The sequence below is a fragment of the Bubalus bubalis genome, chromosome 4 (genome assembly GCF_019923935.1).
Source record: "Bubalus bubalis isolate 160015118507 breed Murrah chromosome 4, NDDB_SH_1, whole genome shotgun sequence".
In the NCBI taxonomy this organism is placed as follows: Eukaryota; Metazoa; Chordata; class Mammalia; order Artiodactyla; family Bovidae; genus Bubalus; species Bubalus bubalis.
The window spans coordinates 25815656-26104013 of NC_059160.1; the positions used below are offsets into that span (position 1 = coordinate 25815656).

Sequence of the window (288358 nt, forward strand, 5' to 3'; positions counted from 1 at the left end):
CACTGTCGTTCTGGAGTTAGAGCTCAGAGCTCCGCGTGCCGATTTTGAACCAGAGCCAAAAGCTCCGCCAAGAGCCGTGCGTACAGGCGTGGAGGCCAGCGTCACGCGTTCACCATACGTGCTTTCGCGCCTGCGCGCTGCCGTCTTCGCGCCTGTATGCAGCTTCTGCCGGGCGAATCCGCCTTCCCGCCGCTTCGTCACTTCCGGCGGACGCTTAGCGTCATTGGTGTCATCACTTCCTGCGGGTACCGGTGTGGACGGTACGGGTCGCGGCCGCCGGGTCTGCGCTTCTCCCCTTCCCCTACTCTCCTCCCTCCTTCCCTTTCCCTCCCTCGGCGGCGGTCGGTCGCCCGTCGCGGACTCCCTGACCCGTCCCTAACCCCTTCCTGACCTTGGAGCCACCGGATTGGCCTTTTCCTGTGCCCTGGCCCAGCGTCAGTGTCGGGGCGGGGGGCCTTGAAGAGCCGGAGGCGCTGCCACACAGGAGAGAAAAGACTAGACGACCCCTCGGCTCTGCAGCGGGATTGCTCGGCTCGCAGCCGCCATGGCGATGAGGCAGACACCGCTCACCTGCTCCGGCCACACGCGGCCTGTGGTGGATCTGGCCTTCAGTGGCATCACGCCTTATGGCTATTTTCTAATCAGCGCTTGCAAAGGTGAGCGGGGGCGCTAGTCGGGCCCCTGATAGCTGAGGTCGGGCGGAAAGCGAACGAGGTTGGCATCCCCGTTGCGGAACGAACTGCGGCTCTCGCAGCGTTTGAGGTTAGGGCCCCACGGCGGGCTGATGGGGAGAGGAGTAGTTGTTAGGGCTTCCGCAGCTGACGCCGAGAGGCTTTCCTAAGTAATGCCCCTAACGAAGGCTTCTCGTTTTACCTTTATTGCTATTTTTGGAAAAGCTGAACTGTGCGCTTGCCTAGACGTCCCGGCCAACAAACAGTGTAAATATCTCTCAAGGATTTGGCAGAATGCAGCTACTAGGCCAGGCCTTATTTTACGAAGACTTAGCATTCCTGTTACCTCATTGAATAGTCTTTTCTCGTATGAAATTTTTCATTTCCGTTTTCCATCTTTCAAGTGGAAGCTATGTGTGATGGAAGCTGAGATTTATATTAAGAAGTTTGTCCAAAATAAGACTCAAATCTAGATTGTTTTGACGCAGGTCAATCTTTTCACCTAGTTACAGATGCTTCCCAGAGAGAATGTGCAGCTGGGTTCTTCATTGAATTTATTTCTGAACGATCCTTAGTGACCCCAATGAGTGAGAATAGTTCAGACAACAAAAACAGTTTCCACTTCTTTTTCAATATGATCGTTTTATGTTTGAGCCTTAGATTTTAAGTCCTCCGAACTTCTAAGTCACATGTCTTCTTCAATATTTTTTAGATGGTAAGCCTATGCTTCGCCAGGGAGATACAGGAGACTGGATTGGAACATTTTTGGGTCATAAGGGTGCCGTTTGGGGCGCAACATTGAATAAAGATGCAACCAAGGCAGCGACAGCCGCTGCAGATTTCACAGCGTAAGTGCAGCCAGAAATGGCCATCTTCGGAGTTCTCTGTGGATTGTGCTCTGAAATGATCAAAACGTCGTTAAAGGTTACTCATGAAATTCTTACTGCCTGCTATATGGAACACCCCGTGTTTGATCTCACCAGAATTCCGGCCTGATCCTACTTGCTTCTTTCTCTTAAAAGGTTCTCAAACTGTTCACAGAGACTCAAATGACTTCATTCTGTGTAAGGGTGAAATCTAAATTGTTGATTTCCCCTTGTATCTAGATTATCATCATCTTTGTTGATTGCACCAGCAGAATGTCTGCTGATGCCATTATTTCTTATGTCACTGCCATCTTAGTTCAGGTCTCTACCACTAGTCGTTTCCCATCTGTTCATTCTCCCTGGTGCTGTCAGTTGTCTTCCTGAACACAAATATCTGATCACTTCTCTAGCTAATGCTTTTCCTGTCTTACCTCTGCTTTGTCAGTGATCCATGACCTTGGGTGTACATTATTAGAAGCTTTTAAAATACTCATATACATATTGGTCCGGGGGTGGGGGGGGCGGTAAAGTCCCCAACAACAGTTATTTCCTTACCCGAAGTTCTTCTAGGTGATTCTGATGTGCAGCCTTTAATCATCGGCCTAAAGGTTAAATTTCAGTTGTTGCCTCTTTAACACTTTGGCCCATCCTAATTCACCATCATCATCTGCACTGCACACCCCGTGCCCCACAGTCTGGTTACACTCATTGTTGCCAGAATGGACCTTACTTACTCTGATTTTTGGCTTTTGTGTATATTATTAAGCTGACTTGCCAGTGACCCACTTTCTGGTCTGCTCATGTGTATCATATCTTATATAACCTTGGTACCTCTACTTCCTAATGTTTGTGACTTAGCAGACACTTAAATGTTTTAAGGAAGACAATGTCAAGGGTTATTGTACATGCGGTAAACTGTTAGAGTTGAGAGTCTTGAGAGTGAAAGTGGTTTTTAAAAATTGGTTTTTTTAAACAGAATTTTACACTAAGGAGCAATTGTAAATGTGTTTGTTGTGCCTTTGTATTAAGCAAATTAAACATACTAGGCTTATTATGAAAAATAAAGGCAGATTGATTGAGGTGGTGCATACCTGACTGTATTTGTTGAAACTTGTAGAGCTCTATGGCATGGAGTGAGTTTTACAATACATACTTTTTTTTTTGTTAAATAGAATTTTTAAATAAACAGAGGGAGATACAATCCCATGCTGATGTGGGATTAAATTTGAGATGATGAGAGAGCAGTAAGAAAAGTTAAAATGTCAATTTGAACTTTTTTCTTCGCCTTCAAAGAATAGATGTTGTTATGTTTATGCATAACCATTGTAAGGGTTTGTGCTTTGCCCTGTTGTGAGTCTATGCAATTCTGATAAAATAGGGAACTGCTTGGTTTTATGTAAATCCTTTAATGTCAAATGTTGCTTTAGAGGTCGGCATGCATGCTTATAATGTGACAGACTCCTTTGTTAATTATGGGATGTGAAAAATAGAAAGTAAAAGTGATTCTCATACGGGGAAGATTTGTGGAGGACTGGAAGGTGAGGGTGTCCATTCCCTCTTTTTGCTCACCCTGTTGGCCGTGTTAAACTTCTGACTCTTACAGTACTTTCTGACTTACATGTTGTTGCTTCTTGAGGCCATGGGCCATGTCTTATATTTTTTTGTATACCCGGCTTGTTCAGTGCTTTGTCAAACAAATAAGGAAGTTTCTGAAGCAGAAGGACTAAGAATGGATGAATTACAGATCTTGGTTTTTTTTCTGAGACATTTATGTCTCCTGTGGGTTCAACCTATTTTTTTTTCTTCAGTTTCTCCTAAGTTTATTTTTTGCTGAGTCCATTAGGAACATTGTCACTGGGAGAGAATGTCATTGGTTTCATAACAGAGATAGAAAATTGGAATTAACAACTCTGCGACCCTAGGGACCGTAGCCTGCCAGGTTCTCCTGTCCATGGAATTCTCCAAACAAGAATACTGGAGTGGGCTGCCATTTCCTTCTCCAGGAGATTTCAGATATTTGTTAGGTGGATTTTTAAAATATCATTATTGAAACTAGGTCCTCAGTTGGCTAAGTTAATAGTTAATAAAGTGATGTTTTAAATTTGATTAGGTAAAATGTAACAAGATCTTAGACACTACAGATATTAGCATTAAAATAGACAATCTTTTAAATTGCTTTTCTGGAGAGATTCATTTCCGTTAATCTCAGTTCTGTGTTATCTGGCTCAAACATGAGTGCTAATGACATGAGCAAAATGCTCTGTCTTCTCTTGCCTGATGGACAGTCTTGCTGTGATCTGAGACTTGAACAGAAGCTTGTTAGTAATGATACCCATCTCTGTAAAATCTGTGAACACCTGATGTACATTTGACAAATTGTAATGCCAGCCCTTAGGAAAAGAAATGAAATGCATTAGACAGAAATTACTGCTCATGTGATAATTACTCTGAAATGGAGAGAGAAAAAGGTGTGAAAAATATGGCACTTTAAATGTTTAACAGAGTTCTGAAAAGAGTAGTCAGGATTTTATCTTGCTGCTAGAGGCACAGTTATCTTTGTTTTTAGGTCACTAACAGCATTAATAACCCAAGTCATACATTGAGGACGTTTCTCTGTATAGGTATTCAGTGTTGTTTTGGGGCTTTCTTAACATTTCAGGTCTTAGTGTCTGTGTTTACACGGGGTTATTAAAATCATGAATGCTGGGGCCAGATTGTGTTTGAACCCTGGCTCCATCCTTTAATAGCTCTGTGATCTTGGGAACTTTATTTAACCTCTCTTTTTCACAGTTTCATCATCTATAAAAGTGAGAATAGCAATAGTGCCTACCTCTCGTCATGAATGGCTTCCCTTGTGGCTCAGCTGGTATAGAATCTGCCTGCAATGAGGGAGACCTGGGTTCAGTCCCTGGATTGGGAAGATCCCCTGGAGAAGGGAAAGACTACTCACTCAAGTATTCTGGCCTGGAGAATTTCATGGACTGTGTAGTCCATGGGGTCGCAAAGAGTCGGACACAACTGAGCGCCTTTCATTCGTCGTGAATATTAAATGAGTTGATATGTTTATATTTAGAATATTACCTGAAATCTAGTACACATGTAAATGTTAACGTGTAAGGTAACACTGATAGCTACCTCTCCAATAGACCAAAATCATGTGTTCTTTTGGAACATCTGTGGCTAAAGCCAAGAAACCTTTGGGTTTCATGCAAGGAAGTTCTAGTAGATCTAAGTAGCAGGAGGGAATACTTTTGGGTTTTTTCCCTCTCAGTTCAGGCTTTCAGATGCCATGATGTAGTCGGAGAAGGCAATGGCGCCCCACTCCAGTACTCTTGCCTGGAAAATCCCATGGACGGAGGAGCCTGGTAGGCTGCAGTCCATGGGGTCGCTAAGAGTCGGACACGACTGAGCGACTTCACTTTCACTTTTCACTTTCATGCATTGTATAAGGAAATGGCAACCCACTCCAGTGTTCTTGCCTGGAGAATCCCAGGGGCAGGAGAGCCTGGTGGGCTGATGTCTGTGGGGTCACACAGAGTCGGTCACGACTGAAGTGACTTAGCAGCAACAGCAGTGGGAAAGATGTAAGTATTTGCATTAAGCAGGCCTGAGTTCAGGCTTCCCTGGTGACTTAGCGGAACCTGCCTGCCAATGCAGGAGACGTAGGTTCCATCCCAGAGTCAGGAAGATCCCCTGGAGAAGGAAATGGCTACCCACTCCAGTATTCTTGCCTGGAAAATCCCAGGGACAGAGGATCCTGGTGGGTTATAGTCCATGGGGTTGCAAAAGAGTCAGACACAACTTAGCAACTAAATAACAACAAGGCCTCAGTTCATGTGCTAGCCATACTTTGTATTTTCAGTTTGATCATGAGATGTTTCTTAAACCTCTTGTTTCATATTTGTCAAATGAATGTAAGCCAAGCGTGGTTTGGGGGCAAATCAGCGATTTTTTCCCACTTACATGCCTGAATCTAGCCTTGTGTCTGTTGCATAGCAGGTGCTTGGTTAGTGGGAACTGAGCCTTGACCCTCGTTTGCTGTGTGTGTGTCTGTGAAGTGTGGGGATGTGTGCATCCTTTCTTTGTATTCCCATTTAATGACCTGTGTGGGCTCTGCTATTATGGAACTTGACCCAATAAAGAAGAGCTCCTTAGTGTAATTTTACGTGTCATGTTTATCTAAAGGAGAATTTTGTCCGATTTTCTTATAGACAGAGTATATTCAGCAGGGCTGGTCTGTGAGTCAGTTTGGAATGTTATCTTGAGGTAATTTGGGCAGGCAAGTCAGCTGAAACTATCCCTGAAACACCATTCTCTTTATATCTTTTAATTCGTCTTTTAATTCATAGAGCTAATGTTACCACCACATCTCCTTATCCTCTTTTTTTTTTTTTTCCCTCTTGTAAAAAGCCAACAGGAAGAGCTAATTTTTCTCTGAGTAAGGTTCTCAATAAATCAAAGGTGCTCGTGTCTCCTTTTTGATGGCTTGGCTGTCCTGTTAAGACAGGCAGTCATTTTCCCGAAATAGCTTAATTTTTTGTTAAGGCCTTAAAGAAGTATGTTAAGCAGCCCCTCTTTTGAGACTGCTAAGTCCTTTCTCAGAATATGAAAAGTATTGAACAGACAGCATTGATCATATGCAAAAAACTGGGGACATAGAAGTATCACTAGTTTAGGGAGATGGCAGGTACCTCTTGAGTTGTACAGAAATGAATGCTACAGGATTAGCTGTTGAGAGGGTATTGTTAATGATGTTTCATTAACCATCTTCCTTTATGGACCCTTCCAGCCATTTCTCTCAGGGGAGCTCTATGGAGGATGTCCTTTCCCTTGCTTTGATTTGATCCCTGTAGCCAGCTAGTTAATAACCAGTTTCTTGCCCGGAGTTTAGGTTATTCCAGATTCCTTTTAGGATTCTAAGCTGTTTTTAGGACTATTATTGGGAATAATGGAAATATGCCAAAGTTAGTACAAGTGACTAGAACATGCTCTGTTGGAGAGGGTGGCACTCGATTTTACTAGTGTATCTAGTGGGAGGAACGCGAGTGTAGGTATATAGGCCCTCGGCATGGTACTAGTGCAGTCGCTCCAGTTCTTGCTTCTGGAACAATGAATGGACATGATCTAAGCAGAATAATTTTATTTTGGGGAGTTTGGTGAAGATGACTGAATATCCTTGAAATTAGTATCTCTAAGGACATCGCCCAGTTTCTTTGAGACTTGAGAGTATGTGAATAGAATAAAGATTTCAAATATATTTGATATTTTCTTCACTTTTGATGTGCTTAGTCGCTCAGTCATGTCCGACTCTTTGCAACCCTATGGACTATAGCCTGCCAGATTCCTCTGTCCATGGGGATTCTCCAGGCAAGAATACTGGAGTGATATGCCAGACCCTTCTCCAGGAGATCTTTCCGACCCAGGGATCGAACCTAGGTCTCCTGCATTGCAGGTGGATTCTGTACTGTCTGAGCCACCTCGGAAGCCCTTTGATACCTTCTGTTAATTATAGCAGTCTAATCTATGTGAACTCTTTTTTTTTTTTTCTCCCTCTCCCACAGAGTCCATAAGACTGTTCTATACATCAGTGTCTCTTTTGCTGTCTCGTACACAGGGTTATTGTTACCATCTTTCTAAATTCCATATATATGCGTTAGTATACTGTATTGGTGTTTTTCTTTCTGGCTTACTTCACTCTGTATAATAGGCTCCAGTTTCATCCACCTCATTAGAACTGATTCAAATGTATTCTTTTTAATGGCTGAGTAATACTCCATTGTGTATATGTACCACTGCTTTCTTATCCATTCATCTGCTGATGGACATCTAGGTTGCTTCCATGTCCTGGCTATTATAAACAGTGCTGCGATGAAGATTGGGGTACACGTGTCTCTTTCCCTTCTGGTTTCCTCAGTGTGTATGCCCAGCAGTGGGATTGCTGGATCATAAGGCAGTTCTATTTCCAGTTTTTTAAGGAATCTCCACACTGTTCTCCATAGTGGCTGTACTAGTTTGCATTCCCACCAACAGTGTAAGAGGGTTCCCTTTTCTCCACACCCTCTCCAGCATTTATTGTTTGTAGACTTTTGGATCGCAGCCATTCTGACTGGTGTGAAATGGTACCTCATAGAGGTTTTGATTTGCATTTCTCTGATAATGAGTGATGTTGAGCATCTTTTCATGTGTTTGTTAGCCATCTGTATGTCTTCTTTGGAGAAATGTCTGTTTAGTTCTTTGGCCCATTTTTTGATTGGGTCATTTATTTTTCTGGAGTTGAGCTGTAGGAGTTGCTTGTATATTCTCGAGATTAGTTGTTTGTCAGTTGCTTCATTTGCTATTATCTTCTCGCATTCTGAAGGCTGTCTTTTCACCTTGCTAATAGTTTCCTTTGATGTGTAGTCTATGTGTAATGTAATCTATGTGAACTCTTATTACTGATTTCCCTGTGATTAAGAGTAAACATGTGGACAAAACTAAAAGTAAAGTAAAATTAAACAGTATAAGCTGAGTTCTGTGGAAGAACAGAAAGGAATGGTTGATGGAAGTGAGAAAAATAGAAGGTTTAGTGAAAAAATAGCATTAGTGATGAACCCTGAGGATGAGTAGAACAATGATAGCTGAGAATGTAAAGTTTGTTGTTGCTTAGTTGCTAAGTCGTGTCCAACTCTTGTTGCAATCCCTTTGTCCATGGGATTTCCCAGGCAAGAATACTGGAGTGGTTGCTATTTCCTTCTCCAGGGGGCCTTTCTGACCCAGGGTTTGAACCCTCGTCTCCTGCATTGGCAAGTGGCTTCATTACCACTGAACCACCAGGGAACCCTAAGATTATAAAAATACAGACTAAGTAGAACACTATGAGCAAAGACAGAGGAGCCATGGCTTGTTGGAGGGATTGTTTATAATCTGATGTGACTAGATTCAGAGAAATAATGCAAAATGAGGTTGGGAAAGTTGGTTGGACCAGAGAGTTGAATTGGAAATAGGAGAGGGTGGAATAGGTTTCCTGTGCAAAGAGAAGTATTTGAGAGTTTAGTAGCAATACCACTCACAGTTAACATTGTTTCTCTGAGCATACTGTTACACTTCTCTACAATGTTTCCATTTTTTCCCAGGATGTATTTCTCAGTTCAGTTCAGTCCTTCAGTCGCTGAGTCATGTCCTACTCTTTGCGACCCTATGAATCGCAGCACGGCAGCCCTGTCCATCACCAACTCCTGGAGTTCACTCAGACTCACGTCCATCGAGTCATTGATGCCATCCAGCCATCTCATCCTCTGTCATCCCCTTCTCCTCCTGCCCCCAATCCCTCCCAGCATCAGAGTCTTTTCCAATGAGTCAACTCTTCGTATCAGGTGGCCAAAGTACTGGAGTTTCAGCTTTAGCATGCTCTTTAAGGCTACTGGTTTTGATGCTTACATTTTCTGGACTTTCTGACATAAATTGTGGTGTGGTTTTTGTTTGTGTCTCTATAGCCATGTGTGTTTGTATTTTATTTCTTTTCTTTTTTTAAAAAAAATTTATTTGACTGCATGGGGCTGGGTCCTAGTTGAGGCCCTCCGGACCTTCATTATGTCATGCAGTATCTTTCATTGTGGCTCGCTGACTTAGTTGCTCCCCGCCTTTTGGGATCTTAATTCCCTGACTAGGGATGGAGTCCATGTCCCCTGCATTGCCAGGCAGATTCTTAACCATTGGGCCACCAGGGAAGTTCCTTAATTGTATTTCTTAAACATATTATTGTGTGTGTGTGTGTGTATATATATATATATTTTTTTTTTTTTTTCCCCCTCAGCTAAAGCTAACACTACTGAGGCAAGAACTTTGGGATCATTTTTTTTTCTCCCTTTTGTGCCTCCCGTTTGTCTCCCTTTTCTCCTTTTTGAGTCTTGAGTGACATACTTGATATGTTTATTCTATGTTTAATGAGTGAAGAAAAAATACTCCTTGCTTTCTCTGTTTTTCTTTTGTTTTCTCTATTTCATTGTTCACTTTATTCCTAAAAATAAATGTCAATTACATTAGAATGGAATTTTTAGAATAATTATGAAGCATAGCTTGTTCCTCATAACAGTTTCTTTTTGCCTTGTGGAAGGTTTTCTTGTTTATTTTTCAATCACCTCTTCTGATCTAAAATGAATTTTTTCTTCTTTATTGTTCAAGCTTTTTTATTTGGGGGAACTTCTTAACAGTATTTCTGTGAACTATTATTTAATCATTATCCCCCAGTGTACACATACATACATATGTGTGTATAGACACACAATCACACATACACTTTGGGTTGGGATGGGTTTGTTGGAAAACCTACAATTGAGAGATTTAAAAACCTATAATTAAAATCCTCAACATTAGCATTATGTAATCAAAGGCTGATGCTTTGTGTGGAGGTTAATTGGACTAGGATTTGAAAATATAAGTCAACTCTGAGGGAGAGATGGGAGAGTATTTTTTTCTCTACTGTCTTGATTTAAAATTTTATATAATCTCTTTCTCCTAAGTATTTATTGTTTTTCATCTCATTTCTCGTGTATATGAGAGTATAGATGAAAACAATTGGAAAGGTGAAACTGAATTGGTTAAAATGTTTGCGGTCGTGTTATAAGAATATTATGGCTACAGGCTAAAAGGAAAGTAAGGATTTATGGTTCATGGATCTTATTTATTTAAATTTGATCTTTTCCATTGTCAAAATTATATTGCTGTATCATTTTTACCTTATAATACATTTATATAACATCTCAAATAACTCATTTGGTAACTAATTATCAAAATTACCATGTTTGTCTTTTACTTTTTTATGTTTTACTTTTAGCAAAGTATGGGATGCTGTCTCAGGAGATGAATTGATGACCCTGGCTCATAAACACATTGTCAAGACGGTGGATTTTACGCAGGTATTAGAAAGTGGAATTTGTTTTAGGGAGTTAAATTGCTGTTATTATAGGATATGTCTACAGTTTTATATTTGATTGGTTTGTATTTAGTTCATGTTTGGTTTTGTGGGGGAATATTTTGTATATGCTGGTTACATTTGATTTGACTTTAGATTAAACTATACACATTTACAGTTGACTCTTGAATAACAGTTTGAACTGTACGGGTCCACTTAACATGAATTTTCTTCAGTGGTAAATACTGCAGTATTAAACAGTCCACAGTTGATTGAATCTTTGGACGTGGGGGAACTGAGGCGGGTGGGGACCACATATATAGAGGACTGACTATAACTGATAACGTGGATCTTCCACTGTGTGGAGGCTGGTGCGTTAATCCCTGAGTTGTTTAAGTCAACTGTATTTTTTCTTGGTTGATCCTATGAGATTTTTAAGAACCCTGGAACTCTTGTATCAACAATAGTAACAAACATCTGAAAAACCCAAGTAATGTTTCCCAGTGACTTAGAAGGGAGAGGATAAATTTGAGATCATCGTCATACTACTCAGTAGGCAGCGGGATCAGAGCCAACTGAGAGAAGTCATATGGTTGGTGATGTGACATTTGAACTGGGAAGCTTACAGGATTTGGCAATTATGAGAAAGATAAATGCTCTATAGTATTTTCTCAGGAATAATTGATCTGTGTGCATCTCTTTGTGATCTCTGTGAACTTTATTTGCATTTTATGTAGTGTTGAAGAAGCTGCAAAGAGATATAACTATTAAAGTAGTTAATCTAATACCATTTTACTTGTATGTGTTTTCAGGATAGTAATTACTTGTTAACTGGGGGACAGGATAAACTGTTACGCATATATGACTTGAACAAACCTGAAGCAGGTAATTTTAATTCATATGTATTTGTGGTTTTGTTTTCTTTTAATTTAAATAACTTTTCCTGATTAAAGGAATTCATGTTCAGTACTCAAATTAGGAAAATGTAGTCACAAAGAAAAAATTAAATTTTAATCCACCATCCAGTCCGTTCCCCACCTCTGTCATGTGGGGTCTTTTATTTCCCTGACCAGGGATCAAACTCACACCCCCTGTATTGGAAGCTTGACCACTGGACCACCAGGAAAGTCTTATCATCCAGTATTATTAATTAATGTCTTTCGTTTTTGGTTGATGTTTTTCCAGTCTTTTTTCTTTTTTAATGCAGATTTTTTTTTAATGGATTTTTTTTTTACACTATTTAAAGAAAAAAATATATCCTGATAAACTTTTATTATGACACTAAGTCTTAAAAGGTACATAACAGTGTTAACTACCTTTTGGTTAGAAGGAGTGGTTATTATCTGTAGAAGGTGAGAAGGGTAAGAATTCTCAATGTATATACATACTTAGATTTTTGAACCACATGGGTATATCAGCTATGCTGAAGAATGCTGAAAATCTGTAGTAGTTTTTTCATGTCTTTTAATACTCTATATTCATTCTTTCTAATGACTTTATGACTTTCCATTCTATGGATAAGTGAACTAACCAATCTCCTATTATGGCCTACTTGGGCTATTTACAAATTTTCAAGATTATAAGCAGTGTTAGGCTAAACATCCTTATAGTTTCAAATATTTCACAGTTGTTTCTGTAGCATATCTACATAGAAATAGAATTGTTGGGACAAAAAGGAGATATACTTGGAAGCCATAAATAGATATTACCAAAGAGGCCACCAGTGAAGTATAAAAATGTACCTATAGCCAACCTATTCCAGCAAACACTAACTAGCTTTATCTTTGCCAGTTTAATAGAAAAATTCTTATTAATGGGAACTTGAAAAACAATTCATGAGGTTAAAATACTGTTGAATACCATTTTAATTTACTTTTGTGGACTAATAAGCACCTGTTCATTCTATTACTGGTTTTAAAATTTATTCTAATTTGTCATTTGCTTTTACATTTTGTTAGTAAGGTTTGTGGTATACACATTTTTAATAATTGGATGGTGAAATCTGACATTTCCTCTATAAATTCTCTCAGTGCACAGAAGTTGTAAGAGATACATTTTCTTCCCTAGTCCAGAGCATCATCTCCATTTTGCAGTATTTCAGTGCTTTCCTAATCACATGCTGCATATTTTAAAAGCGACTAAAATATGAGAAAAAGAGTTTTATTTATTATATATTAATTGGGTTATTAAATTTTGTGTTGTGGGCATAGTTTATTCATAAGTCAGTAAGCTTTAGAAGCTTATAACAAAGTCAAAGCTACGTTGGAAGTTAAGCAGTTATCCTCGAGATACCTTTTCTAAAGGTATTTCTAAGGTGAGGAAACAAACTGCATTATCTTTATTCTCCTTTGGTACCTGGGAATTAATAACTTTATGCAGAAACAGCAGACTACTCTGACCTCACCAAATCACTGTACCTTCTGACTCAGCAAGATAGTTCAAAGCTCAGGCAGTTAGCTTTTGTGTTCTTTTCCCTTTCTCAAAGCTGCCTTTGAAAGTGACTCTTCCACTGTCTTGCATTAGAAAGAAGAACTTTTACCCTGTCAGACACCAGATTAGAAACTTCAGGGGATGGCTGCTATAATGTGTGCACGGTTTTCATCTGTGTCTGATAGCAGTGTCTGTCTGTGTTTTGCATTCAGTTCTTGCTATCCACACAAACATCATGCAGCCAAAGAGTGAGTTGGGATCATAGTACTGGTCTAGTGTTGTCTCTTTGGACCTGTCCACCACTGGCCAGCCTCCAAATTCCCACACACAAAACTTTGGGAATAGAGATTGTCCCTTTGGGGAATTTAATGTAAGATGCCTGTAGTAACTTTTTCTTTTAAGTGATGGTACAGGGCCGGGGGAGCAACTTTAAATGTTTCGATTGTTAAACTCTGAGGTATAGTAACTATTGTTAATCCCAGTTTACCAGTGAAGAAATGTAGCCTTCAAAAGGTTAAGTGGTTTGCCCAAAGTTAAAATTGTGTTGAATGGTATTGCCTGCAACATCTGCTTTTGCCCAGACATAGCAAGTGTATTAACAATTGTATTTTAAATTGTTTTATGTGAAGAACCTAAGGAAATCAGTGGTCACACCTCTGGTATTAAAAAGGCTTTGTGGTGCAGTGAGGATAAACAGATCCTTTCAGCAGATGATAAAACTGTTCGGTGAGTAATTTTTCTTTAATAATTTAAAGTTGAAAACATGTTTGACCTTGGAGCTTATAGTTAAGTTTCCTATAACTATCATGTAGGAAGAATTGTGTCTGAACATTACAACTGTGTCTGCATCTGGGTCACATTTTTTTGGAGCTGCCTGTTATAAACATAGAGTGGGATTCACAAGACTTAATTAAAACTGTTGACATCTTTTTATAAGCAGGTGCTCTTAACCTGGGTGAGTGGACTGGCTGGCCATAGGGTGTTAGAGTGTAAGAACCATTATTTAGAGCAGTGCTGAAATTGATTAGATTAGGAGATGTATCTTAATAGCATAATCATTTGGGAGGTATATTTAAAGTATTAGTTTTGACTTTACCAACAAGCTACCAAATAATTTGATGTTTTATGCGAAAGCCACATTTCTCAGTATCATCTGTGATTTGTGAGTTGGAGTGGAGGTTGTTTTACTACAGTTGTGGTTATTTTTTCATTGGTTAATCTGCAGTTGTAATTTAAGCTGTAAGTATTTTTCTTAAATGAGTAAATACCACCTTCTTTTCTTTTTTATGCAGCCTTTGGGATCATGCTACTATGACGGAAGTGAAATCTCTAAATTTTAATATGTCCGTTAGCAGTATGGAATACATTCCTGAGGGAGAGATTTTGGTAATAACTTATGGACGATCTATTGCTTTTCATAGTGCAGTAAGGTATGTCTGAGGAGTATCTTCATTTTCTTTTCTGGTAACAAAGGGGCAGTTTAGTGTACTTAACATTTGCAAGGCATGTACTAAGGTATTTAATGCTTTTAAAGGCAAATCTTGGCCTATGTGATATAATACGGAGGAAGATTGTTTCCATACCTAGTAATAGTGAGTTTTTTGAAAATTTGGTAGACTTTAATTGGAAGAATTAATCAAATTAATTTCCAGGTGTTTGGGACATTTATTGGTAAAATTGAACAATTTTTAATGTATATTTTTCTTTAAAGATCCCTAGACTGATGCTATAATTTATATTGTTCATTACTTTAAAACCTCTGTAATCTTGATTCTGCCATTTCACTTTAAAATTACAGAAAAATTAGTGATTTTCCTTTTTGTTTCCAAATAGGGCATAGATTTAATGAATTCTTTATAAGTAGACTTAATTTTTATGATTATGAATATATTAAATGCTTATGTTGGAAATTTAGAAAATAAAATTTTAAAAAACTTGGGTATAATCCTATAGCCATAGAACCAGAAAGTTACTGGTAGCTGTGTTTTTTGCTAGTCTTTTTTCCTTGGGGGCAGTATGTGTTTGTATGTGTTTTTTCCTTTAGTTACCAGAATCCTAATAAGTATAATTTTCATTTTTTTATTCTAAGATCCTCTTAGCCATTAAAATTCTTTGAAAACATTTTTACTAGGTGTATTATTATAGAATCTGAGTGAGTGAGTGAAAGTCACTCAGTCGTGTCCGACTCTTTACAACCCCATGGACTATACAGTCCTTGGAATTCTCCAGGCTAGAATACTGGAGTGGGTACCTTTTCCCTTCTCCAGGGGATCTTCCCAGCCCAGGAATCGAACCTAGGTCTCCCGCATTGCAGTCGGATTCTTTACCATCTGAACCACCAGGGAGGCATTATAGAGTCTACCATGTCACACATTAGTTCCCCTGTTTTAACTCTGCAGTGAGATTTATGGTCACATCTCTTGCATGTTTCTTCACAAGAGAATCCTGTCAGTAGAGTTACCAGTTCAGAGGTCAGGAATGTCACGGCTGGCGCAGTCTGCAGCCTGTGTGCAGCTTTGTCACCTTCCCCTGTCTGCCCATCCTGGCCCTGGACAAGTGCCTCCCACACACTGCACCGCTCTCGGGTGGGTAAAATCACAGAGGAACATGAGGGGATAACAACAGAAGATGGTGTTGGAATAGTTGGGATCAACAATTTTTCACAGGAATCTTTGGGAGATGTTTAGTCTGCCTGAAGTTGGAACAAGGTTGAACAGACAAGATGAGCCAGGTGCTTTGGAAAGTGTGAAAACTACTAGTGAGCTCTGTTCTCCTCTCTCAGGAGAAGTAAGTGAAATTAGTGAAGCTCTTGCAGAAAAGCCAGGACTTGTCAACAGATCTTGTTATGAAGATAATGGCCACACTGACTAACTCTTCAGAATTAAATGAATTGATGGGTGAAGAAGCGTGTGAGAAATACAGAAAATCTATTGAGGAGTAAAAACGGAACCCCTGAAAAAACTAGTTTAAATAAACAAAACAGAGGGTAGGCATGTGTTTAAAGTTCTTAGTGTACATACCACATATTTGATTTCCATAAAGAATGTACCACATTATATTCTGACCAGCAGTCCTGACCTTTTCTCTGTAAAGGGCCACTTGCAGAGCTGAGCTTCACTGAATAGCTGAAGAAATGAGAAGGCAATCAAGATGGAGATGAGCAATTAAGAATGCTAGAGAGTTCACACACACACACAGTGAATTGATAATGGAATGTTATTGCCCAAAACCATTAAATTGTGCAGCTGAGTTCATTGGTTGCTTCTGGACTTGGGCAGCGTGCAGCCCTGGTGTAGAACCTTGCCTGAAATGGTGGTGGTAGAGGTTTGCTGGCCTATTAAATATTCTGCCATTTAAGCCAGAAAGTTGCTATTCAGTGATCTGTGTAAGTCATGACTAACTTTCATTTTCAGGCTTTGTAGTGTGTGATGATGGGAGTAGGATGGCAGCATTTCCGAGTTGAAATGCTCTAATGTTTTGTGTTGGAAGCCTTTCAGGATTTTTAGGGTTAGACTGGAAAAGAGCTGATGCCCAAACTCATTGATGTTCAGGGGAGGTTGCTGTTATGCATTGATTTTTATTACTTAGCTATAGTCTCAGATTTAGTTATTATCTTATAGCCTGATAATTAAAAACTGAGCCATTTTGAGCAGTTTTATATTTCACAGCATTAAAGCTTTTTCCTTTGCAGAAAGTTAAAAGTTCTCAGCAGCTGAAAATAGTATACAAATAATCCTTTATATTAGTTAATTACTTGCTGTAAAAACTTCTTCTATTTACCAAGTAATGCATGTTTGTCCTGGAAAAATTAAACAATGCAGAGTTAAATTTTTTTTTCCAAAGTAAAAATCCTAGTACATTAGCCATACTGTTTTCATTAACCAACCTAATCGTTTCCAGGAAGGCATTCACTGCACAAAATGGATAGCCCTCTATGGAAGGGGCTGTGTATTTTGGGTGTGAATTTCGCTTGGGCATAGTAGGCTTCTGGTTTTTTTTTTTTTTTCCCCTAATATTATTTAGATGTATTTTTGTTTGTTGTTTTTCCTCTTTTAAAAATTATAGTTGACTTATAAGACTTAATTTCTACTTTACAGCAAAGTGATTCAGTCATACATATACATTCTTTTTTATATTCTTTTCCATTAAAGATTTATCACAGGATGTTGAGTATATTTCCCTCTGCTCTACAGTAGGGCCTAGTTCACCCATTCTCTATATAATAATTTGCATCTGCTAACTCCAGACTCCCATTCTATCCCTACCCTATCCCCCACCCCCCTTGGCAACCATGAGTCCATTCTGTCTGTGGGTCTGTTCTGTAGATAAGTTCATTTGTGTCATATTTTAAGTTCCACATATGTGACATCTTATGACATTTGTCTTTCTTTTACTGACTTACTTCACTTAGTATAATAAGTTCCACCTATGTTGCTGAAAGTGACATTATTCATTTTTATGGTTGAGTAGTATTTTGTATGTATGTACCACATCTTCGTTATCCATCCATCGGTGACCATTTAGTTTCCAAGTCTTGGCTGTTGTAAACAGTGATGCTATGAACATAGGGATGCCTGTATCTTTTTGAATTATAGTTTTGTGTGGATACATGCCCAGGAGTGGGATTGCTGGATCATAATGGCAACTGTATTTTTAGCTTTTTGAGGAACCTCCATACTGTTCTGCATAATGGCTGTACCAACTTACATTCCCACCAACAGTGTATAAGGGTTCCCTTATTTCCACACCTAGAGGGGTTTGTTTTTTTTTTAGCAGCACTTGGTTGTTCAGTCACTGCGTCGTGTCTGACTCTTTTTGACCCTGTGGACTGTAGCCCGCCACGCTCCTCTGTCTTTCTCACATATGTCAGTATGTTTGAATAAATGGATATTGTATTATTCCTTAAGTTTTAGAATTTAGGAACATTTTAAATGTAACATTATTTCCTCATATTATTTATGAAATATTCAAAACTTATAAATGTTGTTTAATTTTTTTTCTAGTTTGGACCCAATTAAATCCTTTGAAGCTCCAGCAACCATCAATTCTGCATCTCTTCATCCTGAGAAAGAATTTGTTGTTGCAGGTGGTGAAGATTTTAAACTTTATAAGTATGATTATAATAGTGGAGAAGAATTAGGTAAGTTGTCTTTTTTTTTTTCTTAAGATTGTGTCGGTACCTTGATCAAAGGTTAGGTTTCAGTGATTAACACCTTAGTTAGCCAATTTTTTTTAGCTCCTACTTGGTTTCTAGGACTTCCCTTGTGGCTCAGTCAGTAAAGCGTCTGCCTATAATGGGTTCAATCCCTGGGTTGGGAAGATCCTCTGGAGAAGGAAATGGCAACCCACTCCAGTACTCTTGCCTGGAAAATCCCACGGATGGAGGAGCGTGGTAAAGAGGGGTCGCAAAGAGTCGGACACGACTGAGGGACTGCACTGCACTGCACTCACTTGGTTTCTAGCTAGCCTGCTCTACAGCTCAGTGAACTTAAGCTTGTTAGAATTGTACACAGAGAAGAAAACACAGTTTTGTTTTGTTTCTTTGGGAAAACTGATGGCTTGTGTTGGGTAAATATAACCTCAGTGAATACACTAAATAGAATCTATTTTAATTGTTCAGTGTTCATAATTTATTGGTTGAATATTAAGTGACTTAAATAGAGATTCTTTCCCGTTGTTTTTATTTAATGTCACTTTTCAAGTTTTAGATGTTTGGCCACATGTTTTATTCTCTGAAGAAGAGAAAGTAAATTATTTGCTGGGTATCTGAGGTTGCAATTCGTGAATATAGAACCTTGGATGCAGACATTCTTATTTCAAAATCTCAAATTCTTTCTACTCTTATGATAATTTTTTATATTCATGATAACACAGTTATGGTATTCCCTGAGAGAAGCTAGTGCATGAATGTCTTTGAGCTGAGAGGACATGGAGACAGAATAAGAACTGCTGCTACTGCTGCTAAGTCACTTCAGTCGTGTCCGACTCTGTGCGACCCCATAGATGGCAGCCTACCAGGCTGCCCTGTCCCTGGGATTCTCCAGGCAAGAACACTGGAGTGGGTTGCCATTTCCTTCTCCAATGCATGAAAGTGAAAAGTGAAAGTGAAGTCATTCAGTCGAGTCCGACTGTTAGCAACCCCACGGACTGCAGCCCACCAGGCTCCTCCGTCCATGGGATTTTCCAGGCAAGAGTACTGGATTGGGGTGCCATTGCCTTCTCCAGAATAAGAACGTTGGTCTAATAAACAGTTTTGAAAACTGGTAAAGTGATGAGGCATTAGAAAGTAAGTGAAAAAAGTTCGGAAATAAGGATATGCCTTAAACAGAATAACACCACTACTAATGTGTACATTTTCTCATTAAACTCTATATAGGATAGGTATTGATCCTTGATCTTCATACTCTGTGATCAGTGGACTACAGCTCTTCTGCTAGGAGAGTATGAGAGGCAGAGTGTGTAAAAGAGCTCCATCTGGTGGTTCTCTGTAGTCATAGTAAGAATTGCTTCCCTGGTAAATAGTGAGTTAGGATTTGAAAATGGGGATTGAATTGATAAACTTTAGACTTGCTTTCTGTAGACTTGAAGGTGGGGTGTCATTTACCTCCCTTTCTTTATCTTTTTTTTTTTTTGGTTTATTTTAAAAGAGATTTCTAGATGTCTGTTTAAAATTTATTGGTTTTGGCTGCGCTGTGTGCAGCCTTTTCATCTAGTTGTGACAAGCAGGGGCTCTTCTCTGGTTGCGGTGCTTGGGCTTCTCATACTGATCTCTCTCCTCACAGAATACAATCTCAGTAGTTGTGGCTTGTGGGCCCTAGGGCTTTGGCTCAGTAACTGAGACACACAGCTTAGGTGTCCCGCTGCATGTGGAATCTTCGCAGACCAGGCATCAAATTCACATCCTCTGCTTTTCGCAGGCAGGATTCTTAAGCACTGGACCATCATGGAAGTCTCTTTTATCTTTATTGGAACATGAAGTCTTGTTCTTTTGTTTTGTTTTGTTTATGATGAGAATCAATTGAGTTTTAATTCGGTATAGTTCTTTGACTTTGCCCTCAGGAATTTCACATCTTTTCTAGTGTATCAATACTTAATGTCCTATTTAAGTATTAAATTATCTAATACCCCTTCTCTTTCTCAGAATCCTACAAAGGACACTTTGGTCCTATTCACTGTGTGAGGTTTAGTCCTGATGGAGAACTCTATGCCAGTGGTTCTGAAGATGGAACATTGAGACTGTGGCAAACTGTGGTAGGAAAAACATATGGCCTTTGGAAATGTGTGCTTCCTGGTAAGAATTTTATTCATAATTTTGTATCATTTTTCATTATTGATTCTGTCTCTGTTTCTGTCTTCTTTAGAATAAGGTTTAAGCAAAGAGTAGCCTGATGAATAAATCATCCATTAATCTCTGAATAATACTACTTATTGATCCTTACTAGTACAGTAGGCATGTTTTTAATAAAAATATTGTTATTGATCCCAAGTAGTTATAGTTTGGATCTAAAAGTCTGAATCTGAAAGATATACTATTTTAGAATTACAGTTATTAAAAAAGGTGTTTTGTAGTTTATTGCTTGCCATAGTCTTGGTGTACTCTTCATAGTTGTTAAAATACTAGAACTTGCTCATGACATTTTAATTCATGTACTCATCATTGCTTTTCTTTTCATAGAAGAAGATAGTGGTGAGCTGGCAAAGCCCAAGATCAATTTTCCAGAGACAGCAGAAGAGGAGCTAGGTAAATACTAACATTTAACTTCTGTAGGGTCTTGGAGGATGGAAAATTGAAGTATTAGTTAACTCATTGACAAAATGTATTCAATGTAAGCGTATACTTATAGGAAATTTAAATATATGTATATTTATATATACATATAAATACATAAAAGATAAATCATTTTAAATACTTACTGCATGGTACTAGCCAAGGAGATGTATCATGGAGATGACTGATATGGTTACTCTTAAAGATCTTAGAGTTTGACTTAGGAGGCAGATGCTAAAATAGACTGTTGCAGTTGTAATTTTTACTTAACACTTGTTAAGCACCAAGTGCTCTTTTCCAAATATAGAATTATAAATTGTAATGTGCTCTGATCAAATGTAATATTGATTGAAATTCAAATCAATAAAAGGGAGCCAGATCTTCAAAAATCTGACTTTAATTCAGTGTCTACTAGACAGTTGAAGTCACTGAAAATGTAGCCCAAATGAGAGCCCCCCCTGGAGTAGAAGAGCTTGCTGGGAAATGGTCAAGTCTTTCCTCACTGCTTCTTAGTGGCCTCGGTTCATCGTTCGTGGCTTGTGCACTGTTCTCTTTTGCTTCCCCTCACCAGCACGCTTGAAAAACTTTTTCATTCATTCCTTAATCTCACAGAAATATAGAGTGGCTTCTTCCCTTCCTTAAGTCGACTAATGGGACTTCCTGTTTTTGAATTGTAGAAGAAATTGCTTCAGAGAATTCAGATTCCATCTATAGTTCAACTCCTGAAGTTAAGGCCTGAGCATCAGGCAAATGCCACAGACAGTACACAACTTAATGGACTAAAACAAGCGGAGAAAAGCGTCAGCCTCCAGAGTTACTCTCTGCTTACAGCAACATGAGCAGTAAATAATGAGGAATATGAATTAGCTCCAGTGCGGGAACTAACCTACTTGGTGATACCTATGAATGAAAACACAAGAGTATCAGCTAAAGGCAGGTGGAGTTATGCTCTTATAATGTGATGATCTGTTGTCTTTTTAATGAATATGTGTAAGCCAACATCCAATTTCTCTTATTACAATTAGATTTCTTGTAGCTGTTTATGTTATTATGAAGAGGGAAAATATATTGGCCTATTTTTCTGACCTTTCCCTTAAAAGCAGAAAGCTGGGTTTTTTTTTTGCTTTAGTTATAAAGAAGAGGGAATACATGATAAAGTAACAGTTTGATTTCTCTTTTATTGTACACTGCTTCTGAACATCTAATTGTTTTTAGTTGTCTCAATAAAATGGCTCTAAAACAATGCTGTGTGTGTTTCTTGGGGAAATTGATAGATTTGAGTAGTTGGGGTGTTTTGGCTGTGCCAGGTCTTGGCTGTGGCACTTGGGATCATTTTTTCAGTTGCAAATGCAGGCTCCTAGTTGCAGCACGTGGGGTCTAGTTTCCTGACCAGGGATTGAACCCAGGCCCCCTGCATTGGGAGTGTGGAGTCTTAGCCACTGGACCCCTGGGGAAGTCCCCATAGATTGTAGTTTTATAAATGGAAATGGCCAGAAAGTTTTTCTGTATCATATCAAGAGACCACCCAGGTAAAGAATCTGTAGTGAACAGAAATTGTTTCCTGATTTTGAAATTCAGTTACTTGCACTGAATTTTTGAAGTCTTCATGTACTTTGGTTGAGTTTTATATACCTTTCTCCCTGCTAGATTGGACAGAAATGCTTGAACTGCCTTTTAAGAAAACTTTCAGAAAAAAAAAAAAAGACTTATTTAAATGATAGGTACTTATTATAAGAAAAAAAGAGTTAAGAATTAGCAGAAAGATAGCAGAAAAATCACGCAAAATCCCACTAACCCCTAAAATCTGTTAAAACTGATCACTGCACATTAGTATACCTTTGCGTGTATATATACAGGTAGAAGAGATTTTATAAAAATGGGGGATAATTGTAGTCCTGCATTGTTTGTTTCACTACCATTTTAAGTTCAGGTGACAGTCCAAAAGCCCTTTTACCAACCTTCTTATAAAATGGATCAACTGAGTTTAGATTTGTGATACATTTATTTTTTAATAATATGGGAGGACTACTGAACTTGTTTGGAAATACTTCTGACAAATGAATAATATCTGCCAAATTGCTTTTTCTCTCCTTGTTTATCTTGTGAATGATCCTTGATAACTTTCCTTAAAAGAAATAACCAACCCCAAAATAAGTCTTTGAGGATTTCTGGTAACTGGAAGAAAGCACAGTAGGCTGTGACTGCCTTAGAGGTTCGAGAGAGGTGTGTTACGGAAAGTCAACTGATGGTCCACACAGGGTAGCCTGGGTGTGGGAGGTAGGGGGAGGGTGTATTTTCTTGTCAGCTTGCCATATGCCTGATCCTTTGCAGCAGCAGTATTCTCAGTGTACCACAGATTCTAATCATACTTTGACTTACTGTAAATAAAGCTGAGCTTTATATGCACCAGATTGGAATTTTGAAATTGACTGGTAATTTGTGAAGTTCATGACCAAAGAGAATTTCTTCTGGAAATGGCAACCCACTCCAATGTTCTTACCTGGAGAATCCCAGGGACGGGGGAGCCTGGTGGGCTGCCGTCTCTGGGGTCGCACAGTCGGACACGACTGAAGCGACTTAGCAGCAGCAGGTTTCCTAAAGGTCTGAAGGCCCTTTATACCATCCCTGGGTGGCAGATAGCTTGAAATCTCTAAAAGTTTAAGCATGGAAGCAGCCTAGGTGTCCATCAACAGATGAATAGATCAGGAAAAAGCTGTACATACATTCAATGGAATATTACTCAGCCATACGAAGGAATGAATTTGAGTCATTGCTAGTGAAGTGGATGACTCTAGAGCCTGTTATATACAAAGTGAAGTAAGAAAAACATCATATATTAATGCATATATATGGAATCTAGAAAAATGGTACTGATGAACCTATTTGTAGGGCAAGAATAGAGACCAGACAGAGAACAAATTTGCAGATGCTTTAGGGGAATGAGAGGGTGGGATGAACTGACAGAGTAGCATGGAAATGTGCATTACCATATGTAAAGTAGATAGCTAGCAGGAAGTTACTGTATAGTTCTGGGAGCTCAGCTCTCATGTCGGTGCTCTGATGACCTAGAGGAGTGGAGTGGGAAGGTGGGAGGGAGGGGATATATGTATACTTGTGACTGATTAATGTTGTACGGCAGAAACCAACACAACATTGTAAAGCCAATATCCTCCAGTTAAAAAAAGTTGTAAGTTGAATTTTGGGCCTTGGAACTCTCATACCATAGCTTATACTTGTGTAATTACAGTGTTCATGTTGGTCAGATCTCTGGTTGATTGTATTGTATAAACTGTCAAGTTCTTAGGTTATTAGATTCTGATCATCCAGTTGAGTCATTGTAGATTTTAGCTTTTGCCAGATTAATAGAGTTGATCATTAGCTACTTTTGTTTTAACAACAGAGGATATGTTTTTAGGGACTTGACTAGCTCTGAGGGGTACCCTTGTTTTTCTTGGTGGCCTTGTACATGCTAAGTATACAAGCCACCTGGCAGGCTGTGGGAACAGCCAGTGTTCGGTATCCTTTGTGTCTTGGTTTTCTATTGCTGCTGTAACAAACATCACGGGTTTGTGGCTTGAAACAACACAAACTCACCTGATGGTCGAGGCCATCAGAAGGTTGAAATGAGTCTCACTGAGCTGATGTTGGCAGATGTTGGCAGAACTGTGTTCCTTCTGGTAGGAGAGAATCTTTGCTTGCTTTTTCCAGCTTCCAGAGGACCCCGGCATTGCTTGGTTCATGGTCCCTTCCTCCATCGTCAAAGCCAACAACGCAGCATCTTCAAATCTCTGAGTCTCCTGCAGCCCTCTTTCATGGCAAAGACATTTGTGATTACACTGGGCCCATGTCAGTTCAAGATTCTTAATCCCAGCTGCAAAGTCCCTTTTGGCATGTAAGAAACAGAAAGTTTCAGAGGTTAGGATATGGACATCTTTAGTGGGCCATTACTCTGCTTACCACACTTTATTATGGTAGAACCCTGTAGTAGAACTTATTTTAGCAAAAAGTTCAAGTTTGTATTTTAAAATTGTATCTGTCAAAGCCTCCAGTGTCCTGCGTGTTTCTAACTCAGTGGTTCCTTTCTGTTTTGATCTTAATGAAAGCTTTGCTGCTGCTATTTAGTCGCTCAGTCATGTCAGACTCTTTGTTGATCTTATGGGCTGTAGCCTTCCAGGCTCCTCTGGCCATGGGATTTCCCAGGCAAGAATACTGGAATGGGTTGCCATTTCCTTCTCCAGGGGATCCTCCTGACCCAGGGATTGATCCCGCATCTCCTGCATTGGCAGGCAGATTCTTTACCGCTGAGCCACCTGGGAAGCCCCCATAACTAAACCTTTAGCAACATTCAGTTGTCTTACTTGTTTTTGAAGGTTTTGTTTTTTTTTTTTTTTGACTTTGTGAAACTTCTATCACACTTGTGATTTTCCTTACATCTTTTTGACTGCTTCTGTAATCTGCCAGCTCCTTCTCTTATGCTTGACCTCAGGTCTGGTCTGTACTTTCTAGCTCTGGTCTCCAAAGAGAAAATGTAGGATTCAGTCTCTTCCGAAATCTTTCAAATTCTATATCCTGCCTGCGGCCCTGAGCGTCAGAATTTAATGTCACAGTTGCTGCTCCACGTTAGTAAGTATCTCAGGTTTACCTGTGGAAAACAAATCTTAATTTCTCAACCAAACCTATTTCCCCTCAACCTGTTACCCATTCCACTCATGGGCACTGCCTAATACTTCTTCAAGCTGAAAGACGTAAAGAAGGATGAGTCTGTTAGTCTCCGTGTAAGTCCTGTGGGTTCTTGTGAGTCTACTTGCCTCATCTCCACTGTTACCACCCTAGGCCAGGCTATTCCCATGTGGACTGTTTTAGTGCCTGACTGTTCCCCTTTTATCCCTACTCCCTCACCTTGCCCTCATCCTACCCTTCCTCTACACAGGAAAGCTAATTACTTGAGGATTTGAAGAGGCTGCGTGACTGTCTTGTTTAAATCCATAGTATCGTCCTCTTATACCATATTTTTACTATTTTCTGACCACTGCCATCTGTGACTTCATTTTTTCCCTTGTTTGTACTTGCTTTAGCCATAGTGGCTTCATTTCTCAACACTGCCCCCCCCCCCCTTTTTTTCAAGATTTTTGTTTTTGATGTTGGATCATTTTTAAAGTCTTTATCAGATATGTTACAATATTGCTTCTGCTTTATGTTTTGATTTTTTGACCACAAGGCATGTGGAATCTTCGCTCCCCAATCACGAATTGAACCTGCACGCCCTGCATTGGAAGGCGAAGTCTTAACTACCAGACCACCAGGAAAGTCCCTCACAAGGCCTTTGACTTGGCTTGCTTGCTATTTCTGCTACTTGGGCCACTCTTACTTAAATATTTGCATGGCTGGCCCTTTCTTGTGATTCAGGTGTCAAGTCCTCTTCACTTGCTATTTTGTCCTATTTGATCTTTCTGCTATCTGAAATAATCTTGTCTTTTTTTTTTGTCTTCACCAATTCTGCTTTGCTTAGAAAGGTGGCTGGTATGTTGAAAGTGCTCTCGAAGATGTTGAAATAAGTCCCTAAACAAGCATCAAATCGCACCAGACCAGGGAGACGATTTTTCACCTGTCCCCCATGGAGCAGACCTTTCTATCCACTGAAAGTCAGATATGGCAGGCACATGCCTCTCTCCAGTGAGTTCACGTATAGCTTCAGCTGACCTGAGATTCAATCACCTACAAGGATTTCAGCTCATTTGATAAGTCTCCCCATCTCCACTCTGCTTCCCATTCCATTCTTCCTCTGCAGCTTTCTCTCCACATCCTAATCACATTATAGCTCAAATCCTGCCTAATTTTTAATAATTTATCCTATATATCATTGCTTCTCAGTTTTAGTGTCATTTAGAGGTTTTTTCCTAAGAGACCAGGATTGAGTACAGTCAATTCTCAAGAATATTTCATGTCAGTCAATAAAGTTAAACACATTTTTTTTTTTTTTTTTGGCCACACAGTATGTGTTATCTTAGTTCTCTGACCAGGGCTGGAACCTGAGCCCGTTGCACTGGAAACTCAGAGTCTTACCCACTGGACTGCCAGGGTAGTTGCAACGCATTCATTTTAATGGCTACAAAATAATTTACAGATTACATTTTTTAATAGTTCAAATTCAGTGGAATTATTAACTTAGCTGCCTGTTCCTCTTTGAGACCAAGGTGGAGGCAAATGGATGTAACTTTTCAGGACAGAGCAACAATAAAATGGTGAATTGAAAATGCAGACCAAGGGAAAATATTTCTTTATTAGGACCCTTATGTTCCACACCTGAATATTTTCAGACAGTGATTCTGTTGGATTACTATATGTTACTGAACCCTAGGGGAGATTCCTGAAGGAAAAGAATTGCTGGAACACAAACATTCTCAGATAGGCCTAGCTTTGCTGAGCTATAAGAGTGCACAATTGCCAGTGTGACATAGTATCACCTAGACAAGTGTGAGTTTAAAATCAATAGAGTTCCTGAAGAAACAAATGAGACATCTAACAAATCTACTTGAGTAAACAAGGCCAAAGTATGCATCTAAATGCCAGCTAAAGGACAGTAACAGTACTTTATAGGCTGAACCACTTGATGTAATTAATGAGAGAATGGAACTTGGTCAAGTGGAAACAACTGGTTTAAGTTCACAGATGTGTGTGGAAACAGTATTTATTTAAAGTGCCTTATGTTAGATTTTCCACTTAAGTTTTAAAATATTGTTGCTGTTTAATTTCTCCAATAAACCCATGAGATAGGTAATATCTCCATTATGCATATGGGAAACTTCATTTCAGAGGTTAAATGACTTGTCTAATGAGTTTGGCTTCAGAGAAATAGGAACAGTAAGTATGTTTCTGTGAGTTATACTGTCTGGGTTTGAATCATCTTCTATCAATTATAGACTAATCTCTTTGATCCTCAGTTTCTTTATCTATAAAAGGAGATGACAGTTTTCACACATAGATTTACCTAGGGGGGAAGAGATCAAATAATTGATGGAGAGGGCTTAACTCGTAGGAAGCACTTAATATAACCTAGTGGGTACATGCTCAGTTTCTCAGTGGTGTCTGACTCTGTGACCCCGTGGACTAGCCCTGGACAGGCTACAGAGAACAGACTCCTCTGTCCATGGGATTTTCCAGCCAAGAATACTGGAATGAGTTGCCATTTCCTCCAGGGGATTTTCCTGACCCAAGGATCAAACCTGTGTCTCCTGCACTGGCAGCAGGATTCTTTACCACTGTGCCACCTGGGAAGCCCCAATATTATGTATTTATTCTATCAGTGATCCCTCCTAACTTTGGGATTTGTTGGAAAAATAGATGAAAAAGATGGGGAGTGGATGTCAATGAGAAGATAAAATGGTCTGCTTCTAATTTTGCCAAGTGAGTATTAAAACATCACCTACCACCATAATCTTCATGAAAGAAAAGACATTTTGAAATCCTAGTTGGTAGTGAAGGGCAGAGTCTCAGAATAAAGGGCTATTCCTTAAACTGAATAAATTTAGCTTCATAAAAAAGACAATATAATTCTTTTTTTATTTTAGGCCATGCCACACTGCTTGTGGGATCTTAGTTTTCTGACCAAGGATTGAACCTTGGCCCTCAGCAGTGATAGTACAGAGTCCTAACCAGTGGACCACCTGGGAATTTCTTCTTATTTCACCATGAAGTAGGAATTAGAAGCTCTAGAAGTCACTCTACAGTTCTGAAATATTTCAGTTCTAATATTCATACTCTTTCCCAACCCTCCCTGTTTCTAGTTTCCCCCATCTGATTTAGAAATACTATTGACAATCCACAGTCTAAGTGAATTTTTACCTTAGGAATGAGTGAATGACTGCTCTAAGAAGTCATGGAGACTGCAGTTGAATATTGGACTTGTTAAAACAGTGGGCAGTATAAGAAAGTAGCACAAACCGTAATAAATAATCATTCATCTAACAAATATTCTACTAGGCCTACATGTGTGACTAAGCAAACACAACTAATTCATGCCCTTTGACCCTTAACATTTGGATTACTCCTATCTCCCAGGTCAGGTAGGTTCTAAAGGTTTCAAGGTAAACAGAACATATTCTTAGAGCTTTAATTTTAATGGAAGGAGTCAGAAGTGGGAGAGCTGGGAGAAAAGTAATTTATCTGACAACTCGAAATTTTTATTAAAAACATAACATGGATTTCCCTGGTGGTCCAATAATTGGAGTTTGCCTATCAATGCAAAGGACATGGGTTTGATTCTTGGTCCCGAAAGACCTCACGCACCTCGGGGCAGCTAAACCTATGCACCACAACTACTGGGCCTGTGCTCTAGATTCCATGCTCGGGAATGAAAGAAGCCACTGCGATAAGAAGCCCACGCACTGCAACTAGAGAGGAGCCCCACCCACTTGCTGCAATTAGAGAAAGTTTGCACTCAGCAACAGAGACCTGGGGTAGCAAAAAAAAATATATATATTCCCATAGCCACAAAAAGGAATGGCATGCAAAATTTGCATGGGTTAAAAGAATACAATAAAGACAGTTTTACCCTTGTAAAGGACAGTTTGGGCCAGAGCTCCAGATTAGCATGCATGGTTTACTCTCTGCCTCTAGGCCAGTGATTCTTTGCACTTTGCTTGCGTAAACATCATCTGAGGAACTTTTTAAAAAAATACAGATTTCACGGTCCTAGAGATTATGATTCAGTAAGGCTGTGGTGAAGCCTAGAATCTGCTTTAGGAAAAATCTTTTGGGAGAGTCCAACATAGCAGTGGTGGCCCACGGATCTGAGAGGCCTTACCTTAGGATGGATGCCTCATCAGTTTCAGAAGGCAAAAAATGTAGAACTGAAATCCACAGAGTGAAATTTAGCAACATTTCCCCATTAGAGAAAAAAACAAACCCTGCACTTCCCTGCTGGCCCAGTGGTAAAGAATCCACCTGCCAATGCAGAAGACATGGGTCCGATCCCTGATCTGGGAAGATCCCACATGCCTCAGCAACTAAATGTGAGAGCGGAAACTACTGAGCCCGCTTGCCGCATCAGCTCAAGCCTGTGCGTCCTAGAGCCCGTGCTCCACAACAAGAGAAGTCACTGCAATGAGAAACCCATGCACGGCAGCTACAGAGTAGCCCCCACTCTCTGCAACTAGAGAAAAGCCCATGCAGCCGTGAAAACCCAAAATAGCCAAAAATAAATAAATACACAATTTTTAAAAATCTCACTTTTTGCATTGTATCCCCACTATCTCTGAATGCTGCCAATTTAAGATACAGTCAAACTGTATAGATTAATTCCAGGTTCAGTTCAGTTCAGTTGCTCAGTCATGTCCGACTCTTTGCGACCCCATGGACTGCAGCACCCTAGGTTTCCCTGCCCTTATTTAACTTATTTAACGTATATGCAGAGTACATCATGCAAAATGCCAGGCTGCATGAAGCACAAACGAATCAAGATTGCTGGGAGAAATATCAATAACCTCAGATACCAGATGACACCAACCTTATGGCAGAAAACGAAGAACTAAAGAGCCTCTTGATGAAAGTGAAAGAGGAGAGTGAAAAAGTTGGCTTAAAATGCTACATTCAGAAAACTAAAATCATGGCATCCGGTCCCATCACTTCATGGGAAATAGATGGGGAAACAATGGAAACGGTGACAGACTATTTTTGGGGGTTCCAAAATCACTGCAGATGGTGACTGCAGCCATGAAATTAAAAGACGCTTGCTCCTTGAAAGAAAAGCTATGACCAACCTAGATGGCATATTAAAAAGCAGAGACATTACTTCACTGACAAAGGTCCGTCTAGTCAAAGTTAATGGTTTTACCAGTAGTCATGTGTAGATGTGAGAGTTGGACTATAAAGAAAGCTGTGTGCCGAAGAATTGATGCTTCTGAACTGTGGTGTTGGAGAAGACCTTGAAAGTCCCTTGGACTGCAAGGAGATCCTACCAGTCCATTCTAAAGGAAATCAGTCCTGAATATTCATTGGCAGGACAGATGCTGAAGCTGAAACTGCAATACTTTGGCCACCTGATGTGAAGAACCAACTCATTTGAAAAGACCCTAATGCTGGGAGAGATTGAAGGCAGGAGAAGAAGGGGACAACAGAGGATGAGATGGTTGGATGGCACCAATGACTCAATGGACATAAGTTTGAGTAAACTTCGGGAGTTGATGATGGACAGGGAAGCCTAGCGTGCTGCAGTCCATGGGGTCCCAAAGAGTAGGACACAACTGTGCGACTGCACTGAACTGATGATTACAAGTGATCTTGTTTTTGTTAATTTATCATGGGTCCAGTGGCCTTGGCTGATGTTGGTGTTCTGTAAAACTGTATTATATTCTACTGGGGAACGCAGTGGTCTAGCTTTGAGTGCTAGGCCAGCTCCGGGCTTTCAAGGTGAAGATAAAAATAGGTAAAATACTATTATACAGGACTTACCTGGTGGTCTAGTGGTTAAGAATCTGCCTGCCAGTGTAGGAGAAATGGGTTTGATCCCTGGTCAGGGAAGATCCCATAGGCCATGGAACAGCTAAGCCCATGCACCAGAAATACTGAAGGCTGTGTGCTGCAGCTACTGAAGCCTGCGTGCCTCATGCCTGTGCTCTGCAACAAGAGAAGCCAGTGCGATGAGAAGTGCGCATATCAGAAAGAAGAGTAGCTCCTGCTTGCTACAACTAGAGAAAGTCCATGCACAGCAACAAAGACCTCAGTTCAGTTCAGTTCAGTCGCTCAGTCGTGTCCGACTCTTTGTGACCCCATGGACTGCAGCACGCCTGGCCTTCCTGTCCATCACCAACTCCTGGAGTTTACCCAAACCCATGTCCATTGAGTCGGTGATGCCATCCAACCATCTCATCCTCTGTCGTCCCCTTCTCCTCCTGCCCTCAATCTTTCCCAGCATCAGGGTCTTTTCAAATGAGTCAGCTCTTCGCATCAGGTGGCCAAAGTATTGGACTTTCAGCTTCAACATCAGTCCTTCCAATGAACACTCTGAACTGATCTCCCTTAGGATAGACTGGTTGGATCTCCTTGCAGTCCAAGGGACTCTCAAGAGTCTTCTCCAGCACCATACTTCAAAACCATCAATTCTTTGGCGCTCAGCTTTCTTCGCAGTCCAACTCACATCCATACATGACTACTGGAAAAACCATAGCCTTGACTAGATGGACCTTTGTTGGCAAAGTAATGTCTCTGCTTTTTAACAAACTGTCTAGATTGGTCATAACTTTCCTTCCAAGGAGTAAGCGTCTTTTAATTTCATGGCTACAGTCACCATCTGCAGTGATTTGGGAGCCCCCCACAATAAAGTCTACCACTGTTTCCCCATTTATTTGACATGAAGTGATGGGACTGGCTGCTGTGATCTTTGTTTTCTGAATTTTGAGCTTTAAGCCAACTTCTTGGCTTAAAAAAGAAAGCCTCTTTCACTTTCATCAAGAGGCTCTTTAGTTCTTCTTCACTTTCTGCCATAAGGGTGGTGTCATCTGTGTATCTGAGGTTATTGATATTTCTCCTGGCAATCTTGATTCCAGCTTGTGCTTCATCCAGCCCAGCGTTTCTCATGATGTACTCTGCATAGAAGTTAAATAAGCAGGGTGACAATAATACAGATCTATGGCAACCAAAAAATGAAATAAATAGAAAATTTTAAAAATTCTCTTTTATGTCTGAATGGGATGTAGACACATCCAAAATGTTCAGCAATGGCTTTGGGCTGACAAGGATGAGAGGCAGTTCCATGTACAGGGAAAAACTGGAATTACTTTTCCTATGAAACCTATAGTTACTGCATGAAGCTGACAATAACATTAGCAGCTTCCACTTGTTGAGCCCCTACTATATGCCATAATGTCTATTGTATTACTGCTTTACACACATACAACTTTGCAAGTCAAATCTGTTTTGATCATCTGTGTTTAAAACTCAGCAGTGGCCACAGGACTGGAAAAGGTCAGTTTTCATTCCAATCCCAAAGAAAGGCAATGCCAAAGAATGCTCAAACTACCGCACAATTGCATTCATCTCACACGCTAGTAAAGTAATGCTCAAAATACTCCAAGCCAGGCTTCAGCAATATGTGAACCGTGAACTTCCTGATGTTCAAGCTGGTTTTAGAAAAGGCAGAGGAACCAGAGATCAAATTGCCAACATCCGCTGGATCATGGAAAAAGCAAGAGAGTTCCAGAAAAGCATCTATTTCTGCTTTATTGACTATGCCAAAGCCTTTGACTGTGTGGATCACAATAAACTGTGGAAAATTCTGAAAGAGATGGGAATACCAGACCACCTGATCTGCCTCTTGAGAAATTTGTATGCAAGTCAGGAAGCAACAGTTAGAACTGGACATGGAACAACAGACTGGTTCCAAATAGGAAAAGGAGTACGTCAAGGCTGTATATTGTCACCCTACTTATTTAACTTCTATGCAGAGTACATCATGAGAAACGCTGGACTGGAAGAAGCACAAGCTGGAATCAAGATTGCTGGGAGAAATATCAATAACCTCAGATATGCAGATGACACCACCCCTTATGGCAGAAAGTGAAGAGGAACTCAAAAGCCTCTTGATGAAAGTGAAAGAGGAGAGTGAAAAAGTTGGCTTAAAGCTCAACATTCAGAAAACTAAGATCATGGCATCCGGTCCCATCACTTCATGGGAAATAGATGGAGAAACAATGGAAACAGTGTCAGACTTTGTTTTTCTGGGCTCCAAAATCACTACAGATGGTGACTGCAGCCATGAAATTAAAAGACGCTTACTCCTTGGAAGGAAAGTTATGACCAACCTAGATAGCATATTCAAAAGCAAAGACATTACTTTGCCAACAAAGGTTCATCTAGTCAAGGCTATGGTTTTTCCTGTGGTCATGTACGGATGTGAGAGTTGGACTGTGAAGAAGGCTGAGTGCCAAAGAATTGATGCTTTTGAACTGTGGTGTTGGAGAAGACTCTTGCGAGTCCCTTGGACTGCAAGGAGATCCAACCAGTCCATTCTGAAGGAGATCAGCCCTGGGATTTCTTTGGAGGGAATGACGCTAAAGCTGAAACTCCAGTACTTTGGCCACCTCATGCGAAGAGTTGACTCATTGGAAAAGACTCTGATGCTGGGAGGGATTGGGGGCAAGAGGAGAAGGGGACGACAGAGGATGAGATGGCTGGATGGCATCACTTACTCAATGGATGTGAGTCTGAGTGAACTCTGGGAGTTGGTGATGGACAGGGAGTCCTGGTGTGCTGCGATTCCTGGGGTCACAAAGAGTCGGACACGACTGAGCGACTGATCTGATCTGATCTGAACATTCTTAGAATCAGCTAGTCATTAGATGGAATTACTGGTGTATTAAGGAATTGGACCCATTTGAAGTTTGCTCACTTTCCACTGGTCTTGCCGGGTGGCTCAGCTGGTAAAGAATCTGCCTGCCAGTGCAGGCAACGCAAGAGACGTGGGTGGAGAAGATTCCCTGGAAAAGGAAATGGCAACCCACTCCAATATTATTGCTTGGAAAATTCCATGGACAGAGGAGCCTGGTTGGCTACAATACATGAGGTTGGAAAGAGTCGGACAGGACTGAGCACACATACAGTTTCCACTACGCCAGGATCTCTCTGTTCATAACTTTGATGTTTCTATGTACAACAATGGAGAATATAGTACATGCTTGGCAGGATTGTTCTGAGACTCCATTGCTATCATTTCTCTGAAAGTACCTGGCCTAGTAACTGGCTCATGGTAAACAAACTGTAACTAAGTTTTCCCTTTTACATCAGAGTGAAGCTATCTCTGATGGGGAGTACGGAGTTCGTCAATAGTCTGTGCTGAGTTACTCCAGTTAACTTAAACCTCCAGGTCAAAAAAAGGCTAAAAAATTTCACAGAATAGAGTTTTAGAGCTCCAAGATGTTGTCAAGGTGCTTTCTTACAGATGAGGAAAACGAAGCTTAAAAAGGCAGTTATGGCCAGTGTCACACTTAACCGCTTTCAGAGCAAAGCTGAGACCCATTCCTAAGCCCCCTGTTTCTCAGGCCACAGAGCTGCTTCTTTTCAGGAAGCCTAGGTTAGAAGTCACAGGACTTGGGGGACTCTGGCGTGCAGTTTGGTGGCCCTTAAAAAGTTCGGGGACCACCGATGCCCTTTCAGGTGTGCGGCCGCAGAGCTCTGCTAACAGTAACTGGGAAGAGCTTCTCCTGTCTTGTTTTGTAATCAGGGAAAAGTTTCAAAATGCTTTTTGTTCAGTGCAGTCGGTAACTGAAGTATTTGGCGACGAGTTCTCGCAGCCTGATTTGCGGGAGTTAGTATGGGAGTTCCGCGCCTGGCGGAGAGGACCGAGGAGGCTAGGCGGTGCGATTTTCTCTTCAGTCAAGGGAGTCACGTTCCAGGCATCCGGGGGTGTTCAGTGGTTCCGCCCTCAGATGGGCGTGGCCTGGCGGAAGAGGGGCGTGGCGTGGCGAAGCAGGGGTGGGGCGAAGCAGGAGCTGGAGGAAGGAGGAAGGGCCGTACAGAGGCGGGCTCCCGGAGCCAGCTGTGCTGCGGCCTCTTCGACATGTCGGCGCACCAGCAGGGCACGGAGCTCGGTAAGGGCCCGCAATCGCTCCCTCTCCTCTCCATTGCTCTCGATCCCTTGCTTCCTCCAGCCTTGCGGCGCCTGGTGCCCTGGCCAGGGGTTTCGGAGGCGAGTGCTAGACCGGTCGGGTGGCGCAGGCGTGGGGGCAGCAACCCAGGAGATTCAACCCTTGGGCACGTGGACCCTGCAAGTCTTGACTCACGAGCCTTATATTTATAATCGGAGAAAGTAATCGGAAGGGATTCGACTTTGATCTTTCAGCTCATTCGTTCACCTGGTTGCAAAGAACAACAGCAGTAACCAAAAAACCCCAAGACCCGCAAACAAACCAGATGAAAACCTTCGTTCCGTATTAACAGAATTACCTTGCGCTATTTAATGCTGGCTTTCCATGGGTTATTGTTGGCACAGCTCTAGGTCCAGAGTGGTCTTACTGTTGAAAAAGTTGTCAGGTCTCTGGACTATGTGCTGTATGCTAAGTCACTTCAGTCGTGTCCGACTCCGTGACACTGCTGATTGTAGGCTCCTGTGTCCATGGGATTCTCCAGACAAGAGTACTGGAGTGGGTTGCTATTTCCTCCTCCGGGGGATTTTCCCGACCCAGGGATTGAACCTGCATCTCTTAAATTTTCTTGCATTGTGAGGCGGATTCTTTACCACTAGCGCCACCTGGCACTATATAGTCCGTCCTTGGATTATATAACTTAATGGAAATTGTATGATTTTATAGGTACAATGATTTCTAAAAATGCTTGGATTATTTTGCCATTTATTTCATTTCATTGATATTATCAAATATTTCTGGCAAGAAAACCTAGTTTTGATTTTCCTGAATGTGAAAAATTTGTAATTCAGACATAGCAAAACCATGATGGAGCCAAAGGTTAGGGATCTTAGTTTAAGTATGATAGCTTGCTTATCTGTATTCTGAATCTTCACTTTAGCTGTGTGACTTTGGGCAAATAACTTACTCTGCTTAAATTTCTTAATCTGTTAAATGGTTATAATAGTAGCACTTGTCTCATAAAGTGCTTTGGAGATTAAATGAGAGGGTGTTAACTGATACATTGTGAGCACCTAGTAAACTACTATATACCATATACTTACTATTATATACTATTTGTGTGGAGAAGGAAATGGTGACCCACCCCAGTATTCTTGCCTGGAGAATTCCTTGGACAGAGGAACCTGGTGGGCTACAGTCCATGGGGTTGCAAAGAGTCAGAAACGACTAAGTGACTAACACACGCACACATACTATTTGTGAGTACCTAGTAAACGATTATACACCAGATATATAGTAAGTATAAGGTATATAATAGTTTACTAGGTACTCACAAATAGTATATAATAGTACTCACAATATGCCAACTAAGTATACAATAATATAAGGAGAATTCTATTTTTAGGGGCCAATTTTGTGAAAATTAGCTATAAATTTATATAATACATGTAGGTACTTTTTTTTTTTTTTTCCTCTTTAAGTGGTTGTTCTCATTAAACAGCTTGGATTTCATGAGATGGTCCAGAACCCTTGTCGAACGGTAGAAGCTTGTCTTTATGAAGGCAGGTGATTTCCTCACCACATTGAGTCACCTTTACTCACTGCCCTTTAGTAGGTTATATTTTAAACTCAAGTTGTATCTTTGAAATGTGGACTTGAGTAAAAAAAGGAGTTTCCTAGATTGGAAGATCCAGAAAGATGATGGATGGAGGATAAGAATGGGCATAGGGCTTGGTCACCTTGGTATCTTCAGGGTATGGCTGTGACTCTGTTTACCATTTGATGCACTATTGTTTCACCAAAACATAGAACTTTTTCTTTCAAGAAGCACAATTAAACCATTTTTTGCTTTTTTTTTTTTTTCTTGAGTTAAAATTGACATAGAAAATTTTATTTCCAAGAATTAGAATCATATCCATTTCTTTGTGGAAAAATAACAGTATAGGCAAGAGAAAAACAAATGCTGTGTAGAAACTTTAGAAAAATTGGTTTTTGTAAACAAAAACCAATTGCTGTGTAGAATAATAGTACATGTAATTTTTATACAGCTATTTAAATGATCATAGTTTTGTTTTATTCTCTTTGTTTAAATAACATCAGATATATTTCTTGGATGTTTTTCCTTCACTGGTATTAATCATTAATCCAGACAGAGATTTAGCCTAAAATGCTAAAATAAGTTATTTGAAATATTTATGTAGTGGGAAAAAATCATTCAGTATTAATTTATGCAATATATTACTTAGTGTCTTAGTCTTTTGAAATAAACACTAACTTTTTTTTAAAGAAATGAACTTTTAATCCTTTATTGGGTTGGGAAGATCCACTGGAGAAGGGATAGGCTGCTTACTCCAGTATTCTTGGGCTTCCTTTGTGGCTCAGCTGGTAAAGAATCCGCCTGCAATGTGGGAGACCTGGGTTTGATCCCTGGATTGGGAAGATCCCCTGGAGAAGGGAAAGGCTATGCACTCCAGTATTCTGGCCTGGAGAATTCCATGGACTGTATAGTCCAGGAGGTTGAAAAGAGTTGGACATGACTGTGTGACTTTCACTTCACACCTTGATTATAATTAGATTATAGATTGACCTATGGTTCTCAAACCTGAGTGCATTTCAGGACCACTGGAAAGGTTGGGCCCCACGTCCAGAGCTTCTGATTCATTGAGATCTCAATTTGTATTTCGAATGAGCTGTAACCTAATGTTAATGCTGTAGGTCCAGGAGCCACACTCAAGAAAGCAAGCACCTAGGCCAAAGCCACAGGCTGCTCAAAAGCTAGACCAGCTCTAGGGTTCTTCTTCCTTCTGATTCCAAACTGGTCAAGCCTTCTTCATAGGAAGACACAGCTGTCACCTACCCACTTACAGCCAACACTGCTCAAAGACAAAGATATAATCTAACTATAAGCTTTGTAGTTCTGTGGTGCACCTTTGGCCCTTTGTTGTTATTCTTTAGTTGCTAAGTCATCTCCAACTCTTTGTGACTCCATGAACTGTAGCCCACCAGGCTCCTCTGTCCATGGGATTCTCCAGGCAAGAGTACTGGAGTGGGTTGCCATTCCCTTCTCCAGGGGATCTTCCCAACCCAGGGATCGAACCTGCATCTCCTGCATTGCAGGAAGACTTTACCTGCTGACCTATTGGGGAAGCCAAGCTCTTGTGTACAGAAAGGAAATTTTCAAAGATTTCTGAAAAACAGAAAAGAAAAAGAAAAAAAACTCCTTGAAAACTGATTTTTAGCTGAGACAGGATGGGACAATTCTATGAATTTCCTGTTTTGCAGTAAAAAGAAATTGTTTTAGGCATATATTTACAATTGGAATGATCAGGAGCCATGATTACTGAGAAAACTGTTTTGCTCTGTAGAAACATTTTTTTGTAATTCAAGTCAGAACAGACAAGGCAATTTATTTGCTTAAAATACAGATAAAGGAGATCAGCTTTGGATTAGTTGCTAAACCAAGAAGCAAGATGGAGTTTTGTATTTTACGAAATACATTTATTCATCCAAAAGTTGTCATTGAGTAGCAGTTGTGAACTGGTTGATATTACCTGGGCTCTAGGGATACAACATGGACTAGGGGAGTCCCTGCCTTCACAGAACTAGGTCCGATGGCTAGCTGCATTGAGCCAAGCTGCAGTTAAAATAAGTGCAAATGTGATACGCTGTTACTTTCCATTTATTTTTGTCTTTTAAAGAAATTAGATAGTTATGCCTAAACTGTACCTTAAATGAGTTACCATAACAGAGAAGACTCTTGAGAGCCCCTTGAACTTCAAGGAGATCAAACCAGTCAATCCTAAAGGAAAATAAACCTTGAATATTCATTGGAAGGACTGATGCTAAAACTGATGTTCCAGTACTTTGGCCACCTGATATGAAGAGCCAACTGATTGGAAAGGACCCTGGTGCTGGTAAAGATTGAGGACTGAGGAGAAGGGGATGACAGAGGATGAGATATGGCGTCATCAACTCAGTGGAGATGAGTTTGAGCAAACTCTGGGAGACAGTGAAGGACAGGAAAGCCTGGAGTGCTCAGTTTATGGGATCGCAAATATTTGGACACCCTTATGGCAGAAAGTGAAGAGGAACTAAAAAGCCTCTTGATGAAAGTGAAAGAGGAGAGTGAAAAAGTTGGCTTAAAGCTCAACATTCAGAAAACTAAGATCATGGCATCTGGTCCCATCACTTCATGGCAAATAGATGGGGAAACAGTGGAAACAGTGTCAGACTTTGTTTTTTTGGGCTCCAAAATCACTGCAGATGGTGATTGGAGCCCTGAAATGAAAAGACGCTTACTCCTTGGAAGGAAAGTTATGACCAACCTAGATAGCATATTCAAAAGCAGAGACATTACTTTGCCAACAAAGGTCCATCTAGTCAAGGCTATGGTTTTTCCAGTAGTCATGTATGGATGTGAGAGTTGGACTATGAAGAAAGCTGAGCGTCAAAGAATTGATGCCTTTGAACTGTGGTGTTGGAGAAGACTCTTGCGAGTCCCTTGGACTGCAAGGAGATCCAACCAGTCCATTCTAAAGGAGATCTGTCCTGGGTTTTCTTTGGAAGGAATGATGCTAAAACTGAAACTCCATTACTTTGGCCACCTCGTGTGAAGAGTTGACTCATTGGAAAAGACTGTGATGCTGGGAGGGATTGGGGGCAGGAGGAGAAGGGGACGACAGAGGATGAGATGGCTGGATGGCATCACCGACTCGATGGATGTGAATTTGACTGAACTCCGGGAGTTGGTGATGGAGGGAGGCCTGGCGTGCTGTGATTCATGGGGTCGCAAAGAGTCCAAAACGACTGAGCGACTGAACTGAACTGAAATGAGTGACTGAACAACAGTAACAACAAGGGCAATTTCCTCAAAGACTGCAACAACACTGTGGTCCTCAAATTGAAAACTTTAACATGAATTTATTATTATCATCCAATGCACAAACTTCAGGTTTAGCCAGTTGTGCAAATAATGTTTGTTTAGTTCAAAAAAATTCACTTCAGTATCATGTGTTGTCTTGAATCGTCATGTCTCTTTAGTTGTCTTCAGGCTGAAATGATTGCTTAGTGTTTTGTTGACTTCTGCAGCACAGAGGCCAGTTGTTTTAAAGACTGTTCCTCTGTTTCTATTTGCCATGTTTGTTTTGTGGTTAGATTTAGATTATGTATCCTTGGCAGGAATTTCACAGGAATGATGCTACATACTTCTCATTGCATCCTATTAAGTAGCCCATGATATTGATTTGTCTCATTATTGATGTTCATTTTGATCATTCGATTAAGGTGTTGTCTCCAAGGCTTCACCACTGTAAAGTTACTTTTTAACCTTTGTAATTCATGTGTCTTTTGTGTTGTGGTACTTTGAAACTAAGTACCCTGTTTCTCTGCAAATTTTCCATTTATCTATGTTTGTTTATATTAGTATACATTTGAGGTTTCCTATTTTTTTTCAAATGGGTTGTAGTTTTTACTATTATTATTTAATATTGAAATTGTTGAGGTTTTGCTAATGGGATTCTCTTCATCCTAGCTCCTCTCTCTTTTTAACATGTCTCATTATTTTTGAAGTACTTCATTCTTTCTTGGCTTAACAAGGTGTTCCAGGCTTCTCTTATATTGGATTGGCTAAAAAGTTTGTTCTGATTTTTCCATAACATCTTATGGGAAAGCCCAAATGAACTTTTTGGCCAACCTAATACTTCCCCTGGTGACTCAGATGGTAAAGAATCTGCCTGAAATGTGGGATGCCCAGGTTCAATCCCTGGGTCAGGAAGATTGCCCGGAGAAGGGCATGGCAACCCACTCCAGAATTCTTGCCTGGAGATTCCGTGGACAGAAGAGCCTGGTGGGCTACATACAGTTCATGGGGTTGCAAACAGTCAGACACTACTGAGTGACTACACTTTCACTTTCAATACTTTCCCTGGCCCAGCACTAGAGTCAGCTCTTTCTCCAAGGAATGTTTTTTTCAGTGGATAATGGTGTTTAGAAGCCATGATCTGGGCAGCAGGTATGGAGACTGGTGTGTCCCTGCTCCTAAGCCCCTCACTTGGTAGAGTTAGACTGTGTACACACACACACACACACACACACACACACTTACTTCTATAACTACCTACTTATCATCTATCTATATCTCTCTGTATAGTGAAAACCATGAATTCACACCGATTCTTCCAATTCCAGACCAGCATCACAGATTTATTCAGTTTTTCTTCCTTTGCATGTTTGAAACCCTTCACATGCTGGGTTGTACATACTCCATGCCCAGTAGACGTTCTTCTCAACTTTCTCAAGTTCTGACCCGCTGTGCTGGGCACCTGCATCTAGCCTGTACTCCAACTGCTGCATCAGGCTGCTGCCGACATCGATACCCCCCAGCAGGTGGTTCTCTGGCTCAATGACTCTCCCGGCTTCGCAGGGTGGGGGTAGGGTTTAGGATAATTGTTAGGAGAGGACGGGGACCAGAATACATTAAAAAAATTTATTCTTATTTATTATAAACTTACATTAAAAAAAAAGAGCAAAGTAGAGTTCCTGCTGTTCTTGGCACTTGTTCCTTGTTGCTCATGATAATGGTTGGGCTGCCAAAATGAGCATAGCCTGGTCTCTGCTTTCCTGAAGCTCACAGTCAACTAAAGGAGACTGTCATGTATAAAAAATGATCACAGGAGGATACAGTGGCCATATTGTTGTTGTTATTGTTTAGTCGCTCAATTGTGTCTGACTCTTTGCGACCCTGTGGTCTGCAGCACACCAGGCTTTCCCGTCCTTCACCATCTCCTGGAGTTTGTTCAAACTCGTGCCATATAGAAGTAATCAAATTGGAAAGTTACAGAGGAATTTACAGGTAGTCCAGACCAGGTTTTTGGAAAGGATGTTTTTGACAGGGAGTAGTTTCTGCAAAGGAACTGACCCAAAACAGCCTGGCATGTTTCATTAACTATAGGAACCCAAGTTTCAGATTTCTAGTGCAATCTTCTCATTCTATAATGACTAACCATACTATTTTCGTGAAGAAAGAAGAAAAAAGTCCTTCATATTCTAGGTATGAAATTCATACACAGAGTCAATATATAATTATGTACACTTGTAGGTTTTTGAAAAAATATTTTATTTATTTGTTTAGGCTGTGCTGGGTCTTAGTTTCGGCATATGGACTCACGGTTGTGGGATGTGGAATCTAGTTCCCTGACCAGGGACTGAACTCAGGTCCCCTGCATTGGGATCTCGGAGTGTTACCCACTGTACCCCAGAGAATTTCCATACTTCTAGATTTTAAATGGGACCTCCTTTTCTGAACTTGAACTTTGATTTTATATTAAAAGTCTTTTACCCTTTGCATATAAGCACGAGTGATAAGGCTATCTTTTATTATTCTGATACTATTTTGATAAATGGCTTCCTACTTGGCTCAGTGGTAAAGAATCTGCCTGCCAATGTAAGTGACGCAGAACACGTGGGTTCGATACCCAGATTGGAAAGATCCCCTGGAGGAGGAAATGGCAACCCACTCCAGGATTCTGGCCTGAAAAATCTCATGGACAGAGGAACCTGGTGGGCTACAGTCCATGGGGTCACAAAGAGTCAGACACGACTGAGGAAGCACATGTGATTCATGATTTTAGTAACTAGAAAGCACTATAAGGGAATCATTTGTGTCTGTGGTATAATTAAATAATTAACAGCCCTGCATGGTGCCTGCTAAGTTAAAAAAAATAAAGCATCTGAGCTCTGTGAGTTTTAATTGTTAGAAGGGAAGACAGACTTCAAGCGCTCATGTGAAACGGGATGCCTCTGCCAGGAAAGAAAGACTAGTCAGCGAGACAGCGCAGAGAGCCCCGGAGGATGCGGTTTAGACGTGTCACTAGAAATTGTTTAAGTGGAGAGCGTCGGCCCTTTTAAAACACTGCCTGTCACTGGAGGATTGGGTCACCTTGAAATGTGTTCATCTTTGAGTTAAAGGCATGAAAAGGCACTTTGAAATTTTCCAGTTAACTTTGGTGTGTGTCGTGTGCGTGTCTGCAGTTGTTTCTCTTCTCCGCCCGCCTCAGCCGTTCACAGGCAGCTCCCTGGAAACTAGCGTGGTCGCACGAGAAGGATAAATGTTTCATCTCCATTCCAGCGAACTATACAGACTTTTTTAAAGTGTGGAGACACTCCAGGCTGCGAGTTCTGACTCTCTTTGTAGAGTCAGGCCTTCCTCCCCTAAAGCAGAGTCTGAGATAAGAGCAGCCTCCAGTAGTTCCTTCCTAAAAAGGTGCCACTTAGCTGGTGCTTTGGTTCTCTTGGACTGTGGTTAATAATGTCGGGATTGTGGCCTTTAATGTTGGGTGGAAATAATCCAAATTAACTGCTCTTGTAATCTCGGTTCAGATAAGCTTTTCAACTGAGCACCTAGTGGACCCAACTCCTGCCCCATGGCCACAAGGTGTGTGTGTGTGTGTGTGAGTGTGTGGTTTCATTCAGTGTCTGGCATGTTTCGGGTAGAGAGACTGTTTATCTCTGATGTAGAAAAGAAAGAAAGTCGCTCAGTCGTATCCGACTCTTTATGATCCCATGGACTGTAGCCTACCAGGCTCTTCCATCCATGGGATTTTCCAGGCAAGAATACTGGAGTGGATTGCCATTTCCTTCTCCAGGAGATCTTCCTGGCCCAGGGATTGAACCCAAGTCTCCCGCATTGTAGGCAGATGCTTTACCATCTGAGCCACCAGGGAAGTCCCTCTGATGTAGAGATCTATGTATAAACATTACCTAGGAATAGTCAAACACTGTTTTCTAGGAAAATAAACAGTGTCCATGTTTATAAGGCTACTTTTTTTTTTTTTAAACATGTCACAGTTTCCTAGCAGGAAGGCATCTTAGGTATCAGTTTAACATCCCTGTGTTACAGACGAGTAAATGGAGAACTTAGGAAGTTAAACCTGTGGGCACATGACTGTTGCAGGTGGTACTGGACATGAAGCTCTCTCTTTGCTGATTTATTCCAATACGCAGCATTACCTCCCTCCTTGTTAGACAGAGAAGGGAAAATATTGTATGAGCTCCCTTATATGCAGAATCTAAAAGGAAATGATACAAAGGAACTTATAAAACAGACTCACAGACTTAGAGAATGAACCTACGGTTGCTGGGGGGAAGGGATAGTTAGGGAGTTGGGGATGGATATGTACACACTACTATATTTAAAATGGTTAAGCAATAAGGACCTTACTGTATAGTACAGGGAACTCTGCTCAGTGTTATGTGGCAGCCTGGAGGGGAGTTCAGGGGGAGAATAGATATATGTATGTGTATGGATGAGTTGCTTTGCTGTTCACCTAAAACTATCACAATATTGTTAACTGGCTGTACTCCAATACGGGCTTCCATAGTGGCTCAGTAGTAAAGAATCTGCCTGCCAATGGAGGAGATGCAGGTTTGATCCCTGGGTTGGAAAGATCCCCTGGAGAAGGAAATGGCAACCCATTCCAGTATTCTTGGCTGGGAAATCCCTTGAACAGAGGAACCTGGTGAGCTACAGTCCATGGGGTCGCAACGAGTCAGACTTGGTGGCTAAACAACAACCCTCAAATATAAAATAAAAAGTTTAAAAGAGGCAGATTCCTGACCTCTGCAGTAGCTTTAACTATACATATGAGAGGAGAAGCCCAGGAACTTGCATTTTCACAAGCTCCCCAGAAGGTTCTTAGGAAGACTGCAGATTCAGAACCCTGCAGTAAGCCAGAGTGACCCAGATTAATTGGAGTTTCAGAGAACCTTCAATGACTATTCAGTTGGCCTGTATCCACAGGTTCTGCATCTGTGAAGGGCTGGTGGTACTGTGCCGTTTTCTGTAAGATGTTTGAGCATCCACAGATCTTGATATCTACAAGACTCCCAGAACCAATCCTGTGGATACCAAGGAATGACTAGATTATTTTTTGATAAATCCTTTTTATGTCACTTTTGCCTTGATATTAATATCTTTATATGTCATAGTTTTTTTTTTTTTTTAATCTTTGGTTAGGTAAGTTTCGGTAAGCAAATTTGGGGAGAATTTATCCTTTTATTTTCTAGTTGAAATATGTTGCATGATGTCTAAAGCATATTGTGAAGGCAGCGTTGGAAGCATCAGGAGTGTAGGATAGTTAAGTGGGTGTATTTATCTGAAAAGTGCATTACATCTGAAATGGAGTACATTTTATTCAAATAATGCCTCTGGCTAATAGAAAAATGTGATCAGTGGTCTTTGTGATGATTTTGGAAACTGACCTGAGAGCATCTTCTCCATGATCTCACAGACTTGAGGGGACAGACCCTGAAGATCTGGGGTCTGTCCCAGAACAATACCCAAAGACATGGTGTTGTCTACCACAAAGAGTAATTTAGTTAATTCTCTGGTGGGAAAATGAACATATTCATATTTTGTTGGAGATTACAAATTAAGTTTGTATTGTGGACTCACGGAGGAAGGGTACAATCCTCTTTACACTTGTATTTGGTAAAGTAGCTCCAGCTCTGTGTAGTTTGGCATTTTTGAGGGGAAATTGTTTTGTTTTCTTCAGTATTTAAGGAGAAACTTAAATACTTCTGATAATTTTTTAGAAAGAAAGCAACATATTTCAGTCTTCCATGTCTTTATAAGGAGAGTTTATTTTCCTTTTGCAAAAAGTGTTGATTCTTCAGGAAGTAATCATTATTATACTCGCAAATCCTTCTATCCAGCACAAATATGTAGAGTACCTAGTGCGTATTCAGCATTGTTGTGTCTTTGTGAAAGAGACCAGGGCCATACAAGTTGGGGTGCCCCGCCCTTGAGAAACCTATTCATCAAACTTTAAAACTGGGAAAGCATAAAGCTTCACTCTGGCCAAGGAAAGCAGACTTGGCTCATCCTTGGGATGTGCAATTGCCCTGTTTCAAATCATGAACCCGTCAACATGGTATTTATTACTGACCTTTGGGTAATCATTTAAAAGTACTGTGGGAAATCTCTTGGGTGAGACAAATGAAGATCTCGCATGGGTTTTTATCAGTGGCAACACCTCATGGATCTGACTCCAGGAAGAAAAAGTCACAATTTCAGTCTGCAGAGGAATATTGATTGGTTATAGTATCACACTGCTGCTGCTGCCGCTGCTAAGTCGCTTCAGTCGTGTCCGACTCTGTGCGACCCCATAGACGGCAGCCCAGCAGGTTCCTCTGTCCCTGGGATTCTCCAGGCAAGAACACTGGAGTGGGTTGCCATTTCCTTCTCCAATGCATGAAAGTGAAAAGTGAAAGTGAAGTCACTCAGTCGTGCCTGACTCTTAGCGACCCCATGGACTGCAGTCTACCAGGCTTCTCCGTCCATGGGATTTTCCAAGCAAGAGTACTGGAGTGGGGTGCCACTAGTCATTACATAAAATAGAGAAGTTGTAGAAGTTAGTGTTTAATATGCAGAGTCCAGGCCATAAGCATTGGTGCTAATATGGAAGATGTCTTAGAAACAAAGCAGAGTTCTCTCTGCTTCTGAAAGAGTGCAATTGTTTTGATGCTGACAGTAGTCCTTTTACAAGCCAAGTAAACAGGCCGCCTACACAGTGAATGTCCAGGGATCTGTGCTTGGCTGTGTATGCTTCACCAGCTTTATGCATCGTGGTTTTTCTGGAAAGCACACAGAATTAGGACCCAAGCATTTTGGTCCTTACCCTGGCAGCATCTGGCTATGTGACCTTGGTAGGGGACTCCAGTGCACTGGCTTGTACTTTACAAGTTGGTGAAAAGGATGCATGACAGCATACATTTATCTATTGTAGTAATTGTGCCACTGTAGGGGGGACATTGATAATGGGGAGAATATGCATGTATGGTGGTTTTTGTTTCTGTTTGCAGCCCCATGGACTGTAACCTGCCAGGCTCCTCTGTCCATGAGATTTCCCAGGCAATAATACTGGAGTGGGTTGCCATTTCCTTCTCCAGGGGATTCTCCCAACCCAGGGATTGAACTCAAGTCTCCTGCATTGATAGGTGGATACTTCACCATCAGGGAAACGCAGTGGGGCAATCAGGAGGTAATAAATAGGTTTACCAACCAGAGTACATCATGAGAAATGCTGGGCTGGAAGAAGTACAAGCTGGAATCAACATTGCCGGGAGAAATATCAATAACCTCAGATATGCAGATGACATCACCCTTATGGCAGAAAGTGAAGAGGAACTAAAGACCCTCTTGATGAAAGTGAAAGAGGAGAATGAAAAAGTTGGCCTAAAGCTCATGGCATCTGGTCCCATCACTTCATGGGAAATAGTTAGGGAAACAGTGGAAACAGTGTCAGACTTTATTTTTTTGAGCTCCAAAATCACTGCAGATGGTGATTGTAGCCATGAAATTAAAAGACGCTTACTCCTTGGAAGGAAAGTTATGACCAACCTAGATAGCATATTGAAAAGCAGAAATGTTACTTTGCCAACAAAGGTCCGTCTAGTCAAGGCTATGGTTTTTCCCGTGGTCATGTATGGATGTGAGAGTTGGACTGTGAAGAAAGCTGAGTGCCGAAGAATTGATGCTTTTGAACTGTGGTGTAGGAGAAGACTCTTGAGAGTCCCTTGGACTGCAAGGAGATCCAACCAGTCCATTCTAAAGGAGGTCTGTCCTGGGTGTTCATTGGAAGGACTGATGCTAAAGCTGAAACTCCAATTTTTTAGCTGCCTCATGGAAAGAGTTGACTCATTGGAAAAGACCCTGGTGCTGGGAGGGATTGGGGGCAGGAGGAGAAGGGGACGACAGAGGATGAGATGGCTGGATGGCATCACCGACTCAATGGACATGAGTTTGAGTAAACTCTGGGAGTTGGTGATGGACAGGGAGGCCTGGCGTGTTGCGATACATGGGGTCTCAAAGAGTCGGACATGACTGAGCGACTGAACTGAACTGAACTGAATTCTTTCAAAGCTGGAAATAGGAATGTCTATTAACATCTGTTAAAGTGAAAGTCAAGTCTCTCAGTCGTGTCTGACTCTTTGCGAACTCATGGACTGTAGCCTACCAGGTTCCTCCGTCCGTGGAATTTTCCAGGCAAAAGTACTGGAGTGGGTTGCCATTTCCTTCTCCAGGGGATCTTCCCGACCCAGGAATCGAACCCGGGTCTCCCGAATTGCAGGCAGATGCTTTACCATCTGAGCCACCAGGGAAGCCCTACATCTGTTAAAATTTCATACCAAATAATTGAATTAAGTAAATATACTTTATTTTTTTTTTTTTTTTTTTTTTGTGGACACATTTTCATTTATTTTGGATAAATATCTCCATGTAAAATTTCTTTGTCAAGGGTGAGATACATATTTAAACTTTATAATTGTCACACAGTTGTCCAAAGTGATAGCACCATTGTACATTTCTACAGGAAATACATGAGAGTTCTGGTTGTTTTACTCCCTTCCAACATTGGGTGTTGTGAGTCTTTTTAAATTCTAGTTCTAATGGTAGTGAAATGGTATTTCATTAGAGTTTTGTTTTGCTTTACTCCGATAACTATAAATTCTGGACAGTTTTTCATGCGTACGTTGGCCACTTATACATATTTTTTGTTGTGTCTGTTTAAGGCTTTTGCCCATTTATTAATTGGATTGTCTTTTTATTATTTATTTACAGGAATACATTTTATAATCTGGATAGGTAACTTATTCAAATATCTGAATTTCTATCATTTTTCTCCAATGTGAAGCTTGCTATTCATTTAAGAAAACTGTATCTTTTGATGAGCTTCTGAAGGGATTGGATGGATCAATTTTTTATGGTGCATGCTTTCTGTGTCCTATCCAAGAAATCTTCCTCTGCACCAAGGTCATGAAGATATTCTCTTTTTGTTGTTGTTGTTGTTTTTTAATTTAATTTTATTTTATTTTATTTTTTTTTTTTTTTTAGCTTTATTTTATTTTATTTTATTTTTTTTTTTTTTAAATTTTATTTTATTTTTAAACTTTACATAACTGTATTAGATTTGCCAAATATCAAAATGAATCCACCACAGGTATACATGTGTTCCCCATCCTGAACCCTCTTACTAACGATTCTATGTACAGCATCCTAGAAATAACTTTGAGTTTGGAATCATAGAGACCTGTTTAAATCTTAGTCCTGACACGTGCTGTGTGACCTTGGACAAGTAATTTAATCTCTGAGCTTCAGCTTCCTTGGTGGCTCAGATGGTAAAGAATCTGCCTGTGATGCAGGAGACTGAGGTTTGGTCCTGGTTGGGGAAGATCCCCTGGTTCTCCAGGGGAATGGCTACCCACTCCAGTATTCTTGCCTACAGAATTCCGCAGACAGAGGAGCCTGGTGAGCTACAGTCCATGGGGTTGCAAAGAGTTGGACATGACTGAGCGACTGACACTTTGACTTTACACTTTTTCAGTTTCTTCATCTATAGAATGGACTAAATGCCTTCGTGGCAGAATTAGTATGAATATTCAAAGAGAAATATGGTTAAATCACCCTTAACTTGATTAGTGGTAGCCATTATTCCAGTGATCTTCTGAAAATATGGCTTTCATTATTACTTCACCTCCTCCTCTAAAGGCTTGCTTAATTTCCTTTGCTGTTTACCACTCGTCTCCCAAAGTCCTTTGCCTTCTCTTATGGCACTGACTGATTTCTGTCTTGTGTTTGCGTTTTGTAGTGATGCTTTATAATTATTATTTTTGGCCATGCCTCATGGTTTGCGGTATCCTGGTTCCTTGACCAGGGACTGAATATCCACCCACTACAGCGGAAGCTCAGAGCCCTAATCGCTGAATTACCAGAGAATTCCCTGTTGTGATGCTTTATTAATATCTATGTTTGTTAGGTCTCTACATCCCTCATATTACTTGTTGTTGTTCAGTTACTCAGTCGTGTCCAACTTTTTGCAACCCCATGAACTGCAGCACGCCAGGCTTCCCTGTCCTTCACTATCTCCTGGAGTTTGTTCAAACTCATATCCATTGAGTTGGCAATGCCATCCAACCGTCTCATTCTCTGTCATCCATTTCTACCTTCTTGTTCTGTGCTCAATCTTTCCCAGCATCAGGGTCTTTTCTAATGAGTTGGCTCCTGGCATCAGAGTACTGGCCAAAGTAAACACCCTGGGAAAGATTGAAGGCAGGACGAGAAGGGAACGACAGAGGATGAGATGGTTGGATGGCATCACTGACTTGATGAATGTGAGTTTGAGCAAGGTCTGGGAGATGGTGAAGGACAGTGAAGCCTGGTGTGCTGTAGCCTGTGGGATCCCAAACAGTTGTACACGACTGAGTGACTGAACAACAAAAAACTGGATCTTCCACTTCAGCATCGGTCCCTCCAATTCAGGGTCAGATCCTGGATCTTTAACCTCTGGGTAATCGAGAATCAGCTCATGTTAGGGATTTTCCTTATGAGGCAGGGGAAATTTTGACTCTGGAGCACCTGCCTCTTGCTGCAAGTTCTCCTTACCCCTGCAGTATATGGAGGGTGCCTCTCCCTTTGTTTAAAAGCTGTCTGGGAAATCTCCTTGGTGGTCCAGAGATTAAAAACCCACCTTGCAATTCAGGGAACTGGTTGATCCCTGGTTGGGGAACTAAGATCCCACATGCCACGAGCCAGCTAAGTCTGCACACTGCAACTAAGACCCTATGCAGCCAAAAATAAGAGTTCCTTTTTTAAAAAAAAATGTTGTCTGGAATAAGAACAGAAAATTCCCTCCTCACCAGTGAGTGAGTGATCGATGATGTAGAGAGTTCCTTTTCCCCAGGAAAGGTAACTTTAATAAGTACCAAGGAGTGACCCTTTAGTTGTGCAGTTTGTAACATTTAACCAGGGGGAATATTGGGTGGCTGGCGAGGAAACTTCTCGCTATTGCCTGCCATTTTGACTTCTGTCCACTCTGTGTTTGATACAGTTGACCTTACAGAAGATCTCTCAGGCTTCCAGTCTTTCGTAGCTGTTAGATCCTCCCCTGCAGAAGGGAGCAGCCTTGTTTGTAAAACTTGGACCCAGCTCCTGTGGAGAGCTGACTCAGTCACGTGACTGCCTCAGGAACTTCCCGTTCTGGTGCGGCAGAGGGGGGTGGCAGTGGGGGGCCTGTGTTCCTGCGGGTACACCCCGAGGGGGACTGCTTCCCCAATGTTTCCCAACGACGAGCATGGCCTCGGAGATGCTCTTCTAGAGCTGATTCAGCTGAACTTCCAAGTTGGCACATCAGATCCCTTCTTGTTTAAAGTAGGGGTGATTTCAAGTTGTTGGTGATGTGTCCCAGAGTGTCTGGTAAAAGCAGCACCCTTGTTAAAATCCTGTGCCATCAGAGAAGTTCTTCCTGGGGAGAAACTGGAAGGCGATCAGCTGCTGCTGCAGGAGGCAGAGTTTTGATTATGCAGCAGGAGGTGGGAATTGCCTAACTTCCGTTTTGAGCAGAGCTTTCTAGGCAGTGTTGACAGTCACTGTGTTTCATCACCTGGTGGGGGGGGGTTGGTGTGTTTGTTTGGGAGGCCGCATCAGCTCCAGCCCTGCCTGCTTACCGGCAGGGTGTTTTAGCACGTGTTAGATGCCTGCTGTTTAAGGGGTACAGCTATATCCCAGGCTCCTTCTGCATGTGTGTAGATATGTGTATTTACACACAGATAAAGGCATTCCTGGAGAGCAGGAGACTGGTATGTAGGGCTGTGGAAAGCATTTGATATTTTCTGTAAATCAGAGGATATTGAGAAGGTGATATAAGGCATGTATGGTACATAGAGTAGCTACGCAATAAATGTTTCTTTTTTCAATTTTTCTTTCAAAACTTCGTTCACTTCACTTTCAAAGGATGACGTCCCAGTTTGAGAATTTGGGTATGTAGCTGTAACCCACTTAGGTTAAATTTTTCTGCAAATAAATATATATGTTGGGATGGTTACCCACTTAAGTATATAGCCTCTTTTTTGGAAGGAGATTGGCCTTTGAAGTCAGAGTGCCTGGTATTCGAGTCCTGATTCTTCTACCTATGATTTTTGAGTTTTCACAGCTAAAAATATGTGGTGGATAAAAGCTGGGTCACAGACTGAAGATTAAATGAGGCATGATGTGTAGGGCAGCTGGCATGGTGCCTGGAATGTGGTGAGCTATGGTAAGGGTTACTTAGCCTTCTCTTTACAAGAGATGTAACAGAAATGTTGAAAGGTTTTGACCTTAATGCTCAAGAAAACCTGGTTGTGAACAAGAGCATTGCCGATTGGAGTATAACATAGGGTTGTGAGGGAGAAGTTCAAAGGATCTAGGGCACCTGGAGGCCTAGTGTATGCTGGAGTCTAATGTTGAAAGAAGGTATGTAGTCAATAATGCCAACTCTTTGTGGCTCCATGGACTATAGCCAGGATCCTCTGTTCATGGGATTCTCCAGGCAAGAATACTGGAGTGGGGTGCCATTTCCTATCTCGGGATCTTCCCAACCTCCTGTCTCTTGCGTCTCCTGCTTTGGCAGGTGGGTTCTTTACCACTAGCACCACCTGGGAAGTCCTTTCTAGTGACTTGCTTCTCTTCCTTTGGAAATGTATTAAAGGTAGCTATCATTTGGAGGTTCCCCCACCTCCACCACCCCAGAAGGGAATTTATCCATCCAAAGTTCTTTTATTTTTCTAATTTTTGGAGGGTGATCAGCATCTTTGAAAATTGTTAAATAACCAGACTACAGAGTAAGTGTTTATTGGCTAAGTATCATTGATGTCATCCAGTAACTGTTTTAGGCAAGTAATCCCAGACAAGTCAGTTCAGTCCAGTTTACTTCAGTTGCTCAGTCATGTCCGACTCTTTGTGACCCCATGGACTGCAGCACCCCAGGCTTCCCTGTCCATCACCAACTCCCAGAGCTTGCTCAAACTCATGTCCATCGAGTCGGTGATCCTACCATCTCATCCTCTGTCTTTCCCTCCTCCTCCTGCCTTCAGTCTTTCCCAGCATCAGGATCTTTTCCAGTGAGTCATTTCTTTGCATCAGGTGGCCAAAGCATTGGCGCTTCAGCTTCAGCATCAGTTGTTCCAGAGAATATTCAGGAATGATTCTTTTAGCATTGACTGGTTTGATCTCCTTGCAGACCAAGGAACTCTCAAGAGTCTTCTCCAACACCACAGTTCAAAAGCATCAGTTCTTTGGTGCTCAGCTTTCTTTATGGGCTGACTCTTACATCCATACATGACTACTGGAAAAAACCATAGCTTTGACTAGACCAACATTTGTCAGCAAAGTAATGTCTCTGCTTTTTAATATGTCTTTTAGGTTTGTCATAGCTTTTCTTCCAAGGAGCAAGCGCCTTTTAATTTCATGGCTGCAGTCACCATCTGCAGTGAGTTTGGAGCCCAGGAAAATAAAATCTGTCTCTGTTTCCATTGTTTCCCCATCTATTTGCCATGAAGTGATGGGACCAGATACCATGATCTTAGTTTTTTGAATGTAGAGTTTTAAGCCAGCTTTTTCACTGTCCTCTTTCACTTTCATCAAGAGGCTCTTTAGTTCCTCTTCGATTTCTGCTGCAAGTGCTCATCTACTATTTTTGTTTTGGTAAAAGTGGATATTGGTTTCAAAATCAAAATACACAAAGTTTAATAGCAAAATTGTGGTGATTCTCCGTAGGACATTTAAAAAGTATTTGCCTGAAAGGTGAAGTGTCTGGAATAATATGAACTCACAAGCTTTAGGAAATTAGTTTACACCCCTCTTAAAATATGTTCTTCATAACTTACTACATCTTACCTTAAAGACAAAACATAAAAGTAAATGTTCCTATACACAACTATGTATACAGTAGATAACAAATGAGGACCTATTGAGTATCACAGGTAACTCTACTCAGTGCTCTGGTGTGACCAAAGTGAAAGTGAAAGGCGCTCAGTTGTGTCCGACTCTTTGCGACCCTATGGGCTATACACTCCATGGAATTCTCCAGGCCAGAATACTGGAGTGCATAGCCTTTCACTTCTCCAGGGGATCTTCCCAACCTGGGTTTGGATCTGTCCCAACCCAGGGATTGAACCCAGGTCTCCCGCATTGCAGGCAGATTCTTTACCTGCTGAGCCACAGGGAAGCCCAAGGATACCAGAGTGGGTAGCCTCTCCCATCTCCAGCAGATCTTCCCAACCCAAGAATCGAACCAGGGTCTCCTGCATTGCAGGTGGATTCTTTACCAACTGAGCTATCAGAGAAGCCCTATAGTGACCTAAATGGGAAGGAAATCCAAAAAAGAGGGGATATATGTATATGTATAGCTGATTCACTTTGCTGTACCCCAGAAACTAGCACAATATTGTAAAGCAACTACGTTGTTTAGTCACTAAGTTGTGTCCGACTCTTCTTCGACCCCATGGAGTGTAGCCCTCCAGGCTCCTCAGTTCACGGGATTCTCCAGGCAAGAATATTGGAGTGGGTTGCTATTTCCTACTCCAGGGGATCTTTCCGACCCAAGGATCGAACCCATGTCTCCTGAATTGGCAGGCAAATGCTTTACCACTGAGCCACCTGGGAAGTCCCAAAGCAACTCTACTCCAATAAAAATTCAAAAAGAAAAAGTAAATCTTCCTGGGCGAGCTCATGTATTGCCTTACATTCACAAGTGGGACGTGTGTTATGAGAACAGAAGGACAGGGCAGGAGTAATGGGGGAATTGGTTTCAGGAAAAATAAGTATAGGTTTTAAGTAACTGTTGAGTTCCATTAACGTATTTATTCTTTATTTTTGGAAGGGAGCTTAACATACTTGTTTAAACTGAAATGAAGTAGCTTTTGTTCCTGTTTTAAGTTCTGTTCTGCAGCCTTTAAATTATGCTTATACTTTGATGGGATTAGTTGTGTATAAGTCTGTTCTAGCATTTAAGTATCCTTGCAGATACTAACTTGTGTGACTGGCGTGACATCCAGCAGAGGTGCAGCTTTGTGAATAATGTTTTCTATTTAAAAAAAGTGCCAAAGGCCTTTTGAGACACTTTCAGATTTTAATTTAGGAAAGCCTGTCATCCAGTCTCTCATTGAGAGGAAAGAGTTAAGTAGGTTTTCTGTGAGGCTCTTAGCTCCTAGAACAATCGATCAAATCTTCTCAAAGGACTGAGAGATGGATCTTTACCCAACAGGGGGCCAAAGTTTTCCAGCTTCTTGATGAATTTCTATGAGGTCTAATGATTCCTTTTGAACACTGGGCACACTTAGGGGCTTGGGGAAACTCTGATAAGTTTTCCCAAAGTTCATTAAATTGAAAGGCTAACTAAGTATTTGGACATACTTAAAACCAAATGTGGTTTAGTAAGCCTTATAGGGTGTCTTTATGAAAGGATATAGTGGTAAAATCAAGATCTTGGCAAGGAAATGTCTTGTAATATGGGAAATTTTGTCAATTAGCGAATTTATTTAAGATGCTAATTTGTCTAAAAAACATGTGCTTTCCAAATTAAAAAAGCCCATGTACCTTCCCAACTTGCTTTGCCTGGAAAGGGTGTAGATAGAGGCTGAAAACCAATGCTTGATTTAGGCTGATAGAATAAGTCTGTTTCATAAAGGTGAAAAATAAGGTAGAATGTCAAAGAAACTGTAAAGGACCTTTTGTCTTCTTGCTTCTTAGATTTTTTTTCTCCTATCCTTACAAAGCAAAGCTTCGGTGATATGATGAGATGTCAATTATCATGTAAATCTATATGTTAAGTCTAAGTCCAGAATGTGAGCCCTGGTGGTCTATAAGCATGGAGAAGCTTCATCTTTTAGGAGTATAACGGTATACTTCCTCGTGACATTTCTGAAATCGAAGGAAAATGAAATATAGGAATGCCTTGTTTTATTGCACTTTATTGTACTTGGCAGAAGTTGTACTTTTTACAGACTGAAGGTTTTTGGCAACTTTGCATCGAGTAGATCTACCTTCACCATTTTCCCCACAGCATTTGATCATTTCTTATCTCTCTGTCATGGTTTGGTAACTTTTGCAGTGTTTCAAACTTTTTCATTGTTACTGTATTTGTTATGGTAATCTGGGATCAGAGATCTTTCATGTTCCTCTTGTAATTGTTTTGGGGCCCTATGAACCATGTTCATAGCAAACTTCATCGATAATTGTTGACTGTGTTCTGACTGTTCCACCGACCTGCCATTCCCCCATCTCTCTCCGACTCCTCAGGCCTTCCTATTCCCTGAGAGTAAATAGTATTGAAATCAGCCCAATTAATTACTCTATGAGTGTGCGTGCTAAATCACCTTAGTTGTGTCCTACTCTTTGTGACTCTGCCAAGAGGGGTGTCCTTCCTGGGATCGCAAAGAGTCGGATATGACTTAGTGGCTAAAATTACAATCATAGTAACAAAGAAAGGTGAGGAAGCTGCAGAAGAAAAGTTTGAAGCTAAAGAAACTATCTCCTAAACATCAAAGTGCAAGGTGAAGCAGCAAGTGCTGATGCAGAAGCTGCAGCCTGAAGGTGGCTTCACTGAACAATAGATTTTCAACTTATAAATGATGTGAGAAATGATGCCTGTCTTGGGAAAATTCCTCTCAGTGTTTGTATCAGTAAAAAGCTCATTAGATGCTTTTGGGGGCATGGATGGGGCTTATCCACCATAGGATGGTTCTGCTGGGCTATTTCATTGAAAGACTCTCAATTGTTCAATAATTCGTGGTCTTCTCTTGGCCTGGTCCATTTCTGTTCAGGTGAATCCTCCAATCTCTTTCCTGGGGGGAACATAAGCTAGATGGCTACTGTTCTCAAAGTGGAGGGGAAGCAAGCTGGTGGTGGCTCTGGATATCAACCTTCACTGTTCCCTTCTATCTGCTCTACTATAATCTTGACGACAGAAATAGTACAAGGTGTTGGGGGAGCACGTTAGTAGGGTCACCTAATGTATGTGGGGTGACAGGGAAGGCCTCCTCGAGAAGGATTAAGCTGGTATCTGAAGGATGAGAAAGGAGCCAGCTAGGTGAGAATGAGGGGAGAGTATTCTAGGCAGCATACATGTGTGCTCAGTCGCTGAGTCATGTCCGACTTTGTGTGGCCCCATGCATTGTAGCCCACCAGGGTCTCCTGTCCATGGGATTTCTCAGGCAAGAATACTGGAGTAGGTTGCCATTCCCCTCTCCAGAGGCTCTTCCTGACCCAAGGATCAAACCCATGTCTCCTGCGTTGCAGGCAGATTCTTTACCACTGAGCCGCCTGGGAAGCCCTGTTCTAGGCAGAAGGTTTATAAATTTATTTGAGTAGATGTGTCTTGTAAGGGGGACCAAGAAAGCTGTGAGTTTGTTATAGTAGTTCATATAATCAGAAGAACAGCACCAGGGATGTAATACCAAAGGCACTCTTTCTTTTGGTGGTTAGTTATATTAACTAATTAATGTACTTAGTCGCTCTGTTGTGTCTGACTCTTTGCGACCCCATGGACTGCAGCCTGCCAGGTTCCTCTGTCCATGGAATTCTCCAGGAAAGAATACGGGAGTGGGTTCCCATGCCCTCCTCTAGGGGATCTTCCCAACCCAGGGATGGAACCCAGGTCTCCCTCATTGCAGGCGGATTCTTTATCGTCTGAACTACCAGGGAAGCCCAACTAATTAATACCATGTCCTTTTCAGATATGTAAATAACAGCAATGAGGTTCTAAATGAAATGTTTGCTTAAGAATCCAGATTTAAACTTACTACATTGGGTATGAGAAGTTGGACTTTGTGAGGAGTTGAATGATTACATTAGTTGCAAGTTTTTCATGTTAGTTTGTCTGTTGCTTGTTGACTTTGTCTTCTGGATGTCACCTGAGATTTGTTGGTTTGTTTTTGTAGTGGTAATATGACCGATTAGACTAGTTTTAAGCAGATACTGAAATTTAGATTAGCTGTTACGTATACTCTTTGCGACCCAGTGGACTGTCGCCTACCAGGCTCCTCTGTCCATGGGATTCTCCAGGCAAGAATATTGGAGTGGGTTGCCATTTCCTTCTCCAGGGGGTCTTCCCAACCCAGGGATCGAACCCAGGTCTCCCGCATCAGAGGCAGACACTTTAACCTCTGAGCCACCAGGGAAGCCCACATTATCAATCTTGGCCTTTAGGGAAATGTTCCCAGCCTGTCTTTCAGGCTTTGTTTCTGTTTCTCTCTGATATGTTTTCTTGATTCTTCAGAAAATAAAAGAAGTTTAATTTTCCCTAAAAGATCATGGCATCTGGTCCCATCACTTCATGGGAAATAGATGGGGAAACAGTGTCAGACTTTATCTTTTTGGGCTCCAAAATCACTGCAGATGGTGATTGCAGCCATGAAATTAAAAGACGCTTACTCCTTGGAAGGAAAGTTATGACCAACCTAGACAGCATATTTAAAAGCAGAGACATTACTTTGCCAACAAAGTTCCATCTAGTCAAGGCTATGTTTTTTCCAGTGGTCATGTATGGATGTGAGAGTTGGACTATAAAGAAAGCTGAGCGCCAAAGAATTGATGCTTTTGAACTGTGGTGTTAGAGAAGACTCTTGAGAGTCCCTTGGACTGCAAGGAGATCCAACCAGTCCATTCTGAAGGAGATCAGCCCTGGGCTTTCTTTGGAAGGAATGATGCTAAAGCTGAAATTCCAGTACTTTGGCCACCTCATGTGAAGAGTTGACTCATTGGAAAAGACCCTGGTGCTGGGAGGGATTGGGGGCAGGAGGAGAAGGGGACGACAGAGGATGAGATGGCTAGATGGCATCACTGACTCGATGGACATGGGTTTGGGTAGACTCCAGGAGTTGGTGATGGACAATGGGGCCTGGCGTGCTGCGATTCATGGGGTCGCAAGGAGTCGGACATGACTGAGTGACTAAACTGAACTGAAACTATATTTGAATTGAATTCTTCCACCCCAGGGTCTCACTTAGAATGCAGCTCTTTGGCTTCTCAGCTGTCCCACCCTCCCCTTATCTCTACCCCTTCACAGCTGTTGGGGTGATTCTTTCAGCATGGCATTTTTTTAGTTCCTGCACAAGCAGACTCTCACTTTCTCTCTCTCTTTTTTAAAGACGGACTTTTTTTTTTTTTTTTTTTTTCCCGGTTTGGCTGCACCTTGTGGCATGTGGAACCTTAGTTCCCTGACTAGGATGGAAACCTGTGCCCCCTGCATCGGAACTTGAAGTTCTTGAAGTTAACCACTAGATGGCCCGGGAAGTGCAGATCGTCACTTTCTCTTAAACTTTCACAGCACTGTGTCCCTTGTTTACTCATTAAAAACGTAGAGTAAGACCTAAGGTCCTATTTCTACTCTTATTTTCACATCTTTTGGTTGCAACATATCTATAATTTTGGCCAACTCAGTAATTTTGGCATCTAGTGTGCTGTGCTGTGCTGTGCTAAGTCTCTTCAGTCATGTCTGACTCTTTGTGACCCTATGGACTGCAGCCCTCCAGGCTCCTCTGTCCATGGGATTCTCCAGGCAAGAATACTGGAGTGGGTTGCCATGCCCTCCTCCAGCAGATCTTCTTGACCCAGGGATCGAACCCTCGTCTTGTACATCTCCTGCATTGGCAGACAAGTTCTTTACCATTAGTGCCAACTGGGAAGTCCACCCAGTGTGATAGGGCTTATTAAATCTGTTTCTAGCTGATTTGAATGCAGATTCCTTTTTATTTCCCCTGTGATCTATCTTCAAGTTTTCACAGTCATATATTAGAGAATATATGTAAATGTTCCAAGTTATCCTCGTTCTAAACATCTTCAGAATGTCCTCATTTTATTTGTATCTTCATTTGACATTATATTTGATATCAAAGGCAAAAGAGCCTACCCATTTGGCCCTATTGCTTTTTCCCATTTAACCATTTTTTTTAAACTATTTTAAACTAACTTTTATTTTTTTCTCCCAGATTTTGAGAAAGTAAGTGTTCATTATGAGGCTTCCCAGTTGGTGTTAGTGGTAAAGAACCTGCCTGCCAACAACCCACTCTGATATTTTTGCCTGGGAAATCCCATGGACAGAAGAGCCTGGTGGGCTATAGGCCTTAGGGTCACAAAGAGTTGGACACAACTAAAGTGACTTGGGATTGGCCCTGGTGGTTCAGATGGTAAAGAATCTGCCTGCAATGTGGGAGACCTGGGTTCGATCCCTGTGTCAGGAAGGTTCCTCTGGATAAGGAAATGGCAACCCACTCCAGTGTTCTTGCCTGGAGAATCCCTGTGGATAGAGGAACCTGGTGGGCTATAGTCCATGGGGTTGCAAAGAGCCAGACATGACTGAGCAACTAACACACAAGTGACTTAGCGTGCACACATGTATTCATTATACAGTTGGCAGAAACTGAGCTATAGTTCCCTCTCCCCCCACCCCCCCACCCCGGACTTCCTATTATGTCTAACATACTAACTGATCAAATAAATTCATAGTAGTTCTCCAGTACTTCACATGTGGAGTCCTCTGGCTAAATTTCAAGATTCCCTGTGACTTTATAGTACCTTACTTTACTCCCAAACAGAACTTTTGGTCATTCTTAATTGTTCTGTGAACAAGCCATCACCATTCCCATATTTGGTCTTTATTCATATTATACCCAGTATGTGAAATGTCTTCCCTCTCCTCGACTTGTAGTTCATTTCTCCTAATCTATCAGCGCAGGTGGACTCGTTGGAATCTTCCTGACTGTCCTAGTCTTCTCATAGTGATGGATTTGGAGCCAGAACCCAAGCTCCTGCCTTGTTCTGCACTGTCATGCCCTCTGTTTAGCATTCCTGCTCAGATCCACTGAATGATGGCTGTCACACCAAGCTGGCCATTTCTTTCCTCCTTGTCAGCAATGGCTTTCTATCTTGGTGGGTAAGTTAATCACAGAAGACCTGCATCATCACACTAGCTGTACTATAAAAACATTGTGAGATAGCTAACAAGTGCCTGACATGGAGGCAATGGTCCATAAACAGCCATCCATGGTTTTCCAGCTCCAGACCCAGTGATGCTCATATCGTAGAACCAGAAGCTAGAATTCCTTTCTTCCAGGGCACTGCTGTGTCTCCAGAGCTGATATGCCTTACACTTTGGTTAATCTCTATCCTTGGTAATCTAGTACAAGGCCTCAGTAGATGGCCTGCGGGTTTGGTCATGTTACCACTGTGCTGTTTAAGTTTTACAGTGAACTCACTCGGAACTCTAGTAAATTAAAAATGAAAAGGGTGGGGAACTATTGGATATTTTAATTGCCTCTTTCTTTGACTTCTTGGTTCAAGCCAACAGTATATTTCTCAAACAACTTTGATATGTAGACTGCTGAGGAAAGCTATATGGTCCCAACCTGGCAGGTTAAGAGTTCTTTGAACTAGTTAATGAAATGCTTCATACTGGGAACCTGGAGAAATATCAGCTTAGTTTCTGAAAAGCCTTTTGATAATGCTTCCCTTAAGGGTTTAAGAAAAATGCCAACAGAGTAAAAAGTATTGCTTTTTTCATAGATTTCAACATATTTAAACAGTAGCAAAACAGAGTACAAAGGAAAAACTGCTGTTCTTTGCCCAGGGAGGTCAGTCATTGGTTGATACCAGTTTTATTATGGCAAATAATACTGTTAGTGCTAACAGAACTCTTTGGAGGAGAGCTTAGAAAGACAACTGATGGACATCAAGTTAAAGATATTTTGAAAAGTGAAAAATGTGTTAGCTTTGTAAATACACTGAGGTGAATTTAAAAACATGGGCACCTACTGCTATGATATTTTAACCTGTAGAGTTTCACTGTAATTTTTAGAAACAAATGTTGTTGATGTATGTTTAGGATGCTGTGGCAGAAATACCGTGGAATGTGCAGCCTATAAGAAACAGAAATTTATTTCTCATAGTTCGGGAAGCTGGGAAGTCCAAGATCAAGGTGCTGGCAAATTTGATGTTGGATGAGAACCAGTCTCCTCATTGGTGACTGTTTTCACTATAGACTCACATGGCAAAGGGTCAGGGCATCTCTCTGGGGCCTCTTTTATAAGGCAGTGATCCTATTTGTGATGGCTCCATCTCATGACCTGGTCACCTCCTGAGGCCTAACTTCTGAATACAATTACTTTGGTGATTAGGTTTCAACATATGAATTAGGATTGGGGGAGGGTAAAGCATGCAGAGCGGGTGCTACTGCTAAGTCGCTCCAGCCACGTCCAGCTCTTTGCAACACCATGGACTGTAGTCCGCCAGGCTCCTCTGTCCATGGGATTCTCCAGGCAGAATGTTCTAATCCTAAATGTATAGTTTAGTTTTTACATACCTATATAAGTGAGTTTCAGTGTAATTTGATTTATACATTTGTATTAGTAGAAGGTTAAATATTTACATTTAAAAAAATGTAGTGTATGCTATACACTACTCTTATTTATTATATTTTAAATATTTACTTATTTATTTATTTGGTTGTGCTGCATAGCACAGCATATAGGATCTTAGTTCCCCCACCAGGGATGGATGGAGCTTCGTGCACTGGAAGCTCGGAGTCTTAACCACTGGACTGCCAGGGAAGTCCCAGATATTTAGATTTTAAAGTTTGGGAAGGAAAAAACATAGCTCTTAGTCTGCTATTTTATAGTTGTGAATCAGTTTCTTATTACAAGCTTTTCATATTGGTTTCTGTATGTTCTGTATGTTAATTATTGCTATAAAATAAACTGCTGTTTGATGATGCTAGGTTATGAGACCTGTGGATTGACCCAGCTTCTAAATTTATCTGATTATTTCCTCATGATGTCGTTTAACTTACTTCTGTATCTTCTATATTTTAAGTTGGAAGTTATATCTTATATTAGTCTACTACTAGAACCAGTAGTAGATAGATGGATAGACAGATAGATACATACCTAGCCACACACACACATGTGTGTGTGTATGTGTGTGTGTAGCCTTTTATTCTATTCAGGTCTTTCTTCATTAGATTGGATGAAGCCCACCCACCTTGGGGAGGGCAATATGATTTACTCCATCCACCAGTTTAGGCCTTGACCCCATCCATTAAACACCCTCATAAGACACACGCAGAAATAATGTTTAATCACATATCTGGGCACCTTGAGGCCCAGTAAGGCTCCATTTTCCTGATAGCTCAGTTGGTAAAGAATCTGCCTGCAGTGCAGGAGACCCTGGTTCGATTCCTGGGTGGGGAGAACCCCGTGGAGAAGGGAAAGGCTACCCACTCTAATATTCTGGCCTGGAGAATTCCATGGACTGTATAGTCCATGGGGTCAGAAAGAGTTGGACACAACTAAGTGACTTTCACTTTTCATAAGACAAATCTTGTCAAAAAAGAGGTCTTGATTTTCTATGAATGTTTTACTAAATTCATATACTATAAAATCACAGGCTGTCTCAATTTCATTTATGTGGTATTGTGATTTATAATAAGAAATATATATTTGGTGTTCATCTATTCTTCTTGGCACAGAGCTCCTAAACTCTTTGGATTTCCTGTGATGAGGGGATGTTCTGGACTTACATGGAGGTGCCCTGGCAGAGCCCAGGCTCCTGCCACTCCCTCTGAGGCATAGGACTTAGGGGTCGCAGCCCCATCACCATCTGGCTGTGGTTACAAGTTGCTGATCTCAAGTGAGAGCAGCAACAGAACCGCCCTGCTAAGCTCAGTCAACCAATAGTGTGAGGAGAAATCATAAAAGAATTGCTGTTTTTAGGCATGACATTTTGAGGTAGTTTGTTACACAGCGATAGGTATGCATGCTAAGGCACTTCCGTCGTGTTTGGCTATTTGCCACCTCATGGACTGTAGCCTGTCAGGCTCCTCTGTCCATGGGATTCTCCAGGCAAGAATACATTCCCTTCTCCAGTGGATCTTCCCAACCCAGGGATTGAACCTTAGTCTCTTACATCTCTTGCTTTGGCAGGCGAGTTCTTTGCCACTAGTGCCACCTGGGAATCCCTTACACAATGATTGATAATAATCAAATCAGATAGGTTGAGATATTCCCAAGTGCAATTTTAGAATTTTAAAATTAAGCCTTGTACATGGGTTGAAATCTCGTTTTTGTTCAAGCCCTCTCGTTTGCAGAGGGATAAATTTCAGGGTCGTCTTCTTTGTAATATTTGCAAACAATTGCCAACAAATAATTGTAGTTCACTATGTTTCAAAAATTGGAGGCTTTGGATGTTTTATTTACATAATAGGTTTTTTTTTTTTTTTTAATTTTGGTTTTGGCTGCACTGGGTCTTCGTTGCTGTGCAAGGACTTTCTCTAGTTGCAGTGAGTGGTGCCTACTCTCTAGTTGTGGTGTGCAGTCTTCTCGTTGTGGTGGCTTCTCATGTTGCAGCGCAGGGGCTTTAGGGCAGGTGGGCTCAGTAGTTGTGGCACACGGGCTTAATGGCCCCGTGGCACATGGGGTCTTCCTATATCAGGGATTGAACCCCTGATCCCTGTACTGACAGGCAGATTCTTAACCACTGGACCACCAGGGAAGTGCATACTTAGTTGTTGTTTAGTTTCTAAGTATTGTCTGACCCTTTGTGACCCCATGAATTGCAGCATGCCAGGCTTCCCTGACCTTCAATATCTCCCAGAGTTTGCTCAAACTCATCTACTGAGTCAGTGATGCCATCCAAGCATCTCATCCCCTGTCGCACCTCCCCCACTCCCCCGCCCCACCTTTTGCTTGCTCTCAATCTTTCCCAGCATCAGAGTCTTTTCCAGTGAGTCAGCTCTTTGCATCAGATGGCCAAAGTACTAGCGCTTCAGCTTTAGCATCAGTCCTTTCAATGGATGTTCAGGGTTGATTTCCTTTAGGACTGACTGATTTGATCTCCTTGCAGTCCATGGGACTCTCAAGAGTCTTCTTCAGCAGGTTTTTAAATAAGATTTTTCAACTGATTTTCAAAAAAAAAGCCAATATTTAAAAGTCTTATTTATAAAATAGTTCATGACTGACATATGTCAGCTTAGATTGATTGACAAAATTGTTCTTCATCTTCAAAGAGTCATATGTTCCTAACATTCAACTGATCATAACCAGTAAAGAGATAGTGCACACTGCCAGGAAGAAGTATTTATTTTTAACTAAACATAAGTTTTCTCACAAAGATCAGGTAGTTCATTTATTCTGTGTATATGTAAAATATTTAAAATTTGACAGCGATAGCTTGCACTTTGATTGTTAGACTATGGGAACTTATTTGGATGAAATTATAAGTGTCTATCACAACCAAATCCAAGTGTTTTTCTGCTTCCTCAGTTTCTTAATAAGAACATTGTTTCTATTTTGATGCTATATTCCAACAAAATTTGCATCTGTGGCATCTCTGCAAAATCAAACAATTGATCTGTTCAGTGCTAACTTGTTTAAATTTATAGTGGTGGTCACATAATGTTAGGTGTCTTACCTTCAACAAAATAGACTTTAAATTTTTTCTTGAATTTAATGTTAGATTTTTTAAAAAATGAGCCAATATTTGAATTAATTTAGCTGATTTTTCTCTTTAAAACACCCATGACCGGAGTTCAATCAAACTCAAATCCATCAAGTTGGTGATGCCATCCAGCCATCTCTTCCTCTGTCGGCCCCTTCTCCTCCTGCCCCCAATCCCTCCCAGCATCAGAGTCTTTTCCAATGAGTCAACTCTTTGCATGAGGTGGCTAAAGTACTGGAGTTTCAGCTTTAGCATCATTCCTTCCAAAGAACACCCAGGGCTGATCTCCTTCAGAATGGACTGGTTGGATCTCCTTGCAGTCCAAGAGACTCGCAAGAGTCTTCTCCCACACCACAGTTCAAAAGCATCATTCTTCAGTGCTCAGCTTTCTTCACAGTCCAACTCTCACATCCATACATGACCACAGGAAAAACCATAGCCTTGACTAGATGGACCTTTGTTGGCAAAGTAATGTCTCTGCTTTTCAATATGCTATCTAGATTGGTCATAACTTTCCTTCGAAGGAGTAAGCGTCTTTTAATTTCATGGCTGCAGTCACCATCTGCAGTGATTTTGGAGCCCAAAAAGATAAAGTCTGACACTCTTTCCACTGTTTCTCCATCTATTTCTCATGAAGTGATGGGACCAGATGCCATGATCTTAGTTTTCTGAATGTTGAGCTTTAAGCCAACTTTTTCACTCTCCTCTTTCGCTTTCATCAAGAGGCTTTTGAGTTCCTCTTCACTTTCTGCCATAAGGGTGGTGTCATCTGCATATCTGAGGTTATTGATATTTCTCCCAGCAATCTTGATTCCAGCTTGTGCTTCTTCCAGCCCAGTGCTTCTCATGGTGTACTCTGCATAGAAGTTAAATAAGCAGGGTGACAATATACAGCCTTGACGTACTCCTTTTGCTATTTGGAACCAGTCTGTTGTTCCCTGTCCAGTTTTAACTGTTGCTTCCTGACCTGCATACAGGTTTCTCAAGAGGCAGGTCAGGTGGTCTGGTATTCTCATGTCTTTCAGAATTTTCCACAGTTTATTTTGATCCACACAGTCAAAGGCTTTGGCATAGTCAATAAAGCAGAAATAGATGTTTTTCTGGAACTCTCTTGCTTTTTCCATGATCCAGTGGATGTTGGCAATTTGATCTCTGGTTCCTCTGCCTTTTTTAAAACCAGCTTGAACATCTGAAAGTTCACGGTTCACGTATTGCTGAAGCCTGGCTTGGAGTATTTTGAGCATTACTTTACTAGCGTGTGAGATGAGTGCAGTTGTGTGGTAGTTTGAACATTCTTTGGCATTGCCTCTTCTTGAACATACACTAGAAATTTGGGATGTAAAAACAAGTACTATATAGAATACTCATTTTACCTAAATGAGAAGTCATGCTTCATAGTTTTATATAACTGTATCTGCTGAGGCTGTATTAAATTGCCATCGTTAAGCACAGGCTTCTTAACATAACTGCTAATATTTTAAGTAGATATGAATCCTTTTAAGCAGATTTGGGTCTTGGAATCAGTGATATTTTTTTGTAGAGATATTTTGGCATGTGATAAACATTGAAACCTGTATGCAGGTCAGGAAGCAACAGTTAGAACCGGACATGAACGACAGACTGGTTCCAAATAGGAAAGGAGTACATCAAGGCTGTATATTGTCACCCTGCTTATTTAACTTCTATGCAGAGTACATCATGAGAAGTGCTGGGCTGGAAGAAGCACAAGCTGGAATCAAGATTGCTGGGAGAAATATCAATAACCTCAGATATGCAGATGGCACCACCCTTATAGCAGAAAGTAAAGAAGAACTAATGAGCCCCTTGATGAAAGTGAAAGAGGAGAGTGAAAAAGTTGGCTTACAGCTCAGCTTTCAGAAAACTAAGATCATGGCATCTGGTCCCATCACTTCATGGCAAATAGATGGGGAAACAGTGGAAACAGTGTCAAACTTTATTTTTCTGGGCTCCAAAATCACTGCGGATGGTATCTGCAGCCATGAAAGTAAAAGACACTTATTCCTTGGAAGGAAAGTTATGACCAACCTAGACAGCATATTAAAAAGTAGAGATATTTTGTTGACCTTTGTCAACAAAGGTCTGTCTGGTCAAGGCTATGGTTTTTCCAGTAGTCATATATGGATGTGACAGTTGGACTATAAAGAAAGCCGAGTGCCGAAGAATTGATGCTTTTGAAGAATGGTGTTGGAGAAAACTCTTGAGAGTCCCTTGGACTGCAAGGAGATCCACCCAGTCCATCCTAAAGGAGATCAGTGCTGGGTGTTCATTGGAAGGACTGATGTTGAAGCGGAAACTCCAATACTTTGGCCACCTGATGTGAAGAGCTGACTCATTGGAAAAGACCCTGATGCTGGGAAAGATTGGGGTAATAGGAGAAGGGGACAGCAGAGGATGAGATGGTTGGATGGCATCACCGACTCAATGGACATGGGTTTGGGTGAACTTCAGGAGTTGGTGATGGACAGGGAGGCCTGGCGTACTGTGGTTCATGGGGTCACAAAGAGTGGGACATGACTGAGTGACTGAACTGAACTGAAATGTTGAGAAGCATTTTTTGCAAACTGCAGAGCATGAACTTTTCTGAGAAATGGAAATTCAGAATTTAATTTTTCAAAAGAATATTTATTTATTTGGACACTCTGGGTCTTAGATTCGGCACACAGGATCTTTGATCTTTAGTTGTGGCATACGAAATCTAATTTCCTGATCAAGAATCAAACCCTGGCCCCCTGCATTGAGAGTGTGGACTCTTAGCCACTGGACCACCACAGAAGTTCCTAATTTTTCATTAAACATACTATTTTGAGCTCATTGTTGCTGGTAGATTAATTTTTTTTTTTTTAATAAAAAAGCCTAATCCCAAATACATAGTGTATGGGAGTTTGATCCTTGGGTCAGGATCAGGAAGATCCCCTGGAGAAGGAAATGGCAACCCACTCCAGTATTCTTGCCTGGGGAATTCCATGAACAGAGCCACCAGGGAAGCCCCATTGGTATCATATATGGTTCGTATAATAATAAGGTTCTGTCTGGTGACCTTTGGTGCTAAGGTTTTTGGTGACCGTTCTACGGAAGCAGTAAAAGTGGCATCTGACCTTATCATATCTGCCTGGCGCCTTGTAGTCATGTCAGGTTGGCTTTGAGGAAGAGCTCTGTGGCCGAGGATTGGTCATGAAAGTATTGGTGTGGTGAAATGCCCCAGAGACACATTACATGTGCTGATGCCTGGGCTGCGGCAGCAGTCATCTTACTGGTCTACCTACTCGCGTCTCCCTCCCTTTCTTCCTAACCTGCGCACTGCCCTCAGTGCCTCTTAATTCCAAAGAGTTGAGTATATTTTGCTTTTACTGTTCAGTAAGGTAATGCATGCTCTTTGTAAAAGTTTTAAGTTAAAAAAAAAAGTTTTAAGTACTATGTGACTATAAAGCATGGGAAAGTAAAAATCTTATGTGATTCTACCTCTGAAGACAAACATTGTTATCAATTTGGTCTATATTCTATTATTTTTTTGCACATATACCAACAGAAGTATATTTTATATTTTTGGATATTAGATTAGACCTTCAAATGAAGACTCATTCTAGACCCCACCTGTTGGAAATGATGAAGCTCCTAGCACACTCTCTGTCTTATATCTTTACGGTGTAGAAACTGGGCAAGGCTGAGTCTTCTCACTAATAAAAGCGGAATATTTTCTGAGCTTGACTGGATCAGATATATACTGACATCCAAGGCTTTTTTTTTTTTAAAAAAAAAGCTAACCTTTTCCAAGGTTAAGGTTGAAAGACTAGACATGATGAAGTTGATACTTCAGTTGTTTAGTGTCTAAGGTACAAAAATAAATTTATTTTGATGTGGTGGGCTTAGTGAGCACCTATTTGTGTGCTTGGCATTTGTGAGTGATTCCTAGCAAGTTGCAAGTTAGAACTGAAGATAAACAACACAGGAAAAATAGACATCTGGGTGCCTACAGTAGGAAGAGGTACTCTGTAATAGCTGCTGGGATTAAAAATATACTATGGAAGTGCATCTCAAGAACTGACTGTTTGGGGACAACCATTAAGGCACAGATTTAGTGGTACAATTTTAGGTATAAAAACCCAGAAAGAATGAGAAGTGAAAACGTAGGAAATTTTTAATCTTTCTTACTTTTCCAAATTTGAGAAAGTCTAATGAAGTATCACCATGTATTTTTCTCCATTAGGAGCAAAGATAAAATCAAAATACAATATAAACCTCCTTTTGTGGAGTTATCATTTGGTATTACACTTTTTAGGAATATTGAGAAGAAGTACAGGAACAGCCATGAACATAACAGGAAGTGATGGAAAGGTGAAGTGTCAATTTTCAGGGAAAATGATGTCTGTCTCCACGGAGACTTAAGAAAGAAAGACAATAATGATTAAAAAAAAAGTGAAAAGAGTGTTTAAGAACAAATTTATAATTGAAAGAAGGGCCTGAAAGCCCCTGAAATGGCATACTAAGAGGAGCACTGGGATTTTCTCCATGTAAGAGTTTTCTGAAAGGAGTTATCGCCTTCCAATTATGGCTTTACGACTACTCTCCCCAAAGACACATGTGCTTGAAGCCCCTCCTGGCCCCCTAAGAGAAACTTCTATGGTCCTGATGAGATTGTGTGCCTTAGAATCACTTCTCCAAGAAAGGAGATGCTAAAGGGTACTCGAATAAAATATTAAAAATTATGAAGGACATAACAAAGGCCAATCAGTCCTTTCTTTTCCCCAGACCCCATAATAGGAGAACAAGGGTTATCTGATGAAATTAGAGAGTAGCAAATTAAATGCTAATAAAATGGGATAGTCACTTACATAATTCATTATCATGGGAGGTCACAGAGGCAAATTCCGTGGCTGGATTAACTGTGGGGCTGGCTGATTTTATGACCACTAAAGATATTTTTAGCAGTGGAGGCTGATACTGTGAGAGAAGTGATTCTATTATATTCTCCCAGAGATGGTTTGCAAGGACATCTAGCGAGTGGTGTCTGAGATGTGTGAGAGCCAGCCTCGTGGGTTCTGATCTGTGGTGGGAAATTGTAGTAAAAATTAGTTTTTAGGGGAATGTCCTCAGGTATTGTATTCATGTTGCAGTCCCAACTTCTCTCGTAGAGATCCAAAAGTCCTTTAATGAGAAGCAGCTGGGGTACAAAGTTTTGTTACACAAGATGGGGAATTCCTGAAGATCTTGTATCTTTTGTCCCGCAGAGTGACTATAGATAGTTAACAGTGCTGTGTTGTATACTTGAAATGTGCTATGAGAGTAGATCTTAAATGTTCTCAGCATACATGAAAAGGAAAAAGAATATGGGAAATGTGTGAAGTAATAGGTAATATTCATTAGCTTGACTGTGGTGATTCTTTCACAGTGTATATGTTTATCAAAACATACACCTTAAATATATGCAGATTTTATTTGTCAAGCTGTGTGTGTGCTCAGTTGCTGAGTCGAGTCTGTTTGTAACCCCATGGACTGTAGCCCTTCAGGCTCCTCTGTCCATGGGATTTCTCCAGGCCAGAATACTAGAGTGGGTTGCCATTTCCTCCTGTAGGAGATCTTTCCGACCCAGGGATCGAGTGCTCGTTTCCTGTCTCCTGCATTGGCAGGCAGATTTTTTACCTCCAGGGAAGCCCTACAGATGGGAGAGAGCATTTCAAAACAAGCAACAGAGATGTGTCCCGGAATTTTGTTGTTGTTTTTGTTTTTGGCTGTGCCGGGTCTTAGTTGCGGCTTCAGGATCTAGTTCCCTGACCAGGGATCAAACTCCTAACCCTCTGCACGGGGAGCATGGAGTCTTAACTACTGGACCATCAGGAAGTCCCTCTCCCAGAATTTTGAGCAGCTTGTTTTTTCTTTTCCCTCTTCTGACTTTTTTTAATTTTAATGCTCTAATTTCTAATACACTTTAAGAAATTCTCCTTTGAGGAAAGAATGGGGGTATCCTATCAGCATCTAATAGATATTAATCTTATCAGTGAGGGGATATTGATCAAGGATTCCTTTAAGCCCCAGTGTTAATTCATTTATGTGTTTATTAATCATTCATTCTCCTGGACTGGGCACTCCCAAATAACTCTCTGCTGGCAGAAATGAAGCCTGTGACATGAATAACAGAACGTTTTCCTCCACCATTAGGCATATCTGTGTAATGAATCAGTACAGGTTCTCCTAGTTCCAAATGTATTTGATTTTGCACAGAGTAGGACTTTTCATGGCTGGGCTTCCTTCAAGAAAGTTATTTATAGTTGAGCAGAAAAGAAATATAACTTTTAAAAAAAGCTTTGGGCTTCCCTGGTGGTCCAATGATTAAGACTATGCTTCCAATGCAGGGGATGTGGGTTCGATCCCTGGTCCGGGATCCAAGATCCCACATGCTATGAGATGCAGCCAAAATAATAAAAAATAAATAAATAAATAAAAATAAAATTAAAAAATTAAACAGTAAATAAAAGTTTTGATACTGATAAGTCTTTCCTTTTGAGGACTGTGTAAAAAACAAGTGAATGTATTTAATAAAATCTTCAAGTTTTAAATTGTTGTTCTTTTTGCTTCTAGATCTTAGCTGGATCTCCAAAATACAAGTGAATAAACCAGCAGTGCTAAGACGTGCAGAACAAATCCAGGCTCGTAGACCTGTGAAAAAGGAGTGGCAGGTAAGGGCTTTTCTTAAAAACTCTTTCCCTTGCTTTACAGGCCTGATCTCTTCCCTGGAGGCCACAAGACTGAATTTCACTCAAGCTGCATCTCAACTTAAAAGGTTGCAGCTGTCCATGACTTATTTTAATAATTCATATATGATGAAGATGGGTTGGAGAAAGATAACATGTTTATCCAAACAGGTTAAAATCTTATCATTCTTGAGTGGCAAAGCTGCAAATGAATTTGAGGCATTTTTATTCATGAGTGAATTAAATGGCATATTTTCTCAACATACTTATTCAGTTTCTTAGACACACCTTTGGTTGTCTTCTATTTTAATTTTAAAACCGTAGCACCTAAACCTGGTGGGTCCATTGTTGGAGGCCCTGAGGTTGTGAGAATTGATCTTCTTTGATCATCATGTTTATGTACAATTAATTTTCCCAAATTATCTTTCAAAATTTGAAAAATGGTGTTTTGTAGAGTACTGGTGGTCAGCATATTCTTCAGTATGTCCTAACCAAAGACATGCTATGCATCTCAGGACTGAAAGGAATTCAGAGTTCATTCCACAATTGAGGCAAAATATTGTGATTGAATCCTTTAGGGTGACAGGTTGCCTTTTGCTCATCCTTAGAAATAATCTGATTGAAAAGATAAAAGGAATTTATTTGAATGAGTTGTGAAATATGAATAATATTGTTTTAAAATTGAAATTGGATTAAACTGGGAAGAAAAAAAAAAGAAAGTAGAGACTCTTTATCATGTCTCATTCCAGATCCCAGGGCTGGAGGTCTAATACAAGATGGAAACTTTTGTTCCCGAGTTCTCCCTTATCAGGGTAGAACCTTCCCAGGTCGCTCAATGGTAAAGAACCTGCCTACCAATGCAGGACATGCAAGAGACGTGGGTTCCATCCCTGAGTCAGGAAGATCCTCTGGAGAAGGAAATGGCAACCTACCTCTGAGTCTCCTTGTGTTGAGATGCAAAAGTCACACGTGGGGAGACTTGATCTATTAGGAATTTCCATTTGGGGGATCTGCGGAAGAAAAAAGATTTATAAGCAATTTTTTCCCCTTTTATTTTTCTCTGTGTAACATTCATCTTTTTGGTTAAGCTTGAACACATCAGAATGTATGCCTCAGAACAGCATAGACGGGAGATTTTATTTTATTTAAAGCAGTTTGTTTTAAAAATTTTTTTGATGTGGACCTTTTTTTTTTTTTTCCTTTTGGTCTTTTTTGACCTTGTTACAGTGTTGCTTTTTTTTTAATGCTTTGGTTTTTTGACCCCAAGGCATATGGGATCTTAGCTCTCCAATCAGGGATTGAACTAGAACTAGAACCCCTTCTTCCCTTAGATGGTGAAGTTTTAACCACCAGACTACCAGGGAAGTCCCTAGACATGAGATTTTAGCACCCTTATGTACCTAATGGTTTTCTACTAACTAACTGTATTGGAGATTAATTATTTTTTTTAAGCCTTGTTTTTACTTTTCTTCAAACCAGGCTGCATGGCTCCTGAAGGCTGTTACCTGTATAGATCTTACTACACTTTCAGGTGATGATACAGCTTCCAACATTCAAAGGCTGTGTTATAAAGCCAAGTATCCAATCCGGGAAGACCTCTTAAAAGCTTTAAATATGCATGATAAAGGTAATGTGTACAGTCTGTCTGGTGTTTACCTTTTTTACAGTAGCAATCACTGAATCTAAGAAGACTTAAGATTTGGATGCTGAAATGATAGTAACAATAAAATCTGTGATAGAATTGTGTATGCAGAGTAATAATTGAGATTCTTCTCTGAAAAACAGCAGAGAGAGAATCTGAGTCTCATTTTTAGGTCATTTCTTGCCCATCATGGATTAAAGTTGCAAGTATTGAGTTTATTTTTTTGTTCCAGTTCTTCAGTTTTGGAAATTTTCTGTCTAGTGACTTAAATACTATGATTCTGATTCCCTAGCCATGTGTGAAAAAGCCAGTCTCATTACTTAATAATCACATCTCATACATAAAGTATTTTCTGTGAGTAAATGAAATGCTTTTGAGAATAAAATACAAATGGGAAATATTGCCGGCTTGTATACTGGGTTAGATCTTTTGAAAAAAATGTTATATTCACTCTCTTCATGTACATGAAAGAAAGGACTTTCTTAAGTTGCCATAAGTTTAGAACCTCAACATTTTAGAAATGGAGGAGACTTTGAGAGTGAATGCCCTTGTTTCTAAATGTGAAAACTGAGACCTGGAGGGTGAGAGGACAGTGTGCCTCGTTCGTCAATGGGCTAGTTTTAGGAGCCAGATCTAAACCATGAAGGGATCTTTCGTGGTTCCTAGGTGCCTGTCTCTAATGAATGCAAGTAATGCTGCATTGACCCAATGCAGGTATTTTTTCACAAATAGTTTGTGTTAATAGATGACTTATAGATCTAAACAGCTGCATAGGATTTAGAAAGTATTTAGTATGTTTCGTTTACGCTGACGATGAAACACCTACCATTTGTAACACTTCAAAGCAGCAGCTTTATATGAGTCTTATGCTATCGTTTTATAGTGTCTCTTTGATTTTTTAATTTAAGAGCTTATTCCTCAAACTGAGGGCTCCAGATCCAGATTTTATTATTTTCTGCAAAAGAGAGACTAGGATTAGTGACGTGTCATTTTGCAGTGCAGGCATACCTTGTTTTATTGCCCTTGGCAGACACTGTGTTTTACATGTTGAAGGTTTGTGGCAACCCTGCATTGTGCAAGTCTGTTGGCATTGCTTTTCCAACAGCATTCGCTGACTTCTTGTCTGTGTCACATTTTGATAATTGTCTCAGTAACGCACACGTTTTCGTTATTGTAATACTCTTTATGGTCATCTGTGATCAGTGATCTTTGAGATTACCATTGTAATTATTTGGCATTATGTTTTTAAAAAGTACATACTTAATTTTAAATTAAGTATGTACTTTTTAAAGATAATGCTATTGCACACTTAATATTGGCTACAGTATAGGGTAACTGTAACTTTTATATGCACCAGGAAACCAAAAAATTCCTGTCACTCATTTTTTTGCGATACTTGCTTTATTTCGGTGCTCTGAAACTGTACCTGCACTATCTCCAAGGTCTGCCTGTACTATCTTGCAAGGTTCACTTCTGTTTTTCTTCATCTAGGGTCCTGTGTGAACCCTGTAAAAACTTAGATTTTGTTATCTACATGAAATAAAGCATTTTCATTGAGTCAAAGCCACTAAGTTTACCATTTAGGATATTTTTTCAACAAATGGTACTATATTAACCTCCAGGAACACTGTATTAAAAATATTTTATTCTCTAAGGATGAGGAAATGATCCATGTTGTCAAGAACTAGAAGGGAATGTGGAAAGTAAAAGCCTTTTAATTTGTTGCAGTGTCGTAGGAGGATTATTTCTTCTCTGATTTTGATTTCTGCCAATGTTGAAGTATAAATAATAATTAAAAGCATATTGCGTGACTTGAACTGCACATGAAGTAGGCCGTTATGCCTCCTTTCTCCACAGGCATCACTACAGCTGCCGTTTGTGTTTATCCTGCCCGCGTGTGTGATGCAGTGAGAGCTCTAAAGGCTGCAGGCTGTGACATCCCAGTGGCATCAGGTAAGGTCTGTGGTTTCTGTTGTCGTTTTTTCAGTATGTTTCCCTTCAACTCAGACACCTTGAGGTATTATCTATATAGTTATTTCATTTTATTTATTTTTGACTGAACTTTAACTTACTCTAGTTGGCCGTGAGCGGGCGCTACTCTTAGTTGCGGTGTGCAGGCTTCTCACTGCAGGGGCTTCTCTTGTTGCAGAGCACAGGCTCTAGGTGTGTGGGTTTCAGTAGTTGTGGCGTGTGGGCTCAGTAGTTGCGGTGCATGGGTTCAGTTGCCTGAGGCCTGTGGGGTCTTAGTTCCTACACCAGAGACAGACTCATGTCCTCTGCGTTGCAAGGCGGATTCTTAACCACTGGACCACCAGGGAAGTCCCTATCTATATGATTTTATGCTGCCGTACTGTGCTCACTCATTTCCAGCTCTTTGCGACCCCATGGACTGTAACCACCAGGCACTCTGTCCATGGGATTTTCCAGGCAAAAATACTGGCGTGGGTTGCCTTTTCCTTCTCTAGGGGATCTTCCCGACCCAGGGATCTAACCTGCCTCTCCTGCATCTTCTCCATTGGCAGGCAGATTCTTTACCTACTGAGCCACTTGGGAAATCCCACATAGTTTTATAGTATAGTTTTAACCAGTCTTGTCTATTTAATTGATTGTATTTATTCATTCTTTTCATATTTGTCAATTGCCTGTTGAGTAGCAGACATGATATTAATTCCTAAGACTACAGAGCCATGGGCTTTCCCAGTGACTCAGTGGTAAAAGCATCAGCCTGCCAGTGCAGGAGATGCAGGTTTGACCTTAAAGGAAATTCAGTTGTTAAGGAGGAATCGCCAAGTTAAAAAAAAAAAATCATAATGTAGGACATATTATTTTTTTGTAAAATATAATAATAAAACTATGCAGAAGATACAGTTGTAACTCTGAATGCAGAGTGATTTATTCTGCAGAAGATGGTGACACTCAGAGGGTAAGGGGCTGCTTCAAAGAGATGTAACTGCATCGGGTCTTAAGGATAAGGAAGAGTTTAGAGAATGGATAAGCTAGGAAGTGGGTTTCCCAGGTGGTGCTAGTGGTAAAGAACCCGCCTGCCAATGCAAGAGATGCAAGAGAAGCTGGTTCGATCCCTGGGTCAGGAAGATCCCCTGGAGGAGGGCATGGCAACCCACTCCAGCATTCTTGCTAAGAGAATCCAATGAACAGAGAAGCCTGGCGGGCTATGGTCCATAGGGTCACAAAGAGTCAGACACGACTGAAGCGACTTAGCAGCCATACAAGCTAAGGAGTGGCATTTCCAGCAGAGGAGCTGGCATGTATAAAGGTGCAGAAGTGCATTCAGGGAACTGAATTTGCAGGTTTGCAGCTGTTGCTTCCTAAGGTAGGACAAAGGGAGAGCTGGGGAGTTGAAGCTGGAGAGGTAGATGGGGGCCAGACCCCATGGGGAAACCTTACCAGGCTGTGGTATTTGGGTTTTATTTTGTTGATGGGGAAGATACCAAGAGATGTTAAGTAGAGAATGTCATGATCTACTTCATAATGTAATAAGTTAGGTGATGGTAGTGGATAAATTAAAGGGGATTGAAATGGAGTCAGACTGATCATAGTCCCTGTGGGAGATGACAAGAGCCACCCCCAAACCTGAACAATAAAAGAGGGTATGTTCAAGAGTTAGTGACTTAAAGAAAGATGCAGTAGGAGAACAAGGCATGAGGGAGGGAAAAGTCCTCCTGAACGCTTCCCTGTATGTGTGTGTTTACAAATGGATAGATAGATATTAAATTAGATTCTCCTTTTAAAAGATGTTAGAGGGATATCCTAGTGGTTTAAAGAAGGAAGCTGAGAAGATCATTAATTTATTTTGTTAGAGATACATCAAGAGAAACAAAGTATACAGTATTTATATATTAATATAGCTTATTCGTGAAGATTCCTGAAGTATTTGGCAGCTTCACCTTAATCAGCCTTCATTTTTCATTCAGTTCAGTTCAGTTGCTCAGTTGTGTCTGACTCTTTGCTACCCCATGGACTGCAGCACGCCAGGCTTCCCTGTCATCACCAACTCACGGTGCTTGCTCAAACTCACGTCCTTCGAGTCGGTGATGCCATCCAACCATCTCATCTTCTGTCATTCCCTTTTCCTCCTACCTTCAATCTTTCCCAGCATCAGGGTCTTTTCCAATGAGTTAGCTCTTCACATCAGGTGGCCAGAGTATTGGAGTTTCAGCTTCAGCATCAGTCCTTCCACTGAATATTCAGGACTGATTTCCTTTAGGATGGACTGGTTGGATCTCCTTGCAGTCCAAGGGACTCTCAAAAGTCCTCTCCAATACCAGAGTTCAAAAGCATCAATTCTTAAATGCTCAGCTTTCTTTATAGTTCACCTCTCACATCCATACATGACTACTGGAAAAACCATAGCTTTGACTAGATGAACCTTTGTCAGCAAGGTAATACCTCTGCTTTTTAATATTTTTCATTAGGCTCAATCAGTTCAGCTTTTCCTTTACACAACAGGGAAACATACTTTCCTCTAAGGTAGCAGACCCAAGGAATTTAATAACATCAAGGAAACATGAAAGGTTACCTTTAGACACAAGAATGAAGTCAGTGATGAGCATGTTAAAAATGTTAATACTTTTTCCAAAAGTGTCATTGTGTTTTTATTTTTCCTTCTGTTCAATATGGGAGACCTGGGTTCGATCTCTGGGTTGGGAAGATCCCCTGGGAAAGGGAAAGGCTACCCACTCCAGTATTCTGGCCTGGAGAATTCCATGGACTGTATAGTCATGGTGTCGTAAAGAGTTGGACACAATGGAGTGACTTTCACTTTCATACTTGGGGCAAGTTCTTCCTGACTCACAGCTGCTCCAGTTTTGTGGACTAATTAGGTGCTTTTCCATCATGCAGTGTCTCCCCTTTATTCTCATCTGCTTGACTGTTCATTTGAAGATGGGCAGTGGATGGAATGTGTATTTCCATTTGGTTACAACAGCTATAAATATGAATGAATAAGTCATAACGGTGATAGCCAACTTGGTCAAGAGTAGGATCCAGGATTAACTAGTGTCCATCCACAAGGCTACTGCTACTACTTTATGAGTATCACTGTGATGATGATATATCTTCTTAATCACTGTTTTCCTAGAGCTCCCCCGTTAGCATCTCTGCCAGCAGCTTAATTTCAGATCTTCCAAAAGATATACTACTAGTATTTATCCTAATGTCAGTGCTATATAAGATTGCATTCAGTTTCTTCACAGTTCACTTTGCAAGGTATGCATGAAGTTCTAAAGTGTCATTTATACTTTGGTCTGAACACTGATTTTTTCTAGTCTGAAATTCTTTGTTGAGATACTGACCAACTGAAATTTGTCTCCCTCCCTCTCTTCCTTCCTTCTTTCTCTGCTAGTGGCCACTGGCTTTCCAGCTGGACAGACTCATTTGAAAACACGATTAGAAGAGATCAGATTGGCCGTGGAAGATGGAGCTACGGAAATCGATGTGGTGATTAATAGGACCTTGGTGCTGACAGGCCAGTGGAAAGGTAAGGGCACGTGCTTACCCAAGGGACTCAGTCCTTCCCTGGTCAGCCAGATGGCAAGGACCTGAAAAGAGGCAGCGTGGTTTGGAAGTCACTGTTCTAGATCACAAGTCGCTAGATCAAAGGGTGAGTGGAGGAGAAAACACGACTAAGACTGCCCATCCTTGTTGCTTGACTCTGGGCAGATGCCCACCTGCATGAACTTTTTATATCCCTTTTAAGGAATCAGTTATTCCCAAGCAGTGAATTATTAACTTTTGCTCTATTCTCTGCTGTTTTGTTACTCAGTACAAAAATCACCCCAGGCAAGTATTTTATGCAGAGTTTATTTTAATATGCTGGAGGAAGCTTCCCTTTTTTATGTTAATCTTTGTGGATTTTGAGGATGTGGGTTTATTGATTAGTTTATGAAGTCTAATTTTACTCCTGTTCTTGAACATAGCTCCTTTGGATTTTGTTCTGTATTCACCTTCAAGATTTGTGATTTACTATCAAGTCAGTTACAATAAGACATTGCCCAGTCCAGTAACAAGTTGTTTCTTTTTTAAGAGATTGATTTTACTTCTATGTTAAATATATTTTATATACTTAAAGTTTTTTTTTTTTAAGTTAATAGACTATTTTTTAGAGCGGTTTTAAGTTACAGGAAAATTGAGCAGAAAGTATGCAGTTCCCATATACCTCCTGTGCACACACCACTGCATACAGTTTCCCGTATCATTAACATGTTATATTATTGCAGTGTATATGTTAAAATAGCTGAAGCTGAACTAATAACATTGATAATTACTTAATCAAAGGAGGTAGGATGTGCTCAATCATGTCAACTTTTCTGACCCCATGGACTGTAGCCCGCCAGGTTTTTCCAGACAAGACTACTGGAGTGGGGGTTGCCATTTCCTTCTCCACAGGGATTGTTGATAGCTAAAATAAGTACAATTCTGTATTTTTTAAAAAAAATCATTGTAATATGTAGCTTAATTGAAAATTTTTAATGAAATCATAGGATAAAACCAGAATAATGTATTGTCTCTTTAGCTATGTAGCTATCAAATAAATGGCATATTTTATTCTAATTACAAAGGGTAATTTGTAATTAATTAATTAAAATTAATTCCCACTGTTAATTAACCAGTAATAAAGGAAGTTGGTGTTCTATTTAATCTCCTCCCCTACAAATAACCCTTGATAACACTGCAACGCACAACTTTCCAAGCCATTTCCCCTTCATAGACACACATGCAACGCCTACTATTTTGTAAAGTTTAAAATAAATATTTTTTTAAAAGTGAAAAAGTTAGAATTAAAAATAGGATCATGTTTAATGTATTTTCCCTTAACCTAACAATTGCACTTGCCAATATCTCATAGGTATCTCTAGACTCTATCCATAGATCCATCTAGCTCATCTTCTGTAAATTCTAATTCCATTGTTTATTCACTAAAAATTGCTTTTGGTTAGGCAGCAACAAAGATTCAGTCAGTGGTTTAAATGCTCAAGGATTTACTCTGTCATGTAATGTCTATGTTCATGCATAGTCACTTAGTCCTGTCTGCCTCTTTTGTGACCTCATGGACTGTAGCCCACCAGGCTCCTCTGTCTGTGGGATTCTCCAGGCAAAAATACTGGAGTGGGTTGCCATGCCCTCTCCAGGGGATCTTCCTGACCCCATGATCGAACCCGTGTCTCCTGCATCTCCTGCATTGCCAGGCAGATTCTTTACCACTGAGCCACTTGGAAGCCTCCTCATGTAAAGTCTAGGCCTAGGTATTTCAGGAGTATTGTGGCAGTCCCTCAGAGTTCTCAGAGACCTGAGCTTCTTTTACCTTCGGCTTCCAAAGATCATAGCATCTGATCTCAGCTTCAAGACCACTCCATTGTTTACAATGGCTTTTGAAGTTCCAGCCCTTACGCTTGTCTCCCAGATGACAGGAAATAGGGACTTGTCCTGTCTCTCACACACCATCTTTGCTTACACCTCATGGCCCCGAATCGAGTTCTGTGGTCAGGCTTGACTGCAAGTGAAGCTGGAAAATGTTGGCTTGGAACATTCGCTATGTTTCCATTCATTCTTTATACGTTGGATGGTGCACATTTCTGTGCCTCAGTGGAAAGGAGTGAGGGAAATTTCTGGTTCCGAAAGAGACTGTGCCACATGAGCTAAATAGGATGTGATCTTAAAAAACTTGACAGCAAAAGGGGACTTCCCTGGTGGTCCAGTGGCTAAGACTCTGAATTCCCAATGCAGGTGGCCCGAGTTTGATCCCTGGTCAGGGAACTAGATCCCACAGGCCGTAACTAAGCAATTGCACCACAGCTACTAAGGCCATGCACTCTAGAGTCCTCACGCCACAACTACAGAATCCAGTGCATTGCAACCGGAGAAGTCCTCGTGTTGCAATGAAGACCCAGCCAAAATAAATAGATTAATTTTTAAAAAGTTGGGGCAAAGCAACAATAGCAACATTTAAATAAGAATATTTATGAAGTCAAAAGGCACAGCAATCTGGACCATGAGCTATGAGGCAGGTTGTCTTAGAGATTTCCGTAGCCTCTGGGGAGCATCACTGTATTCCAGGAGAATCCAGTCACTAGTATAGCAGTTCTGAGTGAAAGTGAAGGTCACTCAGTTGTGTCTGACTCTGCGACCCCATGGACTATACAGTCATGGAATTCTCTAGGCCAGAATACTGGAGTGGGTAGCCTTTCTCTTCTCCAGGGGATCTTTCCAATCCAGGGATCAAACCCAGTTCTCCCGCATTGCAGGCGGAAGCCCACAGCACTTCTGAAGGGTCTAGGAAAAAAGGTCAGGTCGTTCCCATTATCTGATACTCCTATCTGTACCCACCAACATTTTTAAATCCTTACCAGGTTTCAATATTTTTTTTTTCAGATTTTTGTTATTTATGTGTTTGTCTGTTTTTGGCTCTGCTGGGTAATTGTTGCTTTTTTGTGGGCTTTTCCCTAGTGCAGCGAGCAGGGGCTACTCTTCATTGCAGTCATGGGCTTCTCACTGCAGTGGCTTAATTGCCCTGAGTCATGTAGGATCTTCCTGGACCAGGGATCGAACCCATGTCCTCTGCATTGTCAGGCAAATTCTTAACCACTGGACCACCAGGGAAGTCCAGGTTTCAATTCTTGACAGTGCACAAATATCTTTTTGTGCTTTCGATTTTTGTTCCTTGTCTTATGGGTCATGTGTGCCTTGGGCATTTACAACCATCCTTAAATGGCTTATTTTAAGTAGATGTCCCTCGTCCCTATATATTAATTCTGCTTGTCTACTTCTTGTAATAGATTTCAGTTCAGATTTAAAGCTAGAGTGGGAAAAAAATGAGTAAGCTTTATGTGCTAAGTTGCTTCAGTCATCTCTGACTCTTTGCAGCCCTGTAGACTATAGCCCCCCAGGCTCCTCTCTCCATGGGATTCCTAGAGTGGGTTGCCATTTCCTCCTCTAGGGGATCTTGCTGACCCAAGGACTGAACCCACGTCTCTTACATCTCCTGCAAAACTACTAGCGCAAATTTAGAAATACACTCTGTGTCATTTAGTTGGATAAAAAAAAGTATGCTCTTTATCTTTTATTAAGTAATTATAGCCATAGAAGTATAGATTGTATTATAACTTGTGCTCCTGTCTTTAGAATACTACTAATTGGAAAATCAAATACAATAGGAGATGAGATTTGATGTAATTGGCTTTCCCTTAATGAAGCAGGAATGGTTGTTTTTAAGAACTGATAATTTCCCAATAACAGATATTCATGTAAAATATAATAACATATCTTTGTCCCAGACCATACTTTTCTATTAACCCTTTCTGTGGTGTTAATAACCTCTTGACCCCAAACAAATTGAAAAGAACCATTGAATGCTAGAAATTTAATTCTAACTAGAAGCCTGCAAACGTCTTGGCCCTTTTTCACTGCAATATGTTGTCTTAATTTCAGTTCCAAGTTTGATTACATATTGTGTTTTTCAGTGTCATGTTTTAATATTAGCTGTTTTCTAAAATATGAGCCTATCATCGATTTCTTGGAATTTGCTAATGGAGAGGCGTCTATGAGGCTGTTAGACATTCCAGTCTAGGTCCCTCTTCTCTTTGCACTAAGGTGTGGAGGACACTGGTTAAAAACCAAGAGAAAGAATCCTGTTTTTAAAACCTGGCCATTCAGAGTGTCTCTTCACCATTTCTCATGGTCACAGGGGTTCACAGTTCAGGATATGAACTCAGAAGGGAGATATGAGAAGGACTTGTAATTCCTCTGCTTGGATTCACCTTGGTGGTCGTTTAAAATCTACTTCCTCAGGACTTCCCCAGTGGTGCAGTGGTTAAGACTTCACCTTTCAATGCTGGGGGTGTGGGTTCAATCCCTGGCCAGGGAGTTAAGATCCCACATGCATCATGGCCAAAAAACCAAAACATAAAACAGAAGAAATACTGCAGCTAATTCAATAAAGACTTTAACAAATGGCCCATGTCAGAAAATTAAATAAAATCTACTTCCTCAGACTTTGAACTTTTCTACCCACCTTGCATGCATGCTAAGTCATTTTAGTCGTGTCCAACTCTGTTCAACTCTATGGACTGTAGTCCACCAGGCTTCATCTGTCCATGGGATTCTTACTGGAGTAGGTTGCCATTTCCTTCTCCAGGGGATCTTCCCAACTCAGCAATCGAACCCATGTCTCTTACATCTTCTGCCTTGGCCAGTGGGTTCTTTACCTCTAGTGCCACCTGAGAAGCCCTCTACCACCTTGGGGCTCCTTAAGTCTTGTCAAATGACCTTCTTACTACTTCTCAGAGAAAATACATCTGTTAAGCAGGAACTTCCTCAAGGTCCTTGCATCTAATCTGTTCCCCTTTTCCTTCTCCTCTTCTTCCTCCTGTGTCCACTTCCCCAGCTGCTTCTCAGAGCTCACTCCTCTCATCAGCATCCTAGCAGACATCCAAAAGTTCTTATGATTAAAAAAAAAAAAAAAAAAGCCCACAGGCTCCATTCCTGCTCATCCCCAGCTGAGTCTCCCTTTCTGTTCTCCCTTTCATGGCTGAAATTCTTACAAGAGTTTTGTTTACTTGTTCCCTTGAATCTGTTTTTCCCAAGACACCAGTGGCCTCTTATTTTGCTGTCCCTGGGGATACTCTTTGGTCATTTAGTTTTGTGGCCCAGAAACAGTTGACACAAGGGACAGTTTCTTCCTGGAAACACTCTCTTGTCACGGCTTTGGTGATCCCACTGTCTTCAGGTTTTCCTTCGTATTTCTGATGCTTCCTGTGTCTTGTTGCAAGCTCCTCCACCTCCCCTGTCTTCACCGAAGTGTTTGTGGTCCTTGGGCTCTATCCCAGAAAACTCAATTTCTCAGGCTTTGCACACTGTTTTTTGGGAACCTCCTGTCCACACTGATTTCGGCCATTACCTGTGCTGAGGACTAAACCTCCAAGGTGGGGGACCTGAGTCTGTCTGACTCGGGAACCTGCATTCCATTTCCCCACTAAAATTATTCCCCATGAAATGATGCTTTCCATTGATTAGTTTCCCTTGGACTGCAAGGAGATCCAACCAGTCCATCCTAAAGGAGATCAGTCCTGGGTATTCATTGGAAGGACTGATGTTGAAGCTGAAACTCCAGTACTTGGGCCACCTGATGCGAAGAGCTGACTCGTTTGAAAAGACCCTGATGCTGGGAAAGATTGAGGGCAGGAGGAGAAGGGGACGACAGAGGATGAGATGGTTGGATGGCATCACCGACACAATGGACATGGGTTTGGGTGGAGTCCGGGAGTTGGTGATGGACAGGGAGGCCTGGCGTGCTGCGGTTCATGGGGTCACAAAGAGTTGGACACGACTGAGCAACTGAACTGAACTGATTGATTAGTTTCACTTAAGCAAACATTCAAAGTCAGTGAATCTGGGCTTTCCTGGTGGCTCAGTGGTAAAGAATCCACCTGCCAATGCAGGCGACATGGGTTTGATCCCTGATCTGGGAAGATTCCATGCCATGGAGCAACTAAGCCCATGGGCTATAGCTACTGAGCCTGTGCCCTAGAGCTCGGGAGCTGTAACTACTGAGCCTGTGTGCCCTAGAATCCATGCTTCGCAACAGGAGAAGCCACCACAGTGGGAAGCCCTCCCACTGCAACTAGAGAGTAGCCCCTGCTTGCCATGACTAGATAAAAGCCAGTGTAGCGACTAAGACCCAGCACAGCCTAAAAAAATCAGTGAATCTTCACCATAGCAGAGAATCCAGCCGTTTTAGAAATCCATTAAAAATATTTTCATTTCCCTGACTTTATTTACTTGTTCTATTAAATACAGCTTATTTTTGTCTAGGTCATTCATAACGGTTGTATCAGTGATTACAGGCACCTCATTTGATTTGGCTTTGCTCTATTGCACTTCACAGATTTTTGCAAACTGAAGGTTTGGGGCAACCTTGAGTTGAACAAGTCTTTAGGCACCGTTTTCCCAACAGCATTAGTTCGCTTCATGTCTCTGGGTCACATTTTGGAAATTCTTACATTATTTCAAACTTTTTCATTATTATTATTATATGATGGTGATCTATGACCAGTAGTCTTTGATGTTACTGTTACACAAGGATTGTGACTTGCTGAAGTCTCAGATGATGGTTAGCATTTTTTAGCAGTAAAGTATTTTTTCCTTTAAGGTATGTACACTGTTTCCTTTATACATAATGCTACTGTATACCTAATACACTACAGTATAGCATAAGCATAACTTTGCATGCACTGGGAAGCCAAAAATGTCACGTGACTCATTTTATTCCATTACTTGGTTTATTGTGGTGGTTTGAAACTGAACCAAAGTATTACTGAGGTCAGCCTGTGTATTATTCTGGAACACAGTGATGCTCTCAGGGGCTGAAGTCTGGGAGATGACTTGCCCCATAGCTAATGGTCCAGGCTGCTGTGCTTTTTTTTTAGACTTCATATATCTTTGTACTGAAACATCTTTGCTACTGTTGTTGTGCCTGGTCCTTTGCTGTTAGGCTTTTTACTGTCAGCTCATTTCACTGTCCTTCCCTCACTCCTTTCCATCTGGGCAGAGAAATGGACACCATCTAACAGTTGTTCTGACTGTGTAGGGTGTGGAATGTCTTGCTGGTTCTCAGACCTTCTCATGTTATTTGCCTCAGCTCCCTGCCTCACAGAATCCAGGACATCCCCCAGTTATGTGTACTGTCAGAATTGGGAGCTGGATTTAGGGAGGAGTAGGGTCTACACTGAAAGTCACTCCAGATCATTTGGATTCCACATTCCACCCCCCCACCCCCCCCGCCCAGCCATCCCATATATTCCTAAGGAGAAGCACTAACTTGGAGCAACTTCTTTTTTTTTTTTTAAACATGCTTCTAGTTCTTGATTCTGTATAGTTTAGGCATGCGTGCTCAGTTGTGTCTGATTCTGCGACCCTGTGGACTGTAGCCCAGCAGGATCCTCTGTCCATGGGATTCTCCAGGCAAGAATACTGGAGTGGGTTGCCATTTCCTCCTCCAGGGGATCTTCCTGCATCTCTTGCATCTCCTGCATTGGCAGGCGGGTTCTTTACCACTGGTACCACTTGGGAATTAGGTGCCGCATAATTGAAGCATTGTTGAATTTGCATATTCATTAATTAATACAAATCATATTTCCCATGTATTTGTTGTTTATTGAGCCTGGTTCTGCAGTTGGCTGTAAATAGGAGGCTTAAGGAACAGTGTTACTCTGTTGAGTTTAGCCAGAAAGACATCTACTTCTGTGCTCTTGGGAGGCTAGTTCTCCTCTCCCTGGGAAGACTGTGCCTTAGGTGAAGAAAGTAGTTATCCTGTGCTGGACCCAGAGAGAGGTGGGGTCAGCAGCCAGATGAGCCAACCATCACTGGAGTCACAGTCAGGCCCAGAAAGTACCCAGGACAAATATACTGGGGAGTAAGAAGGGTGGGGGTGCTTCCCTGGTGGCGCTAGTGGTAAAGAAGCCACCTGCCATTGCAGGAGATATGAGAGACAAGAGGTTTGATCCCTGATTTGGGCAGATCCCCTGGAGGGGGGCACGGCAACCCACTCAGTATGCTTGCCTGGAGATTCCCATGGACAGAGGAGTGATTCATAGCATCGTAAAGAGTAGGACACAACTGAAGTGACTTAGCATGCACGCAAGCAAGAAGGTGGGGGATTGCTCCAGGAGACCGGAAATCTTAGGGTCTTTGCAAGGTCTTTGCATTAGACAAACCCTGGTTGGAATCCTGGTGCTATTGTCAGTAGCTGTTTGCTCTTAGATAAATCACTTAGCCTCTCTGTACCTTCTGTTCCTTTTCTGTAAAACAGGCATAGTGGCATCTGCTTCACGGAGTTATATTAGTAATAGGGATTAAATTAGATGATGTCCATAAATTGCTCATCCTCTTGCTTGGCCCAGATGAATCTCTCCATGCCCACTGTGGTTTCCTCTCTCTCCCCCTCCTCCTGAGGAAGGTAGTATGTTGCCAAGGGAAGTAACGACATAGCAGAGGCATCGAGTTGATGAAGAAGAATTCTAAAGACGTAGGTTTTAGTATTTATCATTTAGCTAATTTACACCTGGTCAGTGAGCACTTCTCTTCTGTCTGCCTCCCTCCATTTAAATAAGTGACCAGGGACTTCCCTGGCGGTCCAGTGGTTAAGACTGTGCTTCCAAGCTTCCAGTACAGGGGATGCTAGTTCAATCCCTGGTTGGGGAGCTAAGATCCCACATGCTGTGCAATGTGGCCAAAAAATCAACTAATAAATTAAGTTACTAGTGAGGGGATAACACATAAGGGTTTTCTACGGGTGTTCCCAGCTATAATGGCCTGTGATTTTGTATTTGGTGGTGTTCCTTGTTTGTGTGTAATATTCCCATGATAAGTCCTTGTAATATGGTATTTTTTAATGATGATATTGAGGTTGACACCTCAGTTGCATTCCTTAAACAGTTCTTTGAAGAAAGAATTCACCAGAAGAGGTTCATCACATCATAAATCTTATTGAGCAGGTTTTGAAAATTAAATGCATCCCATGCTCTGTAAATATACAGAGGTTTTCAATTTTTTAAAACTTTTTTATGACCACTCTCTGCTGCATATATTTACCTAATATATTACCAGTGACATGGAAAGACTATCAGATTCAAGCATCTTCCAGGACCTAGAGCTGGTGTTAAGTAGTTTTTGGAAACCCATTCCACACTGAAGCATGAGCAGGTAGTGGGGGTTTAGCCACTAAGTCGTATCCGACTCTTGAGACCCCATGGACTATAGCCCGCCAGGCTCCTCTGTCCATGGGATTCCCCAGGCATGAATATTGGAGGGGATTGCCATTTCCTTCTCCAGGGGATCTTCCTGGCCCAGGGATAGAACCAGCATCTCCTGTATTGCAGGCAGTCTCCTGCATTGCAGGTGGATTCCTTACCTACTGACTCACCAGGGGCTCCCTGGTGACTCCAAAGGTGGCTGCGTCTGGGATATTTTCCCAGCATTATGTGTTCAGAATCACGTCTGGGATTATCGTTTGTCTTCTGTATCCACAGCCTCACATACCTTATACACTGCTCAGTTCCATTTTTTTGCAGTTGTTTATTATTTTTTTCTTTTACTTGTTTATTTATTCAGCTGCGTTGTCTTAGTGGCAGTATGTGGGATCTTTGTTGAGGTGCACAGAATCTGTCTAGTTATGGCATGTGGACTCAGTTGCCCCAAGCCATGTGGGATCTTAATCTTAGTTCCCCAACCAGGAATCATACCCGCATTCCTTACATTGCAAGGCAGATTCTTAACCATTGGACCACCAGGGAAGTCCCTACCCTGTTCGGTTCTTCAGCTCTCCTAAACTTGGTTTGTGGAGTATATGCTTCAAGATTCTCAGGAGCTTTAGGATGGTACAATTTATTTTTCTTATTTGCTTAGTTTTACAAAAGAAGGGTGGTAGAAAGACTATCTCCTAAAAGAAGTTAGGGTTTTTCTTTGTTTTGTAGAGCTGTTAATCATAATATCTTATGAGAAAAGCAATCTCTAAATCTATAGACACTTTTTTGGGGAGGAATCACATAATCTATAACCTGGGCTTTCTGTTTTGAGGGTTGTTTATAACAGAAACCCTCTGGAGATACTTATGACTGCTGTATGCTTTTATGGTTTTTGTTTTTATGCTATGATTCTTCAAAACTTCAAATACTATTGGCAAAAATGTGTGTGTTTTATCTCTTGTAGGTTGTTATTTTACTACCTAGTGTTTTATCTCATCTCTGTTTTAGTCTTTCAAGATTAATTAGTTGCCTTAGTGGATGAAAACTGTTCTTGAACATTTTGTGACTTTCTTAGATTAGAAGGTTGCTGTGTAATTTTATATTAAGTGTTTTACTGTACATATAATTATCTTAAGAGTGATTTTCAGGCCACTCTTGCACAGTGTTGAACATCTTTCTGGTACTCAAAAAATAATTGCTTAGATATGTTCGTTAACAATTATTTTTAAGTGCCTTTGAATAGCATGAAATATAAAGGGAAATCTACTTTATGGCTTTTAGATGGGTGATACAGTCTTTAAACACTTGGGTTCTTAACTTCAATCATAATTTCTATACACGAAAGCTTTACTAACAGTTTTCTGTGTCTATGTGCTTTTGTGCTCAGTCTCTCAGTCATGTCCAATTCTTGGCAACCCCACGGGCTGTAGCCTGCCAGGCTTCTCTGTCCGTGGGATTTCCCAGGCAAGAATACTGCAGTATTGGCAGAAATGGCAGTTTCCTCTTCCAGGGGATTTTCCAGACCCAGGGTTCGAACCTGTGTCTCCTGCATTGACAGGCAGATTCTTTACCACTGAGCCATTTGGCTAGCCCTTTTCTAAGTCTACAGTAGTACTTTTTCCAGAAAGCTTAACAGGTTGCCAGCAGCCTCAAGATGAAGAATCTGTTTTCCTTTTAGGTAGGAGCTGGAGAGGAAGAAGAGACTTTTAGATGGACAAAAGTTGAATTCTTGAGATGCAAGTTCCTGCTGGCACAGGGAGCCAGCGGCCACCTTGTTTTGGATGCTCTTTAAAACCAATGCAGCGTGACCTCCTCCGGCCCCTTGGGCCAGCATCCGAGCCTTTCCCAGAGTGGCTGAATTATCTAAATCCTACCATGGACCGCTGCACTGGCTCAGCCCCACTTGCTTCTCCCGCTGGCAGGGACAAGCAGAAGGTCAGGTTATGACCTCCATGTCTTCTCCTCAGTGTGGCAGAAGTAGGAGGGACAAGGGGGGACAGACAGGAGGCCACGCCTCTGCTGGTTGTGCCGTTGTATTGATTAAGCATCTGCAGTGTAATCCATCTTGGGTTTCTAGTACACCCACTTTTGCTACTCCTGAAAACCTCATTGTAAGTCAAAACATTTATTATCAGGTTTCTTAATGTGACATCACTCTGCCAGCCACTGCTCTGGTGTGTGTGTTTTGTTAAATTTTGCATTAGTCTGAGTAATTTGCAGTCGTGGTGTTTGAATTCCATTTTCATTTGTCAGTCATCTTTTATAATAGCTTTCCAAATTATTATTTTTCTGATACATGCAAGAATTGTTCTTTTTTTTTAAAATGGGGAATTTTCAGTTTCTGTAATGTTTGAATTTTTAACAGTGAATGTGCATTATGAGAATGTGAGCAGAAAAATTAATAAATGCTTGAGAGAACAAGGTCATGATATATGCAGAGACTTAACCATAAAGGGGTTTACTGAAGTATTGCTTATAAGAGCAAATAATCTGAAACTTTGACTATCCAATAATAGATGGTTGAATACATTGTTTATGACCATGCAATGGAAGATTATGCAGCCATTAAAAATTGTTCTACAGACATGAATTTATTAATTTGGAAAGATGTCTATGATATACCAAAGGGAAGAAAAGCAGGTTACAAAATAATATGTACCATATATAATCACACATTAAAAAAAAAAACCAGTAGAATAGTTGATAGTTTCAAAAGCCCTCCTGTGAGAAAACTACCTGGATGCTAAATAAACTACAACAGTATAGCAAACGTATCTTTTTTAACTTTTATTTTTTAATAATTTACAACTTACAGAAAGGTTACAAAAATAGCACACAAAACTCCCATTTATTTTTCACTCAGATTCCCCAGTTATAAAATTCTACCCCATTTAAATTTTTGCCTTCCCTCTTTCTCTCTCTGTCTCTCTATACGTGTATGCAGAGAGAGATAAATAGATATAGATATATTTTTTCTGAATTATTTGAGATTAAGTTGCTGACCTATTGATACATTACTATTAAGTACTTCAGTGTGTATTTCCTAAAAACAAGGACACTCATATGAAGCCACAGTAAACCATCAAAATCAGGAAATTAACATTATTGTCATTAATGTTACCATTAAATCTCCTGCATCTTCTGCATTGGCAGGCAGATTCTTTACCACTGAGCCACCTGGGAAGCCCACATGTCTCTTTAGGCTTCTTCAATCTGGAATAGTCCTCAATCTTTTCTCGTGTTTGAAGAATTGAGGTCTATTTTGTAAAGCGTACCTCAGTCTGGGTGTGTTAAATGTTTTTTCATGATTAGATTCACATTAGGTATTTTTGATAGGACCACCCCTGAGGTTTTGCTCTGTTCTTCTCAATGTCCTCTGCTTTCAGGAGTCCCGAAATGTTGATCTGTTCCATTATTGATGGTGTTACACTTTTACTTGGCTAAGATGGTTTCTGTCAAGTTTCTCCATTGTAAAATTAATAAATATTTTGTATTTTAGTAAGTATTTAACATCGACTATGAATGGAGATATGGTTAATATCCTGTTCTTCATCTAACTTTTACTCGGTGGTTTTAAGTGTTCGTTGGTAATTCTTCAGTTATACTCTGATAGTTGGCAAATGGTGATTTTTTTCTGATTCCATCATTTCTTTTATACTCATTAGTTAGCATTACCTTCTTCTCCCTCCCTTTCTTCCTCTCTTCAAGAACTCATAGATGCCTGGTTTTTTCGTTTTTTCCCAGTTGGTTATAATCCATTTCTATCATTATTTATTCTGGTATTCAAATTGTCCCAGATTTGGCAGATGGGAGCTGCTTCAAATTAGCTCCTGTGCCCTTTTGACATGTTTTTGTTATTCTTTAAGACCTTCTTTACATGTATTTAAAAGATATTTCGGGCTTATTTTTAGCTTTCTCTGCCCCAGACTTGGAATCAGCCACTTTCCCAAGGAGCTTTGCTTGTTTTCATTGAAGGTTGGTGTTTAGAAACCAAGATCTGGGTGCTACAGGGTGCTCATTGCTACAAGGTTGCTGCTGTTTCCATGCCTTCTCAGGGGACAGATCTACAAAATACATAAATGTATACAATGCACACCTATAAACATACATACAGCTCTATCTATCCGAGATGTTAGGAAAGATTGAGGGCAAGAGGTGAAGGGAGAGACAGAGGATGAGATGGTTGGATGGCATCACCGACTCAATGGACATGAATTTGAGCAAGCTCCGGGAGATAGTGAGAACAGGGAAGTCTGGCGTGCTGCAGTCTATGGGGTCGCAAAGAGTCGGACACAACTGGGCGACTGAACAACAGTAATAAGTTAGACATCTCTTCTGGTGCCCCAAAGAGGTTGTAGCTTACGTTCTTTAGGAAATGTGGATCATAGTGTCCTCTGCTTTTTGTTTATTTGTTTATTTATGACTGCACTGGGTCTTCGTTGTTGCACATAGGCTTTCTCTAGTTGTGACGAGTCGGGGGCTATCCTTTGGTGCTGCACACAGTCTTCTCATATAAATCCAGGCAGTCAGAGCACCCACACTATTGTCCATTATACCATACTTCCCAGTGTAGATGTGTTATACTGGAGTCATAGGTTGAAGACTAATAAACCAATTCTGATGATCCCATGGACTGCACCTTGCCAGGCTCTTCTGTCCATGGAATTCTCCAGGCAAGAATACTGGAGTGGGTTGCCATGCCCATCTTCAGGGGATCTTCCCAACACAGGGATTGAACCTGGGTCTTCCACATTGCAGGCAGATTCCTTCCTGTCTGAGCCACCAGGGAAGCCCCATGGTAAGCTGAAAAGAGGTTTATTATTTATTATTAGGAGGATCTGGGGTAGGTTACTGAATCAGTGGGAAGCTGAGAAGCAGGCTTGGAACACAAGCAGGACCATGAAGACTGGGAAGCAGAGAATAAGCCAGATGTGTCACAGAAAGAGTTTGGTTACAAGATCAGTGCTGTTGCTGCTGCCACTGGCCAGCGTGGGTACCATGCTGGCTGGTGACCACTCTGGACCCTTGGATCTACTGCCATTGCTGATGTTGTATTACTGATGAAAATCTCTAACTGTCCTTCATCTTTGCATCACTCAGTAAAATTCAAAGGATTATGTAGAAGCATTCCTTTGATGGAGCCCAGACCTCACTTTGGGCTTCCCAGGTGGTGCTTGTGGTGAAGAATCTGCCTGTCAATGCAGGAGACAGAAGAGGCTCGGGTTTAGTCCCTGACTTAGGAAGATCTCTGAGGAGGGCATGGCAGCCCACTCCAGTATTCTTGCCTGGAGAATCTCATGGACAGAGGAGCCTGGTGGGCTACAGTCCATAGTGTTTCAAAGAGTTGGACACAACTGAAGCAACTTAGCACAGCACACACACACTGCATTTTAAAAAGAGCAGATTTGGTATGCTTTCTGATTTAATTGTCCTGGTAGACTATGGGCAGAATGGTAACAGAAACAAATAACAGCTTTTCCAGTGTTGATCTTTAAAGATGTAAGATACTTTTTCAGTTAACCTTGATCCTGTTAGGTGATGAAACAGGTCAGTAACATAATTTAAGGAAGTGGCAATTAAAGAATTAGAAGGCACTTGTTGCATATTGGTTAAATCAGAGTGACCATTTTTTGGTTCATGGATTAAAAAGCAAGAATTCCAGGTGGCTGATAACTGAGTCATAAAATACATCTGGGTTTTCTGGTTAATTTTAACGGTAGGTGAAGAACTTCAGTGGATATTAAAGGATAATATATTTTAGAAAAAGGCTGGTGGTTTTGCTTGTAAATATGCTCAGGATCAATGTTTTAAGAATTTTGTTATACAGGCCAAAGTTCCCTTTCACAAATGCTGTAACAAAATATTTTCATGCCTTATCTGATGGGTCACTGAGTGTAAGCACTAATGCATATAACAAAATTTCAGTGTAGTACAAAAAGTTGGGTCAGGCCATGAACCAAGATTTGACTTTTATCAACACTTAGTGGAAATTCATTTTACTAGAATTCTGAACTTAATGATTAAAATTTTTGAATGCTTACAATAAGCCAGGCGATGCACAAAGTCTTTTGTGTGTGTATACCTATCTATCTGTATATATCTTATCTTTTAATCCTCAAATAACCTACAAAATAAATATTATTATTGATAGTTTAAGGCTAGAACTGAGGCTGGGAGAAATAACTTGCCTAAGGTCACACAGAAAGTGTTGGAGTTGAGTTTTAAATCCACATTTGTTGGACCCTTGAGATTGCTCATTGTACTAGGAAGAAAAATCCTTAATTAGATCACAACTTAACTCCAGATTATCATTCTTGAATTTTTAGCTCAAGAGGTTTCCTTGTCACTAGTTCTTAGAGGACAGCTTTCTATTTTCAAGAACTGTTATTCCATCCAAGATTCACTCTCTGAATTAAAAGAATATAAATTGTTACTCCACATCGTCTTTTGCTGTTTATCCTAGTCTTGCACGTTGTTGTATTGGATGTGTGGGTGATATGATTTTCTCATGGTTTAGGTGCGACATGCAGGGTAAGGTGGGCAATGTGGCATCTCGGGTCATTTCTGATACTCACAACTACTGACTGTTAGGAAGTTGTAAAAATATTCCGCCTTTTCTTGAAAAAAACTGTGGGTACCTCTTGGGAGCAACAAACATTGTTCTTTTCCATGCATCTTGTAATAGAATCCTTGGCGCTGCAAGTTAAGTTTGGGTTTTCTAAAATTGAGAAGACAAGTTTTGTTCCATCTTTATCTTTCATGGTTTGGGGACTTGGCTGGTGGTCCAGTGGTTAGGATTCCATGCTTCCACTGCAGGGGGCATGGGTTCCATCCCTGGTTGGGGAACTAAGATCCTGCATGCTGTCTGGCGTGGCGCATATCCCCCCTCAAACATAAAAACATAAAACACCAAAAACTTGAGTGGTTTGACTTATTTTTCTGACCCAAGACTGATTTTTAGTCTTTTATAAGTACTTTAGAAAACGTGTGGATTATACAACTCTCATTTTAGCATTGAAAATGCTTCTCCTAACCCTAATGTTTATTATTACCCTAATCCTGGTAGTGTAGCAATAACTGAAGTTCAGGAAATGAGATGTAGCCACCCTGATGCAGGGTAAGAGCTTGGTGTTATTGGTAATAGACAGTCTTAAATAATTTTTCAGAATTTTAGTACTCATTATACTGTACTGATTTTGCTTGCTAATATTCTACTTTGAATATGAAATGTTTCCCCCTCAATTTAATTTTATATATAATGGGCTTTGAGGGTATATATGTGTGTGTGTGTATAAAATAAATATATATATATTTTCAATTCAGGTGCTTTATGAATGCTATATGGAGCTCTAGAAGGCAAATGTGGTACTGGGGTCAGAGGTTAATAGATTCAAAGCTGCATCTCTGAATTCCTCCACAGCTGAATTTGTGTACATACACCCATCACTCCCTGTCTAGGTTCAACGCTTATTAGTCTGATATATCAGTGGCGCTAGTGGTAAGGAACCTGCCTGCCAATGCAGGAGATGTAAGAGACACAGATTTGATCCCTGGGTTGGGATGATCCCCTGGAGGAGGGCACGACAATCCTCTCCAGTATTCTTGCCTGGAGAATCCCATGGACAGAGGAGCCTGGCAGGCTATGGTCCATAGGGTTGCAGAGTCAGACATGACTGAAACGACTTAGCACACATGCATGCATAGACAAATACCCTGGCGGAGAGTGGGGCAAACTGTTATGTCTTTATTTTCATTAGCAGAGCTCTCAGGAAAGGCCTGCTTTATATTCCAACAAGAGAACTTATTATATGTGAATGGGAGAATTCAAAAGGACTGGAGGATTTTTTTTTCTTTAGTTTGCAAAGTGATACACCCCTGTATATATCCTAGATGAATTTCTTTTTTTCTCCTAAGTAACTATCCTACGGAAGCAGTAGAAATTATTTGTAATTTGCATGTCTTTATAATGATACTTTAAAAGCTCTGTGGCTTGGAACCTGGGGCCAGGGCATAGAAACTGTTTCATGGTTGCAAACGAAGGAGTTCCTTAGAACAGGAGGGGAACTGCAACAGAATGCTTGAGGCAATATTAAATTGGGGTGATTTTTTAGAAAGTGACAAATGGTTTATGTTTCCTAAATCTGAGATGGGTTCTACCAGTTCTAAATGGCTGCCAAGTTATGTTATCACTTGCCGGCTTTGTAACGGCCTCAATTATTTCCTTCCTCAGCCCTGTATGATGAGATTCGTCAGTTTCGCAAGGCCTGTGGGGAGGCTCATCTCAAAACCATCTTAGCCACAGGAGAACTTGGATCTCTCACGAACGTCTATAAAGCCAGTATGATAGCCATGATGGCAGGTAAGCGTTTTATATTGAAATGATGGTATATATTGAATGGATGCTTTTAAGAGAAATTGGTAAGACGAAGCATTTGGCTATTAACTGAAAGTGCTAACCACTTGCGGAAAAGGCAATGGCAACCCACTCCAGTACTCTTGCCTGGCAAATCCCATGGATGGAGGAGCCACATGGGTTGCAGTCCATGGGGTCCGTAAGAGTCAGACATGACTGAGCGACTTCACTTTCACTTTTCACTTTTATGCATTGGAGAAGGAAATGGCAACCCACTCCAGCGTTCTTGCCTGGAGAGTCCCAGGGGCAGGGGAGCCTGCTGGGCTGCTGTCTGTGGGGTCGCACAGAGTTGGACACAACTGAAGCGACTTAGCAGCAGCAGCAGCAGCTAACCACTTGGAGGGTTTTTTTTTTTTTCTTGTGGGCGGGGTCAGCTATTTTATGAATACATGTGCAGTGGGAAATGGTCACAAACTTGGCTTTCTTCCACGTTTTTGCGTGGCGTTTCATCACTGCATTATCCTTGTAAGGCAGTAGATGGCTCTCTTGTTAGTGAATTGCCTTCTGCGTTAGTCTTTGATTATTCATTCATCAACATATGTTAGACAGGAATTTCTTTAACTCTGACTTACTCCTCTCTGTGAATTTAAGTGTTTGATTTTTTTCAGACATCCATATCCATCCTGTCTAAGGCAGCCTGAGCTTTTGTCTGTGTTTTATTTTTTTTCTTAAATTTAGGGCAGTGTCATTGTTTTGTTTTTTGTTTTTTTTTTTGAAATGTAGCTTGACTCAGTCTTTGTTTTCACAAACAGCAGGTCTAGCTATTCATACACCCAAGCTTGACACTGATTGCTTTTTCTCACCTTCGTAGGAATCAGGGAATCAGTGTTGAGAGTTTTGTTTTTCGCTGTATTTCATACATTCTTTCCATCCTGTGTGCTGCTATCTTAGGCCACTGTCATTCCCCACATGGATCACTTCAATGGTCTTCTAACTAGTTTCCCAGTCTCTGCTTCTGTCCCCTTTCAATCTGTTCTCCACACTGTTGCCAGAATGATCTCTCAGGAATGCTAATTGGGTTGTGGTACTGCTTGTTTAAAATCCTTCGGTGGCGGCCCTTCGTTTTCAAGATACAATATAAATTCCTTCAGCTTGGCTTTGATAAAGGTCCTTCCCAAGACCCTGCCTGAGCCTCCGCGGCCTCCTCCTTTTCGTATGTGGGGCTCCATAGAGTTACCTGCTGTGCCCTGCAGGTGGCGCAGGATCTTCTGTTGTGCACAGACTGTAGCTCTCACTCGGGGGCTCAGTAGTTGCGGCATCATGCTGGCTTTCTCAGAGAAGGCAATGGCAACCCACTCCAGTACTCTTGCCTGGAAAATCCCATGGATGGAGGAGCCTGGTAGGCTGCAGTTCATGGGGTCGCTAGGAGTTGGACACGACTGAGTGACTTCACTTTCACTTTTCACTTTCATGCATTGGAGAAGGAAATGGCAACCCACTCCAGTGTTCTTGCCTGGAGAATCCCAGGGATAGGGGAGCCTGGTGGGCTGCAGTCTGTGGGGTCGCACAGAGTCAGACATGACTGAAGCGACTTAGCAGCAGCAGCAGCAGCAGCTGGCTTTCTGGTTGTGGCACATGGGCTCCAGAGCGCACGGCTCAGTAGTTTCTCCCCCAGGCTTAGTTGCTCTGCAGCCTGTGAGATCTTAGTTCCCCAACCAGGGATCAGACCCTCATCCCCTGCATTGCAACGTGGATTATTAACCACTGGACCACCAGGGAATTCCTCCCCATGGAGGTTTATTGAAACCTCTGTCAGATAACTTACTATACCGTGATGGAGTGTTGCCTCTTTAGCTGCCCTACTAGTGGCTTCACGTTTGGATGAATATACGTGACTTCCCGGTTCTTAAATTTGGGCCTCTATTGCAGTCACCCTCTAGATTTTTCTACTCATGTACTTTTCATTAAAGACTCTCTCAGACCTAGCGTGGTTCCCTGGAATTGTACTGAAAATTAGCTGACCAGGCATTAATGAAGCTGTTGCTCTGGTTTGCTGCTGTATCCAAAAGATCTCTGCTCTGCTTATTTTATTTAGAGTGAAATCTCTGAAAACCTAAGGATAGGGAAGAATGGAACATTGTAATGAATGGGTCATCGGTTATATTGGTATTCCAAAGGTCCTCAATGATAGAAGATGCTGGAACCCTCAGGAGCCTGGGGAAAGCCCATTGGAGTCTTAGGTAGACAGGTAGCCTCCCTTTTCATGCTCCTAGAAACAGGACCAGGGAGTTAGCCCAGAATGGCGTGATCCAGGTCACAGTGAAAGTGTTTTCATTCTGGGTGAGCAAGCCAACTCTGTACCTATTGCTTAAAAAAAGGAACATTATTAGGTCCTCATGCTTGGACACGTCTGTTCCACCCTCCACTCCACCCTTTGCATCCACAGACAGAAATGTGACTGGAAACATGCCGTCACCTGTCTCTTCCTTTTGGCTCGTATCCCTGTCCATCTTGTTTATCTCCTTCAGTTTTTCATCTGATCAGTGTCTGATACTGTGAGTGATGGAACTAGTATTTGTGATGTGCTTTACTAGATACTTCAAAATTATGTTCCTTCACCTTCACACCAGCCCTGTAGCTGATGAAGAAACTTAAGATGGAGGGACTTGCCTAGGGTCCCAAAGCTAAGTGAACATATAAGTCATTATTTGAACCCAAGTGTTCTGGCCTCAGGTGTATCGCTTTTTCAGTTTTAACTCACCTGTCTCCCAAGGCACTGTGCCAGACCTTATCATGAATTAAAGGCAGTCTTTGTGAGATGTATATGAAAGCATCTAGCACTTCCTGACCCACAGTTTTTGCTTCTCATTCTGTTATGGAGCTATATAATAGAAATGAAGTAGTTTTTGAAAAATTTTTTAAATGAAATATGTGGACTGCCTTCACATTTCATCCTGTTTCTGTATTATCTAAAAAACTCTTTTTGTTTTCTTCAAAATCAGCTTTATTGAAGTAAATTTATATTCAATAAAGTTCAAGTGTTAACATGTACGATATGATGAGTTTTGACAATTCGTATATTCCATCTTCCCAGAAACAGCCTTTGTTCCCCTTTGACGTCAGTTCCACTCTTTTTAACCTTCTGCTCCAGGTGCAATAACTGGTCTGATTTTATCACCATGGATTAGCTTTGCCAGTTTTAGAACATTATACTTATACAGTATGTACTCTTCCGTGTTTTTTCACCTACATGCCCCGAGGTGTAATACCTGTGAGATGCATTCATGTCATTCTGTGTATAAGAAGTTTGCTTGCTTGTTTTTCATTGTACAAATATAAGAGTGGTTGAATTTATTGATATAAGGTGCTTAGAATAGTCTCTTACTAGTCTGATGTCTGTAGGGTCCGTAGTTATATCTCCTTTTTTATTCCCAGTATCACCCATTTTTGTTTTCTTTCCTGTTGTTGTTCTTTGTTTTGTTTTGGTAGAAAATATAGTCTTGCTAGGGATCTGCCAGTTTTATTAATCTTTTTAAAGAACCAATATTTTGCTTCTTTTGCTTTATCATTCAGTTAAAAATGTTTTCTAATTTTTCTAGTTGTTTAGAATGTTATTGGAGTGTTATTTAGTATGAAATGTTTAATTTCCAAATATTTTATGTTTCTATGGATATCATTATTACTGACTTAAAATTTAAAATTCTTTTATGCTCAGAGAATACCCATTTTAAGAATCTTTTGCCTTTTGTAATTAATGAGATTTATGTTTTACCCCATTTTATGGTATATTTAAGTATCTGCTTCAAGTGCACTGAAAAAAATGTCATTTATTTGCCAATGTTAGTCGTAATGTTCTGTAAATGTCAAGTAACTCAAGTTGGTTGGTCACATTTTTTAGATCTGATTTTGTTTCATTTTATTTTGGTCTACTTGTTCTATCAATTTATTAATATCAAAGATTTCTGATCACTGATCACCATAACAAATATAATAGTAATGAACACTTTTGAAACATTTCAAGAATTACCAAAACATGGCACAGAGACTTGAAATGGTACTGATAGAATTACTTGATGAAGGGTTGCCGCAAACCTTCAATTTATAGAAAATGCAATATCTGTAAAGTGTAATAATGCAAAGCACAATAAAATGAGGCATACCTATATTCCTCTTTACACTTCATTTGTCACAAATATAAAAACCTTAGAGCAGTTCCATTTACACCCTCATTAGTCCCCAGAATTATTTTACTATTCTTCTTCTATCTGTTTATAAACCCCTCCTCAAAGTGATGTGATTTTTAATAGTCTTTTGTCTTTTAAGAAAATTAAAAGAAGAAACCTAGGTAAAACCAGTCTTTTGCATGTCATTTCTTTATCTCTTATTCTTCTTGTAGTCTGCTGGTGATTAGTTCTCTCAGATTTTGTTCACTGGAAAATGTCTTTTTTCACCTCCATGTTTCAAGGGTGGTTTGCTGAATATAGAGTTTTACGTTACAGTTTTATTTCTATTTCAGTATTAACCTTATCATTCCATTTCTTGGAATTCTGTTTCTTCCTGTTTTCCTGTAAGTAATGTTTCATTTTACTCTGGCTGTGGCCACAAATATTTCTCTTTATTTTTCTCTAATTTGACTATGATGTGCCTAAGTGTGGTTTTCTTCATATTCATCCTTCCTTGGAGTTTATTGAGCTTCTTGGATTTGTAGGTTGTTGTTTTAGACATTAAAAAAAATATTTTTTCAAATATATTTTCTTCCCCAGTCTTTTCTTCCTTCTGGGACCCAAGTTCCTGAGTGTTAGATATTGTCCACAGCTTCCTGGGGCCTGTTAACTTCAATTTTAATCTCCCCTCAAACCTCCAGCCCCCTTTTTCTGAATGGCTAATATACATGGATCTTTCTTCAAGTTCATTGACCTTTATTTTCTGCCTTAAATTTACTTTAATGCCCATCCACTGAAATTTGTGCTGATGAACATTTTTAGTTTTAAAATCCATTTGTTATTTTTTAGAATTTTAATTTTCTACTCTTTTCCATTTTTTTTCATTAATTTCATTCATTCTTTAAAATTCTTGAACATATTTGTAATAGCTGATTAAAAGTCCTTATCTGCTCATTTGTATATCTGAATTACCTTAAGGTCTTTATCTTGAGCTGCCAGTTTCCCAATGCCTAAAAATAGTTGCCTTATATATTTTGTTCAGTTATACAGTTATTTATATAACTATTTATAGCAGGAGGGCAAGTCTCATAACATTTATTCTATCATGGCTGGAATTCTTCATGGCTCTTGTTTTCCCATCGATTTAGCATCAAAAATCTTGAAAGGAGTTTATCATTTACATTCATAATAAATTTTACCTTATAATTTTGATAACCATTTATATGATTATAAACCCAGTTCTCTAAAGAGACAGAAGTAAAAATATATATAACTATGTTAGTCTGGTGTTATACATCACTGTAAGTAAACACTTGGTTATCCAGAGTGTGTTTACATTTTTTGGTCAACTAAGTGATTAGTAGCCTAGTTTTTGGTTTAATCTAGGGCTTCCCTGGTAGCTCACTTGGTAAAGAATCTGCCTGCAGTGTAGGAGACCCAGGTTTGATCCCTGGGTCGGGAAGATCCCCTGGAGAAGGAAATGGTAAACCACTCCAGTATCCTTGCTTGGAAAATTCCATGGACAGAGGAGCCTGGGTTGCAGTCCATGGGTTGCAAAGAGTCGGGCATGACTGAGGAACTAACACTGAGGAATCTTTCAAAATGTTTTAGGGGAAGGAGCCATGGTCATGGGAGTTAGAAGACTTGGACTCTCATTCTGTCTTACAGAATTTGTGACCCTTGAACAAATAAATTCATTTCATTATGAGTTCAAATGAAGTAACACATGTGATTTTGGTGTAGCTGTGTGTGCTAAGTCACTTCAGTCCTGTCCAACTCTTTGCAACCCCACAGACGTTAGCCCGCCAAGCTCCTCTGTCCTTGTGATTCTCTAGGCAAGAATCCTTCTCTGGAGGATCTTCCCAACCCAGGGATCAAACTCGCATCTCTTGAGGCTCCTACATTGCAGATGGATTCTTGGCCACTGAGCCACCAGGGAAGCCCTGGTATAGCCGTAGGAGATAAAAGAAACTGAGCTGGACTCTATTCTGTACTGATCCTAAAGCTTATTGTATTCGTAGAATTGTTTAACGAATCTTACATATGAACTTGTTTTGCCAGCTTTTGACTCTGTCTTAAAAAAGAAAGTTGTAAAAAAACAAATCTGATTCATTGAGAATCATAATTAGATGTGTCATTTTTTTTTATGGTATACTTCTTAGATATCGTTGTCCTTGTTTCTAATTGTTTAATGACGAAAGCTGTAGCAGCCACCTCAGCTCTTCAGCCATGTATGAGATCACTTATTCAGCAGCCACAGTGATCCACAAAGATCCAAGAACCAAAAAAAAAAAAAAGAAAATATTTTGAATAGATGAAATATATGTGATATAATCTGTAATATAACAATAATGGTGGGTAGCATTTCTTGAGCATTTACTGTGTGACAGGTACTCTTTAAAGGTTTTATTTATATTTAATCTTTACAATAACTCTGCGAGGTAGGTATTCTTCTATGGTAAAATAATAATTAAATTAAATCAGTTAAAAGGGTATCTTTATTGTAGGGACTTCCCTGGTGCCCCAGTGGCTCAGATGCTGCACTCCCAATGCAGGGGGCCCGGACTCAATCCCTAGTCAGGAAACCAGATCCCATGTGCCCCAACTAAAGATCCTGCATGCTGCAACTAAGAAATTAATAAAAGCAAACAAATAAATGAATAAGACCCCTCTATTTAACAGAAAAAAAAAAGGTTATCTTTACTGCTGTTTTGTATGGTCATTATTGCTATTTGTAAATATCCCAGGTATTTCTGTCTTCTTTACATCATTTCCTCTGTCTGTTGTAGCCTTCTCCCCTCCTGATAGCCATTTTTAAAGATTTAAGTGAAGTTTTCATACTCTATCAGATTTCTCTGCGATCTTTTAAAGGCAAAACTAATTGTTCATACTATCCTCCTCCTTGGATAATTATAAATACCAGTAGCATAGTATGTGTGTGTGTATATATATATATAGTTATATATACATTGTGTGTGTGTGTGTGTCTGTGTGTGTGTATAAAACTATGAACCTCCTTGAGGCCAACGAGGTTCTTATCTTACTTATCTGTATTCTTCTGTGATTACTACCATGTCTGACATCTAGGACAGCCTAAGGAAATATTGTGGAATATACAAATGAATCAATGAGAAAGACAGAGATAAAGAAAAGTGAAAACAGGCAAAATGAAATGAGATTAGATTAGATCTAGTTCCTCTTTCCTGATGTGTCACAACTTTGAGGAGTCTGGACATGTGGTTTTGAGAGCAAATTTCTATTTTAATTGAACAAAAAGTTAGAAAAAATATACCTTTGGCAAGGAGATTATGTATACAAAGCATGGCTTGAGCAACCCAGGCGTGTGGTATGATGTCTAAAGGGTTTCTTAGGATTCTCAGATAGTTCCAGAGGCAAGGAAAGGACCAAGGAAAAAACGTTTTGCCTTGACTTTTTCATCAGTGAAATTGGATCTTGGGACTTCCTTGGTGGTCCACTGGTTAATAATCCACCTTGCAGTGCAGGGGACTCGGGTTCAATCCCTGGTTAGGGAACTACGATCCCGAATGCCATGGGGCAACTGAGCGCTTTCACAACTACTGAGCCCTTGCACTACCAACTAGAGAGTTCGTTCGCTGTGATGAAAGGTCTCACGTGATGCAACAAAGATCCTGTGTGTTGCAGCTAAAACCTGAGGCTGCCAAATAAATAAATAAAGTAATTAATTAAAATAAAATATTTCAGAAAAAAGAGAAAATGGATATTACTTTTACATTAGTGGAAACGTGGTGAGAGAAATACAAAAAAAGAAGACGGTGAAGTAGGAGTAAACAGTTTGAAGGGAATATAATCAGGGAAGAGAAACGAGCACCATATTTTTTTCATCAAACAATCCAAGAACAAGGTGATAGGAAGTAAGATAGAAAGGGAAACATGCTTATAGAAAAGAGAAGTCGAAAGCAGGTCATCTACTGCTCAGGGATTTCCGCCCAGCAAATGCACACATTAAGAATAACGCCAGATTGTAGGCATGTGGCTTTATCTTTCAGTAGCCTGGACTGTTCACACACACGCAACAGCTAACAAGCTCTGCTCTGAAGTTATGCTAGACCTTATCTTTGGAAATAATGCAGGCATGATAAATAAGGCTGGAGTAGAAAAGCACTAAAGATGCAATCATAATGTCATCAGGTTTGAATTGCTGATGAAGATCTGTGGGAAGAGTACAAACATAAAAATATGGGGCTTGAGAAAAGCAGACCTTGAAGGGAATGCGAAATGAGTTTTGAACTTGGCTGGGATTTTGTAACGTATAGGAAATCAAAAATGAAAAAAGTAGGAACCAGGGGAGGGAATACTCGAAATGCAACCCAATAAGATCAAAGTAATACAGAAACAATGAGATGAAGCTGAGAAAAAGAGAAGAAAATAGAAGGGAAGCCATTAAATAAATAAAAAAGGGAGAAAACAGTGGGAAATTTGCTGTGACTGAAGGAAACCAAAACCCTAAAAAAAAAAAAAATGCTGTGATTAATAGCAAATTAACATCTAAGACTTTTTTAAAAGTTAAAAAAATTTTAAATATGAGTCAATCCTAGTATAAATGACAGTATAGATTTATTTTTCTAAAGACTGTCATAAGTCACACTGAGTCCTTCATCTCAGGCTGCAAATCTCTGTATCCTAAAGGAGTATTGATCCAGATGGCACGTCCAGACCCCTGTGGTGTTCCAGCCTGTTTTTTTTTTTTTTTAAATAAGATCTTGCCTTTCATAGGAAAAGCATTTAATTTATGAAAAAGTTTGCTTCAGTTGAAAGTTTATCACTGTGGAAAGCAGAAGAATATACATGGGTATTAGGTTAAAAAGTAAAGAATTTAAAGTGTAGATTTATTTACAGTTCCTTAAACCAGCCCTGAAAATTAAACCATTTATAGAGTAAAAACTAATTAACTTGCCATCTTATTCAAGGCCCCAAGCAAGAATAGAACATTTACCTTAGCCCATCCACACCCTCCCCATCCTTTATGAGTGTAAAATAAAAAACTCCGCAGAAGAGAGGACTTTCCATGTTTGCTGGCCTCCCAGCAGGGCAGGAACTCCTGATGGTGCATTTTGGTCCATGCATGTCATTTTTTAAAACAGGGTAAGTGTATTTATTTAAGCATAAAGCATTTTTTGTGCCTCCTCATGGCTGGACTTCTAGGGAGGAGGAGGGGCAGGGAAGGAATAGCTTCTAAGCTTGGTTTTTTATGTGGAGTATACTAGTCTGTGTAAAATTTTACTATGTGAAATTAAAAAAAAAAAGTAACCCACCTTATTCCAAAAGCGTATAACTGCCTTTTACAGACCTGGCTTGCTAAGAGAAATCTCCCGGGCAGAAAGACTTGCACATAGCCAGTGCCTAGAAAATGCTTCTTTATGGGATGGGTCATCAGGTACAAGGACATCAAAATATGCAATTGTAAACAACATATATAAAATTCATTTTTAAAAAGAGATCTATATTTTTCTCAGCAGAAGAAGTAGGGATTTTTTTTTCTTAGTGGAATTCTGGTTTATGACTTGGAGGTGAGACCCATAGGTGGTTGCTTGTGTCTCTGAGATGGTTATTCATTTGTCTTTATTTTCTAACATGTTGATTTTTGTTATTTGTCATATGGTATCTGTGCCAGTTACTCACCTATTAGCAAACTCATAAATGCTGTGGAATTGAAATCCTCGAATGGGCCCCTTAGTCCTTTGCACTGGGGAGATACTTGATATACATATTTGGGGTTTCCCTGGTGGCTCAGTGGTAAATAATCTGTCTACAGTGCAAGAGATGTGGGTTTGATCCCTGGGTCAGTTGGGAACATCTCCTGGAGGAGGAAATGGCAGCCCACTCCAGTATTCTTGTCTGGGAAATCCCATGGACAGAGGAGCCTGGCAGGCTTTAGTCCATGGGGTCATAAGAGGCAGACATGACTTAGCAACTAAACCACCACCGTACGTATTTGTTGAATCATTTCGTGAACAAAGGTTAATAAATCTTGTGGAGTAGTTCACCAAATTCTTTTTGCAGTTGTCCTAAAGCAAAGTAGGGGAGGTACCTGCTCAGCATTGAGTGGCTTGGAGACCTGAGGCTTGGAGGTTAGATAACTAGACTGAGACCACACATGGAGGACAGAGCAGAATTCTGAAGGACTCAACCCCAGATTCCATACTTTAGTCAGTGCACCATCCTGCTCTCTGTCCCACCATCAATCTAGATTATGGAAGAAAAGTTTAAGCTACGTTTGACCTTTGGAGGCCCAGAGGTATTTCTTGAGTCCCTGAATGAGATTTATATGTTGAACGGTACTTTTCTATGGAGGACAAGAAAAATAAGACAATAAAAGAGAATGTTTGGAGAAAAACTCTAGGGGGTGAGTGAGTGAGTTAGTCACTCAGTCGTGTTTGACTCTTTTCAACCTCATGGACTGTAACCCACCAGGCTCTTCTGTCCATGGGATTATTCAGGCAAGAATACTTGAGTGGGTTGCCATTTTCTTCTCCAGGGGGTCTTCCCAACCCAGGGATCAAACCAGGGTTTCCTGCATTGCAGGCAGATCCTTTACCATCTGAGCCACCAAGGAATCCCCTAGAGGGTGGTAGACATGAAGGAGCCATGGGAGGGCAAACCCAGAGCCCCACCCATGATAGACCCACAGCAAATCCTTGTTGAAATGAAAGGGAAGATTGCAAGAGAACCCTGAGCTCAAGTAGCTTCCACTGTATCTGCCTGCTCTGCTGATGGTCCCCTGATGATGCACGTGCAGGGTCATGAATAGCAATGGCCACTTGCGTTCTGTACAAGGTTCTAGCTTCTTTTTAGATTCCCTTCCTTGGGGGTGCCCAGGGAGCAGCTCACAGGCAGCAGTTGAAGTGGACCTTTTTCTTGTCTACCTGAGGAAGGATGAGGAGAGAGGTCAAGGCTGAGGGCCGTATGAGAATGAAGGAGCAGAGAGATACGATGAAAGGGTGTGAGGATGGAAATGGTACTGGAGCATGTGTAGAAGGATGGCCGAGCATGGGATGAGGGAAGTTGAAACATCCTCATGCAGAGTGATTGAAAGGAAAGGGGACATCTTATTTGGGAAGAATGTGAGCATTGGGGTTGTGATATTGTGTTCACATGCTTTTATGCATGCATATACACAACAAGTGGAGAAGGCAATGGCAACCCACTCCAGTACTCTTGCCTGGAAAATCCCATGGACAGAGGAGCCTGGTAGGCTGCAGTCCATGGGGTCATGAAGAGTCAGACAAGACTGAGCAACTTCACTTTCACTTTTCACTGTAATGCATTGAAGAAGGAAATGGCAACCCATTCCAGTGTTCTTGCCTGGAGAATCCCAGGGACGGGGGAGCCTGGTGGGCTGCCATCTATGGGGTCATACAGAGTCAGACATGACTGAAGTGACTTAGCAGCAGCAGCAGCATACACAACAAGGCATGAAAAGACATGATTGTTGTCTATTACCCAAGGACGGAGGACTGGCACCTTACTTTTAGAAGATATAGAAAGATGGATTTCAGCCCAGTATAAAGCAGAGTTTTGATAAAGTCCAAGTTTTCTGGAATTTGCATGGCCACGTCAGGAAGGAGGTATTCAAAGAACCGGCTGGGATGACAGCCCACTGGAGCCAGTGTTGGATACATGATACTCAGCGACCATTGGGGTGCTTTCTGCTTTGGAGGTAAATATGATCCTGAAAGAAGAAACATTGTATATGATCCTTTGAATCTAAATGTTAAATATGATCCTTTGGCTCCAAGTGTTAAATGTGATTCTTCAGCGTTGAGCCTGATACTAAAGGAGAAAAATATTTTACATGCCTGCACACATACACACAGGTTGTGTATGTATGAAATTTCTGGGTAGACTTAAATCCAGGATAGACAGGGCCTGCAAATATGGGATTAATGGGAAGAGAGGGAGGGTATTGGTTTTCTAAACTGCACCCTAAGAAAGTACCAAGAACTGAGTACCTTAAAACAACGGATATTTCTTATCACAGTTCTGGAGGGCAGAAGTCTGAAATTAACGCTGTGTCCACAGGGCCCTCTCCTTCTGAAATCTGTAGCAGAGAATCCTTTCTTGCTAGAAAGCTTCTGTTGTTTGCTGGCAATACTTGGCATGCCTTGTGTGTGTGTGTGTTAGTCATTCAGTCGTGTCCAACTCTTTGTGACCCCATAGACTATATATAGCCGGCCAGGCTCCTCTGTCCAAGGATTCTTCCAGCCAAGAATACTGGAGTGGGTAGCCTTTCCCTTCTCCAGGGGATCTTCCTGACCCAAGGATTGAACCTGGGTCTCCTGTATTGTAGGTAAATTCTTTACTGTCTGAGCCACCAGAGAAGCCTTGGCTTATATTAATAGATGTGTTACTCTCATCTCTGCCTCCATTGTCACATGATCATCTTCCTGTGTATTTCTGTCTCTTCTCTTATAAGGACACCCATCATGTAATAGCCCAGCTTACATAGTAAAACTTTATTTTTACCTAACTGGTTGCAATTGAAATGACAGTATTTTCAAATAGGTCACTTTCTGAGGTTCTGGGGATTGGAACTTCAACATGCCTTTTTAGGGAGCACAATTGAACCCATAACAAAGAGAAGCAGCGTTCTTGCCCTATGGTTCTCTTGTTTCCTGTAAAGACCTGAAGAAGTTTTGAGAAAAATACATTGAGTCAAACCAGCAAACTTAAATTCAGGTACAAAAGATTGATTTTTCCCCTCTAAGCAGTGTTGGATGGCTTTGTGGATAGGGGAAATCTAGTAGATATTAAATATTTTTATCTGCAAAAAGCATTTGGTAAGGTTCTCAATAGGAGATTAATGGCTAAAATAAAGAATGAAGCATTAGGAGATAAATTTGCTTATGAGCGAGAGACAGAGACTAACAGTAGAAGGAAATACTTTTTAGATTGGAAAGGAGTGACATACAGCACTAGCCAGGAATCAGTTTTGGGACCTATGGGTTTTTCACTTTATTTTTATTGGACTTTGTAATAAAAATACAGATCTTCAAACAGTCCAAGACAGAGTGAGTAATACTACAAGCATCAGTAATCAAAAGTTATTCTCTATCATAAACTAAATGACTGATAATAAATACTGACATGAGACTACACAGTGTACCATAATATTATAAAATGGAGCAAGCGATTCTCCTGTGTTCTCTTTTCTTCTGCAAGGGTGAATATTTCTTTATTTGTTTTTCACAAAATATTTGCAGGTTTCTTGGTTTACTTTGTAATCCAAATCAATGAAAAAAATATTTTTTTAAACTTGGAAAGATGTGTTAACTAAGAGAAAAATTGGTCAAAGCAAGACAAAGGTTATATTGCTGTCCTTAGAATAAAGAAGTTAGGGACCCTGTGTGTTAAATTTCTCAGTGAGCTACTGAATAAAAAAGACTTCGGGAGTGAGGGGGCATCATTGAAATCATCAGCTTACTCTGCAGTCATGGCTTTAATGGAAGCTTATGCAAAAAAAAGCATTGTTAGAATGATAAAGCTATATATCTGAGGGAGTGAAATATTATATAGTATGGGGATTTTTTTCTTTTCCTTTTTAAAAGTTTTAATTTAATGGCTCTAAAAAAACTGTAAAATTAAGTAATTGTACATGTAACTTTTGTCTTCCCAGGAACTAGTTAAGTATGTGGGAAGAATACTTTTCAAATTGGAATGTTGCCTGCAACTCCTTCTGTCTCAGTTACTAAAAGGTCTTTGCAGATTTCTGTCTGTTTTTTCTTGATTTGTACATCGTCAGATAAGCCAAGAGGAATAGAGCAACTAAACGTTCAAAAATTAACTCATAAAAATTCCAAATGTTTAGAAAACTGGAAAGAATAAGAGAAACTTATAGGATATAGAGAAACTTTTGTTCATCTCAAAGCTTTCATTTTATTAGGTAAGAAAACCAAGATTCAGACAAGTCAGATTCATGAGGAAATTACCCCAGAACAAATGAGTCAAAACACAGTCTAGGTTCTCCACCCAGTTTGCAAATTAGAATTTCCTGAAGAACTTCTTCCGTAAACTGTTGAAAAGATCCTACCACCCAGAGATTCTGATGTTAACCATCTTGAATGGGGGCATTTGAATGAGTACTTTAAAAAACTCCCTTCGTGTGTCTACTATGTAGGCAGGAATGAGGCCTTTGATCTGGAATATAGGTTTCTTGATGATAAGACAAGAGTCCTTTCCACTCATCTTAGTAGTTTAGAAATTATTCCGGGAGAGAATTACAAATTCAAGGAGAAAAGCCTTTAGCAAAGACAGTTCACAGTGAACAAGCTGACTGTTCTGGTAGTTAGTTACCTTACAGAAGGCTCGTTGGGAACTCTGAACCTGTATTCCGTAGAACAAGATCATGAATGGTTACTTGATCTCCGTGCCAGCCCTGAATGTAGCCGACAGAGTAACTGAAATTTCACACTGCAACAGCAGTTCTGTAGGTCCTAACCAACACACAACAGTGTTTTATGGAAGGCCCTGAATTTGTATTTCTAATTAGGTCTCTATGAACATTTTTCATCCTTTTTTGCTGCCTTGATAATATTGAGGTCCCTCTTCCCTTAATCTGCAAGGTATGAGATTTAGGACTTGAATGGGGACTCCCCGCCCAGGTCTGAGCTATGCTGGGGAGTGGAAGGAAATGAGAGAGTGCGGGGTGGTAAAAGGGATGGGGTGAAGACAGAGGGGCTGGAGGAGAGACTGGTGGGGAAGAGAAGGGTGAGACTTTCTGTCCTCCTAATACCTAGGGTATTTGTTTCCCTTGAACAGGCTCATCCAGCAGGTATTTTATGAGCATCTAATGTTTATCAGCTGCTGTTCTGGGCTTGGAGGGCCACAGTCCATGGGGTCGCAGGAGTCACACACAATTCTACTATTAATAAAACAGCAACAACATTCTGGGCATTGGAAAAGGAGACGACAAGAGAGAGGGGAGAGAAAAATAAGAAGTAGCGCCTTCCCTTTGTCTCTCAGTCTGGTGAGGAGGTGAAAAAATGGGGTTTATGATTTTCCCTATTGGGAATGGTAGGAGCTGTGGGTACACTTACTCTGGGGCTTCAGGAACACGCCACCCTCTGAGGTCTCACAGAAGGATTCACAAAGCAAATGACCTGCGTGGAGGAGTCATTAGGTACAGAGGAGGAGGGACATCTCAGGCAAAGAAGCTCATGCCCTTTTATACCTGGAGCTGTGAAGAGCATACCATGGTAAGAACACTGATATGATTAGGGTGGAGACGTGGCAAGCGAGTGGATGAAGCGAGTAAGCAGCCTGAGGCTTATGGCTCTGCTATAGAATTTGCATTCCTGTCTGTGGCTGTGGAAAGTTTTTAGCCTTGGCAGTTTATAGCCAGGAAGTGAGTGATCTACAAATTCGTTCATCCATTTCTTTCTCCACTATGTGCTAGGCACTGGGGATGAAGATCAATAAGATGCCCTTTCTCCAGCCTCCCCGTCCTCCCTTCTTGCTCTCTGCAGTAGTGGAGTAGTGATCAGAATTTCACTTTCAGGGGAATGAATTTAGGGGAAGACCAGGAACCTGTTAGGAGGCTGTTGTCCCAGTCTGGTGACCAGGATGAGGAGCTGAACCTGGGCAGAGCAGTGGGGCTGGAGAGAAGTGGACAGCTGAGGGGGATGCTAAAGGGATGGAATGAATAGTATTTGATGAACGGTTGTCTGCTAAACAGGGGAGAAAAAGGACAGAACAGCTCATAATGGTGCAATTTGTAAGGATAGGGAGTTCAGGGGAAACAAGGCCCCCAAAAGGTGGGGCTTCAGATGGCACTGGTGGTAAAGAACCCACTTGCCAATGCAGGAGACATAAGGCTCGGGTTCGATCTCTGTGTTGGGAAGGGCCCCTGGAGGAGGGCATGGTAACCCACTCCAGTATTTCTTGCCTGGGAGAATCCCATGGACAGAGGAGCCTGGTGGGCTACAGTCCATAGGGCTTCAAGAGTCAGACATGTTTGAAGCAACTCAGCATACAGGGCAAGGCTTTTTCCAGCCCAGGAAGCTGAACCTCTGCCTTCTGTTACAAGGTCCTCCACCTGTTATCCATCAGGGTCCTTGGCTTTCCTCAATCAATAGAAATTGACTAGAGGCCAGACAGGAAATTCAGGCAAGGCTTTACTGGGGTTGATGCTGAAGTAGGGGGAAGGGAGGAGTGAAATCAAGTAACAGGTTCCCTGTTCCCTCTCTGAGTTAGGATGAGGTGGTTCCTTATATGGGGTAAGGGTAGGGATGTGTCCAGAGGTCAGGCTGGAGGGGTGACTTAGGTGTGTTGCTCACCCCTTAGATGCTGTTGTGTACAAGGGTACATGTGCAGTACCCTGCTTTTGCTCCCAGATCTTCAGAAGTGGCATTAGGGGTTTTTGGGTCTCTGTTATCTTTCATCCAGAATTCATCCCAACTGCACATGCACACAGTTCTTTTTATTCCCATTCGGTTCCTTTGTATTTTGTGGCTCAAGGAGAGGTGTGTCCAGGTGCGGTTGTTGTCATTGTTTAGTCACTCAGTCGTGTCCAGCTCTTTTGTGACCCCACAGACTGTAGCCTGCCAGGCTCCTCTGTCCATGGATTTCCTAGGCAAGAATTCTGGAGAGGGTTGCCATTTCCTTCTCCAGAGGATCTTCCTAACCCAAAGATTGAACCCATGTCTCCTACATAGGCAAGAGGATTGTTTACCACTGAGCCATCTGGGAAGTCCGTCCAGGTACAGGCATTCCAGCAAAGGGTCCCAGATCCTAGACCTGTCTCATAACCTGTTCGTTTGTCTCCCCAGCTTGTTGCAGAACCAATCCCCCAGAGTCTCACCACTTCTCCTCTACTCTTCTGTTCTTGTAACAAGGAGAAGAATTTTAAACGAAGTCTGAGTAAGGCTATGAAGATAAAAGAAAGAGAAGTTATTTTTATGTTTAGAAAACATTAGCAAGACAAGGCACATAAAGCAAAACAGAGGACGAATACAGTTATTTTAGTGATTCGGGAGCAGAAAGGAAATTCATGCTTTTACTTGAATTATCTTGATGCTTTGTTTTCCTAGTGACCTAAGAATTCGTGTTATAGTATGCTTTTTGTAAAAAATTTATCATCAGCTGGGACATCGAAAGTTAAGTTTCCTGTGTTACAAAGCTGCTAAATTGGGCAGGGGACAACGGGGGAGGCACTGAATAGTCAATGAAATGGGGAAGAATTTAGATCATCCGTGTCACACGAAGCCAGCAAAAGGCTGTTTGTAGAATGTTAGCTGCTATCACACTGGTTTTATATTAACATTCTAGTGAATAATTAAAATTTGCCTGTTTATTTTTTAATAAAAAGGAAAAGCGTATAAATTACCTCAGAGTTTATAATGTTATCTCTAGTCGTGTTCATGGATGTGGCAGTTTCTGAATAGGACTGTGGATGAGATAACTTAGTTAAAAAGCAGATTTTCTTCTGCTTTTTCCCGTGTCCTCATCTCACAGTGTTCATTATTCTAATGCCATTCAAAAATATAAAATGAAAATCCTTAAAACTATCACTTGGAGACATTTTCATTAGAGATGATATTTTCTAAATTGAGTGGTTATTAAATACATTTTTCTGCTGAAATTATTTTTGAAGTACATTTCTCACTTTCATCCTCTGTCCTTATATAAGCCCACACCCAGGCGTGGCTGATAATCCTGTCTTCCCTCTTTGCTTTTTTTCCCCCTCTTTGTTTTTTAACCATACAGACTCCCATGAGGTGATCAGTGTGCTTAGCTGCTCAGTCATGTCTGACTCTTTGTGACTCTTTGGACTGTAGCCCACCAGGCTCCTCCGTCCATGGGATTTCCCAGGCAAGAATACTGGAGTGGGTTGCCATTTCCTCCAGTGGATCTTTCTGACCCAGGGATCGAACCTGCATCTCCTGTGTCTCCTGCATTGCAGGCAGATTCTTTACCTGCTGAGCTATTGGGGAAGCCCCACGAGGTGATCAGGGACTCCTTTACAATTGAATATAGTTTTCCACTGAACCCACCCTTCTCCACTATTGCTTTTTCTGGTTGTTCCTTCAACCAGAAGGAACTAGACTGGAAAGATTCTGGATTTTTATTCAAGTATTCGACCCAGGGAAAAAAGCACCTCCCACAGAGATGGGGGAGAAGGCAATGGCACCCCACTCCAGTACTCTTGCCTGGAAAATCCCATGGACGGAGGAGCCTGGTAGGCTGCAGTCCGTGGGGTCGCTAAGAGTCGGACACGACTGAGCGACTTCACTATCACTTTTCACTTTCATGCATTGGAGGAGGAAATGGCAACCCACTCCAGTGTTTTTGCCTGGAGAATCCCAGGGACGGCGGGGCCTGGTGGGCTGCCGTCTATGGGGTCGCACAGAGTCAGACACGACTGAAGCGACTTAGCAGCAGCAGCACAGAGATGGGAAAGAGATTCAGGCTCAGAAACAAAGAAAAGGACATAGGCATTGCGAAGCCGCCATCTGTGGTCTTGGGTGATGTCGCATTTGATTCTCTTAAGGATGTACATTGTTCAAGTAATTCTACACACAAAAGGGATTACTGAACTCCACCAATTTCCAGAGGTGCGGTGGTGGTCTGAATTTGTGTCTATTTGTAGGAAGAGTGTTGGTAGGTAGTAAGGGGGAAAATACAGCTGAGGAAAGACAGGAAGAAAGTCAATGGTATTAGAAGAAGAATCTTCAGAGGATGATGAAGTGATGAATAGGAGAATTTTTAAAAATATTTACTTATTTCTTTGTTTTTGTGTGCACTTGGCCTTCGTTGCTGTGTGGGCTTTCTCCAGTTGTGGTGAGTGGGGGTCACCCTCTAGTCGTGGTGTGTGTGCTTCTCACTGAGGCGGCTTCTCTTGTTGCAGGCTACAGGCTCTAGGTGGGCAGGCTTCACTAGTTGCAGAGTGAGGCTCAATAGTTGGAGCTTATGGTTTCCCCGCTGCATATGGGATCTTCCCAGACCAGGGATCAAACCTATGTCCCCTGCGTTGGTTGATGGATTCTTAACCACTGGACCACCAGGAAAGTCTGACTAGGAGAATATTAACATGGAATGACATGTCTCCTGTTCCCAGAGTCAGAAATGGGGGAGAGGAAGCATTTGGCTGGAGAGTCGTTCAGAGTTCAGATGCTTTGGGAGCTTAGAAAGGAATTCCCAGTGTGGACTTTTCAGACAAAGTGTCCCTATCCTTAGTGCCCCAGATAGGTCCAATCAAATAAAAGTAGAATAATGGGCTTCCCTGGTGGCTCAGACAGTAAAGAGTCTGCCTGCAATGCAGGAGACCTGGGTTCAGTTCCTGGGATGGGAAGATCCCCTGAAGAAGGGAATTGCTACCCACTCCAGTATTCTTGCCTGGAAAATCCCATGGACAGGGGAGCCTGGTAGGCCACAGTCCGTGAAAAATGACTTAGCAACTAACGCTAATCAGTATTCTTGACTGAAGAATTCCATGGACAGAAGCAGTCCAACACTAACTTTCACTTCCAACAGTTACTAGGTACTTTATAACCAGAAGGTTATAAGCTCTGAACTGTTGGCTAGAGAGATTCCAGATAGGTAAAGAAATACCACGTAGGAGCCATTGGATGTAACCTTGACTTCATGCATGACCAGGAACCAGCAAGGTCATTGGCAGAGGACATGGGGATACCCCTGCACTTCAGAACCTGCTGCCCTCTGGGGGTATCCCTTTTCTCTCCTAGTCCTTCTTCCTTAGCCAGTCCCTGCCTGTAACTATGTCCTTGTCCTCTCCTGAAATTTCACCCTGTCTTGGGCAAGGGGACAGTCCATTCCTCTCTTCTCTTCCTCTGCATCTGATGCTCTGCTTGGCCCGGGGCTGCTTTCCTGGCCGTGCCCTCCTTTCTCATCTCTTTGTTCGTCCCCTGCTTCATCCTGGGGAAGCACCCTGGAGAGCTGACTTTGGATTTGTCTGAAACATAAGTGACCTAACTTCAGTTTTTGAACTGTTCAAGACCCACTCCTGGGACTTCCCTGGCAATCCAGTGGTCTGCCTTCCAATGCAAGGGGTGTGCGTTTGATCCCTGGCGGAGAAACTAAGATCCCATACACTACAGAGCAACTAATCCCGTGTGCCCCAACCAAAACCTAACATAGCCAAAAGTAATAATAATAATAGATGCATTCCTTACCACCTGTTCATGTGATGCCTTTTTTTTAATTTATTTTTTAATTGAAGGATAATTGCTATACAGAATTTTGTTGTTTTCTGTCAAACCTCAACATGAATCAGCCATAGGTGTACTTACATCTCCTCCCTTTTGAACTTTCCTCCCATCTCCCTCTGCATCCCACCCATCTAGGTTGATACAGAGCCCCTGTTTGAGTTTCCTGAGCCATACAGCAAATTCCCATTGGCTATCTATTTTACGTATGGTAATGTAAGTTTCCATGTTACTCTTTCCATACATCTCACCCTCTCCTCCCCTCTCCCCATGTCCATAAGTCTATTCTCTGCGTCTGTTTCTCCATTGCTGCCCTGTAAATAAATTCTTCAGAACCATTTTTCTTGATTCCATATTTGTGCATTAGAATACGATATTTATCTTTCTCTTTCTGACTCACTTCACTCTGTATAACAGGTTCTAGGTTCATCCACCTCATCCACATGCATTCCTTTTTATGGCTGAGTAATATTCCATTGTGTATATGTACCACAACTTCTTTATCCATTCATCTGTTGATGGGCATCTGGGTTGCTCCCATGTTCTAGCTATTGTAAATAGTGCTGCATGTGATGTTTTTTTTAAATATAGTTTCTTACATTGGTTTTGTAGGACTGCTGTGATAGTACCACACAGAGTGACTTAAACAATAGGAATCTAGGCAGCCTGGATGGGAGGGCAGTTTGGGGGAGAATGGATACATGTATGTGTGTGGCTGAGTCACTCTGCTGTGCAACTGAAATTCTCACAGCATTGTTAATGGGCTGTACTCCAATATAAAAGAAAAAGTAGAAAAAAAAACCCCCTCTATTTTGCAGTAGTTGTGTACAGATGTGAGAAATGGACCATGAAGAAGGCTGAGCAATGAAGAATTGATGCTTTTGAATTGTGGTGTTGGAGAAGGCTCATTGAGAGTCTCTTGGACTGCAAGGAGATCCAACCAGTCATTCCTAAGAGAAATAGACCCTGAATGTTCATTGGAAGGACTGATGCTGAAGCTCCAATATTTTGGCCACCTGATGTGACATGTAGACTCATTGGAAAAGACCGTGATGCTAGGAAAGGTTGAAGGCAAAAGGTGGAACAGGATGTTTATGCATGCAGACTTCAACAGCTGTGGCTTGTAGGCTAAGTAGATGTGGCTCCTGGGCTCTGTAGCATAGGCTGAATAGTTGTGGCACAGGAGTCGAGTTGCTTTGCGGCATGTGGAATCTTTCTGGATCAGGGATCGAAGTCAGGGTGCCTGCATTGGCAGGTGGATTCTTCACCACTGAGCCACCAGGGAAGCCCTCCAATTTTAGCTTGTAAACACTTCAACTTTAGTTTCTTCCTCCATATTTTACTCTCTTGAGCTCCCAGTATTTTCTGTCTGTTGATAAAAATGGTTCCTTTCTCTCTGCTTCTTTGGTAACTTCTTCAGACAGATTGGTTTATAGAGGTGTCATTTGCTAGTCCTCAGAAGTTACTTTTCTACCAGAAATCTCTGATGTTCAGTGACTTTGCACTTTTGAGCTTTTCCTAATAATTCCTACCAACTTTCTCAAATCACTGCTCACCTCCTACTTTTCCTTCCACGTTTTATTTAGTTGGACTTTGACTCCTGTCATCCAGTGTGGATGGAGAGTTAGGGGTCCAGATAGACATAGCTGGTAGTTCCTTGAGATCTCAGCCAGGCAGAGCAGAGCATGTGTAGGGGGCGATACTTTGTGTCTTTGGCTGCAGAGAGTGACTGCAGAGAGAGAGAGACATTAACAGATGTAGTGCACCATTGAATTTCTAAGTCAGAAGAGTGAAAGCAAATAGTTACAGATAGCACGGAAGTGAACAGTGATGGCTCAACTAAATAAGGAGTTATTTTTCTCATAAAACAAAAAGTCTGGAGGTGTAGCCAGCTACTGCTGTTGGCTCATCATCATTGTCTAGATTGGTACCTCAGTTATTGGCTTGATGTTTCCCTCATGGTTGAAGGATGGCTGCCAGAGCTCCGGTCATCACATTTACATTAAAAATTGCAAGAAAGCAATGTCAGTGCCACTTCATATGGAAGGAAATAGTTGAATTGGGCTAGGTAGGATTTTGGCAGGCAGAAAAGAAGGAGGGTATGAGGTTGATAAGGCAGAGGATGTTTTTGCAAAACAATAATGAGTCTGGTTTAGAAGGCAGAAGTGTGCAGTGGTGAAAAGCCTGGACTTTGACTTAGAAAAAGCTGTGTTAAATTCCATTCATGAGACTTAAAAACTGTTATCCTAGGTTCCTCAATATCTATAATCCCTTGTTTCATCATTTGTAAATGGAAATAGTAAGAATAACCTGCCTTCCTAGCTGTTGTGGAGATCAGATGAGAATAGATACATAAAGCCAAGCACCTAGTGAGTTCTTAGCAAAATAAAAGACCCCTCTCCTCCTGTTGTTATATTATCATCATCAGAATTAGCTAGAGTCCAAGATACTCTAGGGTGGGCAGAAGAAGGGAACAATGGAATATTTGGCTAAATTCAGGCCCTGGAGAGTGGAAATTTTAAGATTTTACTCTTTAAGCAGTTGAAGGTTATGAAATGAAAAATGCCACCATCAAACCTGTCTTATCTGTTCATTCCATATTTCAACAATTTGTAGGGCTTCATACTTAAAAATTTTTGTGCTCTTTTGTTTCCATGTATTAAATATAAAAACCTGGGCCAAGTCAACCCAGAGAACCTTCTTCTTTCTCAAGAATAAATTGATGGTATTTGTGACAGAAGCACAAGTAAATGGATTGTAGCATAAGTTGACACTGTTTGCTGTCTCTAACCTAGTTTTCTAAATGCCTTTTTCCCTTATAGGTTATCATTGTGAATCCCATTTCCCGTTTTTGGTAATCAACTTAACAGCTGAAATTTTTTCTTCACTGAGGTTTTACATTTTAAAGTTACCTATATATTCACTTTGAATTTTGACATTTAATAACTCCCCTGAAATACCTGGGAGAAATTACATCTATGATAAAACATGTACTTCAGAAGGAGGGAATAAATGCCACACTCAAGGCAATTATATAGGCAGTATTAAAAACATTAAATATGTATTGAAATTTTAAAATATAGGTTTAAAAGGAATGTAAATGAAGACCTCACTTATACATATTGAGAAACTATTTCTATTCTGTTTGTGGGGGGAGGGGAATCTCCTAAAAAACCAGTAGCCTTAAATCAGACCTATTAGTTTTATAATAGGGAGTTTTGTGAGAGACAGATAAAGCCTGTGTGTTAAGTGTGTAGTGTAAGCTATTTGTTTGAAACAGCTTTCTTACCGTATGGGTATATACAATTTCTACTTGAGAATTTTGGAAAAGGAACGTATAGCCCTTCTGCTATAAGGGAAATACAGGATATGAGCATATGTATTTATTTATTCACTGGCAAGTCAGTGCCTTGAAAAAAAAAGTGATTTTCAATGAGATCTTAGATGTTGTTGTTGTTCAGTTGATAAGTTGTGTCTGACTCTTTGCGACCCCATGAACTATACCACGCCAGGCTTCCCTGTCCTTCACTATCTCCCAGGGTTTGCTCAAACTCATGTCCGTTGAGTCGGTGATGCCATCCAACCATGTCATCCTTCTGTTACCCCCTTCTTCTCTTGCCCTCAGTCGTTCCCAGTATCAGGGTCTTCTGAGTCAGCTCTTGGTATCAGGTATCCAAAGTATTGGAGCTACAGCTTCAGCATCAAGTCCTTCCAATGAATATTCAGGGTTGATTTCCTTTAGGATGGACTGGTTTGATCTCCTTGCTGTCCAAGGGACTCTCAAGAGTCTTCTCCAGCACCGCAGTTTGAAAGCATCAGTTTTTCAGTGTTCTTTATGGTCCAACTCACATCCACACATACTACTGGAAAAACTATAGTTTTGACTATATGGACCTTTATTGGAAAAGTGATGTCTCTGCTTTTTAATACACTGTCTAGAGAATCCCAGGGATGGGGGATCCTGGTGGGCTGCCGTCTATGGGGTCGCAGAGTCAGACACGACTGAGCGACTTCACTTTCACTTTTCACTTTCATGCATTGGAGAAGGAAATGGCAACCCACTCCAGTATTCTTGCCTGGAGAATCCCAGGGACGGGGGAGCCTGGTGGGCTGCCCTCTATGCGCACAGAGTTGGACACGACTGAAGCGACTTAGCAGCAGCAGCAGCAGGTTTGTCATAGCTATTCTTCCAAGGAGCCAGCATCTTTTAATTTCTTAGATGAGTTCTGATTAATATGTAAAATGGGTCCAGTGGGCAGGTACGTTGTATTTACTCAGGACTTTTGCACAGTCTGGGTCAGAACCGTTCTTCCTCCCCAGTTCACAGACTTCTTTTTCCTCCTCCTTCCTTGCCTTGTGTGTTTTTGAGAATTTGTGAATGACCCTAACACCCTGATGGTGCATATTACTTGGCAAAAGTTTGTGGTGACCTGTCCCAGTGGTGCCCTTACCCACGGATGAGATCTGCTAGGCTCTGTTACTTCTTCCTTTGCCAGCTTGTTTCTCTTTTGTTGAGGACTCAAGGTCTCTAGTGGTGGCTGAGGGAAAAGAAATAAAGATAAAAATGAAGGCGTGACTAGTTGAAAAATAGTGAGAATTTTAACTTGAAAATGATTTGTGAATGATCAGAGGGCAGCATTGTCTTTGTAAGTAGTTGGTAAGTGGTCACTGCATAACCCAGACGGTTGGCCAGAGAGCTCCACACATAAATACTTCCCGTTCAGAGCTTTTCAAGGTTCACCCATCTCTGGATCTGCTCTTGGGAAGCGTGTGAATCTCCAGGTACAGCGAAACAATCATCTAGAGATAAAAACACCCCTCAGGAAAATTAACACAACTTCTTTTATGAAAGACAGGTCACTATAAAAAAGTCACTCTACTAACTTATCATCAATTGTTGGGGGAAAAAAAGATTTATGATGACATTGAGGTATGATAATCTCAAATATGTTCTGCATTGTTTTTTAGAAGCTTTGTGTTTAAAATTCATAGCACTTTCTAATCCTGATAAAGTAGTCTAATTTTCTCACTCGCTTTTGTTCAGTAAAATGTATTTCTAAATCCATTTTAAGCAGCGATTTCTTCAATTTGAGTAATTTTCTCTCAAGTTAATAGATTCCACACAAGCATACCTGACTTTTAATGTTAATATACACTATATATTCCAAACTTGCTAGTGACAATAGAAAGCACAATCAGAAGGAAATTCGGTTGTTTAAAGCATATCTAGCTTGTTATTTTGTTAAAACTCTTCTTCATTTTACTCTTTTTTGCCAAAGTATAGTGATACCGAATCACATTTTACCCTTTATTGAGGTTTCGTCTGCCTCTTCCCTCCTAGCAAATGGGAAAGGAAAAAAAATATATTAGATATGTCATTTTAAGATAAGATGACTTTAAAACTACTATGTCAATAGAGAACATTTACTTACCATAGTAAATCCCTGCATCAGTAGGTTCAGCTCTAGGCATGGCCCAAAAGGAAAGCATTTTGATTTTGAGACATCTGGCAATGGTACCTTGATTTATAGATTGATGTTTTCATTTTATATTGAGACTAAAATGCTTTACTGTTTTATCCAGACTGTTATACCTCCACAATGACAATGCCTATGTGTATTTCTGGCATCTTCTTTTGATCATAGGGTACCAGCCTCATGTCATGAATCTCATTTCTTTTTTTTCTTCTTCTCAATGGTGCCACCAGTTTTCTGAAAAGGAGCTTACTGTGATAGAGACAGATAAAGAAAAATTTTCAGAAATCAGACCAAGAGAAAGAGAAAACAGCTGTAACTTACATAACTAAGTCATTGTTCCCTCTACTGGTGCAGAGCCCCATAAAGGGAAGTCTTGTTTTGTACACTGCTATGTCCCACTCCCCTCCCCCCACCCCCCGCCTTTTAAAAAATAATTTTATTTATTTTATTTTTGGCTGCCCTCGGTCTTTGTTGCTAGGCTTTTTCTAGTTGCGGCGAGCAGAGGCTAGTCGCTAGCTGTGGTGCTCAAGCTCCTCACTGCGGTGGCTTCTCTTGGTGTCAAGCACAGGCTCTAGGACGTGCGGGCTTCAGTAGTTGCCTCTCCCAGGCTCTGAGCACAGGCTCAATGGTTGCGGCACACGGGGACTTGGTTGCTCTGGGGCATGTGGGATCTTTTTGGACCAGAGACTGAACCCATGTACCCTGCCTTACATGGCAGATTCTTAACTGCTGGACCACCAGGGAAGCCCCATGTCCCCTTTTACAAGAGTAGTAACACATAGTATTTTTTTTCTTCTTCTTAGTTGCCAAGTCCTGTTTGACTCTTTGTGACCCCATAAACTGTAGACTGCCAGGCTCCTCTATCCATGGGATTTCCCAGGCAAAAATACTGGGGTGGGTTGCCATTTCCTTCTCCAGAGGATTTTCCTGACCCAGGGATCGAACCTGCGTCCCCTGTATTGCAGGTGGTCTCCTGAGTTACAAGTGGATTCTTTACCAACTGAGCATAGTAAGTGCTCAGTAAATACTAGTTGGATGGGATTGGGATAAGATTGGGATAGAATGGTTGGACTAAGCGTAGAGCTGGGAGCAAGTTATACATTGTCATCAGTTTGCAAGTGTAATTTTAGAGTTCCTCTTATATGTTTGAAAACCAAAAGCAAGACCAGTTCTAAATAGGATTAAGGAACTAGTCAGCTGGCCAGTTTCCTAGGGTGCCAGTCCATAAATGGCACTGAATAACTGAGAACATTCAAGAAAGAAAAAAATGTATTTACTAGAATTTCTCTGTAATACATGATTTGGATTGGGCCTATGACATTTTAGGGACATGCTCTTTTGTTCTACAGACAGATCTTCTCTGCTTTCTAAGGAGGGTGGGTCCAGTTCATTACAGCGGTTTTGTTTGATTGAGTGCAGTATTCAAATCAGGAGTTGCAGAGTCAAATTTTTTGGACAAGAGAGTATATAGTTGTGCTGTTGCCAGGGATCTTCTTATTCTACTTTAGGCAGGATTAAGCCTTTTTAGCTAAATGAATTTAAAGCAACATTTAAAGGTTGTTAGTTTAAAAGGATATCAAATAGGAGCCTATATAAGGTGATTACAGATTTTGATGTCTCATTGAAGCCCTAGGCGGGAGTGCTCTCTAATTGAGATAAATAATTAAAAAGAAATTAATAGCCATAGTAATAAAGTAAAATGAAACAGGTGAAAGTAATTATAAAAATATATATTATTTAACCCAATAAATCTATAATATTTCATTTCAGCATATAATCAGTATGGAAATTTCTACTGAGATATTTTACAGTCTGTGTTTTGTATTGCCTTCAAAACACCATGTGTATTTTATATTTGTGGCACTTCCTGGTTTGGACTTAACCACTTTTCCAGTGCTTAGTAGCCACACGGTTGACTGACCACCATCTTTGACAGAGCAGTACTAGTCTATGCACTGCGTATCAGTGACCCCAGCGCACATCATTGAGCTGGTCCTAAAAGGTCTTTTTATAAAAATTCCCTCTTTGGCCTGCATGAAATTCTCAGTTTGGGTACCATTCTTAAAAAAAATTTTTTAAAGGAACAATAATGATAAGTGTATTGAAGTATTTTCCTTCAAACATAATGCTGTGGGTTGTTTAATGCTTGAATATGAATGTTGTTCATCTGGTTGTGTTGTGTGTTAGTTGCTCAGTCATGTCCGACTCCTTGCGACCCCATGGACTGTCGCCCACCAGGCTCCTCTGTCCATGGAATTCTCCAGGCAAGAATACTAGAATGGATAGCCATTCCCTCCTCCAGGGGATCTTCCCGGCTCAGGGATCAAACCTGGGTCTCCTGCATTGCAGACAGATTCTTTACCATCTTAACTACCAAGCTCATCTACAGAGTGAAGCATTATCAGTAAACAACCACAGTTGAGACCAATGATCACTAAACGTTATAATTATTAAGAAAGATGGGAGAGGAAACCAGGCTTATGGATGTCATACTTGGGAGCTGATGGAAAACCCCTTGCAGAGATTACTGGGAGTAGCCTTAAGACATGAGTTCAGGAAAGGGTTGAGGGTAGAGGTGATTGTATGCACTTGGTTTGTCGACTGATTAATAATTTTACCTAGAGTTAGTTTTACTAGTTTTCCTCTCTCTCCTGCTTTCTCCCTCATGAGCGAACTTCATTTTTTCTTTTTCTTTTAAATTGAAATGTAATTCCTATAAGGTGAAAGTCACTTTGAGAGGGTGCAGTTCAGGGGATGTTTAGTATATTCATGAAGTTGTGCAAGCACTCGCAGTGATCTAATTTCAGAACCTTTTGTTTTAGTGACAAATCTAGCGCTCACTTACCCCTCACTCTCCTTCCTTGGCAACTTTACTCAGAAGACAGAGAAGGAAGCGAAGAGATGGGAACCATGAGAGCATGATGTGAGGGAGCCCATTTCTGAACTGTTGACTGTACATGGCTACATCCTCAGAAGCATTAATAATTAATAATAACAAATAAAAATAAATAAATAATAAAATAATAATAAAACCTCGGAGGAGGTTTAGAGCTCAGTTTGGAAGGCATTCTGCTGTATCCCATTGCCTATCGTGGCCCCAAATACTGATGATATGACCTTGTAAACATTTGAGTTAAACAATCCTTTTATCAAATTGGAAAAGCAGAACTAAACTATTTAAAGTCGTGTTATTCCAGTTCTAAAACTCATTCCAAAGAATCTAAGTTTTAGAAATGAAAGGAAACTTCGGGCATATTAGACATAACTTGAGGACTCTTGTTTGTGTCATGCCGTTCTAACACATATCTTTGTATGGTTGGCATAACTGTGTAATGTCTCCCAGGGACATTACTGTCAATTATCAAAGATTATGTAGTCAGATGGAGAAGGCAATGGCACCCCACTCCAGTACTCTTGCCTGGAAAATCCCATGGACAGAGGAGCCTGGTGGGCTGCAGTCCATGGGGTCGCTACAAGTCAGACACGACTGAGCAACTTCCCTTTCACTTTTCACTTTCATGCATTGGAGGAGGAAATGGCAACCCACTCCAGAATTCTTGCCTGGAGAATCCAGGGACAGGGGAGCCTGGTGGGCTGCCGTCTCTGGGGTTGCACAGAGTCGGACACGACTGAAGCAACTTAGCAGCAGCAGCAGCATGTAGTCAGAGTTTCTACCTTGCATTTCATTTGAATCATACTGTTTGGCATTGTTTTAAATGGCCACATTTTAACTTTTATTGAGAGGAAGGCAACTGCAAGGAATATGGTTATCATGAACTAATCTTCCCCTTGGGGTATTTGAGATATTTTCTAACTCTGAGATTGTGATTGCTTTCTGATTGCCATTCTGCTCGAACATGCCTTACTGCTTAATTGTGTTGCTCTGTTGCTTTTTTCACATGATGGGCTGGACCAAATGAGAAAGATGAGTTGACCAAAAAGTTCATTTGGATTTTTCCATAACATCTTATAGCTACTCTTTGAGATCCCATAGATGTTATGGAAAAACCTGAATATTGGCCAACCCAGTATTTCCAGAGCTCATTCTTCAAATTGAAGGAAAGAACTGAGAGAGCTAGTGTTTCTTTTTTTGTTTAATCTGGCTCTTTTCTCTTCCTTTGGCAAACATTTCCCCCACTTTTCATAAGATTAGCCAATATCCCTGTATCCTATAAAGATGCCTTTGTGGTGTACTTGTCTCCAGACTGAGTATGAGCGCCATGTTGATACACCTCCATAAGGTCCATCTGCTTCCAACCATCCTCTGGCCAGTTCTTCAACCATATGCTGAATCTTTTATGTCTCAGGCTTCCCTGGTGGCTTGGCTGGTAAAGAATCCGCCTGCAATGTGGGAGACCTGGGTTTGATCCCTGGGTTGGGAAGATTCCCTGGAGAAGAAAATGGTTGCCCATTCCAGTATTCTGGCCTGGAGAATTCCATTGACTGTACAGTATACAGGATCACAAAGAACCGGATGTGACTGACTGGCTTTCACTTTATGTCTCACCCCAAATTATTTTCAAGCCTACACTGAGTGGAAGAATACAATATCTAAGAATATGGTTTTAATTGGGGGCTTCATATTTTTGTACAGTATTTTTTTTTTAGTGTCCCATTGCAGATTTCTAGTATAAATTAGTGTCATAATTACCATACAAAACACTCTTGCTAACTTTAATCGGCGATTTCTTACAGAGCAGTAGAAAACATGGTGCTAATGAATAATGTGCCCAGAAGCTCTTATTATAGGGTTGGCATGAATTCCACTTAATGACAAGCTTTCTCAAGCAGCAGTTGATTTTAAATCCTATTTTTCATTAGTGAAGTATAAAATGTTAATCATACCTTCCATTGTGCTGTTCTTTTGTAGCCTAGTAGCATATATCTTCCATGTTCACCAAGACTCCCTTTAAGATACTACCAGTAACTTCCTATCTCATAAAAAAAGATTTGTTCAGGAAATAAAAATGTATGTTTCCCCATTGTTAGCTATATGTTTTTCTAATAATCACATCTGAAGCTTATTATGCAGTAATAGCCTTAAGATATTATTTTTTTTAAATGTACTACTTTGGTCTTAATACTAGTTTTTAATCTCTTCTTGTTTCTATGAAGTCTGAATGAGATTTTCAAAATTGAATAATAATTTGATCCGTTAATCTTTTGAAGCTAGTAATTTTATTTTCCTCTCTTTGCAGTCTCTGAGGTTCGCAAATGAATAGAGCTTCATTACTGCAGTCTGCATTTAATAACCATTATCCATTATCTTGTAATTAAGACTCCCTGTAACGAATCATGAGGACAATGCAAAAATACATAGTACATTTCTTTAATGAACTGGAAAATGTTCATCTTGTTCTATTTAGTAATGAGTTGCTGAATAGTCATTAAATCCACTGGAGAATAGAGCTAGATGGATTTTGAAGACTGTCTTGAGTTTGTGGTTAATCTATTAGAATTAAAATTTCATCTTCTATTTTTATCAACAGCTGATTAGAAGTCATTCTGTTTGACCAAATTGATTAGAAGACCATATACAAGGGCAGCTGTTGTTTAATGAAAGTTTTTAATGAAACTGTACCATGGAGACTTGTAATTATAGGCCTTAGAAAAGCTTTGAGTTGCTTTAGACCATGAAAAAACTCTTGTGCTAGAGATTTCAAATTAGGAAAATAAAAAAAAAAAAATTTAATATTATACTATAAATTTATTATTAATTTTAATTTCAACCAAGCACATTTGAATACTTGTCTTATTTAATGTGTTCCTTCTGACCCTTCAGGGCTTTCATCTCCTAGTTTAGTTATTTCACTGAAATTATGGGCACTAATGAAAGAATATTTATATGGATATCTATTTTAATTGTGAGATATTTTCTTATAAGGTTTTTTCCCCCAAGCTGAACAAAGGTGAGCTTGGTTAATGTTGGATTTACATGAGCTCTGAGGAGAACCTCTGGTGCTCTGTGGTGTCAGTAACTCCAAATCTAGCATTTATTTCTCTAAGGTAATTTTGGTTTAGCAGAGGGGCAAAGGAAGCAATATTAAAATAAGTAAAACAAAGTGTGTGCCTACTCAATCCCACTGGAAAAATCCATTGTTCTTTTGACAGTTGTAAAATACAAAGGTACTTTCTAAGGTGTTTTGTGTAATTAAAGCTAGGTCATATTCCTGGGCTTAAAGAAATAGCCAGTGGTGCCTGCAACCTACCTGCTCTACGAATCTCTTATGTAGTCTCTGATTTTCAATTGTCCTTCTCAGCCTATCCAAGCACTGTATTTAGCATCTTAAACATTGATTTCAGATGATCAGACCTTGTATTTCCTATGGGATTGTTACAGTCAGATTTTAGAACCCACATTGACACACATATCCCAAATATCACCCTTCTGTACTTCTATGCTTCCTGTCCCTCACAGACATTCCTTAGATGGGTCCATTTATTACTGTTGGGATATGTCTTGAACTTTCTATGCTTTTGGTGTTTCTTCTAATGGTATTTTTCTTCCATCTGCTCTCTCATCTTCACATTTTATCTCTCCTTCAAGGTCTCTCCCAAATTTCACCCATTCCATGAAGCCTTCTCTTATTTTTGCTAAAGTGAATCTGAACCTTTCCAATTCTTGTTGACTGTAATCTTATATCCAAAACACACAAATACTGTATATAAGTTGTATCTTCTTCCATATGTGACTTTCCAGACAATAAAGGCTTGCCTTAAAATTTAAGAACTTCTGGTGTCAACTTTGACATGTGAAGATCTTGGATGCTTTCATAACTGTACTTGGAGTAAGAAAAAGCCAAATAAACTGAAAATCAATGACTTTTCTCAGAAATAAATGACTTTTCTCAAACATTAAAGAATTTAAGTCACAGGGCAAACTGCCACCTTGAAATCTGTAGAGACAGGCAGATTCTGAGAGTCAGAGCAGAGATCTGCTCACCTGTGAGAGTCGAACTGGTAGGAACACGTAAATGGTAATTTTGGCAAAGTGTTGGAGGCTGCATGTGGCCCCTACATTTTTGCGGGTTTTCTCTCCAGGAACCCCAGATTCTCACAGTGAAGAGCCAAGAAAGATCTTCTCTTGGCCCTGAGAGGGAAAGAGAAAAATAATCATTGTGAAAAATGCCCAGATCATTCTACTTAACAAAGGTCCACTTTCCAAGGCAAAAGGCTTTATTAGAGCCTCATCCTACCGGGGAGGGCATTTCACTCTAGTTTTCCTAAATCATCAAAGTCAGGGAGAAAAGCCAAGACACACATATGAAGGTTACAGCCCAAGGACAAAGACCCACTTAAAGACTGAAATTTAATAATAAGATTATAAAATACTTCCTTTCTCCCATGCATTATCATTACAGTAATAGGACTCCAGTAATCTAGTGGATTACAGCTGACAGAGCTAAAAGACATATACTCTCCCTAAAGAGGAAGATTTAGGAAGACTGAAGTAAACACGAGGGACAAAAACAAGGACATTATAGGTTTCAAAATCTCTGATACCTTTGGCTACAGCAGACGGTACACACAGCCTGACTCTTAGCCAGATCAACATAAAATCTCACATTGAAGTCCTCCTTACGCTCTGTTCTTATTGCCTGATGTCACACCTGGCATTCAACAGAAAATTACGAGAGATGCTAAAAGGCAAGAAAAAACACAATCTGTAGAGACAAACAAACATGAAACCAGAGTTAGATATGGCAGATATGTTAGAATTATCAGAAAGAGAAATTTAAAGTAACCGTGACTGATATGTTAATGATCTTAATGGGGAAAGTAGACAACATGAGGAATGATAGGTAATGTAAACAGAGAGACAGAAACCCTAAGAAATACTCAAAAGAAAAAGCTAGAAATCAAAAACACTGAAACAGAAATGAAGAATACCTTGTCAGGAGGCTGGATAGAACTGCGGAAAGAGTCAGTGACTATGAAGATACATCAAAAGAAACCTCTTAAACCGAAATGCAAAGGAAAGAACAGGTGAAAAAAAAAAAAAAAAAAAAAAGAACATCCAAAAACTGTGGGGCAGTTTCAAAAGATGTGGCACATGCAACTGGAATAGTTGAAGAAGAAAGAGAAAATTGAGCAGACAACATATTTGAAGAAATAGTGGCCAAGAATCTTCCAAAATTAATGATAGATACCAAACTATAGATCCAGGAAGATCACTCAGGGGAATAAATATCAGAAACGAGCAAACAAAAAACAGTATACTTAGATATGCATGTTCAGTTGCTCAGTTGTGTCTGACTGTTTGCAACCCCATGAACTGTATCCCACCAGGTTCCTCTGTCCATGGGATTTTCCAGGCAAGAACACTGGAGTGGGTTGCCATTTCCTTTTACATAGGTATGTGAAAGTGAAAGTGAAGTTGCTGAGTCGTGTGCGACCCCATGGACTGTAACCTACCAGGCTCCTCTGTCCATGGGATTTTCCAGGCAAGAAGACTGGAGTGGGTTGCCATTTCCTTCTCCAGGAGATCTTCCTGACTCACGGATTGAACCCGGGTCTCCCACATTGTAGGCAGACGCTTTATCATCTGAGCCACCAGGGAAGTTCCTTTACATAGGTATATGTGTATATAGTATTCACACTGAACAAAACCAAAGACATAGAGAAAATTTCATAAAAAGCCAGAGAAAAGAAAAAGAAAACAATTTCAATGGACTTCCATTGAAAACCATGTCAAAATAAAATGAAGTAAAGTATTGAAGGCAAAAAACTCCACCAATCTAAAACTCTATATTCAATGAAATTATCCTTAAAAATCAAAGGGCTTAGACATATTAAAAACTGGGGGAAATCATTGCCAACAGATCTTCCCTATCAGATGAGATCAGATCAGTTGCTCAGTCGTGTCCGACTCTTTGCGACCCCATGAATCGCAGCACTCCAGGGCTCCCTGTCCATCACCAACTCCCGGAGTTCACTGAGACTCACGTCCATCGAGTCAGTGATGCCATCCAGCCATCTCATCCTCTGTCGTCCCCTTCTCCTCTTGCCCCCAATCCCTCCCAGCATCAGAGTCTTTTCCAATGAGTCAACTCTTCGCATGAGGTGGCCAAAGTACTGGAGTTTCAGCTTTAGCGTCATTCCTTCCAAAGAAATCCCAGGGCTGATCGTCAGAATGGACTGGTTGGATCTCCTTGCAGTCCAAGGGACTCTCAAGAGTCTTCTCCAACACCACAGTTCAAAAGCATCAATTCTTCGGCGCTCAGCCTTCTTCACAGTCCAACTCTCACATCCGTACATGACCACAGGAAAAACCATAGCCTTGACTAGACGGACCTTTGTTGGCAAAGTAATGTCTCTGCTTTTGAATATGCTATCTAGGTTGGTCATAACTTTCCTTCCAAGGAATAAGCGTCTTTTAATTTCATGGCTGCAGTCACCATCTGTAGTGATTTTGGAGCCCAGAAAAATAAAGTCTGACACTGTTTCCACTGTTTCCCCATCTATTTCCCAAGAAGTGATGGGACCGGATGCCATGATCTTCGTTTTCTGAATGTTGAGCTTTAAGCCAACTTTTTCACTCTCCACTTTCACTTTCATCAAGAGACTTTTGAGTTCCTCTTCCCTTTCTGCCATAAGGGTGGTGTCATCTGCATATCTGAGGTTATTGATATTTCTCCCAGCAATCTTGATTCCAGCTTGTGCTTCTTCCAGTCCAGCATTTCTCATGATGTACTCTGCATATAAGTTAAATAAACAGGGTGACAATATACAGCCTTGACAAACTCCTTTTCCTATTTGGAACCAGTCTGTTGTTCCATGTCCAGTTCTAACTGTTGCTTCCTGACCTGCATACAAATTTCTTAAGAGGCAGATCAGGTGGTCTGGTATTCCCATCTCTTTCAGAATTTTCCACAGTTTTTTGTGATCCACACAGTCAAAGGCTTTGGCATAGCCAATAAAGCAGAACTAGATGTTTTTCTGGAACTCTCTTGCTTTTTCGATGATTTGTCATATTTTGGCAATTTGATCTCTGGTTCCTCTGCCTTTTCTAAAACCAGCTTGAACATCAGGAAGTTCACGGTTCACATATTGCTGAAGCCTGGCTTGGAGAATTTTGAGCATTACTTTACTAGCGTGTGAGATGAGTGCAATTGTGTGGTAGTTTGAGCATTCTTTGGCATTGCCTTTCTTTGGGATTGGAATGAAAACTGACCTTTTCCAGTCCTGTGGCCACTGCTGAGTTTTCCAAATTTGCTGGCATATTGAGTGCAGCACTTTCACAGCATCATATTTCAGGATTTGAAATAGCTCAACTGTAATTCCATCACCTCCACTAGCTTTGTTCTTAGTGATGCTTTCTAAGGCCCACTTGACTTCACATTCCAGGATGTCTGGCTCTAGGTCAGTGATCACACCATCGTGATTATCTGAGTTGTGAAGATCTTTTTTGTACAGTTCTTCTGTGTATTCTTGCCATCTCTTCTTAATCTCTTCTGCTTCTGTTAGGTCCATACCATTTCTATCCTTTATCGAGCCCATCTTTGCATGAAATATTCCTTTGGTATCTCTGATTTTCTTGAAGAGATCCCTAGTCTTTCCCATTCTGTTGTTTTCCTCTATTTCTTTGCATTGATCACTGAAGAAGGCTTTCTTATCTCTTCTTGCAATTCTTTGGAACTCTGCATTCAGATGTTTACATCTTTCCTTTTCTCCTTTGCTTTTCACTTCTCTTCTTTTCACAGCCATTTGTAAGGCCTCCCCAGACAGCCGTTTTGCTTTTTTGCATTTCTTTTCCATGGGGATGGTCTTGATCCCTGTCTCTTGTACAATGTCACGAACCTCATTCCATAGTTCATCAGGCACTCTATCTATCAGATCTAGGCCCTTAAATCTATTTCTCACTTCCACTGTATAATCATAAGGGATTTGATTTAGGTCATACCTGAATGGTCTAGTGGTTTTCCCTACTTTCTTCAATTTAAGTCTGAATTTGGCAATAAGGAGTTCATGGTCTGAGCCACAGTCAGCTCCTGATCTTGTTTTTGCTGACTGTATAGAGCTTCTCCATCTTTGGCTGCAAAGAATATAATCAATCTGATTTCAGTGTTGACCATCTGGTGATGTCCATGTGTAGAGTCTTCTCTTGTGTTGTTGGAAGAGGGTGTTTGTTATGACCAGTGCATTTTCTTGGCAAAACTCTATTAGTCTTTGTCCTGCTTCATTCCATATTCCAAGGCCAAATTTGCCTTGACATTTCTTGACTTCCTACTTTTGCATTCCAGTCCCCTATAATGAAAAGGACATCTTTTTGGGGTGTTAGTTCTAAAAGGTCTTGTAGGTCTTCATAGAACCGTTCAACTTCAGCTTCTTCAGTGTTACTGGTTGGGGCATAGACTTGGATTACTGTGATATTGAATGGTTTGCCTTGGAAACGAACAGAGATCATTCTGTTGTTTTTGAGATTGCATCCAAGTACTGCATTTCGGACTCTTTTGTTGACCATGATGGCTACTCCATTTCTTCTGAGGGATTCCTGCCCCTAGTAGTAGATATAATGGTCACCTGAGTTAAATTCACCCATTCGAGTCCATTTCAGTTCACTGATTCCTAGAATGTCGACATTCACTCTTGCCATCCCTTGTTTGACCACTTCCAATTTGCCTTGATTCATGGACCTGACATTCCAGGTTCCTATGCAATATTGCTCTTTACAGCATCAGACCTTGCTTCTATCACCAGTCACATCCACAGCTGGGTATTCTTTTTGCTTTGGCTCCATCCCTTCATTCTTTCTAGAGTTATTTCTCCACCGATCTCCAGTAGCATATTGGGCACCTACTGACCTGGGAAGTTTCTCTTTCAGTATCCTATCATTTTGCCTTTTCATACTGTTCATGGGGTTCTCAAGGCAAGAATACTGAAGTGGTTTGCCATTCCCTTCTCCAGTGGACCACATTCTGTCAGATCTCTCCACCATGACCTGCCCATCTTGGGTTGCCCCACAGGCATGGCTTAGTTTCATTGAGTTAGACAAGGCTGTGGTCCTAGTGTGATTAGATTGACTAATTTTCTGTGAGTATGGTTTCAGTGTGTTTGCCCTCTGATGCCCTCTTGCAACACCTACCATCTTACTCGGGTTTCTCTTACCTTGGGCGTAGGGTATCTCTTCACAGCTGCTCCAGCAAAGCGCAGCCATTGCTCCTTACCTTGGACGAGGGATATCTCCTCACCACCGCCCTTCCTGACCTTCAACGTGGGATAGCTCCTCTTCCCTATAAGAAATGTTAAAAATATTATTCTGGGAGTAGGAAATTATGTAAGTCAGAAACTCTGATTTACATTGAAAAAGAAAGAACATCAGAGAAAAAATAAGTGAAGGACAAAAATAAATTATTTTCTTTCTCAATTGATCTAAAAGATAACTGTTTAAAGTAGTAACAGTGATAGTATATTGGATGATTATACCATTCAGTTCAGTTCAGTTGCTCAGTTGTGTCCAACTCTTTGCAACTCCATGGACTGCAGCACACCAGGCCTCCCTGTCCATCACCAACTCCTGGAGCTTACTCAAACTCATATCCATTGAGTCAGTGATGCCATCCAACCATCTCATCCTCCGTTGTCCCCTTCTCTTCCTGACTTCAATCTTTGCCAGCATCAGGGTCTTTTCAAATGAGTCAGCTCTTCGCATCAGGTAGCCAAAGTATTGGAGTTTCAGCTTCAGCATCATTCCTTCCAAAGAAATCCCAGGGCTGATCTCCTTCAGAATGGACTGGTTGGATCTCCTTGCAGTCCAAGGGACTCTCAAGAGTCTTCTCCAACACCACAGTTCAAAAGCATCAATTCTTCGGCTCTCAGCTTTCTTCACAGTCCAACTCTCACATCCATACATGACTACTGGAAAAACCATAGCCTGACTAGATAGACCTTTGATGACAAAGTAATGTCTCTGCTTTTTAATATGATGTCTAGGTTGTACCATATGTATAAATGAAAATGAACTACAGTGGTGTTATAGGGGATAGGAGGGAAAAATTAGGAATACTTGGTTGAAAAAGAACTGCAGTACTTATAGCAATATATAATGTTATTTGGAGGTAGATTTAGATTACTTAAAAATGTATATTGAAAGCTACCGGGCAACCACTAAAAAATATACAAAAGAAGTATAATTGATATGCTGAGAGGAGATAAAATGGAATCATATAAAATATTCAGTTAAAGCCAGAGAAGGTACGAAGAAGTGTAACAATAAAAATACAACACATAGAAAAGTTATAATTAATTATAAAAATAAGACCCTATTGTATGTTGTTTGTAAGGAATCCACTTTAAACATAAAGACTTTGAAGGTTCAAACTAAAAGCTTGGAGGAACATATACCATGCTAACCTCAGAATAAGGGGTATTAATTTCAGACAAAACTTCAGAAAAAGGAACATTTTTAGGGATAAGTAAGGACATTGCATAAAAATAAAGGGGTCATTTCTCAAAGAAGACCTCCTGAGCAATCCTAAACACATATACATCTAAAAACAGAGTATCAAAATCTGAGGCAAAATCTGGTAGAACTGAAAAGAGAAATAGACAAATCTATTATTATAACTGTACTTCATGACCTGTCTTTCAGTAGTGGATAGCTCAAGCAAGCAGAAGTATCAGCTAGGATGTAATTGACCTGAATAGCCATATTAATCAAGTTGACATTTATAGAAAACTATCCAATAGCAGCAGAATACATATTTTCAAGTTCACATGGAATGCTCACCAAGAAAGGACACATCCTGGTTCTTAAAGCACACTTAAATGAATTTAAAAAATAAACAATAGAAAGTATGTTCTTGGACGACAGTGAAACTAAACTAGACATCAATAGAAGAAAGACAGCTGAAAATTTCCCAAATAGTTGAAAATTAAGGTACTTCTAAATAACATTTGGTTCAAGATATTCTCAAAGGAAGTTTTTGAAATTTCTTTTTAATTAAATGAAAGTTGAAGTACAACTCATCAAAATTTGTAAAGTATTGCAAAAGCAGAGCTTAGAAGGAAATTTTTAACTGCATATGTTAGAGAGAAGAATGATCAAAAATCAATAATCTCAGCTTCTACCTTAGGACATACAAAGAGAAAGAACAACAATTTAAGCCTAAGGCAAGCAGAACAACAGAAATAAAATTTAGAACAGAAATGAAATTGAAAACAAAAACAATATAGAAAATTTGAAAACCCCAAAAGCTGGTACTTTGAAAAGATCAATCAAATTGATAAAACTCTAGTTAGAATAACCAAGAATCAAAGAGAGAATGCTAATATCAGAAACAAGAGATCATTACTATTCCTATCATCGTTAAAAAAAAATAATAAAAGAATAGTATGAAGAACTCTTTGCCCACAGTTTGATAATACAGATGGCTTAGATCAATTTCTTCAAAGATATAAATAACCAAAACTCACACTGAGAGAAATAGTCTGAATAGACCTATGGCTATTAATGATGTTATTCTAATTTTATTTTATAAAATATTTTAATGATAGTATATGATAATGAATTTGCTTCTTTAATAATATTTGATATATTTGATACTTTAATAAATTGTTGAATAAATATTAAGCAAATTATTAAATAAAAATGTTTAAAGCCTTCCAAAAAGGAAAGCACTAGCTTTTGATGGTTTAACTGATGACTTGTACAAAACATTTAAGGAAGAAAATAATACTAGTTCTCCACAATCTCTTCTAGAAAGTAAAAGAGAGAGCACTCACTCTGTGAGACTATCATTACCCAAATATCAGTTATGAGAAAGAAAAGCAATAGATGAATATTAACATCACTCATGAACATAGATGTGAAAGTTGTCCACAACGTAGTAGCAAAAATGAGTCCAATATATAAAAAGAATAATATACCACAGCCAACTGGGATTTACTCCAGGTGTGCAAGACTGATTCAATGTAATATAATCTACCATATCAATAAGCTAAAAAAGAAAAAAAAAGTATGCTAATATCAATTGGTACAATTAAAGCATTTGATATATTCCAACACCTAATCCTAATAAAATCTCTCAGCAAATTAGGAATAGAGACGAACCCCCTCAGCTTGATAAAACATATCTACAAACTTCAGCTAATATGCTGAGAAACTGGATGCTTTTTCCCTAAGACCCTTCTAAGAACAGGGATGAATGTTCTTTCTCAGCATTCCTACTCAACATCTTACTGTAAGTCCTAGTTGTTGCAATAAGGCAAGAAAAGGAAAATCAATGTATAAAGATTGGAAAGTGTGGTAGGCTGAGAAAGGCTCCCCAAAATAGATTTACATCCTCATCCCCAGAACCTGTGAACATTACCTTTTTTTTGGTGGGGAGAGCCTTTGAAGATGTGTTCAAATTAAGGATTTTGAAATAACATTACTATTCTGGCTTATCCAAGTGGGCTCAAAATGTCATCCTATATACTCTGGGTTGGGAAGATCCCCTGTAGTAGAAAATGGCAACCCACTCCAGTATTCTTGCCTGGAAAATTCCACAGACAGAAGAGCCTGGTGGGCTATGGACCACAGGGTTGCAGAGAGCCAGATACAACTGAGCCCTCATGCACACGCATGCCCTTATAAGAGAAAGGCAAAGTAATATTAAGCTTACATACAGAAGGGAAGGTAATATGCAGATGGAGACAGAGCTTGGAGTGATGCAGGCAAGGAATGCTGGAAGCTATAAGAAGTCAAAGAGGCAAGGAAGATGTTCTCTTGAGAGCCTCCACAGGGAAGACAGCCCTGCTGACTCCTTGATTTTGGACTTCTGGCCTCCATAACATTGAAAATAAATTTTGGTTGCTTTGAGCTACCTAGTTTGTTATAATTTGTTATAACAATCACAAGAAATTAATACAAGAAGAAAGGTATAAAACTGTCTCTCTGTGTAGATGACATGACTGTTTATGGAGAAAATCCCTCCAAAACAACGGAAGCTACTAAGTAAGTTTACCAAGGTTGCATGATATAAGTTTAATATACAAAGGTCTGTTTCTTTCCTATTTACTGTAATGGACAATGGGAATTTGAAATTTAAGAAAAACTGATTGCAATAGTAATCCATAATTGAAAGAGGTGTAATCTAATCTAACAACATATGCCCTTGATTATATGCATACTTGTTAGATTGCCAAAAATTGACACCAATCGCTCATGAAGATACAGAGCAACAGGAACTCTTATTCATTACTGTTGGGAATGAAAAATGGTATAACTACTTTGCAGGAAAATTTGGCAGTTTTTTCAAGGCTAAATATGGTCTTACTGTAAAATCTAGCAATTACTCTCGTTATTTACTCAACTGATTTGAAAATTGCTAATGTGCACACAAAGACCTGTATATGAATGTTTATAGCAACTTTATTCATAATTGCCAAAAGTCAAAACAACCAAGATATCCTTAGATAGATGAATGGATAAACAAATGGTGGAACAATCATGCAATAGAATACTATTCATCAATAAAAAGAAGTGAACTATGAAGCCATAATCTACAACAATGGGAAGTGATTATTAATATATACTCTTGATAGCCTCTCTTCTGAGATGAAGAATTTAGATGATATCCAATACTGGTTTTTTAAAAATAATTTTATTTATTTATTTTTGACTCTGCTGGCTCTTCATTGCTATGCATGCTTTTCTCTAGTTGCAGAGAGTGCAGGGCTGCTCTTTATTGTAGCTCATGGACTTCTCACTGCAGTGTCTTCATAGGCTCTAGGGCGTGCAGACGAGAAGGCAATGGCACCCCACTCCAGTACTCTTGCCTGGAAAATCCCACAGACAGAGGAGCCTGGTAGGCTGCAGTCCATGGGGTTGCTAAGAGTCGGACACGACTGAACGACTTCACTTTCACTTTTCACTTTCATGCATTGGAGAAGGAAATGGCAACCCACTCCAGTGTTCTTGCCTGGAGAATCCCAGGGACGGGGAAGCCTGGTGGGCTGCCGTCTCTGGGGTCGCACAGAGTCGGACACGACTGAAGCAACTTAGCAGCAGCAGCAGCAGCAGGGTGTGCAGGCTTCAGTAGTTGCAGTTCCTGGGCTTGAGAGCACAGTCTCAATAATTGTGATGCCCGGCCTTAGTTGCTCCTCAGCATGTGAGATCTTCCTGGAACAGGTATTGAACCTGTGTCTCCTGCACTGGCAGGTGGATTCGAGCCACCAGGGAAGCCTTGTATCCAATATGGTACCCAAAGCCTTCTAGTGAATCAGAAGACACTGACACCTATTAGGAAAACACATCTTGGTATCAGTGTGAATCTTTGCTGATGTTCTTTTACATGTATTTTCTGGCTTTCATTTCTTCTCTCTGCTTGTTATTTCTGATATTGTAGGGGCCAGGTATTGGTTCTGTAGTCCCATTCATTCATTCATCCATCCATTCATTCATTCATCAACTTAGCACATGCCTACTTCAGGGCCTTTGCACTTGCTGTTTCCCTCCTTGTGATGCTCTTTTCAAAGATTCCTTTCATCTGTCTCTGGATTTCACGCATCAGAAATACTTTTATGATGACTTAAATTACAGCTATCTCTCCCCACCTCCATCACTCTCTTGCTCATTACATTGCATTACTTTTCTTCACTGCACTTACCTCCACCTGGCCTTCATTCATTCATTCAGTCAGTTCAGTCACTCAGTCATGTCCGACTCTTTGCAACCCCATGGACTGCATGCAGCACGCCAGGCCTCCCTGTCTATCACCAACTCCCGGAGTTTACTCAGACTCATGTCCATTGAGTCAGTGATGCCATCCAACTGTCTCATGCTCTGTCATCCCCTTCTCCTCCCACCTTCAATGTTTCCCAGGATCAGAGTCTTCAAATTAGTCAGTTCTTTGCATCAGGTGACCTTCATTATGTGTTTATTTATTTATTGTCTTTTTCTTCTCGAGAATCTAGTCACAAGGGCAGGAACTTTGTTTTGTGTACCTGTCTGTTCCCAGCAGGTAGGCCAGAATGCAGCCCATAGTAAGCTCCCAGTAAATACTTCTTGATGAATGCGGGCATGATAGGCACATCTCCATTTCTTCCAGTGGGCCTTCAGGTCCAAAGGAAAGAAAGTTTCTGATGACCTGATTGGGTAGATCAGAATTCTCATAGTTCTTACACAGATTGCAGCCCTACCTAGGTCCCTGCTCCATTTCGGTTTGTGTAACATTGACAATTTTCAGAATCCTTTCATAGAGACTGTCTCTTTTGATTACTTTTATAACGCTATGAGGCAAGTAAGGATTTCCAGACATATTTTATAAATGAGAAAGGTGAAGTGATGGAATTTGCAAGGTAAATGTCAGCCAGAGCTAGAAACCAGATCTCCTGACTTCTGGCTTATCAAGTGATTACGAGGGATTTATGCTGCATCTCCACCTGCTCCCTGAATGTACGCTTTTGAGGGAAAGAGCTTGAATGATTTGTGTTTATATTTTCTGCTGTGCCTTTCATATTGTACTTACTCAAGGTGTGTCAATTTGAACTTCTCTATCCGCAGAGTCTTCCTGGAAGTGTCTTGTGCCCTTGAAACTAGAGGGGGAAGTTTTGACCACTTCTTTCCTCTACTTCTTTTGACCACCTTGATGGACCTTGGGAGAATCTCAGAGATTAGATTACAAATGATTTCACAGATTCCATGGGCGTGGGCCATAAATTGCCCAGGAATCATCTGGGAACCTAGTTTCTATTCAGATTATAATTTAATTGGTTCAGTGTAGGATCCGAGGGTCTGCGTTTTTAACAAGCTCTCTGGTAATGCCTGTGATGCTGAGCTGTGGTCCACAGAACAGTTTGAGGGTAGATTACCACATGGAGGATGAACCCCGTGTCTGACTGTGTAACCCTCATTAAGTTTTTTGGAGGCACTGTAGCACATGGGTTAAATTCTATTGCTTTCGTTAGAATTCTTCCTCCCTCACTTACTGTTTGACCTCAAGCAAGCTACTTTCCTTTCAGTTCAGTTCAGTCGCTTAGTCGTGTCCAACTCTGTGACCCCATGGACTGCAGCATGCCAGACCTCCCTGTCCGTCACCAATTCCCAAAGTTTACTCAAACTCATGTCCACTGAATCAGTGATGCCATCCAACCATCTCATCCTCTGTCGTCCCCTTCTCCTCCCGCCTTCAATCTTTGCCAGCATCAGTTCTTTGCATCAGGTGGCCAAAGTATTGGAATTTCAGCTTCAGCTTCAGTCCTTCCAATGAATATTCAGGACTGATTTCCTTTAGGATGGACTGATTGGCTCTCCTTGCAGTCCAAGGGACTCTCAAGAGTCTTCTGCAACACCACAGATCAAACGCATCAATTCTTTGGCGCTCAGCTTTCTTTATAGTCCAACTCTCACATCCATACATAACTACTGGAAAAACCATAGCCTTGACTAGATGGACCTTTGTTGGCAAAGTCATGTCTCTGCTTTTTAACATGCTGTCTAGGTTGGTCATAACTTTTCTTCCAAGGAGTAAGCGTCTTTTAATTTCATGGCTGCAGTCACCATCTCCTCCTTCAAAATAGGGATCATATTAGTACTTAACGCATACAGTTATTGTGAGGATTGAGTCAATACTTGTAAATCACTAGAATAGTGCATAGTACCCAGAGCTCAGTGACTCTTAACTATTACTCTCCTCTCTTTGTCTCCTTGTGCTATTTTGTTAAACTACATCATTAAGTTGAAGATATATTTGAGAGACAGGAAGTTGTTTAAAGTATTTGCAAGTTGAAAATATGTGGTGTCTTTCATGAAAGTCACAGTGTAGTTGGAAGACAGCTTTTGTTAAGAAACAATGCAGCAGACATCAGCTAGTGACGATTCTCCTTGTAATGTCACAGCTGTACTGTGCACTTTCTACCGCACATAAGAAGATGAGGGGAAAATGAGTAAGCCCTCCAGTTTTGTAGTAGTGTGATGCTAAGCATAGGGCAAAAAATTGTTTCTATTTCTCTCAGTTTTCCATTAAATAAACCAACTTGGTTTTAGTTGATGATATGGAAATGTAGACACAAGAGCCCCAGGGGTCTGGAAGAATCCATTTGGCGCCTAATTTAATTAATTTTATAGTAAGAGGAACTTGGGAGACTCAGGAGACATGGGTTAGATCCCTGGGTCAGGAAGATCTCCTGGAGCAGGAAATGGCAACCTACTCCAGTATTCTTGCCTGGAGAATCGCATGGACAGAGAAGCCTGGTGGGCTACAATCCCTGGGGTGGTCACAAAGAGTCAGACACGACTTAGCGACTAAGCATACACACAAAGTAAGAGGAAAAAAATATATAGACAGAATGACTTTAAAGAGAGATTTGGTTTTAGTTTTTCAAATAATTGATGAAAAATAAATTCCGCAGGGGAAAAAAAAGGTACATGACTTGCTCCTTTCACTGACTCAAAAGTGAAAAAAAAAAAGTGTTTTAATTAATAAATTTTAAAAATTGATATGGAGTTTTTCTTCCTCTTTTTTTTTAGGATCAGATTTTATTAAGACTTCTACGGGAAAAGAAACAGTAAATGCTACCTTTCCAGTAGCTATAGTTATGCTTCGGGCCATTAGAGATTTCTTCTGGAAAACTGGAAACAAGGTATTTTATTGCCAGCAAATCTTTCTTCCTTCTGAGTAAAGATGATGTTGTTTATAATACTAGTCACAGCCACGATAGCTGTCTTTATATGCAGATGCTGTGAATGCATTCCCTTTATTAAGATAAATGTTTAATTTACCTTTCATGACAAAAGAATACATTCATGGGGAAAGAATGTGTGAATCATAGAAAAGTGAGGGTGAGTGAGGGAGTTAGTAGGTGTGATCAAGATGTAAACTCACTTTACGTTCTTTTATTAACCGAAGACAATGTTATCACTGACAAGAGATTCCTAAATGGGTTCTTTAACGAACTAATTCTGCCACAACACAGAGGCTTTCTGCTAAGGCGTTGGCCGGCGAAAACAGGTTAATGCAGAAATTAAACTTCCTTGAGGAATGGAAAGAATTGCAGAGTAACATTTATTGAATGATAAGCTGTGGTGGTGATATGAAAAGTATGCAATATAATGGGAAATAATCTTTTCCTGTCATTATTGAAGGACACACATAAATTGGTTTTTCTGTTGGGAAACCCCCGGTCCAGAAAAACTTATTACTTTTAATAATATGAGGTGAAGAGAAAATTCTCGAGGAGATGAACTTATTAAACAAAATAATGAAATGCTGTGAAACAGCAGGGAAAAGGTAGCTAGACGTTATATAGCTCTTGAATTAAATATCCATTTTTGCGTTTTATGGCAGTCAGATGTGCTCTTTGGAAGACTGTTAAGCTGAGGAGGGTATATGCTCGCTTTTGTCAGCTTTTCGAAAAATAATACGTATTTTTTGAAACATATGAATTTAAAAGGAAAAAATGCGTATGAGGTGTTTTTTTTTAAAATGAGTTTGGATTTTCCTTTTCACTTCAAGTTGCTTGTTTAGCTGCAAATTATCTCAAAGGATTACTTTTTTTTTTTTTACATCATGGGAGAGAAAGGTAATTTTTTTTTTAAATGAGACTTTGCCTTCACGAAAGGCATCTTTTAAAACCAATCTCTTGATGTCTGCTGAATAGAAACCAAAAAAAGAAGTTTAATCCTTTGCCAGCTGGGATGTGATGACTTTATATGTGACTGTATTTCAGTTTATTTTGGAATCGGAGACCTTTCTTAGAAAGTACCTAGGTTTAAGGGGCGATGAACTCCTTCCAGAAATTTTCCTTCAGAATACCTTTATATCTTAAAAGTGTTCAAATAGGATAAATATCTACTGTGACCTACATAGGAAAGTTGACTTAACTTGAGTAACCTCTACTTGGTAGCCTTTCTGCAATGATCCAAATTTAAAAACAATTTTTTTTTTTTTTTTTTTAAAGAAAGGCTGTAAATATGAGAACTCTAGCTTCAGGACCCTCAGATGAGATCACCACCATTCACTAGACCTGGGGTTACTCTCAGCCAAAAAAACATTCCAATAGATGCAAAGTTTTTTTTTTTTTAAGAATTTTTTGATGTGGGCCATTTTTAAAAAGTCTGTACTGAATTTGTTGCAATATTGCTTCTGTTTTGTTTTGATTTTTTTTGGCTGTGAGGCATATGGAATCTTAGCTCCCTCACCAGGGATTGAACCCTCAGCTCCTGCATTGGAAGGCAAAATCTTAACCACTGGGCTGCCAGGGATGTACTGATGTGAAGTTTTTTATACTTCCAAATGCCTGGGCCCTCACCCCCAGCAGCCCTGGGTCAGGGACAGTCCTCAGGCATCTCTATGTCCATAAACTCTGTGATGTTATTTAGTTGCTCAGGTGATTCTGACTCTTTGCAACCCCATGGACTGTATCCCACCAGGCTCCTCTGTCTGTGGGATTTCCCAGGCAAGAATACTGAAGTGGGGTGCCATTTCCTTTTCCAGGTGATCTTCCTGGTCCAGAGATTGAACCCGTATCTCCTGCATTGGCAGGTGGATATTTTACCATTGAGCTACACAGAGAAGCCCTCGTATGCTCCACAGTCAGGGCTAAAATTCTCCATTGGAAAAAAAAAAAAAAAAAAAATTCTCCATTGGGCACCCAGTCCTGTATTGTTTTTAACAAGCATTCATTGATTCACTCATTGAGCCGTTATCTTAAAAGTGAACACGTCCCTTCCTGAAAGAACACTTACACAAGAATTTTTCAATAAAAGTTTTAACTGTTTAATGATCTAGATTAGGGTAGAAAGGGAGGAACAGTTTGCTGTCTCTCATGACTTTCTTTTTAACTGTATTGCCCCTTTCCTTAGCTAATAAAAGTTCATCCTGGTTTTACTGAGAAGCAGGTAGAAGTCAGTTCATATTCATCTGGATCACATTTGACTTCACAAAGAAAGGACCCATGTGTGTATCTGCAAATCAGGGGCATTTTCTCCTAGTGTTGACAAGCTGTCCAGGCAACCCTTAGACGGTGAAGCTTCCACATCATTGATTTAAGGGATGTTTTAAAATGTAATAGGTTGCCTTCCAGACCATGATTAGTGTCACTCTTGAGAAGCAGAGGTTTGATATTTTATAACCGATTTCATTGCAGATTTATGTTTTCCATATTCTCTCCCTTAAAAAAAGACAGGATAAACTTACGCTGGAAACTCTGTTTCAAAGCATTGCCAAATAGACTTGCTGATACAACAGAATTATATAGAAAAATCTGTGTGCAGTACTGCCTAATTGACAGAAAATGCTCCTATGATTAACATGTGTGCTAATATCAGCTCACTGATTTTTTTTTTTCTTTTTTGCCTTATCTCAATAAATAGCTTCACTCCACTTACCTCTCCCACCCTCACCTCCCCTTACTCTTACAAGGTCACCTGGGCTCCAGAGTGATAGGCAGATGTAGTTAGAATCTCTGTGTGGCTGTTGCTTAGCTGTGTGACATGTGACCGAGGCAGGGAAACCAGTGAGGGCACTTCTGCCGATGTTCCCGTGAGGACTGACGAGGTCTGAACTAAACCAGTGGAACCGGTTTAGAACAGTTGAGAGGAAAGCGGGTGTGTGTATGGAGAGTTGAGAGGAAAGCGTTTGTGTGTATGGAGAGTTGAGAGGAAAGCGTGTGCGTGTATGGAGAGGGATTCAGAGGGTGGGCTTGGTGAGACTTGACTGTTGGTCATTGGATGTGGTGTGGTGAGGAAAATGGGGGAGGCCGGTTTAGCTAGAAGTTTCTAGCTTGGGTTTATTGACCTCAAGCAAGTAGACTGCCAGCTATTTCTCCAGCAAAGATGGATTTACTGGGGATCAGTGAACATGGCGAGCCACATGCAACTCCCTGCAGGGCAAGGGAAGAAGAATGCTTGAGAGGAAAAGGAAGATGGGAGGTATAGTAAACAAGGAGTCTGGTACTATTCACAGACTGAGTCCTTGCCAGGAAAGAAGAGTCTCTCTTCTTCCTGTTATCCGGGAGTAAGTGCCCCCAACTCTGTTAAATTGAGGTTTCCTTTTCTTTCTTTTTTTAAAAAAATTTATTTGGCTACATTAGGTCTTAGTCGTAGCATAGGGCAACTTTCCTTGTGGCGAGTGGGCTCAGTAGTTGCAGAAACGCAGGATGTGGGGTCTTAGGATGAGGGATCAAAACCATGTCCCCTGCTTTAGAGGGCAGATTTTTAATGACAGGACCACCAGGGAAGTCCCTAATTGAGGTTTCTGTTTATTCATTTTTTTTTATAGGCTGATAATGGACCATATACTTATTGTGTCCCTTCTCTGGCATTCTGTTAGCAGCAACCACCCCTCCGACATTCCCCCTCACTGGTGCTCCCCAGCAGAGCAGCCAGACTCTTGAGTGGTCAAATGTGTGAGCTTCAGTCCTTGGGCTTTGGGTATTTACTCTATCGGATAGTCAAGTTCTTAAGAAAAGTATTTCTAGAAAAGCAGGTTTTACTGTATATAGGACACATCTATCCTTTTCTGATGGACTCAGGGACATCATTTGTAAACATCAGATACTGGCTGAATTGCAGTATTGGTGGTCACCTGCAGAGACTGCTGCAGTGTGAAGGGCCCCTACACTGTCTTTCTCTCCTGTGCTTATTTAGCTGTTTGGCTGTTTTATGCAGCTTGGTCTACTGACAACTTAAAAGTCCCTGTAGTTAAGTTGATTAAAATAACTGTCACCTGTCCTTGGTGGTTCCTGTGGTTTGGTTAGTACAGCTTCACTGATTCTTCTCACTTTAAACCCATGAATGTATCTTTTGCAGCTCAGATTGAAGGGCCAAAAGGTGTACATTCCCCTGGCCTCCTGATAGAAATGGAGAATGAACGGGCTCTTGTGTTATGTTTTCCTGTTTATTGACACCTCTCTTGTTTATCCCAGGTTCACAGCTATAGTCTAGATGGTTAAGGCTTATGACTTTCCAGCAAGTGAAATGTTAATGAGGGTTATTAACTCTCATTAGTGTCTCCTTGGAAGCAGTGACATTCTTCCCATTAATCTTGGAAAAGTCATTTTGTCCTGTGAATGGGCTTGAGTCAGTGCTCTGAGTGCTGGGGGAAGTGAAATAGACTTTAGAAAAGAGAGAGAGGGTGGAGACCCAGTATTAATGCAAGACCGGTTTTTAAAGCAACACAGTAACAATACTAAGCATTATTCTCTTTCCCTTGTCCTCTTTCAGGTAGGCTTTAAACCGGCCGGAGGCATCCGCAGCGCGAAGGACTCCCTTGTGTGGCTCTCTCTCATAAAGGAGGAGCTGGGAGACGAGTGGATGAAGCCTGAACTCTTTCGAATAGGTGCCAGCACTCTACTTGCCGACATCGAGAGGCAGGTGAGGAGCAGCAGCCCGCTGTCCTTGGAACACCTGACAAGTATTTTTAAGAAAGAAATAAAAAGTCACTTGTTTAAAGAGAACTTACAGATGGACAACGCACAAATGGAAAGGTGCTCAACATCACTAATCATTAGAGAAATGAGATCAAAGCTACAGCGAGGTATCACGTCACACTGGTCAGAATCAGTTCAGTTCAGTTCAGTCGTTCAGTTGTGTCCGACTTCTTGCCACCCCATGGACTGCAGCCCGCCAGGCCTCTCTGTCTGTCACCAACTCCCAGAGTTTACTCAAACTCCTGTCCATAGAGTCGGTGGTGCTATCCAACCATCTCATCCTCTATCATCCCCTTCTCCTCCCACCTTCAGTCTTTCCCAGCATCAGGATCTTTTCAAATGAGTCAGTTCTTTGCATCAGGTGGCCAAAGTATTGGAGTTTCAGCTTCAACATCAGTCCTTCCCATGAATATTCAGTACTGATTTCCTTTAGGATGGACTGGTTGGATCTCCTTTCAGTCCAAGGGACTCTCAAGAGTCTTCTCCAACACCACAGATCAAAAGCATCAATTCGTTGGCTCTCAGCTTTCTTTACAGTCCAACTCTCACATCTATACATGACTACTGGAAAAACTATAACTTTAACTAGATGGACCTTTGTTGGCAAAGTAATGTCTCTGCTTTTTAATATGCTATCTAGGTTGGTCATAACTTTTCTTCCAAGGAGTAAACGTCTTTTAATTTCATGGCTGCAGTCACCATCTGGGGTGATTTTGGAACCCAGAAAAATAAAGTCTGCCACTGTTTCCACTATTCCCCATATATTTGCCATGAAGTGATGGGATCAGATGTTATGATCTTAGTTTTCGGAATGTTGAGCTTTAAGCCAACTTCTTGACTCTCCTCTTTCACTTTCATCAAGAGGCTCTTTAGATCTTCTTCACTTTCTGCCATAAGGGTGGTGTCATCTGCATATATGAGGTTATTGATATTTCTCCCAGCAATCTTGGTTCTAGCTTGTGCTTCCTCCAGCCCAGCGTTTCTCATGATGTACTCTGCATGTAAGTTAAATAAGCAGGATGACAATATACAGCCTTGATGTACTCCTTTTCCTATTTGGAACCAGTCTGTTGTTCCATATCCAGTTCTAACTGTTGCTTCCTGACCAGCATACAGATTTCTCAAGAGGCAGGTCAGGTGGTCTGGTATTCTCATCTCTTTCAGAATTTTCCACAATTTGTGGTGATCTGCACAGTCAAAGGCTTTGGCATAGTCAATAAAGCAGAAATAGATGTTTTCCTGGAACTCTCTTGCTTTTTTAGTGATCCAGTGGATGTTGGCAATTTGATCTCTGGTTCCTCTGCCTTTTCTAAAACCAACTTGAACATCTGGAAGTTCACAATTCACATATTGCTGAAGCCTGGCTTGGAGAATTTTGAGCATTACTTTACTAGCGTGTGAGATGAGTGCAATTGTGCGGTAGTTTAAGCATTCTTTGGCATTGCCTTTCTTTGGGATTGGAATGAAAACTGACCTTTTCCAGTCCTGTGGCCACTGCTGAGTTTTCCAAATGTGCTGGCATATTGAGTGCAGCACTTTCACAGCATCGTCTTTTAGGGTTTGAAATAGTTCAACTGGAATTCCATCACCTCCACTAGCTTTGTTCATAGTTATGCTTCTTAAGGTCCACTTGACTTCACATTCCAGGATATCTGGCTCTAGGTGAGTGATCACACCATCGTGATTATCTGGGTCATGAAGATCTTTTTTGTATAGTTCTTCTGTGTATTCTTGCCATTATCAAATTGGCCATCATCAAAAAATCTACAAATAAATGCTGGAGAGGGTGTGGAATAAAGGGAACCCTGCTACACTGTTAGAGGGAATGTAAATTTGTATAGCCACTGTGGAAAACCCTGTGGAGGTTCCTTTAAAAAAAGTAAAAATAGAGCTATCATATTGTCTAGCAATCCCACTCCTGGGCATTATATCCAGAGAAAACACAAATTCAAAAACATACGTGCACACTGATGTTCATACAGTAGCCAGGTCATGGAAGTAACATAAATGTCCGTTGACAGAGGAATGGACAAAGAAGATGTGTGTGTATATATATATATATGTACATAATATGCAATAGAATCTTACTTAATCATTAAAAAAGCATGAAATAATGCTATTTGAAGCAATGTGGATCTACTGGGAGATTATTATACTTGGTGAAGTAGGTCAGATAGAGAAGGACAAATATTTTATGAAATCACTTATATGTGGAATCTAAGAAAATAATATAAATGAACCTATTTACAAAAGAGAAATAGTCTTACAACTTAGAAAACAAACTTTTTGGTTTCTAAAGGGGAAAGGGGAGGGGGAGGTGGGAGTAATATACAAGTTTGAGATTAACAGATACAAACTACTATCCATGAAATGGATTAGAAACTAGGATTTACTGTATAGCACAGGGAACTGTATTCAATATCTTGTAATAACCTATAATGGAAAATAATCTGAAGAAGAATATGTTTGTGTGTGTGTGTGTATATATATGTATATATATGTATATATATATATATATATATATATATATAAATCACTTTGCTGTATGCCTGAAGCTAACACACCATTGTAAGTCAACTTCAATTTTACTTTTTTAAAAAGGCATTTATTGGACTGTGAGAACAAAGAGATGAAAACTCAGTTCATTGACCTCATCATACCCCACCTGCCTTCTTCCAAGCGAACTTCCACCTAAAGTAAAGTTGGAAGGAGATTCTGCTGAAGTACATAACAGTGGGGCTTCATAATGAAATATTAACTAAAATCATTATGTAATAGTGTCATTATTAATTGATATGAATAGGAATATAATAACTGATGACTAAACTCTGCTTTCCCTACAGATTTACCATCACGTGACTGGAAGATACGCAGCCTACCATGACCTCCCCATGTCTTAGATAATCAACAAATTCCAAAAACGTCCTTTGCAACAATGTGTAAAAATTATCTTTCTATGTGATTGCTAAAGTTATTTAATGAAAAAATGGGGGGATAGATAACTTACCCCCCGCCCTTAAAATTTCCATTGAATTTAGCTTAAAGAATGAATGGAAAAAAACCAACTAATCTACACATGGTCCCCATTTCAGGCATATCTGAAATGATCTGAATTACTATATCTCCAGGGTTAATGTTGCAAAGGTTTTCTCTTAAAGAACTCTGAGTAAAATGTTAATGATAGCTTTGATAATGTTAAATTCTAAGGGAGCAAATATTGACTTGCCCAAGAACCACTATGCAGCAAAAGAAAATGAAGCACCCCGAACTTCTCTTGCTCTTCCAAACTATTTCAGGACTAATTTCCTAATCACTCAACACGAATTTCCTGCCATGATAATTTGTCTTTAATTTTCGCAACAGAAATGCTCTTTTACTAATTGTTTTGCTAATGAAATATCTGTCATTTTATATGAAACTATGGATATCATTGAATATTTTTAATGAAAACATTCCTATCATTTATTAAAAAAACTTTAAATTGTAGTAATACATAGGGAAAAGTTAATCTATTAAACTTAAAAAGAGATTTTATCCATGACTTTCTAAGTCTCTCTAGTACAGTCCTTGTGTCTTTGTCTCGATAAAGCACCTATGTACATTATTGACAAGTACCACTTACGTCTTATATTCTGAAACTTTTTCCTGGTAAAGTGAATAGGAAAGAAACAGCAGACCCTAACATATGTGTGAAGCTCTTTATGTATATCAATTTACTTTAGCCTTTATTTAATCTCTTGGTATAGTAAGGTTAGTATAGTAAGGTTTTGAATCCTCACAACAGTCAGTATTGATGCTATCATCCTTTTATACAGATGAGGGACTGAGGAACAGAGAGCTTAAGCAACTTGCCAAAGGTCACAGAGCTCAGAACTAGCAGAGGCAAGAATCAACCCCAGGCAGGCAGCATGGCTCCTGAGTCTCTGCTGTCACCGCAGGTACGTACAACTGTCCCCCGGCCTCAGAGACACATAGCCAGAGCCCCAGTCAGCTGTGGGGACCAGTAATCTGCTTTGGGGGCTACTGGTTCGTTTACTCATTGTCTCTCTCAGCGCCCCTCCTCCCACCTTTGTAGAAATTAAGTTTTCTTAAATGGTGATTTTCATGGAGAGCATCTTTTTTTTCCTCCCTAAACAAGTCTCCAGCTACTCATAAGTGGAGAACACTGGACTGGGAATCGGTTTTGGTTTTGTCTTTTCATCTGCTGAATTCTAAGCCCGCCTCTTCCTCTTTCTAGCTTTGTGACCTTAGTCCTGTCTGTTCACATGCCTGAGCCTCAGTTTCTTCATCTGTAAGGTTAAAGGAGTTGGTGCAGGTGATACCAAGATTTGTTCAGACCTCAAATTATATTACCCTAAAGATAATGATAACAGATCTAAGATAATAGTTTATGGCTATAAAGAAAAAACACTTTTGCAGCAACCTAAATTAGAATTTGCCTCTCAGAAGTCAATTAGACACGTCACTCAAAGCACCTCTCCAACTGTGAATGAAATAATGAAAAATAAGAGTGGAGAAGAAATGCTGCTTTCCCCCACAGCTTAGCAGAGAGCAAACTTTTGACTTACGCCTCTGGATGTGGTCAGTGGCTCTGATTGCTGTTTCTACCATCATAACATGCTGGTCCACATGCCCACCAGCACAATGGCCAGTCACCTTTGGAGAAGAAACTTTGCAGAAAAATAATTACATTCCCTCACCTTTGAAGCTATTCCAATTTCACAGGGGTTTCTGTTTTCCTCCCATTAAACCCAGCTGGTCATTTCAGTTGATCAAGTGAACAGGCATCATTATCTTCAATTCTAATTTATATGAGGCATCCACTGAAATTGACCTCTGCGGACAATTATAGATTCACATAGGAAATTAAGACTGGTGAGTCTCTCAAACTTATTAGAGGCTGATGAGCATGCCCTGATCTAAAGGTAAGTAATCATATATTTGGGAGGACAATTTATTCTAGGGACTGTCAGCCCCTTCGTCAGGAATGTCTGCCCCTTACCTGGCTCTTGAAATCAAATGTACCGCAGATGACTTCAATAGGAAAACACTAGTAAATGTGGATTGCCATGAAAACATAAGAGGAAGAGATCATTTCTGAGGCGACCGTGATTTACTGCAAGCAGATTTGTGTACTTTGGGACACAGGGAGCAGATGCTTTATACAATCAGAAAATGAGTCACTGTGTTCTGTATTTAAAGCTTGTAAGTTAATGAAAGCAACTCCTACCCCACCCTTACCCCTTCCTCTGTAAAAATTGTTGCAGTGGTTCAAGAAAGCAGAATTTAAGCCTGAAAGATATTTTTAAACAAACAACCCATCATATCACTTAGGGGCTTAAGAAGACTTTAGAGAATATCTAGTTCTGTGTTTTCAAAAATTCCAAGTGAGAAAGTCAGTATTGCAAGATGATGTAGAAAATCAGAACTGAGCCCAGAACCTATTAATAGATCCACCTCACGCCATGAGATACTTTACAAGATGTAGCCAGGGCTTTGGAATTAAATGTGTCTTACTTGTTCATACGCTCTGCCATACCAAATGATTATGTTTGTTACCATGTGAGTGTCAGACTTTTGAAAGATTCACATTTGTCTCTAGTCATCTAAATGGTGGTATAGAGAAGACCAACTCTAAATCTAAACCAAGTGATAGTGTGGTTATTTTTCTCTTTAAAAATATTTTGACATGGACCATTTTAAAGTCTTCATTGAATTTGCTACAGTGTTGCTTCTGTTTTATGTTTTAGTTTTTTGTCTGTGAAGCATGTGGAGTCTTAGCTCCCAAACCAGGTATCGAACCCACATCCCCTGCATTGGAAAGTGAAGTCTTTAACCACTGGACCACCAGGGAAGTCCCTAGTGTGGCTTGTTTAATCTGTTAGACTTTTAGAATTTTGAGTGATGTCAAGAATTGATGTTTTTTTTTTTAAAAAAGAAAGTTGAACATCGCTTTATTTTTGTTTGTTTTGCTTTTAAGAAAAAAAGAGGGGGCACTTGTTTAGCTTCTAGCTTGTCTGCAGATGAAGAGAAAATGACAGTGTAATCACAAAACAGATTTGTAATTACAGTATCTTTGCCTCATTCTGGAGTATTTTAGCACTAATGGGAAATTCAGGTAAATTAGTTTGCATGAACTGTAGCTTCTAAGGAGACCCGTGCAAAAGCAGAAACTGTTACAAATCTATCTGGAAGGCCATCATGACAGTGACAGGAGTCCCTGTCCTGACTGAGCAGAACAGTTGCTGTGTCGTACCTATATATGTCTTAAACCAGATCTAGAGAAACCAAATCAGTTTCTTTGGAAAAGTCAATTTACACTTCTGGTACAGACGGAAACCAGCATTAATTTTTCTTCCTAAATCAATTGATCCTTTTTGGATACAACATAAGTAGGGCAAGACTGCAGAGTTAGAAGACAGAATTTTAATAGATCCTACTTTCAAAGAAAATGAAAAGTTATCCTGTTTGGGCACTAGGAAAAAGGTATGAGGTGAAATCCGTTTCTCCATTAGTTTTCTTGATTGGGCTCAAGAGTCTCGCTTCCCAAAGGAAAATGTCTATTTTATAACCACCACCAAATGATCCTTTCCAGAAATGACCACAGGTAACATCTGGCTGATATATAAAATACGTAGTAAAAATAATCATTTTTAATTAACTAAACCCTGCTCAGGAGAGAGAGTCAGAGGAATATCCATCTGGTCAGTTCTTATTTAATAGGGCAAATGAGGATCAGAATGTTTAATCCAATATATACAGAATATTTAGTGACCTTACCATGAACTGAACTTTTTTTAGGAAGAGGAATGGGGTGAAGAGGAGGAATAAGAATATCTAGAAAGGACAAACCTAAGTTTGACTTTTTAAGAAGTACATCTCGTACTATAAAACATACGTAGAGTATGAGAAACTTAGGTTTTGTGACATTAATTTCTATAGTTCAGTGACAAGAAATGCGTTTCAATTTAATTGAACAGTCAAATGAGGTCATATTTCACTCCATAGCTTGAAAGGGATGATGAGTTTTAAAAAGTATTAAATAAAGGTAAAAGGAACTGGGATTATTTAGCCTAAGGAGAAGACTGAAGAGTAACTGAGGTCTAACAGTCCCAGGAAAAGATACCATATGGGATCTTAGTAACCAAGAGTCCTGGAAAGGATCATTTGGTGGTGGTTGTAAAAATATCTATTTTCCTTTGAGAATCAAGACTCTTGAGCATGATGAGGAAAGCAAATGCAGAAATGGATTTCACCTCCTACATTTTTTTCTAGTGCTCCAAAGGGCATAACATTTCATTTCTCCTCAGTGAAGAAGTGAGTTTGTGCTGCATGTGAAGTTAAGTTAGTTCTAGAAAAGAACTCCTTTAATACCCTGAAATGTGTAATTGAGAAGGTGCAACTTGCTATTCCATCCTCAGAATTTAATTCTACTCTGATTGGAGTGGTTTTGTTGTGCTGCCAAAGAAGGTGGTTCTCAAACACATAGAACACAAACACCAGGAGAGTTTATAACACAGAATTCTGGACCCCACCCCTAGAATTTCCAATTCAGTTTAATTTTCATTTCCAAGAAATTTTCAAGTGATGTTGATGCTCTGATCCTGGAACCCATTTTGAGAACCACTGTATTCAACACCTAGATTCCAACATAAATGTATCCATTCAACAGCAGACCTTCTTTATCACAAGATGCCAGGATAAATGTGTATTTTTTACTGCTTTTCATAGTGGAGAACAAAAGGGAGAATGGAATAACATTATCTGTTAATCCTTTCACAGTAGGCAATGAACTGGATCAAACTTTGGGCTTACAAGTAAGCTTTGGAGCCTAGCATAAACATTTTAGATGAGTGTAGAATCATCCACAAAATCTTGCAAAGGATTTCAGCAAGCCAAGATAGTAAGACTTGGTGGTATTTGAATTTACCTCTTTAGAATGCTTTAACTTTTGGTGATTCTTGGATAATTGCACTTAAAAGCAAGATGTATTTTAACAGAATCCATTCTTTAATATTTGAAACAGATACCATGTCCTAGGAGAGAGACATTTCACAGATACTTAGCATCTTAGTGTGAAGTTACTGTGTGTAAGTGACTAGGAGCCAGTGAAAACATTAGGTTCTTGGTTTTTTTCAAGGCTAATAGGTGTTTAAAATTTGTTTTTGTTTTTCTTTTCAAATATGTGTTCTGCTGGTACTATACATAGTCGAGCATGGTTCTTAGTTGCAAATAACAGAAATCCCTCCTACCTAGCTTAAGCAGAAAATAAATTTATTTAAAAATCATACTGAGTACCTTACAGCAGCGATCCCCAACCTTTTTGGCACCAGGGAGTAATTTCGTGGAAGACAGTTTTTCCATTGGCCAGTGGTGGAGGGGATGGTTTCGGGATGATTCAAGCACACTGCATTTATTATGCACTTTATTTTTAATCTAATGCCGCCGCTGATGTGACTGAAGGTACTGCTCCACTGCCCAGAGGTTGGGGACCCCTGCCTTACAGAATATCTAGGAAGGCCGGATAGGCACAGAGACAGCAAGCTCTGAGTAGCACCCAGAATCTTAAGATCTGCTCCATGGGTGACTTACTCTTAGCATCTCTGGGCCCTTGAACCTAGAACCTCTGTCTTTGCCACCCCTGAAAGCTGAACTGCTCATTTATCCCAGTGGCCAAAGATGCTTTCTTGGGTGTCAAACCCCTGTGGAGTTGTGTCTGGTCGTTGGAGCCTCAGTCACATTCCTTTCCGAACTGTAAAGGAATCTGGGCCAACAGCTTTGGTCTTTTGTGAGGAGGTGGCAAGATAGTATTCAAAAGGTGTTGGATGGTCACCAGTCATAATAGTTGTCCACAATAATATAACAAGTTGATGCTGGAGAGATGGTTTGTGGTCTTTCCTCTCAACTGTATTTTCACTTCTTTGTTTTTGTTTAGTCTCTAAATCATGTTCGACTCTTTAGCAATCCTATGGATTACCTGCCAGGCTCCTCTATCCATGGGATTTCCCAGGCAAGAATACTGCCATTTCCCTCTCCAGGGGATCTTCCCAACCCAGGGATTGAACACAAGTCTCCTGCATTGGCAGGTGGATTCTTTACCACTGAACCACCAGGGAAGCTCCATTCACTTCTAGTCAGTCCCCAAAGCTAAACTCTGCAAAGTTGCCCCTTGTCTCTTGGGCCCATAAAACAGTCTAGAGATAGCCTATGGTATCCTTTTTATACTTTCTCACCAGTGATACATGACAGTGTTTCTTCCCCAAAATACTTAAACTTAGGTTTCTTTAGGCAGCTATCTCAGAGAAGGCGATGGCACCCCACTCCAGTACTCTTGCCTGGAGGATCCTAGGGACAGGGGAGCCTGGTGAGCTGCCGTCTATGGGGTCGCACAGAGTCAGACATGACTGAAGCGACTTAGCAGCAGCAGCAGCAGGCAGCTGTCTATTGACTTCCTGCCATGAGTAATGGTAAAATTAGTGTTTTCTACTTTCTCCCAGAGTCACCTGACTCTTGATTACATAATTTTTCATTCATATTTAGATTTTGAAATGTACTTGTAGTTCTATTATATGATTTATCAGCTTCAATCATCTTTCAATCCTCTGCTCTACCAGACGAGAAAATCATCAGGTTGACATTACTACCCACCATCTGGCCTCTTTCTCTCCAGACCTTGGCTGTATTGTTTCTACATCATTAGGTTTATAACATTTAAATTCTATTCTGTGACCGTGATCTCCAGAAATTGTCTTCGTTTTAGTCCTACAGTTTAATGAGGTCAATACTTAGGACCAGTATTCCATTTATCTGTTTGCTCTTCAAAGTTTGGCTTGTAGTAGTTTCTTGGGGAAGGGCTTAGGGAGTGTTTCCTGAGGTTTGCAAGTTCAAAAATATCCATTTTCATTATGCTTTGATGACTATTTGTGTACAGTTCTTAAACCATGCAGTTTATATCCGCTAGGGCTTTGTACCACTGCTCCAACGTCTTCTGCCATTTAAACATTATTGTAGAAAGTAACATTCTGACTCAAACTTTTCGCCTTAATTCACAAGTTTGTTTGTTTTTTTCTTTCAATTCCAATAACTTTACTAAAACAGTGTTGAATGTTTTGTGTCAAATTTTCCTGTAGTTCAGCATGCCCTCTCAGTCTGTAGGTTTATGATGTATTTCTAGAAAGTTACTTTGAAGTTTATCTTTAGCTTTTTTCCTATGTTGTTATGTTTTACATCTTCATCAGGATACTAAGTTACTATATGTGTTAAGACCTCTTTAATCTGTCCTGTCTTGCTACTATTTTTTTCTAATTAAGTTTCTTTTTTTCTACTTTGAACTTTCCATTTCTTCTTTTTGTTTATTTCTGACACTCTTGTTTCTTTCCATGTTTTTTTGCAAAATCTGGTTGCTGCCAGTGAATTATTTGTTTCCTGGGTTCTTTCAAATCATATCTCACTTCCCATTATCTTACCGCAGCTTCCCTGAGCTCTTGTATATTTGATATGAGCTCTTTCTTTATAGATATGGTAGCTTTAGTTTGGTCTTTTTGTTTGTTTCCAAGTTTATGGCAGTATGCTTGGCCCAATTTTTGTCTACTATATGGAAACGTTTTTCCTGTTCTACAATGAAAGATGTATTTATCTTCCATTGTATCTATTTTTTCTTTTATTTTCTTGTAGTAACTTTGCCTAGATGCTCATATTTTAATAAGACAAAGTTTTTTCTGGACAAGCTACTGACAAGAGATTTGTGTGGGAGAGATACCATGTCCAGGTTCTAGACCAGGCAGGAATTCTTGCTGTTCACAGACAAGTAAGTTCCTCATGATATAAGATTGTATTTTTGAGTGAATTCTTTTGGCCTTAACTCTCCCTAGCTACCAGAGATCATTGGCTTTGAGGCGTCTCTGATTGCATTCTTGCTCTCTGACCCTGCCTTGACGACAGGCTGCTTTCTGCAAATAATGGGGGGTTCTATATGATTTTTTTTTAGCTCTACCTCCCCTGCTTTATTATGCCAAACTGGGTCCAGTAAAAATACCTGTTGCCAGTCTGTGTACTTATTCCAGTTGATCCATAGAATTTATGGATCTGTCTTCTTAGGGTTTGCAACTTTCTGTAATCTGCTGCCTTTGAGGTCAAGGATTTGGAATTTGTATGAATATTACATTTGAATAGAAAAGGTTGTTCATTGTATTTGGATGAATATAAATTCTGATGGACCTTGCAATCACTAGTAGAAACAGCAACTCTAAAATTGAAAGTGCTAAGAAATATGGATTGAAACTGTATCACGGGCATCTGGCATTGTTCAATATTTCACCCTCGATAAAACATCTTGCCCATCAGGATGTGCAGGAAAATAATAAAACTGAACTTGGAAAGTGTCTGGCATGTAGAAGCCCTTTGTAAAGTTCTAGTTCTCTGGTACCATGATTGCACTACAAAAAAAAGCGACAAATCACACATGTAAAAATATACTACTTTGATAATACAGATCTAATCATTGTTTGAGTATAAACATGCTTTGTACCCTTGAAACTCATCACTAACCAGCATCAGAAGATTCAAAATCAGAAGCCTTGTCTCATTCCTATGACCTCCTGTAATGGCTGTTTTCTCTCATTCTTATAATAAAATTATTACCTTGTGTCTTTTAAAATTTCTCCTTTTATGGCAGGCAGATTATGGTGGGAGGGATAAATAAGAGGTGGGTAGGGGTCTAGGCCAGACCAGCATCTAGGAGTTCTGCATCCCTGGATTCAACCAACTGTGGAGCAAAAATACTAAAAGAAAAAAATACCATACAGTTCCCAAAAACAAACTTAAATTTGCCCTGCCCTGGCAACTACAGGCATACCTTGTTTTATTGTACTTCACTTTATTATGGTTCATAGATAGTGGATGTTTTATTTTTATTTTTTAATTTTTTTGCTGTACCAGGGCATTTCTTAGTTCTCTGACCAGGGACCAAATCCGTGCCCCTGCAGTAGAAGCAGAGAGTCTTAACCACTGGACCACCAGGGAAGTCCTGATGGTGCGTGTGTTATAAATTGAAGGTTGTGCCAATCCTGTTTCAAACACGTCTATCTGCACCATTTTTTTTTTTTAAATCATGGAGAACAATTCACTCTTCAAAGATGTACAACATCCGTACTTCAATTTTATTTTTTTTTTGTTTTTTTTTTTTTGACATGTACATGCTGTTTTTTTTTACTTCTGACTGTGCTGGGCCTCTGTTGCTGCATGTGGGCTTTCTCTGGTTGTGGAGAGTAGGGGCTGCTCTCTAGTTGTGGCGTGCGGGCTTATTGCAGTGGCTTCTCTTGCTGCAGAGCACAGGCTGTAAGGCATGCAGGCTTCAGTAGTTTCAGCATGCAGGCTCAGCAGTTGTGGCTTATGGACTCTAAAGCCAGGCTCAGTAGTCGTGGCACATGGGCTTAGTTGCTCCAAAGTATCTGAGATCTTCTGGGACCAGGGATCGAACCTGTGTCCCCTGCATTGTCAGGGATATTCTTAGCCGTTGTGCCACCCAGGAAGTCCCTGCACCATTTTTCTAACAACATTTGCTCACTTTGTGTCTCTGTGTCATGTTTTGGTAATTATTGCTGTATTTCAAAGCCTCCACTAGAAAACTATTATGACTCACTGAAGGCTTAGTTGATGGTTACCACTGTTTAGCAATAAAGCATTTTTTAATTAAGGCAGATATGTTTTATTTTTACACATAATGCTGTTGCACACCTAACAGATTACAGTGTAGTGTAAACATAACTCACATGCATTAGGAAACCAAAAAGTGTGTGACCCATGTTACGGCGGTATTTGCTTGATGGTGGTGGTCTGAAGTAAACCCACACTATCTGAGGTATGCCTGTATTTACAGAGCACCCTGGAGAAAGGAATGGCCACCCATTGCAGTAGTCTTGCCTAGAGAATTCCATGGACAGAGAAGCCTGGCAGGCTACAGTCCATAGAGTCACAGAAGAGTCAGACAGGACTGAGCAACTTTCACTTCTTTCTTTTTTACATTGTGTTAGGTATTATAACTAATTGAGAGATGATTTAAAGTGTATGGGAGTGAACAACCCTGGTGGTACAGTGGATAAGAATCCACCTGCCAATGCAGGGGACACAGGTTCCATCCTTGATCCAGCAAGATCCCACATGCTGCAGAGCAACCAATCCCACAGACTGCAGCTACTGAAGCCTGGGCTCTAGAGCCCATGCTTGCAACAAGAGAAGTCACCACAAGGTGAGACCTGTGCACCACAACGAAGCCCCAGTGCAGTCAAAATATGTAAATAAAAGTAAAAGTACATGGGAGTGTGTATATGTTATATGCAACCACTGGACTGAGCGACTTCACTTTCACTTTTCACTTTCATGCATTGGAGAAGGAAATGGCAACCCACTCCAGTGTTCTTGCCTGGAGAATCCCAGGGACGGGGGAGCCTGGTGGGCTGCTGTCTATGGGGTCGCACAGAGTCAGACATGACTGAAGCGACTTAGCAACAGCATACCGTCTTATATAAGGGACTTGAACATCCTCGGATTTTGGTATCTGCAGTGATCTGGAAATGAGTCCCCAAGGGATGCTGAGGGATAGAGCAGAACGGGCAGATCTCTTAACTGGGAGTTTTGCAAGTCTGAGACTCCAGAGTGGAGAGAAATCTGATTCAGTGAAGAGGCTCTAAATATGTCTGGTGGGTAGAGGGAGCCAGATTTTAAACTAGGAGATCACAGAATAAGAAATTGGGGTATGGTGGCTAATAGGTCGAGCAGGGATGGTCTAGGACCAAAGTCTGGTTGGCCTGTGTATTCTCCCTTCATCACAGTGGCACATGGCCTGGAGCTTGTAAAGTGATGGGGACAGAGCAGACTGCCTTATATTCAGTTTATCTGTCAGCATTGTCATTCTGCTCATCCCGAGTGGGAACTCTGAGCAGTAGGACAATTGCAACCAGCTTTAAATCCCTTACAATATACAACAGAGTTCCTTACAGAGAGTAGGTGCTCAGGATTTATTTGTTAAATTAATTTTAAAAATAACTATCACTCTGGATAAATACAGGGAAGGTATGATTATAAAATAAGGCTGATCCACAGGATAAACAACAACAGAAAAATCAGCACCATTAGGCAGACAGAACTACAGCTTTGCTAGTGACTGGAATTCCAAAGTACATGCATGATACATATTTTTAGGGGAGTTTTTCATAGAGTAACCACACCTTGAGTTTAATGCATTTAAATTTTTTGGAACAATGATCCATTTTTACCAATGGTTTCTGTAATTTCAGACTTAAAAACTGGCTGGATGAGTTGCAAATGTATGAAAAAATGGTTTGTGAAAGCAATTTTTAATCATTAAGTTGTTTGTTTTGATGGGTAAAAAAGCACATATCTTTTTAGAGCAATGTTTATTTCATGTTTTGAGTGGCAGGAAAAATAATTGCATGTTTGAAATCTTTGAAATATGTTTTAATGCCTTTAAAATGACTTAAGAGCAAATGTGCCAAATTTATCTACTGCTTAAGCCTTTCCATCGTTGAAAGTTAGCTTTACTTTCCAAGCTTTATGGAAGTATTTAATATGCTCTTCGATTGTGTCTTTTAAACAGCAGTCAGTGTCTGTATCTGGTGGACTGGTTAGAACATTTGACACACCTGCAGCAAGATTTTGCAAAGAAGAGATAGTATAGTTTTGTAGATGCTTGATTCTACTCTAAAAAGATTGGGTATGAGTATTTTTAACATAAAAGAATTATGCAAACATGTTCTTATAGTAGCATTTCATTGATAGATTTAACAGGTATCTGCCTGATATATATGCTGAGCATTAGTTTTCAAAAAAGAGTAACTGCCTTTCTTATTTAAAACACTTTCATTTTAATGAGACAAGGTATTTAGAAGGATTTGGAAAAATCTACAAAATTCAGAGATCACTCTCCAGCATTTTCTGAGCGCCTAATGTATATTTTAAGTTACTGGAAATTCACGGAATTGCAGAATTCTTTGAACACATATTTGCTAATACAGACTAGTAATTGGTAGTTGATTATACACTCAATATGTTGTAGGTACCATTCTAAAGTGCTTTATATGTATTAACTCTTTAATCCTCACAACAGTCCTACAAGATAGGTATGATTATATTTATAAATTTGTAGATGAGTTAGTTGATGGAGATATAAAGAAATTAAGTGATTTGTTTTAAGGTCACACATAGAGTTGGAATTTGAGACCTGTTACTCTGGCTCTGGGTTTCCTAAGTGGCTCAGCGGTAAAGAATCTACCTGCAATGCAGGAGATGTATGTTCGATCCCTGGGTTGGGAAGATCCCCTGGGAAAGGAAATGGCAACCCACTTCAATATTTTTGCCTGGGAAATCCTATGACAGAGGAACCTGGCGGGCTATAGTCCATGGGATTGCAAAAGAGTCAGACACGACTTAGTGACTTAAACAATAGCAAATCTTTGGCTCCAACATCTGTGTTTTTAACTATGATGATATAGAATGTCCCAGCCACTTTGGTAAAATGTAACCATTGTGTGATGCTTCCAATAAAAGGTAACTCACCAGAATTATATAATTTCAGGGGATAAAAACAGACCCCCAAAAGTCATTTAGTCTAACCATTCAGCCAATGGTAGTGCTCTCAAGCAGTGTACAGGCTGCCATGGGGATGGGGAGGAATAGCAACGCAGTGGAATCTCTGTAATGAGCTGTTCAGGGACAGAAACAGTGTCCTCCTTACAGGTTAAACATGTTATATCAGGCTTTTATTATATTTACTGCTGAGTCTTAGATCTGGGATTTGGCCCATGTTATTTCCAAATCCTTATATAATGAGCTGTGTTGCTGCAGATTTCTACCATTATAGCTATAAATTCGAAACACACAAACACACAGAGGCATCCATCCAAGTATAAAATTACTAGGGAAATGGGAAGGACAAAACAATGAATTGGTAGGTTTGGGGGGTGGTAATTACTGGTGGCACTGATGTGGCTAGATCTTGCTAGGAAATGATAGTCTGGAATGATTTCAGGGGCATTGTGAAAGTCAAGAACAGATTCACGAGGGTCAAATGATGTAGACGAATTTCAAATGGTGTGATGACGCTTGTAAATTACTCCATAGAAAAAGGGTGCCTGTGTGTTTTATGTTTCCAGATTTGTCAACAAAATAAATGTAGGGGATAAAGGGTGTTACAGATATTGCTTCCCCAAGTTTAAAAAATTTTTTAATTGAATTTATTTTTGCTTATTTATTTATTGGCCATACTATGTGGCATATGAGACCTTAGTTCCCTGACCAGGGATTGAACCTGCACCCCCTGCATTGGCAGTGTGGAGTCCTAACCACTGACCAGGGAAGTCTCCACTCCCCGCCGAGTTTTTGAAGGAAGAAATAGTACTTTATTTGTATTTGTATCTTTTGTGCCTTGCCTGCTTTGATCTTCAAAATTTGTTGAATTTATATGTACCATATGTCATTTAAGCAGAAGGGAGACTATGTCAGGAAGTTAAATAAAACTTCATACAGTAGTTAATGTTTGAGTATGACTAGGTATTTTATGGGCTTCTCAGGTGGCTCAGTGGTAAAGAATCAGTCTGCCAGTGCAGGAGATCCAAGAGACTCGGGTTTGATCCCTGGATTGGAAAGATCCCTTGGAAATGGCAACCGCTCCAGTATTCTTGTCTGGGAAATCCCATGGACAGAGGAACCTGGCAGGCTACTTAACGCAGAGTCAGACAGAACTGAACACACACGTATTGCATTCAAATAAGAATCTGGGGATTTGAATGTAGCTCCAGTCATTCCTGGGAGCCTTCTTGGGAGTGAGCCCTTTCTCCATTCTCAGAATAATAATGGAGCAGGGGCTCTATATGGGAAAACTGCCATTGTCCAGCCCTCTGTGTCTCTGGGTGGTGGATCTGTTAAGTTTTGGGGTGGAATCTCAGGGAGCTCACAGTCATCATCTAGTAAACTACATGCTTCAAAACCAGCCCCATTGATAATAAAAGTGATCCTTAGTTCTCTCTCTGTTTGCTTTTCTGTTTTGTCTCTCAGTTTATTCAGAATTTGGATAAGGTTATAATTTATTGGGCTCGCTCAAATCCCAATATAGCCAGCAGTGACAGGCATTCTTGGATGGGAATAGTATATGTGAAAGCATATGGAACTGAAAATGCATGATGTCAGAATTATGTCTGGCTGCAAGAATGAGCACAACAGGGGATAATCAAGGAAAGTTTAGGGTTGAATGAAGAAAGTACTCATATGACATGATAATGAGTAAGCCTTTATCCTTTGGACGTTTGGTTCTAAAAGTATGCTCTGGAGACCCCTAAGGTCTCTAAGAACATTTCAGGGGGAGTCCAAAACCACATTCATACTAGTACTCAGACATCATTTACTTTTTTCACACTCATTTTCTCATGAGTGTACAGGGGAGTTTTCCAGAAAGTACATGTGCACAGTATTACGACAGATTGAGTGCCAAAGTAGATCTGAGACTTCAGCTTCTAGGCTAATAGGATGCCCTTTTTTTTCAGCCAGTCATTAAAGAGATTTGCAAAAATGTACAGCAATATCACGTGTCTCACTAGGGTTTTTTTTTTTTTCTAATAGTTATCTTTGCCCCAATTAAGCTTTGCAAAGACTCTTGACACAGAAAAACTGGAAATAATAAATAGGCCAAATAGGTCTTTTTTTTTTTTTAAACTTTACATAATTGTATTAGTTTTGCCAAATATCAAAATGAATCCGCCACAGGTATACATGTGTTCTCCATCCTGAACCCTCCTCCCTCCTCCCTCCCCATTCCATCCCTCTGGGTCGTCCCAGTGCACCAGCCCCAAGCATCCAGTATAGTGCATCGAACCTGGACTGGCAACTCATTTCATACATGATATTTACATGTTTCAATGCCATTCTCCCAAATCTTCCCACCCTCTCCCTCTCTCTCAGAGTCCATAAGACTGTTCTATACATCAGTGTCTCTTTTGCTGTCTCGTATACAGGGTTATTGTTACCATCTTTCTAAATTCCATATATATGCGTTAGTATACTGTATTGGTGTTTTTCTTTCTGGCTTACTTCACTCTGTAAAATAGGCTCCAGTTTCATCCACCTCATTAGAACTGATTCAAATGTATTCTTTTTAATGGCTGAGTAATACTCCATTGTGTATATGTACCACTGCTTTCTTATCCATTCATCTGCTGATGGACATCTAGGTTGCTTCCATGTCCTGGCTATTATAAACAGTGCTGTGATGAACATTGGGGTACACTTGTCTCTTTCCCTTCTGGTTTCCTCAGTGTGTATGCCCAGCAGTGGGATTGCTGGATCATAAGGCAGTTCTATTTCCAGTTTTTTAAGGAATCTCCACACTGTTCTCCATAGTGGCTGTACTAGTTTGCATTCCCACCAACCGTGTAAGAGGGTTCCCTTTTCTCCACACCCTCTCCAGCATTTATTACTTGTAGACTTTTGGATCGCAGCCATTCTGACTGGTGTGAAATGGTACCTCATAGCAAATGAAGCAACTGACAAACAACTAATCTCGAGAATATACAAGCAACCCCTACAGCTCAACTCCAGAAAAATAAACGACACAATAAAAAAATGGGCCAAAGAACTAAATAGACATTTCTCCAAAGAAGACATACAGATGGCTAACAAACACATGAAAAGATGCTCAACATCACTCATTATCAGAGAAATGCAAACCAAATAGGTCTTTTTTAACACCAAAAAGATAGTCAATCTTTTGGAAAAATATTATTTACATTAGCATGTGATGGATTTATTTTTAGTGAATAGAATAAAAAATTAAAATTTTTATTTATATTGATGTATGATAATGTGTTAATTTATAATACAGCAAATATGAGTAAGTATAATTAACATAAACAAAAGCTGTATAGGGCTCTTAGTAATTTTAAAGATCAAGTGTGAGAATGTATCCTCTGCATGCTGCTGCCTGCCAAGTCGCTTCAGTCGTGTCCGACTCTGTGCGACCCGATGGACTGCAGTCTACCAGGCTTCTCCGTCCATGGGATTCTCCAGGCAAGAACACTGGAGTGGGTTGCCATTTCCTTCTCCAATGCATGAAAGTGGAAAGTGAAAGTGAAGTCACTCAATTGTGTCTGACTCTTAGCGACCCCATGGACTGCAGCCTACCAGGCTCCTCCATCCATGGGATTTTCCGGGCAACAGTACTGGAGTGGGGTGCCATTGCCTTCTCCTATCCTCTGCATAGTGGAGAACATTTAGAGGTTTTAAAGTAAGGGATCAAGATGATCTAGTTCATATTAGATATTTAATTCTTCAGAAGTTATAAAGAATGGCCTTGCCCAGCTTTGGTAAAGATGTGGGAAAGGAGCATTCCATGGGTCAGAAGATGAATTGGTATAGCCCTTAAATAGAGAGTTTTGGCAATATCTACCAAAAGACTGTAAATAAAGCATAGTTTTTGGCTCAGGAATTTCACTTTTAGGAATGCATTCTAAGGAAATAACTGAATAAATGCTAAAGATATAAATACTGTGTATTAATACTTATTGTAATATTATTTATAATGCTTAAAAGAAATAGAAAATGACCTAAATGTTCATATTTTAGGCTCTGCCAGCTTTGGAAATCACTGCCTGGGCCAGACTGAGCCTTGATTCCCACTTTTAATTATTTTTTAATCTATTTATTTACTTTATTATTATTATTTGTTTATTTTTGGCTGTGCTGGGTCTTCATTGCTGCATGGGCTTTTCTCTAGTTGCAGCTAGCAAGGGCCACTGTCTAGTTGCGGTGCTTGGGTTTCTCATTGCGGTGGCTTCTCACTGTGGTGGCTTCTCCCGTTGCAAAGCCTGGGCTATAGGGTGCACAGGCTTCAGTAGCTGCTGCCTGTGGGCTCAGTAGTTGTAGCTACTGGTCTCTGGAGCACAGGCTCGATAGCTATGGCACATGGACTTAGCCACTCTATGGCATGTGGGGTCTTCCTGGACCACGGATTGAACCCCAGTCTCTTTCATTAACGGGTAGATTCTTCACCACTGAGCCGCCAGGGAAGCCCGTTTCTTTTAATTATAATGAGATTGAAAGTTAAGCATTCCAAGAGTCAGAGGCTCATTGAAGGATTGCATGTGCCCTTGGTTCTTCATCAAATTCAGCACCCAAATAATATTCTAAATTTACCTGCCCTGCAATCAACCATCGCCCTCAAGGTGAGAGGCTTATAAATCCCAAGGGTCCAGACACCCGAAGCAGGCTGTCCAGACATCCGAAGTATGTAGCTGTGGTGGACAATCACCAGTGGCCACATAGCTCTACATGTGCAGATTTGACTGGGCTACCTTTCCTGAGATAAAATTCTAAGTCTGCAATAAAATTATTTTACATCTTCCTGTAGCCAAATTAAGGATATAAAAATGTAAGTTTCTCATAAAACTTCAGTTCAGTTCAGTTCAATCGCTGAATTGTGTCCGACTCTTTGCGACCCCATGAATTGCAGCACGCCAGGCCTCCCTGTCCATCACCAACTCCCGGAATTCACTCAGACTCAAGTCCATCGAGTCAGTGATGCCATCCAGCCATCTCATCCTCTGCCGTCCCCTTCTCCTCTCGCCCCCAATCCCTCCCAGCATCAGAGTCTTTTCCAATGAGTCAACTCTTCACATGAGGCGGCCAAAGTACTGGAGTTCCAGCTTCAGCATCGTTCCTTCCAAAGAAATCCCAGGGCTGATCTCCTTCAGAATGGACTGGTTGGATCTCCTTGAAGTCCAAGGGACTCTCAAGAGTCTTCTCCAACACCACAGTTCAAAAGCATCAATTCTTCAGCGCTCAGCCTTCTAAACTTATGAATATATAAATATATACTTTTAAAAAGTTCATAAAGTTCATAAAGTGCACAGGTCCTAATCAAAGGATTTATAGAAGTGACTCATTTTCCATCAGTGCAAACATGCAGATTTCTTAGTTGTCAGAGCATAATGATCCTTGGCAATATTAGATTTGTTCCCAGAAGAACAAAGCTTACATGATTGGCACTAGAACTTTCAAACCCATTTAGTATTTCTCCAAGAATCTCCAACAATAATCCAACAATAGGGGAGTCATAAGATTACAGTACATAAATATAACGGGCTACTAGTAACCTCAAGGATGAAGAAAGAAATAATTTTTATCTTTTATCTATAAGTAAGATTTTTATCTTTGACTTTCTGTAGTTTGGAAATCATATGCTTAGGTGTAGTCTTTCTGGAATTTATCCTGCTTTGTGTTCTTGAAGCTTTCTGGATCTACAGTTTGGTGTCTGATAAGAATTTGAGGAAATCCTCAGTCATTGTTTGAAAGATTTCTTCTGTTTGTCTTTTCCTGTGGCATTTCCATTATGAATTTGATATACTTTTTTAGTTGTCCTACAGTCCTTGAGTATTCTGTTCTTGTTCATACTTAATTCTTTTTACATTTTAATTTGTGAGGATAATACTGATATGTCATTTAACTCACAGGTTCTTTATTCAGTCATGTCCGGTCTACTAGTAAGTCCATTAAAGGAATTCTTTATTTCTGTTACACTGTTGATTTTTTTTTTTGGGGGGCGGGGGGTATACCTCAGCTGAAACTCCAGTACTTTGGCCACCTCATGCGAAGAGTTGACTCATTGGAAAAGACTCTGATGCTGGGAGGGATTGGGGGCAGGAGGAGAAGGGGACGACAGAGGATGAGATGGCTGGATGGCATCACTGACTTGATGGATGTGAGTCTGAGTGAACTCTGGGAGTTGGTGATGGACAGGGAGGCCTGGCGTGCTACGATTCATGGGGTCGCAAAGAGTTGGACACGACTGAGCGACTGATCTGATCTGAAGCATTTCAAGGCTATGGTTTTTCCAGTGGTCATGTATGGATGTGAGAGTTGGACTGTGGAGAAAGCTGAGCGCTGAAGAACTGATGCTTTTGAACTGTGGTGTTGGAGAAGACTCTTGAGAGTCCCTTGGACTGCAAGGAGATCAGCCCTGGGATTTCTTTGGAAGGAATGATGCTAAAGCTGAAACTCCAGTACTTTGGCCACCTCATGCGAAGAGTTGACTGATTGGAAAAGACTCTGATGCTGGGAGGGATTGGGGGCAAGAGGAGAAGGGGACGACAGAGGATGAGATGGCTGGATGGCATCACCGACTCGATGGATGTGAGTCTGGGTGAACTCTGGGAGTTGGTGATGGACAGGGAGGCCTGGTGTGCTGAGATTCATGGGGTTGCAAGAAGTTGGACACGACTGAGTGACTGAACTGAACTGAAGCATTTCTTTTCTTTTTAAAAATATTTATATATTTATTTTTGTCTATGCTAGGTCTTCATTGGAGAAGGCAATGGCAACTCACTCCAGTATCCTTGCCTGGGAAATCCCATAGACAGAGGAGCCTGGTGGCTACAATCCATGGGTTCACAAAGAGTTGGACACAACTTAGTGACCAAACAACAACAATATATTAGCCTTGAGAAAATCATTATAATCCTACTACCAATGGTGAAGAATCTGCCTGCCATTGCAGGAGACATAAGAGATATGGGTTCAATCCCTGGTTGGGAAAGATCCCCTGAAGGAGGGCATGGCCACCCACTCCAGTATTCTTGCCTGGAGAATCCCATGGACAGAGGAGCCTGGCGGGCTACAGTGCATAGTATTGCATAGACTCAAACATGACTGAAGCGACTTAGCAGGTCTTCACTGCTGCACCTGCTTTAGTTCCTCTAGTTTTGGTGAGTGAGGACTACTCCACCTTGTGTTGTGCAGGTTTCTCACTGTGACGGCCTCTCTTGTTGCAGAGCATGGGATCTAGGCATGTGGGCTTCAGTAGTTGTGGCATGTGGGTTCAGTAGTTATGGTGCACGGGCTCAGTTGCTTCACTGCATGTGAGATCCTCCTGGACCAGGAATTGAACCCTTGTCCCCCGCATTTGGAGGCAAACTCTCAGCTACTAGACTGCCAGAGAAGCTGTAACTCTAGCATTTCATTTTTGTTCTTTCTTAGGATTTCCATCATGCTGCTTGTGTTTCCATCATCTATCTGTTGTTGCAGGTTCTCTATCTATAGTACCCTAGCATATTAATCACAACTGTTTTAAATTCTTCATTTGAAGAAAAATGATACTGGCTCTAGCAATGAGGGGTGCTATGGTGTTGTGTATGAATGTCCACTGGCTGGTTGCATTTGTCAGAAAAATTCCCTGGACTCCTCCAAGTGAGCTATTTGCACAGTTTGGCCAGGTACCAGCGTGCACTGTTCCTTTTGACAAGAAGACTGGTTTTCACACAGGTATGGGTTGGATTCAATTTTCTTCAGAAAAAGAACTTAATACATGATAACAGGAAAACCCTGTTATTCATGGAATGAAGTTCCATGTTCAAGCTCAAAAACCTAAAGCTTTGCAAAGGGATCAAACATCTGATGAAGATAAAGATTTTTGAGACCATTACTGTTAAATAAAGTAAACAAACTGAAAAAAAATTTTTCCCCATCTGATAATTTTAACATTCCTGCCTTTTCTGGTTCTGATGTGTGAGCTGTGTCTTCAGGGTGTATTTTTTTGCATTTTGGTGTGCCTTGTAACTTTTTCTTGATAGCTAAGATGTGCTGTACCAGGTAATGGGAACTGTAGTAAATGGACCTTTAGTTAATGTGGTGAAGTGTGGGATCAGGAGAAGCGTTCTATGGTCCTGTAGCTGGGTCTCAGTCTTTCAGTAAGCCTCTACCTCTGGACTGTGAACTTCACAAGTGTTTCTCAGGCTTTATTTCTCCCCTTTTAGAGGGCATAGGATGGCTAGGGAGGGCTGGAGTAGGATATTTCCCTTCCCCAGTTCAGTTAGGCTCTGATGCTAGCTGAGTGGATTAAACTCTTGACAAGCAGTTTCCCCTGAGGGCAAGTCTTGTTAAAAACAGGGTGCTCTAGGTTTCCCTGGTGGCTCAGTGGCAAAGAATTCACTTGCCAATGCAGGAGACATGGGTTCGATCCTTGGTCTGGGAAGATCCCACGTGCAGTGGAGCAACTAAGCCTGTCTACCACAACTATTGAGCCCGTGCTCTAGAGCCCAGGAGCCGCAACTACTGAGCCTATAAGCCACAATTACTAGAGCCTGTGCTCTGCAACAAGAGAAGCCACCGCAACGAGGAGTCCATGCAACACCACTGAAGAGTCGTGCCTGCTTGCTGCAACTAGAGAAAAGCCCACACAGCAATGAAGACCCAGAACAGCCAACAATAAATAAATAAAATTATGTATGTTAAAAAAAGAGAACTATCATTAAAAAAGATAGGGTGCTCTGAGGTATTTCAAAATGGTTCCTTTCCCCTTCCCCCTGCAGAAGCCAAAGAGGATTTGTCTCCAAAGTTTACTTTGGAAATCTGGTTGAATACCTGGGCGTTAATATCACGATATTGTTGGGGCCTTCCTATGATGAGTTCCTTTGGAGTTTTAATTCTTGGACTTATCTGCACTGGGACTCCAGCAATTCATTGATTACAATTCATATTTTCCTATCCTAGCACTGGTTCCCACGGTGGTTTCTTCTTGTGAGTCTTGACTCTCTGAAGCCACAACTTTGTATCCACCTATCTCTCCAGTCTTGAGGGCAGCCATTTTCCCTGTGAACTTGTCTTATGGATCCAAGAAGAGTTGTTGACTTTTAGTATCTTCAGTTTTCCACCTCTTGTTAAGAGGGAGTAGTAACTTCCAAGCTTCTATCCTGTCAAAATGGACATGGGAATATAAAGGATTAAAAAAAATAAGAATGGCTGCATTAAAATTTATGATTCAAATTACTGTTAGTAGATTTAAGGAAAACTGAAGACATCTGTATTGTTTATAATGTATCTAACTGTTTTGCACCGATGTTAGTTTCTTGGTTTAGATAATGTACTACAGTTAATATAAGGTGTTACCAGTGCAGGAAACCTGATGGAAGGTTCCCGCACTCTGTGCTATATTTTACAACTTCTTGAGAATTTCTAACATTTAAAAATAGAGGCTTTTCTTAAGTAAATGAAACTAGAAAAAACATTCACAACATAAGAAGGAAAAAAAAAGCCTCAATGTATAAAAAGCTAACCAATCAATAAAAAATACATCCTAGCAGAGAAGTAGGCAAAAGACATAAATAGGTACTTTGCAAATCATGGATACCTAATTTATGAAAATTTGTTTAGACTCACTCACAGCTGAGACACAGCAGATAGAAGACATATCACTTTCTATTTATTATCCTGGTAATAATTAACAATGAACATAATAATACCAATCACTGCCGAAACTGTCAGTAATTGGGTGCTCCATCTACTGCTCGTAGAAGGGTAAATTGGCACAATTTCATAGGAAACCAATTTGATAACACATAAAGTAGCAAATAGTTGCAGTTTCATATATAGGAGTTTATTCTTAGGAAAGCAGTACACAAATATATCTATAGACATATTCATCAAGCGTTATTTATAGTAAAAATCTTAAGGAACAATAATAGAAAAATGATTAACTACAGCAGAATATCATTGTTGTAGAAGAATATTAAATGGCATGGGAAAATGATTCCAGGTATCAAAAATCTAATTAAAAAACAATATGAAAAGATATGTACAATATGACGCCAGTTCTGTTTCCAAAGGTTATATGTGAAGGAAAAAATATGGAAATAACAAAATAGCAATAATCAGATATCCCGGGGTAGTGGGGTCCTGTATGATTTATTTTCTTCTTTGTGATTGTCTTAGTTTTTCATCTTTTAATGTTGATCATGTATTGCTTTTATAAACAAAGCAATAAATAAAATAGATCTTAATAAAATCTGTCAGCCAAATTTATTAAACTCCCATTATTCTAGGTTATACAGGAATAATACTCTTAAATTTTTTTAATTTAATTTTATTTTGGCTGCACAGCATAGCATGTGGGATCTTAGTTCCCTGACCAGGGATTGAAACCACACGCCCTGCAGTAGAAGTACAGTCTTAACCACCGAACCACTAGGGAAATCCCAGTAATAATACTCTTTCATACTTGTAAAGCTAACAATCTAAAGGATAAGCTAACATAAGATGGTGTGCGTGCCTGCTCAGTTATGTCCAACTCTTTGCGACCCCATAGACTGTAGCCTGCCAGGCTCCTCTGTTCAAACAAGAATTTTCCAAACAAGAATACTGGAGTAGGTTGCCGTTTCCTACTCCAGTAGATCTTCCTGACCCAGGGATTGAACCTGTGTTTCCTGCATTGCAGGCAGATTGTTTACCACTGAGCCACCTGGGAAGCTCCCAATGTAAGATGACAGGAACACCTTAACACGCATATGATCCAGCAGAGCTATTACAGGAGAGCTACGAGGAAGTCTGTGTAAGAACAGAATGTGAACTTGGCAGTCAGTCAGATCTAGCCTCAAGTCCTACCTGGTTTGACAGAAAACAACAAAATTCTGTAAAGCAATTATCCGTCAATAAAAAAATAAAAAAGAGAAGATTGCTTTTAAAAAGTTTTGTTTTCTCTTCTAAGAATGGAGGTAGTAATACTTACATCATCTAAGGGATAATGACAAATTAAATAAGGTATGTAAATGCCTAGTACATACAATATGTTGAATAATTTTTAGTTTCCTTTCCTAAAAAGACCTTTGGTAATAAACATGTAATATTCTTTGTAATATTCATTGTATACATGGACCACAACTTCTTCATCCATTCATTTGTGGATGGGCATCTAGGTTGCTTCCATGTCCTAGCTACTGTAAATAGTACTGTGATAAACGTTGGGGTGCATGTGTCTTTTTCAATTTTCTCAGGGCATATGCCCCATAGTGGGATTGCTGGGTCATATGGTAGTTAATTCCTAGTTTTTTAAAAGGAATCTCCATGCTGTTCTCCATAGTGGCTATATCAATTTATGTTCGCACCAACAATACATCAGGGCTCCGTTTTCTCCACACCCTCTCCAGCATTTAGTGCTTGTAGATTTTTTGGTGATTGCTCTTTGGACCAATGTGAGTTCTAGTGAGGTGGATGAACCTAGAACTTGTTATACAGAGTGAATTAAGTCAGAAAGAGAAAAATAAATATCATATATTAATGCATATATATAGAATCTAGAAAAATGGTACTGATGAACCTATTTGCAGGACAGGAATAGAGACACAGACATAGGAAATAGACTTGTGGACAAAAAAGGGGCAAGAGAGGGTGGGACGAGTTGAGAGAGTAGCCTTGAAACGTATCCATTACCATATGTAAGTGTGTTAAGCCGCTCAGTTGTGTCCAATTCTTTTCACCCCATGGACCATAGCACACCAGGTTCCTCTGTCCACTGAATTCTCCAGGCAAGCATACTGGAATGGATAGCCATTACCTACTCCAGAACCTGGGTCTCCTGCACTGAGGGCAGATTCTTTACCATCTGAGCCACCAAAGAAGTTGTAAATGTATGTACATTTTACCATATGTAAAATAGCTAATGAGTAGTTGATGTATAACATATGGAGTTCAATGCGGTCCTCTATGACAAGCTATGGAGTGGGGGAAAGAGTCAAAAGGGAGGCAACATAGTTATACTTAATGGCTGATGCATGTCATATGGCAGAAGCCAACACAATATTTTAAAGCAATTTTCCTCTAATTAAAAAATAAATTAAAAAAATAAACTTGTCTTGGAAAGTTTGTAAAGAGAAAAATTAAAACACAATGAAGAGGTAAGAGGTCATAGGTTATCCAGACTGGAGTCAGATAGGGTGTGGTGCACATTGTGGGGGGTGGGGAAGAAACTAATAAAGGCTGAAATGGAAAAGAGCTACCCCCTCAGCTCAGTGAAGCTTCTCTGGTTAGGAGGGGAGGGATGAGAGCATTACAGTAGAAAAGAAAATGGGAAACTTGATGAAATGTTTATTACGTTCCACTGGAGTTAAGCTTCTTGAGGTCAGGCACCTGTCTATCTGGCTCACTTTTTTTCCTTCCACTTTTATTGAAATATAGTTGACATACAGCTCAGAGTGTAAGATAAACAGCATAATGATTTGACTTACATACATTATGAAATGATTTCCTCAGTAAGTTTAGTGAATATCCATCATCTCATACGGGTACAAAATTAAAGAAATAGGAAAATTCTTTTTTCTTGTAATGGGACAACTTCCCCATATAAATACAGCAATGTTAGTCATAGACATTACACCCCTAGTAGTTATGTTATAGTTGGAAGTGTGTACCTTTTACCATCTTCATCCAATTCCTCCTCATCTCAGCACCCACCTTTGGTAAGCACAAATCTGATCTTTTTTTCTATGGGTTTGTTTTTGAAGAATAGTTGACCTATGTAACACTGTGTTAGTTCCTGTTACAAAGCATAGTGATGTGATACTTCTGTATGTATCCAAATGATTACTACAATGACCTTGTGTCACTGTAGAAAGATATTACATTCAGTTCAGTTCAGTCTCTTTGCCACCCCATGGACTGCAGCACGCCAGACCTCCCTGCCTATCACCAAGTCCCAGAGTTTACTCAAACTCATGTCCATTGATAATTGTGATTATATTCCCCACAATGTATGTATGTATTTATGTATGTGATTATTTGTTACTGATTTCTTAAGTTCAAAAGATTTTAGTAACCCTGCATTTTCACTCCTTGCCCACAAGCTTTACTGGATTTGATGTCATATTTTAAGACATTTGTTCTGTGTATCTCTCAACTACTTCCTGTGGATAAAGATGATTTTACTACTTTTGTCTTTTAACCCTCCTACTAGCTTTATATGGGCTTCCCTGGTGGCTCAGATGGTAAAGAATCTGCCTGTGATTCGGGAGACCTGGGTTCAATCCCCGGGTTGGGAAGATGCCCTGGAGAAAGAAACAGCAACCTGCTCCAGTATTCTGGCCTGGAGAATTCCGTGGACTGTATAGTCCATGGGGTCCCAAAGAGTCAGACATGACTGAGTGACTTTCACTTTCACTAGCTTTATATGTGGCTGATTTACTACCTTTATGATATAACTGGGTTTGTAGTTATCTCATGGTGGTTTCGTTTGCATTTCTCCGGTGACTAATGATGTTAAGATTTTGTCAGATTTTTGCCTTCTGCACGAATTTGATGTCCTCCATCAAATATGAATGACAGTAATGTAAATCAAACATGCCAACACTGTAAAATGCCTCCTACAAACAGTTTGCTTATTGATTCACTTTTATTCCCACCCCCTTTAAAGTGTTCTTATATATACATCTTGAGGACATATGTAAGTTTCTATCTCTTCGAAGCATTTTCATTTTCATTATTTCGCTGGATTTAGTACAAAGTACGGAGAAGGCAATGGCACCCCACTCCAGTACTCTTGCCTGGGAAATCCCATGGACGAAGGAGCCTGGTAGGCTGCAGTCCATGGGGTCTCGAAGAGTTGGACATGACTGAGCGACTTCACTTTCACTTTTCACTTTCATGCATTGGAGAAGGAAATGGTAACCCACTCCAGTGTTCTTGCCTGGAGAATCCCAGGGATGGCGGAGCCTGGTGGGCTGCTGTCTATAGGGTGGCACAGAGTTGGACACTACTGAAGCGACTTAGCAGCAGCAGCAGCAGTACAAAGTAACTTTTCTCTTGGTAAAATCCCCCAGATTATTTATATGACCAGCATGAAATGATGCTTTTGAGAGCACTTCTTGCCCCATATTTTGAGGCATTCCTTTCTTTAGGAGAGTTCAAAGCCTTTTGATGTTAATATTCATAGAATCTTGGTGAAACGGATAGGAAGCACTGAGAGAAGAAAATGAAATTCCAGAAGGCAAAGTGACTTAGCCCAAATCTCAAAGCGAACTTCTGTAATGCAAACTGTAAGTTGAGTCACAGTCATCAGATATGTCACCAGACTGACTGCAACCTGGCTAACCAGGGCACCTCTCCCTCATGGAGTCAGACTGATAAAGGTTTCAAATGAAGTCGAATCACTTCATCTTCTGATATAAAGTTAGTATCATTTCCCCCCAAATCTTTCAGAACTAGAAAGTTATCATGAGCCATGCCATGTAGAGTCCCCATGGATTTGCCAACTGATGGCGATAAAGAAAAACATGGTCATTCTGCCCCACAGAGAAAGATGTGTGAGAATGCAGTAATGTAGGGGAAAACAGTTTCATAGAACAATTCACAGAAATCTCCTGTCCTTTTGTACACACATAAATACTTTCAAGTAAGAAGACTCTGTGTTTTGAGGAAAAACAACAAAGAAAAGGATAGGACCTCTAGCAATAAAGAAATAAAACACACCGGTGTTCCAGGTTGGTTTTTCTGAACATACTGCATATTTAAAGAGTCACTGTGAAGAAATATGTCTGATGTTTAGCAAATATGCCAGAATTCATACACCCAAGGATGGTGCTTTTTTACCTCCTTAAAGTAGGCATCTTGGGATGTTTATACGCTTATTTCAATGTCACTGCATCACTGATAAAAACATTTTTGGGATTGCTATTTTGGAATTGACTTCAGAGCCTTAGGAACATTCTTTTGATTAGCTTCAGGATTCTGTGGCTCCGTAAGAAAGTAAGTTTCAAATATTCACTCGCCATTTGACTACTTTAAGTCTCAGACTCCTTATTCTGCTCTTTTGTATATTTGTTTATTTTTGGCTGTGCTGGGTCTTCCTTGCCTCATGTGGGCTTTCTCAAGTTGCGATGTGCTGGCTTCTCATTGCGGTGGCTTCTCTTATTGCAGAATACAGGCTCTAGGTGCTCTGGCTTCAGCAGTTGCAGCTCGTGATCTCTAAAGCACAGGCTCAATAGTTGTGGCGCATCTGCTTAGTTGCTCTGAGGCATGTGGAGTCTTCCTGGACCAGGGATAGAACCCATGTCCCCTGCATTGGCAGGCAGATTCTTATCCACTGTAGCACCAGGGAAGTCCTCTCCTCTTTTCTTACTCCTTATTCTCATCCAATTCTGTTTGTCTTGTTTTTTTAATTTATTACTTAATCTCTCATTTGCCTCTCCTTCTGTAAATCAGACATGACAGTGAGCTCACAGTCTTAGGGGAAATCTTTACTTCTATTCTGGACCATGCTCTTGTCTTGTCTTCTGCCTAAGGTGCTATGGGCAGCTCTCAGTAGAAACCTTGGTCCAGCCTGATTCCAGAAACAATTCTCCTGCCCACTCCAAGGCCAGATGACTACATACACACCCAATACAGCAGTGGGATGATGACCCACCAATGACTCAGTGACAGTGATCGTCATCATTTAAGAGCAAAAGTAATTTGTTAAAATGGCCCACAGTGATTTGGTACCAATGGCTGATATGTAGGGAATGACATATCAGCTCAAGCTGCATAAGGAAAATAAAGGCTGAGAAGTGAATGCAAAGTAGAGAGACTGGACTTGTCCTGAGGCTCTGAGTGCTGCACTGCGTTCCTCCCCTTAAACTAGGGGATGCTGCCTGCATGGCAGCGTGGACTCATCTCTTGCTCTCATTACATTAGAGTGAGCTTGGGCTCTGCTCCATGTTTTCTTCTCTTTGGGACCCATGCTGCTGGGCCTTGTCTCTTGATGGAGGAAAATGCAACTTAGTGGACCATACACACAAATATTTGGGGGCACTGACTGTAGAGTTGGAATGAACACACTGCATGCCATAGTTGGTTGAAGGGAAAACTAATTTATTATAGAGTAATTTTTTTATTTTGGAATTTTTATAGTATGTGTTTTATTTTTATTCATTAAAATTTTTTAATTGGAGGATAACTGCTTTACAATGTTGTTTTAGTTTCTGCTGTACAACGATGTGAATCAACTATACATATGTGTATACATATGCATGCATGCATGCTAAGTCACTTCAGTTGTGTCTGATTTTTGGGGACCCCATGGACTGGAGCCCACCAGACTTCTCTGTCCATGGGATTCTCCAGGCATGACTATTGCAGTGGGTTAGGCTTCCCTGGTGGCTCAGAGGTTAAAGAGTCAGCCTGGAATGCAGGAGACCTGAGTTCAATCCCTGGGTGGGGAAGATCCTCTGGGGAAGCAAATGGCAACCCATTCCAGTACTCTTGCCTGGAGAATCCCGTGGAAGGAGGAGCCTGGTAGGCTACAGTCCATGGGGTCCCGAAGAGTCAGACACGACTGAGAGACATTTTTTAAAATTTTTTATTATTTATTTTATACATTGGGCTTCTTCAATGGTTCAATGAGTAAAGAATCTACCTGCAATGCAGAAGACACAGAAGACAGAGGTTCGATCTCTGGGTTGGGACGATCCTCTGGATGAGGAAATGGCATCCCTACATACAAACAAGTTCCACTCCAGTATTCTCATCTGAAAAATTCCATGGACAGAGGAGCCTGGTGGACTACAGTCCATGGGGTCACAAAGAATCAGACACAACTGAGCCACTAACCAGAATTTTTTCTCTCCATACATATATGCCCTCCCTCTTGAGTCTCTCTTCCACCTCCACAACCCATCCCTATGGGTAGATTCATTTTTAAAAGCTAGACTTTGTTGGTTTAGTTTTAAATATCTTTGTTGGGAGGGAGGGCACTTATGTTCCTATCTCCAGCAGCTCTGAAATATTTACCCTGTAGAAGGAAAAGTCATGTAACAGTAAATAAAAACTCTGACAATAAAAATGCATTAGTATTTTCTTTGGGATAATACATTTTTATAATGGCATTTATCAATTTATATTCCTCGTGGCATTTTACTTGAATTGATAGAAAGACAAATTGTGTTTTCCAAGCACAGGAAAGCAGATTATCCCAAGTAGAGAAATGGGGAAACTGACTACATCTGTATGTTGGTTCATAATCTCAGGAACTTCCAGGGGGCAGATCTGAAACTGAACAAGGAGAGCCAGGAGTGAACAAAGAAAGAGGCAGACCACTCCAGGCAGGTAGGTGGCAGTTCTCAGGAGCAAGAAAACTTATATACCAGGTTTGTCTCAGACGGCTGCATGATGCATAGATCTCTGCCCCCACCCACGAAGATCTTAGGAATTTACATAGAGGCCTTAATGGGGTTCAGTCACATATACTATCTTGATGGTCTCACCACCACTTCACTCTCTCAAGGTTGCATGCTTGAAACGGCTTCAGCTATAAGACTGGGTGCAGAATGGACATTCCCAGGACAGGGAAGGGTGAGGAGCCTCTGATTGCCTGAGTCCATCTAGCTTCTGGGTCAACAGCCAGTCATGTTCTGTCCATGGCTTTTGTCAACACTGTGATTACTGCTCATGCTCAAAGATGACCTCTTTGTGGGATTCTGGATACTTTTCCTTGCTGAGGTAAGTCAGATTCCAGTGCTTTATTTGCAGTATTTCCCATGACAGCTTCACCTGAAGAAGCTGTGTGTATGCATGTGTTTTAAGTCACTTCAGTCATGTCCGACTCTGTGCAACCCCATGGACGGTAGCTCACCAGGCTCCTCTGTCTGCGGAATTCTCCAGGCAAGAATACTGGAGTGGGTTGTCATGCCCTCCTTCAGGGGATCTTCCTGACCCAGGGAACAAACCCACGTCTCTTATGTCTCCTGCATTGGCAGGCGAGTTCTTTACCACTAGCATCCCCTGGGAAGCCCAGAAGAAATTGACATAAGACCAAAAGAAAACCATCTAATTACAGTAAGTCCCCTACATACAAACGAATTCCATTCTGAGAGCAAGTTCGTAAGTCCAATTTGTTCGTTAAGTCCAACAAAGTTAGCCTAGGTACCCAACTAGCACAATTGGCTATATAGTGCCATACTGTAATAGGCTTAGAATACTTTTCATACAAATAATACATTAAAAATACACAAAAATTAAAAAAAAAAACATTTTAATCTTACAGTACAGTACCTCAAAAAGTACAATCACTGGCATACAGAGGCTGGCATCAAGTGAACAGACAAGAAATAAAGATACTGTACTACTGTACTCTGGGCTTTCCTGGCAGCTCCGTGGTAAAGAATTTTTCTGCCAATGCAGGAGACGTGGGTTCGATCCCTGGGTCAGGAGGATCCCCTGGAGAAGGAAATGGCAACCCACTCCAGTATTCTTACCTGGAGAATCTCATGGACAGAGGAGCCTGGTGGGCTGCAGTCCATAGGGACACAAAAGAGTCATATATGACTTAGTGACTAAACGCCAACAACTGCTAGACTACTCTACACAGTGCTGTAAAGTACACAAACGCACAGCCACTAGTAGAGAACGCACGCGTGTAACAATGTATGCCAGACACGTGGACTAACTTGCATGATTGGACGTGTGAACGCACGTTCACATCTTTGAAAGCTTGAAACTTGAAGGTTCGTATGTAGGGGACTTACTGTAATAAAAACGCTAGGATCCTACTGCCAGGATTTTGGCCGATGCCTCAGAGAATCAGGTAGTTCTCCAGGTGCGTGTGGGAAAGAGGCAATCCTGAGAATGTATGGGGAGGGTAAGGCAGGCAGGAGAGAGTCAGGGAGCCCAGGCAGCAGGCCCCTTGTCCCCATCTGCCCAGACCCACATGAAGGGTGAGAATGGTGAAGGCAGGGAGTTGTACTGGATTCTGTTCTCTCTACACATTGAGTACTGAGCTCGGGGTTCCTGACATGCAGGGGGAAGGGAAGGAAAGGGCAGGATGTCAGGGCTCCATCATCGCAATCCTACAAAAGAAACAGATTGTAAAAGCCGCGAGAAGGATTTATGACTGCAGGGACCTTTGTGAGTCCTTTTATTAGCCTAGTATATCACTCCCCTCCCATCCTTGTGCTGACAACACTCCTTAGCCCTTCCCTGGATTTCTTGTCAAGCTGGGCAACTATATAAAATGAACAGACCGGAGCTGCAGGAAGGGACTGATTGATTCCTGTGTACGCCCGCACACGAAGAAGCAATTTTATTCTAAGAGGTTCTCTTATGCTGGCTTCCGGTGAGGGAATCTCAGATGGTTTCTGACAACTCTGTGTTTTTAAAGACTTTTATTTTTTCTTACAAGGGTCTTCCTAAGAGCATAAATCAAATTATAAAGAGAAGGGTATGCTCTCCTAAACAGTTTTGAAAAGTAAAGTGTGAGTCACTCAGTCATGTCCGACTCTTTGTGACCCCATGGACTGTAGCCCACCAGGCTCCTCTGTCCACAGAATTCTCCAGGCAAGAATACTGGAGTGGGTTGACATTTTCTTCTCCAGGGGATCTTCCCAAGCCAGGGATCAAACATGGTTCTTCTGCACTGCAGGCAGACTTTTCCCACTGAGCCATCAGGGAAGCCCCAGTTATTTGAAAGTTTGGAGAGGGCTATGGTGGATGTGCCGGGCCCAATACAGTCAGTGAATGGTTCAGGCCCTTTCAAGCCATCTATGCAGCTGGCTTTGCATTTCTGGGGCTTCTCTCGTGGCTCAGATGGTAAAGAATCTGCCTGCAGTGCGAGAGACCTGTGTTCAATTCCTGGGTCAGGAAGATCCCCTGGAGAAGGGAATGACTACCCACTCCAGTATTCTTGACTGGAGAATTCCATGAACAGAGGCTACAGTCCATGGGATCCCAAAGAGTTGGACATGACTGAGCGACTAATATTTTCACTATGACTGAGAAGTTCACAAGGGACAGATCCAATGTTTTCTCCTCTGTAAAGCCTTTCTTTTTTTTAAACTGAAGTACAGTTGATTTAGAGTATTGTGTTAGTTTCAGGTATACAGGAAAGTAACTGGATTATACATATATATGTATATATTTTTATTTTGATTCTTTTCAAACTAAAATCTGTATTATAGATTATTACAAGATATTCAATATAGTCTCCTGTGCTAGACATTAAATCCTTCTTGCTTATCTATTTTGTATATAGTACTGTCCATCTGTTAATCCCATATTTCCAGTTTATCACTCTCCCCACCCTTTCCCCTTTAATAACCATTTGTTTCCCATGTCTGTGAGTCTGTTTCTGTTTTGTAAACAAGTTCATTTGTACTGTTTTTTAGATTCATATGTAAGTGATACATTTGTCTTTCTCTGACTTACTTCACTTAGTATGGTAATCTATAGGTCCATCCATGTTGCTGCAAAAGGCATCATTTCATTCTTTTTTATGGCTGAGTAATATTCCATCACATATATATTACATACTACGTATCTGTTTTATCCATTCATCTGTTGATGGACTTTTAGGTTGCTTTCATGCCTTGGCTGTCATAAATAGTGCTACAATGAAGACTGAGGTGCATGTATCTTTTTCAATTAAAGCTTGTAAAGCCTTTCTTGATTTCTCTAAGTTTGACTAAATTTCTCTGTATTCCAACAACAAAACAACAAAATTAATAGTTGCAAAAAATGTAATGAGTGTTAACATGTTCTATAGTCATTATTCTACATGTTAACTCACTGATTTTTACAACAACCAGGTGAGGTCTGTGGATTTTTTTCTGAGACTCTGAACAGTTAAACGACCTGCCCAAGATCACACAGCTACAAAGAGGAAGAATATGGATTTTAACCTAGCTGTAGGCAGTCTAACTCCAGAGTATGTATTCTTTATTTCAAACAAGTTTTGGTTCAAAGGGAAAGAATAGCCTCTCAGGCTGTGAGTACTGCCACTTAGTCATAGACCTAATATTGCTGAAGCTGAAGCTCCAATACCTTGGCCACCTGATTCAAAGAGCTGGCTCATCGGAAAAGACCCTGATACTGGGAAAGATTAATGGCAAACAGAGAATGGGGTGGCAGAGGATGAGATGGTTAGATAGCATCACCAACTCAATGGGCATGAACTTGACCAAACTTTGGGAGATAGAGGAGGATGGGGAACCCTGGCATGGTGGAGAACAGGGAAGCCTGGCATGCTGCAGTCCATGAGGTCGCAAAGAGTTGGGCATGACTTAGCAACTACACAGCAACAACAGACCTAAAATGCCTATTTTGTACCTGCTTTGAATCTCACTGAACTCCCATGCCTGGTGGGTCCACTAGAATTCTGTGCTCATGGAATCCTGACTGTTATATGCTAATGGACTAGGAAGGCATTCACTTTATGTGTGTGTCCTCTGCCCACGTGCATGCTCCATTGTCAGTTCGGACTTCACTTACAAAACCCAAGCTCAAAGAGAAAATTACTAGGAATTTCAAGTTAGTGACCACAAGGCATTAAACCAAGTGTGAGAGCCTGTTGAGAACACAGTCCTTTGTAACTACGCAAGGTTGTGTCTCCAAGAAGTCATCCCTGCTTGTGAGATAGTACTTCACTTTTTTTGTTTTTCAGGCGAGATAGTGATGGTGGGACAGATGAAGTATACTTCAGCTCAAACCAACAGAAGTTGGAAGAGCCCGGATTTGAACTCTGATCTGTCTGTCTGATTCTAAAATTCGCATTCCCAAGTGTTCAGTACTCTAATCAATCAGCTATGCAAATGGTCCCCAACCTTTTTGGCGCCAGGGACTGGTTTTGTAGAAAACAATTTTTTCTCGGACAGTGGGGTGGGGGGAAGGTTTCAGGATGATTCAAGCACATTCCATTTATTATGCTGCTGCTGATCTGACAGGAGGCAGAGCTCAGGCAGTAATGTGAGCAATGAGGAGCTCACATGAAATACAGATGAAGCCTCACCACTCGCCCACCACTCACTTCCTGCTTTGCGACTAGGTACACACAGTCACAGACCATTACCAGGCCATGATTTGGGGGTTGGGGACCCCTGGTTATGCCGTTGCCCCCCGTAACCATTAACAGATTACAAAGAGTGGATTATCAGTTGTGGCTTATAAAGAGTCCAAATTGCTTTCCATCTCTGTTCATTCTCCTGTGTAGCAATTGACCAAGTGCCTTACCTTTGCTGCACTTTATATTTTTTTTAAACACCTTTCTCAACACCTTTGATCATCACCACAATCTTAGGAGAGAGTTAGTCACTCTTTTTGTAGATGAGGAAATTGAGGCTCAAATGCAGAAAGTGATGCTCCAAGATCATTTTGTCAACAGCAGAGCCGAATCTGGAGTTCTTCTTTTAACAAGTCTCTTTTTGAGCCAAAACTCAAACAGTAGGAATTGTGGTCAAGTGATAACAGAAGGAAGAATATTGGCTCATAAATCAAAATGAGGTTTTCGGATATCCTTTACATAACAGGGAGCATGACCTAGTAGAAAGAACCTGTGAATTGAGGTCAGAGACTGGACTTGAACACTGCCACCTATTGTGTAAACTTGGCGACTTCCACTTTTGAGCACCAAAACTGTCATATACAAAAAGAGATATTTATGTTGTTGTTCAATCACCAAGTCATGTCCAACTCTTTGAGACCCCATGGACTACAGCACACCAGGCCTCCCTGCCCTCAGCATCTCCTGGAGTTTGCCCAAGTTCACGTCCATTGTATCGGTGAAGCCATCCAGCCTTCTCATCCTCTATTGCCCTCTTCCCCTTCTGTCTTCAATCTTTCCCAGCTCCAGAGTCTTTTCCAGTGAATCAGCTCTTTGCATCAGGTGGCCAAAGTAAGGAACTTCAGCTTCAGCATCAGTCCTTCCAATGGGTATTCAGGGTTGATTTCCTTTGAGATTGACTGGTTTGATCTCCTTACTGTCCAAGGGACTCTCAAGAGTCTTCTCCAGCACCACAGTTGGAAAGCATCAATTCTTCAGTACTTGCCCTGAGGGACAGTTGTATCAAAGTGAGAAAACTTGTGAGGCTCAGTAAATGTGAGTTTCCCTGTTCTTACTGGTCATGACCTACTGGTTATATAGATAGTAGAGAACTCAATCTAGCATTCTCTATTCCAGAGAGGCCAGGCTGGCTAAAGGCAAATTCAGAGTGAAGGAAACACCCAGAATCTTACTGTGTTCTATTCTTCACCTTCACACAATCTCTGCTGCTGCTTCATGTCATTGATATTAGGCATGAAAAAGACACACCACCAAGTACTATGACTGACACATAAAAGATGTGCTAAATGTGTGAGGCCATGGACATTCTGGTCTTTATATGATATCAATTCAGAAATTTCATTGTGAAGTCATTTGACGGTATGAACTAATGGGTAATTTGGCCACACTTTACCAGACTTAAAAATCATTATTAATTTCTTTAGTACTGTAATAACATTGATTTAGGTGAACATTTATAATATAGAAAGTGTATAATATTTAGCAGTAATTAACATCTTTTAATTAGGAAGAATTGCCAAGCAGTTTTCTCTGTTGGCTCTGTTGTTGGCTAAAAGTGCTGCTGGATGCAAATTCAGCTTAATCACAAAGGGGACAGCTTGCGTTTTATGTTAAATTTGCCTTTAATGGATTAAAAATATTCTTTGGTATTATATTTTGTCATAAGAAGGCACATTTGAATCACCAGTGTTATAGAATGTGAGTAGTCCAAATGTCATAAATGTTATGAATAAAACCATTCACCTAGTGATGTGCACATAGGATAGATCAAAGTGAGTGTAGAAATTTGATATGTCTGTCCATATGCTCATCGAGTTGTGTAGGTCTTAATACTGGCTTTGCTATTATTATTCCTCTAGAAGCACAACATAAAATTTCATCTTTTCACGTGCATTTATAGCAAATGTTACTCCTTGCTAACCAGAGAGGCATTTAGGAAATTGCTGGGTATGAAAATTGCTGACATTTTCTGAATTTCAAATGACAAATGAGATGTTCCTGTCAGTTTACTGTGTAACTCCATAGCATATGGTGCTTCTGCTGGTGGGTGTTATTTCAAAGTTTGCAGATCACACCACAAGAAAGTCCCTCTGGTGGGCTTCTGGAACACTTAGCAACTGTGAATCTGAAGTGACAGTACAGAGGGAAAAGACTTTAAAAAAAGAGATTTTTTTCTTTCTTTTTTTTTTTTTTGACAGTGAGAAAGCAGTACAAAGTGAATGATAAGTTAATACAGGGAGGTGGAAGGTAGAGTCACTAATCCAGCAAAAGAAAAAAAAAAAAAAAAAACCAAGAAAAAGCAGTTTTCTCCTTTATAGGACAAATGGAGAAGTTACCTAAATTCTTAAAAACAGTGTATAATGTCAGATTTCAGAGAAGAATAAGAATTAAGAGACTGACTAGAATTAAAATAATTGTCAACTGGAGAAGACGCTTCAGACTGCCTTGGAATGCAAGATCAAACCAGTCAATCCTAAATCCAAAAATCCTAAATCAGCCCTGAATATTCATTAGCAGGACTGATGCTGAAGTTCCAATACTTTGGCTACCTGATGCGAGGAACTGATTCATTAAAAAAGACGGAGATGCTGGGAAAGATTGAGGGCAGGAGACGGTGGCGACAGAGGATAAGATGATTGGATGGCATCATCAATTCAACTGACCTGAGCTTAAGCAAACTCCAGGAGATAGTGAAGGACAGGGAAGCCTGGCGTGCTGCAGTCCATGGGGCTGCAGGGTTGGACCCGACTTTAACCACTGAACAGCAACGACGACTATGTTACACAGAAGCTTAGAAATGGAGAGGAGATTGTTCTGAGTGACAGAGAAGAGTGCCAGAATTACATTTACACCAGAAATTGCAAAATAGCTTCAAATAATGAAGATTTGAAAAGAAAGCCTCTCTTATTCAAAATGGGGCAGCTTATTTAAAACCAGGTCTGAGCAGAGCCCTGTTCCTTTCATTGCAATCCACTTTAATAGGTCACTTTGTTTTGCTTTGTTCAATAATGCCTTCATTCCAGAGCATTTCTGTACAGTGGTCAAGCTACCAGTCAATTAAATGGAAAAGCCAGTGAAATTAGTTGCTGGAAATAATTGACTGGTCAGTTCCATTACAGTAGCTCCAACTGCCTTAAGGACCACTGCTCAAGGCTCATTTTTCTATTTGTTCCTCCTTGGAATCCAAAAACTTTCCATTGTTTATCAACAACCAGAAGTTTTATTTATGCCCTAAGAGTGCGGAGAAATGTTAGTGACTTAAAATGATGTGTTTTTAAAAGACTTGACCCTCACATTCCTCTTATCCTGTAATCCTTCAACACTTTTGCCCCCAAATCTATGGAACAGTAGATTTTTCATGTAGGATAAAAGGAAATTATTCAGTAAAAAAAGGAGTGGCTGAATTGTATTAACTCTCATGGTCACTGATATAACAGGTGTTAGGAGTTGACCCATACAATAACAAGAGACAATAATAATAATAATAGGTAAAATGTACTCTCGGAGAAGGCAATGGCACCCCACTCCAGTACTCTTGCCTGGAGAATCCCAGGGATGGGGAGCCTGGTGGGCTGCTGTCTATGGGGTCACACCGAGTCGGACACGACTAAAGTGACTTAGCATAGCATAGCATAGCAAAATGTATTCTACTCTAAGCATGTCAAGTGAATTGAATCACATCAACCTTCCAGGTGATGCTAGTGGTAAAGAATCCGCCTGCCAATGCAGGAGATGCAAGAGGCGTGGATTTGATCCCTGGGTCAGGAAGATCCCCTGAAGGAGGAAAGTGGCAGCCCATTCCAAAATTCTTGCATGGAAAATTCCATGGACAGAGGAGTCTGGTGGGCTACAGCCCATGGGGACACAAAAAGTCGGACATAATTGAAGTGACTGAGCACTCATGCACACATTCAGCAAGTTCAGTTCAGTTGCTCAGTTGTGTCCGAATCTTTGCTACTCCAAGGACTGCAGCACGCCAGGCTTCCCTGCCCATCACCACCTTCTGGAGCTTGCTCAAACTCATTTCCATCAGGTCGGTGATGCCATCCAGCCATCTCATCCTCTGTCATCCCCTTCTTCTCCTGCCTTCAATCTTTCCCAGCATCAGGGTCTTTTCAAATGTGTCAGTTCTTCACATTAGGTGGCCAAAATATTGAAGTTTCAGCTTCAGCATCAGTCCTTCCAATGAATATTCAGGACTGATTTACTTTACAATTGACTGGTTTGATCTCCATGCAGTCCAAGGGACTCCCAAGTCTTCTCCAAACCTCAGTTCAAAAGCATCATTCTTTGGTGCCTCAGCTCTGTTTATAGGCCAACTCTCACATCCATACATAATACTGGAAAAACCATAGCTTTGATTAGGTGGATCTTTGTTGGCAAAGTAATGTCTCTGCTTTTTAATATGCAACAGTTAGAACTGGACATGGAACAACAGACTGGTTCCAAATAGGAAAAGGAGTATGTCAAGGCTGTATATTGTCACTCTGCTTATTTAACTTATATGCAGAGTACATCATGAGAAATGCTGGGCTGGATGAAGCACAAGCTGGAATCAAGATTGCTGGGAGAAATCTCAATAACCTCAGATATGCAGATGACACCACCCTTATGGCAGAAAGTGAAGAAGAACTAAAAAGCCTGTTGATGAAAGTGAAAGAAGAGAGTGAAAAAGTTGGTTTAAATCTCAACATTCAGAAAACGAAGATCATGGCATCTGGTCCCATCACTTTATGGGAAATAGATGGGGAAACAGTGGAAACAGTGGATTACTTTATTTTTCTGGGCTGCAAAATCACTGCAGATGGTGATTGAAGCCATGAAATTAAAAGACGCTTACTGCTTGAAAGGAAAGTTATGACCAACCTAGACAGCATATGAAAAAGCAGAGACATTACTTTGTCAACAAAGGTCAGTCTAGTTGAGGCTATGGTTTTTTCAGTGGTCATGTATGTATGTGAGAGTTGGACTATAAAGAAAGCTGAGCGCCGAAGAATTGATAGTTTTGAACTGTGGCGTTGGAGAAGACTCTTGAGAGTCCCTTGGAATGCAAGGAGATCCAACCAGTCTTTCCTAAAGGAGATCAGTCTTGGCTGTTCATTGAAAGGACTGATGTTGAAGCTGAAACTCCAATACTTTGGCCACCTGATGCGAAGAGCTGACTCATTTGAAAAAATCCTGATGCTGGGAAAGATTGAGGGCAGGCAGGAGGAGAAGGAGACAACAGAGGACGAGATGGTTGGATGGCATCACCGACTCAATGGACATGGGTTTAGGTGGACTCCAGGAGTTGGTGATGGACAGGGAGGCCTGGTGGGCTGCGGTTCATGGGGTCGCAAAGAGTCTGACATGACTGAGTGACTGAACTGAACTGACCTAAACTGACCCGGGGAGTTCATCTCTGTGTCCTTTTGCCTTTTCATACTGTTCATGGGGTTCTCAAGGCAAGAATACTGAAGTAAACATTATAGCAACTGTGGGTTCTGTATTTTGCAGGTTAAAAGCAATGGAAATTTCAAGTTCTTCCATAAATACATGAATGCATGTTAACATGTGTGTCTCTCTTTTCATTTGTGGGAATACACAGTGGCACTGTGTGGTTAAAACAGGAATCACATTGACTGGTACTGACAGTACCCACCTGTGATGGCTAATTTGATGTCAGCTTGGCTGGGCAAAAGGGTGTTCATCATTTCTGGGTGTGTTTGTAGAGTGTTTCCAGGCAAGACTAGCATTTGAATTGGTAGATTGAAGTAAAGAGGAACTTCCTCGTCAGTGTGAGGGGGCATCATTCCATCCCTTGAGGGCCTGAGTTTAACAAAAAAGTGGAGGAAGGACACATTCACTCTGCTTGAGCTGAGACATTCATCTTCTCCTGCCCTTGGATAACAACATTCCTGATTCTGAAGCCTCTGGCTTTAAACGGAATTATACCCTAAATTTCCTGGGTTTCCAGCTTTCAAACAAGACAGGCTGGGCCTCTGTATCACCTGAGCCAATTACTATAATCATTCACTCTCTCAGTCCATATGGAGAGAGATTTATATTAAATAATATGCTGTGCTTAGTCGCTCAGTCGTGTGCGACTCTTTGTGATCCCATGGACTATAGCCTGCCAGGTTCCTCTGTCCATGGGGATTCTCCAGATAAGAATACTGGAGTGAGTTGCCATGCCCTCCTCATTAAATAATATTATGATTCTCTCTATATATGTATGTGTGTGTGTGTGTGCTCAGTCGTGTCTGACTCTTTGCGACCGAATGGACTGTAGTCTGCCAGGCTCCATTGTCCATGGGATTCTCCAGGCAACAATACTGAATTGAGTTGCCATTTCCTCTCCCAGGGGAGCTTCCCAACTCAGGGATGGAACCTGCGTGTCTTGTGCGTCCTGCATTGACAGAGATTCCTTACCCCGAACCACCCAGGAAGCCTCTGTCTCTATATATGTACGTCCATATATCTATAGCTATCTGTTTCAGGGTTCTCTAGAGAAACGGCTTGGTTCTATTTTCTCTGGAGATGCCTAACTAATAGACCCATCTAGAGGCTTATAACAGTACCTGGCTCAGGGAAAGAGTTCAGGAAATGTTAACATTAATTATCATTTTTACTATCATCATTGTACTTCTGACTCCTTTCCTTTCTCATTGACATCATTTCTATATCTTTGAATTAGTACTAACCAAGCTTATTGTCTAGATTCTCTGGAAAGATGTTATTGATATATAAGTTTGATTTACAGTAGCTGCCTGTGTTTCTTTTCTTAAAAGCAATGGTTATTAGGCTCAACACATCTTATTTGCTTGCAAGTCTTGTCCTCCCCCCACCCTGTTTCTCCAGGAAATATAGCAAAACACTTAAAGCTTGTGTATAAATTTGTTTTGTGTGACAATTTTCTATCATAAAAAACTGCTTATCAAAGACATTTTAATAAGTTTATAGAACTAGATTTATGTTTACTTTCCAACTGTTTACATTTTTAAAGGTCCTTAAATAAGTGAGGAGATATATATATATATATATATATATATATCTCAAAATAGAGGAGATGGTGATTTGTAGCATGCTTAGTTGCTCAGTCGTGTCTGACTCTTTGTGACCACATAAACTGTAACCCGCCAGGCTCCTCTGTCCATGGGGATTCTCCAGGCAAGAATACTGGAGTGGGTTTCCATGCCTTCCTCTAGGGAATCTTCCCAACCCAGGGATCAAACCCAGGTCTCTGGCATTGTAGGGGGATTTTTTAATCATCTGAGCCATGACAGGAAATAGTAGATTGTATGTTACTTCTGGGCAAGGATATAATTTCTTCTTTCATTGTAACTTCTTCAGACTCCATAAATGTTGTCTGGACTAACTGACATTGATTCTACCCTAAATACATTAGAAATTGAACTTTTCCTTCAACATATAATTAGTGTGTTTCTTGAGATCAGCAGGATAAACAGACTGCTAGGTGTTTATAGCAATGCTATCATTTCATTTTTAGAAAAGTTGTACAAATAGGAAGAGATGACAAGCCACAGTTTCATGCTGCGTGAATCTATGCAGGTATCATTTACTATGATGTCCCTATTAGTAGAGATACAATTGTGATTTGATGTCACAAAACATTACCCTTTCCTGACAGATGTTATGAGCCAAACTGCTTTTAAGAACCAGTCAGCCTGAAAATGACAGAAGTCCTGTATCCTCATCAGATTCCACATTGGGAAGCGTTTCATCTTTCATCTGTCACACTCAGTCAATGTACATGACATCGGTTGCAAGGCCTACATTTGTAACAACAAGGTATCCAGGTGTTCTGTTGACATCAAAGCTCAGAGAGCGCAGGCTGTTGTGTTCTGGGAAAGGAAGCCACAGGGAGAGGGGAACCAGTCACTGTGTAGGTCATTTCAGTCTGATGTGAGACGTGCAATAGTGCCAAGAGGCTGCTAAGTTCAGTTTGAAAGTATGGTCAATAGAAAGATGAACATGAGTGTGTACCTGCCATGTTGCTTCAGTCATGTCTGACTCTGTGTGACCCTATGGACTCTAGCCTGCCAGGCTCCTCTGTCCATGGTATTTTCCAGGCAAGAATACTGGAAAGTGAAAGTGAGAGTGAAAGTTGCTCAGTCATGTCTGACGCTATGCAACCCCATGGACTTTCCATGGAATTCTGCAGGCTAGAATACTGGAGTGGGTAGCCTTTCCCTTCTCAGGGAATCTTCCCAACCCAGGGATCGAACCCTCATCTTTAATGTCTTCTGTGTTGGCAGGCGAGTTCTTTACCACTGGTGCCATCTGGAAAGCCCAACTAAGAGATGACACTTGCATAAACTGTCTCCGAGAATCAGCCATCAGCAGAATGGTTGCTAAGACTAAGAACAACCTTTGAGGGACTCCCTGGTGGTCCAGTGGCTAAGCCTCTTTGCTCCGAATGCAGGGTGCCTGCGTTTGATCCTTGGTTAGCAAACTAGATCCCGCATGCCACAGCTAGGACCTGGTGCAGCCATATAAACAAATAATTTTTTTTAAAAAAGAACAACCTTTGAACACAAAGTACCCTAAACCACCCATGACTGTTTCAAAAACCAATGTAGAGTGCATTCATGAGAGTCTGAAAAAGGCATCTCTTTTTGGTAGACAAATCAGAAAAAGGCTGCTTTCTGGTTGGATGTGCCAATTATCAGTCCACAGCCTTTCAGCCACAGATCCACTCTTCTTTGCCTTGCCAATAATTCTGCCACATTTCTCTCATGCACTAAATTAAGCCTGTCAATGGAGGGTGATGTAAGGACGTGGGAAAAGACGTCCCTCTTCCCGTTCCACTGTGTGCTCTCTTTCAGCAGTAAGGCACCTCGCAGTTGGTGTCTTCCTTCAGTTTTCCATAGCATGGCTTTCCAGAAAGTCTGCTCTGGCTGCACCTCAACAGACTTCTCTGCCATCTCTGGGACCCGTGCTTTCTCCAGTAAAACCTGTATCTTGCCCCCAGTGGACAAGGGTCTCTCTCTTTTAGGTTCATTCCTTACTTGGGTGCTTTGCCTCAGTCGTAGAGGTAATGGCTGATGCCCGTGTCAGTGATTCCTGTGTTGTTTCGACTGCTCTTTACCCTTGGAAGCTTCCCTCTGTTACTCCCATCCCCTGTTGTATTTAATTATTCTTTGTATTAAAACCTTCCTTAGTCACAGTATGCATTGTTTCTATCTCCTGAATAGACCCTTCCTAACACAATAAGAACTATACAAAAATGATCTTCATGACCAAGATAATCATGATGATGTGATCACTCACCTAGAGCCAGATATCCTGGAATGTGAAGTAAAGTGGGCCTTAGAAAGCATCCCTATGAACAAAGCTAGTGGAGGTGATAGAATTCCAGTTGAGCTATTTCAAATCCTGAAAGATGATGCTGTGAAAGTGCTGCACCCAATATGCCAGCAAATTTGGAAAACTCAGCAGTGGCCACAGGACTGGAAAAGGTCAGTTTTCATTCCAATCCCAAAGAAAGGCCATGCCAAAGAATGCTCAAACTACCGCACAATTGCACTCATCTCACATGCTAGTAAAGTAATGCTCAAAATTCTCCAAGCCAGGTTTCAGCAATACATGAACCATGAACTTCCTGATGTTCAAGCTGGTTTTAGAAAAGGCAGAGGAACCAGAGATCAAATTGCCAACATCCGCTGGATCATGGAAACAGCAAGAGAGTTCCAGAAAAACATCTATTTCTGCTTTATTGACTATGCCAAAGCTTTTGACTGTGTGGATCACAGTAAACTGTGGAAAATTCTGAAAGAGATGGGAATACCAGAGCACCTGACCTGCCTCTTGAGAAACCTATATGCAGGTCAGGAAGCAACAGTTAGAACTGGCCATGGTACAACAGACTGGTTCCAAATAGGAAAAGGAGTACGTCAAGGCTGTATACTGTCACCCTGCTTATTTAACTTATATGCAGAGTACATCATGAGAAACGCTGGGCTGGAGGAAGCACAAGCTGGAATCAAGATTGCTGGGAGAAATATCAATAACCTCAGATATGCAGATGACATCAGCCTTATGGCAGAAAGTGAAGAGGAACTAAAAAGCCTCTTGATGAAAATGAAAGAGGAGAGTCAAAAAGTTGGCTTAAAACTCAACATTCAGAAACCTAAGATCATGGCATCTGGTCCCATCACTTCATGGGAAATAGATGGGGAAACAGTGGAAACAGTGTCAGACTTTATTTTTCTGGGCTCCAAAATCACTGCAGATGGTGACTGCAGCCATGAAATTAAAAGACACTTACTCCTTGGAAGAAAAGTTATGACCAACCTAGATAGCATATTGAAAAGCAGAGACATTACTTTGCCAACAAAGGTTCGTCTAGTCAAGGCTATGGTTTTTCCAGTGGTCATGTATGGATGTGAGAGTTGGACTGTGAAGAAAGCTGAGTGCCGGAGAATTCATGCTTTTGAACTGTGGTGTTGGAGAAGACTCTTGAGAGTCCCTTGGACTGCAAGGAGATCCAACCAGTCCATTCTGAAGGAGTTCAGCCCTGGGATTTCTTTGGAGGGAACAATGCTGAAGCTGAAACTCCAGTACTTTGGCCACCTCATGGGAAGAACTGACTCATTTGAAAAGACCCAGATGCTGGGAAAGATTGAAGGCAGGAGGAGAAGGGGATGACAGAGGATGAGATGGTTGGATGGCATCACCGACTCGATGGACATGAGTTTGAGCAAGCTCCGACAGTTGGTGATGGACAGGGAAGCCTGGTGTGCTGCAGTCCACAGGGTCACAAAGAGTCAGACATGACTGAGAGACTAAACTGATACACAGGTCAAGTTTACTTAATTTAAGAGAAGATGGCAAAATTGTGAATATCAAGAGATAATATAATCACAGGCCATTGTAAAGACTGGCTACTACAGACATCCTACAATAAACCAGAAGGAGGGAAGGTTCCTGCCAGAGAGAATGCTAGAGGTGAGAATGGCACTTTGCATTAGCAAGCGATGTAGAATAAAATAGTGTCCCAAGCACAGTTATTATTAGCATGTGCAGAGGAATGGGAAGGTGAAAGGTAATGGCAGGTGTTGAACCATTGCTCTGTTATACGATTCAGGGTTTTGAGGTAGGTAGGTGGCATTGGGCAAATGCAGTGAGAAATGATTGGATAAATTGTCAGAGGTAAAATCACAAAGGATCTGGCTCAGCATTTTGCTTGGAGGCTATGGGGAGCCATGGACAGATTTTTAATCAGGGTAATGATTTTTAATCCTTGTATCTGGAAAGCAAGCCACTCAGATGCAGTGTACCTCTTGCAGGGTTAATTTCCAGCTCTTCTCGGAAGCACAGGCACCTTCTATGTGGACCGCCTGCCCTTTTCCCCCATTCTTGCTCTGGTTTTCTTGTCCTTAAGCACAGCTGCAGCATAAGGGGAATAGCCAGGGTGAATTGAAAGGTTAAGTTCCTAGTTTCTACAACCTTCCTGGGAAGCCTCCTTTACAGGCCTGCCGGCTTGCTGGGTGCTAAAAGGACCACGGTAGAAAGCTGACTGATGCTAGCTTCAGCCAGTGAGGATGCTGGAGTCAAGGGACATCAGTGCTCTGGAAGGCCACTTTATACAAGTGTCAGTGTGGCAGGCCAACTGGGGATTCTTCAGGCTTTTCAGCTGTAATCACAAGCAAGGAAAAGAAAACCGTCGACCTTAGCATTTTCAAAGATAAAGAACTGCAGTATGTTTATGTATATTTATATTACACAAATATTATATGTATTGTAGATATATAGTATGTTTTAGGTATATCTATAATATCTAAGGGCTTCCCGGTGGCTTAGTTGGTAAAGACTCTGTCCCCAGTGCAGAAGACCTAGGTTCAGTTCCTGGGTTGGGAAGATCCCCTGGAGAAGGAAATGGCAACCCACACCAGTGTTTTTGCCTGGAAAATCCCATGGATAGAGGAGCCATGGGGGCGCAGGGGTCAGACACAATTTCGTGACTAACCCACCATCACCACTGTAACATCTAAAATATCTAGTGTAATTATAGATACACAATATAGCTTTATATTGTTTATATTTATTTTATATTATACTATATATAAATATGTTAGGTCTGAGACCCTGGATTAGGAAACATTACATATCTTTTCCCGGAATAGAGGTAATTTACTGCAGTTAATTTCCAATTTTCCATAGAAGAAGGAATAAGAGTAAGACAAAAAATTTAAACCTTTTGTCATCCTTACCTTCATTTCTGTTGTCATGGTCTTCACTTGAAGTACCCTAGAGGTATAAGCAAATTAGTTTACAAGAAACACATTGCCTAATTTTAATCCCTTCTAACTCATTCATAAGCCTTGGCAATTTACTTTCCCTTCTTAAGACAATTGGCTCACCACATCATTAGGGAGCTCCCTGGTGGCTCAGTGGTAAAGAATCTGCCTGCCAATGCTGGAGACTGAGGTTCAATCCCTGGTTCAGAAAGATCCCCCGGAGAAGGAAATTCTTGTCTGGAGAATCCCATGGACAGAGGAGCCTGGTGGGCTGCAGTCCTTGGGATCACAAATGACTTAGGGACTAAAACAGCAACAACAACAATTGTTAGGGAGTAGCCAATTGTTCGGTCGTTCAGTCGTGTCCGACTTTTTGCGACTCTGTGGACAGCAGCATGCCAGGCTTCCCTGTCCTTCACCATCTCCTGGAGTTTGCTCAGATTCATGTCCATTGAGTCAGTGATGCCATCCAACTATCTCATCCTTTGTTGCCCACTTCTCCTCCTGCCTTCAACCTTTCCCAGAATCACAGTCTTTTCCAATGAGTTGGCTTTTCACATCAGGTGGCCAAAGTATTGGAGTTTCAGCTTTAGCATCAGTCCTTCCAATGAATAATCAGGTTGATTTCCATTAGGATTGACTGGTTTGATCTCCTTGCAGTCCAAGGGACACTCAAGAGTCTTCTCCAGCACCACAGTTCAAAAGCATCAGTTCTTTGGCACTCAGTCTTCTTTATGGTCCAAATCTCACACCCATACGTGACTACTGGAAAACCATAGCTCTGATAATATAGACCTTTGTTGGCAAAGTAATGTCTCTGCTTTTTAGTAGGCTGTCTAGATTTGTCACAGCTTTTCTTCCAAGGAGCAAGCGTCTTTTAATTTCATGGCTGCAGTCACCATCTGAGGTGATTTTGGAGCTCATGTAAGTAAAGCCTGTCACTGTTTCCATTGTTTCCCATCTATTTGCCATGAAGTGATGGGATCAGATACCATGATCTTAGTTTTCTGAATGCTGAGTTTTAAGCCAGCTTTTCACTCCTCTTTCACTTTCAACAAGAGGCTCTTTAGTTCTTCTTCACTTTCTGCCATAAGGGTGATGACATCTGCATATCTGAGGTTACTGATATTACTCTTGGCAATCTTGACCCCAGCTTGAGCTTCATCCAGCCTGGCATTTTGCACAATGTACTCTGTACATAAGTTAGATAAGCGGGATGACAATATACAGGCTTGACATACTCCTTTCCCAATTTGGAACCAGTCTGTTGTTCCATGTCTGGTCCCAGCTGTTGCTTCTTGACCTGCATACAGATTTCTCAGGAGGCAGGTAAGGTGGTCTGGTATTCCCATCTCTTCCATAATTTTCCATAGTTTGTTGTGATCCACACAGTCAAAGACTTTAGCATGGTCAATGAAGCAGAAATAGATATTTTTCTAGAATTCCCTTGTTTTTTCTATGATCCAATAGATATTGGCAGTTTGATCTCTGGTTCCTCTGCCTTTTCTAGATACAGCTTGTACACCTGTATGTTCTTGGAGTAGGCATGGTTTGTGCCTTTAAATATCTCTTTCAGATTGAAAAGATCCCATTTTATGAATTTCACTCTTATAAAGACACACTCTTATTGTTGATATTAATGCTAATGGAAGTGTGAAATATGAATAGAGATACAGTAATTCCCAAACCATATAATCAGTCTCTGAATGATTTAAAATTTGTGGACTACTAGACTCTGTGTTTTACTTGCTGTTGACATAATTCAGATAACAAAAGGAAGCATCATCAAAAACTCCTAATGAAGAGGAAGCCCATCTTGCTGATTCCTGGTCTTATTTTTTCCCAGAAGCACCCTATCTGGACTAGTATAGCCCTTAGGAAAATATCATACACCTTTAAAATTCACTGTCCATTTAAAACAAAATATAGATAATTTTAAAGATAATCTGGGGTGTTTTATACCTTCTTATTTAGCCCATTCTTCCCAAGATCTTTCTTCGTTCTTTGTATGTTTTCTCAGTGCTCTGCTACTGATTTGCACTCATGGTTTGCAGAAGCCTAAGGACTAAAGAGTCTTTCTAGCAGTCAAGAAAGATGCAAACAGTTCTGGCCAACAGGGCAAAAATTCCAAACAATAAAGACACATGATGTTCACACAACAAGGGCAGGATAGAAGGAAAAATCCACTTAACACTGAATTACCCTGTACTGTGCTGTGCTTAGTCACTCAATTGTGTCTGACTCTTTGCAATCCTATGGACTGTAGCCCTCCAGGCTCCTCTGTCCATGGGATTCTCCAGCAAGAATACTGGAGTGAGTTGCCATGCCCTCCTCCAGGGGATCTCTCAACTCAGGGATTGAACCCAGATCTCCTGTGTTGCAGGCAGATTCTTTACTGACTGAGCCACCAGGGAATTACCCTGAAGTTCCTCAATTACAGTTATTTGACTTAACTATGGAAATTTCAACTGGCCCCTTATTTTGTTAGCAAATGAGACAGTTAACTTTATGTGTCAACTTGACTGAGTCAAGGGGTGCCCAGGTATTTGGTGAAACATTATTCTGGCTATTTCTATGAGGATATTTTTAGATGAAGTTAACAGATGATTGTTAATATTGCCTCAATGGACACGCGTTTGAGCAAACTCTGGGAGATAGTGAAGAACAGGGAAGCCTGGCATGCTTCAGTCCATGGGGTCGCAAAGAGTTGGACATGACTGACTGACTGAACAACAAAACATTTAAATTGGTAGACTGAATAAAGCAGATTGCCCACCATAATATGGATGTATCTCATTTAATTGTTTGAAAGCTTATATGGAACAAAAGGTCTGATTCTCCCCTAGTAAGACAATTTCTCCTGCCTATGGGAAGAATTAACTGCCTTGATAGAATATGCTTATTTGGATGGAGGGAAAACTTCTCTTTTTATATCCCCACGAAAGTCTATACTACCTACTGATAGACCCTTATGGCAGAAAGTGATGTAGGACTAAAGAGCTTCTTGATGAAAGTGAAAGAGGAGGGTGAAAAAGTCGGTTTAAAGCTCAACATTCAGGAAACTAAGATCATGGCATCCAGTCCCATCACTTCATGGCAAATAGATGGGAAAACAGTGGAAACAGTAGCAGACTTTATTTTTTGGGGTTCCAAAATCACTGCAGATAGTGACTGCAGTCATGAAATTAAAAGATGCTTACTCCTTGGAAGAAAAGTTATGACCAATCTAGATAGCACATTAAAAAGCAGAGACATTTCTTTGCCAACAAAGGTCTGTTTAGTCAAGGCTATGGCTTTTCCAGTAGTCATGTATGGATGTGAGAATTGGACTATAAAGAAAGCTGAGCACAAAAGAATGGATGCTTTTGAACTGTGGTGTTGGAGAAGACTCTTTAGAGTCCCTTGCACTTCAAGGAGATCCAACCAGTCCATCCTAAAGGAAATCAGTCCTAAATATTCATTGGAAGGACTGATGCTGAAGCTGAGGCTCCAATACTTTGGCCACCTGATGTGAAGAACTGACTCATGGAAAAGACCCCGCTGTTGGGAAAGATTGAAGGCAGGAGGAGAAGGGGACAACAGAGGATGAGATAGTTGGATGGCATCACCAACTCAATGGATGTGAGTTCGAGTAAACTCTGGGAGTTGGTGATGGACAGGGAGGCCTGGTGTGCTGCAGTCTATTGGGTCGCAAAGAGTCAGACACAACTGAGTGGCTGAACTGAACTGATAGAGGCTTCAAGTTTTCCTTCACTCTTCTTGATATATTTCCAAAACTTCCAAGAATATAACATTTCAAACAGTTATTTATAAATTTTGGGATCAATTAGGGTCCAGACAGGAAATCAGAAACCACATTAGGTATTTCAATAGAGAGAGTTTAAGATAAAGAGTTGCTTAAGCAAATGATGGAAGAATAAAAAAGCAGAGGCTGAATATTTAAGTTACACGGAGATAGTAACTGTAGGAAACAAACGTGAGAAACAAAGGGAAGAAGTTTGAGTCATCTAAATCTACAAGCTTAAGGAGGGGACCCTGCAGAGTTGGGATTCATATTGCTCAGTATGCGGAGCTGTGTAGCAGCATCTGGTACCTAGAAGTTTGAGGACTGGCCCCATGGATGCAGGACTCAGAAACTTAATGGGGCAGTTTCCCAGCTTTGTCGCTTAGGTATCATCTGGGAGTGATGAAGACAGCTAGGGACTGGAATCACTAGGCTGTTGCTGGCAAGGCATGAGCAATTCGCGTATAAAAATCAAGTCCATATTCCACCTCTCTCTCTCTTTCTCCTTCTCTCTACTGGTTATGCCTAATAGACAAAGGATAAACAGTTTTGCCAAGTCTTTGTCCTAGCATCTCATAATATAGAGGGATAGATTTACATTGCCCTGGGAGATAGTAGCTCAATAACCATTATGGGACTTCCCTGGTGGTTCAGTGGTTAAAGAATCCACCTGCCAATGCAGGTAACAGAAGTTTGATCCCTTATCAGGGAAGATCCACGTGCCTTGTGGCAACTAAGTCAATATGCTACAACAACTAAAGCCCGCGTGCTTTGAGCCCATGCTCTGCAACAAGAGAAGCAACTGCAATGAAAAGTCTCTGCACCACCATGAGAGAGTAACCATCGTTTGCTGAAGTTAGAGAAAGCCTAATAGGCAGTGAAGACCTGTAGCAGCCAAAAACAAAAAACCATTATGAATGGAAAGATCTGAAAACAGGTTTTGACAGAGAAGAAAACCTAAATAGATAGATTCTAGTGGAATTAGAGGGGAACATGAATGAAATTATAGGAGAGTATACAGCAGAATAGAAAGGCAGACTTGTAGCAATTTTGCATAGTATCAGCTTTGATGCCTCTAGATATAATAGTAACAAAGAAAGGTTAAGGCTAGTTCTAAATATTAATAAATCTGTAAGAGCAATATATATATTTATTTATATTTAAAATCTGTATTGCTAATCCAGCTATGCTAAGCATGGTGTAAAGAAAAAAATGCTTTATATCCATGTTGATATTTTGTCATTTTCACTGACTCTGATAAAAATGATTAAACTTATTGCAGATATAAGAAACAACTAAATAGTAACATAATTTGAAACATTGAAGCATCATTACATTGGGAAATTATATAATATTCCAAATATTTAAAAAGTTCAGTTCAGTCACTCAGTCGTGTCCGACTCTTTGCGACCCCATGAATTGTGGCATGCCAGGCCTCCCTGTCCATCACCAACTCCCGGAGTTCACCCAAACTCATGTCCGTTGAGTCAGTGATGCCATCCAGCCATCTCATCCTCTGTCGTCCCCTTCTCCTCCTGCCCTCAGTCCCTCCCAGCATCAGAGTCTTTTCCAATGAGTCAACTCTTCGCATGAGGTGGCCAAAGTATTGGAGTTTTAGCTTTAACATCATTCCTTCCAAAGAAATCCCAGGGCTGATCTCCTTCAGAATGAACTGGTTGGATCTCCTTGCAGTCCAAGGGACTCTCAAGAGTCTTCTCCAACACCACAGTTCAAAAGCATCAATTCTTCGGCACTCAGCCTTCTTCACAGTCCAACTCTCACATCCATACATGACCACAGGAAAAGCCATAGCCTTGACTAGACGGACCTTTGTTGGCAAAGTAATGTCTCTGCTTTTGAATATGCTATCTAGGTTGGTCATAACTTTCCTTCCAAGGAGTAAACGTCTTTTAATTTCATGGCTGCAATCACCATCTGCAGTGATTTTGGAGCCCCCCCAAATAAAGTCTGACACTGTTTCCCCATCTATTTCCTATGAAGTGATGGGACCAGATGCCATGATCTTCGTTTTCTGAATGTTGAGCTTTAAGCCAACTTTTTCACTGTCCTCTTTCACTTTCATCAACAGGCTTTTTAGTTCCTCTTCACTTGCTGTGTAACATTGGATAATTATAATGTGCCTGGCAGTGTTTTCAGTGCTTTACATGTATTAATGCACTTAGTTCTCATCATAACCCTATTTCTCTTACCTTCCCCATTTTGTAGATTAAAAAAGACTATGACAGAGAGAGAGGTTAAGTAACTTGGCAATAATCACACAGCCCCAAGTGACAAAGCTAAGATTTTACTCCAGTATTCTGACTTTTAAGCATTCCAGTCTACACTGTTAGTAAAATAATTTTTGGATTAAAAAAAAAATCTTTTCTAGTGATATTGTAAGCTTTAGTTTCCTTATCTATAAACAGGGATAATAATGTCTGTGTGGAAAAGGGGGGCACAGAGGATAAAATGGTTAGATGGATAAGGTGGCTGACTCAGTGGACATGAGTTTAAGCAAACTCTGGGAGATAGTGGAGGACAGAGGAGTCTGTTGTGCTACAGTTCACGGTGCTGCCAAGAGTCAGACATGACTTAGTGACTAAATAACAGCAACAACAATGTCTGCAAGATGGAATTTTTGTAATGATTAGATAATACAACATTTGTTAAAAGCTCTAGTGTAGGGTTTATCATGTATAAAGTCCTTAATAAATGGTATTTTTCATTTATACATCTGAATATCTTTATTGAGGTAGGTGAAATGTAATTCATCTGGGGGCTCACTTGAAATTTTGGAGATAAACAAAAGTATCTCTTGTAACTAAGATTCAGAAGCAAAAGAAGAGCTCATTCTGACCACTAATACAGCCTAATAAACAATAAGGAGTTCTAGGAAGGACAGCATGGATTTTTAAATGTACTTTTTAATAGATCATTATCTGAATAATAACCCTAACTTTTAAAATCTCAATTTCTTAAATAACCAGGAAGCAACAAAACAAAACAATTGCTAGCAGAGACCTTTTGGCCTGCCCTTCTAGCCCTACTCAATCTGCACTCAAGAGAGAAAATACCGTTTGGGAATGTGAACAGTGATGGGCTCTAAGGTGACTTATTTTTCTGTTTGCTTTTAAAAAGAGAGATGAGAGGATAATGTAGTTGTAATGGCTGAATTGTGTAATTATGGATAGAGGAAATATAATAATATGCTTCTCTAGCATGAAACAATAACTCTGATTCCTTCTCATTATTTTAAAAGTGAATGAACATGTATACACAAATGTTCTCGATGAAAGCCTAGTTTTGTAGGGTTATTTATAGAGGAGACCTTGCACATATATCCTTGTAAGACTAGGCTTCCATATTGGTGAAAACTAACTTGGATGGGATGCAAAGAAACTAAAGAAAAGCAGGTAATACTTTGCTCTTGGGAGGTTTTAGGAAATTTCAAAACATGGCTAGAAGCGCAATACCAAAGAATCTCAAGTTTGTAACCAAGGCAACTCTTCCTGCTCTGCATTCAGGCTTTCCTGTTGATTATCTATTATAATGCCAATAATTGCAGCTGAGAGGAGTCTCTGTTTGTTGTGAGAGACAATTAGCACTTGAAATAAAATAACAGATCTAAATAAATTGGGGGACTCAACAGTAGGACCTGATCTCTTAGGAACAAGCAACAGCTTTGGAATAAGACTGACTCTTGTGTTTCCAGCAGCCTCCAGAGTAAGAGAGTCATCACTGAAAGTTATTTGAGGTCTCATTGGTGATTACTTCTGTTGTTATGGTTGAAAACCATTTGTTTCTTCTTAGATTCTTTTGGAAAATAGTTTAACAAATCCAAACCTGCAAGGAGGTGATACTGAATTTTCAATGATAGGCCTCTTCCAAAGATTTGTCTCTACATGTCACGCTTTGTTTAAAGTATTTCCTCCAATTACTGTCACAATTACTCTTCACCGTTATATAGACTGTATTTTAAATTGCTGTTTATTTTCATTCAGATGTGAATGGAAAGCTTTGCAACTTCTGATCTACATCTTTGCCTCACCTGCAATTTTTGCTTTCACAGTGAAAGTCATCATTAGTATTAAGACCATTTGCAGAAACCATTCCATGGCACAGACTCTCAAAATCAGTGTTTTAAAGAACTCATGGACCCATGACTCTTAGAAACTTTCCAAAGTCTCAATAAATCTTTAGTGTTTCGAGGACAAATTATTTTCCCTGATTCAAACTTAGTTGCTTTCAGAGTCTCATTTATTATTTGTTTAAACAAACACACTGGTCTATTGCTTCCATGTGATGAGATTTCTGCTAGAATGACACTCCTAGCCTCTCCCTTCAGCTATCTGATTTGTGGGTTCAACAGAAGAAACTGAAGGAGCTGGACTCAACCCCTTCTGAACTCAATCCCTTTTGGACTTTCCTTTTTCTGAGTAAATGTGTCCACAGGCTTCATGGATTCCCACCAGCCCTCTCCCAAGTGGAAAGGGCTCTGTTTCTAGGGGAAAGTGTCTTGCAGCTGTCAAACTATCCCAGCAAATAAGAAAAGAAGTTTTTAAAATTCAACAATAAAGGCAGATCTAAAGCCACATTCTCCAATCAGCTTTAGCAGTAATAAAGCTGTTGGTTTGATAGCCATCTGTTTATCTCTTTTCTCTCTAAATTGGTTCTGAATTCAACTGGGAAAGAGGGATGTTATTTATTGGCTGCTCCAAACACCTAACATGTGTCTTCCATATCAAGTGTAGTTGATAAATATTAACTAATGACAAAGTCATAGAATGTAAACGCTACGAGAGCAGAACCTTTGTGTGTGTCATTCAGTGCCGTTTCTCTAGTACATAGAAGTTATTAAAAAATCTGTAAAGTGGCTGAAGTTATAGCTTCTTGAGTTCAGATCACAAAGATTCTTACATTTCAGAATAAAGAGTTTGGGACTTCATTTTTTTTTTTTTTTTGTCATTGACACCCAAAAGATGGATGAAAGATGGTCTCAATGTAAACAAAGGAACTAGAACCATGGCAGAATCATTGAATTATTTACAGGAGAGACTGGTAGTGTGGTCTGCTATGGATTGGAATTGGGGCTTATCTATAGCTTTTTCTCTGGCCCAGGACCCCAGGACTGGGAAATCTCAAAGGATGGAAAAGGAACAAAGAGCACAGATATGGACCAGTGGTAAAGGCTGGTCCTAAGGAACACAGGAAAGGATGTGAGGATGCAGAGAATGAATCCTAAAGTAGGAGAGGGAGCCTACACAACATTGGGTATGAAGCCATGCAAGACAATGTCTCTGAGCCACTGCTCCCAGGGATAGAAAATAGAGTGGTACAGGACACTGGTAAAGATGTTTATGAAATAGGAAGCTGTTCTTTTTAAAATTATGTTTATTTATTTATTAAAAGACCCTGAAGCTGGGAAAGATTGAGGGCATGAAGAGAAGAGGGTGACAGAAGATGAGATGGTTGGCTGGCATTACCCAGTCAATGGACATGAGTTTGAGAAAAGGAGATGGTGAAGGACAGGGAAGCCTGGCATGCTGCAGTCCATGGGGTCCCAAAGAGTTGGACACGACTGAGCTACTGAACAGCAGCAACAACTTACTGATTTAGCTGTGCTGGGTCTTAGTTGCAGCACTCTTAGATCTTCACTGAGGGATGCCGGATCTTTAATTGCAGCATGTGAACTCTTAGCTGGAGAAGACAATGGCAACCCACTCCAGTACTCTTACCTGGAGAATCTCAGGGACGGCGGAGCCTGGTGGGCTGCCGTCTATGGGGTCGCACAGAGTCGGACACGACTGAAGCGTCTTAGCAGCAGCAGAACTCTTAACTGCGGCATGTGGGATCTAGTTTCCTGATTACGAATTTCTCCCTCCCTGAGTCTCAGCCACTGCAACACCAGAGAAGTCCCAGGAAGCCATTCTTGATGGCAAAGACAGTGGACTTTAAAATTCATACTTTGATCCTATTTGACAAAGAGATAGGAATTGGCCATGAGAGCTGAAGCAGGACAGACTAGTCTGAACCGGACACAAGTGAGGAAGGAGAGCACCTGAAACTCTACCTGTTCGAAGGGGTGAGAGCCTGCCAGAAACTCAGAAAGAGGGCACGTAAGAGGACTACGTGCGGGGGTGCTAAGTTGCTTCAGTCGTATCCGACTCCCTGAGACCCCATGGACTGTAGCCCCCCAGGCTCCTCTGTCCATGGGATTCTCCAGGCAACAATACTGGCGTGAGTAGCCATTCCCTTCTTCAGGGGATCTTCCCAGGGATGGAAACTGCCGTTTCCCGCATTTTCAAGTGCGTTCTTTACCACTAGCGCCACCTGGGAAACCCAAGAGAACTGCAGGCAGGTGCAAATGAGAAGACTTAAGAACTGATCCTGCTGCTGCTAAGTCGCTTCAGTCATGTCTGACTCTGTGCGACCCCAGAGACGGCAGCCCACCAGACTCCCCCGTCCCTGGAATTCTCCAGGCAAGAACACTGGAGTGGGTTGCCATCTCCTTCTCCAATGCATGAAAGTGAAAAGTGAAAGTGAAGTCTTTCAGTCGTGTCCAACTCTTAGCGACCCCATGCACTGCAGCCTACCAGGTTCCTCCGTCCATGGGATTTTCCAGGCAAGAGTACTGGAGTGGGTTGCCATTGAGAACTGATCCTAGAGACCTCAAATCAAGAAAACAAACAAACAAACAAAAAGACCATTGCACACCACAAGAGTGTAGAAGAACTGGGGCAACGCACAGAGAAGATTCGAGGTCAGAAGCTGTTCTTGTGCTTACACGAACTTCAGGTTCCTAAGAGGAATTGGTATGTCAACTCCACGCTATAGTGTTTATAATTTGTTGTCCATAATTAGGCCCAAGAATAGCAAAATGTATGTAGCTCTCATTCCTGTGTATGGATTCAGGCATTCCCCAGAAATCTCTTAATGAAGTCCCCGAGGCTACCTTTTGGGTATGTTATATATAGGACTCACCTATTAGTTAATATTATGGTGCCTGGCATGGGCAAGCACGTATAAACAGAATTGCATAATTCTGTCCTGTAAAGCACATTAGTTGATCAAGAGTCCCAAGAGTTCTGGGGTACTGTCTGAATGCAGGTGTGGAGTTAGAACACCTGGGTTTGAACTCTATCAAGCCACTTCCTAGCTAGCTGTGAAAGCTTGGGTCAGTCACTCCTCATTTGTAGCTTCAGTTTCCTCATCTGCATAAACGTACACATAGAGATTAGAAGAGTGTTTGCAGTATAGAGCTGAATATAACAAGGTAAGTCAGGTACATTAAATAAATGTTTATATAAAATGAATTGATCATCTGCTTAGATAAATTTCATGAGTTTTTTCAACGTAGATAATTCACATAAAAACCTTTGCCCTGTGACTGGCATATGATTGTGTTCATAGAAATGGTGAGATTTACTATTAATGGGTCCTAAACATGTGCTGAGTGCCTGCTGGGTACAGAGTGACTGCCGCATATGAGCTGAAAGTCCAGCCATTGCTATCTAACCATCCTTTATATGGGTTGATCAAAAATTTCGTTCTGGGTTTTTCCATAACATTGCACAAAAACCCAAAACAAGCGTTTTGGCCAACCCGATATTTCATATTTAGTCTCACCTCTTTCAAAGCTGATAGTTTTCCTTTTCTTTACAGTAGCACTGATTTTTATTTTTATTTTTTGCTTTTATGTAATAAGGTTTTATTAAAGTATAAAGGAGATAGAGAAAGCTTCTGACTTAGGCATCAGAAGGGGGCAGAAAGAGTACCCGCTTGCTAGTGTTAGCAATGAAGTTATATACTCTCCAATGAATCCAAAGAATGTCTGGAGGTTGTAAAGACTTCACCAGACCTACTCTCATAATTTACATTTTAAGATAACAGAATTAGCCAGAAGGTTTAATCCAGAGACTGTCCTCAGGCAGGATACATCCTTGTAAAGACCAGGTCTACTCCCATAATTTACATTTTAAGATAACAGAAGGTTTAATCCAGAGAGTGTCCTCAGGCAGGATACATTATTGTTATATAATCCTAAGGAATGTAGAGAAGGAAAAAAAAGTTTGTCCTTTCTTCCTCCTTGAGAATTCCAGACCGCTCTCTCCTTGGGGACCCCGAGACTGCTTATCAACCTGCCTAGGAAATGCCTCTCTCATTCCCCCTTTTTCTTTTAGGAGAATTATGTTGCCTAGGGAAAAGGGGTGTCGTTCTCATTCCATAACTGCTTCTGAGCTGACAAGGGGCGTTGTCCCTAAATTGATGAGGCAACATATTCTCCTAATCCTCATATTGAGGATATCTGATCCAGGGGCCCCAAATAGTAGTTGGAGGAAGCTACAGCAGTGGCAGGAATTTGAGCAACCATTTGTAACTTAAAAGCTTTCAAGCGTACAGTAGCACTGATTTTTAAATAGTATTTATTTATTTGCCTATTTATTTATTTTTGGCTGCATTGGGTCTCTGTTGCTGCACACAGGCTTTCTCCAGTTGCGGTGTGTGGACTTCTTTCTCCCTGTGGTGGCTTCTCTGGTTGTGGAGCACAGGCTGTAGGGCACACAGGCTTTAGTAGCTACGGCACATGGGCTCAGTAGCTGCAGATCCCAAGCTCTAGAGTGCAAGCTCAGTAGGTTGTGGCGCACGGGCTTAGTTGCCTTGTAGCATGCAGGATCTTCCCAGATCAGGGATCAAACCTGTGTCCTCTGCCGTGGCAGGCAGATCCTTTGCCACTGGACCATCAGGGAAGTCCAGTACTGATTATTTTTCTTCCAAGAATATAAGCAGTATGTGAGTGTTTACCTCGTCCAGCCTACCTCTCCTCTTCCCTATAAAATTTTAGTAACAGGTGACTTGATAAGCTTTGGACCTTCTGCTCTTCTCATCCTGGGCTCATTCAAGGGTTCTTATTCCCACTGCCTCTTTCCTTCACCTTTCTCTCCCTTCCTTGTTTCTTCATATATTTCTAAGTCTCTATTATGTACACTATATATTGCTAGAAGCATGTTCTCAAGCATTTAGCATGTATATGAGGAGATAATACATAAAAAGTTAAATATATGACTTGAATGGTCATGCAAGACACAGCTGCAAGAGATATACCAAGGCTGTTTATGCTACATGGTCAGTGATATTCATTATAGACCTAGTATATCACACTGTCGATCAGCGTTGTTTGTCCCTTCTTGCACACACACGTGAAGATGGCTTTATTCTCTAAATCATGAAGATGTAGACATCATCTAATTCCAATGATGCTAGATGAATTTAAAATCTTAAGCAGGAAGAAGTTAAAGATCCAAATGACCACATAAAGAAAATTCAGTATCAGTCACATTTTTGGAATTTGATGCACTTATTTAGAGTTTGATGCCATTATTTAAAGGGGATCCCGAAAGGACCACCAAATTCGTACTAGGGCATGGGTGTGCATAAAATGTGAACAGAAAATTTGCTGACTAACTATATACAGAGAATTATTCCAAGTAATGATGTTTTGATAAATGGAGCTGTTGTATTTGGAAAATGTGAAATGAACAGATACTCATGTAGGAGGAAAAACTTAAGCAGTAATGCTAAATGGACTGGGGTGATAGTTGGTGGCAAGTTCATATGAACATGAAATGTAAGGGGGTGCAGAAAAGAAGGACAATATGATTTTATGTGGACCAAGCCAAGAAATCACAGCCTAGATCAAGGGAGACATAGGCCAGTCTGTTTTCATCTCCTTGGTAAAACACTTTTGGAATAATACACACAATCTCAGGATTTAAGTGCAAGGAAGATGTTAAAAAACAGGACATTCCAATGTGAAAAGTACAAGTGATTATAAGGATCTGTCAGATTGATTTATGAGGTGTGACTGGCACAACACCACCTAAATCTGCGCATACATGTGAGCATCTTACAGAAAACAAATGATTATCAAAATAATTATAGTGTTTTTTTTTTTTTTTTTTTTTTTTTGCAGTTCTATTGTCAGGGATGAGCATTTGTTGGCTTAAGATCCCTGGCCTTGAAAAGATTATTTTAAAATTTGTCATCAGACAGACCCTATCCAGGAAATAAAAATCTGTGTAATTCACATACAGTTGTTAAATTCAAGCTTACTTGTAATAAGCTGAAGAAACTGTGGTTCTAAAATGGTTCTAGTGGCAATGGAAATGAAAAATAACCTTAGCTGATGGATAACTAGTAGCCGTTGATAGATTTATTCTTTTCCAATAACCCAAGTGTTGGGTTTGAAATTTTATAAATATAGCATCTTAATGGGAGAAGTGATTATATAGTATCTTAAAGAGAAGGGGGTGGCAGAGGATGAGATGGTTAGATGGCACCACTGACTAAATGAACATGAATTTGAGCAAATTCCAGAAGATAGTGGAGGACAGAGGAGCCTGGTGTGCTGCAGTCTACGAGGTGACAAAGAGTCGGACAAGATTCAGTGACTGAACAACAATGACAAAGGGAGATGTGATTAATACTTTAGGAGAAGAGAGGTAACTAGAATGGCAGAAAGAAATGAAAAGCAAGCAAAAAAGACTAAAGGATGAGAAGTTTCTTAGGATAGATGAGAGAGCTTGGGCTAATTTAATGGTCATCAGGAAGGTGCTTAAAAATTACCTTGTTCATTAAAAAAAGATATAAGCTATAAATTACTAAAATTATACGAGTATATAAGGAAAACACGAATGTTTTAAATATAGGATAAAAATAGTTCTTGTTGGAGCTACTATTTACTCAAAAGGCTGACTCTGCATATATCAGTGTTATGAAAGAAATCACTTTAAATTCCTTATGTAATCAACTGGCATTTTATAGTGAACTGCAAAAACCCAGCAAATGTGAAGAATTTTAGAATACCTGTTTCTCAGAAATGATTGCCTTTTACATATAAATGTACTTTAGAGTATATTCAGCTTGAGTTATTTTCTGTTTGGAAATAATTGCCTCTAAGTGGTATTAAAAAAGGAAAGTTATGGGCAAACACACAACTTGTAGAACTAAGTAATTTAATGATTGTGGTTCCTCATATATTTATGCTTGAGTTTATGGAAATGTGTTTTGAAATTCATGTAGAGCACTGAAAAAAAGGTTATAGGACAAATGATTCAAATTGAGGTCAACCAAATCAAAACATCAATGCACCTCACAGTACATTTATTTTCAACATAGGCACAAAATAAGCTGCATGCTCACTAAAACAAGGCATATACATTTAAAATTTTATTTTAGTCAGAATTAACATCTTTTGAAAAAGCCAGTTAGTTTCATGAGTTCAAAAACCTCCCATTGCCCGTCACTGTTTTTTGAATCAAATGAACAATTTTTAGCTTATAAGCAGCTCAATTATCTTTTTCAGCCTTCTCCACAGTATAGATGACTCAGCCTGCTTTTCCTATTTCATTAACTCATGGCTTATAATTTAATAGTTGCTTACTTTGTAAGTAAGTAGAATAATTTTATACCCCTTCCTCATCATAATGAAATTCTTTCAAATTCTTAGAAGATACCACATGTGTTCCTTCTGAACTAGTTGTTACAGTTCAAATGCCTACAAAGGCCATGTAGGTAATACAAGTAGATACAGTGAATTTGGAGGGGACCAGACACGTGGGGAAGGACCTGTTTGAAGGTCAGCCTCTGCAGGACTTTGAATGTTGATAGACTATAATGATCGGCATGGTTGCTGGCTTTTCCACTTCTTTAAGAGGAGCCTGAAATCTAACTGATGTGAAACTTCCAACTTTTAAATGTGGGAATTGATTCAAAGAGAAAAAATGTACTATCTAAACTCTAAAAGAAAATAGGTTTCCAGACTGAATAAGGTCCTTGAACTTTTATCTTTTTTTTTTTAAATTTTTTCAAGCATCTGAAATCTTTTTCATAACAAGGCAGATCTGGGATTAGTTTTTGTAGCCATGGCTGGCCCATCAAACTCTGAGCCCTTCATGTCCCTGTGCAAAGGTTCCTGGGGCCTTGGCAAAATGCCTGGACACCTCTTGGCCCTTTCAAGGACTGGAGAGGTCATGGCCACAGCCCTTGGGAGAGAGGCCCCAGGGCCAGCTGGTTCAAGGAGAGGAGCTTGCCCCCAGCATTGAGGATGTGGCCCTGGGTGTGGCTGCCCACCTGGACCCCCGAAGAGCACACACCTGCGGTTTGGGTACCACCTGGACACACACATCATCTGTTATAATCCCTGCAACCACAGCTGTTTTGCTTTCCTGGCCAGGACGCTTCATTTTCCAGGTCATCCAGGAAAGGAACGGAGGTGGCCCGTGGGTGGGACTCACGAGCGACCTCTTCAGTAGAATCTGGTTGAAGGTGGAGTTAGCTCCTCCAGCCAGAAGCCTGTGCAGCTTGACAAACAACCTTATGGAGATGTCCTGGCTTTTGGGCTTATCTACAAAAATAATCTATAAACAATAAGAAGAATAGAGTGTTAGCTGTTTTTTGTTTTGTGTTTTTTGGCTGTGCTGGGTGGGTCTTCATTGCACTGTATGGGTTTCTCTAGTGGTGGACGTTTAGGATCTTCCCGGACCAGGGATCGAACCCATGTCCCCTGCATTAGAAGGTGGATTCTCAACCACTGGACTACCAGGGATGCCCCCAAGCATGGAGTTTTATTTGAGCCAAATTGCGGGCTAACCCAGCCCCCACTTTCCATATAACTCTGAGAAAATGACTTTGCAACAAAGTTTTATGTCTTGTCAGAACAAAGAACATTAAACTAGTCAGGGTTACATTTCTTCAAGGTTTTTTTTTTTTTTTTTTTTTTTTTAAAGAACAGCATGTACACAGCAAGTGACCATGGCCTTGCCCCTGGGAAGGGAGTTTTATCATGGAGAAGGACCAGCATTGGCACCCTATGAAAAGGGGAATTTAATCTTTATTTTTATCATGGACATTCTTTACTTCTGGCCAACATGCCCTTTTTCTTTCGTAATTAAAGCAGATGTACAATGTATGTTTGATCAGCCACCAACAGGCTCTTTTAGTTAGCCTAAAATTCAAGTTAACTCATGTATGGGCCAGAATGACTTCCTTGTATTTCAGCATGTGAACATGTCTTTTTATCACACCACTCACGTCAAACTTTTCTGTCCTTTTTTGTGGGGACATCAATTCCCATGATGGTGCCCCATCCTTGGCAAGATGCCAAAAAAGAGAAACAAACTGGGGTGGCAGGGGGAAAGCCTTCAGCCAGTGGCACCCTGGTCCTTGAATTTTTAGTTTTAACCACTATGGCAAACTCAAAACCAACTAAACTCCCAACCCTCAATTCAATTTTCTACCCTTGTATCTTTGTTCACACCAGTTCGTGGGCCAGGACAGGTGTTGTCCTTTTTTTTTTTCCTGTCAGTTCACTCTGAAACTTATCCTGATCCTCTTCTTTAAGAAATACCCTTTCTTTTCCTCCAGATCTCTTTTTTCCTCTAGATCCATGTAATATTAAACCCTTTCCTACCTGAAGTCTTCCTTGTCTTATTCATTTAAATATGTATTTTATTCTTATTGCTCACTGTATAAAGTCCTTTAAGGCAGAGATTATTTTACTCTGCCTGACACTTAGGAGACATTCAGTAAATGCTTGTAGAATTGAAATGAGGGCTATAACTGACAAATGTCCTGTCGGCAACGTTTTTCATGGAGACTCTTACTTGAGCTGAACCACGTAGAGTTAATATTTACAAGGCTAAGGTCTAGGGGAAAAAAACCAGTTAAATCACGTTTCCTTAACAGATGGTGCATCTGTGTTTCCTAATGTAATATCCTGACTGTGTATAATTGTCATAATTAAGTAATAGTTGCCTGTACTATCTTTGGTAAAAAGAATCACTTCTATATGTGGACTTTAATATCCCAATCCTCATCGGCAAATGCTCCTGCATTTATCTCAGGGCTGTTTCTAGTAGATTTCCTTCTTTGACCCCCAAACAGTTGATGAAGCCCTTCTTGGTTTCAGGTTGTGAAGGTAGGCAGTTTAGAGAAAACCAGGCCTATGTAGTTAATTCCTGAACCGAATTTTTTGGCTTTCTGGTCACTCTCAGCTAGGTCTAACGCTTGAGTTAGCATCACTTGAAACTCAGCAGACCTTGAGGAGTGTTGATGGATCTTTTTTCACTCACTTGAGCACTGACTACACTTACCCATAGAAGAAGAAGAGCTAGAAATTGTTATCATTCATACTTCTTTCTGTTTGATCTGTATAAAGTGCACTGTTTTCAAGACAATTGGGTAGGTGGTGGAGAGATCTTTAAAACTGGCATCAAGAGACCAGCTGTTTGATCTTGAAAAGCAAGGAGATTACCTGAGCACCCCAGGTCTAGTTTTCTCAAGTGTAAGATACAAATTGATATGCCTGCCACTTAGAGTAATCCTCATTTCAGGGTTAAATGAAATAATATATGTGCAGACAACTTTGTGGACATGCTTTCCAAGTGTTCACTGTTGTTTATTTGAAGAACTTATGCACTTGTTCCTTTGCTGGTAGATATCTAATTTCTCGGGAATCCTTTTGGGTCTGCAAACAATGGTAGGACCAGATGGAGCCAAACCCACTGATTTACACATTGTTTAAAACAGCTTCACTCAAGCGTGGTGGTGCTGAAGAGTGACAACAGAAACCTTAGGTCCCCGATAAGTAAGAAATATTTAACATCTTGTTCTTTACAGAAAAAGTTTGCCTACTTCTGCATAGTTTGTTTTTTTTTTTTTTTTTTTTTTGCAGGAGGTATTCAAACATTTGGCCTCGAGTCTTAACTTGAAGAGCACCTCAACTAGACCTTCTCAGGCTTACCGTTTATTTTTCCTGTGGTCACAGGGCAGGAATGAAAACACCTGTGGGATTTGGGACCAGAACAATAATTACTTCTCAGTCTTATCTCCCGCAGCCAGAAGAAAACATCTGCTTTTTTAATTCTGCAGAGAAGGGCAGAATTAAAACTCTACAGGGACTTCCGCTGTATCTCTGGCACGGAGAAGGAAGGGGCGAAGGCAGGAGAGAATGTTTCCGGTGTAACTGAATGCAAACTTAACACAAATCAGATTAGCTGAGGGTGAAGCCTGGGCTTTAAAGTTTAAACCTAAATAGGTCTCATTGCTGTTCTTGAACCAATGGATATAAGCTGGCAGAAGTCTGGCTTCTTCTTTGATTTGTTTAATAAAAGTCATTAAAAAAAATCAAATGGATCACTGGGCAGGAATTTGACCAGAGACACCTTCCAAGTAATAATTAGCTAGGCAATTTTTTCTTGAGTTTTATGTTGCCATAAATATTCATGACACATTCCCCATCAAATTGTAAGTTCTTCAGGAAACACTGTTATCAGTTTAAGAACATGAATCAGACTGATAAAGCTAATTGGTTAGGGTTCTTTTTTCTCCTTCATTTTAAATAAAGCTGTCGAAGGTTCCCAGGGTAATGAAGAGCTCTGTTGTTATGACAACTGCTTATTCCTTTCCCTTTGAAGAAGCTTGTGATGTGATAGGCAACACATCAGGAATAATTAAAACAAATGATAAGCGAGACACATCTGCTTAGAGGAATAAACCAGCACAAACTGAAACCATTTTACTGGTTTTCAATGACTATTTTCATGGCAGGAAATTCACTTCATTTGAGCTGGTCATTTGCGCCAATTTCCATCATTTCTCATTCCAAAAACCTTGTCACTCAGGGAGGATTTAGTTATATACCCGAGACCTTTATGGCTCAGAGCTTCTCACTGTCTGACTTAACACTTCTCCAAATAGTCTGAAACACTGGAAGTGATGGTTTATCAGGGGCACACTCTAAAGTGATTCTGAATGTTCTCATGACTTACATACTCTGATTTCAAGAAAAGGGCAATTGTAGTTCTATGGCCTTAGTGCTCACTTGCTGGAACCAAACACAGTCTTCACTTGTTGCTTTGTGCCAAGCCCTTTCACGTTTCTTTCTCCTTTAACCTTTATTCAGGGAACTTGTTAATCATGTTAATTTCACAGCAGAGGAATACAATCCCCCCTAAACACATTCAAGGTAGCCTTGTTCGTTGTTCAGTCACTTATTAGGTGAGAATTCAAACTTAAGTCTTTCCCAGTTGATCTTTTTGTTGTTGTTGTTTAGTCCCTAAGTAGTGTCTGACTCTTTTGTGTCCCTGTGGATGGCAGCCCGCCAGGCCCCTCTGTCCATGGGATTTCCCAGGCAAGAAAACTGGAGTGGGTTGCCACTTCCTTCTCCAGGGGATCTTCCCCACCCAGGGAGCGAACCCACATCTCCTGTGTTGGCAGGCAGATTCTTTTCCACCGAGCACTTGGGAAGATGCTAAAGCTGAAGGAAAACATTGATTTGAATAATTAAAATGTAATGTATTTTTCTACTGAGTTGGGCTATTATTCCAATTCATCCTCATTTCTTCGTAAAACACTTAGTCTAGCTATCCTAATGCATTCCTCCACCAACTCCAGATTATGAACCATTAGGGGTTATACATATTTTAGGGATAAAACACAGATTATTTTCTTATAAAAAATTAATGAGAGACTAGGATATAAAATATCAGGGTTTCTTCACACATAATGAAGTGTTCCAGAAAAACATCTATTTCTGCTTTATTGACTATGCCAAAGCCTTTAACTGTGTGGATCACAATAAACTGTGGAAAATTCTGAAAGAGATGGGAATACCAGACCACCTGACCTGCCTCTTGAGAAATCTGTATGCAACAGTTAGAACTGGACATGGAACAACAGACTGGTTCCAAATAGGAAAAGGAGTACATCAAGGCTGTATATTGTCACCCTGCTTATTTAACTTATATGCAGAGTACATCATGAGAAACGCTGGACTGGAAGAAACACAAACTGGAATCAAGATTGCTGGGAGAAATATCAATAACCTCAGATATGCAGATGACACCACCCTTATGGCAGAAAGTGGAGAGGAACTCAAAAGCCTCTTGATGAAAGTGAAAGTGGAGGTGAAAAAGTTGGCTTAAAGCTCAACATTCAGAAAACAAAGATCATGGCATCCGGTCCCATCACTTCATGGGAAATAGATGGGGAAACAGTGGGAACAGTGTCAGACTTTATTTTTCTGGGCTCCAAAATCACTGCAGATGGTGACTGCAGCCATGACATTACAAGATGCTTACTCCTTGGAAGGAAAGTTATGTCCAACCTAGATAGCATATTTAAAAGCAGAGACATTACTTTGCCAACAAAGGTCCGTCTAGTCAAGGCTATGGCTTTTCCTGTGGTCATGTATGGATGTGAGAGTTGGACTGTGAAGAAGGCTGAGCACCGAAGAATTGATGCTTTTGAACTGTGGTGTTGGAGAAGACTCTTGAGAGTCCCTTGGACTGCAAGGAGATCCAACCAGTCCATTCTGAAGGAGATCAGCCCTGGGATTTCTTTGGAAGGAATGATGCTGAAGCTGAAACTCCAGTACTTTGGCCACATCATGTGAAGAGTTGACTCATTGGAAAAGACTCTGATGCTGGGAGGGATTGGGGGCAAGAGGAGAAGGGGACGACAGAGGATGAGATGGCTGGATGGCATCACTGACTCGATGGATGTGAGTCTGGGTGAACTCTGGGAGTTGGTGATGGACAGGGAGGCCTGGTGTGCTGCGATTCATGGGGTCGCAAAGAGTCGGACACGACTGAACTGAACCGAACTGAATGAAGTTTGATTTTATGAGAATTTTTTTTTTTGTCAACTTATATCTTCTTGTGTATACTTGGTTATAAGTCATGGTCTAAAAAGCTTAAAAGCCACCCCTCTAATACTGTCATTATTTGCCTCCTAATTATCTAATTTCATTTCATTCCTCTTTTTCTGCCTTTTTTGATGGCAATAGACATAAAAAGCACCGTTAAATGTTTGTCTTTAATAAATGGTAACTGAAAAATCAGATTTGGCTATCTCTCTCTGAAATAGTTGGAGAAGGCAATGGCACCCCACTCCAGTACTTTTGCCTAGAAAATCCCATGGACAGAGGAGCCTGGTAGGCTGCAGTCCATGGGGTCGCTAGGAGTTGGACACGACTGAGCGACTTCACTTTCACTTTTCACTTTCATGTAATGGAGAAGGAAATGGCAACCCACTCCAGTGTTCTTGCCTGGAAAATCCCAGGGACAGAGGAGCCTAGTGGGCTGCCATCTATGGGGTCGCACAGAGTTGGACATGACTAAAGTGACGCAGCAGCTCTGAAATAGTTAAAAAAAGAATGTTGTCCTTTTTATATGAAACTTAAGATTCTGTTTTGCCATCTTGAGAGATGGGGAACTAAGACCTCAATGAAAGAAAAAATGATGCTGCAAGCCTCTAAGTTAAACTGCCATGCATATATTGCAAGATTTTCTTCCATACATTTTGTGAACCTCTTCAGTTTTATTGTTGCTGCTATTCTTGGAAACACCATAAAGAATTGGGAAGGAAGTTATATGAGAAGAGTGATTATGAAAGTGGTGTAAACATAGGGTATACTTCTATAAAATATTCTTGCCAAAAATATTTAATCTGAATTCATGAAGCCTCCAGACCTAATCTGTAGAGTAGAGGAAATACAGGGGATAGAAGCACAAGTTAACTGACACCATAGAGAGGCACATTTAGAGTGTGGGGTACTTTAAAGACAACTTTTCTTAAAAGAAAATATTGTGGAAGAAAAAGAGTGGGGTTAGGTACTAGATTAAAAAAGACTAAAGAGATAGTTAGGACTTCCCTAATAGATCAGTTGGTAAAGAAACCACTTGCAATGCAGGAGACCCTGGTTCAATTCCTGGGTCGGGAAAATCCCCTGGAGAAGGGATAGGCTACCCACTCCAGTATTCTTGGGCTTCCCTTGTGGCTCAGCTGTAAAGAATCTGCCTGCAATGCGGGAGACTTGGGTTCAATCCCTAGGTTGGAAAGATTCCCTGCAAAAGGGAAAGGCTACCCATTCCAGTATTCTGGCCTGGAGAATTCCACAGACTGTATAGTTGCAAAGAGTCAGACATGACTGAGCAACTTTCACTTTCACTTTCAAAGAGATAGTTAACAACCAAATATATTAAGTGAGAACTGATTAGATACTGCATAGAAAATGAGTTTAGAAAAATCATTTTTGGTATAACTGAGGGAAATTAAATATAGACTGGATATTAGATGGAATTATTATTAATCTCCTTAAGTGTGACTATATTATGGTTATGTAACAGAATGACATTATTCTTAGGACTTGCATGATGAAGTTTTTAAAAATGTGATTCATGTCCATATTCTGTAATTTACTTCTTAGTAATTCATCTATCTATATGCCTTATCTATCCACCAATCTTCTATTTATCAAAAGAGAGATAGATTGAGCAAATGTGGTCAAATAGTTACAAGTGAAAAATCTAGGTTAATGATACATGGCATTTTAAATACAATCATAACTTTTCTCTAGGAGTAAAAGGTTTTCAAAATAAGAAGTTGGGAGAACAAAAATTACATATTTTATGAGTCCATTTCCATAAATTTCAAAAATAGGCAAAACTAATTAATGGTATTAGGCATCAGGATGTAGGTTGCCTCCAGGAAGGACTGAAGGGATTATGATTAGGAGGGGACAAGTGGACTGAGGTCTGAGACTATTCTAACTCTTAACTTGGGGAGTGATATGTGAGTATGTTCCCACTGAGACCAGATCACTGAGCTACATATTTATTACTCATGCACATTTTATTTTTTTTTAATTGGAAGAGGATTACTTTAAAATGTTGTATTGGTTTCTGCTGTACAATAGTGCGAATCAGTCATAATTATACATATACTCTCTCTTGAGCCTCCCTCCCCTCCTCTACTCCATCCCTTTGTGCATATTTTATATATAGTTGTACTTTAAAAAGACAGAGTAGATAATTAATATTTTAAAGTGGTTTGTTTTTGTTGGGGTTGAAGGGATTTGATTTTTCAAAGTGAGAAAAGGAAAAGGAAAAGCCTGAACTTATATCCAAAGCCATGTCTGAGCTTGGTGTAGACCTTCAGCAATCTCTTGAGTTTAGGGAAATGGGGGCTTAAGATAATTTGTATAGTTTCTGCATGTGTGGTCCACTGGAGAAGGGAATGGCAAACCACTTCAGTATTCTTGCCTCGAGAACCCCATGAACAGTATGAAAAGGCAAAATGATAGGATACTGAAAGAGAAACTCCCCAGGACAGTAGGTGTCTAATACGCTACTGGAGATCAGTGGAGAAATAACTCCAGAAAGAATGAAGGGATGGAGCCAAAGCAAAAAGAATACCCAGCTGTGGATGTGACTGTTGATAGAAGCAAGGTCCAATGCTGTAAAGAGCAATATTGCATAGGAACCTGGAATGTCAGGTCCATGAATCAAGGCAAATTGGAAGTGGTCAAACAAGAGATGGCAAGAGTGAATGTCGACATTCTAGGAATCAGCGAACTGAAATGGACTGGAATGGGTGAATTTAACTCAGATGACCATTATATCTACTACTGCAGGCAGGAAGACCTCAGAAGAAATGGAGTGGCCATCATGGTCAACAAAAGAGTCTGAAATGCAGTACTTGGATGCAGTCTCAAAAATGACAGAATGATCTCTGTTCGTTTCCAAGGCAAACCATTCAATATCACAGTAATCCAAGTCTATGCCCCAACCAGTAACACTGAAGAAGCTGAAGTTGAACGGTTCTATGAAGACCTCCAAGACCTTTTAGAACTAACACCCAAAAAAGATGTCCTTTTCATTATAGGGGACTGGAATGCAAAAGTATGAAGTCAAGAAACACCTGGAATAACAGGCAAATTTGGCCTTGGAATATGGAATGAAGTAGGGCAAAGCCTAATAGAGTTTTGCCAAGAAAATGCACTGGTCATAACAAACACCCTCTTCCAACAACACAAGAGAAGACTCTATACATGGACATCACCAGATGGTCAACACTGAAATCAGATTGATTATATTCTTTGCAGCCAAAGATGGAGAAGCTCTATACAGTCAGCAAAAACAAGACCAGGAGCTGACTGTGGCTCAGATCATGAACTCCTTATTGCCAAATTCAGACTTAAATTGAAGAAAGTAGGGAAAACCACTAGACCATTCAGGTATGACCTAAATCAAATCCCTTATGATTATACAGTGGAAGTGAGAAATAGATTTAAGGGCCTAGATCTGATAGACAGAGTGCCTGATGAACTATGGAATGAGGTTCGTGACATTGTACAGGGGACAGGGATCAAGACCATCCCCATGGAAAAGAAATGCAAAAAAGCAAAAAGGCTGTCTGGGGAGGCCTTACAAATAGCTGTGAGAAGAAGAGAAGTGAAAAGCAAAGGAGAAAAGGAAAGATATAAACATCTGAATGCAGAATTCCAAAGAATAGCAAGAAGAGATAAGAAAGCCTTCTTCAGCGATCCAATGCAAAGAAATAGAGGAAAACAACAGAATGGGAAAGACTAGGGATCTTTTCAAGAAAATCAGAGATACCAAAGGAACATTTCATGCAAAGATGAGCTCAATAAAGGACAGAAATGGTATGGACCTAACAGAAGCAGAAGATATTAAGAAGAGGTGGCAAGAATACACAGAAGAACTGTACAAAAAGATCTTCACGACTCAGATAATCACGATGGTGTGATCACTGACTTAGAGCCAGACATCCTGGAATGTGAAGTCAAGTGGGCCTTAGAAAGCATCACTATGAACAAAGCTAGTGGAGGTGATGGAATTCCAGTTGAGCTATTCCAAATCCCGAAAGATGATGCTGTGAAAGTGCTGCACTCAGTATGCCAGCAAATTTGGAAAACTCAGCAGTGGCCACAGGACTGGAAAAGGTCAGTTTTCATTCCAATCCCAAAGAAAGGCAATGCCAAAGAATGCTCAAACTACCGCACAATTGCACTCATCTCACACACTAGTAAAGTAATGCTCAAAATTCTCCAAGCCAGGCTTCAGCAATATGTGAACCGTGAACTTCCTGATGTTCAAGCTGGTTTTCGAAAAGGCAGAGGAACCAGAGATCAAATTGCCAACATATGACAAATCATCGAAAAAGCAAGAGAGTTCCAGAAAAACATCTATTTCTGCTTTATTGACTATGCCAAAGCCTTTGACTGTGTGGATCACAATAAACTGTGGAAAATTCTGAAAGAGATGGGAATACCAGACCACCTGATCTGCCTCTTGAGAAATTTGTATGCAGGTCAGGAAGCAACAGTTAGAACTGGACATGGAACAACAGACTGGTTCCAAATAGGAAAAGGAGTATGTCAAGGCTGTATATTGTCACCCTGCTTCTTTAACTTCTGTGCCGAGTACATCATGAGAAACGCTGGGCTGGAGGAAGCACAGGCTGGAATCAAGATTGCTGGGTGAAATATCAATAACCTCAGATATGCAGATGACACCACCCTTATGGCAGAGAATGAAGAGGAACTCAAAAGCCTCTTGATGAAAGTGAAAGTGGAGAGTGAAAAAGTTGGCTTAACGCTCAACATTCAGAAAACGAAGATCATGGCATCCGGTCCCACCACTTCATGGGAAATAGATGGGGAAACAGTGGGAACAGTGTCAGACTTTATTTTTCTGGGTTCCAAAATCACTGCAGATGGTGACTGCAGCCATGACATTACAAGACGCTTACTCCTTGGAAGGAAAGTTATGTCCAACCTAGATAGCATATTTAAAAGCAGAGACATTACTTTGCCAACAAAGGTTCGTCTAGTCAAGGCTATGGTTTTTCCTGTGGTCATGTATGGATGTGAGAGTTGGACTGTGAAGAAGACTGAGCGCCGAAGAATTGATGCTTTTGAACTGTGGTGTTGGAGAAGACTCTTGAGAATCCCTTGGACTGCAAGGAGATCCAACCAGTCCATTCTGAAGGAGATCAGCCCTGGGATTTCTTTGGAAGGAATGATGCTAAAGCTGAAACTCCAGTACTTTGGCCACCTCATGTGAAGAGTTGACTCATTGGAAAAGACTCTGATGCTGGGAGGGATTGGGGGCAGGAGGAGAAGGGGACGACAGAGGATGAGATGGCTGGATGGCATCACTGACTCAATGAACGTGAGTCTGGGTGAACTCTGGGAGTTGGTGATGGACAGGGAGGCCTGGCGTGTTGCTATTCATGGGGTTGCAAAGAGTCGGACATGACTGAGGGACTGATCTGATCTACATACATACAAAATACATTATAATAATTAAAAATGATTATTGCTTTAGCTATTGAACTTGAAAGCCTGGCTATACTGTATATGGTTATCATATCATTTTAAGTTCATTACTATAGAGTTGTGTTGTAGCTCTTTCTGTAAGATTTTTACAGTAAGTTCCAAAATACTATATTTTTTATGATAAGAGAATGTGTACTCATCTTCTAAAGGTAATGGTACTGCCAGACAGAATGAAATCTGGTTTACAGGCAAAAATGGGTACTTCTCAACTGGTTTCTCTCTAAGCCCTTAACTTTGGATTAGGAAGAGAATGAATGGTTCTCCCCACTCTCTACTACTTCTCTTCTGTTATGGTTTCCTAGATGATGGTTTCAAACTCATTCATTTACTAGGGCATTTTCTGCTCAAAGGGGATTAAGTCCTACAGTGGTATAAGATGGTCTTAACAGATAATATAGAGGATAAGGAAGGTTGTGATTAGTTCTTGGAGGGGTAGATACCACTTCAAGTCAAGATGGTGAAGAAGCACATGTGTCTTCTTCATCCTCTCTCTTCTGCAGCTATAGAGCTTCCCTGGTGGATCAGATGGTAAACAATCTGCCTGCAATGTGGAAGGCTGGAGTTCAATTCCTGGGCTGGGAAGATCCCCTGGAGAAGGGAATGGCTACCCACTCCAGTGTTCTTGCCTGGAGAATCCCATGGACAGAAGAGCCTGGTAGGCTACAGTCCATGGGGTCGCAAAGAGTTGGACAAGACTGAGCGACTTTCACATACACACATAACAGATAATATGGTAATTCTTATGTATCAGAAACTTTCTGGAGAAAAAAACCATTCACTGTGACCCAGGTTCTGCTTATTTTTCTTCTGATATATTCATCTCTTCTTTTGTTTATTTGTTCAACAGAGTCCTTCATTTAAACGTACGTTACATGAGGGTAGCAACTTCATCTGTCTTGTGCACTGCTGAGTCCCTAGTACCCAAAACCAGGCACAAGGGAGATGCTTAGAAACTATTTGTTGAAATAATGAGTGGATAAATGTGCTTTAAGCACCTACATATATATTCAAAGTAGACATAGAACAGAGAGGAGAATCGGATGTTGAGACTTCATAAGAGCAGAACAGTGAACTCCTCAGTTTGTCTTAATGGCTTTCAACTCACGGTTTTATCTCCTCAAGTCTTATATTAGTTCATGTATTGCATCTGCCATAACAGGAAATCCCCAAGTCCTAGGGTCTTATGATATTAAACATTTAGTTTTTACTTAGCAACCAAAATTTGTGCTTGGTAGCAGCTGAAGTAGAGAGTAGGGGGGTTATGATCTATCAGTCAGTTCAGTTCAGTTCCTCAGTCATGTCCAACTCTTTCTGACCCCATGGACTGCAGCACACCAGGCTTCCCGGTCCATCGCCAACTCCTGGAGTTCACTCAAACTCATGTCCTTTGAGTTGGTGATGCCATCCAACCATCTCATCCTCTGTCGTCCCCTTCTCCTCCTGCCCTCAATCTTTCCCATCATCAGGGTCTTTTCGAACGAGGCAGTTCTTTGCATCAGGTGGTCAAGGTATTGGAGTTTCCGCTTCAACATCAGTCCTTTCAATGAACAGCTAGGACTGATCTCCTTTAGGATGGACTGGTTGGATCTCCTTGCAGTCCAAGGGACTCTCAAGAGTCTTCTCCTACACCACAGTTCAAAAGCATTAATTCTTCGGCATCAGCTTTCTTTACAGTCCAACTCTCACATTCATACATGAATATTGGAAAAACCATAGCCTTGACTAGACGGACCTTTGTTGGCAAAGTAATGTCTCTGCTTTTTAATATGCTGTCTAGGTTGGTAATAACGTTCCCTCCAAGGAGTAAGTGTCTTTTAATTTCATGGCTGCAATCACCATCTGTAGTGATTTTGGAGCCCAAAATATCCACTGTTTCCCATCTATTTGCCATGAAGTGATGGGACCAGATGCCATGATCTTACTTTTATTAATGTTGAACTTTAAGCCAATTTTTCCACTCTCCTCTTTCACTTTTATCAAGAGACTCTTTAATTCTTCTTCGCTTTTTGCATAAGGGTGGTGTCATCTGCATATCTGAGGTTATTGATATTTCTCCCAGCAATCTTGATTCCAGCCTCTGCTTCCTTCAGCCCAGCGTTTCTCATGATGTACTCGGCATAGAAGTTAAAGAAGCAGGGTGACAATATACAGCCTTGACATACTCCTTTTCCTATTTGGAACCAGTCTGTTGTTCCATGTCCAGTTCTAATTGTTGCTTCCTAACCTGCATACAGATTTCTCAAGAGGCAGGTCAGGTGGTCTGGTATTCCTATCTCTTTCAGAATTTTCCACAGTTTATTGTGATCCACACAGTCAAAGGCTTTGGCATAGTCAATAAAGCAGAAATAGATGTTTTTCTGGAACTCTCTTGCTTTTTCGATGATTTGTCATATGTTGGCAATTTGATCTCTGGTTCCTCTGCCTTTTCTAAAACCGGCTTGAACATCTGGAAGTTCATGGTTCATGTATTGCTGAAGCCTGGCTTGGAGAATTTCGAGCATTACTTTGCTAGCATGTGAGGTAAGTGCAATTGTGCAGTAGTTTGAGCATTCTTTGGCATTGCCTTTCTTTGGGATTGGAATGAAAACTGACCTTTTCCAGTCCTGTGGCCACTGCTGAGTTTTCCAAATCTGCTGGCATATTGAGTGCAGCACTTTCACAGCATCATCTTTCAGGATTTGAAATAGCTCAACTGGAATTCCATCACCTCCACTAGCTTTGTTCGTAGTGATGCTTTCTAAGGCCCACTTGACTTCACATTCCAGGATGTCTGGCTCTAAGTCAGTGATCACACCATCATGATTATCTGGGGTGTGAAAAATCATTTTTGTATAGTTCTTCTGTGTATTCTTGCCACCTTTTCTGAATATCTTCTGCTTCTATTTGGTCCATACCATTTTTGTCCTTAGTTGAGCCCATCTTTGCATGAATTGTTCCCTTGGTATCTCTAATTTTCTTGAAGAGATCTCTAGTCTTTCCCATTCTATTGTTTTTCCTCTATTTCTTTGCACTAATCACTGAGAAAGGCTTTCTTATCTCTCCTTGCTATTCATTGAAACCTGCATTCAAATGGGTTTATCTTTCCTTTTCTTTTCTCTTCTTTTCACAGCTGTTGGTAGGGCCTCCTCTGACAGCCATTTTGCTTTTTTGCATTTCTTTTCCATGGGCATGGTCTTGATCCCTGTCTCCTGTACAACAAGGTGAGGAGCAATGTCTGCATGTTGCTAGACCAGCCGTAAAGAGATACCCCACATCCAAGGTAAGAGAAGTCCCAGTAAGACAGTAGGCACTGAGAGAGGTCATCAGAAGGCAGACAGGCTGAAACCACAATCACAGAAAACTAGCCAATCTGATCACACGGACCACAGCCTTGTCTAACTCAATGAAACTAAGCCGTGCCCTGTGGGGCCACCCAAGATGGATGGGTCATGGTGGAGAGTTCTGACAGAATGTGGTCCATTGGAGAAGGGAATGGTAAACCACTTCAGTATTCTTGCCTTGAGAACCAAATGAACAGTATGAAAAGGCAAAAAGATAGGGCACTGAAAGATGAACTCCCTAGGCCAGCCAGTGCCCAAAATGCTGCTGGAGATCAGTGGAGAATAACTCCAGAAAGAATGAAGGGATGGAGCCAAAGCAAAAATAACACCCAGTTGTGGATGGGACTGGTGATAGAAGCAAGGTCCGATGCTGTAAAGAGCAATATTGCATAGGAACCTGGAATGTTAGGTCCACGAATCAAGGCAAATTGGAAGTGGTCAAACAGGAGATAGTAAGAGTGAACATCGACATTCTGGGAATCAGCAAATTAAAATGGACTGGAATGGATGAATTTAACTCAGATGACCATTATAACTACTACTGTGGGCACGGATCACTTAGAAGAAATGGAGTAGCCATCATAGTCAACAAAAGGGTCCAAAAATGCAGTCCTGGATGCAACCTCAAAAATGACAGAGTGATCTCTGTTCGTTTTTAAGGCAAACCATTCAATATCACAGTAATCCAAGTCTATGCCCCAACCAGTAACACTGAAGAAGCTGAAGTTGAATGATTCTATGAAGACTTACAAGACCTTTTTTAACTAACACCCCCAAAAGATGTCCTTTTCATTATAGGGAACTGGAATACAAAAGTAGGAAGTCAAGAAACACCTGGAGTAACAGGCAAATTTGGTTTTGAAGTAATGAATCAAGCACGGCAAAGGCTAATAGAGATTCGCCAAGAGAGCGCACTGGTCATAGAAAACACCCTCTTCCAACAACACAAGAGAAGACTCTACACATGGACATCACCAGATGGTAGACAACAAAATCAGACTGATGATATTGTTTGCAGCAAAGATGGAGAAGCTGTAAACAGTCAGCAAAAATAAGACCGGGAGCTGACTGTGGCTCAGATCATGAACTCCTTATTGCCAAATTCAGATTGAAATTGAAGAAAGTGGGGAAAACCACTAGACCATTCAGTTATGACCTAAATCAAATCCCTTATGATTATACAGTGGAAGTGAGAAATAGATTTAAGGGACTAGATCTGATAGACAGAGTGCCTGATGAATAATGGACGGGTGTTAGTGACATGATCCATGAAACAGTTATTCCGAGATCCAGGACGAGGGAGGCTCTGGTGTGTGCAAAACAAGGGTCTGAGCTTACTCTGGTGATATTCAGCTAGTGGAAGAGAGAGGATGTAGAAGACACACGTGCTTCTTCACCATCTTGGCTTGAAGTGATATATACCCCTTCTGCTCATGTTCCATTGACAAGAACTAATCACAACCTTCCTTATCACCTACCCCAGATACAATAGGAGCTGAGAAGGTATGGCTTCACCAGTTAATGACCTTGCAGGACAAGGCCTCATGACTAGAAGGGCTCCATGCTGGGTTTCAAGGTGTGTTATCATTGTCTGGAAATTATTGATACATTTTAAAAACGGGGCTCACTGCAGATTTCTTTACAACTTTATAGTTACGACTTTTTTTTTCTTTTTTTTAAATTTTATTTTATTTGTAAACTTTACAAAATTGTATTAGTTTTTCCAAATATCAAAATGAATCCACCACAGGTATCACCTAGTTCTATCGATCATTGCACAGCTCAGGAAATAAAAGGCAAAAAGTTAAAAAAAAAAAAAGAACATGGGGCTCAGTATTTTTATTTTACACCAGGGCACGCAAATTACTTAGTGGGACCTGAAGCTGAGAAATGAAATCTTTGACAGGGCAGCCTCTTCCCAACAATTGTTCTGCATTACAGAAGGGAATCATCAATATTTGGTGAACAGCTAGCCATCTCTCCCACCCCTAAGCATTGTTTCCAAGTTTGAAGCAAATAAGACTCCATATGATATTTTAAAACATCCAATATTTAAGAACCCCCAGAAACCAAGTGAAAAGAATTTTAAAAAAATCAATAATCTTAATTTTTTTTAAATGACAGAAAGCTATTAGCTCAGCTAGGAAAAATTGACAACAAGGGCATACCTCAATGTTAATAGAATAGGCATCGGTGGAAAAGCAACATGGCACAGATAAATGTGACAGCTGTAACCACATGCCAGTTCTAGTATTTTGGATTCAAAAAATTAAGCATATAGTACTTGTCAGCTATTCATCTATGGTTGGGAAACCACCACTAAGACAGGCCAAAACACAAATCCTTACCAATACAACTTCTATTTAATCCCATTATTTTAAATATATATATATCACCGCAGATGGTGACTGCAGCCATGAAATTAAAAGACGCTTACTCCTTGGAAGGAAAGTTATGACCAACCTAGATAGCATATTCAAAAGCAGAGACATTACTTTGCCAACAAAGGTTCGTCTAGTCAAGGCTATGGTTTTCTCTGTGGTCATGTGTGGATGTGAGAGTTGGACTGTGAAGAAGGCTGAGCGCCGAAGAATTGATGCTTTTGAACTGTGGTGTTGGAGAAGACTCTTGAGAGTCCCTTGGACTGCAAGGAGATCCAACCAGTCCATTCTGAAGGAGGTTAGCCCTGGGATTTCTTTGGAAGGAATGATGCTAAAACTGAAACTCTAGTACTTTGGCCAACTCATGGGAAGAGTTGACTCATTGGAAAAGACTCTGATGCTGGGAGGGAGTGGGGGCAAGAGGAGAAGGGGATGACAGAGGATGAGATGGCTGGATGGCATCACTGACTCAATGGACGTGAGTCTGAGTGAACTCCGGGAGTTGGTGATGGACAGGGAGGCCCGGCATGTTGCGATTTATGGGTTCACAAAGAGTTGCACACGACTGAGTGACTGAACTGAACTGGTATATATATACATATTATATGGGCTTCCCAGGTGGCAGTAGTGGTAAAGAAACCATCTGCCAATGCAGGAGATGTAAGAGATATGGGTTCAATCCCTGGTTTGGAAAGATCCCCTGGAAGAGGGTATCACAACCCACTCCAGTATGCTTGCTTGGAGAATCCCATGGACAGAGGAGCATGGTGGGCTACAGTTCATAGGGTTGCAAAGAATTGGACATGACTGACCCACTTGCCTGTGAGTGTCTAGGAGTTTCCAGTGGAGGCGGGCTGCTGCAGGTTTGGGGAAACTGAGTGTAGCAGTACATGCATGGCATCTTTTGAATGAAGTCACCATTACCTTCATTACCTCCACCATAGTTTGGCCCCAGTAAATAGCTGGGAGGGAAAACAGCTCCACACATCAACAGAAAAATGGATTAAAGATTTATTGAGCATGGCCCTGCCCATGATAAGAGAAACCCAAGTAAGATGGTAGGTGTTACAAGAGGGCATCAGAGGGCAGACACACTGAAACCATAATCACAGAAGACTAGCTAATCTGATCACACGGACCACAGCCTTGTCTAACTCAATGAAACTAAGCCATGCCTGTGGGGCCACCCAAGACGGACGGGTCATGGTGGAGAGGTCTGACAGAATGTGGTCTACTGGAGAAGGGAATGGCAAACCACTTTAGTATTCTTGCCTTGAGAACCCCATGAACAGTATGAAAAGGCAAAATCATAGGATACTGAAAGAGAAACTCCCCAGGTCGGTAAGTGCCCAATATGCTACTGGAGATCAGTGGAGAAATAACTCCAGAAAGAAAGAAGGGATGGCACCAAAGCAAAAACAACACTTAGTTGTGGATGTGACTGGTGATAGACGCAAGGTCTGATGCTGTAAAGAGCAATATTGCATAGGAACCTGAAATGTTAGGTCCATGAATCAAGACAAATTGGAAGTGGTCAAACAGGAGATGGCAAGAGTGAAGGTTGACGTTCTAGGAATCAGCGAACTAAAATGGACTGGAATGGGTGAATTTAACTCAGATGACCATTATATCTACTACTGGGGGCAGAAATCCCTTAGAAGAAATGGAGTAGCCATCATGGTCAACAAGAGTCCCAAATGCAGTACTTGGGTGCAATCTCAGAAACAACAGAATGATCTCTGTTCACTTCCAAGCAAACTTTCAATATCACAGTAATCCAAGTCTATGCCCTGATTAGTAATGCTGAAGAAGCTAAAGTTGAATGGTTCTATAAGGATCTACAAGACTTTTTAGAAATAACACCCCCAAAAGATGTCCTTTTCATTATAGGGGACTGGAATGCAAAAGTAGGAAGTCAAGAAACACCTGGAGTAACAGGCAAATTTGGTCTTGGAGTATGGAATGAAGCAGGGCAAAGGCTAATAGAGTTTTGCCAAGAGAACGCACTGGTCATAGTAAACACCCTCTTCCAACAACACAAGAGAAGACTCTACACATGGACACCACCACAGATGGTCAACACCGAAGTCAGATTGATTATATTCTTTGCAGCCAAAGATGGAGAAGCTCTCTACAGTCAGCAAAAACAAGACCGGGAGCTGAGTGTGGCTCAGATCGTGAACTCCTTATTGCCAAATTTGACTGAAATTGAAGAAAGTGGGGAAAACCACTAGACCATTCAGGTATGACCTAAGTCAAATACCTTATGACTATACAGTTGAAGTGAGAAATAAATTTAAGGGAGTAGATCTGTTAGAGCACCTGATGAACTATGGATGGAGGTTCTTGACATTGTACAGGGGACAGGGATCAAGACCATCCCCAAGAAAAAGAAATGCAAAAGAGCAAAATGGCTATCTGAGGGGGCCTTACAAATAGCTGTGAAAAGAAGAGAAGTAAAAAGCAAAGGAGTAAATTAAAGATATAAACATCTGAATGCAGAATTCCAAAGAATAGCAAGGAGAGATAAGAAAGCCTTCCTCAGTGATCTGTGCAAAGAAATAGAGGAAAACAACAGAATGGGAAAGACCAGAGATCTTTTCAAGAAAATTAGAGATAGCAAGGGAACAATTCATGCAAAGATGGGCTCAATAAGGGATAGAAATGGTGTGGACCTAACAGAAGCAGAAGATATTAAGAAGAGGTGGCAAGAATACACAGAAGAACTACACAAAAGAGATCTTCACAACCCAGATAATCACGATGGTGTGATCACTCACCTAGAGCTAGACATCCTGGAATGTGAAGTCAAGTGGGTCTTAGGAAGTATTACTACGAACAAAGCTAGTGGAGGTGATGGAATTCCAGTTGAGCTATTTCAAATCCTGAGAGACGATGCTGTGAAAGTGCTGCACTCAGTATGTCAGCAAATTTGGAAAAGTCAGCGGTGGCCACAGGACTGGAAAAGGTCAGTTTTCATTCCAATCCCAAAGAAAGGTAATGTGAAAGAATGCTCAAAGTATCATACAATTGCACTCATCTCACACGCTAGTAAAGTAATGCTCAAAATTCACAATCCAGGCATCAGCAATATGTGAACTGGGAACTTCCAGATATTCAAGCTGGTTTTAGAAAAAGCAGAGGCACCAGAGATCAAATTGCCAACAACTGCTGGATCACGGAAAAAGCAAGAGAGTTCCAGAAAAACATCTACTTCTGCTTTATTGACTATGCCAAAACCTTTGACTGTGTGGATCATAACAAACTGGAAAATTCTGAAAGATATGGCAATACCAGAGCACCTTATCTGCCCCCTGAGAAATCTGTATGCAGGTCAAGCAGCAAGAATTAGAATTGGACATGGAACAACGGACTGGTTCCAAATAGGGAAAGGAGTATGTCAAGGCTGTATATTGTCACCCTGCTTATTTAACTTCTATGCAGAGTACATCATGAAATATGCTGGGCTGAAGGAAGCACAAGCTGGAATCAAGATTGCTGGGAGAAATATCAATAACCTCACATATGCAGTTGACACCACCCTTATGGCAGAAAGTGAAGAATTAAAGAGCCTCTTGATGAAAGTGAAAGAAGAGAGTGAAAAAGCTGGCTTAAAAGTCAGCATTCAAAAAACGAAGATCACGGCATCTGGTCCCATACCTTCATGGCAAATAGTTGGGGAAACAATGGAAAGAGTTACAGACTTTATTTTGGGGGGCTCCAAAATCACTGCAGATGGTGAGTACAGCCATGAAATTAAAAGACGCTTGCTCCTTGGAAGAGAATCTATAACCAACCTAGACAGCATATTAAAAAGCAGAGACATTACTTTGCCAAAAAAGGTCTGTCTAGTCAAAGCTGTGGTTTTTCCAGTAGTCATGTATGGATGTGAGAGTTGGACTACATAGAAAGCTGAGTGCTGAAGTATTGATGCTTTTGAACTGTGGTGCTGGGAACTCTTGAGAGTCCCTTGGACAGCAAGGAGATCAAACCAGTCAATCCTAAAGGAAATTAGTCCTGAATATTCATAGGAAGAACTGATGCTGAAGGTGAAATTCCAATACTTTGGCCACCTGATGCGAACTGATTCATTGGAAAAGACGTTGATGCTGGGAAAGATTGAAGGTAGGAGGAGAAGGGGATGATAGAGGATGAGATAGTTGGATGACATCACTGACTCTATGGACATGAATTTGAGCAACCTCTGGGAGCTGGTGATGGATAAAGAAACCTGGTATCCTGCAGTCCCTGGGGTCACAAAGTGGTGGACACGACTGAGCGACTGAACGACTGAACTGAACTGAATTGAAGTAGAGTTGATTTACAAATTCTGTCAGTTTCAGGTATACAGCAAAGTGATTCCATTATACACATATATATTTTCAGATGACTTTCCATTATAGACTATAGATATCCATTAAGATACTGAATGTTGTTCCCTGTGCTATACAGTAAATCCTTCTTCTATTTTATGTATAATAATTTGTATCTGTTAGTCTCATACTCCTATTTTATTCCTCCACTCTGCCCTTTACTCTTTGATAACCAGAAGCTTGTTTTCTGTGAGTCTGTTTCTGTTTTGTAAGTTCATTTGTATCATATTTTAGATTCCACATATAAGTGATATTATATGTTATTTGTCTTTTTCTGTCTGATTTACTTCACTTAGTACGATATTCTCTAGGTCCATCCATGTTGTTGCAAATGGCAATATTTCATGTTTTTGATGGCCAAGTAGTATTTCATTATATATATATGTGTGTGTACATATACACATTTGTATACCACATCTTAAACCCGTCATCTGTTGATGAGCACTTGGGTTGTTTCCATGTCTTGAATGCCATCCTTTTATATTTTAAAAACAACTTTAGAGAAGTATTAGCACAATAAACTTCACATATATATAAAGTATATAATTTAACTTTAAAATAATATAATTTAGCATATGTACAGACCTGGGAAATCCCCTTATCACTCCGTTCAGTCTCCAAACAATCACTGATCTGCTTTCTACCAGTATGGATTTAGTTTATATTTTCTAGAAGTTATATATGTACTATTTTTTGTCTGACTTCTTTTTATGAATATAATTAGTTATATATCTAATCCAATCTACATAATTAGATTTTAATAGGTGCATAATGAAGGAAATGGCAACCTACTCCAGTGTTCTAATATCCATGTTGTTGCATGTTTTGAGTAGTTCATTTCTTTTATTGCTGAAATCAATTCCATTGTATGGATATGCCATCTTGTTTATCCATTCATTTGTTGTTGGACATTTGAATTATTGACAGTTACAAATAAAGCTGCAGCCACAATTTGTGTACAAGTAGTTCTGTGGACTTAGACTTTCATATATCTTAAGTAAATGCCTAGAAAAGAAATGGCCACCAGGTGTATGTATAACTTTTAAAGAAATTGCTTAACTATTTTTAAAAGTGGTTATACCATTTTACATTTCTGCCAGCAGTGCATGAGAGTTCCATTTGCTCCACACCATCAGTTTTTTTAAAATGTATTTTTATTTATTTATTTGGCAATGCTGGCTTTTAGTTATGGCATACATCATTTTCCATCTTTGCTGAGGCATGTGAGATCCAGGGATCAAACCTGGACCCCTGAATTGGGAGCATGAAATCTTATCTACTGGACTTCCAGGGAAGTTCCCATTAGTATTTTTAATTTTAGAGACTTTAATAGGTGCATAATAAAGGAAATGGCAACCCACTCCAGTGTTCTTGCCTGGAGAATCCCAGGGACTGGGGGGCCTCATGGGCTGCCATCTATGGGGTCGCACAGAGTTGGACATGACTGAAGTGACTTAGCAGCAGCAGCAGCAATGGTATTTCATTGTGGTTTTAATTTGTATTTCCCTAATTTTTGTCACCTGATGTGAAGAGCTGACTCATTTAAAAAGACCCTGATGTTTGGAAAGATTGAAGGCAGGAGGAGAAGGGGACGATAGAGGATGAGATAGTTAAATGGCATCACCGACTCAATGGACATGAGTTTGGGTAAACTCTGGGAGTTGGTGATGGACAGGGAGGCCTGGCGTGCTGCTGTTCATGGGGTCACAAAGAGTCAGACACGACTGAGTGACTGAACTGAACTGAATTACTAGTGATGTTTAAGATCTGTTCAATTCATTTTTATTATTTTTGTTTTACATGTTATTATCTTTTAGGGAACTTTACATAGTAAGAAAAAAGTTTTGTATCATCCAAATAGTTTCTAATGCATTACTTCAACTTTTGCATTTAAAAAATATTTTGCTTTCATTTTGAAGTATATTTTATAGGACATAAAATTCTTGGTCAACTGTCTCATTCTTCCAGTGCCTTAAAGATGGCTGCTCCATTGTCTTCTCATCTGTCTTGTTTAAGGAGAAATCTGTTATCCTCCTTATGTTTGTTCTTCTGTACATACTGTGTCTTTTTTCCTCTGACTGCTTTAATATTTTTTTTCTTTTTATGATTGAGTTTAAGCATCCCAATTATGATGTTCCTTGATGTAGTTTTCTTCATGGGTATTGTGTTTGGGGTTTGTTGAGATTCTAGGACTTGTGGGTTTATCATGAGTCATGATCATGCTTTCCTGCTCAGTAGTGTCCGACTCTTTGCAATTCATGGACTGTAGACCACCACGATCCTCTGTCCATGGGATTCTCTAGGCAAGAATGCTGGAGTCAGTTGCCATTTCCTCCTCCCAGATATCTAATACATTAGTTCGGCTTTTGCATTTAAAAAAATATTTTGCTTTCTGACCCAGGGTTCAAACCTACATCTCCTGCATTTCCTGCATTGCAGATCGATTCTTTACCTGCTGAGCCACCATAGTTTTCATCCAATATGGAAACAAAGTTGATCACTATACGCTTATCTGCCCCATGTCTTTCATGGATACAAATTACATGTGTATTAAGCCATCTGAAGATGTTTCAAAACTCATGGAAAATCTGTTCATTTTCTTCCAATCTTTTTTTCTTTGTTTCTTTTTGGATAGTTTCTAGCTCTAGGTCTGAAAATTCACTAATATGTTCATCTATAGCATCTGATCTATTTTTATCCCCATACGGCGTAATTTTCATCTCAGGGATTGTAGTTTTCATGTCTAGAAGTTTGATTTGCATTTTTAAAATTTATTTTCATGTTTTTACTTAGACACGTTCAGTCTTTCATCTAACTTAGTGACCGTATGAAATACAATTGTCATAACTGTTTTAATATTCTTATTTACTTCCAATCTTATCACCTGTGTCATTTCTGGGCAGAATTCCGTTATGGAGTATAACTCTTTTATACTCAAGGGACACCCACTGTAGATCTTCAGAGTTCTGTCTGAAGCTCTCATTTCTCTGGTTACCCTTCTCTGTGAATTCTAGCTGCCTTGGCCTACCTAGACTTCCAGCTGTGTTTGCTTAGTGCACCTCAGGGTTCTTTGTGGATTCTTGTCTCCTGTTCTACCTCCTGGGAACTCTCCCTCACTGGGAACCTGAGGCAGTGTTAAAGCTCATCTTATTTCCTTCTTGTCTCTTAATGATGGTTGCCTTTAATTTTCTGATATCCAATTTTTTGAAAACCTGTTTTGAAACATATTTTGTCTTTTTTTCCCATTTGTTTTAGGCAGAGTGCTAAGTCTGGTCACTGTTATTCATCTTGGCTGGAAGTGGATACCTCTACGATATTCTTTAAAAAAACTTTTTATTTTATATTCAAGTATAGTTGATTAACAATGTTGTGTAAATTTCAGGTGTACAGAAAAGTGAATCAGTTATACATGTATGTGTATCTGTTTTTCAAATGCATTTAGGCTATTACAGAATATTGAGCAGAGTTCTCTGTGCCATACAGTAAGTCCTGTTGGTAATTGTTTTTAATATAGTTATGTGTACCTGTCAATCCCAGACTCCCAAGAGTTTGGTAGACATTTTTGACTACCCATTTTTTTCATGATTTTTTGGATGTGGACCAGTTTTAAAGTCCTTATTGTATTTGTTACTATATTTCTTCTGTTTTGTGTTTTGGTTTTTTGGCCACAAGGCATGTGAGACCTTAGTTTCCCAACTAGGGATCAAACCTGCACCCCCTGCATGGGCAGGCAAAATGTTAACCACTGGATCACAGGGGAAGTCCACTGATTACCTCTTAGAATCTCACAGCCACTACCACCACCACCACACACAAAAAAAGGCCACAGGGCCTGTCAATTCTCTGACAGCAGAGAATTGAATCATGGTGAAGAACATAAATTTCTTGTATACAATTGATACTCAATAGGTATTGCACAGGTGAATGATTGAAGTACTGGGAGGGATACTTCAGAAAAGAAATGCAGAAGAGGAGGAGAAGCAGAATTAGATTTGCCGTCTTCATACCACACGTTGCCGGTGGGGGTAACAGAAACAAAGCCTTCAGTTATGTCATCTGTCAGAAATTGTTGGTTCTGAAAGCAGTGGCAGCAGATGTAGATGCCAGCAAAGCAAATCACTGCTACTTAGCACAATGGGAACACTTCAGTTCTTCATGCGAATGTTATAGGAATAAAAGGAAATGCACCTTAGCAGATAACTTAAAAAAAAAGTGGGGTGAAATTTAGCATCTATAGTGTGAAATATCTTTGGATGGAGATGTGCAGTTGGTGAAATAATGTCATAGCACTTCAAAGACCAATCTCTTGCTGTCCTGATCCCACCCTGAAATTTCTCTTTCCTCACCAACAAAAGGATGTATTGCATAAATGCCATGACGTTTGTGGAGCTCTCAGTGTATCCATGTAGAACATTATCTTAGCCGTGTGTAACGAGGAATCCTACGGTCAGAAAAAATGGGAGACTGCTGTGCCTGCCAGCATTACTATTATTTTCCAAGTGGAACTGGGGGCCATTTCAAGTTTGGAAAAAAACAAAACAAAACATGGACTAAGCCAACCGAGTATAATGTAATTCTTGAAATACAAACTGTCCTGCATTTTCCTTTTAAATCCACTTAAGTACCTGGAAAGCTTTAAGGAGGGATTTTAATGACTTTAATGTAAGAAATGCACACAGAATTGGCATGTCTGAAAAATTTTTTTCTCCTTTAAACTATTGAAGAAAGGACTATAGAGAGTTTTTGAGATTGAGATATGAGGCTTATTGACATCAAAATGATGTACCCCAAGGCCGGTGTAGGCAAAGCAAATCTGGTTCTGTTTTTACCCCTTAGGAAGAAGCTTCCTGTCCACCCACTTTCAGAGCACAGCCCCTGTCCCTCAACAAAGAGGATGAGCTAAGACCATGGTTTCTGTCTAGGGGACCATAAGCACTGACACCTCCCAAATGTATTTTTCAAATCAAAATAATTACTTCTTTATAGTAACCTCTACATCATGAGAGAACTCTGTCTCTGCTATACACAGGCAGCATGAACCACTTGCAAGCATCCTCTGTTAAATTCCAAAGTATCTTCCCCTTGTCAGTGATTTGTTTTTGTGAAACTGTGCAATTGCATTGACCTCTCAACAGGCAAATACTCCTAGGAAAGGTGCCAGAATGAAAATTTTATCAAATAATCAGTATGAAAAGCCTGAGGACATTGAGAGAGGAAGAACTAATAGAAGGCATACAGAAAAAGAAGACAGGACCCAAGGACGTACTTCCTGTTTTAGAATTTTGCTAAGGAGAGGTGATGTCATTGTTTGTTCATCCATTCATGTATTCAATAAACTTTTACTAAATATAAATGCATCATTTATTATTTTATATCCTTCCTTACACCCCAAAGAATTTTTGTGTTTATGATACAAACTCAGTCCCCAGTGAGGGCGTGACATAGGCCCAAAGGCCACAGAAACACAGATTATAGTAAACAAAAAGGCCAAGCTTAGTTCAAAGTATAAAGTGCTGTATAAATGAAGGTATCATAGATTATGACAGGCATCATTCAGAGGAAAGGAGAACTCTAAAAAGAAAAGAGATGGGGTTTGGTAAATAATTAGAAATGGACATGGCCCCAAGATTTCTGGTTTGAGCAGCTAAGGGTTAGCATAGCTGAGATGTAAAATGCAGGCAAAGGAACAAATTTGGGGGAAAAATAATGAGTTCAGTTTTGGAAATATTGAGTTTGTCTGTTCTGTAGGCAATGCCCTATGGATATATTGGTTGAATATACTGGTCTAGAGGTAAGGAGAAGTGTATTTAAATTGGAGGTAGAGATTTTGGAGTTATCTGTTTCTATGTGGTGGTTCACTATGTGAGTTGATAGAATTGACTGAAAAGAGGAACAATTTTAATGGGAAGCATAGGAAATGTGGAAAGACTGAATTGGAGGTGAAAGTGAAGTCGCTCAGTCATGTCCGACCCTTTGCGACCCCAAGGACGGTAACCTACCAGGCTGTGCAGTCCATGGAATTTTCCAGGCAAGAATACTGGAGTGGGCTGCCATTTCCTTCTCCAGGGGATCTTCCCAACCCAGGGATAGAACCCGGGTCTCCTGCATTGCAGACAGATGCTTTATCATCTGAGCCACTAGGGAATTGGAGGTAGGGGCACAGAAAAGCAAGAAAGAAATCAAGAGACAGTGATGTGACAGAAACCAGGGGAGGAGAAAGCTTCATGGGAGTGGGGAGTGGTTGTCAACAGTGACAAAGGCTTTAGAGGGGTTATGAAGACCAATGTAGGACTTGAACAGGAAAATTCAAAAAAATCCAATAATGTGATGGAAGTAGAAGCTAGACATTAGTGCATTAAAGAGTGAATACCATGGAAGCAACCTAAATGTCCATTAACAGATGAATGGATAAAGAAGATGGAGTACATGTATACAATGGATGTTACTCAGCCATAAGAAAGAATGAAATAATGCCATCTGCAGCAGCACGGATGGACCTGGATCTTATCATACTAGTGAAGTAAGTCAGAAAGAGAAAGACAAATGCCAGATGATAACATTCACCTGTGGAATCTAAAATATGATGGAAGTGAGCTTATTTACAACACAGAAACAGACTCACAGACATAGAAAACAAACTTACGGCTTCCAAAGGGGAAAAGGGTGGGGAAGGGATAAATTAGGAATTTCAGATTAGCAGATGCAGAATACTATATATAAAACAGATAAACAACAAGGTCCTACTGTATAGCACAGGGAACTATAATTGATATTCTATAATAAAACCTAATAGAGATAGTATAAAAAAGAATATATATATATCTGAATCACTTTGCTGTACACCAGAAACTAATACAACAAATCAACTATACTTCAATAAAAACAAATAAATTAATTCATGGTTCATTAAAAAAAAAGGAGTGAATATCAGGCTTTCCCTGACACTACTTTAAGTGTAGTTGGTAAGTGTACACTTTCTTTTCTTTTTTTTAAATATAAATTTATTTATTTTAATTGGAGGCTAATTACTTTACAATATGGTAGTGGTTTTGCCATACATTGACATGAATCTGCCATGGTGTACATGTGTTCCCCATCCTGAACCCCCATCCCATCTCTCTAGGTCATCCCAGTAAGTGTACCCTTTCAAGGCAGGTTAGCTGTGAATACATTAAACCCCTTCAAAATGTGGTCTCTGTCTACATAGAAAACCCTAAAGACTCCACCAGAAAATTACTAGAGCTAATCAATGAATATAGTAAAGTGGCAGGATATAAAATCAACACACAGAAATCCCTTGCATTCCTATACACTAATAATGAGAAAATAGAAAGAGAAATTAAGGAAACAATTCCATTCACCATTGCAACGAAAAGAATAAAATGCTTAGGAATATATCTACCTAAAGAAACTAAATACCTATATATAGAAAACTATAAAACACTGGTGAAAGAAATCAAAGAGGACACTAATAGATGGAGAAATATACCATATTCGTGGATTGGAAGAATCAATATAGTGAAAATGAGTATACTACCCAAAAAAGCAATCTATAGATTCAATGCAATCCCTATCAAGCTACCAACGGTATTTTTCACAGAGCTAGAACAAATAATTTCACAATTTGTATGGAAATACAAAAAAACCTCGAATAGCCAATGCAATCTTGAGAAAGAAGAATGGAACTGGAGGAATCAACCTGCCTGACTTCAGGCTCTACTACAAAGCCACAGTCATCAAGACAGTGTGATACTGGCACAAAAACAGAAATATAGATCAATGGAACAAAATAGAAAGCCCAGAGATAAATCCACTCACCTATGGACACCTTATCTTTGACAAAGGAGGCAAGAATATACAATGGAGAAAAGACAATCTCTTTAACAAGTGGTGCTGGGAAAACTGGTCAACCACTTGTAAAAGAATGAAATTAGAACACTTTCTAACACCATACACAAAAATAAACTCAAAATGGATTAAAGATCTCAACGTAAGACCAGAAACTATAAAACTCCTAGAGGAGAACATAGACAAAACACTCTCCAACATACATCACAGCAGAATGAATCCTCTATGACCCACCTCCCAGAATATTAGAAATAAAAGCAAAAATAAACAAATGGGACCTAATTAAAATTAAAAGCTTCTGCACAACAAAGAAAACTATAAGCAATGTGAAAAGACAGTCTTCAGAATGGGAGAAAATAATAGCAAATGAAGCAACCGACAAAGAATTATTCTCAAAAATATACAAGCAACTCCTGCAGCTCAATTCCAGAAAAATAAATGATCCAATCAAAAAGTGGGCCAAAGAACTAAACAGAGATTTCTCCAAGGAAGACATACAGAGGGCTAACAAACACATGAAAAGATGCTCAACATCACTCATTATCAGAGAAATGCAAATCAAAACCACAATGAGGTACCATTTCACACCAGTCAGAATGGCTGCAATCCAAAAGTCTACAAGCAATAAATCCTGGAGAGGGTGTGGAGAAAAGGGAACTCTCTTACACTGTTGGTGGGAATGCAAACTAGTACAGCCACTATGGAGAACAGTGTGGAGATTCCTTAAAAATCTGGAAATAGAACTGCCATATGACCCAGCAATCCCGCTGCTGGATATACACACTGAGGAAACTAGAATTGAAAGAGACACGTGTACCCCAATGTTCATTGCAGCACTGTTTATAATAGCCAGGACATGGAAGCAACCTAGATGTCCATCAGCAGACAAATGGATAAGAAAGCTGTGGTACATAAACCCAACGGAGTATTACTCAGCCATGAAAAAGAAAACATTTGAATCAGTTCTAATGAGATGGATGAAACTGGAGCCTATTATACAGAGTGCAGTAAGCCAGAAAGAAAAACACCAATACAGTACCAGTTCAGTTCAGTCACTCAGTCGTGTCCAACTCTTTGTGATTCCGTGAACTGCAGCATGCCAGGCCTCCCTGTCCATCACCAACTCCCGGAGTTCACACAAACTCATGTCCATCGAGTCGATGATGCCATCCAGCCATCTCATCCTCTGTCGTCCCCTTCTCCTCCTGCCCTCAATCCCTCTTAGCATCAAGGTCTTTCCAATGAGTCAACTCTTCACATGAGGTGGCCAAAGAATTGGAGCTTCAGCTTTAGCATCAGTCCTTCCAATGAACAGCCAGGACTGATCTCCTTTAAGATGGACTGGTTGGATCTCCTTGCAGTCCAAGGGACTCTCAAGAGTCTTCTCCCACACCACAGTTTAAAAGCATCAATTCTTCGGTGCTCAGCTTTCTTCACAGCCCAACTCTCACATCCATACATGACCACTGGAAAAACCATAGCCTTGACTAGATGGACCTTTTTTGGCAAAGTAATGTCTCTGCTTTTCAATATGCTATCTAGGTTGATCATAACTTTCCTTCCAAGGAGTAAGCGTCTTTTAATTTCATGGCTGCAGTCACCATCTGCAGTGATTTTGGAGCCCTAAAAAGCAAAGTCTGCCACTGTTTCCACTGTTTCCCCATCTATTTCCCATGCAGTGATGGGACCAGATGCCATGATCTTTGTCTTCTGAATGTTGAGCTTTAAGCCAACTTTTTCACTCTCCTCTTTCATTTTCATCAAGAGGCTTTTTAGTTCCTCTTCACTTTCTGCCATAAGGGTGGTGTCATCTGCATATCTGAGGTTATTGATATTTCTCCCGGCAATCTTGATTTCAACTAGTGCTTCTTCCAGCCCAGCGTTTCTCATGATGTACTCTGCATAGAAGTTAAATAAGCAGGGTGACAATATACAGACTTGATGTACTTCTTTCCCTATTTGGAACCAGTCTGTTGTTCCATGTCCAGTTCTAACTGTTGCTTCCTGACCTGCATACAGGTTTCTCAAGAGGCAGGTCAGGTGGTCTGCTATTCCCATCTCTTTCAGAATTTTCCACAGTTTATTGTGATCCACACAGTCAAAGGCTTTGGCATAGTCAATAAAGCAGAACTAGATGTTTTTCTGGAACTCTCTTCCTTTTTCGATGATCCAGCATATGTTGGCAATTTGATCTCTGGTTCCTCTGCCTTTTCTAAAACCAGCTTGTATACTAACGCATATAATATGGAATTTAGAAAGATGGTAACGATAACCCTGTATGCGAGACAGCAAAAGAGACACAGATGTATAGAACAGTCTTTTGGACTCTGTGGGAGAGGGAGAGGGATGATTTGGGAGAATAGCATTGAAACAGGTATAATATCATATGTCAAACAAATCACTAGTCCAGGTTCGATGCATGATACAGGATGCTCCGGGCTGGTGCACTGGGATGACCTAGAGGGATGGTATGGGGAGGGAAGTGGGAGGGATGTTCAGGATGGGGCAACACATGTACACCCGTGGTAGATTCATGTTGATGTATGGCTAAAACCAAGACAATATTGTAAAGTAATTAGCCTCCAATTAAAATAAATAAATTTATATATTAAAAAAATGGTCTCTGGCCCAGAAATTGTATTTTGTTCCTAAGGAAATTATCTAAGATATGCACAAAAATGTACATATATCAATACTGATCACAACATTATTTATAATGATACAAAATTGGGAATAACTTTAATGTTCAATTATAAGGCATTGGTTAAGTAATTTATGGTTCAGTCATAAGATGAAAAAAATACTACCATTAAATTTATGTTGAAAGGAATATAGAGACATAAGAAATGTTTGCAACATATATTTTCTAAGACTTCTTCATTGAGAATGTATTCAATTTTTAGTTTTGGGAAAAGTCATTAAACATACTATCTCTACCCAAACCACACCTGGCTATGAATACAGTGCAGAGATAAGGCAGTTAGTGGAGGGAATCAGTCAAGGAATGGTTTTTCTTTTCTTCATCTTTCTCTCCCTCTATTCTCTCTGTTCTTCTTTAGTTAATTAGAGACCCCTGGAACATGCTTATTTGCTCAGAGGGAGGAGTCAGCACAGAAAGACCTAAAATACTGAGGATTAGGGGTCCTAATCCCCACTGGTTCACATGGTCCAGTGGTTAAGAATTTGCCTTGCAATGCAGGGGTCACGGGTTTGATCCCTGATGAGGGAACTAAAATCCCACATGATGTGGGGCAACTAAGCCCACAAACTCTGGAGCCCATGTACCACAGCTAGAAAGTCCTCGCACCTCAACAGTAGATCCTACATGACACAAGGAAGATCTCATGCCTCTAAGACCCAAGGCAGCCAAATATACAATTAAGTAAATACATATTTGAAAAAAATACTGCGGATTAGTTGTGGGACAGGAAAGAATATGAAAGGAAGCAAGATTTACCTGAAATAGGAAGAAAATTGGAGAATGAAGAGAAGATGGAGGAGGAGACAAATAAATGGGGATATATATGCCCAGATTGAAGACGGACAGGGAGAGAACATCTGAGATACATCCATTCAACATGCTTTACTTTTTCTGTGAAAAAGAAAGCTAGGTCACCCATCTGCAGAATATAAGGAGATTGTGGGTGGCATCAAAGACTTGAGAAGGGTTAAAATTTAGGAAGAGGATTGTTTGTAGGGAATGAGAAAGAACACGTCAGTCTTATGAATGAAAACTGATAATGCTAATGTGTGCCTTGTTTCCTTTCATATCAATTCCATGATGAGATGAAAGGAGGAACAGTGTGTGCCGACTGTGAGTGCATTAATGACAGGAAGTTACCTGTGAGTATGTGAATGAAAGGAACATTTCATGCAAAGATGGGCTCGATAAAGGACAGAAATGGTATGTACCTAACAGAAGCAGAAGATATTAACAAGAGATGGCAAGAATACACAGAAGAACGGTACAAAAAAGATCTTCACGACCCAGATAATCACGATGGTGTGATCACTCACCTAGAGCCAGACATCCTGGAATGTGAAGTCAAGTGGGCCTTAGAAAGCTTCACTATGAACAAAGCTAGTGGAGGTGATAGAATTCCAGTTGAGCTATTCCAAATCCTGAAATATGATTCTGTGAAAGTGCTGCACTCAATATGCCAGCAAATTTGGAAAACTCAGCAGTGGCCACAGGACTGGAAAAGGTCAGTTTTCGTTCCAATCCCAAAGAAAAGCAGTGCCAAAGAATGCTCAAACTACCACACAATTGCACTCATCTCACACGCTAGTAAAGTAATGCTCAAAATTCTCCAAGCCAGGCTTCAGCAATATGTGAACCGTGAACTTCCTGATGTTCAAGCCAGTTTTAGAAAAGGCAGGGGAACCAGAGATCAAATTGCCAACATCCGCTGGATCATGGAAAAAGCAAGAGAGTTCCAGAAGAGCATCTATTTCTGCTTTATTGACTATGCCAAAGCCTTTGATTGTGTGGATCACAATAAACTGTGGAAAATTCTGAAAGAGATGGGAATACCAGACCACCTGACCTGCCTCTTGAGAAACCTGTATGCAGGTCAGGAAGCAACAGTTAGAACTGGACATGGAACAACAGACTGGTTCCAAATAGGAAAAGGAGTACGTCAAGGCTGTATATTGTCACCCTGTTTATTTAACTTCTATGCAGAGTACATCATGAGAAATGCTGGACTGGAAGAAACACAAGCTGGAATCAAGATTGCCGGGAGAAATATCAGTAACCTCAGATATGCAGATGACACCACCCTTATGGCAGAGAATGAAGAGGAACTCAAAAGCCTCTTGATGAAAGTGAAAGTGGAGAGTGAAAAAGTTGGCTTAAAGCTCAACATTCAGAAGACAAAGATCATGGCATCCGGTCCCACCACTTCATGGGAAATAGATGGGGAAACAGTGGAAACAGTGTCAGACTTTGCTTTTTAGGGCTCCAAAATCACTACAGATGGTGACTGCAACCATGAAATTAAAAGACGCTTACTCCTTGGAAGGAAAGTTATGACCAACCTAGATAGCATATTGAAAAGAAGAGACATTACTTTGCCAACAAAGGTTCGTCTAGTCAAGGCTATGGTTTTCCCTGTGGTCATGTATGGATGTGAGAGTTGGACTGTGAAGAAGGCTGAGCGCCGAAGAATTGATGCTTTTGAACTGTGGTGTTGGAGAAGACTCTTGAGAGTCCCTTGGACTGCAAGGAGATCCAACCAGTCCATTCTGAAGGAGATCAGCCCTGGGATTTCTTTGGAAGGAATGATGCTGAAGCTGAAACTCCAGTACTTTGACCACCTCATGCAAAGAGTTGACCCATTGGAAAAGACTCTGATGCTGGGAGGGATTGGGGGCAAGAGGAGAAGGGGACGACAGAGGATGAGATGGCTGGATGGCATCACTGACTCGATGGATTTGAGTCTGAGTGAACTCCAGGAATTGGTGATGGACAGGGAGGCCTGGCGTTCTGCAATTCATGGGGTTGCAAAGAGTCAGACATGACTGAGCGACTGATCTGATCTGAAGGTTCTGCCTCTTCATCACACCACAAGCATTAACATGTACTTATTGAAGTCTCACAATCAAGGCATGGAAGAGGCTGCACAATGATGAGATATGGTGCCTATCCTCATGGAACTTACATCTGGTTGGGGAGATGAATTGCAGCCACCTTAAAAGTTAACTGCATTACAAGGTAATTTTGACATAAGTGAGGAAAGTGGCATAAAGAAGCAGAGAAATGATTGATCACTTACAACTGGAGTAGTCAAGGATGAGTTCCTATTATTTTTACATTCCCTTTGTGTATTTATTTATTTCTCCTTTTTGATAGAGTAGACATTGCTATATTCATCTTTAACTCCTGCCACACTTCTTGGTACATGCCAAGTCCTTAATAACCACTGCTGAATGAACAGATTAATGAATAAAAAAACAAGTCAAGTAATATTTGATGTACTTGAGGGGAGGTGGGGTGGAAATTCATCTCAGTAGGGTTATAGTAACATAAAAATGTAGAAGAAAGGAGAAAAGAAGAAACGGAAAGTAAAACAGCATTTGCTGAGTATAGGCCGACACTGTTATAAGCTTAGACGCATTTAATGTAACAGTAACCCTGTGAAAGAGCTATAAATATGTTCATTTGAAAGGATGAAGAGTTTCAAGGAGATAAGGTGACTTGCTCAGGTAGTGAATAAATGTGTCAGTGCTGGGCCTAGAACCCCAGAACACGAGACTGGTCCTAGGACAGTGAAGAGATGGCTTTGCAGTGAAGAGATGGATTTTCATGTACTCCCTTGCAAGAACATGTCTTTCTCCAGCTTTACTACATCACATTGTGTTCCTGTAGCCTTAAACTCCTGTAACTACTAGCTACATCTCAGTTCCTAGAGGTGGTAATGGCCTGAATTCCCATTGTCTGAGTCTTCACTCTCGCAAAAGGGCCCCAGGTGGTCAGGCCTCTGCCCTCTCTAGTCTCATTTCAGATGGCTGTCTATTCGCCAACCTCCACACTCTAGCTTTCCTGAACTACACTTGCTCATTCACCCTTTTCGACCTTCCCTCATGCTAGTCTCTGTGTCCAAGGCCCTTCTTGCTTTGGTACCTGTTCATCTTTCAAAATCTAACTCCATGGCCACTTCTTTTTCTGACTCAAAAATAATGTTGGTTGCATGAGCTGATACTTTTGTCTTTCTGAGCTTCCATCATATTCTTTTTTCTTTTTCTGAAAATGGCCATGTTCATGAATTCTTCTCTTTTCCTTTCCTCCCCTAAAGAGCCCACCTCAGTATTTCTAGAGTCAAAGGTGGCCTCTTTGACTTCAATATTGTGAAAGACAAGGGAAATTTAGGCACTTATCCCTAAGGCCAAGGCTCTGAAGTTTTGGGCTTTCCCTAATTCCATCAGATAAGGGAAAAAGAGAATTTAAGTTATGTATATGTATATACGGAGGGCTTCCCAGGTGGCGCTGGTGGTAAAGAACCTGCCTGCCAGTGCAGGAGACATAAGGGACCTGGATTTGATCCCTGGGTCTGGAAGATCCCCTGGAGGAGGGCATGGCAACTGACTCCAGTATTCTTGCCTGGAGAATCTCATGGACAGAGGAGCTTGGTGGACTACAGTCCATAGGGCCACAAAAGTGTCAGAAATCGATTCCTTCAATATACATAAAATTGAGCCCATAAAAGTGTTCCTTTTTATCAAGTTCTGGAAATCCTAGTGTATTTCCATCCTGTCCTACCCCTACTTATTAATATAATTCTACCCATATTGGGCTTCCTTTATGGCTCAGATAATAAAGAATCTGCCTGCAATGGGAGACCTGGGTTCGATTCCTGGGTTGGGAAGATCCCCTGGAAGAGTGTATGGCAACCCACTCCAGTATTCTTGCCTGGGAAATCCCCCACACAGAGGAGTCTAGTGGGCTGCAGTCTTTGGGGTCGCAAAGAGTCAGACATGATCTGCTGAGCTGCTGGAGAAAAGTTGAGAGGCCCTCTTCAGGCTCTGCCCCGAGGGGGAGGCCAGAGTGGAGCTCTGCGGGCCTCCTCCAGAGCATTTGAACCTTGGAGCTGGGAGGAGAGTGCTGATGCCTCTTTCTCAGGAACAGCAGGAAACAACACATGTGTTTAGTTTCAGGGATTAATTAATACTGCTCTGAAATAAATCCCTTAGAAGGATTTTCCTTCTTTTTTACAGAAATCCGTTTTCAAATGTAGACTAATTTGCTATTAAATGAGCCTAAGGCTGGTCTCCTCACAGTCTTCTTCTGGAAGTCACTAATGATGCCAGAGCTAAAAACCACCCTTACAAAACAAACAAACAAACAAAAAAAAACCACCCTTACTACTGCTATGACCAGGGCATGCAGAGGATGTGGCCATGTCTCAGAAGAATCGTGTGGATTTCTCAAGAATGACAGAATTATCTTCTGTAGCATTCACCCCAGAAGGGAAGTCAAATGAAGGATTATCCTGAACAGATGCAGAGCATCATTGTTACGCAGCATTGAACAATACCCAAAAGATGACTGTTCTATTAACCACTGTGGCTCTCCTGTTTAGCTTCTAGGACTTAGCACCCAGAAAGCATTCAGTAAATACTTGAATGAGTGGGTGAGAATGCTGCGATCCTAGGAATGCATTGCTAGTCTTCACTTAACCTGAAGGTCGGTATGCCAAGAACATTCTTTAAAGGTCAAATTCCTAGGTACCTTTAGAATGTTAAGGCAAAACTATTCTCCTGAGTATGAGACTAAAGGCACTGAGGGGGCCAGATGAAATATAAGTTTGTAGACACAAAGTATGCATGATCCACGGGTTGACCGAAGAGAAGTAAGATGGTTGATGACTCTCTGAGGTAGATATCATGGCTCACTGCCCAGGGCTTCTGTGAAACAAAGACACTCCTGTCGTAGCACCTGGAGATATTGGTGATGATAGCTCTTACCTGAAGAATTCACTGGGAAAGATCCTGATTGGGAAAGATTGAGGGCAGTGGGAGAAGGTGGTGAGAGAGGATGAGATGGTTGGATGGCATCACCTACTCAATGGACATGAGTTAGAGCAAACTCCTGGAGACAGTGAAGGACAGGGAAGCCTGGTGTGCTGCAGTCCATGGGGTGACAAAGAGTCAGACATGACTGAGCAACTCAACAACAACAGGGAATTACCCTTGAAGGAAGAGATAGCTACTTAGTTTAGCCATGATGCTTCCCCAGGAGCAGCCCACATTCAATGACAGGTTATTGGGGAAGGAAATGGTAGGTGGTAGAAGTGGCAGGGTGGCTAGTGAAGTCCCATGCCCATTGCCTCAAGGTAACACAAGTCTGAATAGCTATTCCAGCTCCAGAAGCTTCTGGAAGATTGTCTATGGTCTGTGTTTTGCCTGCATCACAACTCCAGTCTTTCCTCTGCCCAGTTTTTCTTCCTTCACTCTCTCAAGATGGTGGTCCCTGTGGGCACTCTCTATAAACCTCATATATGCAGCTCTCGGTTTCAGGGTCAACCCACTGTGGAGATTGACCTGGACATTCTATGTCACTATTTCTAGAGAGACAAGAGGTCATCCTTTTAAGAGCTAAAACATTCCAAGGAGCACTAGACCCGAGGCACCTGTGTATTCCAAAATATTAAAGGTGGTAACCAGAGAATTGGGGCTTCCAAAGTGGCACTAGTTGTAAAAAACTGGCCTGCAATGCAGGAGATACAAGAGAGGTAGGTTTGATCCCTGGAGGAGGAAGACCCCTGGGGTAGGAAATGGCAATACACTCCAGTATTCTTGCCTGAGAAATCCCATGGGCAGAGGAGGCTGGCAGGCTACAGTTCATGGGGCTGCAAAGAGTCAGACATGATTGAGTGATTGAGCAGCAGCAGCAGCAACCATAGAATCAAGGAGGCCTATGTTAACTTGAGTGGGTCAGAGCAGGTGTCTTTGTCCTCTCACACGGGGGAGGTCACTTCCTCACACCTGTAGGACGCAACTGTTGACTGCTCCATATCCGTGCTGCTCAGCCCCAAAACATACCTTGAGTTTTGATTTTCTATTTCAGTTCTTCTGAATGTTATTCCCTTTTTGTTCCTGCTGTTCCCAGCACTGAGAGTTAATTTGTTCATCCTTCTGAGAACTCTAATCCCAAAGGATAAGCAAATTCCCTTTGCAACCCAGAAAGAAAACAGAGGTCTTTGATTTCATGTTGTCACTAAGTCAGTTCCCAAGATTAAAGCCAAATCTAGGTATTTGCTGAGACTTTCCTAGAATGTCTTCATTTTGTGTACATTTTCCAGCACTTGGATGTTTATAATGATGTTAAGACATTTAAAGATGTTTTCAGCTTAATTTGAAGTTTAGCTAATATTTATTTAGCACGTATTATTTGCTTGACATTTCTATTGTAAAATAAAACATGGATATAGAAAATCAAACGGAAAAGCAAAGAGTAATGAATTCTATGTTTGTTGTAATCCCTCCTCGGGTTTAGATTTCTGGGATGCTGCCCCAGTAGCCCCTCTGTCTACCCTACCCCAAACTCAAATCTCCTCCTTTTCTCCAAAGTAACCACTGCTCAGATTTTCTTTTAAAAAATATTTATTTATTTATTTGACTGTGCCAGATCTTAGCTGCGGCAAACTGTTATCTTTTCATTGCACCATGTGGGATCTAAATTCTCCAGCCAGGGATTGAACTTGAGCCCCCTGCAGTAGAAGCAGTCTTAACCACTGGACCAGCAGGTAAGTCCTCGTAGATTCTATAATAATCACTTCTTTGCATTTCTTTAGAGTTTTATAAAAAAATGTGCATCCCCAGACTCTATAATTTTGACTTGCCTGCTTTTAAAAATGTAAATCTTTTACAGTTCTTTGAATCTACAGCTTCCTCCTCCATCCCTTTCTTTCCCTCACATAAGTTGAAAAACTTGAGGCATGTGATCTTCACTTTCTCATAGTCTGGATTTTTCACTTTAACATTTTCTTCTCTCTTCTGTATACCCTACAAATTGGCAGCTGGATCCACACTTTGCCAGACCCATGTTTGACCCCTTCTGCAAGTGAAGAGATTTGAATCCCCATTCTGTCCATTCAGATATCTTTATTGAACCTCAAATTGTCCTGTATTTGGCTAGTGGGGGCCTCTTCAATCAGCTTCTGAGTCTTTCATGAATTCTTTGCTATTGGGTGTGTTAAGGTTTTCCAGGCTCATCTTGTGCATTTCTGGCCCCAGATATGGAAATAGCTACTTCTCTAAGAAGCCTTGGGCATTTTTTCAGGGAAAATGGTATCTCAAAACCACAGACTGTTTGTTGGGGATGATCATTGTTTCATGGCTTCTACAGTGGACATGTTACTTCATGATTTCAAACTAATAGTTGGCATTTAAATTTAGTAGGAGGGGGATTTTTACTTAATTTCTGTATTGCATCTCTATTTCCTTTCTTTCATACCAAAATTCTAGTTGTCAAGGACACAGAAAGTGATAGAATCAGAATGTTGCATCATTACTCAATTCCAATATTTTATACATGTGCTCAGTCACTTCAGTCATGTCCGACTCTGTGTGACCCTATGAAATGAAGCCCTCCAGGCTCCTCTGTCCATGGGATTCTCCAGGCAAGAATACTGGAGTGGATTGCCATTCCCTTCTCTGATTATATACACACATGATACTAATACTACTACCGGTAATATGATCGTCTTAAAGAGATGGGAATACCAGACCACCTTACCCGCCTCCTGAAAAATCTGTATGCAGGGCAAGAAGCAACAGTTAGAACAGGACATGGAACAAAGGACTGGTTCAAAATTAGGAAAGGAGTATGGCAAGGCTGTATATTGTCACCCTGCTTATTTAACTTTTATGCAGAGTACATCATGTGAAATGCCAGGCTGGATAAAGCACAAGTTGGAATCAAGATTGGGAGAAATGTCAATAACTTCAGATATGCAGATGACACCACCCTTGTGACAGAAAGTGAAGAGGAACTAAAGAGACTCTTGATGAAGGTGAAAGAGAGTGAAAAAGCTGACTTAAAACTCAGCATTCAAAAAACAAAGATCATGGCAACTGGTCCTATCACTTCATGGCAAATAGATAGGAAGACAATGAAAACAGTGACAGACTTTATTTCCTTGGGCTCCAAAATCACTGCAGATGGTGACTGCCTCGGTGAAATTAAAAGATGCTTGCTCCTTGGAAAAAAAGCCATTGACAAACCTAGACAATGTATTAAAAAACAGAGACATTACTTTGTTGACAAAGGTCCCTCTAGTCAAGAGTATGATTTTTTCAGTAGTTGTGTATGGATGTGAGAGCTGGATAATACAAAAAGTTGAGTGACAAAGAATTGATGCTTTTGAACTGTGGTGTTGGAGAAGACTCTTGAGAGTTCCTTGGGCTGCAAGGAAATCAAACCAGTAAATCCTAAAGGAAGTCATCCCTGAATATTCATTGGAAGGATTGATGCTGAAGCAGAAGCTCCAATACTTTGGATACCTGATATAAAGAGCTGACTCCTTGGAAAAGACCCTGATGCTGGGAAAGACTGAAGGCAGGAGGAGAAGGGGATGACAGAGGACTATATGGTTGGATGGCATCACTGACTCAATGGATATGGGTTTGAGCAAGCTCCAAAAGTTGGTGATGGACAGGCAAGCCTGGTGTGCTTCAGTCCGTGGGGTTGCAAAGAGTCGGACATGACTGAGCAACTGAACAACAAAAATATGATCATTGAAAATAATTTTTTGTATACACTTTTCCCATCTCCATTAATTTTTACAGGCTGCCAATACAGGAGACTCAAGAGATACGAGTTTGATCCCTGGGTTGGGAAGATCCCCTGGAGTAGGAAATGGCAAACCACTCCGGTATTCTTGCCTGGGGAATCTCTGGGATGAAGGAGCCTGACAGGCTGCTGTCCATGGGGTCGCAAAGTCAGATAAGACTGAGCATGAGCATGTAATGACTATATCTATATTGTCTAAGCATATAGCCGTTAACACTATACTTTTCCTTTTTAATGCTCATTTGCTCTTGGTTTTATAATGTGTGCATTCATGCTAAGTTGCTTTAGTCATGTCCAACTCTTTGTGACCCTATGGACAGTATCGTGCCATGCTCTGCTGTTCATGGAACTCTCCAGGCGAGAATGGTGGAGTGGGTTTCCATGCCCTCCTCCAGAGGATCTTCCTAACCCAGGGGCTGAACCTGCCTCTTATATCTCCTGCATTGGCAGTTGAGTACTACTCTTGCCACCTGGGAAGCCCTAATTCTATAATAACTATATGTTTTATATGTTTAGTTCTATCAGCCCTTGTGTCTATGTCTCTCTAGTGGTTTTGATTCTCTGAAACTCGTTTATAGTGTATTCCTCAGGCAAGGCTTACAGGAGTAATATTCCTTGAGTTTTTTCATGTTGATAACAGTTTGTGTATGCTCTTGATGTCTGAAAGTCAGTTTTGCTGAATAAAAAATCCTTTTCTTTATATTTCCTTTAGACACTTCTTTTCTTGAGTATGTTAATTAAGTCACTCTACTTTTTTCCCTGTCATAAAGCATTTCTGTTTTAAGTTTGATGGTAACTTAACTTTCCCCCTTATAAATAGCTTGCTTTTCCCCCCTAGATGCTCAGATAATTAATTTTCTTTAAAATCCAATGACTTTATTGGACTATGTCTTGCTGTTGGCCATTCTGAGTTGATATGCTCAGATGTGTGATGTGCTTTTTCAACATATAGTTTCAGTTTTCATTTTTTATTTCAGAAAATTTTTCTTAAATTATTGTTCTTAGTATTTGTCCTCTTTCTTGCTTCAGTTTTATTCCTCAGGGATCCTTATAATATGTAATTTGAATCTTCTTTGCCTATCTTCCTTTGCTACTTTCTCTTTAATCCTTCTTCTTTATTTCCTTTTGATTTTTAAAATCTTCCTCTTTTTCACCTATTTTCTTAAGGCCTATTTTGTGTTTACTTGCTTTTGTGTTTCAGTTTAGTCTTTGTTTCCAAAATGTCTTTTCATTTATTTATAATTCTTCTGCTCTGTCACTTCATTTCTGAGTTTTTTTAATTCTGACTAGATTGTTCCTTTACATCTTATATCATTTACTTAATGTCTTTTAGTTCATTTTGAAATAGGTTACAGTTTTGATCTATCCCTGTCTTTCTGATATGCTTTTATTGTCTACGGTGATGTTATTCTGCTTTCTATTCTCTTTTATCATATAATAACTTTGCATAGGACTTGACTTCGATGCTTTTCTGCTGCTCAATTTTATGGGAAATCAGTTTTCTGGAATTTCAGAGGCCTGATTCAGGCTAACATCTCTAATTTCAGAGAATCCTCTCTTCTATTGTTTTCCAAGACTTCCTGGTTCTGTTTTCCACCTCCAATTGTATCTGCATCTTTTCTTTCCTTGGTCTCTATTGGGCCTATTCCATTCAATGTTGATCAAATTCCAGAAGTTTCTCCTCAGTGCTGGGACCTTTCCTGAAAGGGACCTCAGTCCTACAAGAAAAAGTGCTAGATTCTTGCAGTTCCAGCTTCCACCTTGAGTCTTGCCTTGCTTATTGAGTGTGTGTGTCAGCTGCTTAGTCATCTCTGACTCTTTGTGACCGCATTGACTGCAGCCTGCTAGGCTTCTCTGTCCATGGAATTCTCCAGGCAAGAAAAATGGAACGGGCTGCCATTCCTTTCTCCAGGGGATCTTCCCCACTCAGAAACTGAATGTGGGTCTCTTGCATTGCAGGCAGATTCTTTACCATCTGAGCCACCAGGGGAGCCCTGCACTTGCTCATCACTGGATTGCATAAAGCCCTCCTGGGGTCAATGGCTGATCCCAAGTGGGTTCACAGTGTTTATCATGGCTTCGCTCTGCTTTCTTCTGCACAGATGCTGGTACCACTATGAGCCTGTGACTGTGCTGATTTATCCCCACTGGCTGATATTTTGAGGTTTCTAAAGAGTCCAAAATGCAGTACTTGGATGCAACCTCAAAAACGACAGAATGATGTCTGTTTGTTTCTAAAACAAACCATTCAATATCACGGTAATCGAAACCTATGCCCCAACCAGTAATGCTGAAGGAGCTGAAGTTGAATGGTTTTATGAAGAACTACAAGACTTTTTAGAACAAGCACCCCCAAAAATGTCCTTTTCATTATAGGGGACTGGAATGCAAAAGTCAGAAGTCAAGAAACACCTGGAGTAACAGGGAATTTGGCCTTGAGTATGGAATGAAGCAGGGCAAAGGCTAGTAGAGTTTTACCAAGAGAACACACTGGTCATAGCAAACATCCTCTTTCAACAACACAAGAGAAGACTCTACACATGGACATCACCAGATGGTCAACACCGAAATCAGATTGATGATATTCTTTGCAGCCAAAGATGGAGAAGCTCTATACAGTCAGCAAAAACAAGACTGGGGGCTGACTGACTCAGATCATGAATGCCTTATTGCCAAATTCAGACTGAAATTGAAGAAAGTGGGGAAAACCACTAGACCATTCAGGTATGACCTAAATCAAATCTCTTATGATTATACAGTGGAAGCGAGAAATAGATTTAAGAGGCTAGATCTGATGGACAGAGTGCCTGATGAACTATGGAATGAGGTTCGTGACATTGTACAGGAGACAGGGATCAAGACCATCCCCATGGAAAAGAAATGCAAAAAAACAAAATGACTGTCTGAGGAGCCCTTACAAATAGCTGTGAAAAGAAGGGAAGTGACAAGTAAAGGGGAAAAGGAAAGATATAAACATCTGAATGCAGAGTTCCAAAGAATAGCAAGGAGAGATAAGAAAGCCTTCCTCAGTGATCAATGCAAAGAAATAGAGGAAAACAACAGAATGGGGAAGACTAGAGATCTCTTCAAGAAAATTAGAGCTACCAAGGGAACATTTCATGCAAAGATGGGCTCGATAAAGGACAGAAATGGTAGGAACCTAAAAGAAGCAGAAGATATTAAGAAGAGGTGGCAAGAATACACAGAAGAACTGTACAAAAAAGATCTTCACGACCCAGATAATCAGGATGGTGTGATCACTCACTTAGAGCCAGACATCCTGGAATGTGAAGTAAAGTGGGCCTTAGAAAGCATCACTATAAACAAAGCTAGTGGAGGTGATGGAATTCCAGTTGAGCTATTTCAAGTCCTGATAGATGATGCTGTGAAAGTGCTGCACTCAGTATGCCAGCAAATTTGGAAAACTCAGCAGTGGCTACAGGACTGGAAAAGGTCAGTTTTCATTCCAATCCCAAAGAAAGGCAATGCCAAAGAATGCTCAAACTACCTCACAATTGCACTCATCTCACACGCTAGTAAAGTAATGCTCAAAATTCTCCAAGCCCGACTTTAGCAATAACCGTGAACTTCCAGATGTTCAAGCTGGTTTTAGAAAAGGCAGAGGAACCAGAGATCAAATTGCCAATATACGACGGATCATGGAAAAAGCAAGAGAGTTCCATAAAAACATCTAATTCTGCTTTATTGACTATGCCAAAGCCTTTGACTGTGTGGATCACAATAAACTGCGGGAAATTCTTCAAGAGATGGGAATACCAGACCACCTGACTTGCCTCTTGAGAAACCTATATGCAGGTCAGGAAGCAACAGTTAGAACTGTTAGGATATGGAACAACAGACTGGTTCCAAATAGGAAAAGGAGTACATCAAGGCTGTATATTGTCACCCTGATTATTTAACTTATATGCCGAGTACATCATGAGAAATGCTGGACTGGAAGAAGCCCAAGCTGGAATCAAGATTGCCAGGAGAAATATCAATAACCTTAGATATGCAGATGACACCACCCTTATGGCGAAAGTGAAGAAGAACTAAAGAGCCTCTTGATGAAAGTGAAAGAGGAGAGTGAAAAAGTTGGCTTAAAGCTCAACATTCAGAAAACTAAGATCATGGCATCTGGTCGCATCACTTCATGGCAAGAAGATGGGGAAACAGTGTCAGACTTTATTTTTTGGGGTTTCAAAATCACTGCAGATGGTGATTGCTGCCATGAAATTAAAAGACGCTTACTCCTTTGGAAGAAAGTTATGACCAAACTAGATAGCATACTCAAAAGCAGAGACATTACTTTGCCAACAAAGGTCCGTTGGTCAAGGCTGTGGTTTTTCCAGTGGTCATGTATGGATGTGAAAGTTGGACTGTGAAGAAGGCTGAGTGCCGAAGAATTGATGCTTTTGAACTGTGGTGTTGGAGAAGACTCTTGAGAGTCCCTTGGACTGCAAGGAGATCCAACCAGTCCATCCTAAGGAGATCAGTCCTGGGTGTTCGTTGGAAGGACTGATGCTGAAGCTGAAACTCCAATACTTTGGCCACCTCATGCGAAGATTTGACTCATTGGAAAAGACCCTGATGCTGGGAGGGATTGGGGGCAGGAGGAGAAGGGGATGACAGAGGATGAATTGGCTGGATGGCATCATAGACTTGATGGACATGAGTTTGGGAAAACTCCGGGAGTTGGTGATGGACAGGGCAGCCTGGCATGCTGCAATTCATGGGGTCACAAAGAGTCAGACATGACTGAGCGACTGAACTGAACTGAACTGAAAGAAATGTAATTTCTAGTATCATAGTCATTATTGACCACAAATTTGATTTACTTCCTTATTGCTTTGTCAGTTTTAATGCAGCCATTCAGAAGAAAAAGAAAATTATGCTTTGTCCACTGCCACCTTCTTCTCTGGAGCACTATTTGCCAAGCTCTCTACGAATACTGTCCCATTCAACTTTCAGGACATCCCTGTGGGATAGGAATAATTTTTTAAGAAATATTCTTATTATTTAAGAAATATTCTTATTTTCCATACAAGGAAACTCAGACTCAAGAGGTCAAACAGCTTCCTAAGGTTACTCAACCAGTAAGAGGTAGCTCTGGGACCTGAACTTATATCTGTTTGACTCCTAAGTTGACTAAACCTTATTTAAGAAATATTAAAAGATTGGGCCTTTCAAGTTTAAAATATATATTCCCATAGAATATTTTCCTAAGAAAATGCTGCAATTTGTGGTTAAGAAAATATTAGGGAGTGTTCATCTTTAAACATGAGAGTTTGGATTTTTTTTCCTTTTATGCGCATATCCACATTTCTCTAATGAAGGGTATTAAATTTAAGTTAAAAAACTCAGTGCACTTTATTCGAAAAATTAAAATGAACATGGTTGAAAGGTTCTCTGGCTAGTCCCAAAAGTCTATTTAACCTAATCATGTACCTGAAATACAGTATGCATGTGTGTGTACACACACACACACACACACATACACCCACACACATTTATAAATACATACACATATACATATTTGATTACATTAGCAAATCATGCATCTACAATATTAAGTTACAGCACAACTGTTAGGGGCATAGTGGTTAAAAATGTAGGGTCTGTGTTTGATAAACCTGTGTTTGAATTCTAGAGCTTTATTTTATTTGGGTTAACCGGGACAGATTTTTCAGTTCATTCTGGCTCTGGTGTCCTCATCTGTAAAGTGGAGATAATTTCATAGGGTTGTCCTGAGCATAAAATGGCATAATGCATGTGCACTAAAGCACCTAAGACAGTGCCCACCAAGGATAAGTACTCACTAAATGCAACCAGGACAGTACAGAAACTAGGCTGGCTAGGCTTAGTTAGGGGAAGTAGATGGAGAATTGCAGCCATTCTGAAAAGAATTTCTGCATAATATCAAGCTTTTAGAAATGGGAGGATTTTTAGTTTGTTTGCTTTAAAGGAGAGACTGCTTGAGGGGTGGAATGAATTGGGAAATTGGGATTGACATATACACACTATTGATACTCTGAGGCTTCCCAGATGGCATAGTACTAAAGAATCCACTTGCAATGTAGGACACCCTGGTTTGATTCCTGGGTTGGGAAGATCCTCTGAAGAAGGGATAGGCTACCCATTCCAATATTCTTGGGCTTCACTGGTGGCTCAGCTGGTAAAGAATCTGCCTGCACTGTCGGAGACCTGGGTTCAGTCCCTGGGTTTGGAAGATCCCCTGGAGAAGGGAAAGGCGATCCACTCCAGTATTCTGGCCTGGAGAGTTCTATGGACTGTATAGTCCATGAGGTTGCAAAGAGTTGGACACAACTGAGCAACTTTATTTTTATTTATTTTTAATTTTTTAATTTTTATTAGTATTATTTTTATTGTATTGGTTTTGCCATACATCAACATACATTCGCCATGCAGATGGTGACCTAAATGGAAAGGAAATCCAGAAAAGAGGGGGTATATGTAGATGGGGAAACAGTGGAAACAATGTCAGACTTTATTTTTTTGGGTTCCAAAATCACTGCAGATGGTGACTCCAGCCATGAAAATAAAAGACGCTTACTCCTTGGAAGGAAAGTTATGACCAACCTAGATAGCATATTCAAAAGCAGAGACATTTCTTTGCCAACAAAGGTCCATCTAGTCAAGGCTATGGTTTTTCCAGTGGTCATGTATGGATGTGAGAGTTGGGCTGTGAAGAAAGCTGAGCACTGAAGAATTGATGCTTTTGAAGTGTGGTGTTGGAGAAGACTCTTGAGAGTCCCTTGGACTGCAAGGAGATCCAACCAGTCCATTCTGAAGGAGATGAGCCCTGGGATTTCTTTGGAAGGAATGATGCTAAAGCTGAAACTCCAGTACTTTGGCCACCTCATGCGAAGAGTTGACTCATTGGAAAAGACTCTGATGCTGGGAGGGATTGGGGGCAGGAGGAGAAGGGGACGACAGAGGATGAGATATCTGGATGGCATCACTGATCAATGGACGTGAGTCTGAGTGAACTCCAGGAGTTGGTGATAGACAGGGAGGCCTGGTGTGCTGCGATTCATGGGGTTGCAAAGAGTCAGACATGACTGAGCTACTGAACTGAACTGAACTGAACTGATGTATATGTGTATATATATATGTGTGTGTGTGTGTGTGTATGGATATGTATGGCTGATTCACTTTGCTGTATGGCAGGAACTAATAAACATTGTACAACAACTATAGTCCAATAATAATTAATTAAAAATAAACATGCCATGCAATGAAAAAAAAAATAAAGGAAAAGCTTTTAAAATTTGTCAATGAGTGCCTTTAAATTTTTTTCACTGCTGGAGGAAACAAGAGTTACAGTAGGTAACCTTAGAGTAGGTGGCTCAGTGTGTAAATGACAGCTCACACGCCACATAAAAGGTATGTATAGGTCAGATACTTGTGGTAACTGGAAATTGACTTCCTGTAGTGCTCTGGGGACAGATTGGAAATTGCCCTGGTGGGCCAGTACACACTTGGCAGAAAACTTTGTCAGGCCTCCCTGGGATGTGATTTGGAAGGCCATTTGTAACCCTGATCATTGTAAACAAATTGTTTGAAGTGGTAAGTTGAACTATTTTGGTGACAATTGTTAGACTATTCTGCAGTGAGTTTAATTATTACAAAAGGGTGGTTCTTCTTGGATGGTGTAATACGCACCATTCTTTCTGCACTGAGTTGGTTATTTTGTGATATTTTGCTGTAGAGATCATGTTGTTGTTATTCAGTCACTCAGTTGTGTCTGACTCTTTGTGATCCCATGGACTGCAGCATTCCAGGCTTTCCTGTCCTTCACCATCTCTCAGAGTTTGCTCAGATACATGTCTATTGAGTCAGTGATGCCATCCAACTGTCTCATCCTCTGTTACCCTCTTCTCCTCCTGCCTTCAGTCTTTCCCAGCATCAGGGTCTTTTTTGATGAGTCAGCTCTTCGCATCAGGTGGCCAAAGTATTGGAGCTTTAGCTTTAGCATCAGTCCTTCCGATGAATATTCAGATCCTTTAGGATTGACTGGTTTGATCTTGCTTTCAAGGGACTCTTAAGACTCTTCTCCAGCACTACAGTTTAAAAGCATTAATTCTTTGACACTCAGCCTTCTTTATGGTCCAACTTTCACATCTGTACATGACTAGACCTAGACAGTGTATTAAAAAGCAGAGACATTACTTTGCCAACAAAGGTCCATTAGTCAAGGCTATGGTTTTTCCAGTGGTCATGTATGGATGTGAGAGTTGGACTATAAAGAAAGCTGAGCGCTGAAGAACTGATGTTTTTGAACTGTGGTGTTGGAGAAGACTCTTGAGAGTCCCTTGGACTGCAAGGAGATCCAACCAGTCCATCTTAAAGGAGATCAGTCCTGGGTGTTGATTGGAAGGTCTGATGTTGAAGCTGAAACTCCAATACTTTGGCCACCTGATGCAAAGAGCTGACTCATTTGAAAAGACCCTGATGCTGGGAAAGAGTGAGGGCAGGAGGAGAAGGGGACGACAGAGGATGAGATGATTGGATGGCATCACTGACTTGATGGACATGGGTTTGGGTGGACTCCGGGAGTTGGTGATGGACAGGGAGGCCTGGCATGCTGCAATTCATGGGGTCACAAACAGTCGGACATGACTGAGTGACTGAACTGACTGACTGACATGACTAGAATTCATAGAAGCATTTAATTTTATTGAGCAAAAATATATGAGTTGAAATGTGTAAACCATGATGCCTCCCTCTGTATTTTCTGACTGTAACATCCTTTGCTCAGTGATCAGAATGCCTGTTAACATCCAGGGGCTGACCTAGAGGTCATTTTCTGTGCTCCAAACCTGGGGAAGATGGACAGGGGCATGAATTGTGCTTGTACTGCAGTTGCAGCCACTTGAAGCCTTAGGCAATGGGTAGGCATGCATCCTTTGCCAATTAGTGATTGCATTAGTGCACCTGCCTCCCCAAGTCCAGCTGCTCCTCACCATCCCCTCTCTCTGAAATCACCTGGGCGAGTCCAGTGGTGCTGACAGCAAGCAGACATGAGAACAACCTCACCATTGACTCTAGTATCTCCTACAAAGGGAAACCAGGATGTAAAAGAACTCCTAAGCTAATGTTTAGTGTATAGAAAGCCTCCTGCTACAAATGTTCATTGCAGTCTATGCACAACAGATGATTTTCAGCACCAAGAATTAAGACTGAATTCTTCTCAGTTTCTTGAAAAGGTACATTTCTTCTGAAAAACTGGTTGTCTTTTTTTCTGATGAATATTTTGTGAATTTTGAAACAAATAATGTTTTTTTCTTTGTTTAGGTCACTGGGCAGTCACATTTGTGGCATCTCTACAAACCCTATACGATCTAAGCCCTAAAGACACAAGCTTTGATGTGATCAGTTATCTGGAGAACAGGGCTACATCTCTGAATTTTTCTCTCTTTATTTTCCCTTCACCTAGCATTTCTTCTCCAGTGTGTATATGTGTCTGCCAATGCAGGAGACACAAGAGATGCAGGTTCAATTACTGGGTCAGGAAGATCCCCTGGAGGAGGAAATGGCAAGCCATTCCAGTATTCCTACCTGGAAAATCCCATGGACAGAGGAGCCTGGTGGGCTATAGTCCATGGGGCTTCAAAGAGTTGGACACAGCTGTGTGACTGAGAATGCATTCATCAGATTTCTGTAGGTCATTTCAAATCCTTTTTGAATCATGTTCAGTTAGATCTACACCTAACATTTTTCATGCCAGGACAAGAATATAGGATGCCTACATTCCTTCTCATTGTTGGATCAGTAATGAAATCTTCACTTAGTAAAGAAGATGGATGGTCTGTTGCATTTATTGTCTTTTGGGAAAAAAAAAAAAAAAGAACTTTCTTGAGACTTCTATGGCATCCCAGAAGTTAAGACTCTGTGCTTTCACGGATGGCACGGTTTCCCTCCCTGGTTGGTTAACTAAGATTCCACAAGTCTTGCAGCCAAAACAAAATAAAACAAGCAAAAAGCAACTTTCTTACTCATTTAATTGTGATCGGTAGCTGCATCTTTATCAAATGAAGACTTTGCAAGGTACTGTTCCTGAAATCTATGTGTAGGTATAGAAAACAAAACAAAACAACTATGTGTAGTTTAAAAAAAAGTCTGTCTTGACCTAGCTTTGAGGCCTTGGCAAGAGACTGGTCAGTTCCTCTTTTTGAGAACTTAAGTCCTCACCCCAATCATTTGCTTTATTTGGGCCACGATTGTTGTTTTGTCGCTAAGTCGTGTTATACTCTTTGTGACCCCATGGACTGTAGCCTGCCAGGCTCCCTCTGTCCATGGGATTTCCCAGGCAAGAATACTGGAGTGGGTTGCTGTTTCCTTCTCCAGGGCATCTTCTCAACCCAGGGATCGAACCCAAGTCTCCTGCATTGGCAGGCAGATTCTTTACTAATGAGCCACCAAGGAAGCCCCATAGACTCCTGGGTAAAAGATAGCACATGCTGCATACTAATTTGCTTCAGTTGTGTCTGACTCTTTGTGACCCTAGCCCTTTAGGCTCCTCTGTTCATGGGATTCTCCAGGCAAGAATGCCATGGTGGGTTGCCATTTCCCTCTTCAGGGGATCTTCTCAGTCCAGGGATCGAACCCATATCTCTTATGTCTCCTGCATTGGCAGGCAAGTTCTTTACCACTAGGATCACCTGAGCAGCTCAGGGTAGCGTAGGTGTAGCTGTTTGTGCCTAGAGCCAGATGAGAGGTGAAATAGCTGACTGTGGGTGACACCCGGGGGCACAAAGACTCTGATCCTGAAGCTGCCTTTGCTGGATTCTACCCAGGGGATCAAAAGGGAAAGAAAACTTAGGTTTAAATACTTTCACTTTCCAGGATCTTATTTCCCTTCCCCACTCCAATTTCCCTGGTTCATTTTCTCTTAATTGGTCTTGATTGGAAGTCATCATAAATCAGAATAATTTCTCTTTCATGCTCTTCAAATTTTAACTCACCAAAAAAAGTCTTTAGCTGGAAATGTCCATAAAAAATGAATGTCAGTGGTTTCATCTCTAACAGGGAGAAAATGAAACTCAAGACATTTTGGAGTCACAGTCAAACTATCTGAGGATGATTGTGAATTGATTTATACAGGGCCTTTAAGAAACTTCATGTCCTTTTTGGAATATACTAAGCAGGAATCACTCTTTCACAAATCCAGAAATTATAGCCACCCGTGAAGTTAAATGCTATATCTGTCTTAGCTTGGGTCTGTACCAGGCTGATAATTTACTTCAAGACTCAAAAAGGCGATTTGACTCTGCTATCAAGTCCTCAAAATGACTTATTCAATACTGAGTATTTAGATAAAAGCTCGATTTCATTCTCTTCCCCTTTCCTTCCTTCCTTCTTTCTTCTCTCCCTTCTCTTCTTTCCTCCTTTCTCTTCCTTCTGTCTTCCCTCCTTTCATCTCTTCCCTCCTCCCCCTCCTATCTTTCCTTCCATTCTTCAAGCCCACATGCTGTGGGTGACAGTCTGGTGACAGCACCCTATCACGTAGTAGCTGTGTGGGAAATATTAATGTATATATGGATAGTAGCTGTGTGGGAAATATTAATGTATAGATGGATAGATTACACATGTTCCCTTAGCTTTGAGGTTGTAAATGGGAAAAACCTGCTTTCTAGTACTTTCTAGACTTTGATTAATTTAAAATCTGCCATGTTGAAGACATTTATACACCAGTGTCTATGAATTTGTTCAACACCAACTACCAAATCTAGATTGTTGAGATGGAGGAGGGGTAGGGTATGGATATTTTCCTTGGTGTCATTGGAATAGCCACTGGATTAATTTCATTCATCTTCTTAACTTCTTCAGGTAGGAGAACCCAGGCATGAGAATCAGAAGAAACTTGAGAAGATTTTTTAGTGAAAGAAACCGAAGTACCCAACTTAAACACGCTAGTTTGTTTTTTGGAGAAGGAAATGGCAACCCACTCCAGTATTCTTGCCTGGAGAATCACATGGACAGAGGAGCCTGGAGGAGCTACACTTCATAGTGTCGCAAACAGCTGGACACAACTGAGTGACTCAATAACAAATTTTTTGGAGCAATTTTTAAATTAAAAAAAAATCACTATATTAATGTTGTTGAGACAAACTTTGAAGGTTGACCAGAAATACCTAGAAGAGATGAAAGTCAAGAGAGGAAAACTTTCATGTTGGAATCATGTTTCACGCTCTGGGGTTCAATAAAGACCCTTTTAAATAGAGCTGCTTTCGTGTTGTCAACTCAGTGAAGATTGACAGAAAGGATACTTTACATTATTTTTTACTTTATGGCCATAAGACCTTGAAGAAGCCTTGAGCACCACTTTATCTATTTGTAAAATAGGGGCAACTGCTTTCCTTGCTTTGAAAAGCTGTGAAACCCAAGAGTGGTAATTATCAGCTATGTATGTGTGTGTATTTGCTAAGTTGCCTGTCATGTTCAGCTCTTTGTCACCCTATGGACTTTAGCCTGCCAGATTCCTCTGTTTTGGGGATTCCCTAGGTAAGAATATTGGAGTGGGTTGCCATGTACTTGTCCAGGGAATCTTCCTGACCCAAGGATTGAACATGAGTCTCTTATGTCTCAAGCATTAGAAATATTTTCCCCTATAGGATGCAGAAAAGGCTGTCTGACCAAGAAACTGTCCCCTTAGCCTTTCAACACTTCTTTAAAAGGATTCAAAATCTTCTAAGTATTCATGTCTTGGATAGGACTTCTCATCTTATTTGTGAGCTAAAGGAAAGTAATTTGGCTCCTATGATACACTTTTCAGAGAAGGCAATGGCACCCCACTCCAGTACCCTTGCCTGGAAAATCCATGGACGGAGGAGCTCGGTAGGCTGCAGTCCATTGGGTCGCTAAGAGTCAGACACGACTGAGCGACTTCACTTTCACTTTTTACTTTCATGCATTGGAGAAGGAAATGGCAACCCACTCCAGTGTTCTTGCCTGGAGAATCCCAGGGACAGGGGAGCCTGGTGGGCTGCCGTCTCTGGGGTCGCACAGAGTCAGACACGACTGAAGCGACTTAGCAGTAGCAGCAGCAGATACACTTTTGCCTATTTTTTGCCTGTTAGTAACATACAGTCCAGGTGGCACTAGTGGTAAAGAATCCATTTGCCAATGCATGAGACACAAGAGATGTGGGTTTGACCTCTGGGTTGGGAAGATCCCTGGAGGAGGAAATGGCAACCCCTTCCTGTATTCTTGCCTGAAAAATCCCATGGACAGAGGAGCCTGGCGGGCTACAGTCCATGGGGCTTCAAAAAGTTGGATACAACAGAGCAAAAACACAAGGAACAAGTCATTTATAGCAAGGTGGTAATAGAAAGAGATGGAAAGGGAAGGAAAAGGAGGGGACAGGGAAGGTAGGAAAGGAAGTGGGGAGGGAAAGGATCAGAACATTTACTGAGCACCTGCTATGCGTCAAACACTACAGCGGACCTTTTATAGTTTAGAAAGTTAAATCATGTAGTCTGGTACTTTTTTATTTACTCCAGTGACTTTTGGTCTTTTGAGAGTAATTTATTGTTTTCAGATTAAGTGGTCAGTGACTCAGTAGTGTCTGATTCTTTCGGGACCCTGTGGACTGTAGCCCACCAGGCTCCTCTGTCCATGGGATTTTCCAGGGAAGAATACTGGAGTGGGTTGCCATTTCCTCCTTCAGGGAATCTTCCTGACCCAGGGATTGAACCTGCATCTTCTGCATTGCAGGAAAATTCTTTACAACTGAGCCCTCAGGGAATTCCCTGGGGTCTCCTTTAAAAGGGCACTAATCCTATTCATGTGGGCTCCACCCCCATGGCCTAATCACCTCCCACTTCCTAATACCATCACATTGAGGGTTAGGATTTCAACATATAGATTTGGAGGGGGAGTCACAAACATTCACTTCATAGCTGATGGGAAAGAAGAAATACTCCTTGGCTTGCTAAACAGACAAAGCATAATCCTACTCCCTTCCCCTAGAGTTTGGTCCTCTTGAGTGTAACTCAGGAGCTGACTACTACAGGCACTGACAGAATACTAAGAGTCCTGATAAAGCTACTTACCAGCTCTTGAGAATTTTTCTGTGTCTCTGCTTTATGAGCAGCAAGTTTAGTGATAAGAGATAGATGAATAAAGCCTAGAGGCCAATTAACAGGCTAGACATGTCTTATCTAATCAGGCTGTGACATTCAAACCAAAGCTTTCCTTGTGTGCCTGCTTAGAAGGTGTTTGGTGGAGAACACAGATGCTTACAAATGAGCACCTGCTTTTTAGATGAACACAGTGGGATAAGAGATGGGATTTTTCCTGGGATGATAAAATACTCACTTTAAAAAAAAAATAAAAGAGTCCTATCTTTGGGCTAAAGGGGTTTGAAGTCTTCAGTGAAACTTTTTTTTTCTTCACATTTTAGATAGACTCTCACTTGACTCTACTGGCCTGCTGGAATTCATAGACCAAGCAGAAAAATAAGAGAAAGAAAGATGTGCATCAAGCTGAATTTGGCAGTCCAAAAGATTTTTTTTCAGTCAGCATGGTGGGGTGCTTTTGCATGGTGATCTACCCAGTCTGCTATTGAAAATGTCTAATAAGACCAACTCTCTGCTTAAAAAGTCCCAAATCTCCCCTTCTTGTATGAGGTTGCAGAGCTTCTGTTAAAGCAATAGAACTCTAAGACCATGGTTATTTTGACTTTCCATCTGTCCTTTACTTTAAAAGACCTCTCCAATGAATGAAGACCAAGAATTCAAGAGATGGCATGGGCTTATGAAAGGGTAGTTGGGGAGAAGGGATGAAAATTTTGTTTGGATACATCAAAATTGTAGTGCTCCACATGGAGATACCTAATAGATAGATTTAGAAATAGTTCTGGAATTCAGGAAAGAGGTATAGAGTTTCATTAAGCCTAGATTGTAGTTGATGCCATAAAAGTAAATGACATTTTCTAGGGCTAGTGATGCATAAAGAAATAGAATCTAGGGTAAGACTACAGAGGGAACACCAACTTCTTGTGGTATTGATGACAAAGGAAAACCAGTACGAGAAAACCACAGGTGAACACATGATACCCAACTGAAAGGAAGTGGAAAGCTCCTCATCTAAGCCATGATGACATTTTAACCATCTTCATGACTTATACTCCAAGATGGATGGTTGAGTTAGTGGTGATTGGTGCCAAAACAGGGAATCTTTCAGAGTACAAGGTTCCAGAGAGATTGGTATGTGAGAGGATGAGAGAGGGAGAGAAAAACAGGCTTAAAAGGAGGAGAAAAGAGAGGTATAGGTGTGTGTATGTGCCTGTGTATGTAGAGTTTGAGCTGTAGAATATTCAGTGAGTAACCCTTTATGTATATCAGTCTCTGATAAAACTAATAATGTGAACAGAAGTACATGCCAGAGATAATTGAGTATATACTTGATTCTCTGGCCCTGTGCATCGTCTATTTAGTTAAAGCATTGCTAGGAAGTTTAAAATTCTACCCCAACATTTATCTCTGTCAACACCGTGCATTTGAAATTTCAGAAATTCAAAATCTGAGGGTGCCTCTCCTTCCTTGGGTTCACCAATTAATTTTCAATTTGTTCATCAAACATTTAATGACTTTTCTCTTTGTCCAACATTTGCTTAAACACACACAGAATTAGGGAAACTGATTTCTTCTGTGTGCAGGGCAATGGGGGAGAGGTGGTGCCAGAGGTAAAGAATCTACCTGCCAATGCAGGAGACACAGGAGATGCAACTTCAATCCTTTGGTTGGGAAGACCCCCTGGAGGAAGAAATGGCAACCCTCTCCAGTATTCTGGCCTGTAAAATTTCATGGACAGAGGAGCCTGTTGGGCTTCAGTCCACAGGGTCACAAAGACTCAGACAAGTGAAATGACTGTGCACTCATGTACAAAGAGGTAATCAAGTTAAAATGAGGTCATACTGGATTAAGGTGAGCCCTAAGTCCAAGGCTAGTGTCCTTATAATTTGAAAACATAGAGGAAACATAGGGAAGAAGGCCGGATGAAGATAGAGGCAGAGACTGCAGTCTTGTGTCTACAAGCCGACAGATACTAAAGTGTGGCAGCCCCCAGGAGGGCCAGAAGAGAATGGAACAGATCATTGCCTAGAGCCTTCACAGGAAGCCCAGCCCTGCTGACCTCTTGACTTTGGACTTCTGGTCTCCAGAACTGTAAGAGAATATTTTTCTGTTTCTATTCACCTATGTGTTCAGTCTGTCGGTCATGTCCAACTCTTTGTGACCCCATGGGCTGTAGCCCGCCAGGCTGCTCTCTCTATAGGATTCTCCAGGCAAGAATACAGGAGTGGATTGCCATGCCCTCTCCAGGGGTTCTTCCCAACCCAGGGATCTAACCCACATCTCCTGTGTCTCCTTCATTGCAGGAGGATTCTTTACCTGCTGAGCCATTGCGGAAGCCCTTAAGTCACCTAATTTGTTTTTTTTTTTTTTTTTTCAGGAAATCTCTAGAGAAAGAATACACTTTCTCATTCATGTGGCCCCTTCAGGCCCACTGCTGCTCTCATGCCTTGCTAGGTGGGAAATCATTCTGATTTCTTGTGGCTCTGTTTAGATTTACCATCTGGGGTCTCACTGTCTCTCTTCCCCCTTTCTGCATTTTAATCCCATTTGAGAAAGTTATTAAAAAAAATAATATCCTGCCACATAATTAACGTACTTCCCTATAGTCTATGACATACTTGACTATTTCTTGAGGCGAGAGATTATATCCTTTTGGCTTGATAACTGTAGAGCCCAACCCACAGTGTGTGTTTAGTAAACGACTCTGGTCGACAGTGTCTGAAAGAAAGGATAATGAGCAGAGGTTCTTAAATATCTGTGTGTCAACACCCTTCGTAATACTGGAATTTCTGGCAACACACTTAAGGGATTAAAACAGAAAAAGTTGTTAAATAAGCAAATTGGTAAAACTGAGAAAAAAATGTGCACTGTGATCACGTATCCACTTGCTGCCATTCAGCCTCGCAGGACTGTTTACTGCTCTGACTATGTTTTCTTATTTATTTAGGAAGCACTGTTCTGACAGTTTTAGTCATCACATGATTCGAGATCACAGATATACTCATGCTATAGTCAGATGTGCAAATAAAATGAAAATTCTTCATTTTTCAATAGTATGCTCATCTTCTTCACAAACTCCCACCCACTGGATAGTAGGGAAAGACAACCCAGCTATATTTTAGTTTAGTGTTTAAATGGTCTATTTATGTGAATAAACCTCTGTGTAGATGGTTCACAGAAAATGCTCAGTCTTTTGGAATTCCATCTCCATGCCCATTGGATTAGTTTCCTCAGTTCAGTTCAGTCTCTCAGTCATGTCCAACTCTTTGCAACCCCGTGAATTGCAGCACACCAGGCCTCCCTATCCATCACCAACTCCCCGAGTTTACTCAAACTCATGTCCATCGAGTCGATGATCCATCCAGCCATCTCATCCTCTGTCGTCCCCTTCTCCTCCTGCCCCTAATCCCTCCCAGCATCAAGGTCTTTTCCAATGGGTCAACTCTTCGCATGAGGTGGCCAAAGTACTGGAGTTTCAGCTTTATCATCAGTCCTTCCAATGAACACCCAGGGCTGATCTCCTTCAGAATGGACTGGTTGGATCTCCTTTCAGGCCAAGGAACTCTCAAGAGTCTTCTCCAACACCACAGTTCAAAAGCATCAATTCTTCAGTGCTCAGCCTTCTTCACAGTCCAACTCTCACATCCATACAGGACAACAGGAAAAACCATAGCCTTGACTAGATGGACCTTTGTTGGCAAAGTAATGTCTCTGCTTTTGAATATGCTATCTAGGTTGGTCATAACTTTCCTTCCAGGGAGTAAGCGTCTTTTAATTTCATGGTTGCAGTCACCATCTGCAGTGATTTTGGAGCCCAGAAAAATAAAGTCTGCCACTGTTTCCACTGTTTCCCCATCTATTTCCCATGAAGTGATGGGACCGGATGCCATGATCTTCATTTTCTGAATGTTGAGCTTTAAGCCAACTTTTTCACTCTCCACTTTCACTTTCATCAAGAGACTTTTTAGTTCTTCTTCACTTTCTGCCATAAGGGTGGTGTCATCTGTATATCTGAGGTTATTGATGTTTCTTCCAGCAACCTTGATTCCAGCTTGTGCTTCTTCCAGCCCAGCGTTTCTCTTGATGTACTCTGCATCTAAGTTAAATAAGCAGGGATTAGATTCCTAGTCGCCTGCTATAGCAACATATGAAAAACTGGGTGGTGTAAGACACAGACATTTATTGTCCACAGTTCTGGAGAACAGAGGGACTTCCCAGGTGGTGCTAGTGGCAAAGAACCCATCTCCAATGCTGGAGATGTAAGAGACGTGGATTTGCTCTCTGAGTCAGGAAGATCCCCTGGAAGAGGAAATGGCAAGCCACTCCAATATTCTTCCATGGAGAGAGAAGCCTGGTAGGCTACAGTCACGGGGTTGCAAAGAGCCAGACACAACTGAAGCAACTTAGCATGCAAGCACTGGAGAAGAGAAGTCCAAAATCAAGGTGTTGGCAGGGCCATGCTCTGCCTAGAATTTTAAGGGGACTCCATCCTTGCCTGTTCCTACTGTTTGGTGGTACACTTGCAATTGTTGGCTTTCCTTGGCTTGCAGCTGCACAACTCCAGTCTCTGCCTCCATCATTATGTGGTTCTGGTAGTGACCACTGCTGAAATGTGATACCAGTATAAGAAACCCTCCCTTCTCTTTTGTTTGGTTCTAACCCCTGTACTTCTACAAAGTCATGAGAAAAGTGAGGTAGAAGAAAACGATAAAGGACTCTGATATCTGCTTTCTTTTCTACCTCTTCCAAAATCTTCCCACAATCCCATCGACTGAAAGGAGTGGACCTTTTCCATTGTGTATCAAATGGGCCATCTACTTTAGGGCTGTAAACTTTGTTGTCAGATCAGTATGAAAGAAGGCATATGCCCTCTTCATTTTGGAAGGAACCCTGTGATCTGAGTCCTCCTGACATAGGTTTAATATAGGAGATTTAAGATATCTTTGTACTGGGAATAACCAAGTAGATTGGTTTAACACCCCCTTACCCCTTAAAGCTTGAATTGCAATGTATACATTCAGAGACTAGGCATTGAAAAGAGACTTCCTGAGTTCCAGTCCCAGTTCTACCACTTACTTTTTGAAATTAAGGCAGTTACTTAATCTCAACAAGTCTCTATTTCCTGGTGTTGAAAACAGGAATAATAACAATATTCTTTTGAGGGTTATTGTGAAGATGAAAAGACATAATGAAGAGTTCCAAGAGTACCTGACATATAGAGCTCGCCCAGTAAATGTTGCCCAGTAGCATTTATTTGGCATTACCTGCTTGACCATTATGGAATTCTATTTGCTTTTTTGCTCCCAGCAAATTGGAGTCCTCTTTGTAAGCCATTTTATCTGACAAGACATTGCCTTTCACACAATAGTTTAAAGCCTTAGTTTTAACCCAGATTCATGTCATTCTTGGATCACAAATTGCTGATGGGTCCTTGGAGGGTTGCAGTCCATCAGCACGTGGTGGGAACTCATGAAGAATCACAGATCCAGTGTTGAATAACTCCATGCCCAAACTTGGCCATGAACCTTCTAAGTCAAAGAGAAAATGTTGGCCTCTTAAATACTGAAAGACATAGCATACATTTATGTTTACATTTACTTACATTTTCTTTGTTTTATTTTGGAGTGGTGCTTTTCTTTGTATTCTGAATATATAGCAAATATGACATTGGAGGACAATTTCCATCTTTCTTTGTGATGTATCAATTTAAAATATAGAAGATTTTATGAAGTAAATGTGGTCCTTCCTGATGGAAAGAAGATATGTTGATGTCTGATTTCTAATTCACATTTTTATATGGAAACCCTCCAATGATTTATTGATCTTGATAATAAAGCTCGACTGACAGAGGAAGTTCTATAAGGAAAGGAAGCTGCCATAGTCACATTTATATTTAACTTACTACTTTTAACAAAGGACTTCCACTCTATGAGTACTATTACATGGGACTCTACCATACAAATATTCTTGTAGCATATTTTGAAGAGTCACAGAACTTTGTGAGGAAGCTCTTTATCTACCTTTGTGCTATTAAATGCTTATTGAAATATAGCCAAGACTATTAGTTTTCCCATTGGAAATTATAGGGTTTGGAAATTATTAAAGTGAGAATTAGTGAGGTTCTGTTCTATTTAACCCAAGTTTTCCCTCAGTTCAGTTCAGTTCAGTCACTCAGTCGTGTCCGACTCTTTGTGACCCTGTGAACTGCAGCACGCCAGGCCTCCCTGTCCATCACCAACTCCCAGAGTTCACTCAGACTCATGTCCATCGAGTCAGTGATGCCATCCAGCCATCTCACCCTCTGTCGTCCCCTTCTCCTCCCACCCCCAATTCCTCCCAGGATCAGGGTCTTTTCCAATGAATCAACTCTTTGCATGAGGTAGCCAAAGTACTGGAGTTTCAGCTTTAGCATCATTCCTTCCAAAGAAATCCCAGGGCTGATCTCCTTCAGAATGGACTGGTTGGATCTCCTTGCAGTCCAAGGAACTCTCAAGAGTCTTCTCCAACACCACAGTTCAAAAGCTTCAATTCTTCGGTGCTCAGCTTTCTTCACAGTCCAACCCTCACATCCATACATGACCATTGGAAAAACCATAGCCTTGACTAACGACCTTTGTTGGCAAAGTAATGTCTCTGCTTTTGAATATGCTATCTAGGTTGGTCATTACTTTCCTTCCAAGGAGTAAGTGTCTTTTAATTTCATGGCTGCAGTCACCATCTGCAGTGATTTTGGAGCCCCCCAAAATAAAATCATCCACTGTTTCCACTATTTCCCCATCTATTTCCCATGAAGTGATGGGACCAGATGCCATGATCTTCATTTTCTGAATGTTGAGCTTTAAGCCAACTTTTTCACTCTCCACTTTCACCTTCATCAAGAGGCTTTTTAGTTCCTCTTCACTTTCTGCCATAAGGGTGGTGTCATCTGCATATCTGAAGTTATTGATATTTCTCCCGGCAATCTTGATTCCAGCTTGTGCTTCTTCCAGCCCAGCGTTTCTCATGATGTACTCTGCATGTAAGTTAAATAAGTAGAGTGACAATATACAGCCTTGTACTCCTTTTCCTATTTGGAACCAGTCTGGTGTTCCATGTCCAGTTCTAACTGTTGCTTCCTGAACTGCATATAGGTTTCTCAAGAGGCAGGTCAGGTGGTCTGGTATTCCCATCTCTTTCAGAATTTTCCACAGTTTATTGTGATCCACACAGTTAAAGGCTTTGGCATAGTCAATAAAGCAGAAATAGATGTTTTTCTGGAACTCTCTTGCTTTTTCGATGATCCAGCAGATGTTGGCAATTTGATCTCTGGTTCCTCTGCCTTTTCTAAAACCAGCTTGAACATCAGGAATTTCACGGTTCACATATTGCTGAAGCCTGGCTTGGAGAATTTTGAGCATTACTTTACTAGCTTGTGAGATGAGTGCAATTGTGCAAAAGTTTTCCCTACTACAGCTTAAAAGTCACTAGTTCTTCTTTTGTCTTTTTGACTAATGAGAATAATTGATTCCTGTCTTCATTTTACATTATTCTCTTATGTATTTTTGTCCATTAAGCTTTCCCTTTTAAAGAAGTGTTTTCAAGAAATGCCACATAGATGACCTGTGAGTAGAGGTTCCTGATTATATTAACATGGAAATGTTAATAATCTTATTTCTGGGTCATTAAACCCATTGGTGGAATTGGAATTAGACAAACAGATCTTTTCTATCTCTAACTGTAGCATGTCTATAAGCTTGGAGTAAAATGCTTTGCTTAGTGCTTTTCATTTCCCTACATACCTGCTAATTATTTGAGTCTGTTCTTGATAGAATGTTAGAGCAAGAAGTATCAATTGAAACCAAGAAGCTCAATTTCATCATTTCGCATATGGCCCAGGATGGTTCTTTCCAGCCCTAGGTTTTCTCACATGGCTGTGACACCATCTTACCCATCAGGTCTTAGCTGAAAACTTAAATGTTAAATGTCACCACTTTAAAAAGACCTTCTTTGACTCACCTATCTGGGAAGAATTTTTATCCTTTCCCTGTCACTGTATCTCCTTGATTTGCTTCCCAGTACTTACTATATGAGTCATGATACGGTGTGTGTGAAGTTACTTCAATCGTGTCTGACTCTTTGTGACCCCACAGACTGTAGCCCACCAGGCTCCTCTGTCCATGGGATTCTCCAGGCAAGAATACTGGAATGGGTTGCCATTTCCTTCTCCAGGGGATCTTCCCAACCCAGGGATTGAACATGTGTCTCTTAAGTCTCCTGTATTGGCAGGTAGGTTCTTTGCAATTAATACCACCTGGGAAGCCCAATGATATGTTGAATGGGCTTATTTATTGAATATGTTGAATACTTATTTATTCATTTTCTGCCTTTTCTGCTATACTCTAAGAAGACAAGGTTGGTGATACCACCAGGAATTGCTAGATTCCCAGTACCCAGCGAGGTGCCTGATACTGTGTAGGCATTTGATATGAGAGCTGGACCAGAAAATATCTTCTCTTTTTTGTTTCTTCAGCTTCCTCTGGGTCTTCATTACAGTGCAAAGGCTTGGTTGCCCTCTGGCATGTGGGATCTTAGTTCCCTGATCATGGATCGAGCCTGTGTCTCCTGCATTGGAAGGTGGATTCTTAACCACTCAACCACCAGGGACTTTCCTGTCTTCTCCCTTTTCTTCTTTAGTTACACACACACCCCTGATTTAAACCAGCAACATTGTTTACCTAAGATTCTTGGTCATGTGATGGCCACTTGTTGTTGTTCAGTCTATCAGTCATGTCCAACTCTTTGCAACCCCATGGACTGCAGCACGCCAGGCCTCTATGTCCCTCACCATCTCCAAGAGTTTGCTCAAACTCATATCCATTGAGTTGGTGATGCCATCCAACCATCTCATCCTCTGTTGTCCTCTCCTCTTCCTGCCTTCAATCTTTCCCAGCATCAGAGTCTTTTTTAATGAGTTGGCTCTTCCCATCAGGTTATAGCCAAAGTATTCAAGCTTCAGCTTCAGCATCAGTCCTTCCAATGAATATTCAGGGTCGATTTCCTTTGGGATTGACTGGTTTGATTTCTTGCTGTCCAATGCCACTAGGCTTTTGCAAGTATGGTGGCGTATTTATTCCATGCCAGAATTCTTCTATTAGTGTTAAGAGCAAGGGGATAATACAATTATGCAGAAATCCTTAGCTATAGCATCTGGGACGTGTTCATGATTTTTCTCCCCAAAGGGAAAGTCGATTCTGAAAGTGGAAAATGCAGATTAAGCTAAAGAACCAACTTTCAAAACAGTATGTAGACTTGCTCAAGTACTAGGTTGAAGCCAGTGATTTTGGAAATTGTTGCTGTAAGAAACTGTGCTGAACCGTAGTTTGCAATTGTAGTGCAATTTAGGATCACCTGTAGAGTTTCTGAAAACCACTGATGTCTTGGCTGTACCCCAGGATCCACTGGAATAGAAACTCCAGTCTTGGGTCCTGAGAGTGCATATGTTTAAAAATTGCCACTTGTCATCTTGTTATGTATCAGACTTCAGAACAAAATAGAGGACGCACTTTGGTCCTGGGTAACACAATTTGTGTTCAGAGTGTTGAGTATGTCCTTCTGAAAATTGATAAGCCAATAACTACAGTGGATGCAAGGTTACTCATGATACTGAAGTTTCTCTTTTCCCTTTTTTGTTTCTTTTTGGAGGGGGGAGGGTGTGCTGCATTGTGAAGCATGTGGGATCTTAGTTTCCTGGTGAAGTGAAATGTTAGTTCATCATTCATGTCTGACTCTTTGTGATCCCACAGACTACAGCCTGCCAGGCTTCTCAGTCCATGGGATTCTCCAGGCAAGAATACTGGAGTGGATTGTCATTCCCTTCTCCAGAGGATCTTCCCAACCCAGGGATCGAACCCAGGTCTCCTGCATTGCAGGCAGATTCTTTACTGTTTGAGCTACAGGGAAGACCAATCAGGGATCAAATCCGACCCCCTTGCATTGGAAGCATAGAGTCTTAAACACTCGGCTGTCAGGGAAGTCCTGACACTGAAGTTCCTTAACTGAAGATATTTTGTAGATAATTATTGATGGTGCTACTTTAGAATAGATAACTGGTTACAGAACAGTTCTGAAAGTGGTTCTGACTTGTTTTAAATGTGGTCCATCTATATGGTAATTGTGTTGCAGTGAGTCTTGGAGGTGGGCCAATTGTGCCTTCATGTAGGCTTGTCACCTCTCTCTTCCCACTCACCATATGGATTCCTTCTCCTGTTTTAAGTCAGAGTTTAGGGCTTGTCTCCTTCAGAAAGTTTTCTGTAAACAGCTCCTCTATCCTCCAGTAGCATATGGATGCTTGAACAGAGACTAGTTCACCTTTGTAAACCACCGTGTCTTAGGCATATACGCCTATGAGTTGCCTATTGGTTACACTGTCCACCTTAATAGCCCTTCAGCAACATTTTAACATGGATTTCAAGGACCCAAAGACCTGATGAATGTCCAGTAAATAGTTGTTGATTCATTGAGGAGCTAGGCCTGCTCCTTTCCAGGCAAGCCTTCTTACAAGGGCAAGTTTAAAGAAAAAGTCAGGGGAAGGTTGTTGGCAGTTTGTTTCTGTGAAATAAAAATGAAATAGAGTTTTTTCTTTTTCTTGTGGCTGATTTCCTTTCACAGGTTTCTTCACCAACTGGCTAGCATCCAACTTTGTCAGAGTTGAAACATCAGACAGCTAGAAAAGAGGTTCTCAGTTGATAAATATTTGATTTACAAGGTATTGAGAGGTTTAAAGAAATGGAAAGGAGTTTGTCTAATGGGAGTTGTGTTTGTTACAGTGAGGAAGATCCCCAATAACCAGGTCTGTTTTTCTTTCCAGTGGCCAGTGGGTACCTAACTTTATCATCCTGGTTGCACTGTGAATTGTTCCAGGCTGAGCAGACGACTAAACAAAACGAGGAAGACTGGGATGCTCTGGTTCCACAACAGAAATACAGCTGAAGGGGATATTCTTAGATTTTTCTTTTATTCTTTGCTATAACCTGTGATAAATATTGTATATCTCAGCAACATAGGGAAAAAATGATTGATCCTTTCTCAGTGATACAGATATGTGGCTGTATATGTTATATGCAGAGTGAATGATTGAGAGAGAACAGGATAGAGGGGCAAAGAGAGAAATACAAGGCACTATGAACAGAATTGCCAATAGCAATCTATCAAAGGCATGTCAGGAGTGCTGGAAGAGATAGTGAATTTTATCTCTAATTTAATCATTTGTTGCTTCTCTATTGTCAGAATTTTCTTTTCTTTTAAACTTTTACTTCTCACTGCCCACCTCCCCAAGTTTCAAAGAAATAGGAACCATCTGGGGAAAAAAATAAGCTGATTGAATTAAATGCTTAAGAGAATAATGTGCTGTCTTTTATATTTGCTTTAAATCTTGTATATAAAGATAATTATACAGATCCAGCCCTGCATAATAAGAGCGTTGCACTTTCAATAGCTTTTGTCTCCATCAGATTTAGTGCAGACCATTCATTCTCAATGGGAATGGTACTGCTCCTCAAAGAGCAAAAATTAGTTTGGCCACGGTGGGGTGGGGGCAAAATTATTGGATATCATTATTATGTATGACCCTCCAAAGGGTTATAGTACATAAATAGATATACAGTATTTCCGTCTTTTACTTTAATCTTGCCTGTAACTATTAAATTTTTCTCTGCTGAATGTATGATTTTTGGAGGATCTTTAACCAGGTAATTTTATTAATATAAGACCTGTGCTTTGTGGGAACCTTGCAGTCAAGACTAATAGCTGAACAAAAAGGAGTCTGAGTTGGTTTGCAGGCGTAAATCCAAATTCTTCATAGATTATGTAGTTATGTTAGTCTTCTCAAATTGTCAGAGAGAGCTAAGTGTATGGGAGGGAGAGGTTTACTGCAATTTAGGGAAAATGTGCTCTCCTTTGATCATGAGTACTATGTAACTCTTGAAAGGTTGGTGGCTAATATACTTGGGTCTGTTTTTTCAAGCAGTGTAGACGGTTTTCGCCAGGATGTTTCAGATTTCTTCTCCCCTCCTCCCCCATTTCCCTACAGAGTGAACATGTTTCAGCACTTCATTACAGTACGTCACCTACGTATGAACAAGTTTCATTCTGAGAGCACATTTGTTAAGTCCAATTTGTTCATAAGTTAGCCATGTCACCCAACTAACAATCGGCTATATGGTACTATACTGTAATAGGTTTGTAATAATTTTTCACACAAATAATATATAAAAACAAACACAAATAACATTTTTAATCTCACAGTAGAGTACCTTGAAAAATACAGTAGTACAGTATAGCAGCCAGCATACAGGGGCTGGCTTCAAGTGAACTGGCAAGAAGAGTTATTGACTGGAGATGGGAGAGGAGGTGGAAGATGGTAGAGCTGCAGATGGTCAGCCATAGGAGACAGAGAGCAAGCTGTAATTTCACTCATGCCTGATGCTGATGGAATGCACATCTTTGAAAGTTTGCAACTTGAAGGTGCATATGTAGGGGACTTACTTTATAACTCTCAGAGTTGTCTGCACTGTGTTGGTGCTCAGTTGCTTCAGTCATGTCTGACTCTTTGCGACCCCATGGACTGTAGCCTGTCAGGCTCCTCTGTCCATGAGAGTCTCCAGGCAAGAATACTGGAGTGGGTTGTCATGCTCTTCTCCAGGGGATGTTCCTGATCCAGTGATCAAACTTGGGTCTCTTGCATTGCAGCCTTATTCTTCACTGCTGAGCCACCAGGGAAGCCCATTGTCTGCAGTGACCCTCCAGCAACTCATCAATTCTAGTTCATGTTTTCCTATCTGCCACTGGTTCCCATAGAGATTTCCACTTGTGTGTCTCTGCTCTGGGAATCCATGACCTGCTCTAATACCTGTCTGTCTTTCCAGTCTTGGGGGCAGCAGTTTGCCCTGTGTTCTCTAACGGATCCAAGAAGAGTGGTTGAATTTTCATTTTCTGTTGCTTTTTACCTTTTGTTAAGATGGAGTAGTGACTTCCAAGTTCCTTACAAGTGGGATTGGAAATCAGAAGTTACTACTTCATTATAAGAAGTCTTCTTTTGTTCCCTGTTGTTACATGTCTTTATCCTGTCTTAGCATCTTGATTTTATACTCTGAAAGGGTAGAGATCATGTAGAACTATAAAGCATTAGAAGGAGAGGGAGGGAATTTCAGCAAGTCAAAATCCACTTGTTCCTTCATTCATTTATTCACCATTCAGCAAATATATATGTGTGTGTGTGTGTGGGCATGTGTGTGTGTGTGTGTACACATACACATATTTTTTGTGTACATATCACATGGCAAAACCTGTGTTGAAATTTGTGAGGTACAAATATAAATTGATCGTCAATTAATCTGGGTGGCACTAGTGGTAAAGAGCCCGACTGCCAATGGAGGGATACGTTAAGAAACAGGTTTGATCCCTGGGTTGAGAAGATCCCCTTGGGGAGGGCATGGAACCCACTCCAATATTCTTGCCCAGAGAATCCCTTGGACAGAGGAGTCTGGCAGGCTGCAGTCCATAGGGTCATACAGAATTGGACACAGCTGAAGTGACTTAGCATCTAATCATATTATTAGAGAACTTAAGTTCAGGAACAGGAATAATACATTTCCCAAACCTTACAATGTCCTCAAAAAACCCAATTAAAATTATTTTATTATTTATTTGGCTATGAAGGCAATGGCACCCCACTCCAGTACTCTTGCCTGGAAAATCCCATGGATGGAGGAGCCTGGTAGGCTGCAGTCCATGGGGTCACGAAGAGTCGGACACGACTGAATGACTTCACTTTCACTTTTCACTTTCCTGCATTGGAGAAGGAAATGGCAACCCACTCCAGTGTTCTTGCCTGGAGAATCCCAGGGATGGGGGAGCCTGGTGGCTGCCGTCTATGGGGTCACACAGAGTCGGACACGACTGAAGTGACTTAGCAGCAGCAGCAGCATGCTGGGTCTTAGTTGCAGCATGTGGGATCTAGTTCCTGACCAGAGAGCAAACCTGGGCCCCTGCTCTGGGAGCTTGAAGTCTTAGCCACTGGACTACCAGGGAAGTCCCTTTCTTCCAAAAACAATTTTTAATGGCTACATTTTGTATGAATATACCATCATTTATTCATTATTCCCTTATCACTGGATTTTTAAATTTCTTGTTATAAACAATACTGTAAGGAATACCCTTACACATAAAAAGTGACTCATAAATGATTATTTCCAGCATAAATTTATGGATATGGAATCACTAGGCTTAAAAGTGAATTCTTTAGAATGTCTTGACTTTAATGGCCTTTTCATATGGCTCTTCAGCAAATGTTTACTAATCTGCACTCCTGATAGTTCTGTGTGAATGTGACTATCTTAATATACCCTCACTGGTATTGAGTATTATTATTGTGAAAATCTAAGTTAAATTAATTTTAAAAGGGTGAAAAATGTATATTTAAGCTCAGACTGATTACAGCACTTTCTGCTTTTCAAAGGAGGTGGCCTAATTCAAAATAATGAGAAAACAACCTCAACCATCCCATTCTTTTCAGGGAAACCTGTGGAGCTGACAGAAGGTCAGGCAGGAAATTTCAAAGTCTCTGTCAGTTCAGCTTTTCTGTGCTGGAGCTGGGATGCAGAATAGAGATTTATTATTTAGGGGAAAATATCAGTGACTCAGGATACCTGAGCCAAGTAGGGGGTGAAAAACTGCAGGGAAAAAAAAGAAAGATGTTGAGTTTTGATGTAGGTAGGGAATTCAGGGCAGGGGTGGGGGTGGGGGTGGGTTTGAGTCCCAGCACAGGGATTCAGAAAATAGAGACGATGGGGCAGACTTTAAAATAAGTAGATCATAGAAAAATCTGACTCCCATCCTTTCTGTCACCGTAAACCTTTGATGAATCTGTTTTTTATATGAAAATTAAGGAAAGGGGATATGGTCCATATTTGTGGCACATTGTTTACAAAAAATGGACAGAATCACAAGGTAACAAAATGGTTCGTCCAGGGCACAAAACTTACTCGGCCAAAGTGAAATAAGATGTAAAAAGAATTAAAAGTGATTCTGACAAATTCCAAAGGCATTAGGAAGGATTTAGGCTTTCCCCTGTGAAGACTAAATTGGGTTATATGTCACTGGTGTTTAAAATTGGATTTTTTAAATTAGTTATGAGGCCGAACATTTTTTCATATGGGTTTTAATTTTTTTTTTTTTTCGGCTGTTCAGTTTTTTTTTGTTAATTGTCTACTCCAATCCTCAGCCACTGGCATTCACAACTTACACAAAAATATTGGACTGAGCTATATGGAACTAAGACAAAGCAAACTTCTCTCACATCAAGACCATAATAGGCTTTACAGTGATAAATAATATTCATCAATATACTGCTCTAGATACTTGTCCTTGAGGGTGAGGGATAATGTGTGCCTATACCATTCTGGGTCTCCAATTATTATTATTATTTAAATTTGTATTTGCTAATTTACTTTATCATTATTTGTAAAATCATTGGCTGTTCTGGGTCTTCACTGCTGCACATGGGCTTTCTCTGGTTATGGTGTTCAGGCTTCCCATTGAGGTGGCTTCTCTTGTTGCTGAGCATGGGCTCTAGAGCATGCAGGCTTTAGTAATTGTGGTGCACGGGCTCAGTTGCTCCATGGCATGTGGAATCTTCCTGAACCAGGGGTCTAACCTGGGTTCCCTGAGTTGGCAGGCAGATTCTTAACCACAGGACCACCAGGGAATTGCTCAAATAATATTTGTTGAATGCTTAAGAAGGTACTTTGATTCTGCTCAATGCTTCTTGCTAGAGGTGCTAGGAGTATCTCACTCTTATGCCAGTAGCAACAAGAAATCCCTTCTCTACCAACTTCCCCCCACAACATTGTCCCTTAATGTCCAATTGGTCATGAGGGTTCAGAGATAAAATGAACATTTTCTCAGCAGGCTGAGCTATAAAGTGCATTTTTCTAGAGAGCAGAAATGGAGGGAAAAGCACTGATGGGACATTAAGACAATGATTGGGAACAGGTTTAATGGCACACTGAAGTTTGGATAGCATGGCTTATGGAGACCATCAAATTCAACCCAGGAACCCCAGACCAGACTACTTTGTTGGTCTCTTATTTTTGTGCTAATGTGGCATTGTTTTCAGTGATGTGCATTTCACAAAAAACAGAAATCCAAAGGTGACTTTGTCTTGCTTCCGATTTGAACACTATCAGAATGTCCATGAAAACAAATAAAAGTCAATCTCAAAAGGGCTTATCATCATAATAGCAATATTTTAAAAGTGATAAACTTCAAAAGCAGGATGGGATTCTGTTTGTTTTCCTGCTGGAATAGATAATGTTTCCTAGGATCTCCCTTTGGGAATCTCTGTCAGAGGATGAAAAGAACAAGGTTTATGTAGGCAGTGCCAGCTCCTATTCTCTTAGATTAAACAAACAAACAAACAAAAAAAACACAAAAATAAACAGAAAAAAGTTACTTCTTCCAGAAGATACCCATGCAGATATAGTAAAATTTTATTTGACCTCCTATTAATTGATCACTGTAAAAGATAATAGGCTTGTTTTAAAAACCTATTTAATCGGCACAATTTGCTAATTTTCTGCCTACAGGGGAGGAGGCTGAGGGAGAATAATATTAAGATCAAAATCCCCTTTGGACCCAGATCATTGATAAATTGATTATGACATTAATCAAACCCCCAATCTGGAAAGCTGGAAACCTGGGGACAAGTTTATTAGGTTTACTTAAATAAACCTAGGTCTTGGAATTGCAGTGGCATTGCTTATAGCTATAACTTATTCTAAGGAGCAGAACAGACCTGGGCAACCTCATTCAAATTGTCTTGTTGTCTCTAAGGAAATCTTCATCTTGTACACCCCTGGTTTGTAAGAGCTAAACAAATCCTACCTCTATTAGATGGGGGCACATTCAAAAGTACCATTTGTACCTGAAAACAATAAAATAGACTTCCTTCATCAACTTGAATGTACTTAGTCACTCAGTTGTGTCCGACTCTATGCGACCCCATAGACTGTAGCCCGCCAGGCTCCTCTGTCCATGGGGATTCTCCAGAAGAATACTGGAGTGGGTTGCCATGCTCTCCTCCGGTGGATCTTCCCAACCCAGGGATCGAACCCAGGTCTCCCACATTGCAGGTGGATTCTTTACCGTCTGAGCCGCCAGGGAAGCCCATCATCAACTTACACCTAAAGAAACTGAAACACAGATTCAGAGTTTGTGGGTAACCCTGATACAGTCCAGGCTGTAGGAATGAAATGGGCATTTTGTTTCCCCACAGATTATCTGCAGGTTGTGGTCTGGAACTTTCTTCTTACAAGTATCTTAACTCCCACCATCTTCTCTGTATTAGACTCTTAGATTTACAAATGACAGAAAACCCAATTCAAATTGGCTTAAGCAGGAAAAAAAAAAAAAAAAGACTTTATTGGCTTGGGAACAGCAATATGTTAGGCTAGATCTAACTTCAGATTGCCTTGATACAGGGGCTAAAATAATGCAAGGAATACCAATTCTCCCATCATCTTTTCCTTCTGCCTTCTTTATTGGCTTCATTCACAGTTCTGTTGGGAAGTGATTGGGAAGCTTGGAGCTCCAAACCAGCATTCTTCATGTTCACATCTAATAGAGAAAAAGAACGCTATTCACTAAATGTGTGTGTACATGCTCAGTCGTGTCCAGCTTTTTTGAGATCCCATGAACAGTAGCCCATCAGGCTCCTCTGTCCATGGGATTTTCCAGGCAAGAATAGTGGAGTGGGTTTCCATGCCCTCCTCCAGGGAATCTTCGTGACCCAGGGATCGAACCCACATCTCTTACGTCTTCTGCATTGGCAGATGGCTTCTTTACCACTAGTGCCACCTGGGAAGCCCATTCACTAAATAATTTAGACAGAAGCTGGCACTGACTCTCATCAGCCCTGAGGTCATAGGCTCGACCCACAATGAATCACTGTGGCTAGGAGGATGGAATTTTCTTCTTGTGCAGTCTAAGTCATATGCTTATCCCTGGGGTGGGATGATGGTGTCAATTACACCAGAATTTCATACTCAGAGAATAGAGAAGTGAGGTTAAGCAAAGAAATGGAGGACATATTGATACTACAAATAAGCAGAGGGTTCTGCATGGCCAGAAGACCATAAAGTCCAGTACACAGTTCTGCAGGCTTACTGATGAGATCATGAAGTTTAGCTCCTTCCAAAGACACAGATTTAATTGGAATAGGAATTATAAAACTAAATTTTTTACTAAAAGATCCAGTGTCTCATGCTTTGTGGAAGCAATTGGAAGACAGTCACCTTTTCTTGCCAGTCCCTTGGAAAATAGAAATTTTACCTTTAAGAAATGGGCTGCTGATCTAAAAATAAGTGAATGTAAGAATCACTGTTATTTCTTGTAATACACTTTTTTGTTGTTGTTGTTTGAAAAAAAGCATGAAACTTGAGAGCCTGCTGTCAGCTTATTGGATGTTGTCTATTCAGTTATCCAGGTTTCAGAGTCAGAGATAAATGTGATACCTCCATAAAGCTTTTTTCAGACACAAGGAACACCATTAATCTGGTACCAATAGCCACTACCACTGGTGGCCCAAATAGTAAAGAATCTGCTTGCAATGAAGGAGACCAGGGCTCAGTCCCTGGGTCGGGAAGATCCCCTGGAGTGGAATGGCTACCCACTCCAGTATTCTTGCCTGGAAAACCCCATGGGCAGAGGAGCCTGGCAGGCTACAGTCCATGGGGTCTCAAAGAGTTGGACACAACTGAGCAACTTTCACTTTCACTTTTTTCAGTCTCAGTAAACAGAGATCCTTAAGGCCTTTTCTTGGTGTTTGTGAAGAAAAGACTTTCTCTGAAGGAGACCATCCACTTCTAATACTTCAAATACAGCCATATGTGGGTAGATGCTACTCACATCTATCTCCCGATGAAATTCACTTTCTAGAACCAAACTATAATTCAATTCCTATTGGCATTTCAAACTCACTGTATTTAATATTCTAC

General features: G+C 40.7%; 2 protein-coding genes, 1 non-coding gene and 1 pseudogene across 4 annotated transcripts; 3 read left to right on the forward strand and 1 right to left on the reverse strand.

Moving 5' to 3' along the window:
• The first annotated feature begins 245 nt into the window (after positions 1-245).
• LOC102392063 (serine/threonine kinase receptor associated protein) lies at positions 246-21868 on the forward strand. Of its 2 annotated transcripts, none has more exons than XM_006052375.4 (10): positions 246-656; positions 1384-1519; positions 10350-10431; positions 11240-11312; positions 13487-13583; positions 14150-14287; positions 17861-17997; positions 19999-20148; positions 20536-20598; positions 21303-21868. In XM_006052375.4, exons 1-10 carry the CDS (start codon positions 545-547, stop codon positions 21362-21364), a joined length of 1050 nt encoding a protein of 349 aa, XP_006052437.1. In that variant the 5' UTR covers positions 246-544; the 3' UTR covers positions 21365-21868. The 2 variants fall into 2 exon arrangements, with proteins under 2 accessions (XP_006052437.1, XP_006052436.1); XM_006052374.4 differs by having other exon boundaries at positions 249-656; positions 20533-20598.
• On the forward strand, positions 13005-13188 carry LOC112584806. Its single transcript, XR_003109204.2, has one exon. It is a non-coding gene; the product is annotated as a small nucleolar RNA SNORA23 (small nucleolar RNA).
• A 13047-nt stretch (positions 21869-34915) lies between the features above and the next one.
• DERA (deoxyribose-phosphate aldolase) lies at positions 34916-151693 on the forward strand. The gene is made up of 9 exons (XM_006052373.4): positions 34916-35207; positions 72094-72191; positions 73686-73833; positions 75706-75801; positions 79211-79345; positions 96835-96963; positions 143252-143364; positions 147947-148096; positions 150996-151693. Exons 1-9 carry the CDS (start codon positions 34931-34933, stop codon positions 151050-151052), a joined length of 1203 nt encoding a protein of 400 aa, XP_006052435.4. The 5' UTR covers positions 34916-34930; the 3' UTR covers positions 151053-151693.
• Positions 151694-213391: 61698 nt separating this feature from the next.
• LOC123333063 lies at positions 213392-215374 on the reverse strand (annotated as a pseudogene).
• Positions 215375-288358: the final 72984 nt, after the last annotated feature.

What these genes read in the sequence shown, in the direction of transcription:
- LOC102392063 (XM_006052374.4), top strand. Translation starts at nt 545, where the DNA reads ATGGCGATGAGGCAGACACCGCTCACCTGCTCCGGCCACACGCGGCCT. An exon ending in TCTAATCAGCGCTTGCAAAG is followed by an intron (nt 657 to 1,383) that starts GTGAGCGGGGGC and finishes AATATTTTTTAG; the next exon opens with ATGGTAAGCCTATGCTTCGC. An exon ending in GCAGATGATAAAACTGTTCG is followed by an intron (nt 13,584 to 14,149) that starts GTGAGTAATTTT and finishes TTTTTTATGCAG; the next exon opens with CCTTTGGGATCATGCTACTA.
- DERA (XM_006052373.4), top strand. Translation starts at nt 34,931, where the DNA reads ATGGGAGTTCCGCGCCTGGCGGAGAGGACCGAGGAGGCTAGGCGGTGC. An exon ending in TCTGGAAAACTGGAAACAAG is followed by an intron (nt 143,365 to 147,946) that starts GTATTTTATTGC and finishes GTCCTCTTTCAG; the next exon opens with GTAGGCTTTAAACCGGCCGG. An exon ending in TTGCCGACATCGAGAGGCAG is followed by an intron (nt 148,097 to 150,995) that starts GTGAGGAGCAGC and finishes CTTTCCCTACAG; the next exon opens with ATTTACCATCACGTGACTGG.